Genomic DNA, 288,358 nt, shown 5'->3' on the forward strand with positions numbered 1-288,358 from the left:
GAGTAACTTGGCAAGACCCTGTCTCCAAAAAACAGCTTCCTGGTGCACCAGAGAAAAGTCATTGAATGGTGACTCAAAAACACAGGAGGACAGAAGCAGTTATTGCCATGTCACTGTGCCTTTGGGCAAACACATTAGATTCAAACTTACAACCTACTGTCCTGGCCTGTAGGAAACCACAAACACAGGCCTGTGAAGGTACTGGCCTCAGTGTGCTAGATTATCTTTATGTCAAAGGTATAAGAAGACTGGCCTTAGAGGCTGGTCAATAATACAAATTCTGATAAAGCTAGAAATTTTTAGATTGGCAAATAGAAAACATCTGCAAGAACTTAGTGATTTCTGATTCATTATGGAAGTTTTGAGAATTGCCTGGGAGGAGAGATGGATTCTACCAGGACCGTGAACTTGAAACAAACTGCATCAGAGGCAAAGGAAAAAGAACATGAAGTAAGACGTCCATGCCTAGGACTTCGCTAAGAGGAAGGTTCTACAAAGGACTTTTGCTTTGAGTTCCCCTAGCATTTGAACCTCTTGAATCTCTGAGAAAAGGAATAGGTTCATTCAGAAGAAATACATGTCTATATCCCACTTCTAAATTTTGCACATATTTAGCCCAAAGCTTATGAATTTGTAGCCCAAACTTTTTTTCCTCGAGCCAGTGACGATATTCCAAAAGCGAGTCTGTCTGACGCAATGAAGGCTTCAGAAAATGGTTGTCTTCAAATGAGAACACATTTGAGCTGTAAACTACTCCCTCAAGTTTTTATAAGAGAAAATGAAGACAAGCTGTAAAAAGACAAGTTAAATTCCAGCACATTCCTGGGGTCCAGACAAGCATCCATCAGGCAATGGTGATGATATTTCTGCTCACTTTGCACCTAGAAAAATGTTATTGATTTTCATGTGACAAAAGAGTCACTGAAGGTGACAAGACTTGTACTTTTGTTCTAGAGGAACGGTTACTAGAAATGCAGCATGACTGTCTCAGAACCTTGTTATGAAACCAATAAAGACTCCTGCACCTTGAATTGGTTGATTGGAACCTTGAAAATACAGCATCACTTGTCCCCTGTATCTGTTTGACCGTGTATCAGAGAGATGGAGCCCTAATTGGTTTTTGGCTGATCTTGGCTCAGAAGTCAGGGTTCCAGACATCCGCAGTTATAAGAATCTTTCACTGAGTTGGCGTTTTGGGCTCTTTTCTTCTGAACTGGAAGAGTGAAATCCACACACCACAGAGGGTGAGAAATAAGCCTTTTCTAATAAGGAACTTGGAAAGAAAGAAGGCAGGCTCCTTTGCGGCTGGAGTGGTCCCAGGAGATGGACACCATTGAGCATCACTGCCTTGGAGTTAATCAGGCTTTACTGCTTGGAGGAAAGAAGGGGGAGGAAGGCGCTGTCCAGTCTTGTTCCTGAGTATCAAGGCATCTTTCAGTTTCAGCCACGTCTTCAGTGCAGTTTCCAGGAAACTGTTACTCCTTCAGGGGGAAAGAACTCAGGAAAACCCAGACCCCCTTTCTGGAATTCCCCAGCCTCTGGCCACGGTGGACCCAGAGACATTTTAGTTTAAACACGTCTGGCATCTCTGGCCTCCAGGGAGGACAAGCCTGCTGACAGACCCACAGACACTCCCAACTTTTAGCCCAGAGCGAAACTGGGACGAAAGGTAAGTATGAAGTCCCACCCTTGACCGAGAAGCTATTCTCAATTGTTAGCTTCCCTGACTGGGAAAATCAATTTTCTTCAATGGAGTGACACTCCAGGGAAGACCCCATGCTCAGGAGTGGTTGGGCAAAACAAAATTTACTCCACGTTTTTTAAAAGAGAGAAAAAGCATGAAGTTGGATGGGTTGGGATGTGGAGAAGGACCAAGGAGGAGTTGGGGGGAGAGAATAGGATATGATCAAAATAAATTGTATAAAATTCTCAAAGAATAAATAAAAATATAGAAAAATACAGTTATCCCCATCCCCAATATAGTTCACAATACCTTCTGCTCAGAGCTTTCATCTCTCAGGTTTTACTTGTTCTAATTTAGAAACCATTTCCAGCCCAGGCCTCTCATCCCCACACTGAACTGGGCTAGGACCCCTGTTTATGTCATGGCAGCCCTATTTCTCCCTGAGTAAACCTCATTGCACCATGTCACGGTTTCTTATTTCATATCAGGGCAAGGTTTTATAATCCTGTCCACTCCTGTGCCCTGGAGACTAACCCAAGCCTTGTACAGAAAAGCCCTTCAGTAAATATCTACCACAAGAAAAAAAGTAAATTAAGATTTGTTGGATCTTGAGATATGATGGATATGGCCATAATCCCAGCACTAGGGAGGCAAAGAAAAACAAAGAAACTGGTGGTGACTCCCTCTAACCCCCCCAAAAAAAACCCTCATCAGTTTTTAATATGCCCATATGTTCTCAGTCTAGTTTATGAGTGGTACCCTTTACATATAAGAATCTTAGCATCCAGGCAGGAGAGATGGCTCAGAGGTTACGATCACTGACTGCTCTTCCAAGGGTCCTGAGTTCAATTCCCAGCAACGACATGGTGGCTCACAACCATCTACAATTCAATCTGGTGCCCTCTTCTGACATGTAGGCAGAACAGTGTATATGTAAATAAATAAATCTTTAAAAAAAGGAATGTTAGCATCCTGTTGTTAGTGGGTGGTGCTGGATGGGTGGTGGTGTCTACATGCACAAATGGATGCAACGGAGTCTACCCTCTCTGTTTCTCCTCAAAACAGAGCTAAATGCTGTGTGGTAAAATGGAGTCACCCAGGACAAGCTCTAGCCTGGAAGCCTCTGTCACACACAATATGCATCAACTCAGAGGAGGCTGCTACTCAATCCACACCATCATTTACTGTTTTCCTAAACATAATTTCTCATGAAATTAGTAGCTTCAAACAAAAAAATAAATCTGTGCCAAGAATGATGCTGTGTATCTACAACTGCAGAATTGAGAAGCCGAGGCAGGAGGACCATCACTTCGAGGCTAGCCTGGGCTTCTCAGTAAGACCCCGCCGTACTAACCACACTTAAGCTTACAATCCACTGTCTCACAATTGAGTTGGACTCAGCTGAGCAGTTCCCATCTAGACTAAGAGAGGATGTCATGACTGCTTCACATTGTCACATTACCCTGAACATGTCGCCTACCTGCCCTAGTCCCCGCTCCTAAATCTTCCTTAGTTATTTCTCTCACTCATATTCAAGAAGTCCATATTTACCTCCAGCCAAAACCCTATTTCTGCCGGGCGGTGGTGGCGCACGCCTTTAATCCCAGCACTCGGGAGGCAGAGGCAGGTGGATCTCTGTGAGTTCCAGACCAAGCCTGGTATACAGAGCGAGTTCCAGGACAGTCTCAAAAACTATACAGAGAAACCCTGTATTGAAAAAAACAAAAACCTCTATTTCTTCATTGATTTTTACATCAAATTTCTTTTTTATAAAGGTATCTGTATTGTTTTCTATTCTTTATCAGTTTTCTTTCTTTGTTTTTGTTTTTGTTTTTTTCTTAAAGACAGATAGGGTTTCTCTGTAGTTTTGGAGCCTGTTCTAGAACTCCTTCAGTAGGCCAGGCTGGTCTCCAACTCACAGAGATCTGCCTGCCTCTGCCTCCCAAGGGCTGGAATTAAAGGCATGTGCCACCACCACCCGGTCTATCATTTTTTTTCTAAGACATACTATCCAAACTTTCAGCCCCCCACCAACTCTCCCAAACATCCAAGTCATGACTACCAATTATGTTGCACTGCTATTCATAGTTCTCATCTTCCCTAACCTCTGGACACATGACATGGGTCACTGTTGGGGGAAGTCCTGTGCATTTGTCAATAAAGTACTGTTGAGCCAATAGGAAACCTAGATAGGAGGGACTAGCAGTCCAGGAGGACTCTGGGAAGGAGAAGCAAGAGAGTCAACATGTAACGCCATGGGGTAGGAAGCCCGGAACTATTCTCCGGTAAGAAACAGATTAACAATTATGGGTAATTACTTAAGTCAGAGCTAGCCAGTAAGAAACAAGCAAGGCCAACAGCTTCATAATTAATATAGCCTCCTGTGTGTTTATTTGGGACTGATGCGGCTCTAGAACCAGGCTGGCGGGAAGGCTTTCTCACAAGGAAAAGTTTCTCTTAACAGGTCACTATCATTTTTGTTTTTGATTTTGGAGACAGGGTTTCTCTGGGTAGCCCTGGTTATCCTGGAACTCACTCTGTAGACCAGGCTGGTCTCAAACTCACAGAGATTTGTCTACTTCTGCCTCCTGAGTGCTGGGATTAAAGGCGTGGGCCATTGCTGCCATCACCACCCTGCTTACTTGGCTTCCTGCCCCCACTCCATCCTACTAGATTCTCCCTCTAGGTCTTGAGGGGTACTCTCAAGGTCAAAGTTCCCCTGAATTGACCTGTTCTTTCTTTTCTCTCTTCTCCCTTCTCTGGCTCTCTTCCCTTTGTATTGACTTTCTTGGCAACCATCAAGGAATTATTTTAAGTGTCGTCAATATACTAATAATTCATGAGTTTATACCTAGCCTGGACCACTATCCCAAATCCAGAGCCTGTATACCAGGCTCTTTTGCAGCCTACCAGATATTTTATTTGGCTATTGTATCTGTATAATGATGATGTAGCAAATTGTTGGAAAAATCAAGACTTCAAATAAGACACTATGATGGTGATGATGATGATGATGATGATGGTAGCTCTGGAGCTCAAAAGTCGGAATGAGTATCATTGGGATGATTCCACTGAGGTATGGGCAGGACTGTATTCCTTTCCTGGAGTTCTAGGAGAAAAATCTGTGTTTTGTCTTTTTCTTTTTGTTTTTCCTCATCCAGTTTGTGGAGGCAGCCTGCATTTATCCCAATGTGTTCCCTTCTATCCTTAAAGCCAGCAGTGGTTGGCTGAGTCTTTCTTGCACCAACTTCTCTGTATCCTTTTCCTACACGTAAAAGCGTATGACTTACAGGCAAATAATCTGGGTTTTAAGTTAAGCAAACTAGCTACCTTGTTTCTACTTGGCCATGTGACCAAATGGCCATATAGGTTCCCAGGACTGGGTCTTGGGAGAGTCCCTTTGAGAAGCCACTAACTGTCAGATGCCACACTCATGTCAAACATACAGTATTAGAGCTGGATCCCCAGCCTGCTCGCTCCTCCCCAGGTCTTCGCTAACCTCAGTAACACTGATCTCACCCTTCTGTCTGCTTAGTCCATGAAGACTGGAGTCATCTGTACTCTCATCCTCCTAGCTAACTGAAGAAGTCCTGTCTCCAGGATGTAAGGAGGATCTGGTGAACCTCATCACTTCCAAGTGCTGCTGTCATGGTTCTGGCCTCCCTGACCTGTGGCTCGTGTGTGTACTTTTATTGGCATATTCTTTTATCAGGCTTTTGATCGAGTCATGAGGCTTTCATCCTTCAGCTTAGATTTACAAAAAACACCCCCTCAGGACCACCTACTTTACTCTCTCAATTCACTTTCTAACACTGTGTAATTTACATATTCTGATAGTTTATTTAGTTTTTTGGGTTTTTTTTTTTTTGTCTCCAGGAAAACAGAATATGGAATCCTAAAATATTCCGTTTTGGCATATGGATTTTTTTTTGAGAAATTGTAGACATGGGACTTTGAAAACTGAGCAGAATTTTTCATTTCATATAAGAGATTTGTGCCTAGGGAGGAAACTTCTGTTTATGAAGTTATCTCTGTAGCAGGAAGGAAAACACATGCCTGTCAGTCACAGGAGATCATTGTCAATGGGGAAACCATATCCACAAAACCACAGCTAGTTATTTATAGAGAAAGGTTTTAAGTTAAGGTTAGCATTTGCTCACAGTCTGAGGCTGGGAAGTCTGTATGAACACACTAGCATCTGGTCTTGTAGCATCATGACGTGGCAGAGGGTATCTGCTTCCTCCAGCTTGAAAACATCCCATCCTGGAGAGAAGAAAGAGGTTCATGACACTCAGAAAGTTTGCAAAACTCAGAAGACTATGGAAGTTCACAAGAGTTACAAGACCCATGAAGCTCTCCAAGATTATGCAAGCAGTGAACAACTGCTGGGAAGAGAACACTCTTGGGCAAAGCTACCTGAAAGATGCAGAGAACCCCAGCAACACGGCTTTTGTTGAGTCCTTACCCAGGCTGCTGGGGTAGAGGGTGTTTTTCAATTATGCAATTGCCTGGGTCCCCCATGCTCCTGTAAATAACTCCTCACCATATTCTTATAAATAACCTCAATAAACCCAATGGTTCACTAGGCTACACTAGTGGAATTGTGTGTGTGTGTGTGTGTGTGTGTGTGTGTGTGTGTGTGTTGTCAATGACACTACTAAGGTGAAAGGGCATTAGTTCATGGCTCCCTAGGAAAAGTCATACAACAATATCATAGAACAGAACAGCAAGCATGCTAGCTAAAGTCTCTCTTCCTCTTTTTATAATGCCACTGATGTCACCATCCGTGCAGGCTCTGTAAGTAGCACTTCACTCTTAACTCTTCCACCAACACAGCTACCATTCCTGTCCTGCTCATTGCACTGATAAAGAAAATGGGACCAAGTGTTGTTATGAAAATTCATGTGTTGACATCTTCACCCCTGGCAGCTCAAAATGTGACTGTATTTGAAGAGCAGAGACAAAGCACTGCAGAGACAAAGCACTAAATGTATATTTCCTGTTGGTCTCTCTATATTGTTGGTTCTTCTTGTAAGGTCAGTGAGGAGAGAGAAGGAAAGAGACAACACAATAGCAGAAGCTTTATTTGGTGCACAGACTAGTTTTTTGTCAACTTGACCCAAACCGGAGTTATCAGAGAAGAGGGAGCCTCAGTTGGAAAAAATGCCTCCATAAAACTGGGCTGTTGTAGGCAATCCTATAAGGCTTTAAAAATTAATGATCATGGAGGAGGACCCAGCCATTGTGGGTGGGGCCATCCCTGAGCTGGTGGTCCTGGGTTCTATAAGAAAGCAGGCTGAGCAGGTCAGTAATTAGCTCCCCTCCATGGCCTCTGCATCAGCTCCTGCCTCCAGGATCCTCCCTGTCCTTACTTCCTTCAGTGATGAACAGCAATGCTGAAGTGTAAGTCAAATAAACCCTTTCCTCCCTGACTTGCTTTTGGTCATGGTGTTTCGTCACAGCTATAGAAGCCCTAACTAAGCCCCACCCCCAAGTTGCTTTCCGGTCATAGCGTTTCACACAGCAGTAGCGACCCTAACTAACACATTTGGGAAAGACAGGTGGAGGGGTTACCTCTAGTGTGAGACCAGAGCTCAGCGTTCTCTTGCAGGCTATGGCAGGGATAGGGAAAAGAGAAGGGGAGGGGGCTGAGTCTTTTTCTACTTTAACCCACAGCTGGCTGTTGCTAGGGGTAGCTAGTGAAATGGGATGATTGATGGATTAAAGAAAGTCAGATGCTCTCATGGCCAGCCATTACCGGGGATTGAAAGGTGGGGGAGGGGGAGGGTAAGAATCTATTAAACCCAGTAAGAATCTACATCCGGCAACTGTCATTATCTAACCAAAGTGGAGGGGCTTTCCAAAATGGAGTGACCATGGCTAATACTTCTTTTGTCACCTTATCACCAGATATTACCTCCTTGAGGTAGTAATAATATGTTAGGAGCCCCATAATAAAAAAAATAATACAGGAGATCTAAAGCTAAAATATAATGCATTGAGGATATAGAGGTCTAGCAATGAAAACATGCAAATGCTTGCTGCTTTTTCATTAGGATTAGGACCGTACATCAGTCACCCCTGGGCTCTGGGTATACACTGAGGTTCAAGACAATAGAATCGCTTTTCTTCACTGTGCTTATGCTCCTTTTGTATGCACTGATTTTTTTTTCCTTTTCTTCTTTTCTTTCTATGTCACTGAGGATTGAACCCCGGGTCTCAGGCAAATGCTCTACCACTGAGTAATGTTCCTAGCCCCCGGATGCACAGATCTTATCCTGGACACAGCCCAGCAGAGTCTTGCCTAGTCAGAACTAACACAAAAGGGCAGAAGGGATTAGCTAAATCCTCATGGCTGCGGCATTTCCACATGGCTTTGTCACTAGTCCTGGGAGTCGAGTGGTGACTGCTGAGTCCAGAAATGCACTGTTCTTTACTAGTTCAAATACTGGCACAACAGCAGACCACGTTGATCCTATTTCAAAGTGTCAAGCTCCAGAGTCCAGGGCATTTGAAGCTATATAAACATTCTGCCTGGGCAGAGAAAAACGGAGAGTGGAAGCATCCGTGTTATGCTGTCACTCCTTCAAAGAGCATGGCAAAGCAAATCCCACAAATTCCACGACACGCAGTTCCATTTTCACCACGACGACAAAGGAAAATGGCAATTGTAATTTGGATGCTCGGTGTCAGTGGGAGCAAACCAGAGACTTACACGGTAGGAAATGTCAGTGTCTTCTCACAAGACATGTGACACACACCCCTTTGTGGCTGTGTGGTCATCTTGCTTCCTTTCTAAGGCATGGAAAGCATCCAGGAAGTCAGCTTTGTAGTGAACGGGGACAAGGGGACTGCTGGCTGCTGAGTAAAAATCCAGTTACTTCAGAAACAACTCTATCACATGTAACTCTGAAGCACATACTTTATCGCCCATTTCTGATGGTTACTTGTGCCTGGTTATGTACATAATTCACAAGAACATAGCTATCTAGCCAGAGGGCTGAATGAGGTTGCAAGAGTATTTGTTAAGATAGAGTCTCACTAAGAAGCCCAAGCTATCCTTGAACTTAAATACTGGGTATACAGGTTAAGTCCCACTTTGACTGGCTTGTTTATTTACCTACTGATTTTTAGACAGGGTCTCATGATGTAGTTCTTGCTAGCCTGGAACTTGTCATGTAGACCAGGCTGGCCTCAACCTCACAGAGATCCAACTGCCTCTGCCTCCCAAGTGCTGGGATTAAAGGTGTGTGCCACCACTTCCTAGCTGTTAAATTCATTTCTTAACTCCTGCTACTGCTGCTGTAGAGACAAGGTTTTATCGTGTTCCAGACTGGCCTCAAGGTCACAATCCCCCTGCCTCAGTGTCCTTTATCCTGGGATTACAAGTAAGTATCACCACACACAGCTCTTAAACATTTGGGGAAGATGACTTATATCAACTAACAAGTTCTGAGTCTATAAAAATTATACCCAGGCTACCAGCATTTGCCAAACTTCTCTAGCCTTCCACATTTCCTCGCTGAGATATTCCAGAGGAGTAAGTCGGTAGAGAGACTGGTGAATATTTTTCTTGTCTCTTATTCACTCTGGTTTATGCCAAGGGATGTTAACTGATATGAATCACATCAGCTGGCCACACTGTCCCATTTCTTGTTGGCTTTAGCCAATGGGTAGCCTGATGAAGAGGGAGGCTAAACAGTGTGTTTGACTCTTGGTCCTATTTCCATGAAATGTGTTTGTTCCTCTGGTGAAGGGAACTCTAGGTTTCAAGTCTCTCAGTCATGAGCGTTGCTTCCTTCCCCAGACCCTTCAGACACAGGTCAGGGTAGAGGCCCCTTGCAGTGCCTATTTCTCAGAGTATTGCAAGTTTTTAAACCAGTTTCCACAAAACTTAAGTACAGTTTTGCAGATAGCACCACTTCAGTTACCCAGTTAGAACATACAGTTTTCTTTTATGGTGCTTGATATACACAAGTTCAGGAGCAAAAGTAGAATAACAATGTCTCATAGCTAGGCATGGTGGCGCATGCCCTTAATCCCAGCACTCAGGAGGCAGAGGCAGGAAGATCTCTAAATTGGAGACCAGATGGTCTACAAAGCAGGTTCCAGGACAACCAGGGGTACAAAGAGAAATCCTATCCATTCCAAAACAAAACAAACACACACACAAAACAAACAAAAAAATCCAAAACAAAAAAAGATAACATTGCTGAGGCAATTTACTTGTCTTTGGTCTCAGATAGATTTAACTCCCCCGATGGGCTGCCCAGAGCTCTGTGTGTTGTTTATGTTCATGCTAGGACAGACCTTCATTATGTCCTCATCTATTCTCGTTTGGAATGGCAAAGTGTTTCCTTTTAGACTCCACTGTGTGGGGCCCAGGCTCAGGTCAGGGTGCTGTTTCTGAGCACACTTCAACGCTTGGTTGAGCAAACCCCTTTATCCTCTCAAAATCTGCTATCTTGTGATTGCTGCAATTGAAAAGAAACAGGAAGGGAGAGGAAGCAACGGACAGTTCAGTGGCAGGGCAGGAGGGCAGTCACCCTTAACCCTTAATGACAGAAACTTGGGCTCTGCAGAGAACAAGAGGCCTCTTGGTCTGTAGAGGCCAGTATTCTAATTAGAGATGCGATCAGACCCCGGGCGAGCCGCTCTCTACATGTTGTCATCATCCCGTAAACGATCTGAATGCAAGAGGTTATCAAAAGGAAGGCTTGCAGAGAAAAGTGCTTCTGGATGGTTGCTGGAGGCAGGAGAAGCAGAGACACACAGAGGAGGGAAGGGGCTTCGGAGAACATCCATCCATGGGAGCGGCCTGTGAGAGAGGCAGTTGGCTCCCACTCATCCCGGTGAAAGGTTGAAAGAGAGGCAACTGTGGATTCTTAACCCTGATTAGTAGCATGAGATGTCACTCACGAATAATGTGGACACTGGAAGGGAAAATGAGGAAACGGAAGAAAATATACCAAAGGCCGAAGAATTCTGCAGAAAATGTCGAGTGCTATGACGAGGCCTGGGGGTTATTTCCTTAAATATTTTTCTGTATCAAGTCTTTCTCTACCCTGCCAGCCCACAAATAATGACACAGTAGCTTCTTATTAATTATGAAAACTTGGCCTATAGCTTAGGCTTGTTCCTAACTAGCTTTTATAACTTAACCCATTCATCTTAATCTATGTTCTGTAACGTGGCATTACCTCCCTTCCATCTTATACTGCCTGTTTCCTCTCTGTGTCTTCTAGAGATTTCTCCTCCTCTTCCTTTCTCTCCCCGGAAATCCCACCTCCTGCCTAGCTATTGGCTATTCAGCTTTTTATTAAACCAATCAGAAACAATATATCTTCACATAGTGTACAAATATCCCACGATGTGTTTTCACATATTCAGTCAGCCCACTAGTTTGTGGGCCTGTTCCCATTATATGGGGAATTAGTAAGAGCGATAGTTAAAGGACACGCCCACATTTAGTATTAAAAGTAGCCCAACCTCCTGTCACCACTGAAGCTTTATTTGATATTGTGATTCTCTGCTTCCTCCCTCTTTATCTGTACACACACACACACACACACACACACACACACACACACACACACACCACTTCTGCCACACACTTATTTCTAGGACACACTACCTTTGAAACAACCCGAGGTAAAGAACTACTTTCTTCTTCTAATCTGCCATGAACACATGCTTTGTAAAATTCAACAAAAGTGCAACTCTAGAAAAATGGAAAGAAATGAAAGATTCAGGCCAAGTTCTCTATTCTTAGATTGAACACAAAATAGTGTTGGCATGCTGTGTTAAAGCATTTCTCAGCTCATGCTTCAATTTTCATTTCCATGTATACTGGTAATAAGCAGGTGTGTGACACAATCTCCTCCCCTCCCCTCCCCACTCCCCTCCTGGCCCCTCTTCTCTCCTCCCCTCCCCTCCTGGCCCCTCTTCTCCTCTCTTCCCCCCCTCCTGGCCCCTCTTCTCCTCTCTTCCCCCCCCTCCTGGCCCCTCTTCTCTCCTCCCCTCCCCTGTTGTCCTCTCCCCTCTCCTCCACTTCCCTTCCTTCCCCTTCTCTCCTCTCCTTTCCCCTCCTCTCCTCTCCTGAAAGTTGGACCCTAGGCCTCAGCAGGCGTGCTGGCAGCAACTGCTTCACTACTGAGTACCAGACTTCATTATCTGTTGGACTTTGAGTATCGTGGCATAGATGTATAAAGTGTCTTTCAAATGGTGTGTTCAGTGTGTGTGGACATATATGTGTTATTTTGTATTCTCTGTCCACTCACTCATAGCTTTAAAACAAACCTAATCACTTTGTATTAATAATCCTCCAGGAAACAAGATTTTGCTTGCAAAGGCATTTGATTTTTTTTTCCTTAAAAATATTTGTATGACAAGGGGGGACACATAGACCCCAGGCTGATGCCTGAGAGGCCAGCATGGAACTGATTCAGACACTCCCACAACCTGGGTGTCAGAGAAGAGGCCTCAGCAATCTGTGGGATCTTGGAGAGTAGATCAGTATCTACTCCTGGCATACAAATAGATTCTGGGAGCCCATTCCACATGGAGGGATGCTCTATCAGCCTGGACACATAGGGGAGGGCCTAGGCCCTGCCCGGGATGATATGACAAGACTCGGAAAATCCCTCATGGAAGCCCTTACCCTCCCTGGGGAGCGGAAGGGGGATGGAGTGGGGTGGGGGGTTGGAAGGATTGGGGGGCTGGGGGAGGAGGGGAGGGAGAGGGAACTGAGAGTAACATGTGTAAAAAGTTAAATAAAAAATATTTGTGTGTAGAGGTTTCCAGTGGACAAATGCATACAAATCAAATATTACATTTGAGATCCCCACCCCCAGGAAGACCTAAGGAGTCCCAGGATGGTGAAGCAATCACAAAATGGCATACAGTTTAAATCACACCAAACACATCTACATGTTGCCTTCATCCAGTAAACGGTCTGAGTAACAGAGGTTATGGAAAGGAAGACTTGGAGAAAGCAGTGCGTTTGGGATGATTGCTGGAGGCAGGAGAAGCAGAGACACGAAAGAGCAAAGACCCTTGACGGGTTTCCTACCAAGAACATCCTATTCTTGAATGAGATCTTGCAAGTCAGACACAACCCCATGCTTATAACTTGTTGTCATGTCCAATGCTGAGCTACCAGTAGGTGACAAAGCTTTCACAAACACTTGTGTTCGCTGATACACAAGGACACTGAGAATCAAACCTGGCCAAGAAACAGGCAAGGAAATCATTTTTTTTTAACATTGTGAGGATCTATAAATGTGTAAAAGTTCAGTTTTTTAATTAAAATCTCATAAAGGCAACCTCCTTAACGTTTTATTTACTAAAAACTTTTCCTTATTTGAAATTCCCCTTCTTGGTGTAAATTGGAGGGGAAGGGTAAAATCCTACCAGACACTCGCAGGAGAGGAGGTAGATGTGTGTGTGTGTCATTTAGGAGGGGCCTAGAAAATGACTGGGAGCCAAAGCTGGGGCTCTGTTGGCATTTACCTGCTCCTCATCTTCCTAGAACTCTAGGAAATTGCATTCTAGTTGGTGGAATGCCGCAGAGTTTTAACATTTCCATAGTACATGGAGAAATTGGATTTGACCTTCAAAATATTTGAGAGAAAGGCTTTCTTAATTTCACTACAGAACACACATACCTACAACCTTGCTGTTGGCATTTTTAAGGCAGCAGGGAAAATTTGTTAGATCATTTTATTGTGTCACATGATCCTTTTGGAGGGTGAAAATGGTTAGCAGGGATTTAAAATAGGATGTCCTTGTTTTTGGGAAATGCGTGGTGTTTGACACTTGTCAGGGGAGACCCGTGGTGTCTGCAACATGCTTTTAAGTGGCTCACCTTTCGAGTCAGGATTTCTCTGTGTAGCTTTGGAATCTGTCATGGATCTCACTTTGTAGACCAGGCTGGTCTCAAACTCACAGAGATCCATCTGCCTCTGCTTCTGCCTCCTGAGTGCTGAGATTAAAGGCATGTGCCACCACTGTCCAGCGACAAGGTACTTTTGCTTTTGTTGTTATTGATGGTGGTGGTTTCTGTTGTTTTCTCTGTGTAGCTCTGTCTGTCTTGGAACTCTTTCTATAGACCAGGCTGGCCTTTGCCTCCTGAGTGCTGGGATTAAAGGAGTGCATCCCCCCACCCCAGACAGTTTTTTTAAATGAAGTTTGTCTGTTCACTTGTGAAAGAGTATTATTTGCTTAATATCCACTCCAAGTACATAGTAAGATGCTGGCTTCTTTCCTCCCCCCCAATACAACCTTTTTTCCCCCTTTTTTCTTGGTACCTTTGGCAATACCAGTGGTAGGTGTACATACCCCCACTGCATCTGATGTCAGGCTACTAAAGGATCAGTGAGCATGGGTTTGGCATTGGAGGCCAACCTCTCTTCCGGAGGGTATTCCCACAAGTGCTTGGGATAGGAGGAGTTTCCGTTGTTACACAACTCTCTGCTGCTGCTCCAAAGGAGGGAGGTCCCGGCTTCACTTTGCCTGCTAATACATCTCAAAAAGCCCAGTAAAGGTGCAAGAAAGCTCTGAACAAAGTCGCTTCTTGGAACTGCAGGAGATGCCAAACCAGGCCAGGTACCACAGTCACACACCATGCCCACAGCTGTTTCCCACAGCATGTGCCTGCATGGCCACAGCCCAGGGTCTGCTGTTCTGCCGTGATTGGTGCATGGCTGGAGCATCATCTCATCAGGGCATAGCCCGACATGGAGGCAGGGCAGGTCTCCGTGTTGTCATTCCTTGTTCCACATTTCCTCCCTGGATAGCTGAACCTCACAGAATTTAAAATTCAAGGTCACAGACAAACCTAGTCCTGGCTAATTCTTTCCATCTATCTTGTGTGTGGGGGTGTAAACTAGCCAAGCTTTTTATATGAATCCAAAAATTTGCCCAGCCCAGACCCTTTTTGCAATATTTATGCTCTCTAGTGTTGAGGTTAAATTATGAATTGAATAAGACTTATACCCACAAAGTGCAATCAGTCCTTAACTGAAATAAAAATATAGACTAAAACAGGAAATGTGAAGTGAGGTGTTTACTGAATCCTCTTCAAACCCCTGCCTCCACCCCAAATATTATTCCCAGTTTAGTGCTTTATCTGATGGGGAATGTTCAATCGCTGTTCTCTTCTGTCTGTCCGTTTTCAAATAGGATTTAAGTTAACGGAGTAGTACACATTCCCATACTGCATACTGTGAAAGCGAGCAGGAATAGGCTGGTCCTTGTCTGGCCTGGCATGCCTGCACACCCGTTACAGAAACGGAAGTAACAACATTTGTAAATGTACCTGCCAAGATGGAGGTGTTATTATTTTAACCTGGAAAGCTTTATTATGTATGTTTGTTTCCACAATCAATAGAGTCTTCATTTTATATTTCCTCTGTTTTATGTAACAAGTAACTTCAGTCTACTTTTTTTTCTCACTCAAGATTGTTTTTAAGACCTGAACAAAATGTTGCCTGTGACTCTTCTCCATCGATTTAATGTTGATCTTCCATTTATGACTGCCTTGAGGACTACTGATGGATCCCCATATCAGGAAGCATGCTCTTGCCTTGAAAATAGCCAGAGATTTACAAAAGCATGTCTGCAAAAAGAGAAATGGTCGAACATGTAGTGATGTATGCATAGCAGAGCATATGTAACTGTTGTGATAAGTGAAGGAAGGGAATTCACTTGGGAAGATGCACATGATAAATGACTGAGCATATGAAATAATCTTGGTTTTGTTCAGAATATCTAAGAAGTTAGATACTGGTATCTACTAGCTATACACATGGGAGAGTCCAGACACATGACAGTAAGCTCAGCAGGAAGCCAATAAATAAAATGTTGATTGAGAGGGGCATCTGGACAGGGTGGGCATGGAAGAGATGAGAGTTTTCGTTTAATGCCTCTGTGGTATTTGATTTAGTAAGTGTTATGGTTATAAAATAGAAAAAATGCAAAACGTTAATGTGAGGAACGAAAATGACACCATTTTTGCTTCCTATTTGTCTTTCTAGATGTTGTGTTGGAACAGCACCTTCCGAACACCCTTCTCGCTCAGCCCTGGATATGTCATGGTTGGGCCCCAAGTTCCAAGCTAATTCCTCACCCTTGTGCCAGATGATAAACCAATTCACACAACCATGTGAATAATTGGTGTCACCTCAGCTGGTACTCTTCCCAGGGATGCTAGAGCCCTTTGAAGGGCTGTGGACTGGATGGTAGTTATGACTGCTTGTCCCATAGGGAGTGGCACTGTTAGGTGGCATGGCCTTGTTGGAATACAGGTGGTCTTGTTGGAGGGAGTGTGTTACCGTGGAGGTGGGCTTTGAGGTCTTATATGCTCAAACTAAGCTGAGTGGGGTGTTCTCCTTCTGCTGCCTGTGGATCAGTATGTAGAATTCTCAGCTCCTTCTCCAACACTATGCTTTTCACCATGACAATAATGGACTAAACCTCTGAAACTATAATGCAGCCCCAATTAAATGTTTTCCTTTATAAGAGTTGCTGTGGTTATGGTGTCTCTTCACAACAATAGAACACCTAGCTAGACACTCTGTGACATGTAAGAGAACTGTTACTGTACTCATCTGTGTAATAAGGAGCAATAAGAGTTCTAGGGAAATAATAAATGAAAATTCGGAATGCCCACCCTGAGAAAAGCTGTTCTCAAGGTAATAATCTTTAGCCATCAAGGGAAAATAGATAAAGACTGTACTGTGGGACAAGCCTCAAATCCAAGCCTCAGAGGCTGAGGCAGGAAGGTCTCAAGTTCAAGGCCAGCTGGAGATACAACTCAGTAGAAGAATGCTTGCCCATACATGAGGTGCAGGAGTCATCACCAGGATCATAAAAACAAAACAAGAACAAGAGCTGCACAGAGAGTCCACCTTGCAGTCAGAATGGTTATCATCTAGTAAGAAAGAGCACAAATGGTGATGAGGACGTGTGGAAAGTGGAACTCCAACTTACCAGTGGGCATTGTCAAGTAAACAATGGACCACAAATGCTGGAAAAGAGGAACCTTAACTTACTGCTGGGGAGGGGGGGGGCGGGCATATAAACCCAGTGTAGCCACAATGGAAATCAGTATGGAGATTCCTGAAAAAAAAAAACTAAACGTACAACTACCTTCTGGTCCAGTCCTAGCACCCCTGGGCATGTGCCTAGACTAGAGTTAGGTACACTTGCCCTTGCACACCCATGTTGACAGCTGTGTTACTGACAGCAGCCAAGATACGGAACCAACACTAAATTTATCAACAGATGAAAATGTAAAGATAATGTGATACCTATGTACAGTATTTATATATTATATATGTATGCATTTCAAGTAGAGCTTTATTCAGTGACAAGAAGAATGAATTACATCATTTGCAGAAAAAAATGGAGTAAAGGAAATGGAATAAAGTAAAATAAGCCAAACTCAGAAAGACATATAGCACATTTTCTCTCATGTGGGGAATTTAGATTTAAGGGTAAACATACATTTATACATGGAAGACATGAAAATAGAAGATAGCAATGAGTTGGGAAGGCCTGATATCAAGGATGGAAAAGTGGGTAACAATAGATTGTGTTTGGGACAATAAAGTCAAAATACTGCATTTTCTCCCACATGCAAAAATCTAGGTTTATATACCACACACACACACACACACACACACACACACACACACACACACACACACGACATAAAAATAAGCAGGAGAAGAAGGGAGCCCGTTGGGTGGGAGGCAGTATGAGAAAGTGGGGCAGGACTGGAAATAAACGCTGTTACAATGTCACACATGTGTGAAAATGTTACAAAGAAATCCATTATCTCATAGGCTGTCTAAGCAAATCAGTGATAAAGAAAGTTCACCCTAGGAGGATGAACACAAGAGGAGGTGTGAGGCTATGCTTTTCTGGACCTTGTGAACTTCCGGCTTCAGGAGTACTCGGAGTAGCTAACTTTTTTTTTCTTGGTTTTTTTCGAGACAGGGTTTCTCTGTGGCTTTGGAAGCTGTCCTGGAACTCACTTTGTAGACCAGGCTGGCCTCGAACTCACAGAGATCCGCCTGCCTCTGCCTCCCGAGTGCTGGGATTAAAGGCGTGCGCCACCAACGCCTGGCAGTAGCTAACTTTTACACCAATCATGTCTTAGCAGCATTCAGGAGTGCAGAGGAGAGCACCCTTCCCATTCCCATGCTTCCCTAAGAGGCCACATTGTCCCAACCACAAGATCACACAACTCAGGCTTATGTAACACCCTTAGATGCAGAAAAATAATAGAAGGGCAGGGGACAGGGATGGGTGGCTAGGCACAGGTGATGGGGTAGATGGCATAGACCAAAGTCATGACCATAAGCTGTGCAACATCCCAGCCACAAAGCAGGGTGGTGCTCCTCTGGTCACTGCAGGGTGGTTGGGCTTTGTGAACTGTTTTTGCAAGAACAAGGAGACTACAGTGTAGTCATCTTCTTGTACAAACTGAAGCATAGGGCATTTCCTTAAACAGGTGCTGTGTGACATTTTATTTGTGTTCTGTTAAATAAAGCTTGTTTGGAATCAGAGGGCCGAGCTAGCCACTAGTTAACCATAGAGGCCTGGAGGACTGTACAGAGAGACAGGAAGTGATAAGGCGGGGATATCAGCCCTTTTGGACAGAGGAACTGAGAGATGTAGGAAGCAACTGGCAGATGCTCCTGGTTCTCTGATCCTCCAGGTTTTTACCCTGATATCTGACTCCTGGTTCTATTGATTAGGATCAATTAAATTAATGCCCAGACTGACTGGGTCTCCTAGGATTGACTTCAGGGCACCTTCTGCTTGTGAGAAAACTGGTTGTGAGGATTAATCTTGTTTGTCAGTTGGACAGGATCTGGAATCATGGAGGAGACAAACTTCTGGGTATATAGTGAGGGATTATCCAAATTAAGTCTATGTAGAAAGATCCATCCTAAATGTTGATGGTACCATACCACGGAATCCCAGGCAACATAAAAGGGGGCTGAATGCCGGCAATCATCTCTCTCCTGAATGCTGACACAATGTGACCAGCAGCCAGCTCAGACCCCATAGTGTCCCAACACGATATAGACTGTTATATAAAGCCAACCCTTTCTTCATTAAGTTGCTGTTCTAGTTTGGCCTCTGTTGCTGTGATAAAATGCCAGTCAAACACAGCTTGGGGACTTAAGGGTTTATCTGGCTTACACTGCTATGTCACGGCCAGTCATGGAGGCATGTAGACAGGAGCTCAGTGAAACCTGATCATGAGCAAATACTGTTTACTGGCTCGCTTTTTGCTTCTGCTCAGCTGGCTTCCTTTTACAACCCAAGACCACCAACCCAGGATGGCACTGCTTCCTTCCCTCACTCCATCTCTGACTCTCTCTCATCTGTGAAGACACGAGGAGAACGTAGCCATCTATGAGCCTAGAAACATCTTCTCTGGAAACAGAGCCAGTTGACACCCCCATCTGGTACTTCCCAGACTTTAGAGCTCTGAGGAACAAATGCTTGTTACTTTAGCCACCTGGTATATGGCATTTGATTATGGCATCCAGGGCCAACAAATTCACAAGTCAAATATGCTACCATTTCTGCAGTTCAAACTAAGTGTGCTAAAGACAGTAAATACTAGTCTTATTTATAATAGATTACTAAATAAAATAGTTAATTAAATATAGATTTTTAAAAATACCCTAGTAAGTTTTACTCTAACTATATACTAGATTGATTGTTCTACTCAACCATTCTGCATGCAAATCAATTTAACAGATTTCCTTGTGGAGTAGGATTTGTTTGTTATGTTTGTTATCAATTGCAGATGGACAGTTATGCACCAGAAACTAGATTTGAAAGAGACTTTTAGGCCCCTGATAAACCACCCTTTTGAAATAACAAAGCCAGTAACAGAGAATCTACCTAACAGGTCAATTCTCTTACTTGATAGATGCTCTCCTTTTCATATGCTCACATGACAAGATTGGGTGACCAGAAATGATCTCTCTTTCTTAGAGAGAACTGCATCACACAATGTGATTTAGTCCTAGGAGTGTTTTGCCTCAGTGTGGGATTGTCAATATGGAGCCTTGCCATTGACATTATAAATAGTTGCACAGGACTGGAGAGATGGCTCAACCATTAAAGGCTAGGCTCACAACTCAAAATAAACCATTGCACAACTAATGTCTACCTAAGACAGAACCTAACAAATTTATTAAAATGTTAACTGCTGCTTCAACATTAGCAGGAATGCTGTTTTTACAGGCTTTTAGGATGGTGTTCCATAATGATCTTAAATTCAAATGAGTAGCTGTGATAAATTTTATATGGTGATGTTAAATCATGGCTACTTGCTTGGTCAAATACAACTCTCCCTGGTGTTGTCTTCACCAGGGATAAATGCGATTGACATTCTACAAGCTTTACTTAAGTAAAGGAGATTAGCTTGTCAATGTGTTATGGAATGATTATGTGTATACCCATCAAAACATCCTACTGGTTTTGTTTCTATGAGAAAAATGCAACCTAACACATTAACTTTCTGAATGTTTGCAGTGCTTTCATGATTTAGTCTTTATTGTATTTTGTAAATTGCTTCAGACCAATGATTGGTGGCATTTGTTCACTTCCTTATTGTGAGTGCATTTAATGAGTGGTTAGGATCTTGCATTATTTGCCCTTGGCAATGTTTTCCCATCTTCCATTAGGTCTTGACCCTCATTTCATAGAACATCTCCTGTGACTTGCCACTCAGTTTTTAAGTGATACATCCTGTTTTGACTTCTGATGTTCTACTTTTCATTACAACAGATGTCACTGTCCATGACCCAAGTTCTATAATTCCCCTCACTGTCTCCTATGGGTTCAGCACTAACACAATTTAAAATGAATTTAACTCCAAATTCCAAAACAACACACTCACACACACACACACACACACACACACACACACACACACACACACACACAGAGAGAGAGAGAGAGAGCAGGCACGATAGCAACAGACCACAATGCTGAGTCAGGGATAGCATCACGATTGCTTTTGCTGTTACGACTTTATCTTCATTATAACCAAAAGGCTTCTGCTTGCAGCACTTCGGAGATTCTGTAATTGCAGAAATGGATTGTGGACCTGTACCTGCCTCCTGATGAAATGTCACATGTTTTGAAATGTGCTTGTCCTTGTTTGAATAAGTATCAAGACAGAGTGTTCTCTGCAGAGAGAGCTCTTCCTGCCACCCACTTTTGTTGCACGTGGGACATTAATAAGGCGACAGTGATGTCACCCTCCTGGCTTGAATTCCCTGGCAAGGGCTCCAGAGAAGTGGTGGTGAGAGGCTCCAGACGCACTAGGCAGAGCTGGTGGATGAGCTTACCCAGGCCTCTCAGCTCTTAGGACTCTCAGCATTTTAAGTACACGATTCATACTCGGAATCGTGTGCTTACTAATGCCACACTCACTCCACAAGAGCTTTCTTCTGCTGAGCATCTCTGCCCTCTGGTTCTGGCCCCCTACTAGTCAATTACCTTAGTCCTCAGTGTGACGGAAGATCCAACAGAAATACATAAAGTAGGAAAGGTTTCTTTTGACTCATGTTTTCAGACTTTCTGTCCTTTTGTCCAGTGATTCTTGGCGTGTGGTGGAGTGGAATAAATCAGCAGCAGGGACACCCAGAGGAGGAGGAGGCTGCTCACCTTTTAGCAGGCAGGAGGCAGATAGCAGCTGAGAGGGGCTGGGGTTAGACACACACCGAAGGAAGAATATATCTTTAGTGACCTACTCCTCTAACCTGGAGCCAGAGCCTACTAAAATAGTTCCATTAGCTGGGAGGAAGCATTCAGCTTTTGAATCTGGGGAAGCATTAACCCTGTGAATATGCCTTCTCAGTCTATGAATCAATTTCATCTGTCAGGACTACAGGGACATGGACAGACTGATGTCCAAGAGACCCCAAATATACAAATTCTGTTCTGAAACAAAACATGTACAGAAAACCATTTGGGGCGAGGAAGCGTGTTCTCTTTTGATGGGTTCTGATACAACCAGCAGTGGACCTCATAGACTAGAGTGTATTTTGCCCAGACTAGGCTCAGCTCAGAGGTCTTCATCTCTAGCTCTGGCCCTGCAAAGGGAAGGCACCCAGAAGCCTGTAGCCTACCCAGACTCTTGGCTGTTAGGGGTGAAATGAGGAGCTGTGGGAGGAAGAGGAGGAAACAGGGACCGTGTCCTCGTCGGCAGCATCTCTTAGGCTTTGTCCTCTTCGTTATTCAGCCCTGTTATGCAATGCGCTTCACATTCATCCTCATCTAATCTGGCTTCTGGGGGATGAAAAGTACCCAAAGAGTCAGGGTTCAGCGGAACATCTCCCCCAAACACAATATTAATCATGTAGCTCCTTCCACAAAGAGAGGGCTCCCCAGAAACCTGCCTGGGTGAGTCATCCTGCTTTTGACAGAAAAGCAGACACTTTGGCGGGAGGGTACACCTCTGAGCTGCTCCTGCCTGACCCAACAGATGCTTTGTGAAGTGAGGCTGAGTTCATCTTCCAATCAGGAGGACCCCTTATTACAAAATATAGTCCAAAGTGAAAGGGAAGGGGACACTGCTTCCTGTAGAACTCCTGCCTCGCATGTGCAAAGCCCTGGATTTGTTCCCATAAGACCATTACCACAGGCATCAACAACAAAGATATTCGCTCAAGCCTCTTGTTTACTGACCACCTCAGAAGAGGTAAATCTCTTCAGCAAACTAAAGACAACGACAGTATGGGTACCAGCAGACCTCAATAGGCCCTCTGTGGCAGAAGATCACCTCAAGAACAAAGCAGTACCCACAGAGTACTTTCTCTCGTCCTGTTTTCTCATTTAGAATCTTGGCCTGATGCACGTGTCTGTCTGTGTTTCTTCCAGAAGTGTCTAGACCTAAGATCTAATTACGCTGCATGTTGGAACACCCGCATTGACGGCATTCCATCAAGTCCTGTCACCCTTGACAAGCTGCATCCTTTGACCTGGATTTGTCTCCTGTCTTTTCACTTGTGCCTGAGGGAAAGCTCATTTTGATATCTGGCAAGATCCAGGCTTGCTTTCAAGTCTCACTGGAAACTCACTGTTCACATAAAAATTCATTTGCTAATTAATTGGAGTTCTATCTCTGATGAGCTAATGGCACTCTCTTATTAATTATCATATGCTAAGTGGTCTGAAACACCACCCCCAGTGTGGTTAATATAGAAGCCACTTTGGGTACTAATGTAAGTAAAGGCTTAATACTTTCCATAAATTACAAGTTCAGACAAGGAACACTTCAATTGCATCTCTACCTAGAAGCCAAGAAATCAGTAGAACTTGCCCAAGCCTAATTTGATGCCATTAATCCTGTTTGGCTGATAGGGAAAGGAAGTACAAAGAGGTTAAAAATGCCTGAGATTACATAACCAGTAAAGCTAGGATTTGAACTTCAGAGACCTTGCTGATAGACACCACACTCATAAATACTATACACAACTGCACCTCCCCATCAGCCCACCTTACCAAGGCCCTGAGGCCTTCCGGGCCAAGCTGCACACCCCTCAGAGGGGTCACTCTTAGTCAGGGTTATTCCACTTTAACCAAGCAAGCCTCCCTGCTGCTTCTTAAAGGTTTTCAACACATCCCCACTTTAGGTAACCTGAACACCTTGTTTTTCATAACCACAGCCTCCACCTCTAAATAGCCCCAAGGTTTCCCCCAACACTTCTTCTAGAATCTAATCAAACATCACCTCAACAAAAACAGCCTCTTGAGGTCTCTATGCATGAATGGTCCTTGCCTCTTCACACTCAGTCAGTTCATCTGGGTGAGGTCTCTTCATGGCACACACACACACACACACACACACACACACACACACACACACACACAGAATAAATTAATGTAAAAAATTAACAACAACAAACAGATGAAATAAGCCGGTGTCCAGGCTACACGCTTCCTGTGGTTTACCTCATTTCATTGCCACACTGTCCTTTGAGAGAAAGTGTTCAGTGCTTACGTGTGTGCGCCTCAGGGGCTAGCTTGCCTAGATCGCATCCGGACTCCGCCATTCCCTCTGTTGTCTGCGAAGAGCTCATGCTGCCAGCTGTTCCTAGGTAACCGAGCAGCTGTGAGGGCTGAATGGGTTCACGTAAGTGCAGCACTTGACACAGAGTTTGGAATGTGGCAGACACTCAAAGGCTTAGCTGCTATCGTGTTTGGTTTCCAGAAAATTTCCAAGGTGTAATGTTGTTGAACACCTTGTCTGAGGTCTCAAACTGGGCTGGGATTTAAGGCCGGGCATTGTTTACCACCACTTTATTTCTGCTCATCTAGCTCTATTCAAAGAGCCTTTAGGAAAATAACCACAGAACAGAGACACCAGTGTCTGGACCGTGCTCTTCTTAGACATATCACACAAAAGGTTAAATATTTACTACAGAATTACTGGGAAGTATCAGTAGTGAGTTATTATATGCTTGTAAATAAAACCAGGCTTGATATTGGTGACCGTGAGATTCTGCTCTGTCTTGAAAGAAAGTATTTATTTTTTCCTGTGATAGGTTGATTAAATCTGAAAGGGAAAGTAAATTTTCTAAAAGTGAATTTAAGAGTGGGCCTTTTGTCTTGGTGCTGTGCAAAGACTTTTTTAGGACGAACAGAATACCAGCCAGGAAAACAAAAACAACAAATTGAACTTTACAAAATTAGGACACATCAAAATAATGAGGATGAAAGCCACAGTCACCCCCTAGCAGACTGCCTGCTTACCTCCTTTTTGTCATCCCCTCCGCACTTCTGCCCCCCACCCAGCCCTGCCCTGAACTTACAGCCCATCCCATTCCTCTGCACCAGCCACCAACACCTGGAGGCGGCTCTGCCTGGGTACCTGCTGGCCCTCGGGCCTGGGAATCAGGTAGAGTCTCTGCACTTCCCTTCCTGTGCTCCATTGTACACCCAGCTATGTCGCAGCCTCTCACCGGGGGGCTGCACTCGTGTATTCCCTTTCTGTTTCCATCCTGGGGACTCCACTGAACTTCGAGGCTGACCCAGGTTTTTTCCTCCCTGTGGGCCCTCTCAGAACCGTTTCTAGTCCACACCAATACCTGGAGGAACTCTCTATCTGGGAACTCAGTGGCCAGGCTGCCCAGGAATCAGGTAGGCCATCTTCACTCTCTTTCCTGTACTTCATTCAATCCCCCACCCCCCAACCCTGTAGCAAATTACATGTAGGGGCCTCTCTTCCCTGGACCAAGCCTTGTAGTGGAACCAGCTTTTCTCCTTTCTGAAGATCCTCTCAGTTTCCCCTTCTAGCCCATCCCCATTTCTTCACGTCACCCCCTATGGTGGTCTGAATGAGAATGGCCTCCATAGGTTTATAGGATTTGAAAGCTTGGTCACTAGGGAGTGGTACTGTTTGAAAGGATTAGGAGGTATGGCTTTGTTGCAGGAAGTTTGTCTCAGGGTAGCCTTTGAAGTTTCAAGAGCCCAAGACAGGCCCAATGTCTCTCTCTCTCTCTCTCTCTCTCTCTCTCTCTCTCTCTCTCTCTCTCTCTCTCTCTCTCTCTCTCTCTCTCTCCAATGCTGTCTGTTTTATTGGTTTGTTGGTCAAAGGAACCCGATGGGAACCCCCAAACAACTCAGGCTATTGTCAATGCTACTGGTTGCTCCCCACAAACTCTGGTAAGGCCCTATTGCTAAAGGCAATGCCCATATAACTCATTGAACTTGAAGGAATGGAGCTGGTGCCTACCTAGAGCCTTAATCCCTACTGGCTACTGGTGGTACTAGAAGGTACTCTGCATGCTACCAGAGCAGAAAGGTAAACACCAACCCAGGCACAAACCCTTTGACCTACATTGGTGGTCTGGCTATGCAATATGCTGGTGCAATAGGGGCACAAAGCTTCCGGAAGTAACCAGATTGTCTGTCTGATTGGATTTAAGGAGCTGGGACCCATGTGCGCCATTGCTTGTGTGGTCAAGAGACTTGATAGGCCATGGACCTAGTGGAAAACCAAATATTACTGTTCTACTACTGTGCTGTATCTATAAATGACTCCCAATAACATTCTTCTGTACTCACAGGTCATGATCTGCCATCATTGAAGAAGCTTCCTCCTGCAGTAGATGGAAACAAAAACAGAGATCCTCAAGGGGTTAATGAACAGAAAATGACAACTTGGAACACCTAGCCCTAAACAGATATCTTTATCCCAGCCCGTCCCCCAGGGCTCACACACTGTGGAAAAGGAAGCAAAAGGATTGTAAGAGCCAGTGGGGATGGAAGACATCCAGGAAACCAGCCTTAGTGACGCACAGACGAACTCACACAGTCTGTGGCAGCATGCACAGCCTGTGCAGGTCCAAGCCAGGCGGACTCAGTGCTAAGAGGGTAAGTAGACATGAGCTCCTATCCCGAACCAAGACTCCACCCCCAACTGACAGCCACTTACAAAAGAAAAATTAGTTTCTCCAATGGAGTCTCACTGGGTATACAAACTACACTTAAGGTCAGGCCCCATGCCCAGCAGTAGATGACAAACACAAAATGAACTCAATGACATTTTCGGAAGGTTTTTATGTGATAATGTTTTGCCTGGACTTTTTTTTTTAACCTAAAAAGTCTTTTGTTTATATATTATGTTTTCTAATGTGTTTTTATGGGAGTTCTATGTGTGAGTATATGTATCTCTGAATCGATATGTGTTTCTTGGGCTTTTTCTTTGTTTTTGTTTTTTTTCCTGTTTGTTTTGTCTGATTCCGTTTTTTGTTGTTGTTGTTGAGAGAGAGAGAGAGAGAAAGGGTGTGGATTTGGGTGATTGGGGGAGGTAGGAGGAGCTGGAAAGAATAGGGGAGAGGAAACAGTGATCAGAATATAGTGTACAAAAAATTCATTTCCAATAACAATGAAAATCATTGAAACACAAAAGTCAGCAAAAGACATTCACAAAAGAGGTCCCTAAAATGGCCAGTGAAATCTGCATACGTTTTTAAATCCACAAAGGGTGAATAGTTCTCAAGGTAAGAAAATCCAGAAAAGTCTATTAGCATTCAGGCAGGAAAAAGTGTGTATGGGACGGAAATCTTCTATCCCAGTGTCATCCTGCTGAAATATCTGACACGGCTGAGCTCCAGTCCACGGATGCAGAGCTAAAGTGAAAGCATGTGGCACCGCGGCAACTTGAGTCTACACAGAAGGAGCAGGAAGGCTTGGGAGGAGACGCCAGCAAACTGTGTCCCGAGGGCTGCTTCTCTTCAACTAGCCGCTTGGCGCTCTTGTCAATGGATGGGATGCAGATCAATAGGGGGGCATCTCAGCGAGTCTCCTAAAGTGACCCTTCTTTATGACGGGGAAGGCACGGCAGTACATAGCTGTACTGTGAGAACTCAACGAAAATTGATGGAACAGAGTCACCTCTGTCGTCATCGCTCCCTCTCCTTGTGGAGCTGTCCCACTCCCGCTGGGGGGGCTGTGGTCTATGCCGGCTTCCAGCCAGGCTTTTTCTTTCAGGCTACTGATCTGTCCCACGTTTTCTTCAGGGGGTCAAGGTGGAGTTCATACCACTACCGCTCATTTGGGGTTTCCTTTGTACATCGTCAATGAACTCACTCCTCGACGTCTTCAGTCTGCAGAGGCTTCTGGGCAGGTAAACTACGAGATCTCTGCCCATTTGTGTGAGACACAGAGGCATTCCTTTAAGCAGCTGCAGCACCAGCCTTCACGGAAAGAAAGGGCACTGCCGAACAGGTGGCCGACTTCCAGAGATGCCCTTAGTCTCTTCAGCAAGGGTACCCGGGGTCAGCCTCCTTTGCATAACAGCATCATTGGTGTCCTGAAAACTGTGAGCCCCCTGGTGTCACTCAGTGAAGAGATTTGAAAAAGCCAAAGAACATCTCTACTATGAGAGCATTTTCCAGAGAAAGTAATCCCAAGTGACTTTTCTATTTTAGACAGGGTCTTACTATGTAGGGCAGTGGTTCTCAACCTTCCTGATGCTGCAACCCTTTAATACAGTTCCTCATGTTGTAGTGACCCCCACCCATAAAATTATTTTCATTGCTACTTCATGACTGTAAGTTTGCTACTGTTGCAAATCGTAATGTAAATGTAAATGTGTTTTTTGATGGTCTTCCAATCTGATGCTAAAACCCTGAGGGAGTCTTAAGAGAGTTGCTGGAAGGCCAGACAGTTTGAATGTCAGTGAAGTCGGGAACAGCAGTAGCAGCAACAGAGTAGATGTTCTCACCAGCTAGGAGCTAAGGAGGGCAGGTAATAACAGCACAGCTTCTTCCTGTCTGGGCTTCCTTGGCACAGGTGCTATCAACTCTGGGGTGGTGTCTTCCCCACATCAGTTAACCCTTCCAGGAAACACCCTCACAGATAGTTGTCCCTTGATCCCAGTTGCAATCAAGTTGACAAACAAGATTAAACATCAGATGAGGTAGCTTCCTTCCCTAACATTTGACTATGGCGGCGTTTTCAACCTTCCTGATGCTGCAACCCGTTAATACAGTTTCTCATGTTTGCTGACCCCCAACCATAAAATTATTTTTTGCTGTGGGCTGGACATAGCCCAGTGCTAAAGAGCACTGACTGCTCTTCCAGAAGACCTGAGTTCAATTCCCATTACCCACATGGCAGCCCACAACTGTCAGTAATTCCGTTTCCAGGGAATGGAATTTTTAATTAAATTAAAAATTATTTTCATTGCTACTTCATAACTGTAATTTTGCTACTGTTAAATATCTGATATACAGATGGTCTTAGGTGACCCCTGTGAAAGGGTTGTTTAACCCCCAAAGGGTCATGACCCACAGGTTGAGAACCACTGGCCTAAAGAGTTTAAGAAGTGGCATGGTTGGAGCACATGTTATTTTACACTTACAGCATAAGAATATGAATCATAAATTTCATATGAGGATAAAATGAATTACTGCTCCCATTTTCCCAAGTGCACTGGCTTAGACTCATGTTCCTCTTCAGCATCAATAAAACATGAGGGCAGTGTGAGAGCATCTCTGGTGCTCCCAGGTTAGGAGCAAGGATGAAGGGAGTGTTACTGAGGAACTAAAACACCAGAGAAATCTCTTGTTCCTGCACAGATCATGTGTAAAGCACTGAGACATGGTGAGAGATAACACTACTCCCACCTCTCTCCTTGAAGTGGGAAATAGAATTATCCAGAAGCAGCGTTTTACAACCGGGAACATGAAAGCATGCCTTACAGACCGGAACAGGAGCAGAAGGGGTCTAGACACCTTCATGCACTGAGTTTTTCTACCTCAGTGGTTCTCTGCCTGTGGGTCAAGACCCTTTTAGCAAACCTCTACCCCCCAAAATCTTTACACTGCGATTCACCACAGTAGCAGACATACAGTTATAAAGTAACAACAAAAGTGATTTTATGGGTGGGGGACACCACCAGCTTAGGGAACTCTATTAAAGGACCACAGTGATAGGAAGATTGAGAACCTCCGCCCTCCCATCTTCTGAGTCTTTATCAAGTAATTATCTTTCACAGGCCCATAAATATTCATTCACTAGTTCATTCATCCATGCATTTCTTCAGTTATTGAGCTAGCCAGCTACTTTTTTGTTTTGTTTTGTGTTTGAGACAGTCTCATTATGTAGCCAGGATGGCCTCAAAATCATGATCCTCCTGCCTTAGAAACTTTCTTGCCAAGTGCCAGGATTGAAGGTCTGCACCAGCCCATACATTCTGTAACATGTTTTAAATCAAGTTGCCTGTGTACATGGCTCCTCCCAGTACACACCCATGGGCTGAGACAGCCCAAGAACAGCCCTGTGAAGACCCTTACCACAGATTCTTTGACTTTTTGTAATAACATCCTAATTGGTTTCTGCTTTTTGTTTTCTTCATTTCCTAGAACATCGCCCAAGTTGCCAAGGTGCAAATCTGATCAAGTTTTTCCTTTGGTATGTAGGAAAGCAAATAAAAATGTCCTTGACTTGGGAGATAATTTCCTTTATGACCTGGCCACAGCTTGTTCCTTTTAGCCTCCCCTTTATAACACCGTACATAGTTAGCACCATACTACCAGCAGCTTCCAAATCCTCAGTCCTCTAGGTGTCCCCCCTCACTGTGTCAGTCCGTTTTATATGCCTTTAAATAACTTACAAAGAAAAGGGTTATTGCTTCAGTCATACCCCATATCCTCCCTTTGCTAGACCCATTCATTTTTCCAAACATCTGTCATGTCATATGTATGTGTGATTTTATATATCTAGATACAACCTATGATTCCATAAATGAGGAAAATACCTGCTACCTCTCTCTCTCTCTCTCTCTCTCTCTCTCTCTCTCTCTCTCTCTCTCTCTCTCTCTTGAGACAGGGTTTCTCTGTGTAGCTTTGTAGACCAGGCTGTCCTTGAACTTACAGAGATCCTCCTGCCTCTGCCTCCTGAGTGCTGGGATTAAAAGGCGTGTAACAACATCACCCAGCTCGTCTCTTTGTCTTTAAGCTACTGTAAATAATAATGTATTGGTAAGAGTTCAAAATTGCTGGAGGTTTCAGCCTATGACAAGCTGGCTTTATTGTTTTGGGCAACATCATAGCTGGAGTGTGTGGGAAACAAAAACAAAACACTCCTCTCTCAGCCCAGGTGGTGGGAGGGAGGGTTTTGGGGAGCAGACAGACACAGACTGGGGTCCCACTCTCCCCTTCAAGGCTGCATTCTCAACAGTCTGAGAGTATCCCACTAGGCCCTGCCTCCCAAAGGCGTTACCACCTCCCAATAGTCACCTGGGGAGCAAGAGCCTTCACCATCCATACCATCAACTGGTGGGCCACACCCATTCCCTTAGCACTGCTTGACTTTGTCGGTGACACTGTGTGTCTAGCAAGGCTCACTCAGTTCCCCACCACCACACCCACGTCCACTCCACTCTCCCAGAGAGAAGAAAAGGAAGAGGAACCAGTGTAGCATGTAAGCAGAGAGGGTAATAGCTGAGGTCAGAGGAGGCGGGTACCCACACGGCCTCAGGACAGTCTATTCTGAAAGCACTAGGAAGCTGTCTTCCATGTTTGTTCCCCCAACTCATACAAATTATATAGTTGCCACCCAATCCTCATCTGAGCTGCCTGTCTCTATGACAATGTTCTGGATCCGAGACACAGAAAGTACGGCAGCTTCTGCGTTTGTGCTTTGGACATTCCTGAGTCACTTATAGGATGCTCAGCTACCCTGTGGAAGAGGCCACGGGAGGGGGCAGATGGAAAGAGAGAACCCACAGACCATATGGTAACAGGAAAAGATCAAGTCATTGGAAGCATCTATCTGTCCATGGCATGGGGCCAGGCATGTGAAGGGACTATCTTGGATGCTCCCACCCCATCCATAACTTCCTGAGAGCTCCACGAGAACTCTCCTCGAGGGACTGGAGAGGGACTCTGGGCTGAGTAGTGCATACTGCTCTCACAGAGTCCCTGATTTGGTTCCCGGTCCCCCATTTGTAGATGTAGATCACAACTGTAATTCCAGCTCCAGGAGGACCTGATACCCGGGCCTTCGAAGGCACCTTCACTTATGTGCACATAGCCAGAAATGGATACATAATTAAGAAATAGGAGAAGGACACACACACACACACACACACACACACACACACACACACAGAGAGAGAGAGAGAGAGAGAGAGAGAGAGAGAGAGAGAGAGAGAGAGAGAGAGAGAGAGAGAATCTACCTGAGCCCAGTGAACCCATGGAATCATGGGAAATGATGTTTGTGCCAAGCTACCACAAGAATGGCTAAGTAAGCCAAGCCCCCATAGGTCCTTGCCATCAGGTTTCTGTGAGTGTGTGTCACACAGAGGATGTGCAATAACTACTAATGAGATTCATTTTGGTGGAATGAGCAGGACTCAGTCCAGACAGGTGGGCAGAGGGTGACAATTCATTTCCAGCAAAGTGTTACGCCCACACTTGTTGACCTAGACAAACTTTTTTCCCTGTCATCCAATCAGTAAAAATGAACAACTTCAGTGTGACCTCTAGCCAGAGCTGGGACAGGCAGGAAGGGAAGGCAGCCATCCAGCTGGCAAGAAGCAGGGGAACAGGAAGCCATATCTGATTAGATGCTGCAGCAGAAACGGCTGGGCCTGATTACCAGCTAGCCCTTTGAACTTCTGGTCAAGGGCACAGATTTCATCCCAGCTCATTTGGCCACATTCCACAGCCACACACCGAACCTTTAGCCTCAGCCAGCTGTCCAAATTGGATGTCCTCTGTTAGCCTTGAAAATGCTAGAACAAAACGTAGCGTCCAACTCACAGCTCCCCGCCCCCTGAAAATGCTCTGCAGGACGGGCCTATCTGTATTAGCAGCAGCAGCAGCAGCATCTGAACGATGGGGTTCCGACATCCATCTCATCATCTCTTCTCTCTCTTTTCTACCATCCTAAATGTGGTTCTCTATTTCAATCCCTGTTTTTGTTAACAGGAACAGCTGCTTCTCCCTCATCCTTCAGGTTTAAAACTTTGACATTGTTTCACCTTTTTTAGTTATGATTCTTTTATCCATCTATATACCTAAGCTAAGTCTTGATCTTATTTGGTGAGCATGTGCACATATGTGTGTAAGTGCATGTGTACACGAGTTTGTGTGTGTGTGGTGAGTCTCCTGAATGTTAGGAGTACAGCTGTACACCACCAGATGTGCCTTGATCTTCCCTTTTACATTGCTATTAATTATTTTAGTATATAAAAATCTGTTTTCATCATGAGGACTTCACATGCATCATTGCATCTTGCTTGTACTCACTGTAGACTTCACTCCTGGAACACTTCTTGGCACATCCTCTAATTCCTATTTCCATAGCTCTAGCTTGGGCATGCGTAACTCTTACACAGAGTCCCAGCACTTCTTAATAGCTCTTGCGGCCTTCAGGTTTTTTGCTTCCCTCCAGTCCAAGCATCATCTCCCTGCAAGAGTAATTCTTTTAAAAATGCATCCTGATAATGTTATTTTTCCAGCTCACAATCTGCCCGGATTTCTCTAATACCTGCAAGAGACTTGCAATCTCAGCAATGTTCAAGCCATTCAAGCGTGAGGCGTGGCTGAATGTAAGAAAACTGGGTGTTCTGGGGCCCCTCTGGCAAGCACAGAGCATGAATCCGGCTAATGGCATTTAACACTGTCCTAACCACATCACAAAATCCCGCACTGCTAGAGCCAGTATTCAGCCTAAAGGCTTTAAGATTTCCATGATCAAGTTCCAACCCAGAACTTTCAATGTCACTATGTAGCATGCATGTGGTGTGATGGCACGGGTCCCACCACTCTTCCGCTCTAGTCAAAGCAATGCCATCACGACTCACAGTCCTCCATCCTGTGGGCTCAGTGCTCGGGATCCTCCAGAGAGCGGCTCCAGACTGCATTCTCATTCACACCGGCTTGCTCCCAGGTGCCGGTCTGTTGTCTGAGGGAGTCCAGCACTGTACTGGTTTGCCATGCAGACCAATGTACTCAGGCATTTTGATTAAACACCCAGGGCATGGCTTCCCTCTGGCATGACCCAGCCATCTCACAAGCTGCTGTGGTTCAGTCTCCATCAGGTGAGTAGCTCTGTCTCTAGGGTCACCAGCGAGGGACCGATTCTGATCCTGATAGGTTGCCAAGAGGAGGCCTAAAGAGAGCCCCATCTTAACTAAAGCACGTTCCATGGAAAATCTCTGTGATGTTTTGAATGAGAAAAATCTCCCATAGGTCAGGTATTTAACACTTGTTCCCCGGTTGGTGGCGCTGTTTGGAGAGGCTTAAGTAGTAAGGCCTTACTGGAGGAAATACATCACCGGGGGAGGGCTTTGAGATTACATAGTCTTGCTCTATTTCCAGGTCTTTCTCTCTGCTTCATGTTTTTACTTGTATGAACTCTCAGCCTTCTGCTCCAGCCACCATGCCTGACTGCTGCCACGCCTCCCTGACATGACGGGCTCTCATCCCTCTGGACCATAAGCCCAAATAAACTCTTCCATAGATCACCTTTGGTCATGGTGTCTTACACACGGATTTATAGTAACAGAACTAATACAGTTCCCCATCTCCACATCCCAGTGTGGAAAGTTCAGTGTCAAATTCTGGCTTCTGATTCATTCCCCCTCCAGATTGATGTTTTAGGTTAACTCACTTGCAGCCTAGCTAGTCCCAGTATCCTGGAATTTGTGGGTCCTTCGCCAAGATCTATTAATTGGCTCAGCAGCATGAGAAGTGTGTGGGGGATGTATCTGGGTTATATGGTATCATGGACATAACAGACACAGTGGATGGCAAGATTTCTCCTGGAGGGCTCATTCCACTCTGTAGACATTGCTTCAGTGACTTGAGATCAGCTTCACTTTTTCTCACTGAATCAGAGCCAAAGACATCAGCATTCTTCCTTGTTTGGCAAGACTTTTATTCCTTTTTTTTTCTAAATCAGCTGGCTCTGTTTCTTACGCTACAGGAGAAAGAAGGACAGATCTTAACAGTATCTCATGCACTAACTCAGAACCTCAAGGGAAAGGATGGGGAAAGAACCACTCATTTTATGAGGAGTCAATGGAGTCAGTTTGTCCTCATTTTTTGATCCCCCTTATATCATCCTGGTGCCTTCAACAGTGGACACCACACTTGTTTGATGTGGACATGATATCCTAATAGAAGCTTGACTATAGTAGCAACATTGAGTATGACAAAGGAGGGCTGCTTCATATGCCATGCTAAATGCTACCCTGATTTTTTAAATCCAGGTTAACATACTTCTTGCAAAGCTGTAGAATGATGGGGTTACCAGGGCAACCATAGCTAGAGAAGCAACAGGTATGAGAGTCACAGCATGGTATTCCACACTGATGTGTTAGAGCTGGAAGCCCATCCTCACAGATACCCACAGTCTTCAGCCACTGAGAATCATCTATCTGTTACTAATTTCTAGTAGTTTGGGCCAGCGAGAAGGAGTAAAAGTACTTGCTGTGTGAGTCTGCTGACCCGAGTTTGTTCCCTGGAACCTCATGACAGGGGCGAATCAGTTTCTGAAGGTTGTCCTCTGACCTCACATGCGCCCACTTCCCCCACAGAAATAATGATAATAAATAAATTAATTAAAAAGAATCCCTCTGATTTTATGTGCTTTGTTCTTATTTGGGAGTAAACTCAGCTGAGGACTAAATATGTATATCCCTTTCATAGCCGTGTGCTGAAATCAGTTTGTATGATGATATTTGGAGGAGGGATCTCTGGTACATAGCTAAGTCATGAGGCTAGAGTCCTTAGGAATGAAGGGAATCACACTCTTATAAGAAGTGGAATGATATCACTTGCCATCGTGGGTGAATACAGGGAGAGGGTAGCCCCCTGTCAACAGAAGAGCCACCAGACACTGAGTCAGCCAGCACCTGATCATGATGCACAGAACCATGGAAGAGAAATACCATTTCTGAGACATCTAGTCTATCATGATTTGTTATGCCAGGCACATGAAAACAACACCCAAAGAATTAGCTACACACTAAGGCAGGAATGAGATAAGCTCCACGCGTACGGCCGTTTCCAAAGGGACAGCAGTTACTGCCATCTACGCAAAAGGCCAGGGGAACAGCTCACTCATGGAAGTGCCTCCCAGCCAAAGAGAATGTTCTTGTCTGCTGCGGTCTTTACTAAAGATGGATACTAAGGAGAGTGTTGGCAACTGGGGTGGCTTTGTGCAAAACACAGAACACGGTGGAAAAGAACCCCAGAACTACCTATAACTCAACTCCGTCTGTTCATCATTGAGAATTGTCCTTAGCTGTGACTGTAGGGTTGCCCTCCCCTGGTGCCTGCCTGCCTTGGCTCAAGGCTGCTAACCTCCCCATCTTGACTCTTTGCAGCTATCCAAGTACAGGGAGCTTCTAAGTTTCAAGGGTTTCCAAGCACATAGGGCTGTCATTTATGAAAACTCGTGAGGGATTTAAAAAATAAATTTAGTTTCTAGTGACCATCTTTTTTCTGTTTAATTGAAATGATCACTTTCAGTGAAAACTATTCCATGTCTACTCCTACCATGACACCAGCATAAGTCCTTGATTCATTAGCCATAGGGTAAGTCCATTAATGTAAAATACTGTGGTGACGAGTCATGTCTGAAGTAACCTCCTCTCCCATCTGAGGAGCTGCAGGCTAAGGAGAAAGGCAATGGTTGTGAAAGAGAGCCAGAAATGTATGCTATTTAACACAAGGTCTGCAAATGATGTTCTAGAGAAATGGTTCTCAATCTGTGGGTCACAACCCTCAAACACCATAGAAAAACACAAATTTACTTTATGATTCATGACAGTAGCAAAATTACAGCAATGAAGTAGCAACCTAAATAATTGTATGGTTGGGGGTCACCACAATATGAGGAAGTGTATTAAAAGGCTGTAGCATTAGGAAGGCTGAGAACCCCTGCTTTACAGAGCATAGTGGACAACTGATGAAATTGTATCTCCTGATCATTGTATGGGTTTTAGCTTCTATGTCATTAAGATATCATGAAATGGGAAGGATCTGTGGGAGAGGAAAGAATATTATCAAATATTTTGTATTAAAAAATCACAAAAAAACAGATCTTATTAAGAAATAAACACAAACACCCAGTTTTTAGGAAAAAAAAGTCCTGAAAGTGGTAACCTATACCACCACAGGATGGGGTAGGAGCTGTTCTTTCAAGGCATTAGTAGCCAATCTCCATGCCATCATGGGGTTCCTTGCAAGGCATTAGTAGTCGATCTCTTGCTATCTCTAATTCAAAGTCACCTTTTATGACCTCAACATTGTTAGTTTCTCATCAGACACTTCTTTCCTGCTGTATATAAAGTTTTAACAAATCTCCTGCCATCTTTGTCTTCTCCCTACTAAATGCTGCTCTAGATGGCAGGCCAGGCACAGGCTCTGTGATGCTCTCTGAGTTACTTTGAATGTGGGGCTGTAAATAAATCATAAATGTTCCACATGGTTCATGAATTATTCATTTTGCTTGTGCTATCTATAGAACACGGTGCATCAAAATCAGATCCACTCTACTGTTATCGTGGGGGTGGTGTAGGTTAGATCACTCCAACAACTGGTTATACAGCCCTGGAAAAGAATTTTTAAAAAATCCAAGTCCACATAAAGAGTAGTGGTCTTTCACCTAACCAGTGACAGAGAGAACACTAGGAGCTAAAAGAAACAGAGTCATAACGTCATAGGGGTGTTCATAATGTCATAGGGGTGCTTATAGCATCACGGGGGTGTTCATAATGTCATGGCTGTTCATAACATCATTGGGGTGTTCATAACATCATGGGGCATTTGTGATATCATAGGGCGTGCTCATAATGTCATGGGGGATGTTCATGTGCATTCTGTCTTCAGCCTTGCAGACCGATATCTGGCTGTTTTCTAGGGCTTATTAGCTTTCATAAAGAAAGCCAAGGCTGGACCCAACTTACTAGAAACCTCACCTCTCCAAAGCTTCATTCAGAACTTGGTTGTTTGGAGAAGATTCATCATTCCCCTCACCCCAAGGAAATAGGTAAGTGATTCCATCCCCAGGTTAGCCAGACTACCAACCCACAGAGGACCCTAAAAATAGGAACCAAAAGAGTGACACATGTTTCTCAGGGACTCTCAGGCAGAGTTCAGTGTGGAGCAGGACAAGCTACTCTGTTTCTGTCTTCTTCACTTATGCCTCAGCTTCTTGCCAACTGCTCCAGGGGTTAGAAGAGCGTGAAACAAGGACCAGACCCGTGTTTCATGTGTGCTTTCTGTGCACATGGTTTATAACAAGGTAGTCTAGTCCATTCTTTAAAGCAGGGGTTCTCAACCTTCCTAAGGCTGTGACCCTTTAATACAGTTTCTCATGTGGTGGTGAGCCCTGACCATAGATTTTCATTGCTACTCATAACTGTAATTTTGTTACTGTTATGAGTGGTAATGTAAAGATCTGATACATAAGATATCTGATATGTGAACCCCAGTGGTGGTGACCCACAGGTTCAGAATGGCTGCTTTAGGGTCTCAGACATCTACACTGGAATAAAAATTGAGAGTCGCCACTGTGTTACATGCAAAGAAGGCTCAGGTGAGAATTCTCACCAGCACACCCCCACACCATGTCCCCTCCTGGCAATCCTGAGACATTTAGAACAAGTACTTCTGTTACCAGGGCTCCAGCAATACAGATTTTTATATCAAAGTTCATCTTCACTTGATGCCGTTGAAACAGTACCTATACTGACTGGTTTTATGTGTCAACTTGACACAAGTTATAGTCATTCGAGAGGAAGGAGCCTCAGCTGAGGAAATGCCTCCATGAGGTCCAGCTGTGAGGCATTTTCTCAATTAGTGATCAATGGGGGAGGGCCCGCCCATGGAGGGTGGGGCCATCCCTGGACTGGCCTTCCTGGGTTCTTTAAGAAAGCAGGCTGAGCAAGCCAGAGGGAAGAAGTCAGTGAAAGCACCCCTCCATGGCCTCTGCATCAGCTCCTGCCTCCAGATTTCTGCTCTGTTTGAGTTCCTGTCCTGACTTCCTTCAGTGATGAACAGCGATGCTCAAGTATAAGCCAAATGAACCTTTCCCTCTCCAACTTGCCTTTTGATCATGGTGTTTTGTTCCGGCAACAGACATCCTAACTAAGACAACATCCCTGCTCTGGAGGCATTCTCTGATAGTTCTTACTGCCTGAGAAGGGAATGCTGCCCCCGCAAACACACACACACCATGGAGTCACTCTGTTTCCTCATGGATTTGGTAAGAGAACAGTATAGAAAATTACTCCAGTCCTACCAAATACTATTTATGGAAGAAGATTGTAGAGCAAGGAAGGGAAGCTGAGAACATACTGAGGGTGTGTGAGAGAGGAGAGGGGAAGACAATTACACAGGTCAGCTCCCACATATAATCTACAGTTTTCTGAAACTCTCCCTAGAAATACTCTTTACAGTAAAGGTCACGCCTTAACCTCCTTGTGTAACTTGTGACCCAAGGTTTTATCTTCTCAGATTATAATCCTGAGTGTCCTCACTAGTCACTTCATAATCTCATTTATCAAATAAGGGGACCCGGGCGTTGGTGGCGCACACCTTTAATCCCAGCACTTGGGAGCCAGAGGCAGGCGGATCTCTGTGAGTTCGAGGCCAGCCTGGTCTACAAGAGCTAGTTCCAGGACCGCCTCCAAAGCCACAGAGAAACCCTGTCTCGAAAAACCAAAAAAAAAAAAAAAAAAAAAAAAAAACCAACGGTGAGACAAAACGTTCTTAGCAAGCCTTTGAGACGTAACTCGACAGCCACCACTGAGCTACTTAAGCATAGCTGTCCTTGAGAAACCTGCCCTTTCCTTAAGCATTTCTCTCGTCATTGACCCCTGAAGATAAATCTGTGCTCAAAAGTCCCTTTTAACAAACCCACCTCTGCTTCACAATGGCTTCTTCAGAAACTTTTCTGCAGCAAAATTAAGGATTTGCTTTACCTAAAGCACAAGGGAACTCCCAGGCTGCTGGCGGCACATCTGGGCTGTGTTTTGCTATACCACCAACACCTCGACAAAATATTCCCCAAGGATATGGGCCCGGTGGCTCTTTTCCTCCAGTCGGTTTTTCCTTCCTCTACTTTTACAATTTCACCACCTCCCAACAGTCTGTTCAAAATTTAAACCCATCAATGGATGGGACCATTCATCAGGTCAGAGCACTTTCCACCCAGTCCTGTCTAGAAACATCCTCACAGGAACACCCAGAGTGTGCTTTGAGAACCTTCTAGGTGTTTTCAGTCCAACAAAGATCAACCCAGTGTGTGTGTGTGTGTGTGTGTGTGTGTGTGTGTGTGTGTGTGATATGCGTGTGCGGTGTACGTGTTTTATGCTGTGTGTGTGTTGTATGTTGTCTGTGCATGTAGTGTGTGGTGTGCTGTATGTTGTGTGTGTGCATGATATGTGTGGTGTGTGTGAATAAAGACTATACACAGTGCTTGGAGTTCTCCACAAGGCTTAGGATTCTCAGCATGCATTACTTGTGAATAAGGAGAATTGATTCTGACCAGAGAGTGACTGATTTGGAGATAGACTTGGGAGACAAATGGCATAATTTTCCTGAAAATGAAAATTTAAGTTCTTTGGGTGACTTAGCAAAACTGTGGTCTCAATGAGTAGGAAGTGGGATTACTCAATGTGTGTATCACGTATATCACAGAATATAGTAAAGAGGTCTTCAAGAGGACAGGAGTGTGTACTCCAGGGATCCACAAACATTCCTCATGAGAAAAGATATGCTGCAGCCGAGAGAGATGTTGAGACGGCACTGGCCGAGTAACACTTTCTTCAAGTCACATCCCCTCTACCCCTTGCTCCAAATGTGCAGGAATCGGTGGAATCCTGGGGACAGTAATGGAGGGGTGGGGAGCAGTTCCCCCCCCCCAGAATGCAGGTTCTGAGTAGAGGAAACACTCTTAATTAAGAGACTGAAAGTTTGATCTTAAATCTGTCTGGATTTCCCAGTAACTATAAATAAAATTGTTTTAATATCTAGTGGTGGTGGTGAAGCAGAGGATCTGCCCGATGAAATCAAAAGTCCAGGGGAAAGAGAAGCAACAGAGGAAGGAGAGAAAAGAACCCTCAAGGGTGTCGCCGTTTTTTAGGTGGTTACACTGGCACTATTTACACACGCTGCAAAGGATGTGGAAAGAGTAGACCACGCTGTCCTGAGCTCACTTAAGACAGGAACTGGGCCTCAGAGAAAGGGCTTCCTCGTGCTGTACACTAGGGCTCTAGATTTCTCCATCCTACAAAATCCACCCTGCGCTCTCTCTGGCTTCTGTGGTGCCATCTTCCCAAGCTTCTTCTACTCCGTTTCTATGTATTTATTTTACATGTTTTAGATTTCACAGGTAACTGGTAGATGTTACCAGGAGAAGGTTTCTCCTCAATGCTTCTCAAAATAAACAAATCAGCCAAGAGACATAGGTGAGGCGGGAACTGATTTAACCAAGCAAGGTGATAGTACTCTCCACAGAAGCCAGGGGGCGGGCTGAACGGAAAAGAACGGGTGCTGTAGAAGCTCTCTGAGCTCTTTGGGATCTGTATGCTGGTTTTCTTTTTTAGTTTATGAATATTTATGAGGCATATGAATGTAAGGCATCATGATGGATCAAATTTTCCTTCTAGGATATTTCTTCCCATGAGCATTTTCAAATACCAAAAGGGGGGTCAAAATCACACTGGAAATGACATTATAATGCACCCAGGGTCTCTTGGGGCTACAGATCCTTTGTGAGTGCAAATTCAGGAAGCCTCTGGGCCCTGGGTTTCACTCATAGCAGTAGGGACCCTCAACGCAGTCAGTACTGTTTAACCACAGGGCCATTCTTGGCAACAGGAGACAGGTACCACAGCACAACTTCAGTTTCCTTGGTTACCTGTTACATAACTTCTTACCTAACATGCCTAGATGTATCCCTTATCATAATGCCTTCCACTCTGAACCAAGTTAGCAAAACCAGCAAAATGGTTTTCTTACTAATGACAAACAGTATCCAGTTGTATATACACAGAATAATTTCTCGGGCTACTTGCCTGCTAATTAAACACAGATGCTGTGAATAACACTTAGTGTGAATCAACTTAGAGGTGCGATTCCATTTCTTTCAGTCACATGGACAAATGGCTGCTTTGCTTCTAGCTTTGTGGGAACCATCCACGCTGTTTTTCAGAACAGATGTATTAATTTCCTAGTTTCTAAGTGTACAGATGCATGGAGGTTGCTTTCTTTTTAATTTAGACAGTCTGCCTTGCCATGACGGCCAGGCTTCCTTCCACTTGAAGCCCTCTCACCTCAGACTCTTAAGTGTTCCTCCTTGCCCTCACCAACACTTACTGAACCGTCTCAGTTAGGGCTTCCATTGCTCTAATGAAACAATGTGACAATAAGCAAATGGGGTGTGTGTGTGATTTGACTTACATTTCCACTGTTCATTGCTGAAGGGAGTCAGGACAGGAACTCAGACAGAGCAGGAACCTGGAGCTGATGCAGAGACCATGGAGGGGTGCTGTTTACTGACGTGCTCCTTGTGGTTTGCCCATCCTGCTTTCTTACAGAACCCAGGACCACCAGCCCAGGGATGGCACCACCCATAATTCACTGGGCCCTCCCCCATTGATCACTCATTAAGAAAATGCCCTACAGGCTTGCTTGTAGCCTGATCTTATGGAGGCATTTCCTTAATTGAGGCTCCCTCCTCTCTGATGACTTTAGCTTGTGTCAAATTGCCCTAAAAGCTAGCCAGCACATGTACCTTACTGGCATGCTTGCTGCCATTCTGCCAGTGACAGCTCCTGTAGTTCGGATTTGCATTTGCAGGGTCATGACCAATGCGGTCACTAAGGAAACTTCTAACCTTTCTTTGTGCCTTCTATCTTCTGAAAGTTTAAGTTTTAACCAGTCATCAGTTAAAACACAAAATTCATCTCCTATAACCCCCAGCATTACCAACTTGTATTGATAACATTTAAAGCAGCTTGTACGCATTTAATGTAAGACAACATACTATAGATATTAGGGTTATCATTTAAGGAAAACACTGAATGGATACTATTATTAAAACCACCACCCGGGGTTGGGTACTCCGAGAAGCTGATCTGCTAGTCTCTGCTAACGCTCTGGGCCCACAGGTAGTTTAGTGTTTCTATTATGTATCTTTTAAGGATTTGATTGCTTGCTCTGAAGTTTAATGCAGTGAGGAAAATGGAACTAGGACGGGAAGCAGTTAGAGGTCTATTAAGCACTAGACTGAATACTCAGTACCATGTGACGTTAGAAGAGGTTTATGGGGGCAGGTCCAATCAGGCAATACAGAAGTTTACAGGACATGGAGTTTTCTGCTGCGCTATAGCCACCCGAAGGAAGAGAGTGGGCCTTCAAGGGTTGAATGAGAAAGAGCGTCATCACAGGACAGGAAGAAAGGATGCAAATGGGAGAGCAAACACTCCCATAGTCCCAGTTCCTTTTCTTAAAAACAAAACAAAAAAACTATGTACATCTGTGCCTTTAATTATCTGTGCCTTTAATTATAGACTTAGAGGATGAGATCCAAAATGTCATGTGATTTACGATACTTTTTCTTCTCCAGGTTCATTTCTGGCTACCTCCACCCCCAAACTCCATTACCAGAGTTACCAGGGGAAGGAAACATCTCAAATGGTGCCCCATCCACCAAGTTTCTTGAGAACAAACCCTAAAATCATCTTGGTTCTACCTTTTCATTTTCCTGGCTTGTCTCAATGGTACCCAGACACCAAGTCAGTTTCCACATTCTCTTTATAAATGCAAATCAGATTGTTGTCATTCCTCTGTTTAAATTATAAATAGGTGATATATGCATACATACATATAGATGATAGATACATGATACATGCATACATATATGCATGGTAGATAGATGACGATAGACAGATGACAGGTAGATGATAGAGAGATGATAATGAGGAAGTTAGATCGATAGATTATAAATAGATAGATAGATGATACGTAGATGTCCTCTCTTTTCTCTCTGTGAGAAATCCCTATCCTTTCCTTTGAATGGATTTCAGTAGAAAGTACATCATGCTAATACTTTGGAGAGGTTCTCTCTCTTTCTCTTTCTCTCTCTCTCACACACAGAGTGAGACAGAGACAGAAACACACACACACACACACACACACACACAGAATGACTTGTCCCTTTTCTGTTTCACCAACAAGCAATGCGTAGATTTCTACACAGGGATTTAAAAAAAACATTCATTCATTCATTCACTCATTCATCTAGGTGTATGTGTGTTCACAGGAATATGGAGATCAGAAGGCAACTTTAGGGAGTAGGCTGTTTTCCTCCACCAAGTAGCTCCCAAGAATTGAACTCAAGTTGCCAAATTTGGTAACAGACTCATTGACCTGCTAAGCCATCTCACTGGCAGTATATGGAGCTCTACTAATGAATATATTAGGTCATCTGTCAATTACTTGTTACTCTCCCCCAACTAGGCTATGAACTCCATAATGACAGAGTCTGTGTCACACTTATCTCTAACCCCCACAATGGAGCACACAGGCAGAACTATATTAGGTGCTCTGTGTTTGTTAAATTAGTGAATGAGAGAACAGATGAATTAAAATGTGGAGGTTGGAATTCTCCACTATGCCAAGCTACTGCACCATGCTGTTGTGAGCTGCGGCTTCACGGCTGGAGCAGAGCATCATTGGAGGGGTCAGGATACAGAGGAGAGTTCAGAGACTGGTATGCCTGAGTAGTTAGTTAAAATGGCGCCCAGAAACCCAAAGCAGTGATGCTGAGGTCTTCGGGAACAGCTGTGGGAGTGAGATTCTGGGGACCCCTTGAGACAGCATCCAAGGAGAGGAACTGGGATGCGACTCTTGTTTTGGGCGCCATTCTCATCAATTCCCACCTTTAGATCCCTAGACCATGGCTGCTAGTGACTTGATCTCCTTTCTCAGAACTTCTGAAAATGAGGGAACTATAGAATAGACTCCATTGCTGGACGCAGGGGAAGAAAGCATGTACCGAAAACCAAGTTGGCATTTCCACAGAGGCAGCCCATGCTCAAGCCTCAAGCTGTTGTCTCTGAGCATCCATCTCACTCACACAGCTGGACTAGTGGTCTGCAGCTTCCATTTGTCCAGCCACTGTCGTGGACACTATTTTTTTAGGCTACTGTGATACGCTGGATGACCACTGTTTATGGAGGGACCTCCCTTACGTGCTTGCTGGTGGGGTCATTAGCAATCTGCTTCTACTTCCCAGCTAAGGAAAATGGGTTAGCTTCCTTTCTCTCATTCTGTTACATCATCTTCCTTTTACATTGTACTTAGAGGCAAATTGTAAATAACTTCTCAGGGATAGATTTGTGTTCAGAAGGGTCTCTTTCAAGTGTTTCGGATCCCAGTATCAGATCGGAACCCAGTCATTGATCTAGAGTTCAGAGAAGGATTAGAACTGTTTTTGTGTGTATGTGTAATGCTGGGAATCAACTCATAGTCTCACATGTACAAGGTGTATTAGTAAATGTTTTTTTGTTTTGTTTTGTTTTATTTTTTCCAGACAGGGTTTCTCTGTATTGTTTTGGAGGCTGTCCTGGAACTCACTCTGCAGACCAGGCTGGCCTCGGATCGCACAGAGATTCGCCGGCCTCTGCCTCCCAAGTGCTGGGATTAAAGGTGTGTGCCACCAATGTCCTGAAGTAGTAAATGTTTTTAAAACAACGGAACTGATAGAATATACACGCACACACGCACACAGGCACACATGCACACAGGCACACACACATACACACTCACTCACTCACCAGATTTATTTGATTGGTTTACTGGCTGTGGTCTGGATAATCCAACAATGCCTGTCCCTTGACACAAAGGCTAAGAACCCAGTTGCTGTTTACTAATGACTGGTGTCTAAGAATTCCAGTCTGGTTCTGGAGTCCTGAAGGATTCCTAGACGGCTGCTGGTCTTTGTTCTGCATGGAGTCCCTAAGAAGTAGGCTCTGACACCAGTGAAGGACGCCTCAGCAGCAAAGGATACAGGAACTCACCAGTGAGAATGAAGGCAGGCAGGTAAAAAGCAAAAGCTTTTTTCTTCCATGTCCTTTAATGTGACTGCCACCAGAAGGTGATGCCCAGTTTTAGGGTAGGCCTCCCCACCTGAAATGATCTAATCAAGAAACTCCCTCTTAAGACTCCCTCAAGTAGCCCAGCCACTTGAATTTCAGTTGATTCCAGATGTAGTCAAGTTGACAGTCAAGATCAGCCATAATGATAGCCAAGTGCTGTCCCCTTGAGCATTCTTGAGAAGGACACCCAGAGTTGGTACTGGCCCGGTATACAGGTAGAGGCTAAATTTTGCCATAATTTCACAGAGATTGACTCTTTTTTAAAGGTACTCCATCTCCCTGAGTACAACAACTCTAGGTGCCCTGAGACTACTTGAGGTACCTCTTGACCTCAAATAAGCCGACAAGTAAAGCTTAGGAGGCTCGGCAGAACCTAGTCATAGCGCATCTGTATTGATTTGTCAAGCTCGTGTCATACCAAGTGTCAGCTTTTTGAATGACGGCCTTGGAGCTGAGGTGTGTGAGGGGGAAAGGCTCTGGCAGCAGTGGACAGAGGGTTGGAACAGACAAGCCCTGGAGCCAACGGATTCGGAAGGCTGATGCGCTTACGGAGGTCACGCTGTATGTTAGCTGCTTTCTACCCTAAACCAAAACACCTGACAGAAGCTTATAAAGAGAAAAACTGGCTTGGAAATTCTCATCTACAACTGAATCTCTATGTCTAATGAAACAGCAAATCACATTCCTGGGAAGAAAAGGGCAGGAGAGAGGTCAAGGTCGGGAACACACTCAGGTACCTGATGATCTCTCTGGAGGACCTAACTGTTGGGCAGGTCCTAGATTCTACCACCTCTCTGAAAGACCCCTACCCAGGACCCCCTAGGAAAAGAAAAGCAAGGCCAGGCCGTTGCCTAATGAAAGAAACCCAGACCAGGTGTCTCACCCTCAAAACAGGATGTCTGTGATCACTATAGCAGTCATGGGACCCGGATAATAATTGCTGAAGCGTGCTGGGAACTTTCATATGACAATACTAGAAAACCTAGTCCTTGGCAACTACCCTTGCCCCCAGTTGTGCCTATGATCACCATAGTAGTCATGGGACCTGGATAATAATTGCTGAAGTATGCCTGGGTCTTTCATAAAGTAATACCAGGAAACTTAGTCCGTGGGAACTACCCCTGCCCCCAAGATGAGCCAATAAAATGCCTGTTACTTATGTAACCATTGAAACTCTATAAATATTATACTCCCTGAAAGCCCGGTATGCTCTGCACCCGAGTTGCAGTAGCATCCGCAGGCGCCTGTGTACTCAATAAATCACCTCTTGCATTTGCAGCCAGTGGTCTGGCCCCGGTTCTTGGGCAGACGGTTCGGTTCAGTGCCCGGCGCTTTGATGCCGAGGTTTTTCATCTCAAAAGTGCCTCTCATACACAGAAAAAAATGAAGATCTAAGCTATAGCACAAGACTAAGGAGTCAGAGCCAAGAAAGCTGATCTGGCCTCTCAGCCCAAGAAAAACAAGAGTTCTTCCAGGGTACGTGTGTTGAGGGTCACGTTCCTGGAGAGCAATGACGGTCAAAACTCAGTCCTGTTTCCAGGCTAAGAAGGCCAGAACAGAACCACTTGTGTGAGTTTTACTCTTTTGTCTCTTTTGGGGGTGCCCACCACCCAGCTCCCAAGTAAATCACACACAGAGGCTTAGTCTTACTTATGAGTGCCCAGCCTTAGCTCGGCTCGTTTCTAGCCAGCTTTTCTTATCTTAAGTTAGCCTATCTACCTTTTTCCTCTGAGCTTTTATCTTTCTTCTGTATAGCTTTCTTTCCTTCTCACTCCATGGTGGCCGGGAGGCAGGGAGGCCGGGCAGCTGGTCCCTGGGTCCTCCTTTCCTTGCTCTCTTTCTAGCTCCCCCTCTTGTTTGTCTCTCCCTCTGTTTCTCCTCTCTGCTGCCAGTCCCACCTTTCCTTGCTCCTGCGTCACTACTGGCCGTTCAGCTCTTTATCAGTGCCACCAGCTTCACAGAGTTAAACAGATGCAGCATAAACAGAAGTCACACACCTTAAAATAATAGTCCAGCACAACCACCAGCCACACCAGCCTAGTTTAGCTTATTGCTGTGTCTGAAAGATTTAGATTAGGAAACATGGCAAATTCCCAGCTCAGTCCAGTGTGCCTTGACAGGGTTAAAGAGATGTCTGAGCAACAATCTTGCTATCTCCAAGTAGGGACGCAGAAGTAAAGGACTCTGTTAAGGGAAATTTGAGCACACTCTGAACCCCAACATTGTGCTATTTAAATAAAATTGACCATAGGTCAAGATGTGGAGCAAGCAACCAGTTGACTGGAAGTAACCATAGAGATTCAGGGTAAGTTGGGAGGTGGTGGGGGGGGGAGAAGGGAGGGACATCCAGGTGGAGGAGTTTTGTTTCAGATAGTATAGAAAAAAGCCATCTTTCTGGGATAACCCTGGTCATGCTTCTGGCTAAGTGTGTCCACGTGATTACAGCAGGTATAGACAGGGATTTAGGGAGCAAGCATGACTTTGGAGGAGGTTGGAAGGAAAGTTGTCTGGGTATACTATGCCATTTTTGGTTTTGAATTATTTGAATATAACTGACCCAGAAACAAAATAAAACTTCCAAGCACAGATCTATCATACCCAGAGAGAAAGCGCTTGGAATAGCAATGGGGACCTTGATGTAAGAAATGCAAACTGTGTGACAGAAAAGCTCTGAGAGGCACAGTGGCTGGCACAGCGCAGAGGATGGGGCCAGCAAAGAGAATACTCTATTAGTTCTACCTGGCTTGACATTCGCACCATTTGTGGAAGTGCGGGAACATCCTTGCCTGGCAGGCTACAAAGAGAAGAGCGTGGGGCGGGGGAGGGGCGCTGCCAGCTGTGCAGTGTTCGTTTCCTTGGGGAATTTCCACAACCCTGTGATGGGCCTCCTCAGCAGAGTCACCAGCTTTTTGTCAGCATACTGGACGACTGTCTCAGGAGCTCACTGAACCAAGCTTGTGGGTGTGGCCAAGTTATTACCAAAACGATCCCAGAAACTGGACTATGGCAGACCTAGATGACCACCTTTTCCTTTGTGGGTAAAGCTATATGGCAAGTTAAGTCGTATGCTTTGTCAGAAAGCATGAGATCAGACCAGGAAGAAACAACGCATTGTACTTCTTTCCAGGCTGATCATGTCCCAATCCCCCCAAAACAGCCTGGGCCTCCTCTCTAACCACACCCATGTCCTAGGAGATCCTGGTTAGCCCCATAGCTTAGACAGCATGAGATGTTCACACTTCAAAATTCCATCACGTTAGCCCAGACTTCTTTCCTGAATTCGCAACACATGAATCTTTCTATAAAATGCATGGAGGATGCTCCTGAAATAGCACTAAGGACTCTGATGTAAAGAGATCCAATCTGCATGGAAGAATGGACTGCAGCCCTCTGGGAAATGAACCCTTTCTCCCCTAAGGAGCTTTTGCCCAGGTGTCATAGCAACAGAAAAGTAACTAAGGCTCCCACAGAAGGTTGAAAAAGTACAGTGAACACTAAATACTGCCAATTAGCATTAAGCAATTTTATTCCCGTATATTCACACGAACATGAACACACAGATGCATGAACCATCTCAAAGCAAGCTGTAGACATATTTCCCCCCAAACTGCAATGCATATATCTCAGGAGCCATATTTTCCTCTACATCACTAGGTGGTGCTTGAGAAATGCAAATCAAATTGCATAATTCCTTTGCTAAAAATTCTCCAAAGGTTTCCCTCCACACAGAATTGAGGAAGAGAGGGACTTAGGTAGAGCAGGCAAGTGTCAGGCTTGTTCAAGTGCGTGGAAAGGACAAGGTATTGAATAGTGATTAGAGTAGGGCACAGCAGGGAGCATATGCAGGGAGATGGGCACGTGCCTCCCATCTGTCTGCAGCAAAGCATGCTGTGCCCACCAATATGAAATCAGCAGCAGGCAGGACAGGAGAAAGGTCATGAGGGAACTTTGGGGGATGATGGATTTTTGTGTATCTTGATTATGATGATTATAAAACTGAATGTGCTTGTTGAAACTTATAGCACTATATATCCAAGGAGCTGTTGCTTTGTTACTAAATGTAAATTATGTCTCAATAAACCTTATGTTCAAAAATATTCTTTTCATGTTAGACAACTTGTCTTGGTTTCATTTCTGTTTTTATGATAAGATACCCTGACAAAAAGTTATATAATGGAAGAAAGGGTTTGTTTGGCTTACAACTCTGTAAGCCAAACACAAGAAGTAGGTCACATCATGTTCACTCTCTAGATCAGAGGGAAATATATGCCCTCCAACTACCTGATTTTCCACTGTCCCACATAACTAAGTACCTCCTGCCTAGGGGATGATACCACCCACAATAGACTGCTCTACCTACATTCATGAACAATCAAGACAATCCCCTACAGACAACCCCACAGAGCACTGTAATGAGACTCTTCCCAGATGCTTCTGTGTTGCGGTAAGTCTTCATCTAAAACTATCACAGCAGTGTTCTGTTACTGTAACAAAATGCCTGAGACAATCAACCTTAAAAGTAGAAAAGTTCACTTCGGCTCACAGTGTTGGAGGCTTCAGTGTGATGTCAGTGGGCATTCTTATTCATAGTGAGAACTCATGTACCTGGGGTGAAAGCATAGAGAAGGGAGGAGCTGGAGTTGGTCCCACCCTCTCCTTTGAGGAATGCCCTCAGCAACATAAGAACTCCCATCTAGACCCCACCTAGAAGCTCTACAACCTCCCAGTAGCATCAGTTGGAGACTAATTCTGATCCAAACATTAGCATTTTCCATACAGAAATTTTAGTGTCAGTGTATTGTAACTGAATTTTTCTATAACAGTATGGATTCCTAATGTATCAACAAGACTGCAGCAAAGAAATTTAGTGATTTATCTACAGTCAGGCCCTAAGTAAATGCGAGGGATGGATGCGTGCATGCATGCGTGTGTGCCAAAGTAAACTGAGCACAATGGTTTTGGCATCAAATTAAAAAGATCTTAAGACTGTAAAAATCAGAAAGATGCAGTATTTTAGAGATACTAAATCAAAGAATTTAATATAAAAGCTGCGTTTTTGTCCTATTTTATTTTGAAAAGCCGTCTCTCTGGGAAAAGAGTTCTAGGGTCAAAAATTGGATCAAAGAGACTGCTGCTTGTTTCAAACTAATTACTCACATGAACCAAGAGAGATTTCCCAACTCAGAAGTCGATGATACAGTGGTGGAGACACCATCCCCGGTGAAGAGCTGATGCCTTGAGCTTTTGTTATTTCAAGAATAATGTGGTTGGTGACAGCACTGGATTTAACTTTCAACAACCGAGCTCCTTAGAATTTTAAGATAAGATGGTCTTTATGAAAATATGGAATGAGGGAGGTGCCTCAGTGAGTAAAGACACCTGCAACCAAACTGGAAGGACCTGAGTTCAATCCTCAAGATCCTCATGGTGGCAGAAGAGAACCAAGGCTCCCAAGCTGCCCTTTGACCTCTACCAGTGTGCTGTGGCACATGTGTACATGCTGGTGCACACACACACACACACACAATAAATGAAGGAAACGAAGTAAAGACATAAAAAGAAGACGAAACTGATAATATTCCATTGTGCGAACATACACAGGCCATCCAGTCGTTGCAAAGCAATGGGGATGAAAAACCTACAGCAGCTGCACACACCACACCAAATGACGCTCACAAACAGAAAGACCAAGTGTAGAGGGGCACAAGTTCATTCATCAGATGTGTAAAACTACTTCATGTTACAAGTAAGTGTGTCTGCTGCAGAGGGGCTGGCGGCTGGCAACTTAAAAAGGGTGTGATGGGGATTTCTTGGTGTGGGCTGTGGTTCCAGAAACACAGCCTGCACTAGCTGTTGAGCTGCAGGACTCATTGTCACCAGACCACACCCTCTCATGTCTGAGTGGTTCCTCTCCTTTGTAAGCATCAGGATGTTTTAGCTGGCTGACAGGAAAGCTCAAGGGTGCATCCTCCCTTTCCTAATCTCTCATTGACTTGAGGGGTAGCCTTGCAATTTAGTGTGGAGGTGCTCGGGATCAGGAACGGCTTGGAAGACCTTGAAGTGGAGTTGAGAGAAGGAATGACTGTCTTCTAATATCATTAGTCTGCTCTCTAGATGTCTATTTCTGTGACTTTGTTTTAAATTTGAGCAGTTTTTCGGGGCTCTTGTTTACATGTATGTGTATGTTCCTTCCTGTGGGTATGCATACATGGGTATGTACGTGGAGACCAAGAGGTCAAAGGCATAAGGAATTTCTCAGGGACCTGTCGTGGAATATTAGCTGAAGATGTGTTACATTTGTTTATGCGATGGAACATTTATTAAATGCTGCAAAAATGTGTTGCTGTTGCAATCTTTTATGCTACATTTGTTTAACTCTGTGAAGCTGTGTTACTTTGCCTGCCTAAAACACCTGATTGGTCTAATAAAGAGCTGAATGGCCAGTAGCTAAGCAGGAGAAAGGATAGGTGAAGTTGCAAGGCAGGGAAAATAAAGAGGAGAAATCTGGGAAAAGGAACTAGAGGAACAAGAAGAGGAGAGGAGGACATCGGGGGCCAGCCACCCAGCTACACAGCAAGCCATGGAGTAAGAAGTAAAGAAAAATATATAGAATAGAGAAAGATAAGAGCCCAGAGGCAAAAGGTAGACAGGATAATTTAAGGAAAGTTGGCTAGAATTAAGCCAAGCTAAGGTCAGATATTTATAAGTAAGAAAAAGTCTCCATTTGGGAGCTGGGTTTAAAGAGCCAAAGAGTAAAACAACCACCACCACCAACCACAGGGCCTTTGTCTTGTTTTTTAAACAGAATCTCTCGGTGGGACCTGGTGCTTTTTCTTTACATTTGGCTGACTGGCCAGCAAGCCCCAGGAATCTGGCTGTCTCTGCCTCCCCATTCTGTGCAGCTTTTCATGGGCTCTGGGGATTGAACTTGTGTTCACATGCTTGTGTGATGAAAACTTCACCCACTGAACCTCCCTGCCCCCACCTCGTGTTCTTTCAAGTTGCTTTGGCTGTTAAAGCCACAAAGCTGGGGCTCACCTGGACTGTAAACATAGCAGGTTTCCGGGCCGAGATGTTCAAAATGGCTGACATGGTGTTGATCGACGTGTTTTTCCTCCCAAGATCCCTTCAAATGACAGAAATAATTTAATGATTCAGAAGCACTGGGGACTCCACAGAGACTAGGAAAGGCTTTGGGAAGCCAAAGGTGTTGAGGAACTGGAGAAGAGACAGTAGAGGAGGTTGTGTTGGCACAAAGAGCCCAGCAACCCTAGTGAAGCTTAAGCCTGGACTTTTTAATTGGGTCCCTTGTTTCCTTATTGTTGAGTTTTAATAGTTCTTTTGTATAGAAGTCTTTCATGAAACATTTACTACGCAGCTATTTTGTCTTAGTCTGTAACCTGCCTTTGATTCTTACAGTGTTTAAGTCAATATAAGTGTAATGTAGCAGTTGTTTTACATGGATCTTACCTATACAGGTTTTCACCCATCTTTTCTCTGAGAAGTTTTATAGTATTGCATATATTATGTCTAGGATTAAGTTCAGGTCACCTTTGTGATATCTATAAATGTTTTTCAAAGACTTCAAAAACTTTTAAATTAAGCCGGGCATTGGTGGCATATGCCTTTAATCCCAGCACTCCGGAGGCAGGGACAGGTAGATCTTTGTGAGTTCAAGGGCAGCCTGGTCTACAGATCGAGTTCAGGACAGCCAAGGCTATACAGAGAAACTGTCTCAAAAAACAAAACAACTCCCCCCCCCTTTAAATTCTGTGTATGATCACGTGTGTGCTGAGTATGTGCACATGAGTCCAGGGGGCTGTGAGGGTCAGAGGCCTCAGATCTACTGGAGTTACAGGCAGTTGATGAGCCACCCGGTGTCGACGCTAGGAGTTGAACTCAGGACCTCTGCAGGAGCAGCATAGGCTCTAACTTCTGAGCTACGTCTCCAGGCCCCTGTCTATATTTAAGGAAGAAGATGCAGGAGAAGGAGGAATAGAGTTTCTGCCTACCAGGCCTAGTGAGAACACTGGGGCATAAATCTAATTCCCCGGAGTTGTCAGTCCTGGAACCATGGTGAGTCGTGTCCTTGACATTCCCTAAATACCGGGGACTTCACGCTGCATGTCTGCCAACAGGTGATCATGCTGCCAGGTCTCAGACTAAATGGAATTGGAACAGCGTGCCTAAGAGCAGAGGTGGATTCCAGAGAAGACTGCTTACCTGGAGTGAGGTGTGCACCCCAACGATACACGTAACTGTAAAAATTGTGTGGCATGGTAATTAAGAATAAATGGTGAGGGGCAGGTACAAATGACTGCAATTACTACACTATTTCACAACTAATTTTTATTTGCCCTTGCCACAATGCCAATTCACCATCCTCTGTGATCAGAGGCAATGCTAATAATTTCCTGATGTCACATCCTGTTTAGTCACCACATCCATGAGCACACTCAGATGCAGACACACACAACACATACAATGCAACATACACACACTCACATGGACATCCATCTGGGTGACAGCAGTCACCAACACAGCACACTACTCCTAAAGGTGTAACAGTGACACGTATATCCTTGGGGTAACCAACAGCCACCTAATTGGACTCAAGCCTTGCTCAATTGGAGGGAATTTGTGTGTGACACTGTTAACTTAGCCAGCACCCATGGCTGGGGTGGTCATGCAGCCCTAGAGGAGAACATGCTGCTGTAGTTTTCCTAAACCAGTGTAATTTCTAACTGCGTTATGAATACTTGCCCCTATTCCTGCAGTGTGGCTCTCAACCTTCATCAAAGATGCTTGTTTTTGTGGCGGATCTCCATCCATTACAGAGAGCCACAACTCGTCAAAATGCAGAGAGCTGTTGACCGTGGGGTGCCCGGCCTGAATTAATACATTTGCAGTGCAACTCCTACAGTTAAGGCTCAGGGAGCATGATGGGATAGGGGGCAGAAAGACTGTAGGAACCAAAGGACGACAGGACATCCGCTAATGAGATACTTCCTTCTGAGAGAGAGGAGAGGCAGGGGAAGGGGAGGGAAGGTGAAGAATGAGGGAGAGGGACACAGAGATGTAGGGGTAGATAAGGGGATGGGCCAGGGAGGAGTTGTAAGGAGGAGTTGGGGGGGGGTAGAGAAGGGGATGGGCCAGGGAAGAGTTGTAAGGAGGAGTGGGGGGGATCTGATCAAGACTGTATCAAATTCACAAAGAATTAATAAAATATATACATATATACAAACGTGTGTGTGTGTGTGTGTGTGTGTGTGTGTGTGTGTGTGAGAGAGAGAGAGAGGGGGGGGGCAGAGAGACAGAGACCACCTGTGAGGTTTTCTGAGCTCCTTATTATCCTCAAATTTCGTTTCTAAAAACAGAAATGGGTAGGATCTATGAAATGTAGTCTATTATGCTTATATCACTTTATTAGTCACTTTCATAATTATTACCTCACAACAAAATCTGCCCCTATAACTTGCATTTTATTACAAGCCAGACAGTGTTGTGTACTTCAAGTGGATAATCTCTAGAGTTTGAGGTGTGTTTCAAGTGAGAACCCGGCTATTGAGGTTAAGGGCCTGCCCAAGTTCAGAGAGCATGTGGGAAGCCAGGATTCAAAATCCAGGGCCCTGGGATTCTAAAGTCCATGATTGCAACCTGTTGCTCTTCTGGCAAAATAGGACATTTCCTTTTCCTAAACCTTCATTTTCTTTCACCAATATCTATGTTTTTTAAGAGGTAAAGGGAATGAGCTCTAGACTGTTGGAAGTGATTTTGCTTTCCAAAACAGGAGAGGAGGAAAATGAAGGAAGCTTCCATGATTTGGAGGAGGTCAAACTTGACCAATATTGGTTTGAAAGGTTTTTTGTTTTGTTTTTGTTTTTCGAGACAGGGTTTCTCTGTATTGTTTTGGAGATTGTCCTGGAACTTAACTCTGTAGGTTAGGCTGGTCTCAAATTCACAGAGATCCGCCTGCCTCTGCCTTCCGAGTGCTGGGACTAAAGGATTGCGCCACCAAAGCCCGGCTGGTTTGAAAGGTTCTTAAGATCTCAGAAGAAAGGTAGCCGCTAGGGGAAGGTGTTGTCACCTTGCCTGGGTCCTCGGGAGTCCTCAGGCTGGTGCTTTCCTGTATGGCTACAGCCAGCCACTGCAGGTGAACCTGGGTCACCTGGCAGCTGGGGCATCATCATGCCCGCATAGAACCGGCTAGCTCCTTCCTGTATCGTCTGCACCTGCTGCCTCCCCTGCTTCTCTCCTCCAGGGACCTGCTGCTTCTGTGTCTGCACCGCCTCCTTGGCTTCAGGGAGTGGTCAGAGACAGGCCTTCAAGTACTTCACATTCTGTCTGGCATAAGACAGACGGAAGATTTGAACATTCCCTTACTGCCCTTCCGATCCTCCTCAATGCAGTTGCTTCTTTCCATGTCCTTGCATGTGGCGGTGACCCTCGTTATGCCTCCCACATCTCTTGGTACAATCCCAATTTCCCAGTGACAACAGTGACTTTCCTTATCTGAGAATCAGCATTGACCAAATATTCTTGAAACTGGCTGAGCTTCTGCAGCGCCCGCCTCCCGAAGGCTTATGACGCTCCATCTCCCCAACGGTCCTCCCGGTGCCCGAAGCCAGCCTGTTTCTTTTTAAAGCTGGGCTGATGGTTCTCTCTCTCTCTTCAGAAAGATGAATAAAAAGATGCTGAGATCCTATCAGGAGGCCCACAAACCATGCAGAAGCCAGCCTAGGAGACAGGGACGAGTGTGTGAGAGACTCAGCACTGGCTAATTTTCCACCCTGTTCTCTAAGGCCAGCACAGCATCTGTTTCCCTGAATTTCCCCCTGTAGTTATATAAGTGAACTAGTTAAAAATGTAGGAAAAAAACAATCAAACAAACAAAACAAGAGCCACCCCCTCAAAAAAAAAAAAAAAAAAAACAACCCAGCAGTCCTCACACTTGGCTGTGCAAATGTACAATGAAACTCCAATCCAGACCGTGTCCAGCAAAGGTAGTAAACATCAAAACAAGCGAATACCTGTCAAGCCTCAAACCATAACAAGATGAATCGTTTCTCACTTTAAGTTAATTATCTTAGGTATTTTGCCACAGTGGTGCAAAGCTCACTACACTGACCCCAACTGTCAAACTAAAGCTACTCTTCTATTTCACATATCCTTCCAACTAATTCATGAGTATTTTGACAACAGCCATGTAGATTTCTAGCTCTCTTTCTAAGAGTAGCTTTCAGGTCAGCCAGGCACCAAAAAACCAAAACCAAAACAAAACAACAACAACAAAAAAACCCCACAAGCCTTCTGGAATGCTCTTAAGATGGGTGTGAGGATAAGGGCCATCTCAGGATTTAGGGTCCCCATAGGAGGAGGAAATGAGGGTTACACATTGTACAGGCAGGCACAATGGAGTATCTGAATATAGTCTTCGAGTCTAAAGGTCATGGCAATACCCCAAAATGCAGCATTTTTGTTATCTGGCCTCTTGGACATGTTGTAATTTTATTTAGATGCTCCAACATGACTTTCTGCACCTAGAAGTTGGATGCACACTGGATTTTAGGGAAGGATTAAAGAAATAAAATGGCCAGTGGTGGACGTACTTGTTTAAAAGGGGACACACAAGTAAAACAAATTGAATGCTTCCCAAGCACGAGGAGAAGACGGTCCCGTGTGGTTGTACAAAAGATGGAAATGGAGCTAAGGCAGCGACGCAATGCGGGCTCTGAGGGCAAACCACACACTGAAGGGTGAAGGTCAAGCTGCTGGCTGTGTGGTCCCCACTGACGCGCCTGTGCTGTGCTGTGCTCACACCGCTAGCTTAGGCTGAGAAGCCTCTGGTTTAGTGAAGCTGGTGTCCTGCTCAGCAGGACAGCACTGAGTTTGTTCTCTCATTTCTTCAGTCACGTACATACTAAAATGCACTTTTCCTTTTTCATCCCAATGACTCAAGGTCTTCAGTCCTCTGCCGTTTTTGTTATTTTGAGGAAGTGTCTCCTACTGAAATTTAAGATTACCTGAACTCTATTCCATTACATGTAGCATCCCTCTTGATCAGATTTCATGGCCTCATTAGCCCCTCAATCTATTCATTCCCTGTGCTCCTTCTTTTCTCTTCATTTATTGTCAATTTACAATGGAAAAACGGCACCATTTTACTCGGACAATTCCCTACCAACTCAAGAAGTTCTACTGGAGACAACTCACCAACATTTGAAATAACCAGCACCATGGAAGATGGTTTAGAATGATATATGCCTCTTCTTAAGAACGTCTTGTGGAATTAAGGCTGGATGCCCAGTGGATCCTCCCTCTAGCATTTACAACTCATGATTATTTAGAGGTCCGTGGGCAGGCTACACACTGTGGAGACTCTCATTGGTGCAGAGACCAACACAATAATTCCAGATAAAGTGTTGCGGTCTATGAGAGGCAGTTAGGAGGCAGTACAGGCAGTTGAGAAAGCAAAGACGGTTTCTGGTGAGAGCTGTTTTCTTTCAGAAGGACAAGATGACTAGGAGGAAAAGGTCTGCTAAGGTCAAACACCCGGGCACCTTTCTCATGGGGGAAGGCAATGGAGGGGAGACCATGAGAAACAGGTTGATGGTTCTCATCAAATCCCTCATCCACACTCTGATCAGAAAAGCCCTCAGTGATGTCTGTAGTGAAAAAGGACGCAGTGAAGACTCTTGGGCTAGAAAATGCATACACCGAGGTTCCATAAGAGCACCCATCCCTTCAGGAACTGGAAAACTCTAAATGGCTGAACACTTGCTAAGAAGCCAGTTCAGGGACTAAAGGATTGGTTCAGTCACTAAAAAGGGTAAACTGCTCTTGTAGAGGACCTGAGTTCAAATTCAGTTTCCAGCACCCATGTCAGTCATTGTCATTAAGTGGCTGACAATCTACAACCCCATCTCCAAGGGAATCTGATGTCTTTGGTTCCCACAGGCACCTACACACACACACACACACACACACACACATACACACACACACACACACACACACACACACACACACACACACACTTAACTAAAAATAAAAAACTAGAGCTATCCAGCCTCTGGAGCTGCCACAAGACTTTCAATGGAGGAGAATATGTTTTTGGTGCCTCAAAAGCTTTCTAGAAGGTGGTAGTGTCATGACATCTGAAGATTGTGAAGCAGGAGGCAAAGCCCTGATGCCACAGCAGCTTCTGTTCAAAAAATTGCAAGACATTTTTACTTGAAGCGTATTCATTAAAATGTATTTCACAACCCAGTCTCCCAAACCCCCAAAGCAAAAGCATCTTAGAAAAGTTGGTGAAGTCTAAAGCTACATGGTTAGTAATTTTGCTATTTCAAAAATGTGTAGTTATTCATACAGCCATGGAGAGATCTCTTGCTGGAATAAAAGTGGCACTTCCATAACACAGGCTGCAGGAGGCAGAGATAACCGGCAGTTGGCTTCTCTCTCACACAAGTCTTGAGTGCAGAGTCCAGGGGGTTGGAGTGACTCTGCTTGGTCATGCAGGGATCCAAGTTCCTTCCCTTATTTCTGTACCTTTCATCCCCAGGGCATTGCTCTTGATTGTGGTCAAAGCCCAGCCACAGACGAGTGCTTATTCCCATTCACAGCTAAGACGGAATGAAAACCTGATTTTCTTTTATGCCAGCAAACAGAAGTTGCAAATATCCCTTTTTGGAGAGAACGAGCAATTCCTAATTGTGCTCAAATTGCATTCACCTGACCCATTCCTTTCTGTTTAAAACATGGATATGGTGACATCTTTCTCCTGTGTAGTATGAGCAAACACAGCTCTTTTGGCTGAAGCAGCTCAAGGATGTTCAATTATTTAATGCCTATTGGCTTGAAGATAAAAATGGCTCACCAAAGCTCGAGAAAAACAAGGTTGAAAAAGGTTCCTAGAGGATGTGTGCTTCTGGGAGGGAGCTTTACATGAGACTTCAAAAAGCACAGCCGAGGGGGCATATTTGTTCTTCTCCTTCTCGTGGGGTAGCAGACTGTATTTCCAAAGACAGCTGCCTGTACATATCCGCTCCACACACTATTCCTACAAAGTGACATCAACACTTGCCATTGGGCAGTGAGGCCTGACTTGACTGCTCTTGAACCCTGGCTTACCCTGTGAGAGCTCAACCAACCCCAGAGCCCTTGGGGGAACAAGGGCAGCACTAGAAAATCTGAAAACGATCTTGATTTTAAATTGCCTCCACATCTCCCTTTGTCCCCATTCTTTATTTCAGACTCTTAACATAACTTGGTTCTTATGAAAGGTCCCTTCAAATCCCTTTCAGGATTTAATTTAGTCACACACACACACACACACACACACACACACACACACGCACGCACGCACGCACGCACGCACGCACGCACGCACGCACACACACAAAAACAAAAACAAATGGGAACTCTAGTGATCAGGTTGGGGGAGAGTTCTGACAGAGACTACTGGAAATGGGGGGCATTTTAGAGTCAGGTAAAAACCTGGCACACAGGAATTTCCCAAGAATCTATAAGGAAGATCCCAGTTAAGACTCCTAGCAAAAGTGGATACATAGCCTGTGACCAGATTGGTACCTAGTCCAATTGTCACCACACAGGCTTCACCCAGCAACTGATGGAAACAGATGCAGACCCACAGTCAAACTTTAGGCAGAAGAGGAGGAAAAAGGCTTGTAGGAGCCAGAGGGACCAAGGACATCACGAGAAGACCCACTGAATCAACTAACCTGGGCTCACAGGGGCTCACAGACTGAGGCAACAACCAAGGAGTCTGCATGGGATTGACCTGGACACTCTGCATATATGTTACTTGTGTAGCTTGGTCCTCTTGTGACTCCTAACAGTGGAAACGGGCTGTTTCCAACTCTTTTACAGACCTTTGAGCTCAGCAATTGGTTTGATGGCAGGCAAGCTCCGGGGATCTGCCTGTCTCTGCACTCCCTAGCTGTGAGATTATAGAGGCATGACGCCGAGCTTGGCTTTTAGGTAGGCACTGGGGATTCAGACGCAGGTTCCTCATGCCTGTGCAGCGTACCCTATTCCCAGAGCTGTCTTCCCGGCCCACCGGTTTATAAACACATCACTAGTCAGAAAGTTTGCAAATATAAAGGTGTCTTTGTTCTACTTTCCCTAAATTCAACCACAGGCCAATGTTTATAATCCATTAACCTCTGAAGAAAGTGCATGACAGCATAGCAGAGTCGGCATCTAACCTAGTATTTGTACAGTAAGGATTACTGAATGAATGAACCAGAAACACATATCAGGGGAATGGGTGCGATACCACTGTGTTACTTAACAAGCACATTTAAACACATGGTGTAAACAAAACACTGTTCCGGGTGTTACAGAGAATTACTAAAAGCAGAAAACACTGTTCTTATCCATGACTGCAGCAGCAAAGTACCGCTGTTTGCACTCAGAACCTCTTAAAGTTGCATGCAAACACTTGTCAATTTTCACTGGAAATAACTGTCAAATTAGTTGTTATTGCACACTGGTCATGCATCCAAATAAGAAATACTAGCAACTGCATTAAATCCTTCCGAGCGTTTAGGAGCCAGGAAAAAACAAAGAGCACAACTTTCCCATCTTTCCTGGCATTAACTTCTAATTATAAAAGGTGAATTCACAATGTGGTCATTTTTGAACAGGTATTCAACGGTGCAGATTTTGAAAATTTACTGTTTTCGTGTGCATGCAACATGCCACAGTGTACATTGAAGCCCGGAGGACAGCTCCGTGGAATTGGTTCTCCCCTTCAGACTCAGGGTGCCAGGCTCGGTGGCAAGTGCTTTACCGGCCGAACCATCGCCCCAGCCCCCAACCGTTTTCAACAGAATAAACCAAATGACACGCAATTAATTCATATGCTTTTACAGAGAAGATGTGGCTTTTATTTACTGCTTTACAGATTTCACCCACAGAAAAATTGTTTTAAATGTAACATTAATTTGCGTTCATAAACAATGTGAGATGGCATCTGAAGACCTCTTTCAAACGGGAGATTACATGACTCTATGAAATACAGAACGCTCAAGGGAATGAAGTGGGGGAAAATACAGAAAAGGGAATACAGAGACATGCTCCCTTAGACAGAGACCGGAAACAGATATATAACATAGGAAGGAACATATTTAACCAGGTTTGGTTCCACAGGGATGCTAATTAATGGTCAGGTGGCCTCAATGGACTTAGGGTGAAGACTGGATTGACTTCCGTCAGCCAGAAGCCTGTTTGAATTTGTTTTTTTGTTTGTTTGTTTGTTTGTTTTCACGAGTCAGGGTTTCTCTGTATTGTTTTGAAGGCTGTCGGTCCAGCCCGGCCTCGAACTCACAGAGATCTACCTGCCTCTGCCTCCTGAGTACTGGGATTAAAGGCGGCTTGTTTGAATTTTTAGCTTGAGTTGAATACATCTGTTTCCTAACGTTTAGTGCTTCCATCTGTGAATGTGTGTGTAGGACACAGAACAATCCTCCAGACTCCATCCTGTTCTTCTACCCAGTGGGCCCTGGGCCTTGACCACAGGTCTTCTGTTTGCCTTCTCCCTGACCCCAGAGTCAAAGTTTGAGCAACAAAAACGCTTAGTGTTCAAGTTCATCTTCTGAATCTTGGTCACCAATTTTCTGAGGCTGTCTCTTAATATTGATTACTAAATCCACAGTTAGTATTTTTGCTAAACACTGAATAACTGAAGCTATTAACTGGTACTTACCAGCTACTGGCTCCAAGCCTGACTGACCACTTACCATAGGTTGACAGGTCTGCAGTGCATGGAGAGATCGCATGTATATTTGTGGAAAGCTGTCCTTCCCATTCTTAGGCTTGTAAAGGGTCTTAGGGATGCCTAAAAGTGCATTAGCTATTAGCATACTGACCGTGGCTTCAGCTGATTGCTGACATTGTTTGGCATAGTTGACAAGATAGTAATGTAACAAGATCTCAAAGTTACCACCCACTGGCAGGACACAGCCTGCTGGCAGAGTTGATGAGCAATAATAACTCAGGGAGGTACATGCCTCTAGTGACTTGTACATCACTGGCAATGTGCATCCTTTTCCAGGATGACTTGTGACCTGTACGTTGTCATACGACATTTCTGTTCTAGTGTCTTCTGCTGTAGGATTTCCAGTGGGGTTACTCCCAACGAGCAGTTCACAGTCACTGATTACCCAGTTTTTTTCTGGAGACAAGCACTTCAGTATTACATTGGTTTGAGATGTATCTAGTGGTGTCTCCTTGTGTGCTGACCATGTCACACGTGTTTTTAATTCTGTATCTGAAGCCACCACATTTGAATACGCTTTTGAATGTGTTTGAGTGTTTTCCAATTTGTTCTCACTCTTTACTATTACGTCCTGATACTTACCAATTTCTGGTGGGCGACTGCATTCTCTGCTGTTGTTACAAGCAAGAGGACTTGAGTCACGCTGGGCGTTGGTTTGTATGATGTAATTTAGGTCCAAGTCAGTAAATAACTGTTGCAGCATCTTAAACGCTCCACGGAAAGCACTCTCATGTTGCTGAACGAGACCCAGAACCGGTGCACAAAGGACCACACAGTGAGGTATAAACGCACATGTGCTAACCAAGCCAAGATGAACATACCTTTTGGATCTCAGGATGAGGGGTTTACAAAACTTCACCAAAGTCGTATCAGAAATTTCGCCCTGTGAAGGGACCTGTGGTAAAACACAAGGAAGAAGGCCAGTGATCCTCTGGACAAGAGAAACCTCTTCAGATGATAAACACTCCACCACCGAAATGCTATGGAGTCTCGCACAGTAACTAACTAGGTCTGGCTGCTTCACGCTGGACAGGAGCAGTTTAATGTTCTGACTCTGCAAATGTTTCATGACTGCTTTTGTCCTTTCCACGATCCAACACTGAGATGCCTGAAACTGCGCTTCTGAGTCTAGAACAAACTCCGATTTGGACGATGAAAACGGAGGCTGGAGAACCTCTGTCACCATCACCATCTTTATGTCCCCATCTGCTGGACAATAAACAGAGAAGTCTCGGTGAAGCACAAGGCCATCCACAATTCTAGAATCCGAAACAGGAAGGCCTGTCACGCCAACATTCAACTCGAGAAAACAGTTGTCCACCAACTCCAATCCTTCAACCACACTTTCATGATCCATGCACTTGAAAACGTAGTCACACATCAACTGTGAGATAAACCTGCAATTGTTTCTTCCCACTCGTCCACAAAAGTATGCTTCCAGGAGTGACTCTACAGAGCGCCTGCACACTGTCCATCCTTTAGCAGACGAAGAAAAGACAGACAGATAGTGCCTGCTTAAAAACTGATCCACAATACAATCTAGTATTTGTGTCTGAAACGTCAGCAGGGCCTGGGAAATACATTTCCACTGGCAACAGTTTTTCCAGTGCCTTTGGTGGGTCTGAGTATTTTCAGAAGTGAATGAATCTTTTTCTCTGATTGCATGAAGTCCTCTGAGTAAATGGCAAAGAAAAATAATAAACGTTTTAGCACCATCTCCTGTTTTTTTAAGGTGACTGGAAACACATGATACTATCATCCTGTATAGGGAGAGGGGGAAAAAAAAAGTAACTCAGATTTTCTATGTTGGTGCCAAGTTAAACCCGTGTTTTCATAGCTACAGACATACAGAGTACCATCTTTTTCACGCACAGCCTTATATTTACTTCTTTTTATCTTTCTAAGCTACTTTGTTCAATTCTAAGATGCCAGGGATGGGAAAAGAGAAATGTTCTAGGCAGTTGATGAGGTTTGGGGCCCTTGACTAGTCGTTTGGGCAGCAACCTTATCGGCTATCTACACTGATCTCGCAAGCTCTTTTTTTTTTCTTCCAGGTCCACGGTCTCGGGACTGGATGAGAGGGAGGTGGAGGGAGACTGCGGGCCTGGCGCACGGCAGGTGGCGCATGGTACCTGGCTAAGGGATGCTCTACGTGCAGCGCCTCCAGGAGGCGGCCTCCATCCCGGCTCAGCAGCACCTCGCCGGTGGGCTTCGTACACAACACTTGCCCGCCCTCGGGCCCCACGCAGCGGCTGGCGATGGCTTCCAGCACCTCAGTCACCCGCAGCGCCGCGGTCACAGACCCCAGAGATGCCATGCATCCAGGATCTTGTGAACCCCTTCGGCTCAGCAGAGGGCGAAGGTCAGGACCGCAGGAGGGCGGGGGCCGGAAGAGGCGGAGAGGAAGCCGGAAATACAGCCGCACCGCTTGCGTGGATTGGCGGACGAGCCACCGAGCTCTGCGGTAAGGGTGAAGCCAGCCCGGCGGGCGGGGGCGGAGGCCGAGGTGGAGGCGGGGTCTCCGGGCGCCGTCCTGAGTCACGCCCTATGGTCGGCGTCCCTGACCACGCCCCCTAGGTCTGCAACCTGAGGGGCTGGGATGGAGGGACTTGGGGACTGTCCCTGTCCTGGCTTTTATGCATACAGGGCCCATCCATACTCACTGCTCTCCTTGCCTTCACGCACACGGCTTTAGGATGCAGGATGGATGCGGAGAGTTTGGCCAGCGCCATTTTTATGCTCTCTTCCGCTGGGGTATGCTCTCTTCCCTGCGTTCGGGTATGGAAGACATCCCAATAGCTTAACCACTTAAGCAGAAATAATAGTTTGTCCTTTATTCACACAGATGACTAATAGTCCGAATCAACACATGCTAACCTTGTGTATTGTATACAGCCCCAGAGCAGCAATGTTTCATATTAAAACACAGGCTTCAGGGAGAGCATGAACTCTGCATTCATAGCTGAGGTCCTTCTATTCAATCATAGGTGACGTTCACAGTCCCTGCTTTCCTTATTAAAAAATAAAGTTCTGAGGTGGGTGCACTAGAAAGTACTTTGTACAATTTCTAACACGGAGCAAATACAGTCAAGTATTTATCATTCACTCACAAGATTCTTATGGTGGACTGTCAATATAGGGAAAAAGGGAGAACCGAAGAAACACTCTTCCCTGGGAAACCCTCCCCTGATGGAGCAGGGCTGTTACACTGGGGGAAGCCTTTCCCTGGAGCAGGGCTGTAAGCTGCTGTGCCTACTGTGACCTGTGGTAGTAGTTGGCGCCCGACTGTCAGAATACTGTTCCATCCAAGCTGTAACTCTCAGTAGTCTTTGGCTCCCAAGTGCAAGGATCCCTTTCCATCTGAGCCCCAATGCCCACACTTACATTCACAAGAATGCACAACAAACGGGTCAATATTAGCAGGAAAGTGACCTAGATACACACTGATGTTTAACACTGACTGGCTTTTCCCTACTCCATATTCCCACGCAGGACAGAAAATTGTAGGTTCTCCTGTTATTTCTAGGAGTAGCAAGTGGATTCTGAGAGGTTAGCTAGAATAGGGAGAAAGGAGGAGGAAGTCAAAGGGCAAAATTGTCCTGAATCTTATCTGAGGGTTACTGGGCATGAGGACTCCCCCCTAACAGGTATGCTGGAGGGGAGTGCTCAATATTCAATGGTAAAGCTTTTTTTTCCTTCCTGGTTGCATTTATCACTTGACAGTATCTTAATATAGACTCAAGTAGTGGGTTATTTCAAACATTTAAATGCTGCACTGGAACACGATGTGTAGACATGGTTCAAAATGTTTTTTACCCTTTCAGAAAGACTGCTCTTTGTCACATTTAGAAACCCTGGGCCTCCCTTTTCATGTATGAAGTATGCATAATTTCAACTTATTTAAGAAAGAAGAAATATAAAGTACCAAGTAAAACATACATTAGGGATTCTGTTAAATCCCTGTCAAGACTGTATGGATATCTTTGCGCACACACCCTCAAAACAAAGCAAAATAAATGAGATGATTAATTTAGTTACTGGATTATATCAGGAGTCATTGGATCACAGCTTGCTTTTTAAAAAGTTTATTTAGAATACCTACTTATAGAAGTTAACATAATTTTACAGATCATTAGAAAAATTCTTTTCTCTCTGCAAACATAACAGGTTAGGAATAATAGATTAGAAATGTATACATTACAAAACCGCCTGTGACTATCTATGCATTTACTATGCACCTTAAGAGAATTCAACAGTGTGCTATACTTACACTGCAGGTAGCAACACACTTATATCCTATCATACAAAACTGACCAGTGGTAGTGCTTGACTTTATAAACAGCCATTAACTGATGTATTTGAAATTAAATGTATATTTAACATGCCAAAAAGTGAAAATATACCCAACTGAAGGTTTGTGGCTCATCATTCAAATGTTTCATGGCATTTTTACAAATAAAGAATTTCAGTATTATGGTACTAAAATAATTTTCATGATGAACGAAGAGGCTAATTTTTCTAAATATTCCATAAAGTAAAGACACATTCATTTTCATCAAGGTTTTCCTGTGGCTCTTCCTAAATATGTTAATCTTATTAATAAGACACTGGTCCTGTACAATTTTAACAGTCCATGTTCAATTAAAAACTGTAACAAAATAGTATAATAATTGTAACAAAAAGTGGATATCCTAAACCCACAAAATATGTAACAAAAAGCAACCAAATTATGCAGTGGTGGCAGGTTACACATTTTAAAGAATCTCTTTATACATGTAGCCAAATAAGAAAGAGGTTAAAATGTAAACTTATTGAATTATGGGAGGTTCCCTCCTATAGGTCAAATTGGAAAATTTGATATAAACTTGAATATTTTCTCTATTTTTAACATAATTCACAATCTGCAGACTCAGGTATGGCTCATCTTATGCCATCGTCCTTGTACATAAGACAAAAAAGCAAAACAAAACTATTTACTGCTGACTAGAAATGCCAAACACTGAAAAAAGATGAAATTTTATACAATTGTCCTTAAAATTTTGATGAAGATAGTCTTCAAAAAGTTAAAACTGCCTTCCACAAAATTCTGTGAATATGGCACGAGTTGACACCCAAAACAGTGTGAATTCCATCAAAAAGGCACTGTTTACAATACTCAGAATAATCTGACAAGTTTACTTCAATGATGTCTGAGTAAGAATATATTTGAAGTAGGTAACTAGACAAACCCTTATAAAAGTACAGCATTACTGTTTACATATTCTTCAGCTATATAAAAGGAAATAAAGTGACAGAGAAATGACCCTTTTATGACAAATAAGCCTACAAACACTTTGAACACCACATTATAGTTCTGTAACATAAAACAATAAAAATATCTCCTTAAAGGCACAAAACCATGAGACAGGAAATGAAGATTGTATCTTACAGGGCCAGCTTTTCAATGGAATGCAGTTTCCAACTGAGCTGTGACAAAGATTACCACTGTACCTTTCTAAGTCATACAAAAAAAAAAAAAGAATACAAGTTAAATATCTATTGCTGTAGCGCACTAACATCTCATATGTCTATTACTATCTTTCCCTAGCCAGCAACATCTCACTAAATTGGGGGGGGCAACTAAAGACATTTAACAACTGAAAAATGAAAATGTCAGTAGTTATTACTCATCTAAATTTTCTCGTGAGAAGGTGAGGTTTTAGATAAAGAAAGCTGGCCATGGAGTCACAAACCCGATATACCATGTGGAGTTTTCAGACAGTTTGGAACAGTGAGTCACACACACTGTGAATCCATCTATGAAGAGAGAATCCTCGGATTAGAATGTTCAAAGTCAAGTCACACAGTCTGGCCAAACTCAAGGTCAATTATACATTGTTTAAAGGACTCATATACGAATCCACCAATTCCTGAGTTTTGTGTTCAGTTCACAGAAAGAAACTCATACGACTAAGTGTATGAGAAACATTCAATTGAACATAAGCCTTTAGTATATAAGAAACAGTCACCCTGTTAATTTGTTTCTGACTCCTTGGGTAAGGACCCATTAACATCAACTCTGAAATGAAATAAAATAAAAAAACAAACAAAAAAAACCAAAAAAAAAACCCAAAAAACAACTACCTTTCCAGTCTCAGATATCAGTACAAATAAAGTACTGTTCAGATCACATGAAACAATACAAAGGAGGAAGACAGAGCCCTAAGGCAGGTCACCAACAATTTAACAACTTCTAGTGATCAACCAACTAAGTTATATATAATATAAATTAATACTAATTTAAAATCATATAAAGATCAAGTTGTACAATATTTACAAAATATCACATCCATGAATAGGCAGTTGAGCATAATATTGGTAGTAGAATAAGAATACAAAAAATATATTGACAAATATGAAATATAACCCAAAACTCCATAATAATGAAATATTGGATATAGGTACACCTTTTGTTTATGCTGTCAAAAGTTTAAACTATTTTCATATGAAATACAGCATGGTTTTGCTGACACCGTGTGGGAATGGCTTTTCATGGGAACCTATGGTACTGAAGAGAGTTATATGCAGACACAGCACTGGAGCAGCCATTGGCTCTGTAACCCTCACACAGTGTAGACTGCAGCTTCTCCTCAGGTGACTGACTTGTACCTCAGTCTCTCCTTCGGCTGAAGGCAGGTGGAGCCAGACCCACAGCTCCTTCACCATATAAACCTTTTTGAAACCTGTAGTTTGGAGGAATCTAAATTTTATCACGCGTTCCAAAGCTTAATTATATTTTAAAGAAGTGTTTTTTTGACAACAATACAAAGTCAAAATGTTAAACTGAAGAAATAGGCAAAAACCCTTAGAATTGAAACTTGGCTGAGCCTGAACAGAAGGACTTGTACAGAACTGTGGCTTGCCACAGGGCGGAAGAAGGAGATGACACCCTTCAGAACTGGATATTCTCGAATGCCCAACTTATTGCACATTTAAGCAAGTTGATTTTAATGTTCTTAAAAATAAAGGCCACTGCAGTGTCTTGTCTTACTGCATTTTTTTTTTGCTTTTGAAGTAAAATATTACAAGTTTTCTTTTCTATTTACTCATTGAGCACTCTATTGTCAAAATGAATGCTAAAATGTTTTTTATAAAGAAAACATAAAATTATCAGGATTTCACATACCCTATAAACACTAATGTCTGGACAATGCCCTAGACCAGCTAACTTACTCAACCAGAAAAGGATGGCATCAACCAATTGTCAGCAAGTACTTAAGGTGGGATTGTAACATAAATGATCCATGTAGCTACATACTAGTCTTTAATATTGATATATATATATATATAAGTACGGATATACCTATATCTGTAACATTAAGTTCTAGGGGTGAGGAAATTTTGTGTAAACTCTTAAAAATTTTCTACTTGTTTCCCACAATATTTTCATTCTGACCACTCACTTTTCTCTTGGTATTTCTAAGACAACTGAGCTAGAAACCTTAGAGGTGGTTTTAACATTATAATGTGTCGAATCAGTCATCAGATGTCTATAATCTATCATTTCTTCACTGTAATTTCTTAGTAAAAGTTATATGCCAGTCTTCTAAAGAAAACAGTTGACTATACATATATTATAAGGTTGATGGCATTTTTGTTATGAACAGTGGTATCAGAGTATTTCATAACATATGGCAGAACACAGAAACTACTGTCAGGTAAGTGTTCTTGTGTACACATGTGGATTTATTATGCTCACATGTAGGCACAGTCTCACAAAGTGTTCTGGCACTTAACACATAGCTAATTTTAATAATCAAACAGAACGGCTCTTGTTTCGGGCTAAGGAAAAAAATGCGGAAAGTAGGCAGACACTTGTACGTTTATCTCCTGCTCTGTTGATTTAGAAATGCTGTGATGCTTTACTAGAGAGAAAACCAATCTGAACACTGGTCCCAGGTCAAATTCCATCTGTCTAGTTCAGTGACTCAACTGTTGAGAACGTCTACTTGAACATAAAGTTTATTATGACTTGAAGTAAAATCAGAAGGAAAATGACGAAGTAGTCTTTCTGTTGCAGAAAATAATCTGTAGCAGGTGCACTTGAAAGTAAATGATTTCGAAGAGCCATAATATTTCTACAAGACAAGCAACAATAAATTTGATAATTATTTTTCATAAATGTAACTACAAAATGTCATTATTAGTTATTATATTGTTAGAAAGTGTCTAATTACTTCAAGTAACTACTTCAATTACTACTCCAAGACTGGAGACTGCTAGTATTCAAGCTAATGTGCTTTTGAGTACACTGTATCAAGCACATTACTTTATGACATATTAGGTATAATCATCACAATTTAATGATACAGAATATATTATCATCTCTGTTACAACAGTGGCTTTAAGAAAAGTATTTGCTCTTTAGTTGGCAAAGTTTCTTTTATCTTTAATTGAGAGACAAGTGTGAAGTAAAAATTCCAAATTCTTCAGGAAAAAAAAATGCAGCAGATTTCCTAACACTCTCAAATTGAAGAATATTGAACAGCTTTTCTGATGCTACAAAAATGAGAACTTAGTCATGAAATTCCAACCTTTTTAATGGAATTGTGCTATGCAACCAAGTAGGTTTATACATACAATTATATTATATAATATGGCTTGATGACACCTGATACCCACGGTTCACATGTCATTCTGTCTGCTCTAAAGGAGCCAACAGCCCTGTGGGGCCAACAGCACACGCAGGACGCTCCAAAGGAGGCCAGAGGGAATGTTCGGTAAGTTCATGCAAAGGCCAGGGTAAATCATCAGAAGTATTACAGGAAGGTGACATTGAAAAGTAATCTAATGGATAAGAAGAGGTTTTCTTTTCTGTCTCTCCTTTTGGAGAGTGCCTCCCTCCCACTGCCCTGGCACAGGAATGTCTTTCCTCTAGGGCCCTCTGCTAAGTGTTAATAACTGTTAGGTGCTAGATCATGAAGTGGGGTGTGGGGTGTGGGTGTGTGTGTGTGTGTGTGTGTGTGTGTGTGTGTGTGTGTGTGTGTGTGTGTAAGCACGCACAAGTATGTGCACAGGTGTGAAGAGTGCTGGTCTCAGGGCAGGGACATTACCCACTGCTAGCAGGTACTTCAGCTGCTTTAAGAAGAGACACATCACAATTGCGCACTAGCAATGCACAAAGGGGGCTGCAGAAACAAGCAAGTCTGTCAGCTTCCTCAGAAACTACCCTGCTTCCACACCCAACCCAGTGTGTTCCTAGCATGCTACTAGCAGTAAAACATTCCACCCCTATAGAAAGGAGTCTCACAACTCCATCTCCCCTGTAGTTCCACAGGAGGAATTCTGTAAGCTTCAGACTTCAGAGGTCAGGACTCTGTTTTTAAACATTAGCAGTGTTTAAATGTAAAAATGTAAAGTTTGCGTGAGTTCCCTTAGCAGGGTCTTTACTCCTCTGGACTCAAACAGCTAGTCACTGTCAGAATATATACTACCTTTTAATTTCTTCCTGTGTTTGCTTTATAGACTCAATGGAACTTTGAATATCACCCAGGTCTATCCCCTTCTTTCTTCGTGTACTCGCTTTTACAGATTGAGCTAAAAGACAGTGAAAATGAAGTTTCAGTCACAATCTATAGTTTAATTTAATGACTTGTATAATAAAATTTTTTCTAGGCATTGGTTTGAATGGCCTACAAATTAACAAAATAAATACTCTACATTTTTAAAGTCTCAAAGAGATCAAATAAAAACTGGTACACAGTATAGAGCAGTCTACAAATTATTTAACTTGTGGAATCAATTTTTAATTCATTAAAATAGGCAAAAATAATTTAAACTCTGTGTTAATTTTGGGAAACTAATACTCTCTTCTCCCCCAGCCACTGGCACCAATCTGAATTACTCGCCTCTGTGAGCCCCTTTCAACTTCTAGAGCTATTGTTAACTTGAGATCTCTTCTTAAGGTCTCTCTTTTTAAACTAAGGTTAGTAAGACTGCCCCAATTCCACACAGTTGTAAGGAATCAAGTGGTCAACAATTTAAAGAGTTAATGTCTCTACATCAGGTACCACTCCACATACCCACCCTACAGGCTCCGTGACCCTGCACAGGCTAACAGGTTTCAAGGTTCAGAGTTCCTGTTTAGTCTCCTTTGTTGTAAGACGACAGCAACCCTGTAGCCTTTTCCTTCTGCTATCACCTGTATCACTGGGCTGAATGCCCCAGGCCTAGGGTAGCAAGCACTGGAGAGTCTACTAGCTCCTCAGGCATCTTCAAGAACATTCCCCCAACTCCGAGTGAGCGCCTTTTCTTTTAAGCCTCTCATCAATTATCATCTGTCACTATTTATTACTCTAGTGTTGCCTCTATAAGTAAATTAGCCCCCCACGCCCAGTTTAGTGTAGGTTCATAGACACTGTGTTTAAGGCAACTTTCTAAAAATTACTTTTTCAGTTTCCTACAGTGTCTAAGATGTTACCTTAATCCCTTCTTAATTATATCTTAATATAGTTCAAGACAGTTCACACAGTATCTGACTTGGTTAAGACATGATTTAATCCATGAGTTTTTGCATACTTATATTTATATTCTTACTTGTCTATGCCTTCCAAACACTACTAGTTTACTTTAGGAATGAGAAACTCTTTTGAAACGTGAACTGACTCAAAACGTAAAATATGCTTTTTGAATTCAATCAACACATTTTCACCAAAAGTTAAAGGAACTGCTACTGTAGCACTTATCCACATGACTTCCCTGTCTTCATTCCATGCTTTTATCTTAGAGTCAGCTCATCTATAATCCAAAACAGTATTCATACCTGATTCCTGTCTCCACACAAACTCTCACATTCTTGAGTTACGTTGAAAACCACTTACATGTACCAACAGCAATACCTTCACTTCCAGATGAGTCCTGGTTGTCGGGTTCTGGGGAAGAATAGCCTTTTGCCACTTTCTTCTGTTGCCTCGTTGGTTTATGCTTCATTTTTGGAACACTAACCTGAAGAAAATCATATTATGATGTGAGTCTGCACTATACTCTGTAACTAAACCACCCGCACAACTGTCAAAACCACTGACAGGGTGATGCTTAGGAATCAAAGCACAAACGATCAAATGAAATCTAACAAGTAAGATACCCAGCACCTAGCAACCCACCATTTCAGCTGGGCGCAAAGACTAGAAGGAAGAACTGGGCGAGGTAATTTCTCTCCCATTCCTGACCCATACACACCCAATATCTCCTCCACACGCTGTCAGCTTGCATACTCTTCCAGGGACACCTTAAAGCATGTACAGACACAAATACACCCCCATTGCCGCATCTCCTTCACATAGCATCTCCAGGGTTTTAAACAGCAGGGTGGAAAAAATTCCTTATCTTGTTCTCAATGTTAGAACATTTCCACTGGATGACGTTAGGTTCACTTAGATAGTTTATGGCAAACAGAAAATAAACTACTATTTTGTAGTACACCTAAACTTACAAAAACATCTGTGTGCAGACACAAGATTCAGATGTGTATGAAATCAACTAGGATTAAATTTTCTGTGAAATAATAAACTGTAGAATAATAGTAGGCTTCTGGTCACCAGTACCAAACTTAAAAACCTAAATGCAAGAGAAGAAATGTATCACAAAGGTAAGGCAATGTGCACGTTTAGAAACAGAGGAAGTCAATGGTCGCACATCTTTAACTTCATCAATCCGACAAAACTATCCCTAGCTATTGCTGGAATAACTGTGTAAACCCTCACATATGCACCTAAAATACACGTGCACATGTACACTAAGAAGGCAGGTTGTGGATTCAGCCTATCCTACTTTAGATCCTGGAGTCCTCAAGATGTCAACTGGGGTCAGTCGTGAGGGATGTATGAAGACTAACTGATCTGCAGTCTACCTAGAAGGAAGTACATGTCTCATGTGTCTGCACCATGTCCGTGCAACATGACTTAAAAACATTTTGCACCTCAGTCTCAGCAGAGGCAGGGGCAGAGGCAGGTGAGTTTCTGTGTTTGAGGACATCTTGGTCTACACAGTGAGATCCAGACTAGCCAGGGCTATACAGTGAGACAATGTCTGAAAAAAATAAATCCAAACAAAAATTTGCATCTTAAAATCGGATAGCATGTATATATGATAGTTTTGCCATTTTAAAAGTACTACATACAACCCACTGGCAGTAATTATTTCACAATGTTGTATACTCATCTTCAAGATTCTGTAACTCCTCACCCTTTTCTTCCTCAGGTGGCTGCGAACCTGTAATCTACTTTCTGACTCTGGGAATCTGCCTACGTGGAAACGGTAGAATGTTTGTCCTTTCGAGTTTGTCCATGTCTGTAGCACAGAGCAGAATGTAATTATTTTTATGGATAAATAATATTCCATTACATGGGTAGACTGTTTTGTTTATGCATATATCTGCTAAGGATCCTCCAGTGGTCCTCTTTTCTGGCCACTGTAAATGAATACTGTTGTATTTCCAGCTCTCATTTTCAACTCTTCTGGAGCAGAAGAGCTGGATCATATGGTAATTTTGTATTATATACTCTTTTAGGACCTGCTAAACCGTATTTCCCAATGGCTGCAAAGTTTTGCCTTCCCAACGTACTGGGCTCTGGTTTCCCCATATCTTCACTGATACTTTATTTTCTATTTTAATTTTTATTACATATTAAGTTGGAAGTGATGAACTAACTATGGTTTTGAGTTGCATTCATACACTAATAATAAAATCTTTATGTGGCTTTGACCGTTTATCTTCTCTGGGAAAATGTTTAATCTAGTCATTTTCTGAAAGTCCAGGAAATCTTTCATTAAGTCAGGTATTCTGTATATTTTGGATATTTAAACTGCTAGATAAATGATTAGCAGGTATTTTCTTTCATTCTGTAACTTGTCTTTTTGCCTTCCTCATCACATCATCTGATGTTTAAAAGTGTTCAAGTAAGATCTATTCATTCATTCATTTATTTGTGTATGGGTGCTTTGCCTGAAACTACACATGCACCACACATGTACCTGGCGCTGGTAAAGGCAACGGGGGCAGGGGGGGCATGAGATCCCCCGGAATGGGAGTTATAGACGATTGAGAGTTGCTGTGTAGGTGCTGGGAACAGAACTCAGGTCCTTTACAAGAGCAGCATTCTCAACTTCTGAGCCAGCTCTCCATCACCCAGAGTCTAGCTTTCTTTCTGGTTGTTGTTGCTATGAGTGCTTTTAGTGTCTTATTAAGAATCTATTTCTATGACAGACTATGGACACCCCCATGGAGGGCCTCACCCTCCCTGGGGAAATGAGGGGATAATGGGGGGTTGGGGAGAGGGCATGGGAGGAGGGGAGGGAAAGGGAGAGGGACCTGGAACTGACTTGTGAAGCAACCTTGTTTCTAATCTAAATTTAAACTGAAAAAAAAAAAAGAATCTATTTCTAAACACAAGGTCTAATGACCTATACTGTTTTCTAAGAATTTTATAGTCTTACTTTTCACTTTATGTATAGATACATTCTAAGCCATTTTCTATACAATAGAAAGTCAGGTGAACTTGTCTCAGGACCATTTGTTCAAGAGACTAGCATTTTTCCAAGGAGTGGGAGAAATCATTGTCAAAAATAACATTTAAAACCTGTTTGGAAAGCCTATCATATTTTTATTTTATATGTACATTTGCCGGAGGGCCTCCACACATATATGCAGTACCTGAGGAGGCCAGATGAGGGTGCAGAGCCCCCACAACTAGAAATGTAGATGGCTGGAGCTGCCATGTGGGTACTGGGAATGGAACCCAGGTCCTCTGGGAGAGCACCAAATGCTCTTAACTATGAGCCACATGTCCAATCCTTCATATGTAACCTTCATGGGTTTACATCTAGACTAATTTCTTACACTGGCCTGTATGCCAAGCCTAACCTTATATCAAAACGACTGCTTTGATTACTGTGGCTTTGTGATAAACTTTGAAAAACTGGAAAATATGTCTTCCAACTTTGCTCTAAAACAAACAAACAAACAAAAAGGGAATGTTTTATGTATGAAGGGACCCTCACAATTCCATATGAATTTGAGGATCAGCTTTTCCATTCTACAGACTGTTGGGGAACAATGCATTGTAACGATATGAATTCTTCTAGCTTAAGAAACAGCCGGGCGGTGGTGGCGCACACCTTTAATCCCAGCACTCAGGAGGCAGAGGCAGGTGGATCTATGTGACTTCGAGATCGGGCTGGTCCAACAGCCTCCAAAACAATACAGAGAAACCCTGTCTCGTAAAACCAAAAAAAAAAAAAAAAAAAAAAAAAGAAACAGGCACTCTTCTGGGTGCTATTATAAATTGAACTGCTTTTTAAATTTCCTTTTGTGATTCCTCACTATACAGAAACACAAATGTTATTTGTGTGTCCATTTTATAGCCTGCAATATTACCAGAGTCATTCATGAATATCCTGGATTTTTAGAAATCTCTAAGAATTATCTGTTAAGAACATTACAAGTTCCTTCCCGCTGCTCCTAAGGCTCTGTTTCCTGCTTCATCAGTCTGACCTTGCTCTATTCAGAGACTGCTGAACTTTCATCTATAGACTCCTACCGCCATTGACCTGGGCACATGGAAGGAAGCCTTTTTAGAAGCACATTCCATCCTTTTCTGACCCTCACCTCCTTTTGGACTGTAATTCATACAACCTACCAGAGGGTGCTCCTGTGGGTCTCCAAGGTTCTGTTTACTTTTTCATCCGTTTGCTCATAGTGGATAATCTGAATAATTTTATCCATTATGTAACTGATTCTGTCTTGTATTTACTTAAATCTGTTGCTAAGATTCTTCTACCAAAAATTTCCCATTACTGTACTTTTCAGCTCTCATAGTTCTGTTTAGGTCCTTTATATAATTTTTGTTACTGGCACTCTCAGAAATGAGGGCCTCCACACGTGCCTCCTAGGTACAGAAATCCCGAGCGGTGGGATGTGCATGCTCGTGTGGCCTGCTTTGTTCCTTCTGGCCTCAGAGACATACACTGGAACACACAGACCTCACAAGTCCGTAGTTGTGTCCAGCAAAGGGCGAGGCAAGGACTCCTATATGCTACAATATCTTCGCACTGCTTCCAAGCCCTTCTTGGCCCTTCATTCCCATTAGTTTCAAAGTTGGAGAGCCATGGTAAATTTGCTGCCTTTTTTTTTTTTTTTTGGGTGTTTGGATGTCAGTGCATGGAGCTGCCTGTTAATGTCATTTTACGTACCTAAAATTTAAACTTTTAAATGTAATTACCTTGAATTCTAAAGATTTAGCAAATTTATAAGCCTATTGAACTTAGCTACTTTTTTGTTACGTACCATTGGAGTGCGATGTTTCACTTTGGTCTGGATAACACCATCTTTTTCAAATTGTATCATATCATTAAGTGGGTCCCATGGTCGAGTACTAAATAGAAAAAAGAAATTTAAATAGCTACAGAATATAATTCCTTCTTGTTAGATTTTATTAAGTAATTACAAAGACTGTTCTAATCTTAAGATTTGTCTATATCTAATCTTCTGATTCATAGCTTATTCCACTACCATAGGAATAAATACATAAGTAAAATAAATGATAGAACAACAAGTTTCAAATGTCATATTATGATGTCAGGCATAATGGTATAATCTCAGGACTGGGCAGAGGCAGGCCGAACTGAGTTCGAGGCCAGCCTGATTTATATTGTGAGTTCCAGGACAGCCAGAGCTACATACTGAGACTGTGCCTCAAATAGATAAACAAACAAACAAATAAATAAAATTTCACACTGAAGAGGTGACTTAGAGGTTATAATCACCTACTGGTCTTACAGAGAGCCAGAGTTTGGTTCCCAACACTTACATAGTGGCTCATAACATCCACTAGTACAATTCCAGGGGGCCTGACATTGTCCAAGGGGCTCCTACATGCACATGGTACTCATAAACCCAAAAAGCTGGCACACATATATGTAAATTTTTAAAAAGTTTGTAAAGTAATATTTCACCCAAATTCATTTGTTGATAATAAATATAACAGAAATATGAAGGCAATAAATTATGCTAATAGATTTGAAATAAACATTTAAGCTACTTACTCTGAAAACTTATAGTGCCATTCTCCTGTGAGTGGATCAAGTTCAAATAACTTACAAGCCCACTCTTCATTTTTTGTTTTCCGATCTCTCGCAGCCTGCCTTTGAGCTTCTTCCAAAACATACTTTTCTTGAGTGGCCTCTGTTTGGTCTTTGGCATTTATAGCTCTTGTTACTCGCTGCCAGAGTCTAATATACATGTAAAAATAATATTTAAAAAAATCAACCAGAAATCAGATTTATACAGATTTTTATTTTTGTTGAGAACAAACACTGCTCATGTGGATTTCGGGCTTGACAATGCTTATGTTATGCTCATAGGCTCAGAAATGAATCAAGAAACAGAACTCAATGCCTCAAAGTGGCAACAACCACTAAGTGAAGGCTACTTTCTTTTTGGCAAGAGAAATCAATTACCTGGGCTCTTAAGCACACAGTGAAAACTGCTGACTGAGGTTGACAGGACTGCAGTGAAGAAGTCCTCTCAGTAATCTACGTTAAAACAGCTCTTTAGCTGGTCCTGGACGCATACTATTCAGGAGTCATATGCCTCAGGGTAGTCCACCAGAGACCCTGGCTGCAAAAGTTATCAACAAACTCTTAAACTCAGTCTCTAGGAACAGACCCAAGGAACAGACTCTAAATGCTTCCTATGTTTAAGTACACCAATACTGCTGAGAACCAGTGATGTAGCGAAATATAGCATGAGAAACATGATTCCCCCATAAGAATTTAGTTTTTTTCATCAGCTACATGAGAATACAAAATCTATATCTCATCCATATGAGAAGGCAACATGTCAGAACTGAAACAGGCCTCAAAGTTCATTATACACAGGTTAATTTTCTATGCCATCCACTTAGCCAATGGAAAAGGTTCCTTTTCTAAGTCTTATTATCTTGTCCTTAATATATGTTGAGCTGGACCCAGTCGAGGATGCCCATGGTCCCAGTCCTGGGAAGTAGAGGCAAGAGGGTCAGTAATAACAGTTCAAGTTCTATCTCAGCTACATAGCAAATTCAAGACCACTTCTCTTGACATAAAACCCCATATTAAAAAATAAAAAAAAACGTTGAAACATATACACACATCAAAATATGCTGCATGTCTGCATGTCCTGTTGGACAGGAAGCATCATATGGTTACACCTGAAACAGGACTTAAAAAACTGGTGCATACATATTTTCCAATGCTGTCACCCTGTATTTTATGTAGAAAATAAAGTACATGCAGACTCAATTCATAGAAGCAGGACTACAGAGTAAGGACTCACAGGTATCAAGTGTACAGTACAGTAATGTTTATACAGAACTCTTCATAAAATACAAACTGCAACGTTACCCAAAAGTGTTCAGAATTCTAGAAAGAATTCCAAGACTTACTAACAGAAATAGTGACATTAATGATGGCACTGCCCAACTAATTTAAGTCCTTTGGGAACCAGGGCATTAAGTGGCATTTTTCTGGGATCAGAGGATAGAACAAAAGTAGTTGTTTCACTCTCTACATCATCTTTCCACAGGCATATACCAGATCATGAAGCAGTTGCCAGGCAGAAACTAAGAGCCATTAGTGGGTTCTATAATTTATGCAAAGAGAAATTTAGAACACTCAAGTAGGAGAGGAAAACCAGGACATTTCAGTTCTGCCCTGCGGAGAAACAAGACGACTTGTGAAGTACTTAGGTGAAACTCACCAACACAGAATGCTCTCAGTCCCACCAATGACAGTAAACTCTCTTGCTGAATAAACTTAACAGCAGACAGAATAGTCTGACTACACTACTATATAATTTGAAATAATCCATATGTGCATTAAGTCAGCTAAAAATGGTAGACTTACTTCTCTGATTCAAAATCATCCTGCTCTTCAAATTTCACAGTGTGCCTTGTTAATCTCCACTGCTTAATGTCAGGGGTTGGATTCCAGAAAATCTCCGAGTTATCGGTCTTCTTGTCATTAATGAAGACTTCACTATCCTGTATGTAAAGGAATTAAACACAAATATACTCATTTTTATTTAGAGGAGGACTACAAAGTATAGCAACACACTAATAAATTCTTCCTGCTGTTGAAGTATATGAAAAAAATCTTAAAGAAAATGTAACCATACATTCCTCAGATCCCCATTTTTTCAATTTGTATAAAAATAGGAGTTTAAATATATAATACCAATCAATTAGAAAAATTGGCTGACTACATAGAAAGTTGACAATATTATATAAGTTTCATTACAGGCAAAGCCTCAAGCTTCATATTTGAACTGTCGCAGAAGAGCATGTGATACTGAGGACAATGTAGGAAATCAAATTATTAAAAAACTTCTGAGACTCTTAGCACTAAAAATTGAACACAATCTTAGACTTTTTTTTTTAAAGAACACCAATTTTGCCAGCTGTGGTGGTATATGCCTTTAATCCCAGCACCAAGGAGGCAGAGACAGGAGGATCTCTCTGAGTTTGAGGCCAGGCAGGACTGCAGCATGAGACCCAAAATAAAATAAATGACAAAAATGGCTTTATCATTGTTCCAAATAACATTCAGATAGGAAGTCAATTAAAACATTTTTCAGGGTCACGCATGCCTTTAGTCCCCGTACTAGGGAGGCAGAGTCAGGCAGAACTCTGTGAATTCAAGGCAAGCCTGGTCTACAGGGCTAGTTCTAGGACAGCCAGAGCTGTTACACAGAGAAACCCTGTCTCAAAAAACAAATAACATATTGCAGGGACCAGGGAGATGCCTGTGTGGGTAAAGGCAATTGCCACCAAGTCTGATGACCTATTCTTGAGACACACATGGTAAAAGGAGAGGACACACACGCTCTTACACATCCACACATGCGTACTTACATTCTCGTACACTCTCACACATACAATTTAAAAAAACATTTTGCAGAACCTATGTAGTCATTGGCTGAACCTCTAAATCCAGCTTCATTTTTCATCCTGTTTTTTTTTTGCTTATTATAATGCAGACTTGCATATCCTTAGTGTTCATAGTAAAAATGCATCTAAGAAATATACCATAATTCAATTTCAGTCACGTAGGCTCCTTGTAAGAAATTAAATAACTATGAATCTAGGTTGTCAGAGAAGTAAATCAAAGTCACTGTTTTTATGTACTTCCTCCAGAAGAAACATGACTCTAACTGGAACCACTAAAGTGCCGCACAGGCAAAGTCCCCAGAAGAAACATGACTCTAACTGGAACCACTAAAGTGCTGCACAGGCAAAGTCCCCAGAAGAAACATGACTCTAACTGGAACCACTAAAGTGCCGCACAGGCAAAGTCCCCAGAAGAAACATGACTCTAACTGGAACCACTAAAGTGCCGCACAGGCAAAGTCCCCGGCTCAGGGCTCAGCTTGCTGCTCACTCTCCACGTGCCCCGTGCTAACTGTCCACATGTCCCCCGTGTTAGTTTCCTTCCTTTCAAATGGACACATCTTATACATGTGTCAGCAAGATGGCTCAGCTAGGGAAGGTGCTTGCTATCAGCTCCAATGCCTGGGCTTGGCTCCTGGAACCCTTATGGTAGAACGAGCACACTGGATCCCATAAGTGGTCTTCTGTCTTCTACTTCTGTGTTACATGCACACACAGAGACTAAATAAAGACAATAAGAAATGGGTATCTGCGTACCAACTCCATGAAGTCCAACTAAGTATTAAATGACAAATACGAGTTACACTCCTAATAATGTACCCAGCAAACGCCATACGATAGCTACTTCCTCTAATTTAAAGTCTTAGAAACATAAAACAGTGTCACTGGCAACAGAGCAATGCCAAAATACCTGCTTTTAAGATGAGGCTTATTTAGTGACACCTTCACAATATGACTGTCTATTTTTCTCCATCAGATACAATTATTTTTGTAGTGCTAATATATAAAAATACTTACCCAATGGCCTTCCAAAGTAGCTAGGACTTCTTTTCCCAATTTAAGTTTCCCTGATATTTGATTAACATAATCACTACTCCCTAAAAATGGCTTTTAAAAAAGAAAATATTGAACATTTTAGTTTATATTTACATACATTGTAGATAACCACACATTAAGAAATTACAGTTACTACATTCTTGAAAGTAAAAACAATGAAATCTGACTCAAATTTAAGTTAGAAACTTTCAATAAAAATAAATCTCCCCAGCACTCGGGAGGCAGAGGCAGGAGGATCCCTGTGAGTTCAAGACCAGCCTGGTCTACAAGAGCTAGTTCTAGGACAGACTCCAAAGCCACAGAGAAACCCTGTCTCGAAACCAGCCCCCCCCAAAATAAATAAATAAATCTGAATTGTGACTATGAAAATTACAGTTTAAAAACAGACAATGAAATCTAAATAATCCAAGAAGATCACACAGGTATAACGACCTCTAGGCCTGAGCTTGTCAATGTGGCAACACAGTAAGAACTCAGAAAACTGAGGGAATTGGAAAATTTGAAAACAATGAGAAGGAGTAGACTTTGGGTCACTATTTTTAGTAGTGTCTTTCCTTAGAGACACCATCATGATGCTTAATGACTTAATGACACGAGGAACTATTTAGGACCACTTTCATCATGATTGTCAGACTAGTATGTCCACATTTGTAAAAACTGGCAAAGCAAAGGGCACTGCATCAAATAAGATCCTTTTCATTAGAAAGAGACTCTGGTCATTGGCATATCAACATGGAAGCAATTAACAACACCCTATCATTATAGTCCCTATTTTTATCCGAACACGATGTACTAAATTATAACTGACATTGTGACAAGATTTCTAAACTTTGTTGAAGCAGACAGAATTTTCCAAAGACGGCTTCAGCAGTACCCACACATTTCCTCTCTGGTCCCACACTTTGCTTTTCTTCAATGAGACCCTGCCAGCCTCCTACCCAGAGAAATGCGTCAATGTCCCTCCTCCCCTGAGCCTGGGTGGGTGTGAACGTCAATAGAAGATAGAGGCATTGTAAATTTGTCTTTTAAGACTAGGATGGAAGGCGACCAAGCTCTCAGCGTGCTGCTGAGACCTTGTGCTGCTAGGGAAGACCTCCAGTAGCTTAAAGCGGCCATGCTATCAAGAAGTGAAATCACATGGTAAGATCACATGAACAGGGGCTCAGAGTAACAGTCGTGGCCTTTCCAGCATCAGAATCAGAAGTAGGCAAGTCTTTAGTGGATCCTGGTCTCAGCTCAATCACTCACATTTTGCAAGATTTCCTGATGCCCAACATTTTGTAAGAGACAGACCACCTCCAATATTCCCCATTCAAATTTTTGACATGTAAATCTGATGAGGAGTAGCACATAGTTAATCTTAAGCATGGGTGTTCAAATAATTTTTTATGCAGAAATTCTCTTACTGTATGGAACCAGAGTCATAATTCATATCTACCTTCTGGGGTTTTATAAAGCAAGGTTTTACTTCACAGATATATGTCAATCCAATCACTTTTTAAAGTCTTATTTCTTCTACAGTGCCAAGTTTTATCACTAAATTAAAAATCATAGGAATGGTGGCTTTCATGTTAACCTTTATCTTCTAAACTTTTTCAGGCTGTACCAATATACTTGCAGAGAATGTCCTTGGATGTATTTCTCTTTGACCTGACATAAATCATGTTTTTATGTTTAGTTCTTGTTCCATAACAAATCTATATTGTTTTCTTCAGTATTTACAACACAGCTTTCCCTTAATCGGGTAATACCATCATTTGCCAACCTTTAGCTTAAATTCAAGTATTGCACTGTATCCAGTCTTTTGACAGGTGATATTGACGGTGCCACCAAGCTCCAGTGTCATTGTGCCATAAAGAATTCCTAAGGAAAAAGAAAACCGACAGAAGCTCAGACAGAGAGATACTGACATAAAATAAGAAGCGTTCTATAATTTGGTATACTTTCTAGGAGAAACCTGTGATCTAAGGGCATACTGCCTCACCCAACAAAAAACTTGGAAAGTAGACATAAAGTTTGTTTTAGAACATAAAGCATATTCATGTCATGTTTAGCTGTCAACTTTACAGACTGTTTATTTAAAGTACAGAGGTGGGTCATTGAGACTCAGCATCCGGTCATGCCTTAGGATCTGAGGTGGACTGTGGGGACCACAACGTAGAAAGAAAGATTGACACCCAGAGGTTACCCTCTGACCTCCACATGTTTATAGTTTACGTGAGTGTAATCAACATTTTTAAATGCTTTATTTATTTGTATATTTATTTATTTCATGTATATGAGTGCTCCATCCACATATACACCTTTATGCCAGTAGAGGGCATCAGATGCCACTATAGATGGTTGTGAGTCCACTATGTGGTTGCTGGGAATTCAACTCAGGACCTCTGGAAGAGCTGTGCTCTTAACCACTGAGCCATCTCCTGACTTGTAATAAACATTTTTAACTACATAGGGAAACCTCAGTCACTGCCCCTGTGCTGTGCGGTAATCCATGCTTGTGAGGAAACTGATGCTGAGGCACAACTAGCCCACTGTGTTGCTTCAATGACCGTACTGAAAACAAAACAACACAACACAGTGCCCCTTCAGAAGGGTGTGTTGGTCACGTGCTTTGCACTTTTTTGGAAGCTGGTGCAGTGCAATGGGGAAGTGCTGCAGCACAGTGCTCTGAAGTGTAAGGTTACCAGGAGCCCTACAGAGGATCACACGCTAATGCTTTCTTCAGGTGAGTGAAGTGTCAGCTGATAGCTCAGTGGCGGTAAGTGAGCAACATGTGCTCATTAGCCCATGGAAACACTGTGACAAGAGCCTAGAATGTCACCTCATTATCTTCCCTAGAAACCAGGGTTCTCATATGTGCTAATTTAGGTTCTGTGTTGAAAACACATTCTAAATTAAAGGAAGTTGAACGGTGTTTTATTGAAGTATGTGACTGAGCTGAACTTTAATAGTAAACATACAATGTTAACTTCTGAGAGAAAACAAACTATGAAATGTTTCTCATACTTATTTGGTCATGAAACTCCTACTTTATAAAGTAATTCATGAAACTTAGCAATATAGAAAACACAGAAAATCTTCCTTTAAAAATTCCCTATGGCTACCACTGCGGCTTCCATCCCTGCTGCAGGAGCCAACACACCCAACCATCCTAGTCTCCTGCTCCACCCACGGGACTAGGACTAGATAAACTGGGGCCCACTTCCAGGCCACCTGACTGTGCTTGGGGTCTGCCACTGTGGCTTCCATCCCTGCTGCAGGAGCCAACATGCCCCATCATCCTAGTCTCCTGCTCCACTCACAGGACTAAGACTATCAGGGCCTGTCTTCAGGCCACACTCCTGTGCCTGGGGTATACCACTGGGGCTCCCACCCATCCCAGTGGGATCCAAAGCACCCCAGCATCCTAGTTCATTTCTCCACCCACGGGACCAGGAAGAGGAGAGCTACCGGAACAGTGGACTTGCCTATACCCACTGGAAGGGAACCCTGGTCCCACACCCACAAGGAGAGGAAGAAGCACCTTCTGCACCCACTGGAAGAACGGATGGGAGGGATATAATATAAAAACACACTCAGCAACAGAAAAACCAATATGACACCGCCAGGGTCTAGAGACCCTACACCAGTAAGACCTGAACAACCCAACACAAAAGAAGCAGAAGAGGATGACGTTAAAAACAATTTCATGAAAATGATAGAGGCCCTCAAAGAGGATATGAGAAAACCCCCTAAAGAGATGGAAGAAAAGACAAACCATAATCAACAGAATACAAGAGATGGAAGAGAGAATCTCAGGCACTAAAAATACACTATGAGAAATAGATTCATTCACCAAAGAAAATTTTAAGTCCAACAAATCCCTAACACAAAATATCCAGGAAATATGTGACACTGTGAAAAGACCAAACTTAAGAATAATAGGTATAGAAGGTGAAGAAACTCACCTCAAAGGGGCAGAAAACATATTCAACAAAATCATAAAATAAAACTTACCCAACCTAAAGAAAGACATGCTTAATGAAGGTACAAGAAGCTTACAGAACACCAAATAGAGTGGACCACAAAAAAAAAATCCTCTAGACACATAATAATCAAGACCCCAAACATACAGAGTAAAGAAAGAATATTAAGAGCAGCTAGGGAAAAAGGCCAAGTAGCATATAAACGCAAACCTAACAGAATTACACCTGACATCTCCATGGAAACTCTGAAAGCCAGAAGGTCCTGAATAGATATTCTACCAACACTAAGAGACCACGGAAGTCAGCCCAGACTACTATACCCAGCAAAGCTTTCAATCACTATAGATGGAGAAAACAAGATATTTCATGACAAAACCAGATTTAAACAATACATACCCACTAACCCAGCCCTATAGAAAATTCTGGAAGGAAAACGCCAACCTAAGGAAGTAAACTAAAACCAGAAAAACATAGGCAATAGATAATCCCACTTTACCAACAGGCAAAAGAAAAAAGGGGTGGAAATCCACATACAATTCCACCAACAAGAACCATTCCAAAACAAACAAGAACGAGCAATCAATGGTCATTAATATCCCTTAATATTAATAGTCTTAACGCCCATAAAAAGAGACAGGCTAACAGAATGGATTCGAAGACAGAATCCATTCTTCTGCTGCATACAAGAAATACACCTCAGCTTCAAAGATAGCCACTACTTCAGAATTAAGGGTTGGGAAAAGATTTTCCAATCAAATGGACCCAAGAAACAAGCAGGGGTAGCAATCCTAATATCTAACAAATTAGACTTTAAACTAAAATAAATCAAAAGAGGTGAAGGAAGTCACTTCATCCTCATCATAAGAGAACTCCACCAAGATGAAGTCTCAATTCTGAACATCTATGCCCCAAATACAAAGGTATCCACGTTTGTAAAAGAAACATAACTAAAACTCAAATCACATATAAAACCTCACACACTTATAGTGAGAGACTCAACACCCCACTCTCTTCACTAGACAGGACTACCAGGACTACCAGACAGAAACTTAACAAGGAAACAAAGGAACTAATAGACGTTATGACACAATTGGGTTTAACAGACATCTATAGAACATTCCATCCAAACACAAAAGAATATACCTTCTTCTCAGCCACAGGGGACCTTCTCAAAAATCGACCACATACTTGGCAACATAGCAAACCTGAACAGATACAAAAAAATTGGAATAACCTCTATATCTTATCAGACCACCATGTGTTAAAGTTAGAATTCAACAACACAAATTGCAGAAACCCTACAAACTCATGGAAACTGAATTAATGCGCAATTGCACCATTCCTGGGTCAAAGAAGAAATAAAAAAGAAATTAAAGTCTTCCTAGAATTCAATGAGAAAGAAGGCACAACATACTCAAACTTATGAGACACTTTGAAAGCAGTGCTAAGAGGAAAGTTCACTAAGTACCCACATAAAGAAACTGGAGAATAGTCACATTAGAGAATTGACTCACACACAACTGAAAGCTCTTGAACAAAAGGAAGCAAACTCACCCCAGTGGAACAGATGCCAGGAAATAACTAAATTGAGGGCTGAAATTAATAAAGTAGAAACTAGGAAAACAATACAAAGAATCAATGTAACGAAGAGTTGGTTCTTTCAGAAAATCAACAAGACAGACAAACCTTTATCGAAACTTACCAAACAGCAGAGTGTGAACATGTAAATTAACAAAATCAGAAATGAGAAGGGGGACATAATAGCAGACACTGAGGAAATCCAGAGAATCATCAGGTCATATTTTGAAAATCTGTACTCAACAAAATTTGAAAATTTAAACGAAATGGACAATTTTCTGGCTAGATATCACTTACCAAAATTAAATCAAGAACAGATAAGCAATTTAAATAGACCTATAACACCTAAGGAAATAGAAGTAGTCATCAAAAGTCTCCCAACCCAAAAAAGCCCAGGGCCAGATGGCCTTAGTGCAGAATTTCACCAGAAATTCAAAGAACAGCTTATACCAATTCTCCTCAAGGTATTCCATACAATAGAAGCAGAAGGGTGTTTTCCAAACTCTTTTTACAAGGCTACAATAACACTGATACCAAGCCACACAAAGACACAACTAAGAAAGAGAACTTCAGACCAATATCCCTCATGAACATTGATGCAAAAATACTCAATAAAACACTGGCAAATAGGATCCAAGAACATCAGAAAACTCCTCCACTATGATCAAGTAGGTTTCATTCCTGGTATGCAGGGATGGTTCAACAGAACCGCAAACCAGACCAATGACTCAATGCAGTAACACAAATAAAGATGTATGGACTAAAGTGTAAACTGTGTGACTTACTGGGCCACACTACAGCTTCCATGCCTAGATTTTTTTAATTTGTTTTTTTGTGTATTTTGCCTTGTTTTCTGTTCTTTGGTTTTTTTGTTTTTTGTTTGTTTGTCTTGGTTTTACTTTTAAATTATGTTTTGAGGGGGAGGCCACAAGGGTAGAGGGCGGAGGTGAGGGGGCCGGAAGATGAATGGGATCAAGACGCATGACATGAGACCCACAAAGAATCAATGGATTCTTATCCATTTACAATTGTAGATATTTTAAGAACTATATACAAAGCTCTGAACATTAGCTAGTTTTTTGCCAAATATAAGGTAAGTGTTGAGGCACACACTAGGAAGCCTGAGACAAGACTAAAACTCAATAAAAAGAAATTGTCAGATGAGAGTGAAGAAAAACATTTAAAGGACTTGATACATTGAAGAATTGGAGAGATGTCTCAGCAGTTAAGAGCACTTCTAGAGGACCCAGGTTCAACTCCCAGCACCCATATGGCAGTTCACATTTGTAACTCCAGTTCCAGGGTTTCTGACACCCTCACAGAGACATACATGCAGTCAAAATGAACATAAAATAAAATAAACTATTAAAAAAAGAGGAAAAAAGGTTAATACTTTATAAAGGTTATTAGTTCAAGAGTGCATAAAATAACTTTTCAGGATTCCGAAGAAGTAGTTTCATTTAATTTCAAAACTTTCATCGGAGGTAAGTGCAAGTAAATTCCATTATTATACATAAAATTCTTACAATCAAAAAACAGATATGACTATTATGTGTGAATTAATCCACCACAGAAATAGTCAGCAAACAACAAAACTCTCAAGTAACTATGGGCCAAAGTTTCCAAACAATGTCTGACTATTTCAAACACAACAAACTCCATTCACATACATTTACAAGCCAAGAAACACCTGATGTAAGTATAGACAATATTTACCTTTACAATGAGCATATGGCATTGTCATAACGTAATCTTCACCTCTATTCAAGAAAGTTAATCGTGCCTCTCCCTCTAGTATCGCAGATAATGAGTTTCCTTAAAAAAGAAAAAAAAAGTATTAAATTTCACAAAACTAAACAATTCAAAACAAAGTATATTTGGGACATCTACTAATTTTTCCAGGAGAAAAATTTAAAACTCAATACATGAGTTTACCTCATGTATTACTTGATTCATATTCCCATTCTTATAAAATAAGCATTTTCAAAAGGCTTAGATCAGTACTTGTTTAGGAAAGTAAAATGAAAAAATACCTAACAAATATAATAGCCAACAAAATACTGCTTCATTGTACAGTTTAGTTTGCCTTGTCTGAATATTGATCTCTAAGTCACATATAGATGAGTCTCAGGTTTTAAATATTTATAATTTATTCAATGATCCTACTAATGATTTAAAAATTGGTACACTCCAGGTGATAAAATGCCATAGTGATTTCTTCTCGCTTGTCTCTGTCTTTTTTTTCCCTTAACCTCTGTATCTTTGATGTTAGAGTATAATTAACATATAATAAATGGCCATTTCTTTCCTGAACCTCTGTATCTTTGACGTTAGAGTATAATTAACATACAATGAATGGCCTATATCTTTCCTTAACCTCTGCATCACTGATGGAGCATAACATACACTGAATGGCCTATTTTAAGCACTAAGTGTGACAGTATGTGGCACCGCATAGAGGGTTCACTTACACTAGCACATACCTACATCGACATCTAGACACAGGCTGGGGCTTCAGCATCAGCCCGCACTATATAGAAAGACCACCTCAAATGACTGAGGGGTGGGAATGTAGCTCAGTAATGCAGCCCTTGTCTACCATGCACAAGGTGTGGTTTGATGTTTGATTCCCTGTCCACATGTCTATCTCTTTGCCTGCTTACCTACTGACCAACATACGAGCTACACCTATCTAAACTACCATCCTGAAAGGTCCCCATTATCGTCGGGCGTTGGTGGCGCTCACCTTTAATCCCAGCACTTGGGAGGCAGAGGCAGGCGGATCTCTGTGAGTTTGAGGCCAGCCTGGTCTACAAGAGCTAGTTCCAGGACAGCCTCCAAAGCCACAGAGAAACTCTGTCTTGAAAAAAGCCAAAAAAAAAAAAAAAGTCCCCATTATCTCTGGGGAACACTGATGTTTCCTATCGTTGTATTTTCCCAATTCTAGCACACATTATAAAATATATAACATATTTGGCTTATTTTACCCAGCACATATTTTTCAGATTTATCTATGCTATTGTAACAAGTATTCATTTTGTAAATTGATAATCACTCCAATAGCTATAAGAGGTCTGTCTATACAAGTCGACATTTGGTTCTGTTGATCTGTCATGAGCCAAAGAATAATGTTGTGAATATTTATATAAAAGTCTGCAAATATTTATGCACAACCATAACTTGTCCCTATCTCTATATCAACTTTTCTAGACTCCAACTGAGTGCCTAATAGGCTACTTTGTGAGTTAAACACCATCCCAGATGTCTTACTCAAAGGAAATAATGAGGATTTTTTTTTAAGTTTAAAGTACCCCTGTGAACTCTGGATTTTTCCAAACTATAAAGAACCAGCCCTGGTGTTCATAAGTCATGTTAACACATAAGAAAAAAGAGCACAGTGCAGAGCAACCCCTGAACATAAGCCATGCACCTGTGCTCAGTAAAAGATGTCTACAGAGTGGAGCAGACAGCTTCAAAGTCACGTGGGTATGGGGAGTGTAGCTAGACAGGGAAGGAGTAATGTTAATATGAAATATCAAAAGAAAATTAAGTAGGGGAACATCTTTTAAAATGAAAAGCATGTGCCACACTCCTGGTGGAAGTTGTTATAATTTAGATTTCCTGTGTAGACTAGTTTCTGACTCTCTATCCTCTCATGTAATTAAAATTTAGACTTCTGTTTACTTTTACCTTTTCTATTTCTCCCTTATGATTGTTTTCTCTCAGTTTAAGATTCCTTAGTTGAATTCTCAAAGCTTTTTAAATATCTTTAAAATTAAAAAGCCAAATAATAGCACTTACAGATATTTTCTACTATTATGCAGTTTTGGTTATGCTTTGTTTGAACTGTCAAAGGCATTGTGTTAAGGTTTCCCACTAAAACCAAATTTCTCCATATTCCTTTCTTGTACTCACAAACATTTTCAACAGTGTGCTATTTGGTCCAAGGCTAAATACCATCACTGAGTGATCCAGTGTCAAAGTTTGTTACATGCATGTGATGAAGTTAGGTAAAACATGCCTTACTTCTAAGTGTGCAAGAATTAAACAGGAGTCAGGATTAAAGATGCTTAAAAGACAAGAATTCCTTGCCAAAATGACATAATAAAATTAATTTATTTACAAATAAAAACAACAGAAAACACTAAGTTTTGGAAAAGCACAGTTTAGGGACAAGGAACAACTCACCATAAAACTTGGACTTAGCCAGGATGCTACCACTAAGGCAAAATCCATCTTTTCGGTTACTAACATAAAAGGCAGATATTGGTGGGTGATGGGACACCTATTGAACACAGGAAAGATCATGCCATTTAACAAAACAGGCATACTGTTATGCTAGCATCAAAAGTTCACATCTAAGAAGGAGTAACAAGGAATAGTTGGTAAGCAACGAATGAATCTTAATGACTACAGTCCGGATTTCTGTCTCCAAGGAAATCCACCTCCTGGCATGCACACTCCAAGGCTGGGTGTGAATCAACAAGTTTGTGTGGGAATGATAATATAGCATTTCTAATGAGATTATTAAATAGCTTCCATCCGGGAGGCTATTAGGACACCGTCTCCCTCCTCTCTCCCTCCTCCACATGAGGCATGAGCCCACACACAGAGGTGCTCAAAGTTCTGAGTAAGCAAGGTATTGTGATGGAGTAAAACTATATGGAGGGACCACATGCTGAGAAACTAAACTCTCTTCACAACAATCGCTCACTCCAGTCAAAAGTAAGGGTAAGTGAAGACTGGCTGACATCTTGACAGCAACCACACAAGATAGTCAAACCGGATGGGTTGGGACAGCAACACTCATCAGTGTGATATGGAGTAGTGTTCCGCATTAGAATGTCCAATGTTTACCAAACCTTCCCTAACAAGAAGCTAAACAACAGTGATTTACCAAGTTAGTGTTTCTTATACCTGTTCCGCAATATAGAAGGTTTTGCTGTTTGTTCTGGGATGAATCCATAAACAACGGAAAGTCTCACCGAGTATAGGATTATATGGTTTCTTCAGTCCCTAGTTAAACAAACAATAACAACAAAAACCCTACAAGTTAAAAATTACAAATACAGGTTTAAAATTAAATTGTCTTATTTGGAAGACCATCTTATAATGCTTCACAGTAAACAAAATTTACATGAAATAAAAATAAAACTTGCCGGGCGTTGGTGGCGCACGCCTTTAATTCCAGCACTCGGGAGGCAGAGACAGGCGGATCTCTGTGAGTTTGAGGCCAGCCTGGTCTACAGAGCGAGTTTCCGGACAGCCTCCAAAACAAAACAGACAAACCCTGTCTCAAAAAAAGAAAGAAAGAAAGAAAGAAAGAAAGAAAGAAAGAAAGAAAGAAAGAAAGAAAGAAAGAAAAAAAGAAAATTAAAACAATAAGAAAGCAACTGTGAGAGATGCAGGACATTTCTCTAAGATGCTGCATCAAGAAAGCAATGGTTGCTTCAAACAAACAAACAAACACAAACCCGACAACTGAGTGGTTCAACATCTCCACTCATTCATTTGCTGGAGGCTGAGTTGTCCTGTATTTTGGTTACTGCAAATAGTGAAGTAATGAACATGGGGGTGCAGGTATCTTTTAGATACCATCTCTTTTTGGTATTTAATCAGCATTGGAAACGCCAGATAATACAGTATTTGTATGTCAACATCTCTATCTTTTAGATCTTTTGAGATAGGCTCAAAGTTTAAGTGAGTTGTCTGGGTTCACACATACAGTTCATAATGTTCTTAGAAATAAAAACTCAATTTTCTAATTTATGTTTTGAGGCTCTTTCCATGAAATTCTACTGTGTGATAGTTCTCACTTACTGCTTGACCAGCACAATGGAAATTCACAGACTCTAACTGGAGAAGGTTGAGATCTCCTTTCTTAAAGCACACTTCTCTGTGGACACAGTGATTGTCATTAAGTTAGTGGTGGTAGCTGTCCTCCATTGGCTGTTCATCTTTCCAGATTAAAGCATTTTATTCTATTCTCATAATCTCTTCCTGTCACTGCTCCTTCAAACATACTTGTTACTCTTGCTTTCTGACTGAACTGCTTGGGATAGAGAAGATGAACCAGAACAAAGAAGGACTGTTTTGGCTCTAGCTACCACACACATGCGTTGTATCCTACGTGTTACTTATGTAGCACCCCTCAGTCTATCGTAATGACTAAGAAAATAAAGGCTCAGGAACATGAACCGCTCCTGTGTGCGTGCGTAGTGAGATGCCACAGCAGGTGAAGGCATTTGCCTCCAAGTCTCACGACTTGCTTGATCCCCAAGACTTACATGATGTAAGGACAGAACTGACCTCCACATGTCCACCATAGCACCCAGATATCTACACAAATATTTACACACAAATAAAAAGGTGGAATAAAGAAGCAAAGTACAAACACTACCTTTGGCTTTTTATAGAATCCTGACAAGTACCATTTCACAACTTTCTTCAAACGGAAATATGGATTTTCTTCAAGAGCAGCCCTAAAAACCAAAATGATAAATATAATCATTTCACGTGATCACAAATTCTCTTCCTAACTTACTATGACTTATAGTTGGAAACCTAATTCATATTTAAGTACACAGTAAAACACTCATGTAAATTTACCTCTAGAAACTTTTCCTTGCTGCTGGAGAGCTATCTCAGAGGTTAACACTGCTTATTCTTCTGGCAGGGGGCCAGAGGTCCATTCCCAGCACCCTTGTCCAATGGCTCACAACTGACTGCAACTCCAACTCCAATTCCCTCCTCTGGCATCTATGGGTTGTCTGCATTCATGTGAGTATACCCCCAACCCCCCCAATAGATACACACACATTTAAAAAAACTAATAAAAACAAATCTGTAAAGAACCACTTTCCTCTTTTAATCTGGTTGCCTTATCCCAGCTTTGTGATCTTTTCATGTTTTCATGTACTACCTGGGTCACTGCTGAAAACGTTTTTGTTTTTTTTTGGAAGTTCCAAACCCAAGTGTCAGAAATGGGATTCTGTAGCGCCCAGGATTAACAAGGAGGCCTGTGAGTAACTATGATCAAAAAGTAACCACTCCCTGCTTTTTGAGTTGCCTGGAGATGCGATCTCTCAGCTTCTTGCTCAAGTTACCTGCTGCCATGCCTCCCCAAGATTAGGGATTTCCACAGGAACCAGAAGCCAAAGAACAAACGATCCTCTTTCTCCCATAAAAACAAACACAGATTTTCAAGATCCACACGTTGTGTGGTGCCTTGAAGCCCAGTCAACAGTTTTGACTACAGGTCAGTCCCATTGTCTGAGAAGGAGCATCAGTCAGTCAGTCAGTCAGTCAGTCAGTCAGTGTTCACCTGGTTACATCTGACCTGGACAGCTGGTGTTAGAAATGAACGTACACAGGAGAGAGAACAGAGGGCTGATGGCGGCCTTTCCGATCAAGGACTTGTGGGTTTTGTGTCCCTGCTACAAAGCTGATGTTCCATGTGACAAGTGTGAAAGGAGAGTCATTAAGTCCAGCCAGCAGTGTGTCCCCAGTCAGTCCCTCACCCTCCTTGTGTGTTACCATGCCCATCTACAGGGTTTTGCCAAACAGTCCTCTGCTCTTCCTGTCTGTGTTGTGTTACCAGCCGACTTTCCCCCGGAACAAACTACCAGGGTAACACCTAGTCTGTACAGAAGAAACCTAGAGGAGCCAGGACTCGGCTTCCCTTTGTCCCTGGCCATTTGACTATTATTGCAACTGCTAAAGAAGTGATTGTGAACATTCGAAGTGACTTAAAAACGTTATTTTATATATGAGTACTCTATCTCCCATGTATGCTTTTATGCCAGAAGAGGGCAACAGATCCCACTATAGATGGTTGTGAGCCACCATGTGGGTGCTGGAAACTGAACTCAGGACCGCTGGAAGAGCAGCCAGTGCTCTTAAACTCTGAGCTATCTCTCCAGCACCCTTGAAGTGACTTTTACTGGCAAGTTGTTTTCACTGTTGTTTGTAATGTAGCTATTTACTACATTCTGTTTTCACAAGTGCATCTGACAGTGGACTCTGAATTTGAAGACAAGGTGCAAAGTGGCAGAGGCTAGACTTAGGATTACTGACAACCAGAAAGGCTCCATATGAACACTTGGTCCCTAACTTGGTGGGCACTGCTTAGGAGAGTTTAGGAGGTGTGGCTTTGCTGGAGGAAGTATGTCACTGGGGGTGGGCTTTAAAGAGTACATAGCCTTCTCATACTTTCTGCTCTCTCTGCTTTGCCTGCTCCTTGTTGGCATACCCACCCCTTTCCCGTGTCACGATGGTCTATTTAAACTCTCCCCTCAGTAAGCTGCCTTGGTATTTTGTCATAACAGAAAATTAACCAATACAGGCTTATTTTTAAAAGACTCTTAGAGAGCTCAGTGGTTAAATGCATGGACTGTTCTTGCAAAGGACCTCGGTTTGGTCCCCTGCAGCCAAGTCAAAAGGTTCACAACCACCTGTAACTACAGCTCTAAAGGACCTGATGCCATCTTCGGACCTCTACAGGTACCTGCATGGGCACACATAATACATAATTTAAAAAATAATAAAATCTTAAAAAATAAACAATTCCTTCAAAGTTTTCTTCAAGCAAAAATAAGCAAATACAAACAGTCCCACTTTAAACAACAATGTAGTAAATTATATTTCCTGTGTGCCTTGGTGGCTTTTTCATCATTTTATGAATTTCTTCCTTTTATATGCAGATGTGTCAAACATTTTTTAGCCAGTGAACTATGGCTGGCACTTGAGCTACACTGGATGTTAAGTCCAACAGTCTTGAGTATATCAGTTGGTGTGTGTGGAGTCACCTCTGTAAGAGTGGTTCACATAAGCAGAAACAAAGTACGGAGAGGCCAGCTAGCAATGGCACTGCGATAGCTGCTATAGCTCTAAGGCTGGATCAAAATGTTCAAAAAACGCTCATTGCCTCACAATTCTTTGGAGTCATGTGTGCTGCCAAAAAACTGTGCCCTCTCTTATTATTCACTTGTTATTATTTTCTTTAAGGTACAACCTTCCCACTGATGAAAACAGCATCTCTTAGAAATTCACCATATGAACTTTTCATTCTGAGAATTACTTTCCAAGAGAGATGAAGATAAGAACTACAGAGGAAGCAGAACAAGGGTAAAAGCTCCATGTCAATGGGATATATAAACAATACTATTCTGCTATAGCCTTTATCTGCATTTTCTTATTTTGCATGAGGTTCAAATTCAAGAACTGTTTCCATTTCATTTTTTCTACTTCCCATTTTCTGTAAGTTATTAGATATCTTCACTCTATTTCTAAGAGATAGCTTGTTAGCTAGGCACTCTTTTTATTGGGGGAGGGGGTGAATAAGTCTTGCTACAAGCCCTGGCTGGCCTCAGGCTCACAGCAAGTCTCTTAATGCCAGCATCACCAATGTGCACCACCATGCTGGCATTACGAGCTCTTTTACTACTACATCATTTGTAAAGCTTTCCTATATATAACATACCAATCATCTCTTGATATGGATTTACTTATGTTTTCAATGTTTACTAATGTGATTAATAACTACAACTGAAAACAGATATGGACAGCATATATGGGTGCAGATTTTTAAGACCAAATCACTGGGCCAAAACTTAGTAGCACAGAAAACCGCCCCAAGACTCCACAGATGTGGCAACAGGTAAAATATGGAAGGGTGAGCACAAACTTGCTATTCCCCAGAGGATGACCTCAGCTGTTACCTACCTTGTTTGTTAGGCAGAGTCTCTCACTGGCCTTGCTGAGCCGCAGGAATCCACCTTTCCCCACCTCCTGCTCCTGAGATTACAAGTGCATGCCACCATGTCTGACTTTTGCTACATTCTCAAGGCATGCTAAACCCAGGCAGGGATCTTCTATTTCTAGAAGACTCTACTTACTCAGACAGGAAGTCTGCATGATAGTAGTAGTCTGAGAGTTTATCCAGGAAAGAACGCGGCTCCAAAATAAATGTAGGAAGAACCACCCTGGACAGGTCCATGCCAGGACGGACTTGTTTGAGCAGAGTCCAGATAAGGCTTTTGTTTTCTTCAGACACAGTTTCCGTTTGAGAAGCTTCACCTGCCTTTAACAATTATAACACAATGCACTGAAATATTTATCTTAGACACACAGACAAAACAGTAAATGATAAAAACATGACTCTCCATGATGACTTCAAGTATCATGAAAACATGTAACAACCATCTCGGTAATAAAGTCTAGGCTATAAAAGTAAAAAAAGAGCTGCAAGAAGTATCAAAATAATAGCATATTCAAAAGAACCAGGTTCTATTTTTTTTTTGTTCAGTTAAAGTTATTTTTTATTGAGACAAGGTAGCCCAGGCTGTGTTGAAACTTGCAAACTTCCTGCTTCATTTTCCCAAGTGCTGAGATTACAGGCATGTGCCACCATACCCAGATTTGTAGTTTGTTGTTTTTATACATTTACTTTTATATGCACTGGTAATAACAAGCAAGTTTTAAATTTATACTATTTACAATTTACTTTATACCTGGCAATGCCATCAAGTAATATTCTATTTCAAAAATAGACTTGAAAATGTAGACTTGAAGTTTAGCAGACCGCACTGGCATTTGGGTATGTTTTTGGTCACGTATAAATATAAATAAATTTCACAATACACCTCTGAAGAACATGTGGCATATAAATATTCTTTGGGGAAAACAATAAGCCAGGCAATAATATCTGTAATTGTGTGCGGGAAGTTTCTAGAGTTAATAAGCTGGAGTCTCTCTGGCCCTAGAAAGTGCTCACCTCCCCGAGTTCTTCATGGCTCTGCTCCATGTAGGTGGTCTCCTTTAAAGGCTCAATGGGCTCTGGTTCAATGTAAGAATCATCTTGTCTTTCTGATGTATCTGTATCACTTTCTTCACTTTTCCCCATCACCTCATTGTCAGACTCATCGTGCTCTTGATCATTTTCTTTGTCAGATTTATCAGAATACATATCTTGGTCCTTAAAGTGCTGTCTTTCAATTTCACTATCATTCAACCTTAGTGGAATAATTATATGGAAGAACAAAGGAGGCTAAGGATATCCATAAATCAGAACAAAATGTACCATTTTCTGTAAATTTGCTATGTGCTGTGCACAGTTCTAAGTGCTTTACTTAGTTTAGCTTACGTCATCTTTGGAATTACCCTGCCAGGTAATACTTTTGTTCTTTCACAGATCAGTGAGCAAAAGCACAAAGAAATTAAACAGAGGCCTGCAATGAAAGATGACAAACTGAGTGCTTGCCTCTCTACTCTTGGGGCTTAAATGCTCTCACAAAAGAATATAGACTACTTCTTGCTAGGTCCACCCACCTACTGTTTTACAAACACTATTACTGGAAGCAGGATCACCATCACATCTGGTTTGAAGGAAAACACTAAGTCAAGACCATCAGGTTCCCAGCTTAGTTTATTATGACTTTCCACTGCAACCAGCTCCAAAGTCACCCAAAAATGACCCCTTAGAATAAGATGGAAAATATGCTTTGAGACATATCCAACATATATCTGATAGGCTTCACTGAGAGGGAAAAGATCACAGGGAAGAATGGGAGTGACAATTCCAGCTTAAAGAAATAAGCTCATAGCCCCAAGGTGAAGCTTTAAACGATGAAAAGAGGGAATGGTGGGATTTTTTTTATACAAAGCAATAAAAAGATGCCTGAAAAACATCTGTACATTACATCCCAGTTGTGCCAGAGAAATATTATGTTAGTATTAGCTATAATGAATGCTTCGGGAGACAAAACCACAATTCAGCTATAGTTTCCAATAAAAAAATGTGTCCACAGGACCTGGAGAGACAGCTCAGTAGATAAGTGAACTGACTTCTCTTCCAGAGGACCCAGGTTCAAATCCAGCACCCGCATCATCTATAACTGTCCCATGGGACTGACACCTTCTTCTGGCTCATGAAGGCATTGGAGGAATGCGGTGCACAAACATATATGCAGGCAACATACCCATACACATAAAAAACCAAACCAAAACATAAACATGCTTCCCAAATGGCAGGCAAAATCCAATGCTATTTCAAAACATGCGAAGATCAATGGAAGAAAAGGTGTTTCTCATCATTTGGAGGACAGAAACCTTCACATGGGATACAGAATTCAAACTGATCATGAAATGGGATTATGACAGAAGGAGACAGCAAGAAGTAGAAACCATTCTTAATGGAAGGAACACTATGTACAAAGACAAAATAGATACTCAGCTCCCTTGTACCTGGAAAAAAGAATAATGCACACTGGCTAAAATAAAGAAGATAAATCTCTATGCCTGATTTTTAGCAAATAAACTAATTATAAAGGCCTTAAGCCACATAATAATGACAGGCAAATTTCAACACTATACACATTATGAAGGTAGTAGAAACGACAACTGACTTCATGAACAAGATGATCCCAAAAGCATCACCAAATTAGCAGCAATAGCCACTTACTGGAAGTTGTCACCGCTGTGGAGATTGTTAGCACGCAGTAAGCCATACAGAGTCACATGTGTGTTATCTGAGGAAATACTCAGGTCATGTTCCTTTCCTTCCCTGATCATTGTACGTTTAAGAAGACTAGAACATTTCAAAGCCAACTCCAAGGCATCCATCCAGCACCTACCTAGAAGAACACGCAAGAAAATTAATGAAACCAGTATTCATATAACTTAACCCTCTTACCTTTAAATTACTGTTTCTTTGAGAAACAAGCACTAGAAAAGTTAATTTAAACATAAAAGTTTGCCAGGATTTTAGTGCAATCTTTTTATGCATGCTTTTTAAACAATAAGCATTTTAAAAATTACAGCAAATAGGAGACAGCATGTATTATGTAAGCATATCCAATCTAAAATAAACTATCTCCCAAAACTTCAAACACTAACATGCAATTTTAAAGTATCAAGTGAGGTACACAAATTACACTGAGGAGAACATGTTTCTGCTATAAACTACCTGAAATAATGTTTCATTGATGACATTAGGTCTGTCCCCAGGTTTAGCATCTACTCTATGTACATGCATGGAAAGATTTTGTTAGTGTGTACTAGTCAATCTCGGGCTTTGCTGGCACATTTTCACATGTATAGAGAGCACATTCACCCCACCTCTCCTTTCTCTTGACTTCCTAACGTTTGCTTCTACTCTCATACTCTATTTGTTTTCTTTAGCTCTCACATACAGAAGAAAACATGCAACACTTGTCTTTTGTAACCTTGGTTATTTTTGCTTAACATAAAAAATTTAAGCTAAAGGACATAGTCAACAAGACAAAAAGGCAGCCCACAGAATGGGAAAAGATATTCACTAACCCCACATCTGACAGAGGGCTGATCTCCAAAATTTACAAAGAGCTCAAGAAGCAAGTTTCCAAAACACCAAAGGATCCAATTTAAAAGTGGGTTCTATTGAGAATTCTCTATTTAGTTCTGTAGCCCACTTTTAAATTGGATCCTTATGCATATACCCAAAAGATGCACATTCATACAACAAGGACATCTGTTCCACTATGTTCATAGCAGCATTATTTGTAATAGCCAGAACTTGAAAGCAACCTAGATGCCCCTCAACCGAAGAGTGGATAGAAAAAATGTGGTACATTTACACAATGGAGTACTATTCAGCAGAAAAAAAACAATGGAATCCTGAGATTTGCAGGCAAATGGATGGCACTAGAAGAAACCATCCTCAGTGAGGTAACCTAGTCATAAAAAGACAAACATGGTATGTACTCTCTCATATATGGATTTTCGACATGGAGCAAGGGAGTGTCAGCCTACAATCCCATGGCCAGAGAGTCTGGGAAACAGAACCTTCAACCAATGACTGATGGAAGCAGAGGCAGACTCCCACAGCTAAACACTGAGCTGAACTCAAGGAACCCAGTGATAGAGAGGGAGGACTCATGAGCAAAGGGGTTAAGACTGAGCTGGTTTAACCCCCAGAAACAGCTGACCTGAACAAGGGTTAGCTCATGAATCCCAGACTGATGGCTGGGAATCCAGCATGGGACTGATCAAGACCCCCTGAATGTGGGTGTCAGTGAGGAGGCCTAGGTAATCTAGAGCCTTGGATAGTAGATCAGTATTTATCCCGGGTATACAAATGGACTTTGGGTGCTCATCCCACAATGAGAGATGCACTCTCACCCTGGACTCTTGGGGAAGGGTCTAGGCCCTGCCCTGTATGAAATGACAGACTATGGACACCCCTATGGAGGGCCTCACCCTCCCTGGGGAAATGATGGGGTGCTGAGGGGGGGTTAGTGGGAAGGTGTGGGAGGAGGGGAAGGAAAGGTAGAGGGACCTGGGGTTGACATGTGAAGCAACCTTGTTTCTAATTAAAATTAAAATTTAAAAATAAAAATAAAAGAAAATACCTATACAACGCTATCAGTAACTGCCATGATTGTTAATATTAATAGCCTTCTTTCATAATTACAATTCTATCAGTGGAATTATGAAATAGATTAATATCTAAGTACGTCAAAATCCATACTTGTTTCAAGATCTGGCAGAAAATTTAACCATATAAAATATTTCATATTGAAATCTATGTCTGTATTTTAATATAAACAGTAATCCTCTAGTATTATAAGGTTGTAAAGATTCCCTACACCAAGTTAATCTAAACCATAAAGTTTGACAGTAAAGAACCAATCTACCATCACTTACAAAGCTTTTAAGTTATGTTACATATATACATACGTGTGTGTGTGTGTGTGTGTGTGTGTGTGTGTGTATTGTTCTCTCTGTATGATTTGCCAAATAAATTACATATTTGGCTATGGTGGGAGGTGTTTATAAAGTTATTTGTATTTTGTTTTCTTATGTAAAATAAATTCAAACCAGTGTTATGTGTTCCACAAACATTAATGTAACTCTCTTAAAAATGATAACGTTTAATGAATTACTAAAAAACAAACAAACAAACTAACTAACAAAACCAAAACTATTAGTCCCAAAAGCACTGTTGTGTCAGGGGAGAGAGAGAAAATCTGAGGTGCTAACACTGTCCAGTCACACTTGTCCCTCCTATCAGAGTTCTCTGCTTGCCTACAGAAATGTATTTAGCTTTCCCCATGGTTTATGGTTACAGTGTTTTGTTTCAAGTATCCTACAAAAATATGATATCCTCCAAGGTTAGCACAAAGTAATATTTAAAGTAATTCCTGAAAGATGAGAGCCAATCCATCAGAAAGTACTTACCATCTGACTCTGAAGTTGCTCGGATAATCAAGTAACTGCTAGGTAAGGGTTGGGTTATGGATCCAACTGCTTCACCCTTTGGACCCTTAGTAAGAAAAAAGAAAACAGAAGGTACAGGGTAAGTATTGTGAGAGACCAACAATAACTTAGCATGATTATTCGTATCAGATGTGGGTTATCAGGCACAATTACAATCTAAAAGTAAACAAGCTTTAATTATGCCTGTCTTAAGAATGCCAATTTTAGCCAGGCAGTGGTGGCATACACCTGTAATCCTAGCACTTGGGAGGCAGAGGCAGGTGGATCTAAGTTGGAGGCTAGCCTGGTCTACAAAATAAGTTACAGGACAGCCAGAGATACACAGAAAAAACTTGTCTTGAAACCCCCCCAAAAGAATGCTAATTTTAGTATTCAAGTATTCTTTCCTGACAAATATGCCTCCTTAATAAAAAGTTGAACAAATGATAGCATTTATCATTTAAATATTATCTGTACGTACTGCTCGTATAGTAAAGAAAACCCAATTTTTTTGTCTTATTAAAAATTTATTTTTATATTGGTTCTATAAATGACATAAAAGTCTATATTTCTTTTTTTCTCAATATATGATTTTATTTAAATTAGAAACGTGAATGTTTCACATGTCAGTCACAGCTCCCTCTCCCACCCCTCTTCCCTTGTCCCTCCACCAGCCCCCCCAGCGCCCCACCCAATCCCCACATCATTCCCCAGGGAGGGTGAGGCCCTCCTTGGGGGGATCTCCAAAGTCTGTCATTTCATCCAGGGCAGGACCTAGGCCCTTCCCCATGTGTCCAGGCTGAGAGAGCATCCCTCTATTTGGAATGGGCTCCCAAAGCTCATTCATAAACCATGGTAAACACTGATCTACTGCCCAAGGCCCCAGTGATTTCTGTGGCCTCCTCACTGACACTACATTCATGGAGTCTGGATCAGTCCCCTGTTGGTCTCTCAGCCATCAGTCTGGGACTCAAGAGCTCCCCCTTATCCGGTCAGCTGTGTTTATGAGAAGAAAACCCAATTTTTAACATACTGACACAATTAAAAAAATTTCTATTTTACAGGTTTTACTACATGAGAGACACTGTATTTCTAGAAGTTTGAAAAAAGTCACTGGAAATATAATTCACTAGATATAAGGAAATGAATTTTGACTGGGTCTATGGGAAAATAAATATCTACTTTATAATCAATTATATGTTTCAAAGACTGATCGCAAAAACCTTTACTTTTTCTGAATCAAGAAAGAAAAGAGAATTAATTCATTAACTGTGATTATTTAAAAAAAATTTAAACAAAACACTAGGACCTAGAATCGGATCACCCCAATTTTCACCTTATCACCTACTAGGAAAAATGCTATAGTAAACACTTTAGGATTCAATCTTATCTATGTCCTTCCAAGTCTGAGGGTGAAATAACAGACTCCATGCAAAATCTACAGGTTAATTTCCTCTCTCTATGGTTGCTCATATAGTAAGAAAATCTAAAATTTACCATACAATTTTAATGCTAACAAGAATTTTCATCATATAGGTATCACTAGATGAGAAATACTGTAAGTGTAAGTTAGTTAGTTGGACATTTAATTGTAACCTCACTAGTAAAAACATAAATTCCAAAACAGAAATAATTCTGTAATCCTAAATTTATTCCTCAATGAATCTAGACTACTGTCACATAAATCCCAAATACTTTCCTAGGAACATCAGTGTTTCTCTGTTATTCCGTTAGTCCTTTATTCAAGGTCTGGTATTCACTTAGTCCTTTAATCATCCTAGAGACTAAAGTAATGATCTCACTGTGAAAATTTAAGATTAGGTGACTTGGTTAATGTAAACTACATTGTCCATGGTTTGTAGAATTCTGTGACCATTAATCAAAAAAAGCACTTCTGTTTTCCTGCTTATACTGATACTTTTAATTATAGAGACATTAGTTCCCTATCTTTAAAGAAAGCTTCATCTCAACAAGTTTTCACATACCTTCACTGCCCAGATAGACTGCTCCAAAGGATGGAAAAGCTTGAAACAAAAGCCATCCTTTTTTGATGGGCGCTCAATGATCTCACAAGCATTCAGAAGGACTGTTCCAACCCACTGGCCATTCTTTTGTGTTTTATAGATCAGAAGCACCCCAGGTTTCAACACACACCACAACTTGGTCCAGCTCTTTAGGGTACCGCGAATCTACAGAAAAACATATTTATTTGAAAGATTGGTATCTGTTTCTCTTTCTAGACTACAGAATAATAAACTGGATAGTGGCTACCGAGATGTTTTAATCTAAAGTTCTAGTGCACACACATTTACACTGAATAGGTCTTTAGTTAAAAGGCTACTTCATGGTATGCAGTGCAGACAAATGTGGAGTCAACACAGCTCCAGATTCTAGGCAGCTCAGACTTTCATAGAATAGAAGGCCAAAGTTTCAAAATTATACATTCAGTAGAATCCTAACCTCCTTGATCACTTCAGGGGTCATTAAAATACACTTCCATAGTACTGAAATTATTCTTTTTGTAGCAGTTGTTACAAATGTAATTTATGGGAATAAATGACTATTCTGCCTTTTCTAGCTTCCCTTTTCTGAACACTTTGGACACAACCAAGGCATTCCCTAAATGTTTGGTAAATAGGAGGAGGAAGAAAGAACCTTGACCAGACCACAGAGACTACTGAGTTCCTAAAACCGCCCTCCTTAGGTGACTGTTCCCAGTCATTACCTAAGGTGTGCTATATAAACATCTAGGAGGAAGCCTGTAAGTGTAAGTACATTATCAATTATTTTTATGAAATGTCCTGAATGCTCTAATGCCCTTAAGGTCTAATGCTGCTGCTAACTTTGTCAAGTTTTTCTATCACTTTCTATGTCTGTACTGTATTAAGAATTGTTACTAGGCAATTCACTGGTCTCACTATGCTGAACAGGATTCCATATAGTGTTTAAAGTAGGAGTTTTCTTCACCTTCACTAGCTGAAAGTACATGAACTGTGAATGTCACATGGACTGTGAAATGAATACAGGACTCCTTAAGCAGAAAAATGGGCAGAAACACAGTAATCCCAAGATACAAAAGTTAGGGAGATTCTGGAGTCAGGAGAGAGCAGGAGAGAGGGAGAGAGGGGGGGATATAATATATATATTATATATATATATATAATATATATATATATATATATATGTATATATATATATAGAGAGAGAGAGAGAGAGAGAGAGTGTGTGTGCGCACGGTTATCTATATAAATGAGATGGTAAGCCAAAAGAATCAAAGAAAAGACAGTTACCCTGAGAGAACATTCTTGACCTTGGAGATGTGAAAACAGAAAAGAGTCAACTGTTGGAAACGACAGTAAGTTTAAAGGGCCAGCCACAGAGTCAGGTGTGACAGTGTACACCTAGTGTACATCTATATAATCCAGCATGAGAGACGCTGAGGCCAGAGGACTGCCACATGTTCAGGGCCAGTCAGGGGTACACAGCAATACCTTGTTTCAAAATAAGAGCATGGGTGGGGAAGGTGAGGCATGACCTTTCCGTCCTAAGGGAGTCTGGGGACGTGGAGAGGATAAGTTTGGCTCTGGAGAAGAAAACAAGTGGGATCCAGAGCTAATATGCTTTTAAGAAGAGATAAGGTAAGTTGGAATTTATTTGCAGCTCAAACTTGAAGAAAACCCTTGCAGTATTTGAAGTGTATGCAAGCATGATTAGGACTCTCACTGTAGTGAAAGAAATGTTCCATTGGGTGGCAGTTTTGCCAACTCAAAGAAAAAGAAAGCATTTAGGACTGCGGTAAATGTCAGACACAGGGCTTCCTGGAAGTCAAGTCTTAGAAATTCACTTTCAAAGTTAGGAGTATGGATTCCTCCAGCTATCCCTCAGCATGGAAAGAAGACAGAGGGCCAGGAATGAAAAAGGAACTAGAACAGCAATGTGTCCTTGACCGTGCTTCTCAGGTGCAACTTCTATATTAACTTATCCTCATTTTGTCCTAGTAATACTAATTCCAATCTGCAATAAAATCAAATGATAAGTGGAGTGATAACAATATTTTTATAGTGGGTTATGTCAGTGTAGTATCACACTAATTAAAATGTCTTTTTAACAATTACTGTCCATATGTGATGCTACTGGAGTCCCTTCTCCTTGTGAAGACTGGCACACCGAGCACAGGAACCCTTTCCCTCCCACTGAGAATCTCTCCTTCGTTTTGTCTCACACTTTCCCCTCCCAGTGAGGAGGCACTCAGTGAGCCAAACCCACGCCCTGACCTTCAGCCAGTCGGCCATGACGATGACAGAGGGGTCTGTGATGGTGCTGAGCAACTCCTTTGTGGCCCTCTTCTTCTCTTCACGGTAATTTTTCTTTTGTACCTAATGTAACAAACAGAAACAGCTCTCAGTAGAAGAAACAGCTTCTTGGAACTCCAGCATTTTAAGATGAAAAACTGGACAGGAGCTTTGACCACACAACACAGGTAAGAATCCGGCTTCTGTGCTCCCTGCCATTTTAAATCACCTTTGTCCTCTCAGGTACACACAACCTGTAGGTTTTTAATATATCAAAATCTCCCATTTGATTTGTTTGTTTTTGTTTTTTGAGACAAGGTTTCCTGTACGCAGTCCTGGCTGTACTGGAACTCAGAGATCTGTCTGCCTCTGCCTTCCAAGTGCTGGGATTAAAGGCGTGGGCCACCACTGCCGATTTTGGATTTTTTTGTTTGAGAGTTTCTATGTCTACCATATTTTTTTAACTGTGCTACAGGATTCCCAGCATAAATACAATATTGAGAGTGTTACCACCAAGTGTATTGGTGAACTGTTGCTATTCTAAACTCCTATCTATATTACGTAGTTTAATCACTTTTCAAATAGAATTGTTATCAGCCTTATTACATTTGAGAATACTGAAAATAATGTACCCAGAGTCACACAGCTACCAAGCTGTGAAGCCGGATCCATACAAAGGCAGACTAGCTTCCAAGGCTGTGATCGAAACCACTGGGCCATTTGTCCTAATGCACTCTCTGACTGGTAGAAATCTTAGCTTTTGTTTATTACAAGCAATGCTCCAACTGCTCCCAAATGGAAGTTGTGCCATTTGATTTTACTAAAGTCTAAGATAGAAATAATTAAGAAAACAATTAAGGGATCAATTTGTTCAAAATATTAATCATTTTACCTTCATAGGCAAATTACTTCTATGAAATACCCAAGAAAACAGAAGTGAACTATTAACTTCACTGTTGTTGTTATCTGAATGGGGAAAGTAATAATCTATTAGTGTCTACATTTTTCTTAAATAACAAGATAAAAATCTATCAAAGTTAAATTTGAGATTCCATACACATAACAAAGTTTAACTGTTATATATTTCCAATGCTTTAGACTCCTGGCGCTCTCTCTCTCTCTCTCCCTCCCTCCCTCCCTCCCTCTCTCTCTCTCTCTCCCCCTCCTTCCCTCTCTCTCCCTCTCCCCCCCTCTCTCCCTCCCTCCCTCTCCCTCCCTCTCTCCCTCTCCCCCTCTCTCTCCCTCCCTCCCTCCCTCCCTCCCTCCCTCCCTCCCTCCCTCCCTCTCTCTCTCTCTCTCTCTCTCTCTCTCTCTCCCCCCTTCCTTTTTTCTTTGAGATTTTATTTGCTTTTGTGTACGGGTGCTTTTCCACCCCACACAGATACATGCCTTGTGTATCCAGAAGGCTGTCAGACCTTCTGGAACTGGATCTATAGGGGGTTGCCAGCTGCCGTGTGCTTGGTGCTGAACTTGGGCACTCTGGAAGAACATCCAGGGCTATTAACCACGGAGCCATCTCTCCGGCCTCCCGTGGTCTTTTAAGATATCCATGTCTAAGTGAATAGATGTACTATGAGACTGCCAATGCAGATGCTCACAAAACCAGTCATAGCACACAGATGGACTAATAGGGACCACAGCTCGTAGCAAGCATGTGTCCAAGTTCCACGGCCACGCAAGAAAGGCAGCCACAACACCACACATTTCTCAAGAGAAGTTAGGAATTTGGACTTTCACTGTCTCAAAATTTACATTGTGATACAGGTCAAACAAAATACACATTCCTATGGGCCTGGTAATTAGCAAACTAATTTCAATGGAGCCAGAAATGTCCACTGAGTGTTCCACACACAGTGAATGCTCACTCTATTTTGTTAAAGCTGTGAAGAGCCACTGACCCGGAGCCTGTATTGTGGCTAGCTATGGCCTGAAACAGCCTGCTCTTAAACAGGCATCAAAAATCATCTGCTGATCTCACGATACCATAAGAAAACGAACATTCTTCACGTGTACCTGCCTCTCCATTCCTCTGGAGTTTTTCCATATTAGCTCACTTTCAAAAGCACATACAAAGCACAATGCGACAGGATCAGGGAGTTCACCATGCGTCTCAGAGTAACATCAGAAGCTTATGCCTGGAAAGTTACACCAGCATGACCATCTAACATGAACTGAACAAGGACACCACCAGTGGGCATGTAAAGGGGGCAGGCAAAGTCCACAGGACCTCAGCCCCACACTAACAACTACAGGCAACTGGAGAACGCTGGGACTGGCCGCCCAGAGCCCATGGTCAGCCTTGGAAACATACCTACAAGTGAACTATAGGGACTGAGTAGATTATATTTAGGGATATACATATATGCATGCAATAACAATTGATAAAATTGAGAAGGGCAGGGAAGATCATAGGGAAGGTTTTGGAGGGAGGAAAGGGAGACATGTTCTCATCACAATCTTAAGTACCGACAGAAACTGACCTTGAGAGACTCTTTCTTGGTGAGTTTACTTGAAGTAGAACTGTCCTTTTCTGAGCCATTGTAAAGTTTAGATTCAGACTGAGATGAAAATGAAATAAAGAGAAGATAATTTATATTTATTTTACATACCACATAAAACTTAGTATTTCTTACACACTTCTCATTTGCTATTATAGTTTAAGCAAATGCAGATTTTTAAAATTATGTACACAGTATTCTGTCTGCATGTATCCCTGCAAGTCAAAAGAGGGCACCAGAGCTCATTACAGATGGTTGTGAGTCATCATGTGGTTGATGGGAATTGAACTCAGGACCTCCGGAAGAGCAGCTAGTGATCCTAGCCATTGAGCTATCTCTCCAGCCCCCACAATACAGATTTTCAATACAAGGTTTCCCCCTACTTGGTATCTCTCTCTCTCTCTCTCTCTCTCTCTCTCTCTCTCTCTCTCTCTCTCTCTCTCTCTCTCTCTCACTCACTCACACTCTCTCTCTCTCTCGCACGCGCATACTTTCTCAAAAATTCATATGCAATGCGAATCTAATATTTCTAAATTTTATACTGAATTTCTCAGAATATTTTTTGGAAAATATACAATTATTTTAGTTCAGTTATTTTTAGTATAAAAATTGTTAAAATGACCTTTGGAAAATGCTGAACAAAAAATGAAATCGTGTTAAGTTTAATCAAATGCACTACCCACTACATCAAAACTCCTCCAATCTTCAAAAACTAAGACTAAGCCACTTTAATCTTCCAGTGTTTCCACATTAGTATTCCCAGGATTTATCTCCTCCTACCTTTCAGCACACTTAAATTATGATTAATGACAAAAAATTGTAGGTTTTGAGTTTAAAGTTAATAGTTATTTAACCTTCATAAAACCTTAAAAATTAAGCAGCACATGCTTTTATATACATCATCAAAAAAAAAAAAAAGGCTCACAGAGGTTGATTAGTCATGGTCATTAACACAGCAGCAACCAAAACCTAGACCTCCTGATCCAGTGCCCAGAATCTTTCACTAGGGTGCAACAGCATATATTTGAAAGCCATTTCTATAAATCTTCAAACAACAGTATCAATCTACTTCTTCAATGTCCTATAATTTTTCATTTTTACCACTGTTAGACAAAGGGAAATGCACTAGCATTCCTAGTGTCAAGGAGTACATGGGACCTTATCCAAATGGTGGCTTTCAAATGTTACACGGCCAGACCAGCATAGTATCACTAGCTATAAGCAAGGATAAAAGCGTTTGAGTACAAACTCCTTCCCACGGTGACAGCACCATATTACTCACTGATGATAACCAGAGCATCAGCTAAAGGAAAGGAATCAGTTAAACAAACAAAAATGTCAGTAAAGCTTATTTATCTTGTGTGGTGGTTGGTAAGAAATACGTTACATAAATTGGGAATAAATGAGGTTAGGATGATAGTAGTGATTGACAGGAAATAAACTGCAATTACTTTTCAATGCAGAAGATAGGGATCAACCTGTCTAAACCTTTACGTTGCTGACCTAACTTGGCTTGAAGTGCTATGCTGTTTGCTTTCATGACGATGACATATACTGTGATACCAAAACAATTTAACATAATTCCTTCAGCTATAAAGTCATCTGTTTGCTCTGTGAATTTAGGCACCCAAGGATGACAGAGCTGCTATCAGAGAAATATGACACCTAAAACTACCACAGAGTGCACGTTAGATAACACTATCTAATGAAGACTCACATTGTTAGCTTGAATGTGATGAAGTTAATGGCTGCTTAGCATTTACAAAGTATTATGTTAAACACTGTGAATGTACCATTTCACTCTATGCTTAAAGCACCCTGAGATAGCAGAAGTACCCCCTATACTAATAAGGAGACTATACCAATGGATTAGATGTCGTTCCCCAAGTCATACAGACACCAAATAGGTAAGCAGGACTTTGGGCTTTGCTCTAATTCTGTACCTCGTTTTTGGGTAATCTCACCATATTGGTTTATTGATTCTGAAAGCTCTTCATACAGTACAGCAACCAGAATCAAACGTAAAACTCATCTTTTTAAACAAGGAAAATGTGTCCCAACAACTCCAAGTGGCAAGATCTGGTTTGGTTATTATAAGATTGCATTGTCATATGAATAGGCAGGGTAGAAGCATGTCACATGAGACTGGTAAATCAGGACACAGATACCTTCATCAGGCTCTGATAATACTTTGCAGTCTAGCTGTGGAAACAATGAGTCAGTAACCAAGTTTTACTACCCAAATATCACTCACTACCTCAGCTCTCTGAACCAGCACACCAGTGGTATTGGGGTTGAATCTATGGCCTCTTGCATGCTAACAACTACTCTACTGTAGTAGCTACAGCTACAATCCCTTTTCCTTTTTTTACATTTTGAAAAAGGGTTTTACTAAACTGCTCAAGTTGGCCTCAAACTTATAATCCTCCTTACAGCAGTCTCCTAAGCAGATGGAATTCCAGGTATGTCCTACCAGGCCTGATTCTGAATTAACATACCTTTAAGAGACCAAAACACATGAACCATCTTTCTTTGTTGAAGATATTCACTATAGTAGGCTTCTCTTTCTTCAGAAACATGACTAGTTACCTTTTTAATAATGACCACAGGGCTTTAATATGTAGAATTTCTTCAGTCTATTAAATGGCTTTAGAATGCTAGCATTGCCTTCTCCCTACCCCACCCCCTTAACCAGTATGGCCTTATAGACAATCAGACTTTAAGAAGTTATTTCTCTTTAGGTCTTAAAATCCTCATTAGTAAAATGTCCTCATTTACTGCTGACTCACAAGGTTACTTTGGGAGTTAAATAAGGTAACAGACATAAAGTGTTTAACATAATACTTGGTAAATGCTCTGACTCAGGTTTCTAACTATATCCTAGATTGCAGATGTATTCAAAATCTACCTTTCAGAGTAAGATGCGTGAAACAACTTGTGGTTTCCTTTATAAACTATAAAACACTACACTTATAAGGAACAATAGTAAGTTACTGTGATTGCAAAGATAGTTTGAGTTTGGAAAGCAACTTTAAACATTCAAGTAAGCATATCTTTTTAAAACAAGCAGTAATAACTTATAAACGTATACACAGGTCCATAGATGTTGAAGGATCAAGATAAAGGGATGTATGTTCCAGAAACCCCTTATCCTAGTAGTAACATTTCATTTATCTTACTATACCAATTACTCATGCTGGCCATTCCTGGCATGGACATAAGACGATTAAAAACATTTTTTAAAATACTATTTGGGGGAATGAGGAACGTCTTGGCCCTTGAGCACTGGCTGCTCTTCAAGAGAACCAGAGTTCGATTCCCAGAACCCACATGGTATGGTAGCTCACAACTATCTACTCCTGTTCCAGGGGATCCAGTGCATTTCCATGGTTTCTCTGGGCACCACACACGTGGTGCACAGATATACCTATGCACATTAAAAAATGATTTTTAAAATTTAAATTTGTTCCCCCAATGACTTAAGAATAAAAATAAGTAGGTTATACATTGAAATATTTAGGAACAAACTAGTTACTACAAATCTCCTGAAAAATAGCAGAGTGAGGATAATGTTACTAACACCAAAAGGTCCCATGTTAAGAGTTATTCTCTGTAAGTTTTGTTTGTTTCTTCAGGATAGCGTCACATGTATCCCAGACTGCCCTTTAATTCACAACATTTGAGTCGTCTGACATGGCAGCCACTGGCCACAGGTAGTTATTGAGCACTTGAGGTGTGCCTAGAATAGTGGAGACTTTAACCTGCTATTTAATTTTCAAGATCAATGCACTAAATACTCTTTCATACAGAGCATAGGTGTAACAAGACACATGTCTGTTTCAGTCATTAGTGTACATCAGAGGCTGCAAAGCTTGGTTCCCTAGTCCCTTCCCTATCTCTACAAGCTATACATAGCTGGCAAACAGACAGCGGTGGCATATAGGTCTTTGTGTTTATGTTTTAAAGCCTCTGAGCAGGAATGTTCTCACACCATATATTGACCGAGTCTGGTACTAAGTGCTTAAAGACAAACTTTAAAAAACAACAACAACAACAACAACAAAAACTCTACTGTAGTTCTAGCTATGGTACTTAGGATACATTTTTTTTTCCGATTTAAAAAAATGACAGGTTATAAGCCGGGTAGTAGTGGCACATGCCTTTAATTTCAACATTTGGGAAGCAGAAACAGGAAGATGTCTGTGAGTTTGAGGCTACCCTGGTCTGTAGAGCAAGTTCCAGGGCAGCCAAGGCTACACTGAGAAAACCCTGTCTCGAAAGCCAGAACCAAAATCAAAACAACAACAACCCCAAGGCCGCAGAGTGCAGCACACAGCACTTCTGAAACACGGCATCTTAGCACACTGCTTATCTTAAGAAGAAGGAAACCGAGACAAGTGCAGAAGGAAGAAGGCCATTCTCTGACTGTGTCTCATCCTTCTTCCGGGGAACAGGCCACAGAAGAAACCTAACTTTCCCTGGAAGCAAATGCTCTCTCTCCTGTACCCAGAGACACAGAGACACCACGAAGAATCTCCACAAACTAGCCTGAGGGCTGCCCTTCACCACCCTCTCCGTGCTGCTCAGCTTGTCAACTTTGCTTGGAACAAGCTAGAGTCATCTGGAAGAATCACCGCCATCAGATTAGTTTGTGGGCATTTCCTGATCAATGGCTGAGGTAGGAGGGCCCAGCCCACTGTGGGCAGGGCTACACCTGGGTTGATGGTCCAGGGATATATAAAAAAACAGACTAAGCAAGCCAGTAGGCAGCAGTTTTTCAGTCTCTTCAGCTCTCGCCTCCAGGTTCCTGACTGAGCTCCTGCCCTGACTTCCCTCAGTGATGGATTGTGACATGGATGTGTAAGCCAAATAAACCCTGTCCTCCTAAGAGTTGGTTTGGTCAGTATTTTATCACAGCAATTACAAGCACACTAGGACATTCACTTTATCTATCTATCTGTCTGTCTGTCTGTCTGTCTGTCTATCTATCTACCTACCTACCTACCTACCTACCTACCTACCTACCTACCTAACCTACCTACTTAACCTACCTACCTACCTACCTACCTACCTAACCTACCTAACCTACCTACCTACCTACCTACCTACCTATCTATCTATCTATTTTAATGGAGCTGGGAACCAAACCTAGAGCAGTGTATTCTCAGTGGGGAGTGTACAACTTGCTTTCATCTTCAGCCCTTTCAATATCCTTTTTGCTCTTCATCAAACCAAAACAAAAAAAATACAAGTTTCCCTATTTGTTTCTTTGAGGGAAGGATTGTCTTCATTTCTAAAGGCTCCAACATTACATGGTGCTTACAAAAAATAAATGTGCACTTTTATTACTATGTTAGTATGCCTTTTAATATAAGGGCCTCAGTTATGAACCTTTAATGAGTAAGAAAGGAAATACATTTCTCGCCAAATGACCAAACGTTTACTCATGTGTGTTACACAAACACAATGCACTGGAGCTAAAAACTGGCTCATTTGGTGAAATACTTCACAGGAAAGCATGAGCTCTGAGTTAGATCCCCAGAAGCCACAGAAAACAGTGGCACGGGCAGGGACAGGCATGGTCCTGTGTGCCTGTAATTCTAACCCTGAAAAGCAGGGTGAGGGGGCAGATTCTCTGGGGCACACTGTAGCTATATCACCTACTTGGTGAATTCCAGGTCAGTGAGAGAGCCTGTGTACTAAAGGAAAGATGGGAAGTGCCTAAGGATAAACAGCCCGTTGTCCTCTGGCCTCCTCATGCACACATGTAGCTGCACAACATGCCCAACAAATCAAATGTGTTTTTGTCTTAAACGTGCATCTTTACGTTACAAATATTTTCAAAGTAACTATGACTAGTATGTACAAAACAAGCACCAAACATACTACGTAATCCTCTCAACTATTGCTAAGAACAAGAGTAAAAGATACAGGGCGGATGAGCAAAGTCTCCTGCTGCAGGTAGCACAGGTCACTGGGCTAAGAAATAGGTTCTTCCAACCACTGAAGGTGATTCCAAAGCCTTTATAAAAAGCTCTTGATGCTGCTACTAAATCTTAGGGGAAAAGGCAAAAGTCAAACCCCTTGACAAATTTTGAAAACTCACTCAACTTTTATCAATCTATAGAGGGCCACCACATCATCACAGCGGTACTTTTAAAAATACTGATTTAGATACAATACACATGCCCTATTTTAATTATACATAGTACTACAAAGATCTTTGCTCATTGTCTGGTAAATGTCTATTTTTTGACTGTCATGTAAATAAATTTAAAATACCTAAAATGTTTTGTTAAAATCATGAAGCCTGAGGCATCTCTGAATGGAACTCTCAGATTCCAGATTGAGAAGTCTGCTACAGCCCACATACCAAAACCAGTATTACTCTGAAGAGAGCAACAGTTTCAATTAGTACTTTCCAAGTACTCAATAGCACCTCAGTCAGTTGAGTATAGACCTTTATACTTTCCACATATACTACATGACTTAAACATACCAACATAAAAATTCTTATGAACACTCACAGGATTTCACTTCAGTATCTTTATTTTAAATGTTGGAAAAATGTCCTGTCATATATTGGGAACAAAATATGCCTACCTTGCTCTTTGACATTGAAAGCGAAACATCATCTTTGTTTTGAGAAATATCTTCTTTTCCTCTTTCAAAACCTTTGGGAGAAAATGTGAATATTCAATTACTACAACCTTTGAATATACAGCCATTAATGTTAAGGAACACACATGAGCCATTCAATTTAGACACACTTGATATTCATCTCTGTTTATAGAGCTCAGATTACTATGGCTTATCATCATCTCACTGAATTTCTTAAAAGAAAGGTGGAGCCACATTAGATTTTGTGAGTTTTTGTTTTAAAGAGTGTGGGAGCCTGGAGAGATGGCAGGAGGATTAAGAGCACTTGTTATTCTTCCAAAGGTCCTGAGTTCAGTTCCTGGCACTTACATCAGATAACTCACAACTGCCTTTAAGTCCAGTTCCAAGGGATCTGCCACTCCCTTCTGGCCCCTGTACCCACAAACACACAGTATTCATCAACTCAATCAATCACATGTATACATTAAAGAATTAATAGGACAAAGTACGGAAGAGGCTAGGTGGAGCGGGGAAGAAGAGTGTGGATCTGGGAAGAGAATGGGAAGCACTGAGGGTGAGTATGATCATATAACAGAGCTATGTTTTAAGCGTTGTGAAATTCTCAAAGAATAAAAATAGGTTTGCTTAAAAAAAAAAAGAATTAATGTAGAGGGGGCACTCAAGAGTTCCCGAGCACACCAGTGGCAAGCTGAATACTATTTTTGTGCTACTGGACCCCTTTGCATGAATCATCCCCTCAAAGCTTTTATGCTAACAAGCTCATTTCTTACTTCCCACACCTCCTCTTTTTTTTCTTGAGACAGCAGGCTCCATGTAGCCAAGGCTGGACTTGACTTGCTATAGAGCCAAGAAAGACTTCTGATTCCCCTGGAGTTTACACAGGCTAGTAACACCTCACCCAAAGTATACAATAATAAAAATAAACAAATCTAAAAATAATAAAAATGTAAATGGGCAAACACAGTGGGACAAACATGCATGTATCCCATATTCAAATATAGTCTTATCCTAAGAGCAATTCAATTATTACTGCAAGAGCCCCATACTAAAATCTACGAGGCAGGTGCAGACGGCACACACCTTAGTGAAGTTTCTTGTACTCCTAAGGCAGGTAATGTTAACTATCCCCATACTGGCTCTGCTAAAGGTGCATCAACAACAGACACGATGTCTGAAGCGTTTCTACATTACTGTGGCTATATCAGTGACAATATAATTTATTCTGCTTGGGATTTACAAATAAAATCTACTTTAGTTAGATATTCTTATAAAATCTATACAATGAGAAAATACTTCTCTGGAAAAATTACTCAGTTCTAATGTAAGGAAGGGAAATTTTTCATAAATGTAACATGGATTTTTCAGATGAAAACTTATATTTGGAACTTAAATATACAGGTATACTAAAAGTTACAAAATTAAACTTGAAATTTTTTAAATGTATTCAAAGCAACAAATATAGCAACAAAGAATTCTCAGTACTAATGACTAACTTAACTTCAAAGAGCTTCTAAATATACATAGGAAAGAACACATTTTCTAAAAGTACATTTTGTAAGTAGAAAAAATGCTAATTTTGCTCTCACATGAATAGACTTCAATTTCTCCAGTATTGTTTTAGTCTCAGCTCAATCTACAGCAACCTATTTACTATGTTACAGAAAATGTCCAGCTAAGTGTGTCTACATCCACATATTATTTAAAAACAGAACAGCAATGAGACTGGTTAGATGTGAACTTCTAAAAAAGTATAAAATAATCTATTTTTTAAAAAATAAATCTGCCATACAAGTACATTTATCAAAACCTTTAATACATGAAAGTGTATTTACTAGGACCTTTGGGGCTGTGTCAAAAAATATTTACTAGTGGCCAGGTATGGTGGTCCACATCTTTAATTTCAGCACTTGGAAAACAGAAGTTGGTAGAAGTCTATGAATTTGAGGCCAGCCTGGTCTACACAGCAAGTCCCAGGAAAGCCAGGACGACCTAATGAGAGCCTGTCTGAACACATTGCTGTCCCGTGCCCGCAGTGCCCGCCTCACTGTTTCCTATCATTTACTTGTCAGAAGAAGTTCTTGTCTAGAGAGGAGTCAAGTACGCAAACATCAAAGCGTAACACTGTGGTAACTGCTTCTAAAGGCAGTAGAACAGTCAAGAGGGCAAGTGGTCGAGTCCCCAAGCACTGACACCACCATTCACTAGCCATGCACCTTGGACAAGCAAGCTGCTTAACCCAGTGGTTCTGTTTCACTACAGGGGAGAACACCAGCAGAATCTAAGTAAAGAGAGTGCCATAGACACACTCTAAAAACAAAACAATCGATGCCTTCCCAAAATGTTCTCATCATCAAAGCTAATACAAAAGAATTTCTAATTGTAGTCCAACCAAAAACAAATTAATCACATGTAATGTGGCATTTAAAACACCTATCATATCCTTTTGTTCTAATGTTTTGGTTTGGAACAGTCAGAGATCACAAGAATTCTACTGAATAGAAGAACTCTTTCATCATTCAATTTTCAATCCATGTCAAGCTTTGTTTAGCTTCTATGATTTCAGTTTCTCATCTAAATAAATTTGCCATTAGAAGATTTCTTATTAGTACATGGAGTTTACTTCTAGAAGAACAGAGTACTAGCTCTAAGTAAATTAACTTTCTAAAGAATATGACAAAGGTGCACTCCTGAAGCAAACTTGGCTTGTTAATCATTAATGTTTAGATACAACATAATAGCAAATTTCATGTTGCTTCAGTCTTTTAAAAATTAGATATACTTCTACAATACAGATTTAACAGCAATCTACTAAGTAAATAAAGAATTATCTCAGGAGACTTCATCAAATGTTTATTTCTTTTAACCTTTAACTTAAATACATGTCAAAAGGCCCTTTCTCTAGAGTACCTGCTTCTACTGCTTAACTGATAAAGCTGACATTCTGAAGCATCTTTATCACAGAATATGGAAGAACCCTACATGGTTTCCTACACTGGAAGAGCTGAGAGACACAGCAAACCATTTACTCATCTATTACAACACAGCTATCAAAAATTATCTTAGCTCTGACAAGATAAACTCACAATTATGCCTTTAATCTCCTAAATAAGTATATGCCAAACTTTCAAACAGTGAAGTTTTCTACTGTTTTAATACTAAGGTCACTGATTATTGCTTAATATTAAGCAGATTTGTGGTATGAAGGTCAGCAAATGGCATGTGCTATTTGTGCTATTATCCTAGCAACGATTTAAAAAATACAGTCAAGAGGAGGAATATAAAAAAACTAAGTGTGACCGGGCGATGGTGGCGCACGCCTTTAATCCCAGCACTTGGGAGGCAGAGGCAGGCGGATCTCTATGAGTTCGAGGCCAGGCTGGACCGATAAGCCTCCAAAACAATACAGAGAAACCCTGTCTCATAAAAACCAAAAAAAAAAAAAAAAAAAAAAAAAACTAAGTGTGAGTGTATAAGCAAAGGCAGCACTTAACAGTATCTAAAAGTCCCAGTACAGTGTATTTTAAAGCCACTTCTGCATAAAAGCACCAAAATTTATACTAGTTAAGGACATAAGCAAGAAGCATGATCACTATGTTAAGAAGACAATATGGATTAAAAACTGTTCAAAGCTTATGCTACTTAGGCATAGCTTAGAACCATGGATATTTTTGGAAACGCTGTTTGAAAAGAATATGCAAATATTGAATTTGTAATTATTTAATTTCTGGGTATCTCAAAATAATGTATAAGCTTTTCATCATGATTATTCAAAAAGAGCCAAAAATACAGGTTAAGGATAAAATAAACTTCATTTCAAATTCAACAAATGTAGATGTCAGAAAAATACATATAAATTCTATTCAATATTTCTTTACTATGAATATTTAAAAAACTTAATGTAGGAAAAAAGCTATAGTTTAATCCATAATATAAAATTAAAAAAATATTAAGATGTATAACCAATATTTACCTTAATAAATCATTTTCAAATAAAAGCTCAAGTTGTCTATATCTTATTGATTAATCATTTCATGCCTAAATGATACTGTAAAGTATTTACTTTTATGTAATATTACCATGTATGTAACATAATTTTCTTAGCAAAAATTATCTCCACATGAATAAGCCTAGCAACAAATTTATACTTGGATGGAAAACTTTACTATAGTCAAGAATTAAAAGACTAAGACTAGCACATGTGATAAACATCAATTATAATTACTACTTTATGGAAATGGCTAAATATTAGTGGTAAATATCTGGGTTTCATATACTAAAACCTCTGTCAATACCACTTCTTTATAGAGCTGTATTTGTATTATATGTCAATTTCAGAAATGCTTTAATTTGCATTAATTCAACCAGAATGCACACAATGAGAATCAAAGTTCTTATTTCACTGACTCGTTAGCTCTCACATCTTAGCTAGAGATTATTAAGAGAGAACATGGGAAAGCCCGGCCATAGACAAACAGTGACTGAAAGCAATGCTTTCAAAACAGAATCGTTTACATGAAGCACACCATTAACATTTTAAAATCCCTGGCCGGTTTTCCTTAAGAACATGCAAGAAATTAAGGCAAGAATGCAAGAGTAGACAAACAAACCTTGCAAGGAAGGAGAAAGTTCATTGTATCCTCCAAATGAAGCATTCCGGACAAGCTTTCGGCCATCAATTCGTGGAGGAAATAAAACAGAGGAAACCCCAGCACATGAAGAAAATCTACGCTGCTGCGAGCCCTCTTCTTTCATGGTTTACAAGTCTGCTGGATTTATATGCTCACCCAGAAGGCTAATTTAGCCCAATATGGCACAGACAGGCTTTTCTCTCACATCCAAATGTGGCAAACCCCTCAGAACAAACAAAGGACACACACATGCAACAGCAAAGGAGGACTAGAGACTGTCAAATCAGCAATAAACAGATAGGGAGACTGACAGGGAAGGCACTGAACCAAGCTACTGGTTTCTTTTTTACAAATGAATTGATTAAAGGGCTATTCCGCTAATGTTTTATTCTTGTATCAAGAGAATGATGCCCTCCACTGAACTGCTGCCTTAGGAAAACAAAGCAAGATCAATATTTAGCCATGCTGGATGAAGTAATAGGGTCTCTCTCAGAACAACGAGCCTTTTACCACATCTGTGTCTCTGTAGTATCTGGCCACACTTCCCTCCTCTTCTGACTTTTCTTTCTAGCTTTTGGTTACTTCAAACACAGATCTCAATATTATACTTTTTGTCTTCCCTGAAGCTTCTAGATTTATGTCTAATCTGCTGCTTGCCTTGGCCATGATTAAGAATTCATAAGGAAAGATATTCTTTCAAGTACAATTCTGATGGATCACAACTGCTAAAGCAGAAAATTAACCTGCAAGTTTTACCTCTAGGAGGAATACACAAGTCATTAAGACAATGTTAATACGAACCAGTCAATACAACAGATTAAAATGACACCATAATAATGCCGTGAGCTCTAACGAATGTCCTTGAAGCATTAGCTGCTACAGTTCCTCTCCCTTGTGTTCGAACTGTTCAAAATACATCATCTACTAATGACTTCTGCCCGCTTAAAAACAAATAATTTGCTATAATAAACTATGCCATCTCCTTATGCCTAACTATTAAAATCCCCAAGAACTCTTCTCACTTTATTAAATTACCTTCGCCTGACCTTACCCTACTTCATTCACGTTAAGCTTGATGTTTATTCTTACATGGACTTTGCCTAAAGATTCAGTTTCTTTTTTACTATGCACACACTTTAAGACTGGTTCTTGGTTCATATAAAACATCATCCCACATAATCTGAGAGTGTTTCTCCTTATTATAAAAGGTATTTAAAAACCCAATTTCTGATGTTCATGGTGGTAGATGCCTTCAATCCCAGCACTTAGAAGCAGGTGGTCTACATGGTGAGTTCCAGGCTACCCAGGGCTACACATAGCAAGACCCTGTCTCAAAAACAAAGAAACAAAACACAACTGCATTTCCTTTGTACTATGTTTTCTTCCTTAGCAAAAGTATTTCAAAATTATTGCAAAAGGCAGTTTATGGCTAATCCTATAAAAGCTGCAATTTTGATGTCTGGGGTCTCTGTTTTGCATTGTTTTACTCTTCCCCATATCATAAAATGTAAGTTAGTATTAATTGTAGGCAATAAGAAAATTATAATTAATTCATGTAGTTGGTGTTTGCCTTTCAAGGAATAAAAAAGATATTATCACAAAAGGCATTATCCTCTAACAGGTAGGGTTTAAACTTAATGCGGTCTTCATTTCATTAAATATAAAATGCTAAGAATGGCATCTATATTATAGGACTATTATGTAAGGTCTACAAAGGTTCGAGGTTAAAAATGGCAAGGTGAAAATATTAGAATAATATGTTGTCTCCTAAAGTTCAGGGAATGGTAGAGGAGAGAAGCTTTCCCAAAGAATATGAACAATTATGGGAATGCACCTGCAACACAAATCTAACTCTGATCCTGAGAGTCGCAAACAGCCATGGTCTTGCAGGGGCACAAAAGCTAGTATTTATATTAAATGGTCTTTCTGTACACAATTCACAGAAGCACATTACACTGGGTCATGTATCAAATGGGCTACTAATTATTTTATATATTCGTTAATAATACTAGAGACAAGACAGACATACATGCAGTGTCTTCAATATCTCAAGGAGAATGATGCCTCATTTAGAAATCCAACCTTGCCAAACTCTCCATTATGTATTAGAATACACCAAAGGTACTTCTAGACACAATAGCCTCAAAATCAAACTTTCCAGTTCTCTTTGTTCCAAATGCATGCTTTTTAAAGAATTCTCCAGTGTATCCCTTGTCAGTTCAGGCTCTACATTAGAATCCAATTCACTGTAGAGATGTATCCAGTGTTTGGGATGGGTTCACTGTCTCCCAAACCTCTTTTAACGTCTCCCACCACACATTGTCTCTTTTTGTGAGGATAAGTGAGAAACTACTTGTGTAAATAACTTCATCTAGGGCTTACTTCTGTCCCAGGATACCAGGTAGAAAAAACTGTACCAGCAATATACTGTGCATAAAGTGACAATAAATCAACACAGTGTGACATCGAGCTGCTTTCACCGCAAAGTCCCCTGCCAGTACATCATCATTCTCAGAGAGAACTGCCCAAGTTCTTCTCTGACCTTAAGCTTATCCTTATCCTAGTGTATACCAAAATCCTGTCTCTTTCCCTACACCCACATTTGAGAATACTTCTAGTGTCTTATTTTTCATTTGTTCTTGATAGGAACATTGTGAGTTAAACAGTACAAAATACTTCTGCCATGTTTTTGCTACTGTCCCAATGCTGAGCCCTGTGTTTTCCAGGACTCTCTAATGACTCTGCCCAATCTTTTTCTACAGAGGCTCTTATCTTTTATGACCATGGCAATTTTGTTTCGGCTTGCTCTGTTGCTAAGACATGTAGTGAGATGGAATATCATGGTAGCAAAAGCATTTGGGGAACCTGCTCACTTCACAGAAGCCAGGAAGCCAAGGGAGATAACAGGAAAGGCCTACGGACAAGACAGACCTTCTGTAATCTATTCAGAACTAGGGATTTACCTAGGGTTTAATCCATTGATGGAGTTAGAGCCCCCGGGATCCAATTACCCCTCAATAGCACCAATACCTGGAGACCAAGCCTAAAACACAGAAGCCTCTGCATTCATTTGTGTCCAAACCATAGCAAGACTCTTATTAAATTCTCAAGGAAATCAAAACTAAGCTATGACCCAGAGAGGTTCTGGGCTTATCCTTGTCTGGTGCTACGGCCTCTTCATTGCACAGGTAAACTTACTAAAGAGGCAGAAGACACCTGGACTGAGGCTGTCTCGTAACTTGAGTCCCTACAGAATGAACAGCAGAACGACTTGCTTACAACTGAATGCAAACTTAACTTGGTCTAATTTTGCAACAGAGTCAGATCGCAACCAAGATCATAAAGCTTCAGCCAGTCACAGGAAACCAATTGATCAACAAGTCATGCTCAAATAAGGCCAAAAGCTATTTTGTATTCCCCTTTTGAGTTCTATCAATGTTCACTGCCCAAGTGTTGCACAATACATAAATTAACCTTGCTCAAATAAATATTAAATTTATCTAAAACTTTTCTTTGAACACTACTTAGTGCTTCCACTTAGTGCACTCACAGAGATCCGCCTGCCTCAGCCTCTGGAGTACTGGGATTAAAGGTGTGTGCCACCACTTCCTGACCCAAATTTCTTAGATATGCACACACAATAGTACCATTACTATAAATAGAAGGCAAGAAAAACCCACAGGTGAGGACTGTGGCTATCTGTCGAGCAGGTGTAACAGCAAATAGGGATTAGGGGTTACAGCTGAGGACTCCTAAATACTAGCAGTTATTCCTTTCCAGCCTGCAGTCTTATGAAATAAGTACTGATTTTACTATTCTGTAAATGTCAAGTATATTTTACACATTTACATGGAACAGTCATAGTACATGAAGATATTTCCTTCTAACAAAAGCTGTTAAATTACTGCCTAATGCACAGAAACCACAAATAGAAGCCACTATGGGGGCCAGAATTTAAATTACATGTATTTATTTGTGTGTGTGTGCATGCATGCACAAGTAGGGGAGACACAACTGCCCCATGATACACTTTCCTTCCATACCACTTGGATCCCAGGGATCAGACAGAACTCAAGATTGGCAGGTTTGATCAAAAATAAAAATACTTTTACTCACTGAAGTCATTTCATTGGCATATTATGACAATTTTATTGTATATTAAGAAATACACAGAAATATAGCTCTATAGCCCTTAAAGAAGAGAAAATGACAGCAGCCAACTGAACTGAAGCCTGTTATTATTTGATAAAGAGAAGATACTATTCTCCCAGATCTCCCTAACAAAAGAGATTAAATAGCAATAGCAAGAACTAGCTTGTATAGGCAGTGTCTCATCATTCTTCAAGTATCTTAAGGGAAAAATACATTTACAACGTTTTTTCAAGAAAAATCTGCCTTATTATTCTCCTATACCTCTTTCTATTTTGACAAAGAAGCAACTTAAAAGGACTGGGAATGATAAACCAGACCACCTCCTCCCCGAGTACAGCTTAAAACAAAGCTGGAGTAGTCATTTTTAATTTTCAGTAAATACTTTCAAATTATTTTAGTTTCCCTTGCAAAAGCAATGTTAAACATAGAGGAATTTTAAAATATTCTTATTATTTATCCCTAGTACATGAATGGACTTTGGGAGCGCACTCCACATAGAGGGATACTCTCTCATCCTAGACACATGAGGGGAGGGTCTAGGCCCTGCTCCAAATGATGTATGTGACAGACTTTGATGATCCCCCATGGAAGGGCTCACCCTCCCTGAGGAGCAGAAAAGGGATGGGATAGGAAGTCAGTGGAGGACAGGGGAGGAGGGGAGGGAAAGGGAACTGGGATTGACATGCAAAAAGAAGCTTGTTTCTAATTTAAATTAAAAAGGGGGGAAAGTATTATAAAGACCAAAAAAATTCTTATTTTCTTAATTTGTAAAATATGATGTTGACTGTCATTATGCTATGAAGCAACTTCCTAAACACAAGGAATTACAAACAAGCAAATAACCTCATCTTCAGAAGCATTGGCAACTTCAGAACCGAATCCACTAAAAACTCAAAACCCTGGAAGGTGGCACAGCCTGTAATGTACACTACTTCTAACAAAACTACTGACAGCTGGGAGCCGGGAAAAGCACTGGGATGGAGGGGATTAAAGATGGGAAAGGAGAAAATCAGAGTCCTCTTTAGACAATACGATTTTCTTGAGATACACTACTCAAGAACATATCTGTGTGTTTATGGTCCAAAATAGGTTCTGATGTTCAAATGTCTTACCAAGAAAGGAGGAACTGCTTCGATTCATGGAAGAAGGTGACTTCTATGTGCCTTTATTTGTGACCCACTTTAATGAAGGTTCTCTTTTGTTTGTCATCTAAGAATATACCAGCAACACCTAATATGGTCCCCTGGGAAGCATGATACAACCCTTTATAGTAGGAAAGCTGCTTCAAAGCAAACCGTCTTCACACTGATATTTTCTATTGGCTATCCATGAAGACTCCTGACATTTTTAATGTTTCTAGAATGAAGAGGGAACTGACTTTAGCTTTAAAAGAATTTATTATAGGATAACAGAAATACAACACTCACACGGTCTAAGTTATCTTTAATGAAACCAGGATAATCACTGAACAAAGGCTTTTGCTATAAAATAATCCAAAACTTTAACATTTAAGAACTAGTTCAAGCCAGGAATAATGGTGCATGTCTGTAAACCCGGAACTCTCAGAGAGGTGAGGTAGGAGGATTATAAATTCAAGATAGGCTGAGATGTATGGGGAATCTGTGTTTCATAAGTAAATAAATATGAAATGGGCTGAAGTTTTCAGCAAAGACAGGCTATTCTCACACAAAGCAATGTATCTACAAGCTAGATTAAAAATAAAAATGTAGAAAATAGCTTTCTACAATAAAGAAGGTTAGCTACCAATCACAATACTTCGTGAAGCTTGATAACAATCTTAAGTATGATCCAAAGGGAATAGGTCTCTCTCATGAGATGAGCTATGATTCAGTCCCATCCTCCTTTGGTACTCCTGTTCTATAAAAACAGACAAAGGGAGAAAACAAGCTTAATAGGTCAACATGTCTGCCCTTCCCAACAACCAACAGGGCAGAATGAAACAACCCTACCTTTCTAAGACTGTAATAGTACTTACGCTACCAGGAAGTAAACTGATAAAAGGTGGGGTGGGGGGAGTGGTGAGCAGAGATGGCTCTATGGTCAAAAGCACTGGCTGCTCTTCCAGAGGACTCAAGTTCAATCCCTAGCATCTATCTGGTGGCTCTCAACTGTCTGTAACTCCATTTCCAGGAGATATGATGCCCTCTTCGGGCCTCCACAGCACCAGGCATGCACATGGTGCATGGACACGAGCAGACAAAATACCCATTGCATAAATTTTATGAAGTTTAGTGGTGAGATAAGCTGGTAAGAAAGAAATGTGGAAATTGTTCAAGTTTTGGAAGAAACTAAGTCATAGCTATAACAGAACAGATAGCAAAGATTATCCTGACAAATGTGAATTATGTTGACAAATGATTCAAGAGTCAGTCTCTCAAGCTATTCCAAAGAAAAACAGGAAAATTCCAAGAAATGGGAAGAAACTGTACTTCAAAAAAATGATGTTTTTAAACATATTTTTTAGTTGATATGAGTCAATACACATGAAAAAGACATGCATGACTAAACAGAAAAATGAAACTAAATGAATTTATTGAATAGTAATTATTTACTAAGCATGTAACTGAAGGCATTTAACTCCCTTTACAAACCTTGTTGAATCTGAAGCTACCCTCTACTATAATAATCATACAAAGGAGAAAGTTATAAAATCTCAAAAGTACTGATATGGCATTTTAAAAATGAAGACAGCAGTATCATTTAGTAAGGGCTTATACGGGAGTAAACATTTAAGCTGCATCTTGAAGCCAGAAAGGGTAGTGTGTATCAGAAATCTCAGCACTTGGGAGGTTCCTATGAAGGTGTTTAAGGCCTTCCATGGTTTGGAGCCATCCTGGCCTTCATGAGATGCTGTGTCACTGAACAAATTAATAGATCAAAGAAAAACTATGTTTAGAAAAGATCAGCAACTATAAGAGAGAGGGGTATTTTACAACGGAAGACCAGGAAAAAGCACAGTTTAACTAAAAAACATCTAATGGGGCTTATGAAGGAAAATACAAGATGAAATTGGGAGACTAAAATCTGACATGATTAAGAGCCTTGACTAGCAGATAAAGACATTATAACTGTGCCCTTTGTAAGCTCTCAGTTACTGCTTTCCATTTGCTGGGTCAATTGATGCCGCATGAGACACACCTGGAGATCTTTATAAACATAGTTACCATGCTTCACCCCAGAGATGCTGAGTGGAGCAGACCTGGCTAAGCAAAGTCCCAGGTGATCCTCAGACACAGCCCAATCCACGCCACAGCTCTAAGCAACAGTATCAGTAAGCAACAGTAACAGTAAGCAACAGTATCAGTAAGCAACAGTAACAGAAAGCAACAGTAACAGTAACAGTAAGCAACAGTAACAGTAAGCAACAGTAACAGTAACAGTAAGCAACAGTAACAGTAAGCAACAGTAACAGTAACCGTAAGCAACAGTAACCGTAAGCAACAGTAACCGTAAGCAACAGTAACAGAAAGCAACAGTAACAGTAAGCAACAGTAACAGTAAGCAACAGTAACAGAAAGCAACAGTAACAGTAAGCAACAGTAACAGTAACAGTAAGCAACAGTAACAGTAAGCAACAGTAACAGTAACAGTAAGCAACAGTAACAGTAACAGTAAGCAACAGTAACAGTAAGCAACAGTAACAGTAAGCAACAGTAACAGTAAGCAACAGTAACAGTAAGCAACAGTAAGCCGACGTCTCTTCACTAATGGGAGTGACACAAATGCATGTCACCAGCCAATTTTCAATTACAGGGTTGAAGAATTGAAAAGTGGTATTTAGGGTTATAATTTTCTATTTTTATTCATGTTATTTTCTTCGAGATCTATTTTATAGGCTCCATGAATTCTTTGGTCATATGCACACATCTGTTTCACCATAACCTCACTTAGCAAACCTTGTTTGTTTTCTAAAGAAAGATGGACCTCACATACTAGAAGGCAAGAGCTTAACAGAATAGTAGTAGTAGGTCATACAGTTATAAAACAATAAAGACCTGACCTAAGCTAGTAAAAATAAGAATGAAAGTACTAAGGGAGACGAAGCCAGGCCTGGTGCATACCTCCCAGCACTCGGGAAGCAAAGGCAGAAGGATCAAGAGTACACAGTGAGTGTGAAGCCAGCCTGGATTAAATGAGACCCTGTCTCAGAAAATGCATGAAGAGGGTGAGGAGGGAAGACAATGAATATATCCCAACACTCTAAAACTTATACAAGGATTTATTTAATTTGGAAAAAAGTTTGGGGAAGAATAAAATCTGGCCTCATTAAAATGAAAACATCTGCTTTGTCAAGGAGACCATTACCACACTGATAAGGCATGCCAACATGGGAAAAAAATATAGTCCAGAGACATCAAAAGATGGCACAATTATATGTAATAGCTTTTAAAACTCAATAATAATGTGCAAAGTCAATTTTTTAAGCAGGCCAAATAAGAAGTGATATTTCAAAAAAGGTACACCGTAGGCATAAGAATGCTTGGTGTGAGTCACTAAGAAATGCAAAGCCAAACAAACAAACAAAACCCCACATGATTCCACACACAGCTGATGGAATAGCCAAGATGAGAAAGACTAAGCACACAGGGCCGTTCTGCTCACAGGCTGCTGGTGGAAGTGTGGAGGTAATGAGCTATTCTCAGAACAGTCTGTAACCCCAGCTCTCAAAAGGCAGAAGGTCAGTGCCTGGGCTAAACGGTGAGGCCTGGTCCCAACCTTCCTACCACTCAAAAAAAAGTTTGGCAACCTTAAACTTTATAAAAATGTTATGGATTGAGAGCTATAATTTTGCATTAGCTATTCAAACAACATGAATATATATTAATGCTTAATTTCTCCATTATATTAATAAAAAGGAGCTTTAAAGTCGAAGCCAAATTATCACCACTGGAAGCAGACTACAATTGTTAGCCAGCAATTAGACTTTTAGATACTACCCAAAAGAAATGAAACAACTATCTCTCTACACAGCATTGTGCGCATATAATAGGCTTGTTGCCAAACGACAGACACAATCATTAAAGTATGGGAAATTTAAGCCTCAAAACATATACTAACAGCCGGGCAGTGGTGGCACATGCCTTTAATCCCAGGATTCGGAGGCAGAAGCAGGCAGATCTCTGTGAGTTTAAGACCAGCCTGCTCTACAAGAGCTAGTTCCAGGACAGCCTCCAAAGCCACAGAGAAATCCTGTCTCGAAAAACAAAACAAAACAAAACAAAAAAAACCACACTAACTTGAACAAAACTGATGGGGCATGTCCTTCTAATTGCTGTGAATATATGTTTTTCTTACTGGTTGATGAATAAAGCTGTTTCGGCCAATGGATAGGCAGGATGTAGCCAGGCAGTAAGTATAGGCGGGGCTACCAAACTAGAAGAATTCTGGGAGAGGAACACAGGGAGTGAGGGATACGCAGCTTACTAGAAATAGGTTAATAATAAAGAGAGAGCTAGCCAATAAGGAGCCCGAGCCATTTGCCAAACAGTTTATAATTAATATAAGCCTCTGGAACTAAACAACTGCAGGACAGAAACTTCTGTCTACAAAAACTTAGCAAGCGCCAATAAAATCTAGACTAAAATTTTCTCCAGATCAAAGCTGTTTTATACACTGTGTAAAGTTGGTCAAGGAAAATCATTTTTCCCAACTGATCAAGTTCCTCATTTGTAAACAGTGGAAATGATTTATACACCATGCTCCTATAAGAATTCTGTGAGCTAACACATATAAAAGCACTAGACGACATTTGTCTTAAGCATTAATCATCATACTCTGTACTAATTCTTCCTACTCAGAAGTGGAATTAGTGGTTGTATTCGATATATTGTGGGGTATCAGGGTTTTCTAGATGTGTTTATCTGCTAGAGATCATCTCATTACAGACCTAATAGATCTTATGGTTTTGTTTTATGGGGGTTGTTTGTTTCAGACAGGCTCTCATACAGCCCAAGGCTTTCAACTCTGCATCCTCCTCCCTCAGACTCCCAAGTGCTATGATTACAGGCCTGCACCATCACGATCCAGTTTATAGTTGTTTTAAGTTAAAAAAAAAATTAGTGGTATGCATGGGCTTATCCACACTGAGAGAAATTCTCTTATTTGTTTACTATTACTGTGTGTGAGTACATGATGTATGGGGGGAGAGAATGCATGCAGAGATAAGAGGATAAATTTATGGAAATTAGTTCTCTTCTACCACTTTCTGAATCTTGAGACTCAATGTCAGGCTGCCAAATTGGCTCAGCAACTACATTAGCCACTGAGCCTGCCAGGCCCATACTAAAAAGAAATTCCAAGTGAGTCAAGATGTTGGAGTATAGCATTGGCTGATATGTCTACCTTCATCCCAAGTAGAATCATTTTAGTCAAAATAGTTATGACAGCTGCTACTGTAATAATCATATCAACCATTAGGAGTTATTATCTACTAGATTCTGCCCTAAGTTTTTTATGGATATGATCTTATTTTAAAACTCTGGGAAATATAATATGTTAAAAACTATTATCTCATTTTTTTCCCAGCCAGAACCTGGAAACAACCTAGAAGAGTGGATAGAGAAAATGTGGTACATTTACACAATGAAGTACTACTAATCAGCGGAAGAAAAAAAAAAAAAACAATGGAATCCTGAAGTTTTCAGGCAAATGGATGATACTAGAAGACAGCATCCTAAGTGAGGTAATCCAGTCACAAAAAGACAAACATGGTATGTACTCACTCATATATGGATTTTAGACATGAAACAGGGGAGTGTCAGCCTATAATCCCACCGCCAGAGAGTCTGGTAAACAGGTAGGACCCAAAGAGAGACATGCATGGTACCCCAGAGAAGGGGAACAGGACAGGATCTCCTGAGGGGAATGGGAGCATGGGAGGAAGGGAGAGGGAGTTGGGAAAAAGAGAGGGGGAGAAGAGGACAGGAAAGGAGGACATGGGGGAGCAGGAAGGTTGAGTCGGAGGAAGAATAGAGGAGAGCAGGAAGAGAGATACCATAATAGAGGGAGTCATTATAGGTTTGAGGAGAGATCTGGCACTAGTGAGATTTCCAGAGATCTACAAGGATGACACCAACTGGCAATCTAACCAATAGTGGAGAGGCTACCTTAAATGCCCTTCCCCTATAATGTGACTGTCGACTACCTTTTTTGCCATCCTAGAGCCTTCATCCCGTGACTGACTGAAGCAGAGGCAGACACCCACAGATAAACACTGAACTGAACTCCTGGAAACCAGTTGTAGAGAGGGAGGAGCGAAGAGCAAAGGGCTCAAGACTGTGCTGGTTAAACCCACAGAAACAACTGACCTGAACATGGGGGAGCTTATGGACCCCAGACCGATGGCTGAGAGGCCAGCATGGGGGACTGGATCAGTCCCCCTGAATGTGGGTGTCAATGAGGAGGCTTTGGCATTCTTTGAGGTCTCAGGCAATAGATCAGTATTTATCCTTGTCATCCAGATGGACTTTGGAAGTCCATACCACATAGAGGGATGCTCTCTCAGTCTGGACACATGGGGGAGGGCCGAGGCCCTGCCTGGAACGATATGACAGACTTGGAAGATTCCCCCCCAGGGAGGGCCTCACCCTCCCTGGAGAGTGGAGTTGGGATTGGGTGGGGGATTGGAGGGATTAAAGGGTAGGGGGAGGAGGGGGAGAGGGAGCTGGGACTGACATGTGAAGCAAGCTTGTTTCTAATTTAAATTTTAAAAAGTTAAATTACAAAGATTTGATTTGAATGATGTATATATGTGGCGGAGAGGTGTGTGTGCACATGGGTGCAGTGCAGAAGCCCCTTGGAGGAGCCTTGAAGATGTTGAGTGAGTCCCAGACTACTGGACATTTAGTTATTTACGCAGTTGGAGTCTGGTTTTGCTTTGTTCAGATTGTGATTGTGCACCGGTTCTTCTTCTTGAAGAAAGTATCTAACTTAATTTTTATTTTTTACAAGAGCCCATGGCTGCTGAAAGACTCTGAATTTAGAAAAGATTCCAGATTTTTTTTTCCCTTTGTTTTTTACAAGACAGGGTTTCTCTGTATTGTTTTGGAGGTTGTCGGTCCAGCCCAGCCTCGAACTCACAGAGATCCGCCTGCCTCTGCCTCCCACGTGCTGGGATTAAAGGCGTGCACCACCACTGCCCGGCAAGATTCCAGATTTCTAAAGTGATTAAATATTTTAAAGAGACTGAATGTTTAATATGTTTGAATTTCTAGGAACTGTGGAATTTTTAAATTATTGTATCCTATATTGTGATATTAACATTCTGTCTTGGTGATAATTGAAAAGTGATGTTTGTGTGTCAAGTTGACAAGGGATCAGTTGTAACTGGCTAGTTTTATGTCAACTTGATACAAGCTGGATTCATCAGGAGGGAGAGCCCCTGTTGAGAAAATATCTTCATGAGAGCCAGCCTAAGTCATTTTAATTAGTGATTGATGGGGGAGGGCCCAGCCCATGGTGGGTAGCATCATCCCACCATGGTCCTGGGTTCTACAAGATAGTAGGCTGAGCAAGCCATGAGAGCAAACCCATAAGCTGCATCCCTCCATGGCCTCTGCATCAGCTCCTGCCTTCAGGTTCCTGCCCTCACTACTACTTTAGATGATGAACTGTTATATGAAACTGTGAGCAAAATAAATCCTTTCTTCCCCAAGCTGCTTTTGGTCATAGTGTTTCATAACAGCAATAGTAACCTGAACTAAGACAACCATCTTTTGGCAAAAAGATTTACAAGTGGTTAAGAGCACTTGCTCCGATTTCAGAGGACCTAGGTTTAGTTTCCAGCACTCACACCAGGCAGTTCATAGTTGCCTGGGCTCCAGCTCCGGGGGTTCAGACAACACCCTCTTCTGGCCTCTACAGGCACCACACTCACGTGCACACACGCGCATACAGTCACACATACAAACACATAAAGTCAGTCTGAAATATTATAAAAAGACATGTGTCTCTACTGTTAGGTAAAAGGTTGATAGAGAACAGGATGTTTTCGAAGCACCAAACACAGCATTTCTGTTCTACTCAGTCAAAGAGGAAAAGCTGCAACTTTCAATATAGTGCCACTGGATCCTACCACTCAATCTCATGGCCACTAGGACAACCAGAAATTAAGTGAATTCTCGTGCATGATGGACCATATACTGCCCCCCACTATTCTTCAAAAAATGGTCAAAATTAATGTAACCAAATCTTGACATTTCTCCAAATTTATATGAAATACAAAAGGTAAAAGAACAAATGAAATAATAGTAAACAGAATCACAGTGTCAATAATATTTAGGACATTGGGACAGTTTACTGAGAAGTCAGAGACACAAAGGACGTTCTTGAGTATTGAAGATGCAATAGCATTAACAACCCATTTGTTTTGATTTCAACAAGCCTACTAAATAAAGACCTGGGACTGGGATGTAACTCAGTAACAGAGGTCTTACCTAGCATGCTAAAGTTCAATCCCCCAATACCACATAAACTGGGCATGGTGGTATCCACATGTAATGATGGCACTCTTGTGGTGAAAGCAGACAGATCATGAATTCAAGGTCATCATGGCAGATTGCATAGTGTAAAGTCTGTCTAAATTACACAGGAGGACTCTGGCTCCAAAACAAGAAGGGCTCAGGGGAAGGGACTGAACATGCCTGATATCAAAAGGTAATTCATAAAGTTACATTAAAACCTGACACAGCTAATATAATTATGATAGACAGAGATCTAAATGTAATTTTTCAAAGTACAAGGTAACTAAATAATAGTTCCCTTTCCCCTTATCCATGGGTATTACATTCCAAGACCTCAGAGGACTTCTCCAACAGTTAATAGTACTAACCCTTATACAGACTATACTATGTACAGACATACCTACTAATGTAAGTAAACATTAGTACCACAAAAGATTAACCACCACCAGAACAATAATTACAACAGTATACTGTAGTAGAACTTATAGCAGTGTTCTCCCTCCCATGCAATGGAATGGGTATTTCATCCAGCAGAATACCCTGAACAAAGGGATGATTCCCATTCTTGGGAGGACAGAGCGGGATCTTGGGCAAGATTTCACCAAATTACTCAAAACTGAGTGCAACTTAAACCGGAGGAGTTGCTCATTTGTGGAATTTCCCATTTAACGACTTCAAACCCTAATTCAGAGCAGATAACTGAAACCACCCGAAATAAAACACAACAATAAATTCAAGTTCTGAAGTCTTAAAAGAAAAAGCTCACCCACTGCAGTTGTGGAGTACCTAGGGGAACCTGAGACTATGCAGTAACACTCTGAGTGCCAGAGCCTCCAAAAACTAGGAAGTGCAGTCCAAGGGTGTGTGGGGTCCTCACACCCTTTTAAAGGGTCTGCAAGGCTTTAGCCAGTTTTGTAATACAGTATTAGTCACCAAGTTCTCTGCTGCCATGTACTCATGGAAAAAGAATGTGTTTTGTTGACAAGTCATCAAAAAAGCAGTGAAAAAAATATTAATCTTGAACCTTTTATATACATAGATTTAAATATTCTGTGTGATAAAATGAGAAATGTATAAACCACTACCGTACAGTATATTTTTAGTACAAAATTCAAAGCAGACCAGTTTAAATTTCATGGTATGCTGAAAGTTCACAAATGATTTTCCAATTGCATTTTGCCTCCAACTTTTAAGAGTACTATTTGTCAAGTTTTGCTGGATTACACAGAAGAACACCTGATTTGTTATGTGTATACAGGTGTATGTCCAGATTTTATTCATATACTTTAAGTCATCTATCTCAACACATTGACTGCATAGAAGCAGAAATAAAACCACAGGAGTCTGTTTACTAACCTACACATTAAGAAGATGCGCAGGCCGCGCGGTGGTGGCACACGCCTTTAATCCCAGCACTCGGGAGGCAGAGGCAGGCGGATCTCTGTGAGTTTGAGGCCGGGCTGGACCGACAGCCTCAAAAACAATACAGAGAAACCTTGTCTCGTAAAAACAAAAAAAAAAAAAAAAAAAAAAAAAGAAGATGCGCAAAAATACCAAATAGTTAGGGAGGGGGCACCATTTTCAATAAAAATATGATTCACGATCAAGCAATTTCAAATACTCAAATGAAGGAAATAGACATTCAAACAATATTTGCAATCAGTATTTACTGAAATACAGTAGCCATAACATAATCAACCTAAATGCTCATGAATAGATAAATAACATGCGGTATATGTGTGTGACTTTTAGGCACAGAATAATGCATCCTACCACTAGTAGCAACACAATGAGAATTGGAAGACACTATATTAGACAAAGTAAGCAGGCACAGAACTCAAGCACCCAGAGGTACAGGGGCTAAAAGAATCAATAATCAGAAGGTAAAAGAACTAGTCTTACAGAAGTGAGCCTAAAAGAGTTGTTATAAACTAGAAACGGAAGGGAATTGAGGGAGGGGGCAGAAAATGAATAGCTAACTCTAACCAGCTTCAAATGTGTAAAATTACTCCCCTGTTTCTGCAGACAGGTTATCAACGTGTACCCCAGCCTGGCCTTGAACTCACACTTCTCTTACCTCTGCACCCTGTTAGGATCTTAAGTGTGTATTCCTGTGCCAGCAACAGGGGTGACTAAATGTTCTGTGACACAGCACAGTAACTGTGGATGACCATAACTAATCATGTTTCTCAAAATAGCTAGTAGTGAAGATTTCAAAATTTCCAAAATATGAAAGTACAGGAGGTGATGTTAAACAAAATTTCATTAATATTAAGTTATATTTATTATTTTAATTCAATTAATAAGAATTACAGTAAACACAACAGAAACTCTGTGAAATTTTTGATTTTTTATGGCTGTACGGAGGCCACTAAGACCAAACAGTGAAAGAACATCTAATTTACAAGAATGAAACAACTAACAAAATGCGTTGATGAGTCTAAGGAAAGTCGAGTCTAAGTCCCTTGCGAATACAACGGCAACAACAAGTCTGCAGAAATCCAGGTAGAAGTGCACTGTGACAGACAAATGTCAGCTCTCTGAGAACAAACTAGAACTCCACCCTGAGGCTTCTTACCCTGGCTGTGAGGACTTGCAGGACTGAGAGATGGCTGCGGCGGTTCTTTAGTTGGTGTTGGGTAAGCCTCTCTCCCTTGGCGCTGATTCATCTTTCCTGGGGTCAAAAGCTGAGGTTCGTCACTGTTTGCTACAACAGCTCAAGGAAAGAAAAGAAGAGCAGTTATCATTAAAGTCATGGGCTTTATGACATAATTAATAACCTGAAATAAAACAAATTCCTTTATGACTATATTAATCTTACTACTTCAATAAGCTTGCATAATCATTTTGTTTTTATGTTCAGTTGCCATAAAGTCAAGACGAATAGACAGAGAAGTCTCATTTAAATATCTACACTACAGACATTGCACATATCCAAATGATAGGGGCCCCTATATACTGTGCATCTTTCACTGGGGAACATTAACTCTTCATTGTCTGCCATTACAACAGGGAAAAGACATACACAGACATACCTGCAAGCAAAACGCTGACACAAAAAAAAGTCTTTTTTTTTAATACCATATTAAAAAGAAAAAAAAAAACCTCGATATCCCAACTACCAGTTTGTAGAAAACGTTGTGCTGCTTCTCACCCATATGGTCAAACTACCAAAATACAGGAATAACCCAAAAGGATGAAAAGAGAAGCTGAAAATGAAAGTAATGAGGGAATGGGGCAAACCAAATCTAAAGGCCCTATTTCCTCCTCATTTTTCCTTGTTTTTGTGCTTACAGATGGTTTAGTTTCATCTTAAAAAAAAAAAATCAATGACTAGCTTTTCACTTGCTAATTAACTAGAACCTCTCATTGATATTTTTATCACTGTATCTTTTAAAACTCAAATGGCTTTTACATATTTCCTATTGTGGTGATATATTATTTATGATTTAATAAAGTCACTGGAGATCAAAATACAAAGCTAGCCACAACCATAGAGCCAAGCAGTGGCGATACATACCGTCAATCCCAGCAGCCATACTAGTTAGCCATAGAGGCTAGGAGGTGGTGGCTCTGTCTCCCAGGACTTGGAGACAGAGCCAGATGGATCTCTGTTCAAGGCCACACTGAACTAACTACATGAAACTGATCCAGTCTAAAAGTTAAACAGCTCACACAAAGGTGATCTCAGCCCTTGGGATCACACGCCTTTAATCCCAGCACTAGGGAGGTGGAGACAGGAGGGATATGGCTGGGCACACAGAGGAATATAAGGCGGGAGGAGACAGGAACTCAGGGGATTGCAGTCTGAGGCACGGTGGAGAGCAGTGCAGTCTGCCTTGCGCTCTGGGATCCGTGGAGAAAGGGTCTCCCATTCTGGTCTGAGGTAGAGGTGAGAGCTGGTGGCGGCTGCTTCGCTTCTCTCATCTTCAGCTTGAGGCCTAGTATCTGCCTCTGGGTCTTTATTGTTTGTGTTACACCCTATTGTGCTAAAGTTTTCAAAATTATATTTTAGCTCCTTGTATTTCAAAACCAAAACACAAGCACTCTCATTTATTATCCAAGTAAAGATACCAAAAATATTTACCACAAGTTAAAACAAACAAAAAGCTATGGACAGGCAGCTTCTAAACTTAAACCTCTATAATATCTCACATATCCAACTGCCAGCCTATCAAAAGACAAACTGAAAACAATACCCACTGCTCCAGTCAGCAGCTATCACAGATGTACGTAGATATATATATATACATATATGAGATATATACGGAGAGAGAGAGAGAGAGAATGCACAAGAGTAAGCATGTTTTCTTTTCTCCTTAGAATAGATCCATTGCCACAAGAGCCCAAGGGTCTGACACCTTTCTATCCTTTCAAATTCCATTCGGCTCCTGCAATAAGGGCCACCTTAGTATTCCTTAAAATTGCCACTTTGCAGTTTTCTGAGCCTGTTTTGTTTTGTTTTTAAGTTTTTTAATGTGTGTTGTACCTATGTGAGTATATGACACACATGTGTGGATGCCTAAGGAGGCCAGAAGAGGGTGACAGATCCCTCTGCAGTAGTGGTTCTCAACCTTCCTAATGTTGTCATCTTTTAATACACTTCCTCCATGGTTGGGTGAACTCCAACCATAAAATTACTTGGTTGCTACTTTATAACTAATTTTTCTACTGTTATGAAACATAATGTAAATAGCTGATATGCAGAATAACTTATATGTGACCCCATGAGAGAGTCACAACCCACAGGTTAAGAACTGCTGCTCTTGAGTAGTTATAGGTGATTACGAGCTAACAGTGTGGGTACCAGAACTCAGGACCTCTGGAAGAAAAGCTCTTAACTCCTGAACTATTTCTCTAGCCTCTTGGGGCCTGTTTCTTGTTCCTTCTATTAGGAATACTCTGGGCCAGGTTTTTCCTTACTCTTTTTCCTCTTGCGTGCAGTCTGTATTCAAATGCTATCTGTTGGGGAAAGTCTTGGTTTCTTCATGGTGCTATTTAATACTTTCTTGCTTCTTGGTTTCAATGCAGCACAATCCAATATCTATGTGTTACGGTCTACCCATCTCAAGCTATTGTCGGTCATCATGGTTTCCATGGCAGCTCGTATCACTATCTGAAATAGTTAACTATTGCCTCCACTCTTCCACTAGAAGTTAAATTTTATGAGTGGAATGTTTTTGTCTGCCTCATTCTCCATAAATGCTTAATCCTGATTTTCTTCCTGACATAAAGATACTGCTTCCTGTTACACTAAAGGTATGTGATAAAATTTTACTTAAAAGTCAAACTAGCTTTCTTATTTTTAAAAGCTTCATTATCATAAAGTATATATGTTGGCTTCTCTACCTATTAAATCTGATTAATTTGATTGATTAAAAAATAAATAAGATTTATAATAGTAGGAATGCACAAAAAAACTAAGTCATTTAAATAACAGTCCAGAAAAACAGTAACAGACCCCTTCATAAGTATAGTCTAGCCACATAATGAAGGCAAGGCACTAGGACAACTGATTGGGTGTACCAAACAAGCAGATACCACCCTTCATTGTAACACACTTAAAGAATAGTCTCATGAAATTAAAAGAAACAAATGAAATACGAAACTTGGAAACTTTTAAAATAGAGTATTTCTATAGATTTGGGGTAGGCAATGTATAAAGGCAATGCCCTTATACAAAAATGTAACAACACTAATACAAAAAGGAACTGATAAATACTATAACTATCACATCAAAATTGTGAATTCATTCATCAGATAATCCCATAATGAACATGAAGAAACACTGAACAGGAAAATATATTCACAACCATATAGTTAACAAGGTTGTATCTAAAGTGTTTGAGCTATAGCTCCTATACATCAACAAAAAGACCAACAGCATCACAGAAAAAATAGAATGAATAACTGAAAAATATTTCACAGAAAATGCAACTGTCCAAAAAGCACATGAAAATATTCTTCCTGATTAATAATCAGGGAGGTAGATGCCAGTTTCACAGCAGGATATTTTATAGGCATCAGAGTTGAAAAATTAGTAATATTAAATAAGGAAGATGGGATTGTCAAGATCTTGGGCACTACTGGAATATAAATTGATACTAGCACTTTGGGGAACAACTTGGGGACTAGTACATACTTGATGAATGCAACACGATCTTGTTCGTACGCCTAGAAAAACTCCTACATGATCTTAGAGAAAACGAAGGCCCTCAAACAGCTTAAATACTCACAAACTAAAAATAAAACGGGGTGTGTAGGAAGTACTTTGGAGAAGCAGCTCAGTAGGTAAGAGCACTAACTGCTCTTCAGACAGTCTGGGTTAGATTCCCCATACACACATGACAACTCACAACCATGTGTAATTCCAGTTCTAGGGGCACTAACACCCTCTCCTGCCCTCTGCTGGCACCAGGTGCACAGACACCCATGCAGGCAAAGCACACATAACTCGTAAAATAAAGCGACAATACTAATTCTAATGACTAACCCAGTACTTGGAGGGCAGAGGCAGGGAGAGCTCTGTTCTTTGAGAGCAGCTTACTCCCTATAGCAGATTCTAGGCAAGCCAGCACTACACAGTAAGACTCTGTCCCATAAAAAATAAAATAATAAAATAGGCTAATAAATGGTGGCACAAGCATAAGCTAGAATAGTATATGGCATCTATTTCTTGATCAAACAGCAGAGATGAATCAAAGAAATACATCAACTACAAAAAACAAATTCTCAACATATTACATATACATATACAGCCCTTTAAAAAACAGGGTTGGCAGGGCACCTGCCTAGCGTAAGAGAGGTGCCTTGGACTCGGTCTCTCATATCAGAAAAGAAACAAGAACCCAAACTGGCCAGAACTCACATATTCCTGTCTGTCTGCCTCCCTGATCTGGAATTACAGACAGGTGTCGCCATGCTCAGCTCTCAGGTAACATCTTTTTTCACAGTGCTTTACAGCAGGACAGAAAGCCCATCTTCATATTTGTTTTGCCTCAACCCATTCACCAACAGTAATCATTTGCAGATGAAGGAAGTTCTTCTTAATACAAATCATCAGTGTCCTACAGGAAGTGCACAACAGTGGAATATCTGAACAGAAGCTTAAGAAGCACAATGACTTTGTTTTTGTGTGTATCTACTGACACAACTGATAAATATTTGCTAAATGACTGAAAAGCTGTTTGGCAAATGAATCACCATGGCAGCCTAGTTTTTGACAAGCTATTCACCTGCCAATGGTGACATTATAGTGCCCTCTGCTGGTTCTACTTATAGTGCAAGTAGACTACTTTGCAGCTCCTATTAACAGAAATCACACTGTAATAATTAATACTATGGTTACTGTACCAGGTGTGAACCTATCACCATCCTTAGTTCCTGAATTTAACTCAAACATTTCAGGACACCAAGATAAGACACCTAAGTAACCTAACTCCCCTTAACGTTTATGAAAGTCTGTCTTTTATAGAATTATGGTACTGACAGGACATAGTAATATCTGTAGAGGGTACCTGAGATTTAAAAATATTCTTGGTAAAACAAAAACTGGGTAAAAAAGGATTTATGCTCTACTTTAAAATTTTTTCCACTATCTGATAATATTGCAATATACAGCATGTTTTAAGTAATAACTGTTGCTATTTTTAAAACTTAATGTTACTTTAAATTATCATTTTATTTAATAATTAATATGAATTCTAACCAGTATTTGAGAAAAAGTCAACTAACATAAACCAAAGATTATATATATTCCACTTTTTATTAAAATCTATTAATTGTGGAAAATGACATAATTTATGTAATCATATTCATGCCACCAATCACCCACTCTTTAGAATAACAACAATAACAAACATCTCATTATGAAAAACTTTTGCCATTATCTTGCTCAGTCCCTTTCTTTGAACCCCAAATGGCTTGCAACAGTGAGGTGACTATTAGACATCAACACTAAAACTTCTAAATCAGTTTCCTATGTTATTATTAAAAAAATCAAAACCTCTGTCTAATTTATGATCGATGGAACTTTAATGGTTTTTATGAGACAATACTTGGCTCTCCCTTTGCAGTGTCAGTAACAGTAGTCTATAGTAGGTGAGCAGCCACCTGAAGCTCCCTGGAGAGCCAGCTTTTAGCTTCAGACTCCTCAGTTATAAAATCAGTGTTTTATTAACTGGTCTTTCTAGAAGTTATTTTCAGCTCAGTGTTGCTATGATTTTTTTAATGTAACAACTTCTCCTGTCACTGTTTAGATGAACTGAAACAATCCTGAGGTGCCATGCGACTACAAAGTGCAATCCTATTTAGAAAACAAAAACAAAACCAGCAATATTTGGCACAGTAAAGTGGATACAATTTTATTTTAAGGGAGGATAATCTTCTAGAGCTCTAAAACATATTTTCAAAAAAAACAAACAAAAAATCACTATCAAATTATATTAAAACACTACAAACCTAAACACTATTTCTCAGTTTGACAAGTCAGTGAATTCCTCATATGATCTCTTTATGTCTGTGATGACTGAACAAGGATCTTGTGAGAAAGAGATCCTAAATAATGACTCATCCTTTAGAGTGGGGCGGGGGTCCCAACCTTCCTAATGCTGCAACCCTTTAATACAGCTCCTCATGCTTTGTGACCCCAACCATAACATTATTTCTGTTGCTACTTCATAGCTGTAATCTTGCTACTACTATGAATTGTAATGTAAATATCTGTGTTTTCTGATGGTCTTAAGTGACCCCCGCAAAAAGGTTGTTCAACCACAAAGGGGTCGAGGCTCACAGGTTGAGGACCACTGCTCTGGATGACTGTGATGTCAGTACAGACTCTGTCCACGGCTTTCACATGGACAAGTGCAACATACAGACAGTGGGCATTGAGCATTTCTACAATCAAAACTGAAGTACTGTCATTTATAAGTAACACCAAAATATTACCAGGTCCCCAAAACATGACATTCCAACTTTAGCTACTTACTTGATGGCCCAAGGACATCTTTGCTATCACCAAGAAGCTTTTAATGCAGAGGAATTGAGCAGCAAACACACAAAATCCAAGCCAGGAAGAAGCAGACACCGGACGGAAGCAGCAGTGAGACAAAAGGACGAGAGGAACAGCGTTAGTCTGTGAGTAGGAAGCGCATGCACATTAGTGTCAATCGTCATAATTTATAAGACATTTCCTTCTCTACACCAGAAGAGTCTTGCCTTAGGCGATACCAAATATTTGTTTTAACTTGGGGAAATGAAGGTAGAAAGAGAAAATGGAATCACCAAACTGCATTGCTTTGCAATGTCTCAAGCCAAAAGTTCCTTTTGATTCCAATTCAAGGTAAGGATTAGGAGCAATAAAACTTGTTCAGAAACCTAAGAGCACTCTGCACTCTTGCCTTTAATTTTAAAGCTTTAAAAATGCCTACCCCTCATACTCTGCTCAACAGCAGTATGCATGCTATCAGAGCACTCTCTACAGAGATTTAGTCTTACACAAAAAGGAGAATCTTTAATTCTTGCATATTATAAGGCAAGCATTGTGCAAACTGTTTCTACAAAGATAGCAACAAAATAGATCAGTTTTTAACCAAATGGCAAAAAATAAAGAGAGAAAGTTATTGTCAGATAAATCACCCAAGAATAAGTTTTAAGTTAGACATAATTTTCTCAGGACTTGTTAAAGACAAGCATAATCTAGAGCTCCTTGTCCTTTAGGAAGTTAGAAGATATTCCCCACCCCACCCAGCCTCACGGAGTATCCTAGGCTGACCTCAATCCCACAGTCCTCTTCCTCCAGCCTCCTATGTCCCTGGTCCCCACACCAGGCAAAGGATTCAGCTCTTTCAAGAAGAGGTTAAAATCAACCCTCTATCTCAAAACTCTCTTATCCTCCAGCATTACTGGGGACTCCCTTAGTAGGTACACAACTCTCAGCTATCTAATGTACACACCAAACTAACAATTGCCACTGCTTACACTGTTTCTGGGCACAGTGAAGGAATTGTCATTGGCTGTGACAAAACAAGGTGACCTGACCTGTGTGATTGAGGCTCTGTCATCTCCTTGGAGAAATTCTCCTACCTGCCACTTTCCTAAGTGATAGCTATTGAGCAATTCTGGGTATCCTGTTCTAGTGTCTATTTTCTTCAGATGCCAATCCATGCTTATTCTTCTATGAATGGATTTCAGTTTCACAGAGTACAGCTTTGCAAACAATGGACTCATTGTGCTCAGGTCCTTATTACAAAAATTGAGGGAGGAGATTAAGAGGGGTAAAAGATTAAAGTATTTGTGAGTCAGGGCTGGAGAGATGGCTCAGCTGTAGAGAGCACTTGCTGCTCTTCCAGAGGACCCGAATTCACAATCGCCTGTAGCTCCAGCCCCAGAGAACTCACTTCTGGACCCTGCAGGAGCCTGCACTCTCACATGCACACTTCTGCAAAGAAGGTCACACATAAACACAGAACTTAAATCTTAAAAACTAGAGCAGCAAAAGCAGCTGTGCAGACAGTCTAAACTGTCCCCCAGTGGTCCTTATTCCCTGGTGAACAGTGCCTTGTCTCCTGGAGTGTGCAGAGCTGCATTATTTCCTTTTGTCGGTTTTTGCTTTGGGGCAGGAGGTGTAGGATTGGTTTGCACACAGTGCCCAGGCTGTTCGGAAACCCTTCATCTTCCTGCCGCAGCTCCTCGACTGTCAAGAAGCATGCACCACCAGGTCTACGGAAAAAGGATGGTGACCTCTTCTAGAGAAGGTCTTGTGTACAGGATTCTCTCACAGGTCAATCTAAAAGAGCTCTCCATAAGGTACCAGGCGAACGCTGAGGTGAAGCATTAAGTGAACTTGAAGAGGGTATCTCCTCACTAGCCAATCAAGTTTTCAATGGAGATAACAGCAGAACTCCCTCCCTAATCTTAACTGCAACCAGCTACTCTTGGATTCCTGGGTCACAAAATTTGAAATAAATGCTCATTGTTTAATATGACTTAATTCTGGGATCATTTATGAGACAATAAACACATAAATAATACTAGGAAACTGTAAGAAGACAGGAAGCTGACAGAGACATTATAGCCAACTCTAAAATGTTTCAAAGTATCTGTGTTTAAAAACTTCCTGGGATGATAAATTTAGAGAAAACTTAGATTTACTTGTCTTAAAACAATCCACCTCAAAAAGTAACGCTAAAACAAACAAAGAAAATACAGCCATTCTGTGTACTCTAGGACAGAACGGGGATTGCTCACCAGGGAATAAGGATCAGTGGGTGCCATTTTGGATTATCACAAATACTTGTGCCTTTTTAATTTCTTAGATTTTTAATTATTATTTTTCCCTGGATTTACCAATAGCTTCACTAAGAAAAACTATAGTTTTAACCATACACAAATACCCAAGAGCATGCATGTGTGTGCACATAGATATACACCAGAAAATTTTAGTTTTATTAAACCTACATATTTGAAGGTTTTAAAATTCATCTTCTAGCCGGGCACTGGTGACGCACACCTTTAATCCCAGCACTTGAGAGGCAGAAGCAGGTAGATCTCTGTGAATTTGAAGCCAGCCTGGTCTACAGAGCGAGTTCCAGGGCAGGACAGGATTCAAAGCAATACAGAGAAACCCTGCCTTGAAAAACCAAAAGAAAAAAATCCATCTTCTATTTGGAGTAAAAAGTTAATAATAAGCTCGTCTTCATTGTACAGCTTTGTTTTACAGTCTCCAATTCTGTGCAGTTTCTGTTCCTCACCTGTTCACTCTCAAAAATTTATTTCTAGAGTAGACAGTAACTGTAAGTATTGTTCCAAAAATTGCATTATAATATCAACATTATACCTTTCAATATGTCTGTGCCAATTGTATCTTATCCCACTGGATTAATTCTAACTTGTTCAGTGTGACAGTGAATAATACCCTGAATTGAAAATAACTACTGTCAATAATCCAGTAAATATTTACCGAGTAACAATTATAGTCATATATCATTTTAAGCACCAAAGGATACTAGCAGTAAATGAAATAGACAAAAGAATACTGTCCTGGGCTGGGGTTTGTACCTCAGAGGTACAGTGTATGCCTAGCTCTGCCCCTGCATCTGATCCACACACCACAGAATCAGAACTCTGTCAGAGTAGCATTAAGTTTTAATGGAGAAGACCATGATAACCATTACATGGTTTCAAATAAAAGGAGAAGATAAGCAGAGAATGGGGCATACTGAACATCAGGGGAAAGGACAGGTAGCCTAAGAACACCCTACTACAGGGTCCACCAAACAAGGTAAAGAAAACCACCAGAAAGGATTCTACAGGGAACAAAAAGCAAAGACAGAAGACTGGGTTGTCAGCCAGTGCCAAGGATCAGGAAACAGTGTGCATGCAGAAGCTAGACAACAAAATCAGTGAGGTATGAGGATGCTGGATTATGGGAGTCTTTGCATGACCTTATTCAGGCTTCGGCTGTATTCTGAACAGGGTTAGAGAAGCCAAAAAAAAAAAAAGATCTTGAGAAAGGGACTAACGTGGTCTGATTGTATTTTAGCAGGATTACTCCAACTTGCTATTCTGAAAATACTTTAAGAACAAGAGTATAAGTGGACTTTACTGAAAGAATCTGAGAATAACACGGTAGCAGCAGCACAGATGATGAAAGGTTATTCAGTTCTGAATATAATTTGAAATTACAGCAGCAGGATTTCCAAGCAGAACAAGTGGAAGGTAAAAGAGAGGAATCAAGATGATTTCAAGCAGTCTAAATTGAGCACCTGATGATGGAATTGCCAAGGACCTTAGAAAGGCTACATGTGAGACGTCTGTTAAGATATCCAAGTGGATGCCAAGAAGGTAGCTGGATATACCAAGTCTGTACAGAGAAAAGGTTCAGATTGGTAGAAGATGCACAAATGATGAAATGTGTGAGTTAGATTTATGACCTGAATGCCTTGGTCACTGATGATTGACAAATGTCATAGTATAAAGGAGCAGTACCAGAAAGCCAGCTTATAATGGACAACACATCTAAGACTCAAGTGAAAACACTCCAAAAGCAAAGCTGAAACACCATGGCATCAGGAAACATTTCCCAGGAAGATATGGACAGGAGGCACTAAATGGGACATCAGTAAAGCATCCTTCCCAAGTCACCTGTGAACGATGCTAATGGGAAGGAGGCACAAGCAAGCAAGCATCTTCTCACAAGTAACTTCTTCACTGGGTAGACATTAGTGTGCTGCCCTTACACTGTTGGGATACAGTACCACGTTGTGTAACACAGAAAGACTGCGAAATAACTACTTTGGGATAACTCTACACAACTATCTTGAATGTTTTTTATAAGGTAGGCATTCCCTGAATGTTTTTTATAAGGTAGGCATTCCTTGATTTTTGCTGAAATACTAAAATACTATTCACATCTTGAAGAATCCAGAAACTTCTCAGAGTGAAAAACCATTAAGACAGGATGAAGCAGTTTCTTTTTATTAATAAACACCTAAACTCATTTCAGTAACTTGTTACAGAAATAAATCTTCTAATTTGACTGAAAATAATTTTTAAAAAAAATAGTATGACTGGAAATTTTTATTTAGGAATTTGTATGCTACAAAGCACTTTCATTAGGAACACTTATTACAAGAATTATCTAAATCTTAATTAGTCTATGAGTCTCATAAAAACTGTGATATGAAGACTGTGATCTATTGTATTGTAAATCCAAATGTGTGCCACCTAATCTACAAGCATTCCACCTTTAAGAAACATAAAGGACAAAAGACAAGTTTATTCACCATGCCCTTCAACCTAAGAACTCCCCAGTCTCAGCCAAACCAAGACAGCAGTCACCCTATGGTACAGAAACGATCCCAGACTATAGTTTTTATCTTATAGCTTCAAACAGTACTTTCTTCCTTAGTGTGTACACACTAACTTGCCTTAAGCCATCTGGTGAGCATAAGGGAAACCAGAGAGCTTATCCAGCAAGGACACTGCTGGTGGCACCTTTTCCCCCAATACAGCAGCTCATCAATCAGTCACTCTCTGAAGCAATCCTGCTCAGACTGCCCCAGAGCCCACATTTGGAAGGGTTACACAAAGCATCTCAGGGTTCTATCCAGTGTTATCTTTGGCTCTGAGAATAAGAAACTTCAGCGAAGGGTATATGATGCAGCTGGGAGCTACTTGTTCTTAGAACAGGAGTCATCATCACTCTATACTTAGCTTGAATTTCTCATATTCCTCTAATGTGCAAAAGTGTGCACATTTTATACTTGAGTTTTACATGAAAAATTTTAAAGCAACTTTTTTTCTGGGAACTTGAGCTTATCAGTGCTTTGGTCCCTAAGTATTTATCCCATTTTTACAACAGTTAATATAAGACAAACACATACTAACTAAAGAAAGATGCACTAAAGCATTAACAGTGGTTATATTTAAGAGGCAGAGTTTACTTACTATGCTTTTTGTGCATTATTTAACTATAATAAACCATTATGCATTACTTTTATAGTAAAAAATAAGAAGTGGGAACAAAATTTTAAACTGATCTTTCTATCTTCACTTGCTGTGTTGTACAATGGCAATGTACAAAGCGCAGTGGGAAATACCCACTTCCAACTTGAAATCACAGAAAAACACAGAAAAGTTTAGCATCTTAAACACAGGATTATATATTACTCACTGTCTCTGGAACTTCAGCAACTTCTGAATATGGCATGATCTAAAAAGAAAACACATCTTCTCAGGAGCAATTTAATCTCAAATAGCTGAGGTAGAAACTAAAGAGCACCCAGAGTTTACAAAGGACTTCAGTGAGGAAACGGTAGTCTACAAAGTAACATTTAAAGGAGGTAGGAGGTAGGGAGGTGCAGGGGACTTTCACACTAGGAACTAAACCTTTCATTTTTCTTCTTTCAAATCCTGTGACTTGAGGAAATTGCAATCTGTCAAGCTATGCAGTTCTCTGGAATGTTCTAGAAGGAATTCATTTTTATCCCTCTGGGAATTTATTACATTCTGCCAACCTTCTCACTATGAAGGGCTTTATTGGTATTTCCTGCTTGCACTAGTGTGGCCCTGTCTTACTGCACGGTGTCCTCTTCTCAGTGAGTGAGCGATCCTGAATAACAGCCCCCAGCCCAGCTGCTCAGGTAACCTCCAGGCCTCTTCTGCTGATGGAGTTTACCTCTCAAACACTTCTACCCATGCATTGGACACTGGTGGGAATTAACTTCTAGTTCTAAAATTCTGGTAAGAAAGGAAGGCTTTTAGGCTTATTTTAGAAAGCAAATTTCTTCTGGAAAATAACGCTTATTAGCTGTCTCAGAAACCAGTTCCTATACCCATTTATCCATCTCCTTTCCAACTACTCAGACCGCCCGACCCATCCCCAGGTCTAATCAAGTTGTTAGGTTGTCTCTTCTACAATGTTCTGTCTCTTCTTTAATTTTCCACTAATACATCCTGCCATCTCAACTTCTCCTCCTCCTTTCAAAAGCTGTACCCACAGTGACCTTCACTTACCATACTAGATACTGAAATTCAAGAGGTGATGAAGTGAGCTTCCTATTGCCAAGACTACTATGTATTGTATCCACTTAACACTAATATGAGTAATAGCTGGACTACTCCATTTTAATCATTCTTCAAGTCTGCCCATGAACTCCTGGGATGTTTCTTTTTCTGCTCTGTGAATGTATTACTTATTAAACGTTATCACTCTCTGGAGCTACAGTAAAGCTTTGTAATAGTTTAAGTATACTGCCTGGTGTCCTTGCAGAACATGACAACACAAAGAACCGATGTGGACAGTATTCAACCTAAGATAATTTCCTAAATGATCATGCTCACAGTGTTATTTCTCCACTCAAAAACATCTGATACACTGTTCATTATAAAATAAGCTTCAAACTCTGGTATTTAAAATCTACAATTCAGCTAAATTATTCATCCCACAGAATTGTTTTGATCTACCATAAGAAAGTCTTGAAACGCCACTTGCCTAAGTTTTGACTGACAGAACTGATTGTACATAGTGATTTGTAAATCTGTGCCACCTGCCCCCCCACCCCAGTTTTCTTTCTGTTTAGCCGACCAACAATTTGAAAATCCTCTGATCTTGGTGGTTCAGTTTACATAACCAAAATTCAGTCTGGAGCTATCCTTCCCAGTCTCTGGCTTTCTCAGAGTATTTTCCTCATTGCTTAGTATATAAACGTTATATTCCAGTATTGTCACTGCATCTTTCTGTTAACATCACACAGGACTGTGACAGAGCCCAGCGTACCACCTATTCCTTAAAACACCGGTCCTGCACATAACAGTAAAAGCCCAACCACCAGGTTATTCAACAGACACAAAAGTTCACCATCACTACTCTGCTTAGAAAACAGCCCTTACAACCAGGCTTGGTTGTGCAAGCCTGTAACCCAGCTAGTTTAGGAAGCTGAGGCAGGAGGATTATGAATTCAGTGCCTGCCTGGGTTACAGAATGAGCACAAGGACAGTCTGGGGAACTTAAGTACACTCGGATTTTATCTCAAAACCACATGTACAGATTTTGCTAGCATGTATAAGGCCCCATGTTCAATCTCCACGTGAGAAAGGAAGGATAAGGAAGATTGGGAAGTCCTAAGATTCTGCTCATGAGCTGCTTCATCAGAGGACAGTCTATATTCCACTCCCTAGTCTACAGTCTATTACTCTCTGTCCTTCCCATCACGCTGTAATTTTTATCACACTAACAAAGAACATAGTTCTACCTTTGACCATTCAGATTCCACTGGATCTGTTTTGTTCATTGCTGTATTCCTAAAAGCAACAAGGAAACCTAGCACATTATAGACATTCAACAATGAATGGATATGTACATGAGTGAAAAGAAAAGGTTCACTTATTATAAACTCAATAAGCAGTGGGGTTTTTTTAATGTTGTTTTTGTTGGGGGAGAATGGGGATGTCTTCCACAGGTGCAGGAGGAGGCTAGAGGGCAACTGTGGAGTCAGCTCTCTCCTTCCACCTTGCATGGGTTCTAAGGGGCAAACGCAGGTCATCAGGCTCAAGCATTAAGAGCTTTCTCCGGGGAACCACCTTAAGACATTCCTTATGTACAGTTTTCTGCATTCCAAATGGATTAGTTCAACTTCTCTAAAACAAAAGTAAGTCTTGCCCATCTTTCTTATCTCCAGAAATGTTAATATATTGCATACCTAACCCTCAGGGTTACTGTTGCTCTGATGAAATCAAAGCAACTTGAGGAGGAAAGGGCTTATTGGGTCTATGCTTCCTTATCATTGTTTGTCATTGGAGGGAGCCAAGATGGCAACTCAAGCAGTGCAGGAATCTAGAGGCAGGAGCTGATAGAGACACCATGGAGGAGTATTGCTTACTGGCTTGCTCCTCATGGCTTGCTTAGCCAGTCACTGATCAAGAAAATGGCCCACAGGCTTGCCAGCTACCAGATCTTATGGGAGGAGTTTTCTCAATTGAGGAGCCTCCTCTGAGACGTCTATAGTTTGTGTCAGGCTGATATAAAACTAGTCAGCACATCTACAATGACACATAAAGAATTAACATAGGATGTAAGTATGAACTCTGAGTTTATCTTTTTACTGTCTTAAGGCATGTATACCAGGCTAGCCACAAACTTGATTAGTAGAGTGTGACCTTGAACTTCTATGTTCCTGCTTCTACCTCCAGAGTTTATAAAGTCTGAATTATAAACCAAACTTTATAACAACCTTGAGTAGTTATCTTCAATTTAGTTTTTCTCATTTGCTCAAAAGATCAAGTTGATTCCTAAAATTCAACACAGATACTGCCTCAATCCTTCCTTAGCTGTCATCCACAACACAAGCAATTCTTCCCCTACTAGTCTTTTGCTACCAAATAGATTTGCCAATCTATATCCATTTTCAGTAATGGAGCATAACTGATATGGTGTTGGTAGTTCCCTGCCATAACTAAACCTACCTCCTTCATCAAAGTCCTTACACAGAGAGCAGCTCAAAACTGATCAATATGATTTTTCACTTGCAACTTGTGTCATTCAAATGGTGGGGTAACTAAAAGGAAATTGTGATTATAAGACAAGAAAAATGTGTTTGCTGTCCATGAAATAATTAAACTTACAAACCTAGCCTTTGACCTCATGAAACATTTCCCTCTAAATCTGATTTAATCAACCAGTTAAGTGGAAAGGTTATGGAAACAATACAACCCAAACCGTATTATCATACCACAATCACACCAAGTGAGATATGAGAACTGGTTATATTAGAAATGCAAGTAAGTAATTATTTCAGAGTTCATCTTACAATGTAAGCTTAATCTTACAATGGGCTTAAATCATTTTATTTTTCACTCTGAAAGAAGAACTTAATTTACTTGGAATTTTATCTGGTAAATTATTTGCATTGTTTACACGGATACATGAATTTTATGTTTGAGTGAGTCAAGACCAAAATGAATGAAGACATAACAAATATCTTCTCAGCCTCTAGAAGTCTATTCTGTTTCTAAAAAGCACTGTATAAGCTAGTATACTTACTTATACATAAACTAGTATACCTTGTTGAGTATTATCAAGTCACAGACAAAGACTGCTAATGCTATGGCAACGTTGGTCTCTGTGACTCACAAACCTACCACAGACAGGACAATAACTCCTTTTCCTTCAGGTCTCGGAAACCATGTAGTGCCCAAGTATCCAAATGAACCTCACAGAAAGTCACAACTAACTACCTGAGAGCAACACTCTGGAAATGATCGTGTACGTAATTCTCAAAGTACACATTGTAATAATGAATACAAAATACTTTAAAAGGATGCTGGAAAGATTTAAGTGTAATACAGAGTTTCTGACATATTATGTCTTCGCATGTAATGACAAGAAAAACAGAATTTGAGTATTTGTACCTAAATCTCAAGATTACCCTCTTCCCTGACTAAGAGACCTTATTCAAATGGCCCTTTAAGAGCCTAATTTTCTTCATTCCTTCAGAGAACACCTACACTTCGTGGTATTGGGTAGATTACCATGAATGTGTGTGAGACAAGCAGCTCAGGGCAGACCACACAGCTAAGAATGCAAAGAATCATTTTCTTTTCTTCCCACACAAGTATAGTAATATAACAATAGCCTAAAAATCTACCGAGGAAGCAAAATTCACAAGGATGCAGAAAACTACTAAATGTGTAACAGTTGCTAGAGAAAGCATGATGAGGTGACTTAATGAATTCTTCACTACAGAAGTCAGTAAAGCAAAATATAAGCTCACAGAAATAGTGGCCAAGTTATTTAATTCTTACACTATAAAATTATGAAACTCCTTTTTAATAGAGCTCAGTAAGCACCAAATACACATCAGATACTCTACTGAACCTCAGTTGTATTGCCATAACTCCACTGTATTCTAATCTCTCTAAAGAGACATTACTAACTAAAACGCAACTGAAAAAGTTATGATGTAGGAAAGAATTAACTAACAGTATCTCAAGTAACAGAAACAAATGATGGAAGACAAGCATGAAAGAACAACCATTAAATTAAGAGTCAGATGTGATGATGCTCTCCTCCAATGCCATCACTTGGGTAGTGAGGCAGGACCAGGAGTTCAAAGCCATCTTATACACAGCAAGTTTAAGACCAGCCTGAGATATATGAGACCCTGTCTCAAAATAAACAGAAAACAAAGAGAAACATCTATCTCCCAAACTCATCACACCATGCATTCTTCCCATATCCTTTGATCCTACACCTTGAAAATGTGCTTTAATTCTCTGAATAGGCCCTGTTATACTTACAGTGCTCCTCTGCCTACAACAGCACTCTTACCTTCACTAAGGCAGTAAAGGATCCATGTTACTTTCAACACTCAGATCAAGCATTGTCTTTAAAAAATCTCTCTCCTCCTTTAAAATAACTGACTCTTCTGGTCCCCTCTGCATCATACACTATCATCTAACCATACATTGTTTCACCTATTATGAACTGTTACGTGCGTTAATGCCCTAAAACTCACAGATAGAAAATACTATCAGATGTGCAAGCCTGGAGTTTGCTTCCTACTTGCCATCAAACTCTGGAAAAGCTACATACTTTCCCTTAATATTAGTTTCTGCATCTGTAAAAAAAAAAAAGGGGGGGGGTGCTGCCACAGACCCTTCAGGTCCTATTGATATGTATCTCTAACTCTTTTCACGTGTTTTTCATATGGATGTTGCTACCCTTTAGGTTTTAACTGCTGTTTAGATAACTTGTTCTCCAATCTGACCAACAGCCTCTATATTTCTATAGTCAATCTTGGTTGCAAGTGCAATCACCTGAAGGAACTGATGCCTGCATCTCACCCTTTGGGATTTTAATTTACATGAATAAAGATGTAGTCACGCACTGGAATTTCATAAAGCATACTAGACAACACCAAGGTTCAAAACCGAGCATGGTAACACACACCTGAAATTACAGCAGAGGCAGGAAGTTGGCCACATGTTCAACACCTGGACTACACTGCTAGTTTTAGACTATCCACAGTGGTATCCTATTTCAAAGACAAGAGAGAAAAAACTCCAATGTTCGGTTAATTATCACTTCAATATTCTAGTTCTCTCAAGAGGATTCTCCTAAATCACATCTTTTGGATTAGTTTCTGGTTCATTTGGACAGTGTCTCTGTGTAGCTCTGCTGTCCTGGAACTCTCTAGGGAGAACAGGCTGACCTCCACCACCTGCCTCTGCCTCCCAAGTACTGGAATAAAAGGTGCATATTATAATGCCCAGCATCTGGTTTAGTTGTTATTCATATGTTAGCATATTTTCTGAAAAGTTCTCAATTGCAACAGGCGACATTGCCCATGAGCTCTCAATGGTATAGGCAAGAATGCAGCAAGACACTGCTCATGGAATGGGCTTAATGAAGTAGGTTAAGTTATCCAACACCTTTTGTAAATGCTTAACAAAAATCAGCTTTTCTGCATACATGCATCTTGTGCATCTGACACCCCAGCACACTTACAAATAAAATCATTCTCCCAAGTTTGTTTTGCTCCACAGTACTCTTTTCAACATATTAAATTTGATATCATTTTGAAGCCATTATAAGCAAATGAAAACCTATTGGATCCAGATGAAAATATTTTGACTGTTTCACTCGTTTTAGGTAAAATGCTAGAGATCTGGACTTCCAACTCAATTTTATCTTCATGTATGTCTAACTTGTAAGATTTCTATTTGTTTCTTTTTAAAAAAATATTAAGCTAGGATGCAAAATGATCGCATTGAGACATTTCCCACATGTGTATCATTGCATCATGCTCATCAATTCACCAACCCCACTGCTTCTCCCCGGCCCCTCCTGTGGGTCCCCTTCTGCACTGCAGTTTTCATTTCAAACCCATACTCCGAGTCCACATTGGAGGGGGATGTGCTGCTCACCCTGCCTTCTCTCCCCCCCTACTTACTCTCTTATCTCTGACACCTCCGTCTCCCTCCCCTCCTTCCTCCACATAACCCCTTCTGCTTTTGCATTATACAATCTCTCTGGAGTTTTATGGGACACTTTCACTTCACTAATAAAGTTATTTGGAGATAAGTGTACACAATTTCAGCTGACTTAGAGACCTTGAACTACTCAGTTTTAGTTACTCCCTGCTCACAGGAACCTTTCTATAAGCCTCCAAGTTGCTGGAAAATAGCTCTTGATGGTGATTATGAAAAACCTTCAGTCAAGTGACTTAAAAACCTGTGTAACTGCATTACTTATAAATACTGAAGAAGTAAGCCTTGAAAACCAGTACTCCTCAAATCTAGTTCAGAAAAAAACAACAACAAAAAACAAAAACAAAAAAACCTTTCTATTTCTGTTTCTGGCTAAGACTATACTGAGTAAATGACACCTAAATATGTATCATTTCTAATTTTGATTTCTAAACTATGAGAATGACATAAGGAACAAAGAAGAATAAACCCTTCACCCATTCTTAAAACCTTTTTTTGAATTCCAGGCCACTCTTTGGAATCTTTGGTCCACTTTCACTAATGCTGAAATGTGCTTCCATTCAACCTGGTAACCTGAATCCAATCTCCAGGACCCACACAGTGAAAAGAGAGAATCAATGCCTACAAGTTGCTCTCTGATCTCCCTAAGCACACCAAGCATATGTGCACACACAATTAAATATTTATCAGTGATAATCTATCAATGGGGGCTTGGGATGCAGCACTGTTAGTAGTGTGCTTGCCTAGCATGCCCAAAGTCCTGTATTTGGTTCCAAGACATCATGATACACGCCATTTCTATGGGGACAGGAGTCAGAGCGGAAGTTCAAGAGCATCCTTAGCTATAAAGCAAGTTCAATGCTAGTCCCTGTATCCCCAAAATCAGACAAACAGTAATATCCCCAGCCCTACAGTAAAAAGCAGGTATACCATGATGGCAAGAGCCTGTAATCTCAGTGCTTGCAGACAGAGCCAAGCCCTGAAGAGTGATCACATGGCTACTCAACCTAGCAAATAAATCAGTGAGCTCCAATGATCTCTAGGTGAGAGATCCCATTTCAAATAATGTGACTAACAATAAAGAGTAAAAAACATCAGTCTCTGCCCCCCACCACAAACACAGGTGTGTGCACAGCCATAAGTGTATGTTGACAAGTACACGTGCATATCCCACACACATAAACATACAAATTTTATCTGCATATATGCATACATACATATGTGCACACATATATGCCTGTGTGTATGTGTACGTATAAAATCAGTATGAGTTCATTATGTCAAATGTACCATACTAAATTTAAGATGATAACAGGGGACAGTGGATACAAAAAATATGGAAACTATCGTTGTAATTTTTCTGCAATTCTAAAAGATACCTCACTTTAAAAGTCAAAACATTGGGACTGGAAAAGTGGCTCTTCAGGTAAGAGAGCGTGTTCTTACAGAGGACCCAGGTTTCGATGTTAGCACCCATATGCTCACAACCACTCATAATTCCAGTTCCAGGGGATCTAATACTCTCTTCTGATCTCTTTGGCACCAGTGCACAAACATACATTAGAGCAAAACATCCACTCACATAAAACAAATAAGTCTCTTTTTAAGAAAGGTCAAAATATCCTGTGGGGGAAAAATTAAACTAAAAAATTGAAAAAATACAAATCAAAAGACACAATGTTTAGCTAGGAAACCTGCTCATATACTGATAAACTGTTTTTACCACTTTCCTGTAATCAACTCTTCTCTTTCTCTTGCTGCCTTCCCCAAATTCACTCAACAGTCTCACTGTGTACCTGGCATCTTATTTTATGTCTTATGTAGGTAGACCTACTTTGAACATCAACATGAAATTATGTAATTCAGAGACATCATATTTTACTTTTTTAAGATGTATCTTCTTCTGTGTGTTGGGGAACATACATCTTCTTTGTGTGGGAATACACATCATAGCAAGTAGGTAGGTAGTCGGGAATAACCTGCCAGAGTCAGTCTTTCCTTCCATCAAGTGGGCTCTGGAGATCAAATTTGGTGGCAAATGCCCTTACCCAGTGAGTCATCTTACCAGCCATATACGTAGCAAATTTTATTAACCTCAAGTAATATCAGCCTCTACAAAAGTATGCAACTAAAGATGGAACCTTTAGTACCTATTCAATGGAAACAGTAAATAGTATTTTTCCCACTTGGGAACTCATTGGTAAATCACTGCTATTAACATAAATTTTACAAGTTTTAAAAAGATATATACAAAATATAAAGCCTTTCAAAGTATTCTACACTTTAAAAGATATTTTCCTTTAGTAGTATCAGTGTGCTGGCTAGTCTTATGTCAATTTGGCACACAAACTAGAATTATCTAAAAGGAGGGAACCTTGAGAAAAGGCCTCCAAGTGACCCAGATGTAAGGCATTTCCTTAATTAGTGATTGATGGGGGAAGGCTGAGACCACTGTGGGCAGTGCCTCCCTGGGGCTAAATTGTCCTGGGTCCTATAAGAGAGCAGGCTTAGCCAGAGGTGGTGGTACATGCCTTTAATCCAGCACTCAGAGCAGAGGCAGGCCGATCTCTGAGCTCAAGGCCAACCTAGTCTACAAAGTGAGTTCCAGGGCTGTTACTCAGATAAACTGGAGGGAGGGAGGTAAGGAGGGAGAAAGGCTGAGAGGCTGAGCAAGTCCCCTCCATGGACTCTGCAGCAGCTCCTGCCTACAGGATCCTGCCCTGTTTAAATTCCTGTCCTGACTTCCTTCCAAGATGAACAGTGATACAGAAGTGTAAGCCAAATTTCCTCCCCAACTTGCTTTTTGGTCAAGGTCGCAACAATAGAATCCCTAACTAAGACACTCAGCAAAAGTTTTTAAATAGCAAAAAGACTAATAGTCTAGAAGATAAACACACTGCAAAATGTAATTGGTTAGTCTACTTGCTTAAAACTCACTATAGTCATTTTCTCAAGCCCTCATTTTCCTAATCCAGCTGAGCTAACAGACATAATGATGAATGTCAGGGACTCCCACCACAAGAAGACAGACAATTAACACTGTAGACTCCTGGTTGGTAATACACAAAAACATCCATAAAGTGTTTGTGGTAAGAATATTAAAATCTGAATCTAAGCAATCCTCTACCAATTCTAATTTCAAGAAACATGAACTGGGAAACACATTTTTAAAAACATGAACATTTTCTTTACTTTTTTAATAGTTCAGTGGGTGAAATGCTTGCTATGTAGGCATAAGGACCAGAGTTCGGTTCCCCAGCACCTTCATGAAAGCTAAATACAGCAGCACACATCAGAGCTCCAGTGCTCGGGTGGGTAGTAGAGACGGGGATCCAGTGGGAGAGCTGTCTCAGAAAGTAAGGTGGAGAGCAATGGATAACGATATCTGACGTCAGCTCAAGCCTCCATGTTTCAGATTCCTCATTCTCCAAATCATTTCATATCCTGCTTCCAAACTCATTCCAACCACTCAAATTATTCAAGGACTACCATCATCTGCATACCCAGTCCAACACCTTGGTTTGGCCCCGATCTGTAAAGTCTTTGTCTGCTGTGGCAATCGTTTTCCACATAAACACTATTTGTATTTCCAGCCTAGGATATTCAACTTTTACCTTCAACTTTAAACGACTAATTCCCTAGTGACCCTCGCCTCCTATTTCATCCTGAAATGTTCTCCTGGCTCATTTTCAATCCAATGAGCCCTCCTTACTTCTGCTATGCACAATTAATACTCTCTTAAGCTTTTCCAGGCTGGAGAGATGACTCAATGATTAATAGAATTAGCTATTCTGCCAGAGGACCTGGGCTAGATTCCCAACACCCACCTGGCGGCTCTCAACCATCTGTAACTCCAATTCCAGAGTTCTGGTGCCCTCTTCTGGCCTCCACAGCACCAGGTACACATGTGGTTTGTAGCCATACATACAGGCAAAACACCCATACACATAAAGTAAAAATTAAAAAGAATAAAGCTTTCACAAGTATCCAATGTACATAAATAGACTTTACAGACTTCTCTTACTGATCTTTTTGGAGAGTCTTTTTAAGTAAAAGCCATACCAAAAACCAATAGTAGATTTTATTTAATGGATGTTTAATAATGTACACAGCATTGTAATAGGCAAGAGTCGTGGCTTCAATTAACACTGAAAATCACTCTGAAAGACAGACAGAACAATTATCTCTACACGTATCATAGGGAAACTGACCTCGGAATTTGTATTCATTACGCACACCACGCTAAGTGGCTGAGCTCTTGTCTTTTCCTTGTTTTGTTTAGGAGACAGGGTCTCACTAGTTAAAGCTGTTTTCAGATTCATGATTCTTCTACGTTAGCTTTCTAAGTGATGAGATTTGCAGGACTGCCCAGGACAGCCACCTCCGCTCTGATTTCTAACTACAAGTCTTCGGAACCAAGTTCTTTCCCACCTCGTCTGTGCACCAACAGTAACTCGCTCAGGGCATGACCTCCAAAGGTGCTATTTTACAATAGTAAAACTCAAAAGTGAACCATAACACTAGTTTTAAATTCACATTTCTGTAATTTAGATTGAAATTATCAGTATTGGTCTCTCTACAATAAACTACATATCGCATTTCTGTAGTTTAGACTGAAATTATCAGTATTGGTCTCTCTACAATAGACTTCATATCGCAGAAGAAACAATGAACAGGAGCAAAACAGTCCCCCCTCCCTGCTTCTTCAACATCTTTACTCCACCTTTTCAGAAACAGAATTTAGAGTTTGAGGGAAAAAAAAACAAAAACACTGAAGTTCGTCAATCTCATTATAGGTAAAGGGCATTTAAGGCAGTCTCTCTACTATTGCTTAGATTCCTAGTTAGAGTCATCCTTGTAGATCCCTGGAGATTTCCCTAGTGTCTCCTTCTAGTAAGGTATCTCTTCTCTTTCCTTGTTCTCCTTCTCTTCTTCCCCCAACTCGACCTTCCTGATCCCTTGTGTTCTCCTCCCTGCTCCCCTTCTCCCCTCCTCTTTCTCCTACCTCCCCCCCCCTTAAGTAGCTTTCTTATACATCTCAGGACTACCAGCTCAGAGAATGATGCTGCCCACAGTGGGCCTGGGCCCATCTATATCTCAAGCCCTATTATTGACAATTTCTAATCATCACCAGGGCACCAAATATATCTCAGTCATAAGAACAGTGAAATAGCTTTTCTAAAGATGACATTATGGTCAAGTAAATATAATATGCTAAATACAAGTTTTAGTTTTAACTTTTTCTGAAATCATAGTAAAAATAAAATAACCTACCATCAGTCACCCATTTCTAGCCAGCTTCCCTGCCCTGTGTAAGTCACAATATTCCCAAGCTCAATTTATTCTCTATTAAGAAGTGGACACTTCTAAATTTTTTTTAGCATTTAAACAATCAAAAGGTTTGGATCAAGTTAATCCAAGTCACAAAAACTGCATGGTGCCATTAATTATTACACTACCCCTACAATGGAGCCTGAACAAAGGACATCCACTCAATTAAACTTTACAATCACCTTGATAAAACAGTAACTCATCTCCATAGTAAAATCAAAGATGGAAAGCTGGCCACTGCCTTGGTCCAATGAGGAATATTCTTTAAAAAACAAAACAAAAAACCTCCAGGGATGGTGATTTGGGTAACAGTAGAATGCCAGTTCCATAATCACCACCTCCAAACTACACTCACACATATAGGAACGAGTAAGTGATTAAACTACCCTGTGACTACATCTCATCGAGGACACCTTTGCTTTGGGCAAGAACAACACTGCTAACAAAGATTCTATAAATCAAAATTTAATAGAATCACTCAAATATAAGAGTCAAAATGGTTATTCTGGAGCAAAGCCTTTATTTTATAATGACATCATCCACTTGATCTATACCAGGGGTGAATGTCTTAGTTACTGTATAGCATACACAGTAACTCTCCCTGATACCCACATTTACTTTAATTTCAGAATCTAGTTCAGGAAGCACTGTTGATTAACTTTCAAATTTCCATACAGTACAGAGTGAGTTGCTTTCATTCTGTATTAGCTTAATGTTTCACGACTCTCCTTGCTCAGAGTTCCCCATGACCTGAGATTTAGAGGTATTTAATTTCCTCAACAGTTAATATTCTCTTGATTTTACTGAGATCCAAAAGGGATTTGAGAAAGCAAACACAAATTATTACATGAGTATGTCTGAGACAATATGGCTAGAAAGAAACAGAGAGAAAAGGATATGAAACAGAAATACCAGAGACCTGATAAGTGCTGTTCCAACAAGCTTTGAACAACCTGCAGCTGACAATGTGGGGTTAAATATTGTTTTTTAAAAACTTTAAGTACTTTGCTTTGGCAAGGAATGTGACTCTTACCTTTAATCCCAACACTTGGGAAGCAGAAGAGGCTGATCACTATGAACTCAAGACCAGCCTGGTCTATACAGTGAGTTCCTGGCCTGCCAGGACTACATAAGTAAGAACCTACCTCAAAAAATAACCCAAAATCAACCAACCAAATAAACTTTTGCTTCCAATGAATTTTTAGTAATAAAGTTATGGCTTATATCAAGCACTCTACAGCTGTAGATAACATGTCCTTATGATACTGATTTAAAACTACTTACCGAAGTTATGTCAGGTTCTCCATCTGCTAAACCTGCCTCCATAATGGAAGATAGATTTATGCTTCTCCTTCCATTAATGTTTAGCCATTCTATAAGTCTGGAAACCCTAGAGAAAGAAAAATACATGTATTAGGTCTAACTAAAAATTAAGGCAAGTAGAAAATAACCATGAATTACAGTAGAAGGGAAGAATATTTTATGCTAAGGTTACCAGAAAATTAAACAAAAAATAGATTTTGACAAAGGGTTTGTTTTGTTTTGTTTTGTTTTGAAGGACTAATCTGGAGAGATGGCTCACTGGTTAAAAGTACTTGTTCTTTTGGGGCACCTGAGTTCAATTCCCAACATTCACTTGGCAGCCAACAGCCACATATGACTCCAGTTACAGGGGACCCAACAACCTCTTCTGGCTTCCATGGGCACTGCACACATGTGGTGATAGACATAAGCAAAACACCCATAAACATAAAATAACAGATAATAATCATACATGTTTTTAAAGAATATAGGTTCAAAGACAATTATCCCAAGTGAAAAATAACCTAGATGCAAGCTTAAAAAAAGGAACTGTCCAACATCTGAGAAGCAAAGGCAAGAAGACCGATGAGGCTATACCAATTCTATCTCAAGAAAACAAAACCAAGGATAGCTCCTGGATTTTTACATGCTGAATTTTAACATAGCCTTGTTTATGCCAATGTAATAAAGAAAGACTATTTTACTTCACTAATCCTATGTAGATCAGAGCTTTAACTGCTAGACAACTACAGGCATCACCAGTGACAACATTAGAAAGCAGAGCTGTCTTCCGCTTTCACATCTCTAGTTTCCCCAATAAACTTACCAGCATCCAATTCCTCATATTCATTGTCCTTTGGCTTTACTTATCTTCAGTAATCTGTTCTTCTCAAAAGCTATCTAACCTGATAATTTTTAAACAGTACTCAGTGCAAAAGAGAAAACTCGGGCAGGGAAGAGAGCAGGAATGGGATGGGGAGAATAGCAGATAGGACGGAAGGTCTCAGAGATGATTTGGAGTCAAGACACCAGGAACATGAGGGAATGAGCCACACCGCTGTCCAGGCAGAAAAGCAACCAGGTGCAAAGCCTCTGGAGGGGACACCTGGCACAAGAGCAAGGGATTCCTGTGGCAGGTGGGGAAGGAGCTGAACTCGAGCAAAGAGAAGAGAAGGGCAACTAATCACCCAATCACATGACTTTACCCTGAATGAGAAGGAAGACTGCCGTTGAAAGCCAAGACACACACACTTATCCCCTCACTATCATTCATCAGCTGTTTTGCTACAGCAACTAGAAAAATAACGAATTCAGAGGCTTAAAGTGTTTGCTCGCTCATCTAACCACATCTTAGAGGTGAGAAGCTAGACACTTATACAATCCCAAGTCAGAAAGACAAGTTTTCTGTCGTTCAACAGCCTTCAGAGTTGCACTGCATCTACAACCAAAACAAGAACTTTAAAAGAGGTCTTATCAGAACACTACAGTCTCACGTCTCAAAACTGCCAAGTGAAGCTAAGGCTGTACGTTAATTTCAACGTAATTATTAGTTGAATCCAACGTTTAAAAAAAGACTGTGTTCTCTCTTTTGTTATCAGTACTCTGATAATACTGCTTGGAAAACCGGTGTCTCAATCCCTATACTTAGCCTAACAAAATTCTTACAGAAACTAAGTTTTAAATTTTTCTTTTTGGCTTAAATTATCATTTTGGTCACAGAGAAAAGGCGAAGAGAAGCAAGCACCAAGCAAGCAACCATCTTAACTGGACACCCCAGAGGTTTTCTGTTTCATTTTGATAAGTACATATATAAGAAAAACAGCTCTTTCGTTTTGATAACTAAATACACTGTATTTTTAAGTAATATATTTTTATCTCTAAAGAGATAAATTCCGCTCTGTCAATTTGACTTAAAGAAACAATTTAAGGTTACAAATGCTAACAACATGGTTTAGCAAATCTGCACTAGTCTTCTAAATCTATGGTACATCATCATCACACACCATCAGCGATGATCTGGAGCACCCAGGACTGTACCAGACTGATATAGTGAAATTATTTATTCTCATTACTAAGGGCTGCAATTCATTTAATTATGTGTTATGTGTTTGCACCTTTGTATGGGTACACGTGCTTGAGTCTGTGTGGGTATATGCGAGTGTAGGTGCCGATGGAATCCAGAGGGGCCAAATGCCTCTGGAGCTGGAGTTACAGGCAGTGGTACGCCTCTGACATTGATGCTTGCAACTGAACTCATATCTTCTTGCAAGAACATACACCTCTTAACTGCTGAGCCATCTTTCCAATCCCCAAAGGCTACAATTGAAATAGTATCAATTGAATGGGATCATAATATAGGAAACAAGAGCAGGTGATGCTCCTGAATATAAATTACAATAAATGCTTAAAATTTATTTTTATTTCATGTGTGTGTTTGCCTGAATGTGTATCTGTATACCCAGTATGTAGCTCGTACCTGTGGAAGCCAGGAGAGAACACTGGAATCCCTCAAGCAGGCAGGTAAGGTTAGCTACCATGTGGGTGCTTGGAACTGAACTAGAGTCCTAGGCAAGATCAACAAATGCTCTAAACCGAACAGCCACCTCTCCAGCCCCAGCACTGAATGATATCCAAGATTTCTTTTAAAACAGTTAAATTAACGAGACACAGACTTTCATTATTTGTCTCAAAGCCTAGTGGAATTCGGAGCTCACGGTGCTAAATAAGCCCTTTAACATTCTATTCCCCAGCTGTAATAAAGTGTTGTGGATTGTTCTTACCTCTCGGTGTGCACTTCACACTCTAATGAAGCTTCCCTGTATCTCATCTCCTTCCTGTCACTCTAAACATCCATGGCTTCAACTTCCACCCCAGGCTAATTACTCCCTGTCCTGTCTCTAGTCTCAAGGCTCATCCTAAATTCACCATGCAACTTTTCCAAAATAGAGCCTTCATTTTCTTCATCTGTCCTCTCCATAGCTACTCTCAATCCTTCCAGGTCTTCTACTACCACTCTTTAAAAGGACAAATGGTCTTTGATGGTTTCAATTTTGTATTAGCTATTATTTTCCCGAAATATAAATCAATCCTACCATGTTCTTCCTTTCTCGGAATGATTAAGGTCTTCCTCACACCTGCCATCCCATTAGATCTCCTCATGCTCTCCTCTAGCCCTTGTTCTCCAGGACCTGCTGTTACGACCACTTCCAAGGCTCAGCTCCTATGCCTCAATGGATGCTAAGAACCTGGCCACTCTTCGTTTTCCTAATGCCTGCCTGGACACAAACTCTGCTCAGGAACCCCCTCTTCTGGGAAAAGGATGAATTTCCTCAGCCCGAGACACATACTCTTCAGCAGGTTGGGGAACTTAGCTTTATCACAAATCGCAATAACTAGATGTGGTAGCCTATGCCTGCAATATCTCAGCACTCGGGAGGTGGAGGCAGGAGTGGTGCTGAGAGTTCAAAACCCATCTGGGCTATATACATAGTAAGATGCAGCATGGGCTACAAAGTGAAACTCGCTTCAACATTTTTCCTTTATACTTCTATTTCGTCTTTTATATTTTTAGCGTATAAATCATTTAATGTTTTAGTAGCAACCCTGTAATTTCCATAAATGAAAAAGCTAGTTAGCTCTTACTTTATTTTGGGCACCTGGACATCTTATGTAGTAATACCTACCACAAAGCAGGCATCAAAAGAAAACTCACTAAATAATACAGGGGAAAATTAATTAAATCATTTATTCAATTAGGGGTAGCAACAGGTCCCGGAAAGACGGCTTAATAGTTAAGTGTGCTTGCTGCTCTAGGTTCAATTCCCAGCACCCATACTATGGCTTAACTTCAGTTCCAGGGGACCCAATGATCTCTTCTGGCCTCCAAGGACAACAGTTATGCATGTGGCGCATATATATGTATGCAGACAAACATTCAAACACATAAAATAAAAACAAATCTGCTTTTTAAGAGCATTCACCAAAGTCAGGGGAAGTCATTGGCATATAAAGCAGGCCAATCTTTATGAGCACTTAACAAATGTCATTGTATGGTGATGGCAAATCTCTAAAGACTGGAGCATTTGGGCTGGATCACATCTGTTAGAACCGACAGCAGTGGTTCTATCTCACACAAACTACCTTAGAGAGGAAGAGTGAGAGTACATTCTATCCTGGCAGAGGAAGCACGGCAGCAGGAACATGAGGTACAGTGCATCCACAGTCGGGAAGCAGAGAAGGATGAACGCGTCTGCTCGGCTCTTCTCCACGAAATGATACTGCCCACTATGGGTGGGGCTTCCCACCTCAGTTAATTCAACCTATAATCCCCCTCTCCAGCATGTCTACCCGGTCTCTCGTGTGACACTATCTATCTATATATATATATATATATATATATATATATATATATATATATATAGTTAGTTAGCAGTCAACGTGAATCATTACAGAGGTGGATTTTGGTTTTTATCTGCCCAATCCAGTCCCTTTGGTAACAAGAGCCGTGTTCTCTTCCTTTGAGGAGAGCAGCCCTTTTCTGATGTATAAAGTGTTGGAATGTCATCTTTTCCCAGTCATAAAGAAAAAAAGAGCAATACATTCAAGCTAGATCTCAATCCTAACCACACTCTGAGAAAAGTATCTGCTTCATGAACAGGAGTGGACACAAATAACCGATGACTAACGCTCCCAAGGCACTTGACCACAGCCTACCCCATATGAGCAACTGTAAAAGAGGCAGTACACAGGAAACTCCAGTCTCAAAAAATAAAGAGGGGAAGGGCTCACAAAAGGCCTTGTCTTAAAAAAAGAAGAAATTCGAGTATTCAGAACTCAAACTTCTAAGCTCTTGTCTACTTATCATCTACACATTTTTTTTCTAATTCCAAGTATGTCAAATACCAAGCTTAGAAATGTCTTTAACAGGAGAAATGTAATTTCAGTAGGAAGAAAATGTACTCCAAATTCCTTCTCTAACTTAGCAAGTATTAATATTCCTGAACAAATTAAAGTGGACATCCAAGATCCATCAGCATTTCCAGTATGTGAAAAATTAAGAACAGGAACATAAACAGACTATAAAGTCCAGCTTAATTAGAAGGACTAAAACTACAAATGAAAAAAAACCAGAAAATCATACCTATAATCCTAGTGCTTAAGAAGTTGAGGCAGAGGAATGCCACTGAGTTTGAGGTTAGCCTTGGCTGTGTAATTTACTGGTCAGTCTGAGCTACAGAGTAAGATCCTGACTCAGAAGAAAAAAAAAAACAAAAACAAAAACAAAAAACAAACAAACAAAAAAACAATAATTACAATGGCTGGAGAGATGGCCCAGTGGTTAAGAGCACTGGCTGCTCTTCTAGAGGACAGCTCCCACATGGTGGCTCACAACCATCTGTAACTCTAGTTCCAGTAATTTGATGCCCTCTGCTGGCTTCTATGGACATCATAGTGGTGCACAGACAAGCTTACAGGCAATACACCCATACATATAAAATAACAATAATGATAATAATTAATAGTAATGTGTTGGTTTTCCTGTTACTTTTGTGACTTAAGAAAAGAGGAAAGGGCAAAGCATTTGGGAGATCTTTGAAAACCATATTGGGTGTTCATGTAGGTGTAGTCACAGTGCCTCTGGCCTGCAAGTCCAGCATTTCAGTGAGAGAGGTAGAAAACTGTGAGTTCCAGGCCAGCCTGGGTTACTCTGTCTCAACGTAGGCTAACCCCTTCACTAAACATCCACTAATATAAATCTGTTACTTTCTTTCATACTTACTTAATTTGTATCTAAAATTTTTCTCCAATTCAACATGCCCCCACTAAATACCTGCTACCATATCACTAACTGTCACTGCCATTCCTTTAATGTTCATGCAAAAGACTGTTTCAGGTAAGAACTAGGATGTTTCTGTGCCAATGTACAAGAGATGAAAAGTAACACATGATCTAAAGTAAAAAGTTACAAATGAATTTCTTGACAAATACCAGGTCTTCGAATAGGAGGGATGGGAGGTAAGGTCTGATCTATAATAAAGAGGTTTCTACCAGTGAGCTATACCCCAAATCCCAGAATTGATATTTAAATACTACATTTCTGATATATAACTCTAGTTACTACAGCCCCAAACTACTCACCTTCTTAAAAATTTGTAAACTAGTCAGGTATGATGGCATATGACTTAACCTAGCACATGGGAGGCAGAGACAGGTGGATCTCTTCAAGTTCAAGGCCAGCCTGGTATACATAGCAGGTTCCTGAACAGTCAGGGACACACAGTATGACTATCAAAAAACCCAGAAACAAAACAAAAAGCAAACTCCCACCCCGCAAGCCATACCTTGCTCACACAATGAAGAACAGAGAAAGACCACCAAATGCTGGCTAATCCCTACTGACAAGGTCAAAGTACTCTGCCTCTTCCTTAATACAACCAGTACTTAACATCCTAGAAAACAGCAAGCAGAACTCTCTCTTGGAGGAACTGGCAAAAACAACTTCTCAGGAGACCAAAAGTATAAACCATGAGGGGAAGAGTCCCTGAATTTCATGTGCCAGACATCATAAAAATTAAACTCTCACTCAAGAGTTTCAGGGATGGAGTTGGAGCTGGTAGAGAGCTTGCCAAGCATGCAGAAGGCCCTTGGGTTTAATCTGCATCACCATATAAATCCAGGCATGACAGTACACACCTGTAATTCTAACACTTAGCAGAGGCAGGAAATCACCTTCAGTTATGTAAGGGTTTGGTGCCAGCCTACTCTACATGAAACATGTCTCAAAAACAAAAACAAACAGCTATAAAGCAATTCCTAATGAGAGGGACTAAAGTGATGAAGTAACTTCAGTTCCAAAGAATTCACCACCCTCTTCTGGCCTCCCCTCAGGAGCACTACAAGCATGTGGTGCACAGACACATGCTGACAAACACCCATACACATAGAATAAAAATAAGTAAAACCTCAATAAATCATTGAAGTCAATGGAAGTATTGCGTTTACAAGAAAAACAAGATGAGAAGCACTAATTTGAAATATTCTAGAGCCAGACTCAGGGCAAAGCCATCGTGGTTTACATTATAAGACATTGTCTCCAAAACACAAAAACAAAAAAATTCTATTGACTTACAAAGAAATTAAGATATACATGGCTAATTCAAGCAGGATTCTCAGTTAAATTAGTCATCAAAGAAAGGCACGAAAAAGCACACTACTGAAGGATGACAAGGATAGCTAAAATATTTTTAAATGACAGAGTAAGAATTGATGAGGATGATCAAGAACCAAATAGAACACTCCTACATTGTAGGTCCAAGAGAGATGTAACATGGATTTCATTCTATAATAGCCAGACACACAAAACAAGCCAAATGCCTATTAACAAGTAAGCACTAAATAAATTGTAGCATGGTCACATACAGTGAAACAGTGTCCAGTCATAAAAAGGAACAATCTAAAACTTGTACTGAGCAAATGGAGCCAAACTAGAGCATACACTCTACTTCTAACTGTGAACAGAAAAAAAAATATATAGTATTGAACCAGAACCCAGATCAGCTGTTATCTGAGTGAGAAAGAGGCATGAGGAAATTTTGATGTGGTGTTTGTTTCATGGGTGTATAGAACTACAAAAAAACAAACTGTCATTTAAAATGGGTACATTTTAAAATTTCATGCACACCATATCTGAATAAAGTAGTCTGGGTTTTAAGTCGTATTTTAACATATGAAAATGATGAGAGGGAGGGAGGGAGGGAGGGAGGGAGGGAGGGAGGGAGGGAGGGAGGGAGGGAGGGAGAGGGAGAGGGAGAGAGAGAGAGAGAGAGAGAGAGAGAGAGAGAGAGAGAGAGAGAGAGAGAGAGAGAGAGAGAGAGAGAGAGAAAGAGAGAGAGAGGACTACACTATTCCAGCAATGCTGCTGGGCATCCTGCACACACTTTTAACTCCATCACTCAAAGGCAGAGACAGGAGGATCATCATGACCTTGAGGCCAGCTTGCCTCAAGTTAATAGTGTTAATAGTGACTTAAGGCCAGCCTGGACAATCACACACATACACACGCATGCACAGCTAAACCTAAGAGCATGCCCAAAGGAAAGCATGCAGTAAAGGAGAAAGCGTGTGTACTCTGTTGCCCTCTGAGAAATGGCAGGGAGGCACAGAGCAGCTATGAACACTGGATGGGGCACGGGTGCCAGCAGGTCATGGCAACCCAGGCATGCACGGACTTCAGTCCTGGCCTTACTAAGGTGAAGACAGTACATGGAGGAGATGATGAAAGGCGCTCTAGAGGAAGGATAAGGAAACGGCCTGAAGGAAGGGCGTGTAGCGCAGGTGGAGGGACTGGCGCCTGCAGAAGCATGGAGGCGGGAAGGAGCAGTCGTGAGGAGATGGCAAAATTAGTGTGCCTATGGCATCAAGTCCATATATGGAGGGAAAATCAGGGTCTTTTCATCTGATGCAAATATCCAGTTAAAGTTCACAGAAGATCCAGAACTGTAACTTCTTCTAGTGGATGCTAGGTTATGTATGAGACAAAGACGTTAAACTGGGAGAGAGCTCGTCCTGTTTAAAAACACAATGTGAATATCCATATTCACCAGTTTCACTCTCTTGGATGTTAGCCATGGCCCTGCTCTAAAGCAAAAATAATGATTAGCTGTAATAATAGATACACAGCATATGGCCCTGCTGTGCATCTGTCACCATGTGATTCACAAGTTTTGAAAGCCTTTACATTTTTCAGAATCTCAATTCAGTTCATTTGGAAATCAAGATGAAAAAACTTTCCCCAGAAAACTATTCAGGCATAGTAATGCCTGTAATCCCGCACTGAGGCAGAAGGATCAGGAGTTTAAAGGCCACAAACACCTTTTCTTACACAGAAAACTCAAGGACAGTCTAGGTTACAGGATACCCTGTTTACAAATAAATAAAAATAAAAAATAAATAAAGCAATGATCTTATGACATTACAATTGTATTTCAGAGACCCAATGGATTCTGTGATTTTGGAGGGTTTTGTTTTGTTTGTTTTGGGGGGTTTTGTTTGTTTTGTGGGTGGGGTGGGGGATGTATTTAGATATTACTATGCACCTCAGACTGGCTTTAAACTCATCGTGTGGCCCAAGCAATCCTGAATTTCTCAGAGATCCACCTGCCTCGACTACCCAATAGCTGGAGTTTTAGGTTTCAGTAAAATAAAGGAAAAAGTTCTGTAATTTTGAAGTATTTTTGTATTAATATATTTTAATGATTACCTCTCAGCTATGGACATGTGTAAATGTAGAACTGACAAAAGAATACAGAGTTGGTCTTCTTATAATACTCAAACTAACAGATTTCCATTAGGATTCTGTACACATAACTGATTCTTTTCTACATTTTATATAGAACGGGTCCTTTTTAAAGTCTTATTTCCCAGAAAGGACAGCTACAACACCTAGTTAAAAATGTGAGCCATTTCATTCTCAGCAGCAGAGGAACCTGTGATGAGAAAATGAGACACATAATGAGAAATTTAACTTTAGATCAATAATGCTGACCTTTAGACAAAGTAGCAGCAGTGGAGCTACCGCAGGAAGCAAAGCTGCAAGGTAAGTCTGTGTGCTAGCTGTCTTCTGTCACCTTGAGACAAGCTAAAGTCATCTGAGAGGAGGAAACCGCAAAGAAACGCCGCCGGAAGATGGGGATGAATGCGCATCAGTAGGGCATTTTCTTAATTAGTGATCGATGGCGTTCTATCTCCACCACCAAACAAACAAACAGAGAAGAAAGAATGGAACATAGCATGTTAGTGGGCAAGGAGCATATGGACAAGAGAGGTGAAAGCTGAGCAGGCTGGGCCAGTGAAATGGCTCTGGCAATAAAGGCATCTGCTGTCAACCCTGGCCGAGGATCTACATAGCAGAAGAAAAACACAGCTGCAAGGTATCCTCTGACTTCAGCACATGTACTTATGTGCACATCCATACACATGAGAAAAGAAATGTACAAGAAAAATGAAAACAAAAACTTAAGCGCATACAAAAACTGAAAGGAACTAAAAACCATTTACAACAAAAAGGCAAGAAACCAAAACCTACCTTTTGTTTGTTGCAGTTTTTGAGACAGTCTTATGTAATCCATGGTGACTTCAAACCCCCCAAACAGTCAAGCACAACCCTAAATCCTGATCCTCCTGTTGCCATAATGCCCCCAAGTGTTAAGGTTATAGGTATGTGCCCCAACCCTTGGCCCCAAAGTTTTGTTTAATAACCATAATCAATAATTAATAATAATAACCTATAATGGTAATTCAAAAACAGCACCTTCACCCAGCAATTCTTAAAGCTAAGACTGCGTTCCCAGGCAAGTTTGCAAGACAATGTTAAGGCAGAAGCCAAAGAGAGGAGCACATTCCTGGCTTTCTATCAGTGGCTCTTATGCATGGACCTCCACCTTGCTTTTCCAAGGCACTCACTGTGAGATGCTGACAAAATTATGAAGGAAAAAAAAAACCTTGAACAGATTCAAGGTGGAATTTGTCTAACCTCCAAAGAATAATCAATGATACAATTATATTCCAAACACCTCACCAAATGTGATTTGAATTTTCAATCAAAAATATATTCAAGCCTGGTATAGTGGTATATGGCTATAACTCCAGTATCTGGGAGGTAGAAGCACAAGGATTAGGGGTTCAAGGCCAGCCTTGACAATATAGAGAATCAAACCTGATCTATCCGAAATAACGCTCCCTGCTCCCCCGTGAGACACACACACACACACACACACACACACACACACACACACACACACACACACACACCACCTTAAGCTCCAAGGAAGCTATTTTTCCCCACTTTGGGTCATTGTTACTTTAAAAGTAGCAGATCCACACACTGGGTACATTAGAACATAAGAAATCATCTTCTTGAATCCTGTAAATCTTGTTTGTGAGTGACATCCACTCTGCCCCCTACCCCTTTCCACCATCATTTTTAACTTCCCAAGAATTGACCCCTTTAAATGTTCACAGCTGGCTTGAGATAATCACTTTCTATATAAAATGCAAAGTCTGCTCTTTAAAACCCTAGCATTCATTCCTCAATAACATTTTAGAGCAGTTAGGAAGCTTCAAGTCAACCCTAACACCATTTATTTTACAGATGAAGTAACCAAGCACAGAGTGACTATGTCATCTGCCTAAACCATAGGGCAGAAGGCCAGTCCTTAGTTTCTTTAGTTCTGAGCTCATGTTTTAAGACAAAAATCAGTATGAGGACTTACTAAGAAAACTGAAAAACTAGCATATAACACAGCTTAGACTCTGCTTCTAAAATACTTCACATACAAATATGAGCATGCATTTGTTGTGTTCACAGAAAGAGAATAAGAAGAGAAGACAGAAAAGAATAAGACCAACTGGGACTATTCAGATTATTTCAGACAATACAGAGACTGGTGGCCAAAGAACCACAGAGTCTTCATAGCTACTGGATTTTACATGGCAGAGCACATGATGGTATACAATCATTTTTTTTTCTTGCTGGTCCTGCTGCTGTACACCACTAATCCCAGCACTCAGGAGGCAGCACTGACAGTGACGTGGCCTTAACTGGTCTTCACATTAAATGTGGCCTTCCCAGTTGAGTGTGGTCACATTAGGAAGGCTGATGCAGGAAAACTGTTTTACTTCAAGGTTATCCTGAGATACAGAGGCAGTCTCAAGAACAAAATAAAAATTTTTATTTTTTATTTATTTATTCATTTTTATTTTATTTATTTATTTGGTTTTTCGAGACAGGGTTTCTGTATTATTTTGGAAGCTGTCCTGAAACTTGCTCTGTAGACCAAGCTGGCCTCGAACTCAGAGATCTGCCTGACTCTGCCTCCCGAGTGCTGGGATTAAAGGCGTGCACCACCAACGCCTGGCCAAAATAATTTTTAAAAGTGGCTTTCCGTTTTGACTATCACAATTTCAACAATCCTTATCCACATATGTGAGAGTCCAGCACTCAGGCCAGCCTGGTATACAAACCAAGTTCCAGATTAGTCAGGGCTACATGGAGAAACCATCTCGAAAAACCAAAAATAAACAAATGATAGCATAATCTTTATTAGAATTATTCTAACAGGTTAAAGAAGGGTTTGGACTATAGAATATATGTAAGCATATTTTGTAACCTAAAAATTTTTAAATATACACCAATTATTCAAGTGTTCTGTTTGGGGTTCTTGTTTTGTTTTGAGACAAGTTCCATGAAGCTGGTGAAGATCTTGAATTCTTGATCTTCCTGCTTCCCTCTCTCTGCTGCTGGGGATTACAGGCTGCTTCACCATGACCTATTTGACTGGCTTCACTAATGTCTTTTTAAAAGAGCATTTTTGGTAGGCCACATATCCTTACCCGATGACCTCTGTAAGTGTAAATATTATTTATTTATGTTACTCCATACCATGAAGGCTGGTAAAGACAATGATGAACAAGCTCACTTCTAGGAGTAAATTACAGATTTTAGAATTAGTAGGCACAACAGGAAAACAGTTCAACAGTTCTTAACCTGTGGATCATGACCCCTTTCACAGGAGTTACCTAAGACCATCAGAATACACAGATGTTTACATTATGATTCATAACAGTAGCAAGGTTACAGTGATGAAGTAGCAATGAAATAATGTTATGGTTGGGGGACCTCAACATGAGGGAGAGTATAAAGGGTTGCAGCATTAGGAAGCCTGAGAATCACTGTCTTAGTCTGTTTTCTGATCACATAACAAAATGTTAAACCCAAGGCCTTGCCCATGCTAGGCAAGTGCTTTCCCATTTCACCACACTCGGAGGCGATTTTCCCTCACCTTCGTGTTTTATTTCTTCCTTTAAATTTTATTTATTTATTCTAATAAAAGAGATCAAAAATGTGGAAAGTCCAAGGATGATGGGAGATGCTCTTCAGTAAATCTGTCTCTTATTGGTTGTTGAATAAAGCACTGTTGGCCAATAGGGAAGCAAGATAGGTGGGACTAGGAGTCAAGGAGGATTCTGGGAAAGAGGCAGAGTCAAACACAATGTAGCCTGCCAGAGGAGTAAGAGGTCCAAACCCTTTTCTCTGGTAAGAGAAATACTTAGATTAACAATTATGGGTTAAATACGGAAGTCAGAGCTAGCCAGTAAGAAACCAAGCAAACGGCCAACAGCTTCATAATCAATATAGTGTCCTGTGCATTATTTGGGGGACTGCAACGTGACAGAGTCCAGAAAACTGGCAAGGAAGAAACTACACTCTACACAAGGACAAATTCCAAGAGTTGGCTCTCTCCTTTTACCCTCTGACAGCATGGATTGCACAGGACTTTTAAGGAGCCATCTAGGTTGGTTCCCCTCATACATGTCTATCAAGAAATCTGGAGGAGCCTGCTATAAATGATAACCTTAAAAAGGGCACTTGGAAGGCACTGGAGCATTCTGGCAATTGAGAAAATTAGAGTTCCAAAGAGAGAAAGATTCAAAAAGGAATACTGGTGCAAGGATTTTACCTGTTTTTATTTGTCTGACCAATGTGACGTAGCCCTAACTAAAGATGGGACAGCCAAGCTGATCAGATGGGGTGGAACAGTACTTAACTGGCCATAAAGATACCCATATGGCTAACCAGGCCCTCAGTGTAGATTGTGGCGATAAGCAGGACCTCTTTTGGTTAATAGAGGAGTCCCACCCAGGCTTCAGATGTGATGTAGATTCTTCCTAAAGGCAGGGAGCAGGTGGCAGTGGCCCCTCCTCTACTTGGTGACCACTAGAGGACCCTGTCCAGGTCTACTGCTGGATGGGTGTCATGGCTGTGGGAATGCTGGTGTGGCTGAACCCCTAGCTCCTGGAGTGGTGAGGGGCTTTGGGCATTGGACTAGGATAATCTAGTCATATCCCTCAGACTCCCTGAACGTAGCTTCAATCTCCTCTTGACAAGTCCAGAGCAGTCCACATCAGTGTCTATGAACTTGTTCCCAAATGTTGAGCAAGCATCCAAGCCTTGCACTGCAGTTCGAATGCAGCCTACTGCAACCATGAATAGCCAATGCATAGTAAAGGAGTAATCAGTAGCGAAGAGGGCCAAAAATGGTCTGGATGTGCTTTTAGACCAAGCCCTGTCAGTCACTGAACAGAGTCAGTTTAGAAACAGGACCGGGAAACCAGATGCAGTGGCAGCAGCTAGGTCCTATTTGAGCTTCCTTCCCTGAAACCTGCACCTGGCACCCCCACAACCGACAGGGAGACACTGCTCGGCCTGTGAGGATGTGTGGTCTTGAGCAGCTTGGAGGATAGCAACAGGAACACTGCACCAGTGATCTGGGACTGATGTCACGGCAGGGATGCAGAGAGGGAGCAATCCAGGAATCCAGGTAGTTCATGGCTAGGGGAAGTCTTCCTCCTCACAGCACTGCTCCTCATTCATGCACCTCCATTATCAGTTGCCAGCATCTTCCACACGTGTGTGTCTTGCTGTTCACACTGGGAGAATGTCATGCAGGGCATGTAGTGCTCCTCCAGGCACAGCAAGCTACAGGATATGCTGGGTCCCTGAACAGATGCTCATTCATAAACAGCCAAGGGTGTGTCCAGCAGGAACTGCCCAGAAGGGTACCCTAGCAAAACAGCAGCTCCATACTGAGGCAGTTTACAAGTAGAACAAGAATACGGACTTGTGAGCCGGGCGTTGGTGGCGCACGCCTTTAATCCCAGCACTTGGGAGGCAGAGGCAGGCGGATCTCTGTGAGTTTGAGGCCAGCCTGGTCTACAAGAGCCAGTTCCAAGACAGGCTCAAAGCCACAGAGAGACCCTATCTCGAAAAACCAAAAAAAAAAAAAAAAAAAGAATATAGACTTGTGAACCCAAGCAATCTTAATACAGAAATCACAGCTCTTAAATTGGATGTGGCAATACAGATTTGTAATGCCATCACTTAGGAGTCAGAGGCAAAAGCATCAAGAGTTCAAGGTAGCCAGGGACAGGGGTACACACCTTAAAACACTACACTTTGGAGGCAGAGGCAGGCAGGTTAATCTCTGTGACTTCTAGGGCAACCTGATCTACATACCAAGTTCTAGACCACCCAGGGTTACACAGTGACACCCGAGACACACACACACACACACACACACAAAGTCATCCTTGGCTACATGCAAAGTTTGAGACCAGCCTGATGTATTGGGCAATATGATACCCTGCCTTGAAACCCAGGAGCTAGGAGTCTGGAGGCGGGCAGAACTCTAACTCTTAGATGCTCTCATGCCTCAGATGAGCCAACCCCTTTCCCAGGGTTACCACACTACTACCCCATCTTCTTTACACATTTTCTTGCAGGCACTGTGAATCCTTTCAGTTCTTATCAAAGACCGAGTCCCTTGTTTTCTCAGAGTCATTAAACAAGATGCCCTGACAGAAACATTGCTCTTTCCTTCGGTTCATGTCATTCTTTGGATCCCCTCATCCCCTAGGTCAGCAAATCCTTAGAGCATCCTTTATTCCTTGCTATTAGGAATTTCCACAATGGAGATTGCAAAGTGAGCTGTAGTTTCAGCTGCAGGATTAGTAGTTTACCTGCATTCCTCCCCACTACACACACAGAGCAAATATCCACCTAGCCCCTACTAAACAGCCGGCCCCTGGCACAGTGATTTGCATACAAACTGATTTGTGGTCTTGTAACAGTGACTTATCTTAGAACCACAAAAGGAAACTTACTGAAAAGGTAACAGAAAGCTAGGTATGGTGGGTGTGTGCTTATGTTTCCAGCAATCAAGAAGCCAAGAAAGAAGGGCTGCAGCAGTTCAGTGCCTACTGTGCCAGAGTACTCCATCCCGAGTTACAGAAATAAGTCCCTGTCTCAAACACTAACAAAATTGATATAAAACAAAAATAGACTCTAGAGAATTTTTTCTTATCTTTTAATTCTTAGAACTGAGTATACATCATTAAACTCAATCACCTGGAAGCTTTCAATGGAAAATAAACACCTTTACAAAATAAAAAGATACTACAAATTCCTCTGCAACTATACCTATTTACTATTATTACCTGAATTTAGTACACTGATATCCAAATGCTACGCAGTTAAGGATAATACAACCTATAAACCTAAGGGGGGTTGTTGTTTAGTTTTTGTTAGTTTTTGAAATAGGGTTTGGGCCAACTGAAGATAACCTCCAACCTGCTATGCTGCCACAGATGACTCTGAACTTCTTCTCGTCTGCTTCCCCCTACCTCCAGGGTGCAGGCAGGCATAAACGCCAGCCTGGTTCACACACTGCTGAGGACTGGACAGGGTTGCCTGAATACTGAGCAAGCATTCCATCAACTTAGCTACATCCCTGACTTCTGTTATCTACAGTTGCTAACAGAAAATGAAATTGAGATGTAAGACTGCTTTAAGAAGTACACTCTGATGGGGTAGCTGCTTGGATCTGTACTAAGCCACACACAATCAAAAATTATATAACACTAGTTATATTTAACCAATAATTACCATGCAAACTTCTGCAAACTGTTCTACAAAATTTGACAATCTCTAAAATGGAAAGAATTCATTCACCAACTTATTTTTCTAAAGCACAGTGCTAGATCAGCACAGCGTTAACCTAAATAGGAAGCAGAACTAAAAGAAAAATTATCTCAGAGTATATTTTAACTAACATGGCAGGATTTACATCCAGTAAGGCATGGAAACACAGGCCTATATATAATCCTATAATCTCAGGACCTGGGAAGTGGAGACAGGAGAACCGGAAGTTCAAGGTTATACAGCTTGGAGTACATAGGACCCTGCTCACAAAATAAGACAAGAACAAAAGTCCTCTCCCTCCAGAGTAGCTACATGTAGTTGTTTTGTTTTCTGAGACAGACAGGGTTTATATAACCAGGCTGGCCTCAAACTCCCAATATTCCTCCCTCTGCCTCCTGAATGCTCTATTAGAGGCAGGAACCACGATGCCAGCCAGATTATTGAGACTATTCAAGCTGCCAGCCCACAGTGACTTTGAAATGACTCTTTCTCATCACCTTATAAGAGACACAAGAATATGTTTTCTTTGTCTAGTCACTGCTTACGTTTAACTAAAACTGACAATTCTCATTTTGTTTCCTAAGTGAGCAAGGTTTAATTCAGTATGAGCTATTTTTTCCAAACATCAAACTTATTCTCAAAAGATCTAATTTGCCACACAAAATGTATGTTAAACTAATGAGGTCAAAAGCACTAAGAGAAATCAAAAGAGCAGGGCATGGTGGCATATGGCTGCAATCCCACTCTTGGGAGGTAGTAGTCAGGCTTGGCTACTGGTAAGTTCGAGGCCAGCGTGGGCTATGTTAGGGGTAGGGGCCCTAAATATGTTTTTGAACAATGTTATTACTGAAGTAAATACAAGATTGGAGTCACTAATCACATCCTATATATAAGTTCTGATTTGTCTATCTAAAAGCTGGTCACATTTGTACTTTGGGCACAAGTTATAGACAGGTGTGATATCTGACTTCTCATTTTCTGAGTGCCATGCTATAACCAAAACAAGCTCATTACAAACTACAGACTATGAAATTAACAAATTTTAAGAATAAAATTTGATGATCTAATATATAAACATGGCTTAGGAAAGCCGTGTGGCATACTACAAGGAGCATGGCCACAAGAACAAAACGGGTCAAGGTCAACTTCTTACTAGGCCTCTTAGCAGCTCATGCCCAAATGTTTCACTTAAACAAGGAGTCTACAGAAATTGAAGTAATTCCATTTGTAGAATGGCAATGCCATTTATTCCAGAATTGTTAAAAGGAGTGCGCAGTTTAGCACATTTCCTGATAGGGATTCTAACCTCTAATATCTTCCTCAAAAAAATCCTCAACGCCATCTGTTCTCCCAATGCTCTTCCTTACTGGGACCAGAGCAACTAAGTGGTTTGTCAAGGTCACACATCTACTTAGAAAGATAATACGCTTCTGGCAGGGTTCCTATTTTCCTAGTGTGTCTGTTTTCTAAATCAGTATGGAAATGCTAGGTTCCTCTGGCCTATGCTGGAAGTCTCTCTCAAAGAGTAATTCAAGTCTTCTTAAGAATTGTGCTCACAATTGTTGCTATAAACCACATATTAATAACTTAGTCCCATGTAGCAAATGTTTAAATATTTTAAAGATACATATTTTAAATTATAGTTAAAATTCACCTGTCTCTACATAATTTTTTTCTGTTTTCTTGAAAGGTTTTTTTTCTAAGAAAAATATTAACCTTGTTTTGACTTGAAGAACTAGAAAAGATAAATGTGTTTCTCATTCATTACGTATGGCAAACAGTTATAATGAACTTAATGAGTTATCCAGGTTCCCACAAGTAAAAACTCATACCCATACTTAAGTTAAAAATCTTTTAATAACCAAATCTTAAAATGCAAGATCTAATCTTAATTCAAGATAATCTTATATAATTTTATCACTAATATTCCACTCCAAAAACAACCAAAGTACTCATTATCTTTAATTTACGATGTAAGTAAACAAGTTACTTAATTACACTTCTATATTCCAACTCAAAAAAGATCTATGAAAACCAGCACAACTCTTACTATCCAAATTATGAATAGCTTCCAAAATTCAGCAATGGTGGAGAAGACTGTTTTACTCAAAGTCTATTCCTAAAAGAAATTCTGATCAATCTCAAGGATGGAAAGTTTTTAGTAAATTATTTTATTACCATTGTGTGTGTGATGCTGGGAAGGGAGGATGGGGGACACGTGTCACAGTATATTTGTCAGAGGACAACTTTCAGGAGTCATTTATCTCCTTTCGCCGTCTGTGTTCTGGGATCAAACTCAAGGGGTCAGACTTGCACAGCAGGCGCTTTTCTACACTGGTCATTTCATCTGTCCTAAGTGAATTATTCTGGCAGGAATGCATCTCTGTATTTAATTAAAATCACAAAATGATTAATTTCAGTTGCGAAGTCTGAAGAAACTATTATCATAAGTTATGAAGTCCCCCAAAATAAGTAGTAAGCAATAACTTGCTAGTTAACATACTCAACACATCACTCAACTCTCTAGGTTCTAAGCACTATCCCTCAGAAACGCTTTCTGTGGGCTGTGTTTGGGTTTTGGAGGCCCTGGGGATAAAACCCAGCACTTCACACCTGAGGAAACCACACTACTCACTGTGCCTATGGTTTTTATTTTTTTACTTTCTTTGGTTCCTACATCTTTTCTCCAAAGAGAAAATGAAAGTTAGGCAGGAATGCCAACACCAAGTAAAATTGTCTGGCATTTAAAAGGCATATGGCCCTACTACATAGCTACCTCCCTTTCAACCTAAAACAAAGCCAGCCAAAGGACACACTCCATTGCCCTGCTCTCAAATGTGCCATCCATAGTTTCTACTCACAGGAAAACTAACACGGAATAGTTCAAACAGGTGGGAGGGAAGGGTGCAAACTCTAGGTCAACCAACAATCACCAAGCATCGAGGGGAAACTAAGCATGAAAAAGAATGGTTACATGAGCAAAAACTGACCATGGGATAATGCTAGTACAACATAAATAGAAAAGGAAATGTATTGACTAACCTCAGGAAAATGCTAGGAGTGGGGGCAGAAAGAAGCCCCTAAAGACAGAACAATAATCACAAGTATGAAAGTAAAAATAAGACAAGCAGGATCATTCTAAGAAAGCCCAACAAGCAAGCAGGAAAACAATGGCAGAACATTACCAAATACCAGTAGGCAGGCATTTCATAAAGTTGGGAAAGGCCTACGATTCAGACTACAATGGCAACTGTGTAAAACAAGTTCATAATCCATCCTTCTGAGGATGGAGTGGGTTCAAAACATAAGTCTATAGCCAGACTCTCTAATATCCAGGCAAGAGGCAGGGAAGGGAGTTGGATACAGGATGTGTCACCACCCAAACAACCCTTCTTGGATGAAACTCATTTCCCCAGGTAAAAGATCCTGGCACCTGGGAGTCTGTTGGCTAGAGATTCACAGTGTCTCAGTAGGGTACCTGTTGGGATCTGTGAGTAACAGCTAGATTCTAACATTATATGCTTACAAAAAGTGCCCCATCATCCTCAGCCGTAAAGTGAATTCAAACAAAGTGTGGGCCTTAAATAATTTTTACATAGTTACAGTATCAACATTACTTGCTTTTATCATTTATAAACAACCTCAGGATGAGATGAAGAGCTAGAGTACATAGTGAAAAATGTGTTTATATAGGAAATACAAGGTAGCCATAATCTTAGGAAGAGAAAGGAAGGGAAAAATGGAAACGTTTTACTATATCTTCACCTGGGCTGACAGTTAACTGGTAGAGCTCTTGCCTAAAGTATACAAGGCCCTACATTTGATTCCCAGCATCATGGGGTTAGAGGAGGCTTTATACACGAAGTTGATAGAATTCAGCATGGGTCAAGAGTGAACAGAAGTTAGACATGGTGGTACATAGTTATATCCCAGCATTTGAGAAACAGAAGGACCATACCAGCCAGTGAGTTCCAGATCAGCCATAGCCACAGTGAAAGCTTGTCTCAAAAGGAAGAACTAAATGAATGAACAAAACCCCAGCAGAAAATAAGATCTTTACAAAACATGGCTTTCCTTCATTCCATATACATAAGCCCCTCCACGAATCTTCATCCATTCCCTAACAAAAGGAAAAGTTCTTTAACTAAAGAGGATGATTCTTTATAGCTCAGAGTGTCTTTTTCCTTCAGGTTCACTCTGTCTTTAAGGCACTGATTCTCTATTGGAAGTGACCTACTTCCCCCAGGGACATTTAACAATGACTTGAAACATTTTCAAGTTGTTACAATTAAAAGAAGCACTCCTGGAACCTAGAGGGTGCAGGGATGGGGCTACCCATTCTCCAATGCAAAGGAACTCACAATCAAAAACTTACCCAGTTAAAATACTGTGTGACAAGTTGAGAAATTCTGCCTTAAGAAACTCTTCTAGTTTTTGCTTTTTCTCTCTTCCTAGTTCTCATGGTAATGTCTGCATACAAGACAAAGCTTTGATGGAAGGGATTCATCTAAATACAGACTCAAGGACTACCCTCTGGATCTTTACAGGTCTTTCAGGTCTGGCCACTGGCCCTCATAGAGTCCATGGCATATGCTATCTGCATGATGTAACAGCATCATCTCAGAGCTACCCTTCTTACATTCTTAGGATCTCAAACATGTCATCTATTCATGGCTTACAGCATTAGCTATATAACCCCAAATTTTCAGTAGCTTCCCACAGTCAAAATTACAGTCTATTGTGGTGTGTTCCTGTTTAGTGCACAGCTTTCTTCCATCTGGAACCAGTTTGTTTACTTAGTAGGTGCGTGGGTCACAGATGTGTATGCAAGTACAGGTGTGTGTGCAGAAGCACATGGACAACTTGTGTGTGGAGGCCAAAGGACAACCTTGGATGTTTTTGCACTGTTCACCTAGTTTTTCTGAGACAGTCTGAGCCCTGAGGCTTACTGACTAGGCAAGGCTAGCTGGCCACTGAGCCCCAGGCATCCATCTGTGATTGAACTCAGGACCTCATGCTTATGCAAGCACAAGCTAGCTATCTAAGCAGGTGGACCTTGGGAGCACTTTAGCTGCTAACTTAGGGACACTACCCTGCCAGCCTATGTCTACTACCCCCATAAGACCGCTAACCTCTGGACCTGGGCTTTTCAACTGGCAGAAAAAGTAAAGAAAGAATGCCCACTTCCCTGTCATTTCAATCCTGCAGTGACAACACATCATCCCCACCACATTCACTAAAGGATAGGGAGGAAGCTGCCCTTCCTACCCTCTCTCCAGCATGATCTGCTCCCTCCTAACAGCAGCCTCAGGACAAGCTTGCTGGTTCTTACTGCTAATTTGTTTCCTTTACTTTCTAGCAAAAAATTCCTGTATCTTTTCTACTAAGGGAGAACCAGGAGAAACTCACTCCCAGGGTGCTGTCCCTAGACTCTCTACATGGTTTCCCTTTCAGCCTATCAAATGTGCACCTTCTTCCCCTGTGGCCACCATGGTCAGTGTAGAGACAGTAGGTAATTCTGAACTCAGTCGGGCACCAAGCCGATGCTGTCCTGCTTCTCTTCTAAAGTAATGGTGATGAGAATCCACATGATAATATTAAGGCCACACTAGGATACGCAATGCTATTTTTCTTTACATCTGCACTGCTCATCTTAAGCGGCAACATAGCCACAAGACACAAAGTTACACGCCTAGCACACCTAGTTTCTTGAAGTTCTTACCCTATTCTCACTTGGACAATGTACCCAAGCCCTCCTGTCACCAGCTTCCCACATCACCATTCCTGCTCCAAAATACTGGTGACAAGACACCAAGCTCCTCTCTCCCCAGAGGTGCCACACACACTCCCACTAGACATCCTGTAACTTATACAGGCCTGAGTTTCTTTGCAAGACACTATGAAATTTTATAAACTACTGCTCATATACAAACAATTGGCAGCCAAAACTCAAGTTCCCTTAGTGACAGTCATGAGAAATAAATGCAACAAGCACTACAAGATGCAGGACACATTCCACTGTCAGGTTAAACTTCAAGACTTCTGGTGGACTCCACTCCCTACAACTCACCCTCTCAGTGTCTTTTATTTAAAAAGAAAAAAAAAAGGCTAACCAGGTTTGGGAGGGGTGATGGTCCTTATGAGGATTAAACATGATACGTGTCAAGAACGTTTAGGAGTTCATAGCTAGGAGTCAATACATATTAGCTATTATTATCACGAGCAAACTATTCCTCAAAGACACCCTCAGGAGCTATGATTCCCTTTCAGCCTATCAATTTTTAACAACCCTAAATAAGAAAGCTTCTCCTTTATTTGAAAAGAGTCAAGTCTGAAAATCATAACCCTTTATTCAGTCTCTTGTTAAAATAGATTTGTGGTAACCAGCTTTTTTACCATTTAGAAACAGTCTATTCCAAACACTATATATATGTAATCCCAAACAGTAATGTAATATATATTATAGATAAAAACATATTCTATACAGAGAGAGAGAGAGAGAGAGAGAGAGAGAGAGAGAGAGAGAGAGAGAGAGAAGGAGAGGGAGGGGCAAGAGTGCATGAGTACATTGGTCAATTGAGACTAGGGTAAAGACTTTTAGAAACTAAGTGTGCTAAGTGTATAATTTTATATATGTATGCGTATGTGTACGTTCGAGAGCGCATTTCAGATTGTTCCACAGATCATGAAAAATACAAAGAATTCACAAAGTATAGTGAAGGTTTTTTAAGTTTATTTACTTGTATTTTATGTATGAGTGCTCTGTATGTATGCCTACATGCCAGAAGAGGGCATCGGATCCTATTGTAGATGGTTATGATCCACCATGAGGCTGCTGGGCATTGACTTAGGACCTCTGGAAGAGCAGCCAGTGCTCAACGGTTAGTCATCTCTCTAGTCCCAGTATAATGAATTTCTGAGAATCATAAAGAACAAATAGGCATCAGAGCAAAAAGCTTAGCTAAGAAATGCTGCAAAGTTCAGCTCGGGAAATAGTTTGGTCATTGAAGGGCTTACAAACAAGGACATGAGTTCAGACTCCAGACCACAGGAAAAAAGCTGGACAGTGGCCAACATTTACAGTCCCAGTGCTGGGGAAGCAGAATTCGGTACATCCCTGAAGCTCGTAGACCAGTGAGCCAGTCTAGCCTCAGCAAGCACAACACTGGCATGCAAGCATGAGGACATAAAAATGTGCTGCTGCATACAAGCACACACAGAGAAGCCTATTAACTCAAAAACTACTCAATTCTAAAACAAAATAGAACATAAACATCTTCATGGTTTAAACTCAATATTACTAAAAATAAAGAACTTTTTAGGTAAATGTTATAGTAACTTGAAAACTCTTGGTTTTTGTTTTTCAAAATAAGTGGACAAAAGAGTGTGGTGAAAAAGACAATTTCTTTTAAGGCAAAGTCTAGGGGCTGGAGAGATAGCTCAGCATTTAATAGCACTTGCTGCTCTTCCAGAGGATCCAAGTTTGGTTTACAGCACCCATATCAAGTGACACACCACAGCCTATAAACTCCGGGTCCAGGGGATGGGTGCCCTCTTCTGGTCTCCATAGGCACCTGCACTCATGTGCACATACCCACACTTACACACACATACACATAATTAAACAATATATATTTTTAAAATTTTTACAGAGTCAGATTCTCTGCCACTCATATCCTTTAGTTAAAACTTTACAATTTTGAGGAATCTAGCATTCCTTGTGATCTATAACATGAGACAGTAATACAATTAAGATTCACTTCTGCAGGGCATTGGTGGTGCACGCCTTTAATCCCAGAACTCAGGAGCCAGAGGCAGGTGGATCTCTGTGAGTTCAAGGCCAGCCTGATCTACATAGTGAGTTCCAGGACAGCCTACAAAACAATACAGAGAAACCCTGTCTCGAAAAAGCAAACAAACAAGTAAATAAATGAATAAATAAAAGATTCACTTCTATCAGAAAATATTTTCACTCAAAGAAAACTACCAGTGGGGCATGGTGGGAAACACCTGTAATAGCAGCATCAGATTGGAGGAGAGGAATTCAATGTCAAGTTTGACTACAAAGAAGTTGAGAGGGGAAGGACAAAGAAAGCAAACTACTGATCTAAAAAGATAGATATTACCATTAGTCACTAGTCAAGTACGAGAACTTGGGATAAACAGCCTAATGATTTCACTAATAGTCCAGTGATAGAGCACTTACCTAGTGTGTGCAAGGCCCTATGTTCAAATTAATGATACATGAACCAAAACAATATTTAAAGATGTAGAGACAAAGAAAATATTTTACATAATTTTATAACTGTTGAAATTTCTCCATGCTAAATAATAAGGTAGGCAATTGAAAACACATGTAATTTCATTCTCCCAACCATCATGCAAAGCAATGGTTCTCAACCAGTGCATTATGACCCCTTTGGTGTCCAATACCCTTTCAAATGGTAGCATATCAGATATTTACATCACAATTCATAACAGTAGCAAATTTACAGGTATGGAGTAGCAAAGAAAATAATTTATGGTCAGGGGTCACCACAACATGAGGAACTCTATAAAAGGGCCATATCATTAGGAAAGTTGAGAACCACTGATGCAAAATAAAGTAAGAATAGTATCCCACTTTGCAAATGAGAAAGCCGAGGCCCAGGATTTTGCTCAGGGACACACTACTTGTTTAAGATGTAATCAAACTTCCCTCTAAAATTTTCTGATATCCAATTCTGCTTCCTTGCTCTAACTGTAATACTGCCATCCCTAAAAACTTAGGAATTCTGTATTTTCACTTTTTAAAAAATGTGCTTTTTTTTTTAATCTTGACAGAAGTAACCACTGGAATGGGAGAAGAAAAGTTCTTCCTAACATAATAGGAAAAATAAAAGAAAAACATTGTGATTATTGTGACATCATTTAATGGCTTGTGGGTTGTTTTTGTTTGTTTTGTTTTGTTTTCTGACTAGTCTACATTCATTTCCAACACTCTTTTTGAGGGGGTACTTTTTTTTTCTTTTTCTTTTTTTTTGGTTTTTACGAGACAGGGTTTCTCTATATAATTTTGGAGGCTGTTGGTCCAGCCTGGCCGCGAACTCACAGAGATCCGCCTGCCTCTGCCTCCAGAGTGCTGGGGAGGGGATACTTTTTGAGACAGGGTTTCTCTGTGTAGCCCTGGCTGTATTGGAACTCACTCTGTAGATAAGGCTGGCCTAGAACTCAGAGATCCACCTGCCTCTGCCTTCAGATTAAAACACGTGTGACCACTGCCCATTCTCTCTTAACTAAGTTGGTAAGGCCAGTCTCTCTTGTTTTGCATTTATTTATTAATTTACAAGAATGGGTAGTTCTTGTGTCACAGAGGACAACTTAAGGAAGGTGGTAGTCTCCTCCACCAGAGATCAAACTCAGGTTATCAGGCTTCATAGCAAATGCTTTTACCAGCCATCATGGCAGCATGTTCAGGCCAATCATGAACTAACTCTGAAAATCAAGTTGGCTTTGACCTTGTGATCCTCTTGTCTCAGACTCCCAAGTAGCTGGGATTACAGGCCTACACCACCAGGTCCCACTTTGGCTCATTCTATCTCACGTTCTTTAGATACCAGGATACCTTCAGATACACAAGCTACACGAAAGCATGGCATAAAAATCCCCTTCTCCAGATTAGTGACTTGCTTCCTTTATTATCTCACTACTTGTATCTATTTCAAATGACACTATCACACACCTCCCCTTGTTCTTCAGCCAAGTACCTGGAACTACGTTTTTGTTCGTACAATGACTGATAATGTGGATTGCTGCTATTTTGGAGAGTTTACATCACATAGAATGATGACAAAGGTGAATTTATTTAGGGTAAGGCCTGGGAGTATGGAGTTCCAGATTAAGGACTTCTTACCCTGTGTGACTCACAACATGTTTTAGGGAGAAAAAGCCCTATTAGTATGTCTTCTAGATTCAAATTTTATTTCTTTTGTGAGGGGATGCAGTACAGACTGAGGTAGAAGGATGAATCTTACATCTCTGATATGGTTCTTATATATTGACATGAGATCTTGTATACATTAGTCCATATGTTTACCCATGGTCCTGTCCACAAGGGAACAAATCTAACCGCACTTGCTCCAATTGAGTACTTCTGGGGAGTTCCGTGTCTCAGCCATCTACACTACAAGTTTCTCAGAGGGGTGTGGGGTTTTCGTTTCGTAGGTTTGGGTTTTGGGTTTTTTGGGGGTGATTTTTTGTTTTTGTTTGTTTTCTTTTTGTTTTTTGAGACATGATCTCAAGGCTAGCTCAAGGTAACCCTCCTCCCTCTATCGCCTGAGTGCAGGATCACCAGCCAACAACCACACCCAGCACCTCAGTAGCCCTACGCTGTATTTATGTCCCATTTGTAGATCATATTTATAAGAATAAGGTATGATATTATCCTCTACTTTTGGTTGCCTGGTATTCATGTTTTCAACTCTGGATATAATACAAATATAACACTTCAAGTATTGCTATAAGGGCAAAAGTTTTCAAAAATAGTACAAATTCTTTGCCTAAGTTATTTATTGCTGATGGATTGCTTAAGCCAAGTTGAAACATACTAAGATCACAGTGTTTAGATAATATCTTGTAATTTTTTGTTTTTGTTGTTGTTGTTGTTGTTTGGGTTTCTTTGTGTTTGTTTGTTTGAGACAGGGTTTCTCTGTGTAGCTTTGGAGCCTGTCCTGGAACTAGCTCTTGTAAACCAGGCTGGCCTCGAACTCACAGAGATCCACCTGCCTCTGCTTCCTGAGTGCTGGGATTAAAGGCGTGCACCACCAACGCCCGGCTAATATCTTGCAATTTATCTTTTGTGTAATGGAACATTTTATATATTCACAATTGTATCAATTTTTTAAAAAGCAAGCCAAAAGAGAACTTCGTCTTAACGGATTGCATAGCTATCTCCAAAGTATATTTTTAACTCTCATTTCAAAAAGGAATTCCAAATTTTTAAATTTTTTCTAAATATATCTATATTTTATTTTTAAAAAGGATCTTGAAGAGTTTAGATATTTTACTAAATATCTAAGTCCTATGAATGTGTTAAGAAACACTCACTTGCTTCAAAAACGTAACAAAAGCCAGGCAACAGTAGAATATACATGACAGTTAGGATGCTGAGACAGGAGGAGTTTGCCAAGTTCCAAGGCAAACCAGCACCAGCTAGGCAACACAGTAAAACTCTGTCTCAGAAAAAAAACCAAACAAACAGAAAACAAAATTGAAATGAAAAAATCAAAAAACAAAAAACAATTCACACATATGAGACGTTCAGTAATGACCACAACTCAATGAAATAAGTAAACCAGGCCCAGTTTTAATTAAACGAGCATTTCTAGGCACCTGTGTTGATCTTTGTGGCTCACACTGTTCACATGGAATTTGACCGCAACAACTTAATCTCCATAATTAAAGACTTTAGGTAGGTCTTACATTTCATCGATTCCCTTTGCTAGCGCTTTGAACAAGCACACTGGTCATTCTACATCCTTGCTACCGAGAGAAAAAGTAACATACTTGAAATTGGCTGCACTTTTAATGGAGTGCATTTCAAATTGCATGGCCTTTTCCTTCCTTCCTCAGCCTGCTTTACAAAACTAGCATCTTAAGAATCTCACTGCAAAACAGGTTCTAGCAAGCACAGCAACTGATCCCAGTCTCTCCGCATGATCAAATTTAGATGAAACCCTTAGGGAGGAGAAAACATAACAAGCACATTACCTGTTCCTCGCTCACTCTCTGGAATCCTTCAAGAGGCAGAAACTGTTTTAAATGGTTATATTAAAAGATCATAAGTTGCACTAATTTGGGGCTGTTTACAGTGAAATTACTTAAAAAAAAAACAACCTGCTATATCCAAGATATTCTAACACTACTAAATGTTACTTAAGTCTTCCAGCAGCAAAAAGGCAAAAACTTCATTAAGTTATTTAGAGCAGATATGCTCATATCACCAGTCAGAGAAGTTTTCCCATCTGTCTAGAGAGTAACCTAAGTTACTTCTTATTTCAGAAGGCATTTAGTTAAAATGAAATTAGGGTATGTTTCACAACGCAGATGTCGCTCATAAAGAAGTGTTAAATGACTTTAGTGAATGGAAAATCTGCATCTCCTGTTACTTCGCATCAGCCGGTCTTGAGTGGGTTGCTCAATGAACCAAAAGCTCCCTATCAAAACTCCCTGGCACTTGATTGCACTTTCCACAGCATAGCAGCAAACAAAACGAGGGGAAAAAAAGTGCAATGAAGACCCCGCCTTTTCTCCTATGTGGCAAGAAGGCCACCGGAGGTGAGGTTGAGGGAACACCGTGACACTCTCTGCAAAGGCGGGTGCGGTCTGCAGAGCGCGGCACAGCCTCTTCGGGGGCTGTCACAGGAAAACCCCAAGCCTTGCCTTAAACCGCCCCGAGCGACAAAGCGCCAGGTCTTCCCCCGCGCCAGGGGCTTCCGGCGAGCCCTGCCATCGCCCTGTCAAACTTCGGGAGGGGCAGACACTCGGGACCCAGAACGCCGAGCCGCCCCCGCCCCCATCCCAGGTCCCCGCTGGGCTTTGTGCCACTGCAGACGCACCTACCGTGGGCCCCAAAAAACACGCCACCCCCGCCAGCCTTGCCAATCTCCCCTCCGAAGCGGACAAAGGAGCGGGAGAGGAACTCGCGGCGCGGGGTGCCCGGGAGTGCCCACAGCCCGAGCTCGGAACGCGGGACCGAGGGAGTCCAGTCGCCCCAAAGGCACGACTCCGCTGCCCCCCAACTCCGGGGACGAGCGCCACTCACCGATGCGGAGCCCCTGAGGCGGCGGCTCGCCGGGAGCAGGCTTCCGCGGGATCACGGTGACCCCCGGAGTCCGGGGTCCTAGTGTCCGGTGGGACCCCCCAACTTCTCTCGGTCGCGGTCGTCCGAGGCAACTGCGAGGCAGCCCCGGCGGAGGGCGCAGTCTAGCTGCGGCGGGGACTCGGCCCCGAGCGGCGCGGGAACTCGGGCCCCACGGCCCCGCAGGCTAGATCGGGCCCCCTTTCCCTTCCCTACCGCTTGCCGCTCCCGGAGGCGGCCAAGTCGAACGCCGCTGCCGCTGCCGCTACCGCCGCCGCTACCACCGCCGCCCAGCTGGGAGCGCGTCGCACCCGAATGCTGTCATCCGCCTTGACGCCGCCTCTCCGGGCGCCGCGAGCCGCCACGAGCCTTCACATTCCAGGCCCCGCCCCCGCCCGCCTCGGCCCCGCCCTAACCTAGGCTCGCGGTCACGCCTCCTCCCGTCACGTGACGCCGCAAGGGGGCGGTCCCGGGTATCTTCTGCAGCTCCGGCTCCCCGCCCCTAGGCAACTGCCCAGCCCTTGCTGGGATGGCGAGCCGTCGCGGTCACCTCGCCTCCGCGCGCCCCGGGTTCCCCTCGGGAGGCCCTGAGGTCGAGGGCCCGGTGTCTGCTGGTCCCCTGAGGCCTTAGGGAAGGTCGGAACGCAGCCTACCTCACCTGAGCTGAGCAGGACCCGCCTTCCGACCTCCTTCCTGCTCTGTCCAGATTCTGCCCTGCCGGCCTAGAGAAGGCTTCAAGTGGAAATTATTGTGGCTTGAAAAGCATTTGAGAACTGCTGCTTCCTGTTTGCAATAGAACAGTCACTGTGGTGTCTCATTTGCTGTGTTCCTCTGAAAGGGTTTGAAACGTGGATTTCAGTCAAGCTGGGATGAAAATAGCCTAGTAGGCTATTTTTTATTTTTTGTTCCTAGTCATGTGCAGGATCCTCGTGCCAGCTGTTACAGTCATTGAGTTTTACAGTGAGGTTGGTGACAGTTTAAACAAATACGTGGCAATTTGGCAGTCCCTCTCAACTCGAGAATAACGCCTAATAATTTATTTTTAAGTGTCTCCAAGTCTTACATTTCATCTTCGGCTTTTTTTAACCATGACCCCAGAAACGACTCCATACTGTTGATGAGAGAACCAGCTCATCACAGGAGGAAAGCAAGTTCCGTTACAGAAGAGCAGAGAGGTGAGCTCAGGCCAGCTAACAAGACAGTTCTCTGTGATAAAATTTAATTCCTGACTTGCTTTCCCTTCTACCTCAGAGCTGTTTTTGTTGTTTTGTTTTGTTTTAAATTTACACAACTCCCATTCCCATTAACATTTCTTGACAAGAAATCAGATAATGTTCAGATCATCTGGATACTTCAAAGTGAGGCCACAGAGTTTGACCTGCTTTTGATCTATTTCATGGCAGCTCTAAAAAAATTTCCAGACTCGACTGGCTATTCATTATTATGTTGCCCAAGGAACAAGCAACTTACTGCCCAATTCGGTGATGCCAGGTCACTGATCTCTGAGACACGTCTTGAATCAAGTATGTTTCAACATTTGAGAAACAACAGTGAGACTCTATCATGAAGTGGCCGTTCCAGTGGGGGAAAGACTCTGCCGTGTCCTGGTCACAAACCCAGACTGGGCTCCACATACATGTAAGTTTATTGATGTGTGAGGGAGGCAATGTTGCAGTCTGTCAGCACATTGAAATGTGTCACCTGTGACCTGGAGCAATGCTTCTTTTTGTCAGACTCACTGAAAAGCCGGTTTCATTTTTTAATGGATTAGGTTTTAATGGGATATAATTTAAAAGATAAGAACGCATAACATCTAAACGAAGCAAAAATTAGTTTGTGGGAGGCTAGAGATAGGAGCTCAGCAGTTGAAGAGTACCTGTTGTTCTTGCAGAACCTGGTTGCTCATTCCAATACCCACAGTTCCAGGGAATCCCACCTCCTCTGACCACCTCAGGCCCCGGGCATGTACATGCAAGCAAAACACTTACACACAGAAAATAAATCATTTTTTAAATGACTTTCTAAGTAGCTGGGCGTGGTAGCCCATGTCTATAGTCTGCACTTGGAAGAGAGATGCAGATTATCTGTGAGTTAAAGACCAGACTGTTCTACATAGCAAGTTCCAGGACTACATAGACATGTCAAGAGACCCTGTATTTAAACAACAACAAAAAAAATCAGAGTAAAAGTGTGCCCCCTGCTGTTATTTAAATTGCATTTCTTACTGTGAGCTGCAGTGAAATATATTTAAACAATGTTCCTAAAATAGTAGCTAACAAGAACAATATAGGATATCACCTGTTTCCTTTGTGCTCTGATTTTTACTCTGGCAATTGAGACTGAAGATTACACCCGAGAGGCAAATTGCTTTGCATAATTCTTTCCTGCCTCAGCCCCAGTTTCTCCAATTGGTCTGTGAAAATCTGGCCATTTGTTGCAGTGGAAAACAGGGTCTGAGAAACAAGGAGACCTACATTATAGTCATAGCTAATTAGATATGTGTCAAGATAAATTACCTCTGCATTTCCAGTTCTGAAAAAGTGAGGAGTTGGACTACATACTCATTAGGAACTGGTAACTTTATTTTCTTTAGTAGATGATACTCACAAGCCATCTATACAAAGGGTTATACTGATTCTTGACAGACTAGCTGAAATTTTTTAGCATTGCTTTTAAAAAAGAGTTTAGTTACATAGTGAAGAGGCTGATGGCCTGAGTTTGGTAACTGGGACCTGTAAGGGGAGAACCAACACCTACAAGTTGTCTTACACACACACACACACACACACACACACACACACACACACACTATATAAATAAATCTTTTAAAGCAGGCGATGTGACTTGTTGGTTAATACCCCTTGCTGCTCTTCCAGAGGATCAGAGTCCAGTTCCCAGCACTTGTAATCTGTAGCTCGCAGCTGCGGCTCCAGAAGATAGGATGTCCACTGCTAGACTCCGTGGGTACCACCGTTACTCACAAGCACATACACACTCATGTACACATAACTGAAAATGAAATCTGTTTAAGTTTAATGCAGGTAATTGGAAGTAAAGAGTTACTGGAGAACAAATGTAAGTACATCTTTCACATACTTCTATATATCAATGCTAATATTTGTCATGAATAACTAGTGGTTTTGATACATGTCACAGCTGGCCAGAACAAAATGTCAATGCACTGCCAAACCTGGAGGCACAGGCTTGTTTGTAATCTTAGCTAATCAGAAGGCTGAGGCAGGAGAACTGAAAATTCAAACCCAGCCTAGTCTAGAGTATCAGTTTTTGTCAGCTTGACACAAATCTAGACATACCTGGGAAAGAGAGAGTCTCAATTAAGGAATTGCTTCTATCAAATTGCCCAATGGACACATCTTTGGGGAATTTTCTAGACTGCTAATTGACATGGGAGGGCCTAGCCTACTGTGGGAAGTGCCTTTCCTAAGCAGATGGGCCTGGGTTGTACAAGAAAAGTGGCTGAAGATGAGCCAATGTCATCCAGGTGGAATCTGTGACCAATGGCATGCAGGTGAAATCTTCAGGGACGTATTTCCTCAGGCTTCACACACAAAAGCTGTGCTCCATAAGGGGCAAGGATGCAACCCAAACTGGAAGCTAAATTTGGCAGTGCATGTCTTCCAGATGGTGCTGGCTTCACCAGCCTGGAAGTTTCAGGAATGAAGGGGTCATGTCATGTAGAGCCTCTGAGGTTGGCACTGTGAGAGGCTAAGAGAGACCACTGGTGGAGCCAAAGCGTCAGTTATCACAGAGACCCTAGGTTTGAAGGAGTCATGGAGAAAAGCTGAAGTCTGGCACCTTGTGGTATGCAAACATACACACATACACAAAAATAAATGTTCTTTTTTTAAAAAATAGCATTTTAGCCATGCAACAATGCTTTCTATTCCACATTTGTTTTTATTAAAACATTTTTAGATTTATTTTATGTGTACGAATATTTTGCCTGCATATGTGAACGTGCACTATGTGCATGCCTGTCGCCCACGGGGTCAGAAGAGGGCATCGGATCCCCTGGAACTGGAGTTACAGATGCTGTGAGACACCATGTAGGTGCTGAGAATCAAACGTAGGTCCTCTGCAAGAGCAACAACTGCTCTTAAGTATCAAGCCATTTCTCCAGACCCTACATTTGTGTTTTTGAAGTTGTTTCTTTAATCTCATACAGAGGCAAAAAGAAATGTGCTATTATTTAGCATATTGAAACTTGAAAACTTAATCATTTCTAGATTTCAGCCCGCACTTTGATTTCTGGCCATCTACTCCTTTCCAATGACATTTCCTCTTTTTGTTCCAGAGCTTTCAGGTATGTCCTTAAGTCATTAGGAAGAGAACACTCCTATTTTTTAAAAATGCAGTGCTATAAATTGTCTCTTAGATCCACTTTCCTTGTTTCCCATAGGTTTAAGTAAGTTGTATATTCAGTTTCACTCAATTCTAGAAAGTTTTTAATTTCTTTCCTAATTTCTGTTTTGACCTATTTTTCATTCAATAGAGTTGTTCAATTTTGATGAGTTTGCAAGTTCTCTGTTATTTGTATTGTTGCTATCCAGTTTTAGACCATGGCACAGGGTGTTATTTCAGTTTTCCTGTACCTGTTGAGACTTCCTTTGTGTCCAAGTATGTGGTCAGTTTTGGAGAAAGTTTCATGAGGTATGGAGAAGAAAGTCTATTCCATTGTGTTTAGGTGAAATGTTCTGCAAGTATCTCTGAGGTCCATTTGGTTTATGGTGCCAGCACCAGCATTTCTCTGTTTAGTTTTTGTCTGGATGACCTCTCTATTGGTGAGAGTGGAGTATTAAAGTACATTATTGAAGTCTCCCACTGTCAGTGTTGAGGATCATTGTGTAGTAGTTTCTTTCATGAACTTGGTTGCCCTTGGGTTTGTTGCATAGATGTTAAAATTGCAATGTCTTGCCAGGCAGTGGTGGTGCATGCCTTTAATCCCAGCACTTGGGAGGCAGAGGAAGGCAGATCTTTGTAAGTTCCAGGCCAGCCTCGTCTACAAAGCAAGTTCCAGAATAGCCAGGGCTGTTACACAGAAAAACCCTGTCTCAAAAAAAAAAAAACTTAAAAAAAAAAAAGGCAGTGTCTTTTCAGTGAATACTTAGTGTCCTTCTATATGACTTCTGCTTAGGGTTTTTTTTTTGTAAGTCTATTTTGTCAGACATTAAAAGGTAGTTTAGAACTAGGCATGGTAATGTCCACCTGTAATCACAGCACTTGAAAGGCTGTTGCAGGAGGATTGGACACTCATGGCCAGCCTGTGTTACACAGTGAGTTCTAGGATAGCCTGGACTATGTAATGCCCTAGGAAAGAAAACCAAACCCAATATTTAATTTAATGACCTTTCAATTTATGTCGTTTAAAAGATTTAAAAGATAGTAGCATATTGGTGTGTTTATCTAAACAGTTCTTTAGTAACATTTTTAAGAGGGGCTATGTGGTTTGCTCTACAAGTTTACAAGCTGTAAAAAACACAGGTCAAAATGTTCAAATAATAATCACTATTCATGGGTCCCTTGGAAGCAAAGACAGTTTTTGACTATAAACATGGTTTATAATCTTGTTTGTGAGATTTTTCTCAGAAAAGCGCTTATAGTCCTTTGCAAGCAGTTTAGAAATTCTTGGCAAGATACTCAAACAGATGGCTGGGTAAGCAGTTCTCATCCCTTCTGATGACCTCTCAGTGTCCCCTTTATTTTGATCTGACCTAAAAATGAGCCTTGCTTTCCACGTGTCCTCGTAGGAGATAAACACAAGAGCCAGAGTACCAAGGATGATTCCTTAGTTGTAAAGAGAAGTTAAAAATCAGCTTGTCTTTGCTAATGCTGTCCTCTGGAGTCTACAAATAAGTAAGGAAATAAGTGAATAACCAGAAACCTTGGCATCTAGTGGATAGGGGGAAAACGAGGGCATATCTGAGAATTTAGAGCCACAGTCCAGTCCTGTAACAAGCGCTTGGGTAATCCCAAGGAACCTCAAACTGATAATTAGTGATTTGACTGATTGCTTCCTCAGACAACTGCAAAAACAACAAAAAAAACCCAGCAGATCTCTCTGGAGGAACCTATCCTCATCTGAAGCCTTAAAAAAAGATACTATCAATAAAACTCTGAGAAAAAAATCAACCTGCTCACATTTTAAATATACTAAGTACAAAAAAAAGTAGTATACTGTGCTGGCTAGCTTAATGTCAACTTGACACAAGCTGAAATCACTGGAGAGGAGGCAGACTGAATTGAAAAAAAAATGCCTCAGTAAGATCAGGCTATAGGATATTTCCTTAATTAGTGATTAAGGGGGTAGGGCCCAGCCCATGGTTGGCGGTGCCATCCCTTGGTCCTGGGTTCTATAAGTAAACAGGCAGAACAAGTCAGAGAAAGCAAGACAGTAAGCAGTACCTTTCCATGGCCTTTGCATCAGCTCCTGCCTGCAGGTTCCTGCCCTGTTTGAGTTCCTGTCTTGACTTGCTTTGATCTGGAAGTGCGAGCCAAATAAACCCTTTCCTCCCCAACTTGCTTTTTGTCATGGTGTTTTGTCAGAGCAATAGAGACCCTAACTAACAGAGATGTCATTAGTGAGAAGCTATTCTAATATAAGACAATAATATTTACAAGGAACTAAGATACTGAATTTATGGAAGACAAAACTGTAGTTTGTAAAGTATGAATGAAAGACAAATGAGGACTGGAGTGGTGACACGCACCTTTAATCCCAGTACTGGGGAAGCAGAGGCAGGCAGATTTCTGTGAGGTTGAGACCAGCCTGTTCTGGATCGTAAGTTCCGGGCCAGCCAGGGCTAAGTAGTAAGACCCTATCTCAAAAAAAGACGGCATTGTGTGAAGAAACCAATAAGCTATAATAATGAATGAGGATATTTAGGAAAGACAAATTTTTCCCTGTATGTGTGTAAACGTGTGTGTACGCTGTACATGTGTGTCTTAGAGATGCTATTGCTGTAAAGAGGCACCATTACCATGGCAACTCTTAAAAGGAAAGCATTTAATTGGGTGTCTCACAGTTTCAAAGGTTCAGTCCATTGTCATCATGGCAGGGATGACAGCAGCATGCAGGCAGATGAGGTGCTGGAGAAGCAGCTGAGAGTCCTACCACTTACAGGAAACAGGAAGTCAACTGAGACACTGGGCAATATCCTGAGCATATGAAACCTCGCAGCCTGCCCCCATAGTGACACACTTCCTCCAGCAAGACCATACCCACTCCAACAAAGCCACACCCCCTAATAGTGCCACTCCCTGTGAGATTATGGGAGCCAGTTACATTCAAGCCACCACAGTGCCCCTATGTGTACATGTGCATATAGAGGTCAGAGGACAACCTCAGGTGATGGGAGAAGTCCTGTGTATATGTCAATAAAGCACTGTTGCCCAATAGGGAACCAAGATAGGTGGGACTAGGAATCCAGGAGGACTCTGGGTAGGAGAAACACAGGAAGTCGAGATGTAACCGCCATGGGGTAGGAAGCCCGGAAACTTCTCTGGTAAGAGAAATGCTTAGATTAACAATTATGAGGTAAATACTTAAGTCAGAGCTAGCCAGTAAGAAAAAGCAAGGCCAACAGCTTCATAATTAATATAACCTCCTGTGTGTTTATTTGGGACTGATGTGGCTCTGGAACCAGGCTGGCGGGAAGGTTTCTCTTTACACTCAGGCACTATTCCTCAGGCACCACCAACCTTGTATCCTCAGATAGGGTCTCTCCGTGGCCTGAGACTGAACAATTTGTCTAAACTGACTGGCCAGGAAGCCCCAGGCGTCTGTTTGCCTCTGCTTCCCCAGCATTGGGATTACAATTGAGCATATCTTTTATGTGAGTTCTGGGGATTGTACTGAAGTCCTCATGATACAGTGTGACATGAATTTCCCAGTCTGAGCTATCTCCAAAGACTGCTAAGTAGAATTTAAGGGACTAAAATATAAGTAATATCTTAAGAATTAACAAAAAGGTGTAATAATCTACTTGACACAACAAAAATACAAGATGGAGGATGGAAGATAGAAAAAAGAAGTATCCCAATGCAACAGGAAAGGTGAAATTTGAAAACAAAAGATTTGCAGTGGTGGCTACGTGACTATGACACCAGCACTCAAAAGGTGAAGGCAGGAGAATCAGGAGTTCAAGGCCATTCTCAGCTACACAGTGAATTAAAGGCCAGCTTGAGCTACCTGAGAACTTATATCAAAACCAGAAAGATGTGGGGACAGAGTGTCTCAGCAGTTCGGAGTGTGTACTGCTCCTGCAGAAGACCTGGATTCAGTTCCCACCACTCATACTGGTGACTCACAGTCCCCTGTAGCTTCAGCTCCAGAGATCTGACAATCCCCTCTGGCTCCTGAGGGCACCCACACTCTTGTGGGCCTACCTGCCTACCTACAGACACACAGACACACAGACACACACACACAGACACACACACACACACCATACACACATACACACCATACATACACACACATACACCATACACACACACAAACCATACATATCACACATGCACACATACACACCATACATACACACCATACACACACACACAAACCATACATATCACACATGCACACATATACACCATACATACACACCATACACACACACAAACCATACATATCACACATGCACACATATACACCATACATACACACCATACACACACACAAACCATACATATCACACATGCACACATATACACCATACATACACACCATACACACACACATATCACACATGCACACCTATCACACATGCACACATACACGCCATACACACACACCATATACACACCATACACACACACACCAAACAAACACACCACACACACACACACACATACCATATACATACACACCATACATACCATACATACACACCATGCATACAACCCATACACATCATACACACACACACCATACACACTACATATACACATCATACACACAAACACACACACACATCATACACACAGAGATGGGGAAATGGAGACAGACTTTTAAAAATTAAAAACAAAAAGTCTTCTTTGTAACTATGTGTATGAACTACATATGAAAGAGACTCTAAGTGACAATTGAAGACATTGTGGAATTTAAAATAAATCTAATTATGGCTTTGGAAGAAAAGCAGAAAGACAATAAGCAGAAGCAATTTTTGACAAGATAATGGTTGAGAACTTTTCAGAACTGATGATAGACTCCAACCCACAGACTTAGGAAGTTCTCCAGATCCTAAGCAATTTGAAGACAATAAATACGCACTTAGATTCACCACAGTGAAGCTGCAGAATATCAAAACCAAAGGGGAAGTCTTCAGAGTGGCAAAGAAAAGAATATGTTTTACCAGCAGCAACAGAAACCAGAAGATAGTGGATTATGTTCAGTTGGCTAAAAGAAAATGACCAGCTGGGTGTAGTGACATCCCAGTATTCAGTGACAGAGGCACAGAGGCAGGAGGATTTGCAAGGTGGAGGCCAGCCTGGGCTACATAGTGAGTTTGGGGCCTGCTGGGGCTTATAATGAAAGTTTCTCCCAAAACGAAGCACAAACCTGTCAGCCTTAATTCTAAGACACTTTGAAAAGCTCTTTCAAGAAGGAGGCCAGCTGGATGTGATGGCAGAGGCCTATAATCCCAGTGACTTGGGAGATCGAAGTAGGAGGATTATAAATTCAGGGTCTGCCTGGGCTACACAGTGAGTTCAAGGTCAGCCTGGGCTACTCGGTAAGAATCTATTCCAAACAAAACAAAAATCCATACAAAGCTGTGGATGTAACTCAATAGTAGAGCACTTGACTCAAGGTAACAAAGGCCTGGTTTCTGCCCCTAACACTCAAAACAAAACACCCAATATTACAAAAATTAAAAAGTATTTTAGAAAAAGGAAAGGCAGAATTTACAGGAAAATTGCAAATATGGACATTAAAGGAAAACTTAAAGAAATTAATTTATTTAGTTTTAAAAAATCCAAAATGGAAGGCCTGGGAATTGAAATAGATCGTTGGAAGTGTCAAATATTTTTTGGGGGGAGGATCTTTTTGAGACAGGGTTTCCCTTGTGTAGCTCTGTGGATCAGGCTGGCCTCAAAGTCACAGGTCACCTCCCTCTGCCTCCTGAGTGCTGGAAATAAAGGCGTGCACCAGCACTGCTCAGCTAAGAAGTGGCAAATGTTCTTAAAAGTCAAGGCTAGAGAGATGGCTCAATGGTAAGAGCATCAACTGCTCTCCCAGAGGACCCAGTTCCCATTCCCAGCACCCATGTGATGGTTTACAGCTGTCTGTCAATCCAATTCCAGGAGATTTAACACCTCTTCTCGTCTCCAAGGACACCGATGTGCATGGTACCATAATTACCTGCAGGCAAAGCATTCATAAATATTAATAACAATAAGTCTTGCAAAGCTTTTTTAATGCTTTTTACATTTATTTTATTGTTTTTTGAGACAGGGTTTCTCTGAATGGTTTTGGAGCCTGTTCTGGAACTTGCTCTGTAGATCAGCTGGCCTTGAACTCACAGAGGTCCACCTGCCTGTGCCTCCCCAGTGCTGGGATTAAAGGCGTGCGCTACTACTAACACCACCCAGACAAAACTTTTTTTGTTTTTTTGGTTTTTACGAGACAGGGTTTCTCTGTATTGTTTGGAGGCTGTCGGTCCAGCCTGGCCTCGAACTCACAGAGATCCGCCTGCCTCTGCCTCCCAAGTGCTGGGATTAAAGGCGTGCGCCACCACCGCCCAGCGACAAAACTTTTTTTTAAAGTATTTTGAGAGAGAGTCTCCTTGTGTAGCCCTAGCTGGCCTGGAACTCTATTTAGACCAGGTTGGCTTTGAACACTCGGTGATCCACTTACCTCTATGTATGCCTCCACACTCTGTTTTCTTTTTAATGGTTTATCATTTATTTTTTAGACAGAGTCTCAGGCTGACCTTAGACTCACAATGCAGTTTAGAAAGACCTTGACCGTCTGATCATCCAGTCTCCTGAGTGCTGCTACAGACACTTCTTTGATGCTTAGAACCCAAAACTTTATACTTGATAAGCAAGCAATATATCAATAAATCTAAATCCCACCCCAATATTTGCAAAACCCTAAAAAGCATTCGGTATACAAAACCATAATATTTTAAAAATTGGTTTAGCAATAATTTCAAAAGAACAAGCTAACACTAAGGAAATGTCTGATATCAGAAATAGATTTAACCAGATTCACAGTCCCCATCTATTGTTAAATAAATCTCATCCAAGTAATTTACATTTGTACTATTTCTTTCTATCTGGCATATGCACAGTCACTTCCTTTCTCTTCTCTCTCATCCATGCAGGCAAAATTATATTAATATTCTCTGGGTGTTCTTTTTTGAAATAACTGTGCTACTCGAACATTTTAAGTGTTTTTCTTCATAATGACATTCTTATTTCAAATTTACACAGTGTACCAGTAAAGAGCATTTATTATACAGTCGATAATTAGTATATATTTAGGAGCTGATGATATAACGCCATAGAAATCAGAATTATATGAGTTTCACATACGCATTAATGATTCCTACCACAGAAGTCTAAAATGGAAAATTCATCATAACAAATTACATAATTATGCATTCACAGCTTGAGAACAATTAAGTCTTATTGAAAAGCCCCGCCCACTCTTTCCACCCACACTGCCTATTCAGGATTAGGTATTCTAAGTTTTAACAGCGTGCCTAAAAGTGCTAGAATTTTAGGTTCAAAATATAAGGATTGATTCCTGTGTTTTAATTCAACTCAGAAAACATCATAAACTCAAACTCTAAGAAGCCAAGTATGGTTGCTCATGTCTCTAGTCCCAGCTCTCTGGAAGCAGGTGCAGGAGGGTCACTGAAAGTTCAAGGTCAACCCAGTCCACATAACAAGTTCCAGGCCAGCCAAGGCTATAGCGTCAGACTCCATCTCAAATGAATAAAGCAAACAAAAATAATAAGAATTAATTTTTTTCAGATTATTGCATAGACAACATAGACGTTCCTTCCCTGTTGCAAATGTGTTTTTCTTACAGTTCTAGGATGGCATATAAAAAAGCAGCTTATCACAAATGTGACTACACATTGGAATATCTCAAAGAGATAAACACAGGAATATCACAATTCTTATATTTCAGAAGCTGTACTTGACTCTAGTGCAAAGAATTTTTGCCTCTTTTGAGGGTCTCACTCTGAGGCACTGACTGGTCTGCAACTCACTTTGTAGTCTAGACTGACCTCAGACTCACACACATCCATCCACTGCCTCTGCCTCTCAGGTGCTAAGATCAAAGGTATGTACCACCACCCCGGGGACCTTGTATTATTTTTTTTTAGTTTTTATTTTATGTGTACAAGTGTCTTGCCTGTGTGTATGTCTGTGCACCACATGTGTAGTGCCTGTGGAAGCCAGAAGAAAGGGTAGGAGCCTCTGGAACTGGAGTTACAGATGGCTGTGTTCCATCATGTGGGTGCTGGGACTCATACGCAGGTCCTCTGGAAGAGCAGTCCAGTGTTATTAACTGCTGAGCTATCTCTCCAGCTAGCTCCACCTTGCGTTTTTTTCTAAATCAAAGCTCTACTTCATTTGTCTATATAACACTAGAATTCTTCAAACTTTGCCTACTTCTTAATGCATTATTGATAAAAGCCATATCTGTAAGTTCTCTGCAGAATGCCCAAGTGACTTTTTTTTAAAAAGATTTATTTATTATGTATACAGTGTTCTGGCATGTAGATGGTGTGAACCACCATGTGAGTGCTGGGAATTGAACTCAGGACCTCTGAAAGAGCAACCAGTGCTCTTAACCTCTGAGCCATCTCTCCAGCCCCAACTGACTTTTATTTCTCTCTTTTTGTTTGGCTTGGTTTAGTTTGGGCTTTTGAGGCAAGGGTCTCAATAGTCCAGAAAGGCTTTATATGCAATATGCAGTCAAGCATGACCTTCAGCTTTTGATCCTCATGCCTACATTTTTCTGAGAGCTAAAAACTATTGACATGCATCACCAAATATAGTTGGTTTATTCAGGGTTGATGATCATCCCAAGGCTTTGTACATACTAAGCAAACACCCTACTAACCCAGCTACCTCTCTAGCCCCTCTACTCCTCAATATAAATAAAATGTACATATTACTTATATTCTAGTTTGTGGCTAAATATATTAGGCTGTTTCAGTTAGTTTTTCCCAGTCTGTATTTATACAAACCTGTTAGCTACTGAGAAGTCTCATTTCATAAGTCAATTCTTCCAATTTAATAAGTTGTCATTTTTACTGAGTCCTAGCCTCACCCTAGTTGCACACAATTATTAAACATTTGTATGTTCTTCTACCTTTGTTCTGAAATAAATGCAAAGCTACCAAGAAGCCTTGACTCTGTAAACTACAAGAGTTTAGAGTTTCAAAGCTCATGCTGTTCTCTGAGATTGGGTAGATCACACAGGCTTGTCACTACAAGAGGCGAAGAGACATCTGCTCCCTGGTAATTTTGCAAGCTTGCATGATCTACCAAATCTTCTAGGCATCCTTATCCTCCCAAACCCAGGTGAAATCTGGGGAAAACTTGGAGGAGTGGGTTCTTTTCTTCCATGCGGGTCCCAGGGATTGGATCAGCCTGTTGGGCTTAGAGGCAAGCACCATCTCACTGGCCTGAGAAAGACAACGTTATGTTCCAATAAAATCCCTCAGCTGTGTGCCTTCAGGGTTCATCCTGCTCTGCACTTGTCCACAGTCTCCCCTCTGTTTTCAGCTGCTCCCCATAGAAGTCCTACTTTTGCCTGTTAGTCTCACGTGCACAGCTTTAATTAGATTCCCATCCCCAGGCCTACAAAGTACTTTCTGGAAATAGACTATGGTTAATAACCACCCTACTTAACTTCATCCTTCTTTTGTTCTCTTCTGCTGATTGTTTTGTTTCAATGTGGATGGATATGTGCTCTGCTTGAGTTCATGTGCACCGTGCACATGTAGGTGTCTTCAGAGTTCAGAGTGTAGACTATCTCCTGGAACTGGAGTTACAGGCAGATGTAGGTCACCTGTGTTGGGAACTGAACCTCTTTCAAGACCAGTAAACACTCTTAACAGATGAGCCCACCTGTCTCTCCAGTCCCTGCTCTTTGTTTTGTTTTTGAGACTTGTCTCATGTAGCTCAGGATGGTTTCAAACTCGCTGCGTGGCTGAAGATGACCTTGAATTCCTGATATTCTTGCCTCCACTACCAAGTGCTAGATTACAGGTATGGGCCACCTATATCTCGAGATCACAACTCCATGGACACTTAGTGATATCGCAATGTTACTAATTTCACTTTGCAATTAGCCAAATCTTTGGCTAGACATTATTTACATCTAAACAACTATATTTACTTTCTTAAATTGCTAAAGTATACCTTTGAATATATCTAAACTGAAGGCAGAGAAAATGCTAGAGCAAAATGACCTTTATTAATTACAAATATGACATGTGCACATACACCTCTATCACCAGCACTTGGAAGATAAAAACAGAAAGATCACTGTAAGTTTAAGTACATCCTTGTCTACATAGCAAATTCCAGGCCAGCCTATACTACATAATGAGACTCTATTTGGGAAAAGACAAGAAACAAAAACAAAAATCACTGTAGGGTTGAAGACATAACTCAGTTGGTAGAGTACTTACATAACACACAAGGGTGTCATCCCCAGCACCTAAACCAGAATGGAGGTACATACCTGTAACCCCAGCACTTGAGTGGTAGAGGGAGGAAAAAATAGTATTACTGTGATTAAAACAGATTCATTAGACCTGTCGACTAAATGCAATGCATGGACTTTTGTTAGATTCCAATTCAAGCAAACTGCTTTTCAGTCATGAATGGTAGCTCAAACCTAGAATGCTAGCTCTTAGAAGACTGAGACAGGAGGATCACCTGGAGTTTGAGGCCAGCCTGAGCTAGACAATGAGTTTTAAGCCAGCTTGGACTACATATTAAAATGCTGTTTCAGAAAAAAAATAGAAAGGAAAAATAAAACAAAAAAAACCATTATAAAAAGACATCGAGGGCCAAATGGGATGGTGATTCCAGCACTGGAGAAGTGAAAGCAGGATGATCAAGGGTTCAAGGCCATCCTCTGCTACTCAGCAAGTTTGATAGCAGTCTGGGCTACATAAGACACTATCTCAAAGTAACAACAAAAGCAGGGGGAATAGTAAGACACTGAAATAACCAGGAAGGTTTTAATACTCTTTAGGGTTGAATGCTATCAAGAAACTACATGTAGTAATGATACATGGTTGCATGTTTGTTGAGATGGGATCTCATGTAGCCTAGGGTGGCCTCAAGCTTACTAAGTGGCAGAAGATGACCTTGATCTCCTGTTCCTCCTTTCATCCATCTCCCAAGTGCTGGCTTTCCAAACATGTGCCACTATATCTTCTCTAAACAGTGCTAGAGACAAAACCCAGGACCTCATGCATGTCAGCCAACTAAGATACATCTCCAACCTAGATATGTGGTGTGTGCTCTTGTTGTTGTTGTCTCTTGGGTCTCTTACTTGGGAGAGGCAGTATATTCATCTTTATTCTGTACATCAAGGTCAGTCACATGCGGATACACTATAATTAGTGCATATTATTTTACCCTTAATCAAATATAAAATTATAAAAAGCATTGCCTCTTTATCATATCTATTTAAAAATAAAGAGTGCAAACATTGCAAAAGAACTATGGTGGTTGAACACACTAACATGTTCTAAATTATGTGAGGCAATCTACAAATACAGATTACTCTAGAGACATGAAGAAACAGATGTGCAGACTGGTCATGTGATTTGGCCACAGATAGAATTTGAATGGACTCCAAATGCACAGCTGTCAATTTCATAAAAAGTAGCAAAACCATCAAGTGGAAACTTCAGCTCCTCCTTGAATAGTTACTGTTGTTTGGAGAAGAAGAAATATTCGGTTAATGTTTTATTTTTCCACTGCTAATATTTGACAAGGGCTGCACTTTGATTGTACTTTGATTTTATGCATGGATGTCCCTGTTGGGTTAAATGATAAAATGCTAACTCAGAAGATATTGGGAGTTAATAGAATTAGGTCCAAAGAAAATCTCTCTAAAAACCTTTCACTATCATGAAGTTCATTAATATAACTTTTTATATAGTGTTTCACTGTGTAGCCCACGCTGACTTCATACTCTCCAGATTCTTTCCTTAGCCTCCCAGATGAGGCTGTGACTATAGGTATGCACCACGACACTTAGGTGATACATAATTTATTGATTGGTATGTTATATTGTAAAGAAATTCAACTCCCAGGCAAAAGTTAAACAGATCTTAGTTCTAATCCTGCCCTCTGCCACTGGCTAGTTGTCACCTCACCCATCCTTTTTCAAATGTAAAATCAAATGGTCACCTACCCCACCCTCCATGGGCAGTGGTGGTGGTGCACTCCTTTAATCCCAGCACTCAGGAAGCAGAGGCTAGTGGATCTCTGTGAGTTCAAGGCCAGCCCAGTGTACAAATGGAGATCCAGAACACCCAGAGGTACACAGAGGAAAACCTGTCTCAACAAACAAAAATAAACAAAACGTAGGTGGACTAAATTTATTTATTTTGTGTGTGTTGGTGTTTTTGCCTGCATATATGAGGGTGTCAAGTCTTGGAGTTACAGACAGTTGTGAGCTGCTTCCATGTGGATGCTGGGAATTGAACCCAGATCCTCTGGATGAGCAGCTGGTACTCTTAACCACTGAGTCATATCTCCAACCCCAGGAGTCAGGGGTTTCTCAAACACCTACTTTATCTACTTCATAGATATTGCTTAACACACCTTGATGGTAAGACAGACAAGCTAAAACCAAGCTGGAAGTTTCCTCCTTGCTGAGTAACTTTCATAGCACCCATAGATGCTGTATAAGCTTCCGGGGAGATTGTCACCAACATCCTACCCAGCTATGGACTCTGTGTGTTACACCACTGACCAGTCAAAGAACATGTGCCCAGTGGTGTGATTGTTTGGGGAGTAACCAGTCCCTTTAAATGTGAAATCTGCTCTACAGAAAGGGATTTAAGACTGCTACTGTAACCCTGGTCAAAAGCTCCCATGTCTGGGAGATCATAGCCCTTCCTAACAGGAAAAGTATTGCTATTGTTTGCTAAGTGGATATAATGTGCCATTCAGATTGTCATGGGGGGAAAGTGAGCACACACACACACACACACACACACACACACATACACACGCCAGAGATTAGTGCTGCTATCAGCTTTGGTCAGAAAAACTTCTTTTGTAATGGGCAGCAGATATCAAAGAGAATGTAAGTAGTCAGGGATGAAAACAAGTGCTCATCCATAAATAGAACATCTGTATTACCTTCTCCTAGGTTTAGGAAACTGAAGGAACAAGGTGTAGGAAGAATTGAGGAGGCAGAGGTGAAGTGCTGGCGAATGCTGCCCACCCTTGCACTCTTAGCTGATGCAGTCACCAGCGTAAGACTGGCACAAGGGAGGGCCATAGGAAGGGGAGGGCCTCGGGGGCTCCTGCCCTTCCCTCGAGGATTTATGGACAGTTAACCAGTTCTTCGGTGCTATTGGCACTGTTGAGTTGCTGTGCTCATGTAAGTAATTCTAATTAAACTCATTCGTTCACCATAATTTTATGGGGCCTTGAGTAGTAGATCAGTGTTCACCATGGTGTATGAATGATCGTTGGGAGCTCATTCCAAACAGAGGGATGCTCTCTCAGCCTGGACACATGGGGAAGGGCCTAGGTCCTGCCCTGGATGAAATGACAGACTTTAGAGATCCCCTCAAGGAGGGTCTCACCCTCCCTGGGGAATGATGTTGGGATTGGGTGAGGGGCTGGGGGCACTGGTGGAGGGAAAAGTGAGGAGGGGTGGGAGAGGGAGCTGGGATTGACATGTGAAGCATTCATGTTTCTAATTTAAATAAAAACATTACAAAAAGCCAGGCAGTGGTGACGCATGCCTTTAATCCCAGCACTCGGGAGGCAGAGGCAGGCGGATCTCTGTGAGTTCGAGGCCGGGCTGGACCGATAGCCTCTAAAACAATACATAGAAACCCTGTCTCGTAAAAAACCAAAAAAAAAAAAATGTTGGGGAAGTCCTGTGCATTTGTCAATAAAGCACTGTCTGGCCTATAGGGAATGCAGATAGGAGGGACTCTAGGAGTCCAGGAGGACTCTGGGAAGGAGAAACACAGAAAGTCAAGATGTAACCGCCATGGGGTAGGAAGCCCGGAACGTCCCCGGTAAGAGAAATACATAGATTAACAATTATGGGGTAATTACTTAAGTCAGAGCTAGCCAGGAAGAAACAAGCAAGGCCAACAGCTTCATAATTAATATAGCCTCCTGTGTGTTTATTTGGGACTGATGCAGCTCTAGAACCAGGCTGGCAGGAAGGTTTCTCACAAAGGAAAAAGCTTCTCTAACAGAATGGTTGTCAGAAGCGGCATTGAATTTCCACGTAGAATGACAAAAGCTTTAAAGGAATTTTAGAAACAGAATAACGGAGAGAAGCACAGATTTTTGGTAGCAGCATTTTCTCAGGCAAGCTCTGTTTTGCTAGCTACAAGCAGAGACTCGCGGCTTGATTAAGGTAGTCATCCTGACTCGGCATTAAAAAAAAAAACAGCAAGGTTGTTTTAAGAAGCTTTGCTAACGATTTAAAAGTTGTATGTACAGCTGGAAATGGCAGTGACCACAACTCCAAGCCGGCAGCTGGAGTCACACTTATGCCCGCCATCTTGAAAAACCGGCGGTTTAAACTGCCGAGGTTTTAACAGATAAGACACGTGGCCAGAAAAACATAAAGATTTACAGTAAAGTCACACTTGGATGAACAAAACCTCTAAAGGTTTACAGTGTGTTTAAAAATATACCTAAGATTGAGAGATAAAGAAGGGGCCGGTTGTGGTGGCGCATGCCGGTAGAAATTGCTCCAGAGGCAGAGGCAGGCAGATTTCCAAAGAGAAACTCTGTCTCAGAGAAAAATAAATAAAAGTGAAAGAAATAGAGTAATAATAATAATAATAGATAAATAAATAATCCACGTAAAGATGGAAAATACACAGAGAGTCTGGATACTGTATGCTATTTTGTTTTTCAGTTTTTTCATAGCTAAGGAAGGAACAACTGATAAAGTACACTTGCTTATAAATGCGGCTGAATTAATTCAACTTCTATCTTTTGAAAATGCCTTGACTTCAAAATTTAAATATGAGGATATGTTACTTGGAAAAGGAGATTTTGCTTATGTTTCTACAGAAAATGAAAAGCTGAGGATTCCTTCCAGGCTTCTATGGTTTGATGAACCAAGACCCCCGGAAGCAGTGGGCCAGATGTTTCAACAATTGAGACAGCTAAGATGATGGAGCTTTACAGACCACGAAAATAAGGACTTATACAGGTTTCTGAGTTTTGTTATGATCCCTATGGTATGAACAGCGCCCCCTTCCAGCATGAAGCAGTTTGGAATGAGCGACGTCCTAATTCCCATCTTGTTTATAAATCTTTGTTTTCATTTAAATGGGTTGTTTATAATTGGCTAATGATCACAGCCAATATTTTTTAATGGTAAAAAGGGGAATTATGGTATGGGTATGGTTTTTCATTTATTGATACAAATTCAAGGTCAATTTTGTGATGTGTATATTTCTCCTCTTGATTAAGTATTGTGCTTATACTGATCTTTTAAAATGTAATGCATAATTAAATATAGACTATAGATAGTTACTTATAACAGTCAGAACTTATAGTTAGGTTAGTTAGGTTTTCTAGATATTCAGAAAAATATTTGAGATAGATATACAGTCTTCAAACCTCTCAAAGACCTTCAGAAAATGGCATTTAAAATGGTTTATGGTTTTTCTTGACAATGAGAAATGTCTGCTCTTGGCAGCACCAATTATGTCTGAGAGGAAGATGGGCATCGAAGAAACTTGTTATGGAGTTTGCTTTCAACATGGCAAGATTAGCCATTTGGACAAGAAACTGCTCTTGCCTGTACTGCTTACTATTGTTGTATAATCTGGACATACAGGACCCACAGGAAAGTGACTGCTAAACTCAGTCTTACAGGGTTCCTGCTTCATGGAAGAGTCTACCAGACTTTCTGCAGGACACAGAAAAATGACTGACAGACTGCCAATGCAGATGGACAGTTTGAAATTTCCTGCTTTGCTGAGAAGTGTTCCAGACACATTGTGGCCTATGGGCTGAAGATGGATGCTCCAATGTTACAGAGGAACTTCGGTTGACTGTCCAGGCAGTAAGATATCTCTGTCAATCCTAGTGATTATATATTATTCTTCTGTGGTCTTTGATGGATTTGAAGACAGATAGTTATAATTATAGTTTTCCTTAGTTATGATAAAAGATAAGCTACACATAGAACTTTAGACTCACAAGGATGGGATGGATGATATTTTCTTTAAATCTTGCTGAATGTTGATAGACAAAATATTGTAACTGTATTCTTACTTGATAGCTGTTCTGTTATATATGATTTGACTATGTTAAAGTTAAGATCTTTCTTTTTGTTTAAACAGAAAAGAAGAGATGTTGGGGAAGTCCTGTGCATTTGTCAATAAAGCACTGTCTGGCCTATAGGGAATGCAGATAGGAGGGACTCTAGGAGTCCAGGAGGACTCTGGGAAGGAGAAATACAGGAAGTCAAGATGTAACCGCCATGGGGTAGGAAGCCCGGAACGTCCCCGGTAAGAGAAATACTTAGATTAACAATTATGGGGTAATTACTTAAGTCAGAACTAGCCAGTAAGAAACAAGCAAGGCCAACAGCTTCATAATGAATATAGCCTCCTGTGTGTTTATTTGGGACTGATGCAGCTCTAGAACCAGGCTGGCGGGAAGGTTTCTCACAAAGGAAAAAGCTTCTCTAACAAAAAAAATTACAAAAAAAAAAAAAAAGACGAGAAAGCAGAAAGGGGGCCCGCTGGGAAGAGGAAGGGGATCAGCAAGTGGGAGGGCTGATAACTATAATCAAAAATGTATACATGCATGAAATGTCATAATGAAACCAATTATTATGTATAATTATATGTTGATTTAAAACAAAACAAAACAAAAAAGCTACTGTGTAGTATAAGATAAAGACGCTTAAACTGTGTATGGTGCCCACACCTGTAATCTCAGGACTTAAGAGGTAGAGAAAGGAGAAATAATGCCAAAATCCTTAACAAAATCCAACAAACTGTATCCGACAGTACATGAAAAGGATCCTACATTATAGCAAAGTTGGATTTATGTGAGATTTCAACATGTGAAAATCAGTGACTTCAGTGACCCATATTAGTGGAACGCAGGGCCAAAACCTCAGTCATCGAAATAAGTGCATAAAACAAGCCTGACAGACTTCAAGGAGATAAAAATCTCTCAATCCAGTAGAAATAGAAGGAAATGACCACAGTATATTACAGGTTATGTGTGGAAATCCCACAATTAGGCCAGCAAGCAAGCTCAAGATCAGCCTGGATTATGCAGCAAAACCCTGACTCAAAAAAGGAAGTGTGTGGCTAGATGGCTCTGTAGATAAAGGCGCTGTTCGTGCCAACCCGAAAACTGATATCCAGCCCAGGAAGCCTGCAAAAGCGGAAGGAGGGAGCCAACTCCAACTCCACAGAGTTGTTCTCTGATCACCACACAGGACACCATGGTATGCAAAGTTATAAAAAATAAGTGAATGAATGAAATTGAAGGCGAGGACAAGGAAGAACAAGAAGAGAATGAGTGAATGAACGAACAAACGAAACAAGACACTAGCAAATGGACATACATTCCACTTTGATGGATTAGAAGAGTTAATAGTGTTAAAACAGCTACCCCACATAGGCTGATCTATGATTCAATGCCATTCATATCATGGAAAAAAGAGACCTGTCAAAGAGAAAGAGAGGAAGGGAGGAAGAAAGGAGGAGGAGGTAAATTCAGACACAATGTAGAAAATGAGGATCTGGACAACAGAGTTTTTATTCCTCCTTCCCTCCCTCCCTTTCTTTTTTGACCGATAATGGGAATTGAACCTAGCATTAAGAATAGTAGTAAGAATATCTACCACTGAATGTATCCCCAACTCAATACTGGAGTTTTTGTTTGGCCTAATAAATACTCTTATTATAATGCCTAACACACCATACAGAAATGTAGTGTTTGAAATCTTTTGTCTTCCGTGACAATATATCGTCATATCTGAATTTTTAAATTTCTGTATGCCATTTTTTTGGAATAGTGTTTTATACGTAGTATATACTCATTATTTGTTAGTTGTCTCTTTCAAATTTGCTTATCCATAATAAAGGGTTTTCTGTGTTCTTCATCACACATAATAAAAATAAAAGCACAAATTATTAGGGCCCAGTCTTGACTTCCAATGTCAATCCCAAAGATTCCAGGAGAAAGATCACGGACACAAATCATCATGGCCAAATTAATTAAAGCAAACAACTAATTAAAGCAAACTTTCTTATTCATGTACATGAGCTGCCTCTGCCTAAACCTACATTCAGGAGGTCAGCATTGGACATGGAGAAGACAGGGGTTTTATAGTTCGGGTGTAGGGGATTTCCCAGTGGGGGATTTGGCTGGCATATAAGCAGGGTTACAAAAGCAGACCATAATGAAGTAGTCATAACAACAGGTGATCATAACAACCTCCTGAAACAAAGCTAGGGTTGCAAGGTGACGATAACAGTTTTTTTAAACAAAGCCACAGTTGCCATTTCCTGGAACAGACAGTACAGAACCATTTGTAGTTAAGGTTACAGGTGGGGCATAGCCCAATCTTTGAGAAACAGAGATTTAAATCATAAACACAAATGAAACTAGTTTGCCTTTACTATAAGATGGCTTTCAAGCCCAAGATGGAGGCAGGCTGGTTCATTACTAAAGTAACCTGAGATCTAACTCATTCTTCCCATTGTTAACACCAACTGTGAAACAAGTTGTCACCTCACGCTTGTGATTCTACCTTCTTTCCTCCCTTCCACCCTCCCTCCCTTCCTCCCTCCCTCCCTCCCTCCCTCTCTCCCTCCCCCTTCCTTCCTTCCTTCCTTCCTTCCTTCCTTCCTTCCTTCCTTCCTTCCTTTCTTCCTTCTTTCTTTCTTTCGCCTGAAATTTGCTCTTGCTGCGTAGACTAAGCTGTCCTGGAGCGCACATTAGTCCTCCTGCTTCTGCTGCCTGCATACCAGGACCAAAGGCATGCACTGTCACAACACCAACTCCCATTTGTTCTTAGGAGATTTTTTTTTTTTCGAGACAGGGTTTCTCTGTATTGTTTTCGAGGCTGTCGGTCCAGCCTGGCCTCGAACTCACAGAGATCCACCTGCCTCTGCCTCCCAAGTGCTGGGATTAAAGGCGTGCGCCACCACCGCCCGGCGAGAATTATTTTTAAAAAATGGTTATAGTTGTACATTGGATTCGTGTTGTTCAAGATGCTTTGTCAGTAAGAACAGTACATTTTTCTGTTTTGGCTTGGCTTCTGTTTTGTGATTTTGTTGTTGTTGTTGTGGTGGTGGCGGCGGCGGTGGCAGTGGTGGTGGTGGTCCTGTGGATTGAACGCTAGGGCCCCACGAGTGCTAGGCAAGCACTTTGCCACTGAGCTACAGCCCCAGCCATTGTTTTTCCTTTCATCTTCCTCTTCTTCCTCCTCTTCCTTCCTCTTTTCCACTTTTTCCACTTTCTCTGTACCTTCCTATTTGAACTCAGACTACAGTTAAGATTCATGACAACAGCTCTTGCTGCTGTTTCTTTCTCTGTGTGTGTGTGTGTGTGTGTGTATGTGTGTGTGTGTGTGATACATGTGTGAGCACACACATGCCTCAGTGCTTGTGTGGAAATCACAATGTTGTGGATTGGGTTCTCTCTTTCCATCTTTCCTTGGATTTAGGAATTGAACTTGGATTATCAACAAGTGCTTTACCTGATGGGCCATCTTGTGGGTCCCATCCGAAAGGTTTGAAACAGGATTATCCCAGGCACCTAAGACCCATGAAAATATTTTCCCCATACTGAGAATTAAACCCAAGGTCTTCCTCATGGTAAGTAAGCACTTTATCACTTACCTAACATCTCTAGACCTTCCTCATTTCTTGGTATTTTATTTCAAAACAGGATCTTACTGACTTGCCCAGTCTGGCCTTGAATGTAGCAATCCTCTTGCCTCGGCCTCCCAAGTAGATGGTATTGCAAGCATGCATCTTCATGCCGGACCTCTATTATTTTTAAATTCCATTCATTAACTGACGGACGGATGTTTTATGATTATTGTGTGTGTGCTTAATATGTCTAAGGGCATTTGTGACACAGTACACAGTGCATATGTGGACATCAGAGGATAACTTGTTGACTTGGTTCTTTCTTGGGTTTTGGGAACGGAACTCTGGTTGTCAGGCTAGTTCAGCAAGTACATTTATCCACTGAGCATCTCACCAACCCCTACTAAAGCTTTTTTTTTGAAACAGGATGGGTTTCACTATGTAGTCCTAGCTGGCCTGGAACTCTATATGTAAGCCCAAGCTAGCCTGGAAGTCACTGAGATGCACCTACATTTGCCTCCCCCGAACTGGGGTGTAAGGGACAAACCACCATGTGCAGCTAGCTAATGCTGCCGTCTTTTCATGAATCATTTGTCAAGGAAAGAAAAGACAGGAAGCCCGTGGGAACTCATATTGGCCTTTCACTATCTCATCCTAAAAGTGACACGTGTGAGTTCTTTCCTTGGTTTGTTTTCTGTGGGGGAGTTTTTGAAACAGTGTCTCACGTAGTCTATGACCTGGAAAACCCATGAAGCTGGAAAGGATGGTGGTGAACTCTTGATCCTTCTGCCGCCTACCTCCTAAGTGCTGGGATAACCGGTGTGGACACCATGCCTGGCGATACATGTCAGCCCTACAACATTTCACCACTAAGGTCGAGGCCCGTAGCTTCATCATCTTGCAGGAGCATGGAAAAATGCCACCCCACTGCCTGTACATAGCAGAAGAGCAGCAAGTACTGCTTAATGAAGCAAAATGTACCACAAGCAGCTCTTACTGTTCTCTTTGTACAGATGAGGAAGTGGAGAGCTACATCCAAGCCAAATAACTCATCCAAATCACATGCAGGTTTAGCTGGGGAGCCAGCAGGTGAAGCTGAACAATCCACCCAGTGCTTTCCCTTCATCCTTTTCTTCCTGTATCCGTCAGCACCACACCCATCGGAAGCGGGCAGAACCCAGACACCTCCAGGGAGATCGAAATCAATCATATAAATGCAGTTCATACAGTGTGTATGTGTGTATGAGAGAGAGAGAGAGAGAGAGAGAGAGAGAGAGAGAGAGAGAGAGAGAGAGAGAGAGAGAGAGAGAGAGAGAGAGAGAGAGAGAGAGAGAGAGAGAGAGAGAGAGAGAGAGAGAGAGAGAGAGGATGAATGTTAAAGTACAGAGAGGGAGACAAAGAGAGTGCAAGCATGAATGCCACAGTGCAGAGAAGGAGAGAGACAGAGACAGCAGAGAGACAGAGACAGGGAGAGCGCAAGCATGGATGTCACAGAGCACATGTGGGAGTCATGCAGGTCCCCGGATCAAATTCAAGTTACAAGCCTTGGCAGCAAGCACATTTATCTAGGGCACCATCGTGCCCGCCTCACATACAGTCAGCACGCATTTGCTGGACATTCTTTGTTCTAGTATTGCCGTTAAACCTGGATTAAACTTGGACATTCTAATCATAGAACATCGTTTCCGATTTTTTGACTGTGATATAAACAAATAAGACAACTGTGGTGATTAATTTCGTATACCAAGTTGGCGGGGTCATGTTGCCCAGATACATCTGGTTAAACATTACTCAGGATGTTTCTATGATGGTGTTTTTGGAAAAGATTAACATTTAAATGAGTGGACTTTGGGTAAAGCAGATTGCTCTTCATAATGTGACTGGACCTCATCCAATTGGCTGAAGGTGTTATTACATCAAACACCGACCTTCCCAGAGCAGAAAGGAATTCTGCTAGGATCTTTTGCCTCAAACTGAAACTGTAATAAGTCACCACAGCCACATGAACCAATTTTATAGAATAAATATTCATCCCTAAATGACTACATTTATACATCTTATTGGTTTGGTTTCTATAGAAAAGCTTAAAAATTAGCCAAAGGATGAGGTGGAGTTGTGGAACACTGTCTTCCAGGCAACGGCGTGATTGTAGTAGCACTCTTGGATGCACAGCGACCGAGAATAACCTCGTGAGACCTGCATGAGAGAGGGGCTTATCAGGTCCCACCCCACACACACACTGGGGAATCTATAGGTAGTTAATGGTTGTCAAGAGAGAAAGATTTTTTTCTGTGGTATACACGCCAGGAAAGTGTCCAGACTACTGTACACATGGCCTCCCATGTGTCCTGTGAGTGGACTACTGTACACACGGCCTCCCATGTGTCCTGTGAGTGGACTACTGTACACATGGCCTCCCATGTGTCCTGTGAGTGGACTACTGTACACACGGCCTCCCATGTGTCCTGTGAGTGGACTACTGTACACACGGCCTCCCATGTGTCCTGTGAGTGGACTACTGTACACACAGCCTCCCATGTGTCCTGTGAGTGGACTACTGTACACACGGCCTCCCATGTGTCCTGTGAGTGGACTACTGTACACACAGCCTCCCATGTGTCCTGTGAGTGGACTACTGTACACACAGCCTCCCCCGTGCTCCTGTGAGTGGACTACTGTACACATGGCCTCACCCGTGCTCCTGTGAGCAGCACAAAGTAACTCGTTGGGACCGGGAGCAGGGGCATAAAAGTTCAGAGGGGACAAGCTGACTAAGAGAAGGCGGTAAGTGGGAGGGGTGGGAGGGGGAAGAGAGGGTATTGGGGTGAATATGATTGAAGTGCATTAGGACATGTATGGAAATATCATGAAGCTCATTGTTGTGTGTAATTACTATATGCTGATGAAGACATAAAATTAACCTCCTCGCAGAAGGCTAGAAAATTATTCAGATACTTCCTTTTTCTCATGATTCATGTTTACAAGCAGTTGTGAATACCCCCCTCCCGCCCCCCACTGTGGGTGCTGGGAATTGAACTTGTTCTTTTCCAAAAACACCAAGTGCTTGTTGTTAGCCATAGAGGCATCGATCCAGCTCTGACACAGTAGGGTTATTTCCAGGTAGAGAGAAGTTGGGCATATCTTAACTTGAAAGTACATTTAATATACCTAACCTTCTGGTCATAGTCACTTAGCAGTGTATAGAGAGTTTTGTCACACACCCCTACAGCCACCGTGCAACACAGGCCAGCACTGTACTTCGTTGTCACTAGCTCAGGAAAAATCAAAATTCAAAACCTGAGGCGGGGGTTTGTTCTGGTTCTGTGGTGCTGAAGATTAAGGCCAGAGTCCCCCACGTGCTAGTCAAGTATGCTTCCTACAGAATGAATGTCCCTTTCCCACCAGTGAGAGGTATAAAATCATTACGTTGAATCATTTTAAGTAAGGCACTGCTTGCAGCAACCTTAGAATACCTAGTAAAATGCAGGACAATCCTAAAACACCCCACAAAAACAAGGAGATCCTTATTATTCTTTTTACAATGCAGAAAGTTAAAAAACCTAATCAATTATAAAGACACAAAATACTGAAAGCCTAACGCCAGAATTCTAGTACAAATAGACCTTGGAATGTGGTTTTATAATGTTTCCTTAGAAGAATGAAATACTGACATTCCAACCCCCAAACTCTATTCTAAATAGACCTTAAAGTGTGGATTTATAATCTGTTTTCTTAGAAGAGTGCTTCAATTATTTTCACAAAGTCAACGTGTGAATGAGATGTGTGACTAGATTAGTTTCCCAAGTGCCAAGGGCTCAACTGGGTCTTCGAGTGCAGGAGGCTCCACTCCCTGATGGCAGAAGGCTTGGCTCGGTGACATGGGAGAGTCACAAAGGTCACTGCAGGAGAGAAATAACTTGACACCTTTTTCTGTAAAGGACTAGCTTGCCTTTAGCATGTTGAGACCCAAAGGCATAAAGTAGATTATAGGAGAGCTCACCTCTTGGTGTGGCAAGGAGGAAGAGAAGCCAGCAGTTACATTTCAGTTGTGGCTGTGTGGTCACATGATATGTAGATTGTGTGATTGTTGGCCAAACAACAAAAAGTTGAATTAAACCACATCCTCCTTGTCACAGAAAGTGTCCCCTTTAGTGACTTTTTAAAATGATCTCAATAGAACAAAAACATGATTTGGTTCTAAACCATTTTTAGAGTTTATGCTCAAATAAGGGGCTAGATAAAAGCAAATTGGCTTAAAAGAAAAAAAAAAAGAAGAGCTAGACAAGTATCTCACTACTCGTGTAACTGGAAATGTGCTGAAGAAGTTCCCCAGAGTGTGGTGACTAGGTGCTCATGTAACTGGAAATGGGCTGAAGAAGTTCCCCAGAGTGACCACACAGGTACCACAGCAGGACGAGTCCATGGTGGAAGTGCACTTGAGTCCATTTTCTTCCCATCTCTAAGTGGCCTGGGGCCTGGATAACTACCAGGTAGGAGAAACTGCCCACCAGCCTACACAAACCACAGTCGCCCTGCCCAGGTGCCCAGGCCAGCCTGCATGAGCATGCGCGGCCACACGTCCTCCCTGAGCCACGCCTGCCTCTGTGCCCAGAGACTGCTGACAAAGAGACACCTGACCAGAGACAGCACTAAGAAAAGCACAATGCAGCAGAGTCAGCCTCCTGAACCAATGGGGCCTTAGGAGGGGGTATAAGGGCAGGCCTCACTTCCTTAGTAAATGAGTCTACAGCATGCTCTGCTACTCACTGACTCCTGGTGCCGTGTCGTTGGTACGGCCGTGTCGTTGGTGCTGCATCTTCTCACCCCCTCCCGCGAGGGGTGTCTGAGCAGGGTCACCTGAAACACTCCGACAGTTCGAGGAGGCAGCTGTCCAGGCCAGGTGCATATGACTCTATGCATACGGACAGCATTGTCTAAGATGCATCTCGTACTAGATGATATTCTCCTTTCAGAACTTTTGTATTTGTGTATAGAAATGGGTTTAATAACTCACCATGATTCTGATCTGTCTTATAGCCATAATCTCTTAAAATTCTCAGATGTGTTTTTATAATAAAAAATAAAAGCAAGATATACACACATGAATACTGAAAATCCAAACAGTGTAGCCCAGACAGGCCTTGGTGTGTGGTAGTATAATCTGTCTGCTTAAGAGTGCTCAATTATTTTCACAAATTTGAAGTGTGAAGACTAGTTGTTAATTACCGTTTTAAAAAGCATTCAGCTGTCTCACACAGCACAATGCCAACAGACAATCCCAATTTTAACTTTTTTCCTTCCACAGGGTGTTTTTTCCAAGTATTTAGTTGCCCCCTGCTGGCCATATAACTACAGAATCCCTTTTTTTAAATTCCCAATTGATTGATTATATGTAAAAAATACCTCGCGGGAGCCGGGCAGTGGTGGCACACACCTTTAATCCCAGACTCAGGAGGCAGAGGCAGGTGGATTTCTTTTTTCTTTTTTTTCCGAGACAGAGTTTCTCTGTATTGTTTTGGAGGCTGTCCTGGAACTCGCTCTGTAGACCAGGCAGGCCTCGAACTCACAGAGATCTGCCTGCCTCTGCCTCCCGAGTGCTGGGATTAAAGGCATATGCCACCAACGCCGGACTGGCGAGTGGATTTCTGTGAGTTCTGGACCAGCCTGGTCTACAGAGTGAGTTCCAGGGTAGCTAGGGCTGTTACACAGAAAAACCCTCTCTCGGGCTGGAGAGACGGCTCAGAGATTAAGAGCACTGATTGTTCTTCCAGAGGTCCTGGGTTCAATTCCCAGCAACCACATGGTGGCTCACAACCATCTGTAATGAGTGAGATCTGGCGCCCGCTTCTGACCTGCAGGCATGCATGCAGACAGAACACTGTATACAAAATAAATAAAAATCTTTAAAAAAAAACCCTCTCTCGAAAATAAATAAATAAATATTAAAAATACATCAATGGGGTGGTTAAGAGCATTGACTGCTTCTCCAGAAGACCTGGGTTCTAACCCTAGAATCCACGTGGTAGCTCACAACCATCTCTAACTCCAGATCTAGAATATCCAATGCTCTTTCCTGGCCGTCATGGGCACCAGGCAAGCACATGGTGCACAGAAAAGCATACAGGTCAATATGAAAATACATGAAAAAAAAGCCAACCAAACAAAAGCTCTGTTGGTCCTCACTTTGACAGCATATTTGCTAAAAATGGGACAATAGAGATTAGCATGACCCCTGTATGAAGAATGCATGCAAACTTGTGAAGTGTTCCATATTTTTATAATAAAAAATCACTTTGTTGTGATGACTTCACAAATAGAAACATCACACTGCTCAACCAAGGCAGCAACTCAAACACATGCGGAGGCTAACCTCTATGTATCTCAGTGAACTTATGGAAGGCTACAGTAGCCATTCTGAAGGGGGGCTTCACTTAGGGTGTTACACTTTCCTGACCAGCTCAGTTACATTTTACATACTTATCCATGAGAGAGGGAGGGAGGGAGGGAGGGAGGATAAAACAAGAGCTTTATATCCTTGCATGACATTTTCCTTTCCTTTCTAAATGTTATACTATATCTAAACTTACTGGCGTCTACACACACACACACACACACACACACACACACACACACACACACACACACACACACCAGATTTTCATTATACATTCATCTGTTGAAAGCCATTTAGTTTGGTTCCATTTCCTTACTGTAGTAAATACAGCGGCAGGCAAGATGGATACACAAGTGTGTCTATGGCAAGATATGGAGTTCTCTGAGTGGTAGCTAGGAGCAGAACAGCTGGGCCATATGGCAGTTCTGTTTCTGTTTTAAGGAACCTCCAAATTGATTTCTATAGTGGCTATATATTCTGCGCTCTCACCAGCAGTGAATAAGATTCTTCTTTCTCTAAGTTTAAAAGTGTGTGTGTGTGTGTGTGTGTGTGTGTTGTTGTTGTTGTTGTTGTTGAGAGACAGGGTCCCACATATTATCAGGTTGACCTTCCAAACTGGCTGTGCAGCAAAGAGAGGAAGGCATTGATTGAACTTCTGATCGTCCTTCCTCTACTTTCCAGATTCCAGGACTACAGGCCTACACTTTCCAACCCAAAAGTACTTCTATTTTTGTTTGTTTTGTTCTGAGACAGAGTGTTACTCTGTAGCCCAAGCCATCCAGAAACTTATTAAGTAACCTAAACTAGTGTCAAATCCACAGCAGTCCTCCTGCCTCAGCCTCCTGAACAGTATTACAAGTGAGATCTGACACACATGGCTTTATTCAATAATCTTAAAAAACATATGTGGCGTGGTTGGTGTGGTGGTGCATGTCTTTAATACTAGCACCCAAGCAGCAAAGACAGGTTCATCTCTTTGATTTTGAGGCCAGGCTGGTCTACACAAGTTTCAAGCTAGCCAAGGCTACCTAGTGAGACATTTTAAAACATCAACAAAAACCCAACCCATACTGTTACACTGTGTTTGTTTGCATACCCCCCCCCCAGATAGGATTCCTCTGTATAGGCTTGACTGTTCTGGCACTAGTTCTATAGACCAGGCTGGCCGCTAATTCATAGAGATCCACCTGCCTCTGCCTCCTGAGTGCTGGGATTAAAGGCATGCACCACCACTGCCCAGCCTGTTTGCTTGCATTATTTTGCTGTGTCTGCTTGCGTCTCTCTAGCTAATCGTGGACACGATTCTTTATCTTTTTACTTTTTAGATTTACAAGTGTTTGCCTGCATGTGCGCATGCACAATGCGCATGCCTGAACCTTTGTGTTTCTGTTGACACCTACACTTCCTTATCTAGAAATGAGGTAGAACCTGCATCTATTTAAAGTTTATAATTTGACAGCCTTGACATGCATTGCGAAGTCATCCTGACAATCACCATATGGTGACAAATGTGTCACTCCCCTCAGTTTCTACCAGCCACTCTCTAATTCCTTTATGCTGTCTTTGAGACCTCTCCCACCCACAAGTACCCCCTTGTCTGCCGTCTGTCTCTGCTGACAAGCTCTACTTTTCTAGTAAAAAAAAATGTTGAAATTCAGTAGTTTGAAAGTAAGACAAGATATAGGCACTGGCCTATAATCACAGCTACTAGGGAAGCTGAGGCAGAAGGATCACCAGTTTAAGTCCAGCCTCGGCTTCAGAGGGAATGAAATAGAAAAACTCATTTATGTGCCTTTCAACATGCATACACATCTGTACACATAATGTATATTATATATAGTATGTCTAACTATATCAGCAATCAGGTGTCCCCAGCTTGACCCTCAAGGCAGTGGTTGAAAGCAGTGGCTAAGCACTCAGACTTCTGAGTCAACAGCCTTAAGCCTGAATCTTAGCTGTCATTTACCAGCTGTGTGACTTCGGGCAAGTTACTCAACATCCTAACTGAGGCTGATTGTTGTTGCCCCGTGCTTTGGGAAACTAATAATAGCATCTAATCTCACGAGGATGTTGTGAAATGGCATGCAGGCGCTTGGTTAAGACCGGACCTGTCACTCAACCAGTGGTCTTCTGTCGCTTTGAAGAGAGCCATGTCAATTCTAAGGAAAGAAAATGAGATCGCTGATCATGAGGCCAGTGTTAAGCTCAAGGGAACATTTCTAAGACCTTAGTGTCACTCATCTGTTTGACGTGGTGTACCACTCAGGTCCTTTTCCTCAGCACCCCACTGGGTTTCCTTTCTTACAAACCCTTCCCAAGTGTCATGCTATCTGTTTCCTCATAATCCCAACCTCTAAATTTAGGACCTTCCTTCACCTTTGTGATCTGGCAAAAAAACTTGGCCAGAGACAGCCACAGTGACTCAGACCCTTGAGGGGGCAGGTATCCTGGAAACAAAGACATCTTAGGTAAGGTTTCTATAGATGTTAGGGAACACAGAAACCAAAAGCAACGCCGGGAGGAAGAAGGGTTTATTTCACTCACAGTTCCATTAACAGTTCATTGTCTAAAGAGCCAGGGCAGGAACTCAAACAGGCCAGGAAGCTGGAGGCAGGAGCTGATGCAGAGGTCATGGAGGGTGCTGCTTACTGGCTTGCTCCCCATGGCTTACTCAGATTTGCTTTCTTATAGAATCCAGGGCCATCATCCCAGGGATGACACCACCCGAAATGGGCTGGGCCCTTCTATATCAGTCACTAATTAAGAAAATACCCTACAGCTAGATCTTATAGAGGCATTTTCTCAATTGAGGCTCCCTCCTCTCTGATGACTTTAGCTTGTGTCAAGTTGACATAAAACTGTTCAGTGCAACACAAAACTGAGGTAACGGCTGCTTTTTATGATAATGTTCTTTGCTTTTTGTTGTTGATATATATTTTTTGAGACAGGGACTGGAGAAATGGCTAAGTGCCTCCAGCACTGGCTGCTCATCCAGAGGACTTGAGATCGATTCCCAGCACCAGTACACAATACATCACATGCAAGTGGGTCACAGCCATCTGTGGCTCCAGGGGATCTGATACCTCCATGGGTACCAGACATGTATATGGAGCACAGACACACATGCAGGCAAAACACCAATACACATAAAATAAAAATTAAAGAAGAAGAAAGGAATGGTGGCATGTCTTTAATCCCACCATTGGGAGGCAGTGGCAGGTAGGTCTCTGTGAGTTCAAAGCCAGCCTGGTCTACAAAGCAGATCCAGGACAGCCAAACATCAAAACTAAAACCAAAAAGTCTTCCTCACCTGAGTGTTAGTTGATGTGGTAATACACTTTTCACACATTATGACTCTGGGGGGGGGGGGGAGGGAAAGGTCTGCACTTTTAAAAATAATTAATTCTGCCTTGGGTCAGCACCATGGTGCAGTGGGGACAGGTGCTTGGTACACAGACGGATGAACTTGGTTTGGCCCCTGGGAACCGAATGTTGGAAGGAGGGAACCAATTCCATAAAGCTGTTGTACTCTGACCTCCAAATGTGATTTTGTGGCACACACCCCCCCCTTCAATCATATCTCTCTGTCTCTCTCTCTCTCATAATTAATTAATTAAGCTGAACATTTAAAAGACATCCTCGATTAGTTATTGTCTCCATGAGTTTTTCTGTTTGGCGATGTCATGACCCATCATACTCCATTCTTAGTTCTGAGGGTCGAGCTCAGGTGGTCAGACTTGGCAAGCCCCATTGCCACACTGACTCATCTTACCGGCTCCTCCCGTCAATCTTGATATTGTAATAATCCATGAGAGAAGGGTACAGACAAGCACGGGGGTCAAGCCCCATAAAAGTCCTTTATTAGCTGGTGACCAAGCCTCTTGCCTCCAGGTCTCTTGGTGTTGACTCTCAGGGTTACAGCGTTTTTAAGGCAAAAATCATGAAGACCGTAAGTGACTCCAACGTTAGGTGACAGGCTGAGTGACATTGAAGTGCTCATTCTTGGCATGGCATAGTAATTATTTCAGATATAACATGATGATTGTTTATGGCTCTTACCTTCTTCGTTTATTTTAGTTTACATTAATTATTCTGGTTACATTAATTACATCTGGACCATGGTCAAAGTCATAGAGATCTCAGATGTGTTGCCAAGGCAGATGTGGCTGCGGTGGGGGTAGAGGGCCGAGAACTAAGTAAACACAAAATGGGGTCTGAACAAGATGGTGTTATCTTCGCCACCTCAGTTACATCCTGTCCATCACGGAAGACTTCATTTTCATTATTCTTAGATTTGTATGTGCATTCTAATTTATCAAAACCAATTTCTGCAAATGTATTACGTCTTCCTAGAGAAAGAATTTACCTTTAGTCTTAAGTGATGACATTATTTTGAAGTGACCAGACCCCAGTTTTAGCAGCCATGACAGGCTAACATGTGCTTGCGTGACCTTGCCGCTCCTGTCCTGGTCACTAGGAGGTCAGATGCCCTTGTGGCAAGGAACCAATCAGAAGTTAGCTGGTGGGGCTGTGCTTTATGACTGTGGGTGTGCTTTATGGACAATCGCACAATACTGTGCAGAGCATAGCAACCGCCCTAGGAGGGCCTATGGGCCATAGCAACCAGTTGACCAATCAACACAGGGTAGGTCACCCAAACCTGGAAGCGCACCAATCCTGAGACTGTTTCATTCCCCTAGACTCTCCCCTTATACTGCCCTTTAAGATCCTGCCTTGCGGTTTCCCCAGGTCTTTCTCCAGCCATTCACTGCGGTGAATGGATGAAGGACCCGAGCTAATGGGGTTAGCTCGTTAAACAACTACAATAAAAGACTCTTTGCTTTTGCATCCAAATGAGCCTCTTGGTGATTTTGGGGCTCAGAATTTGGGCACAGCAATTTGAACAAATAAAATGAGCTCAAGTTTTTAAAAGCAGAATATAAAATAGTAATCAATTTATAGAAGTTTAAAAAAAATAAGGATATTATGAGGCTGGTATTAGCTCAAGTTTGAGACCAGACTGGGCTATCTATAAAATGATACCCATTTCAGAAAGCCCTGGGGAATGGTACCAAGGTTGTATAAGGCCATCTCATAGAAGTGTTAGCCAGAACCATGTTGTTTTGTAAAATTCCATTTTGGTAGCGTTGTAACAATTCCAGTAACTACAATGGTTTAATTTCTGGAAATAAATTAACTTGTTTCTCCAGACACTGAATTGCCCTATGGATCCCACGTAATGACTAGCCAGGAAAGACGTTTGTGGATCACCTGACATTCCTTAACTGACTAAACATCAGCTCCTCCTAGAAACCGCCAAACACCAGCCAAAATTGGAAAAATTTAACCTTCTTTCCTGCCTCCACTTCCGCCCTATAAGTACCCCAGCTAAGTAAACAGATCATGTTTCTGACAGAAAACCCTCTACAGTGCTGCCCCCTATAAATGCCTGATTGCCACTGGTTTCCTTGTCTGTCTTCCTTTCCAGGAAGGAGGCATTTCAAGGAGGTTATTTCCAGGAGGCATTGAATAGTATTTGACAGGCTGTGGGAGCCACTGGAGGTATCAGAGTAGATACAGAGATAACTTGAGATGTGCTAAAATGTTTTTACTTGGACTTAGCTGGCAACTGCACCACAGGTAAAATTTGCTAGGGGAAAAAAGAAAGCCAAAGCAAGAAAAGCTACTTGGAGTCCTGAACTAGGGTGGTAGCCACAGACATGGAGATGGGTGGGGGCAAGTTTTTAGAACAATGTTAAAGACCACTAGGTGATAAGACGGAAGTTGTAGGTCAGAAACAATTACTGTGTCAAACACGAGTTTCTGGGAGGTGGTTATTACCACTAACTGAAATCAGGAAGCCAGTAAAGGAAGTTTGTGAATTCAGTTCTCTGCCTGCTGAACATGTAAGTGGTTATATTGAAGGAGGAACTGTATAAATTTTTTGTAACATTTGGGAGAACTACATCCTCACAGTAGCTGACTACATGCATAAAGCCCTCCTCTAGCTGGGTTGTATCTCTGTACCATATAAACCAGGCATGCAGGCTCAGGCTTGTTTATCCCAGCACTGGGAAGGGAGAGACAGGAAGCTCAGGAGTTCAAAGTCATCTGCCAATCTGGGCAACAAGAGACACCGTCTTTAAAAAACAAAACAAAACTGTTTTTGTTTTTGTTTTTTTGCAATATAAGTGTCAAGGAGATTAAAAAGCACCACTCAACTTTGTATTTTCTCTGTAGTTTCTCTACAAATTTAGCAGTGATCTATAGCTACCACAAAGGTAGGTATTACAAAATGACGAATATTTGTTGCATGATTGTGTCATTTGCTACATTTCACATATCTTATGTTAATTAATCTTCTTACCATCTCAGATATTATCTTGATTTTCATGAAAGAAATTGATGGAGAGAAGCTCATTAAGAGACTAGAAAAAGCAGTTTTTAATTCTGCACTGGGAATTTTCCCAAGCGTGGCGTCCTGAACTACTAGCCCAAGAATGTTGTAGATGACCCCCACACAACTGAAAAAGTGGGTAACTGAAGACGGCTCAACAAACTCCTCCTCCTCTTGTAGTCTAAAGGGTGACCTCACTTGCCACCCGAATGAAGTGAAGATGTGACCACTCATAGCATAGGTAAGGGGAAGGTTTGTGTTGTAGATATGGGTGAGAGAATGGCCAGAGGCATCTGAAAGAGCACGGAGCAGAGAAGGAAGCAGACAGGACATGGTGAGCAGACTGGACTTTGCCAGGGCCGTCTGTGAGAGGGGAGAGACTAGCAGGGGATGGAGAGCAGAAGGAGACTAGCCTGGAGGGTGAGTATTTGCCGGGTGGGAAGGGCCAGCATGGGGGCGTTGAAATGTTTAACAAGTTCTTAAGTAATGAGTGAGGAAACCTTGAGGCTAGCATGGACCTTGATAGGCACCATAGGTATAAGTTAATTGGAGAGCACTTACCTTTAGCCATGGAAGGGAAAAGACTCCTTTTGGTAGACAGGCCTCTCAAGTTTCTGGAGAATGTTGGCTTTGGTCTAACCACCAGAAATCCACCCAGAGACCAGGTGGAGCCCATTTCTGGACATTAGAACTGCCTTTGGAATCAGGGAACTGGTGTTTCCTTTGGACCTGACACCACCTTCCAATCCCTTCTTCATGACCATAGTGGCAAGATACCATTAAAAAGTACTATTGCCGCCGGGCGTTGGTGGCGCACACCTTTAATCCCAGCACTCAGGAGGCAGAGGCAGACGGATCTCTGTGAGTTCGAGGCCAGCCTGGTCTACAAAGTGAGTTCCAGGACAGCCTCCAAAGCTACAGAGAAACCCTGTCTCGAAAAAAAAAAAAAAGTACTATTGCCAAGGGAAGAAGGGGTTTTAAACACACCACAAAGAGGGGAACAGCCCCAGCTAACTAGAGCCCAGCTTCTTCCTGCTAGGCGAGGAGGCACTCTCCACTGGAGAGAAGAACTTTCTCAGCTAGGGTGGCTTTCTTCCGGGCATGTAAAGCGCATGCAAAGCGCAGGTCACATGGCTGGTGTGAGGTTCAGGAGGCGAGCTTGAGTTACTGCACACAGAATTTCCAGCTGGGCGATCTTTAGCATGCAAAGAGGAGCCATGCAAATCAGCCATGTCAGGCTCAATCAAAGTTGGGTCCTGACCAAAGGGCCGGGCACTAGCTGTCAGGATAAAGTTGGAAGGGCGTTCTTGTGTGTGGGGACCTTGGCGGATTCCACGGCAGGTGAGGGTGACTGAGGTGGGGGACAAACACACCAGGCAGACAGAGCTTAAGTGAGAAGTTTTATTAGAAAGGGAAAGGGGGAAGGAAAGAGAAAAGAGACACAGAGGACAGAAGGGAGACAGGAAAAGTCCTGTCTGCCCCCAGGATAACAGCGGGAAAGAGAGGGGAGGGGAAGAGAAGATTGCTGAAGAGAGAGAAGAGCCCGAAAGAGCAGAAATAGAGCTTGGGGGGGGAGCGTCTATCTTTTAAAGGGGTCCTTTGCACCAGCATGCAGACTAGTACTCATGGAACCCTGGGCTGACCCGGATACTGCCTGAGTGCGTTATGCCAGGTGACAGGGACAGGCCACCATAATGCCTGAATCCTTACATTGGCTGAGTTGCTGAGCTTTATACTGTCAGGGGTCATCAGTCCTCTAAAAGCAGCTAGGGATGCCTGAGCCACGTTAGTAAAAATTCCTAGCAGGGTTTGGCTCCATTTTTCTGATTTCTTGTTAACAAGCTTTCCTCCACAAAATAGGGTGAGTGCTGGCAGTTTTAGGTCAGTGGACACAAGTTGGAGTCATCTAAGAGGAGGGAGCCACCATTGAGAAACTACCTCCATGAGATGGGACTTTGGGCAAGCCTGCAGGGCAGTTTCTTAATTAGTGGTTGATGTAGGAGAACCCAGCCTATGGGGGCGATTCCGCCCCTGGGCCGGTGGTCTTGGATGCTGTAACATAGCAGGCTGAGCAAGCCTGAGGAGCAGGCCAGGAAGCGGCACTCCTCCATGGCCTCTGAATCAGCTCCTGCCTCCAGGATCCTGCCTTGGCTTCCCTCAGTGGCCTACGGCTCAGGATAGGTAAGCCAAACACAACACTTCACCTCTCCAAGTTATTTTTGGTCATGGTGTTTCATCACAGCAATAGCAACCCTGACTAAGACAGGGCGCGCAGAAGTTTTCCAACTTCCTCAGGGTCAACCAGGAAGTGGTAGGAATGAGATTTGAACCAGGTTCTTTCTGTAGGGTTTTAAAGGCCTGTTTTTCCATCGTTGTCAATATTTATTTACCTTCCTAGCCTATCTTTTCCACTGAATGAAAAAGAAAGAATGTCTCTTGATGGAATACTCTATCTTAATTATGTGACTGTGCCAAGGGACTCCCATGTTACTCACTCATAGAAACTATCTGAGGAAAGGCTGGTTCTCAGGGGCCTCCCCATGACTGGTAATTCCTCTATTTCTCTAAGACTAAGAGAGTTATTAACTAACAAAATAAATGCCAGTGAAAAGTCAGCCTTTAGAAGGAACAGACATAGCCATGCAGCTTGCCTTTAATCCCAGCACCTGGGAGGCAGAAGCAGGTGCTCTTTACAGGTGGGTTTGAGCCCAGCCTAGTATACAGAGTGAGTTCTAGGTTAGCCCAGTCTCAAAAGAAGAAAAGAAAAAGGGCCAGTGGTGGTGGTGATGGCACATGCCATTAATCCCAACACTCGGGAGGCAGAGGCAGGCAGATCTCTGTGAGTTCAAGGCCAGCCTGGTCTACAGAGTGAGTTCCAGGACAGCCATCGGCTGTTTCACAGAGAAACCCTGACTAGAAAAACAAACAAAGGGGAGTAGGGGTGGTGGTGTGGTGTGTGGAGGATAAGCTTGATAACATACTGGAATGAGGGATGTAACTCAGTTGCTATAGTACTTGTCTACTATGCGGGAAGCCCTGGGTTTGATCCTCAGCAATATATGAAATGGCCATTGTGGACCACTCCTGCCATGCCAGCATTGGGAAGCAGAGGCAGGAAGGTCAAGACTTCAAGATCATCTCTCAGGGCCAACTCGACCTAGAGACCATGTTTCAAAATAATGATTAAAAAATAACATAGCAGTCAATAATGATAAATAAAGTAACAGAAAGCTAGTCAGAGTACCTTGAAGCCACCATAAATTTAGACAGATGACTGGGGACATGCCCCAGTGGTAGAGCACTTACAGAATCTGTGTAAGGCCCTAGGTTTGATTCCCAGCACTAAAAAAGAAATTAGATGAACAACAGCAAATACCTTCACTGCAAGTCTGACCAATGGGGAGGGGGGATGGGATATTAACGGTATAGAGACTTCAAGACAGGGCAAGTGTATTGAGCCAAGACACGGGCGCCACCTGCCGAAGAGTCCCGTCCTCATCTCCGTTTGCACTTAGAAAATGCTTTCCCACCTCTCCCTCTCCCTTCACTCTGTTTGTAAAGTAGGACTGGGGGATAAACTGCCTTCTGCATGGTAGAAGCAGCTGGCCCCACTGCCGAGAATGGTGGCATAGCTCTGTGCCTCGGTCCCTATAAGCCGGGTGTCCCTGGCTCGAAGTCTTCCTTTCAGAACTGATACTTCAGCCGGGCGGTGGTGGCACACACCTTTAATCCCAGCACTCGGGAGGCAGAGGCAGGCGGATCTCTGTGAGTTCGAGGCCGGGCTGGACCGATAGCCTCCAAAACAATACAGAGAAACCCTGTCTCGTAAAAAACCAAAAAAAAAAAAAATCAGAACTGATACTTCTCCTTCGACCCCTGAGTTGTGACAATGAGTGGATTATTAGGAAGCCTCTTCCTGGACTTATGACACTTTCTGGGTGACATGAATAAAGATTCCCTTGTGCAATAGCTAAGGATGATACTGTTAAGCCCTTTATGTTTACAATTGCATTCCTGACATATAGCAGGACAGAGATATATGAGCTGTGGAATTTCACAGTTACCATAGGAAGGGGCAGAGAAAGTCTCAGACATGAGGCGAACTTTAAGGACTGGCAGGATTTGTGTAAGTCTGAAAAGCTCCGATGGCTTGCCAGATGTGAAGAAAAGCAAAACAGGGCGTGGGGATAAGCTCAGCTGGAGAGCCCTTGCCTAGTGTGCACAGAGTGTAATCCCCACTACCAGGCAAGGCTGAACGTGGTAGTGCATGCCTGTAACCTCAGCACTCAGGAAGCAGAGGCAGAGAATCACAAGATCAAGGTCTTGATCAGCTGCACAGTGATTTGAGACAAACCTAGGCGACATGGGACCTTAAAATATATATAAAAATAGAATTCATAGTGTGATCGTGTTTCACAATAAAGACTAATGTAGCAACATCATAAAGGGAAACAGCAGATTAGGTTAACCTGATCTTCGGAGGTAGATGATTGGGGACATTGACCAATAAGGTTATTATTCATGTTGGCTATGATGTATGTAAATCAACATGTGGGATTTCTTTTGCATATGTCTGTGTATGCGGTTTGCATGTTCACATGTGTTTGTGTGTGCTTGTGGAGGTTTGATGTAGGGTCTCTCACTGAACCAAGAACTCAGTGTTAGGGCTAGCCTGTCCAGCAAGCTTTCTCTGGCACACTCCATATCTATTTCTTTTTTTTAAGATTTATTTATTTATTATGTATACAGTGTTTTGCCTGCATGTATGCCTGCTGACCAAGAAGGCACCAGGTCTCATTACAGATGGTTGTGAGCCACCATGTGGTTGCTGGGAATTGAACTCAGGACCTTTGTAAGAGCAGTCAGTGCTCTTAACCTCTGAGCCATCTCTCCAGCCCCTCCATATCTATTTCTTATTCTCTGGTAATGCAGGCAAACTGCCATGGCCACATGGCTATTTATTACATGGGATCTAGGGATCTAAGCTCTGGTCCTTAATATTTGGAAGGCATATGAGTGCAACCTGGACTCTATGAGATCCCATCTCAAAAAAGAAGCAAACAAACAGACCCCAAATAACAACAAAAAACCCAAGATGGCATTTAGGTAAACTGGTATGCCTGGAACTGTCTTAGGTATAATGCATACACATCGTATTTTATATCCACATTCTATTTGTTCAACCAATACTTATGATGACACTAGGTATGAGGCTACAGTATTCTGTACTGAACTAGCCTTTGTATACCAGGCTGGTCTCGAACTCACAGAGATCTGCCTGCCTCTGCCTCCCTAGTGCTGAGATTAAAGGTGTGTGCCTCCATTGCCTGTCTTCTAACTTCATGGAACTTTTGATCCCTGGGTATGGGGGGGGGTGTTAACATTTAATTCATTTTTCTCTTAGTAACTCTTTTAGATGACTCTCATGTAGGCCAGATTAGTTTTGTGTAGGGATGAGCCCACAAAGCTCCCATCTCAGTCTTGAACTGCCTCTGTAAGTGAGGATGACCTAGAACTTCTGAACCTTTGCCTCCTCCTCCAGAATGCTGGGATTACAGATGTGCCACCAAGTCTAGTTCATACAGTGCTAGGGATCCCAGCAGGGCTTCATGTATGTTAGGCAAGCACTCTACCAGCTGAACAACCATTTCCCAGCAACCCTTTCTGTCCTAGAACTCACTGTGCAGACCAGGCTGGACTCAACTCTGTGGCTCCTAAATTTTGTGGTTACAGGTGTGAGCTACCATGCCATGTCCAATATTACACATGTCCAATATTGTGTCTTTTGCCTCCAAATCCCATTTCTAACTCTGCCACTCTCCCTTCATTCCATGTGCACAATTATGGAAAACTTTTTATTGCCAGTGAAGGCAATAAAGGGACCATTAGAGTCTTCACCGAAACAGCTTTCTCTGTCACACACCTCTGTAGACATGGAACAGACCCTTTCATTCCTGATTTAGAAAGAGACAGACTGCACTTTCTTTGGCCACAGAGTTTATGAACCCACAAGGTCTGAAAAGCCTGTTTTAGAAGATGGCACAGGGAAGCATGGACTACAAAGACCTCACTCAGTAGCTGGAGGCTTGGCGTGTTTCCTTTTATGTTGTTGAAAGATCTGGGTTTTTGAAAATGATGTCTCTCAGGTCTGTAGCTTTGGTCCCTTTGAGGGGATGAAACCAAACCCAAGGATTAGCTGATTGCATGGTCCTCAAAAGCAGCATAGAGGCTCTTTCTGAGCATCCAGACAGATACAGTAAAATTCCTGCAGACCAGCTGGGTCTGCGGGTGCACACCTCACCATTAAATCGATACAGAACTTCAGAGTTGTGGACCTAATTTGGGTAATGTAATGTTCTTTCATTATACTCTGAGCTGACACTCTCCAGAAATATGAATGCTAAAACTGTTAACACTCTCCAACAACCCTACAAATATGAGAAATAATATTACTTTTTATTGTGTGTGTGTAGAGGGGTATTGTAGGGAAAAGGGACCAGTCAAAGAAACACACTTTGGCCCTGCAACCAGAACCAAAGAAATGTACCCTGACCCTGAAACCAGTGCCAAAAGAACATACTTTGTTCCTGGGATCAGAGTAAGTGAAAGAAATGCACCCTGGCCCTAAAATTGGAGCCAAAAGGCTAAAAAGGACCAGAGAAAGAAACACACTTTGGCTCTGAAACCAGAGCCAAATCTGACCCTAATCCTGTGCAGAAAACTAACCAATCCCTGAGCAGAACTCTAGCCAATCTGAGTTCAGCACTAAAATCTGACCAATTCCCCACCCTGGAAGCCCTATACCTATATAAACCCTGTGTCTGTTCAGCTTGTGTCTGTTCGTGCTACTGGCTGTCAGCCATTCTCCTGGATCCTTCCCTCCCAATAAACACCTTGGATAAGCTTTAGGAGCAGAGGTGACCCTGGGCAGAGCAGAGCAGAGTGAGCAGGGCTGTAACACTTGCCCGGGAAACCTTCCCTTGGCAGAGCTGAGTTCCGCTCTCAGGCTCTCAGATCTCTGCTCAGAGCTGAACGGTAGCAACTTCCCCCGAGAAACCTTCTGCCAAGCAAAACTACTATACTAGGCGAACTTCTCCAGCTGGAAGACCCTGTCCTGCCAGAGCTGAGTGGATACACAGGGGAAGCTTTTCCCTGCGGCTGGGCTGTAAGCTGCTAAGCTTACTGCAACCTGTGGTGGTCCTTGGCTCCCGAGCTCCAGGATACCTGTTCGATCCTGTTCCAACCTGATACGCCTGAAATGCCAAAAGATATACATGTCACAGTTATTATACATGTCACAGTTCATGTGTGAAGGTCGAGGGTACGTGTGTGTAAATCTCTCCTTCCACCATGTGGGTACCAGGGAACAAACTCCGGATGCTGAGTGTGAGAAAATGCCTTCACTTACCGTTCCACCTCACTAGCCTGAAATCTCGCTTTCATGTCATGGTTTTAGTCATGAATAGTGTTAGTTTTTTTTTCTCATCCTCTAACTAAAACTATATTAAATATATACCCAAGTATTATTTCTTACATGGTTCCTTTGTTCTCCAAAATTGGAAATATGTCCCTAAATAAAATGAATTGAACTTTCTATGTTGATATTCCTTTTCTTTTCCAGACAGAAAAAAGCCTGGGCACTTGGGAAAAGAGCCCTTGTGTCACAGAGGAGGTGCATCTCTGTGAGCTTGAAGCCAGTGCAGTCTACATAATAAGTTCTAGACCTGCCATGGCTATGAGTGAGACCCTGTCCAAAAGCAACAAGCAACAGAGGAGGGCCAGGGCAGGGACAGATGAGGAAGAGGGGGGACGGGAGGAAGGGGGAAGGGAAGACAAGAGAGGAGAGGCTTTGGGGAGACTTGTGTATCCCTGACTGGCCTTAAACTTCTGGTCATCCTGCCTCTATCTCCCCAGTGTTATGATCACAGGTGTGCATTTCCCTGTCATCGGGTTTATGAGTGCAGGGCACAGAGCCCAGGGCTTCAAGCATGCCAGGCAAGCGCATTCTACCGTCTGACCTGCATCCCCAGCCCTGTGCTTATGTATTTGATGTGTGTGTGTGTGTGTGTGTGTGTGTGTGAGAGAGAGAGAGAGGGGGGGAGAGAGAGAGAGAGGAGGGAGAGAGAGGAGGGAGGGAGGGAGGGAGGGAGGAGGGAGCATGCACATGGGACTTGGTGGGAGGGCATGTTTGGGGTGGGTTTTTTTGTTTTGTTTTGTTTTGTTTTGTTTTGTTTGTCTTCCACCTTTGTTTTTTGAGGCAAGGTCTCTCTTGTTTCTGTTCTGTGCTGTGTATTTCCTGCTAGCTGGCCTGGGAGCTCCCACGTGGTTCTTGTGACTCTGCCTCCCACCTCATCATGGAAGTGCCTGGATTACAGGTGCTTTGCATGGCACCTAGCTTTGACGTGAGTTCCAAGGATCAGGTTTTCAGGCTTTTTACCCATGCAGCCACCTCTCCGACACTGGAAAAAAATTAAAAGCGTGATGCTTTGGTGTGATTTAGATATAAAGATACTGAAAACATCCGTGTGGCTTGATTTGTCTCTGACGACAGACTTGCGGGTTTTCCACGACTGTCCACCAGGTGGCACAGTTTTCGTGGCAACCTCACAAGGAAGCAAAATACCCTTTATTTGTGCCAAGCTGCACTTGAAGATGCGTAAACACACACACACACACACACACACACACACACACACACACACACACACACGGGGAGGGCAGGGGAGCACGGGGAGGGGGGGTGATGGTGCTGGGGAGGAACATCTGGTTCCTTTCTAGCACACATTTTTTGGTGGGGTCTCAAGGAGTCTCTCCTGCTGTTCTCTTCGCTCTTTCATGGAGGCCTGCCCGGCTTTTATTTCTTTTGGGGACAGAATTTCTCTGTGTAACAGCTCAGGCTGTCCTGGAACTTGCTTTGTTGACCCGGCTGGCCTCTGCCTCCTGAGTGCTGGGATTAAGGACTTGAATCGACTCTGCCCAGCTGAGACAGCGGCATTTAAAAACGGCTAATCCAAACTTCTGGTCTGTCTCTTCTCCTGAGCTCTGCTATCTCTGACCTCTTAGCTGCTCATCCAGAAACTGGAAAACCATTCTTGAGAATTCTCTTCTCACCTCCCACGTTCTAACCCACTGTCAAATTCTAACTGACTCTTAACTATAATGCCCCAAGATGACTGCAATCATGTCTTGACTGGACTCTGTCTTCTCCACCCTGGAGTTAGCATTATTATAAATAATATATTTTCTCTCTGTTTAAATGTGATCTCCTTTTCATCTAGAGCAGCCGATCTCAGGGTCACCGCCCTTTGGGGGTAGAATAACCCTTTCACAGGGTTGCCTAAGACCATCAGAAATCACAGACGTTTACATTATGATTCATAACAGTAGCAAAATTACAGTTATGAAGTAGCAATGAAAATAAGTTTATGGTTGGGGGTCTCCACAGCATGAGGAACTGTATTAAAGGTCGCAGCATTAGGAAGGTTGAACACCACTGAGCTAGAAGACACATCATCTTTGAAGGGGTTTCTGCAGCTGGCCAACCTCATTTTCTGACCCCTCTCACTGTGCTCCGGCTAGTCACCGGCATATAGATTCTTCAGACATACTGAGGGGCTGGCCTAGCAACTGAGACAAATTCAAACCCTTTCTATTGATCTCAATATCCAAAATTAAACCACCTGCAAAACACTAAATTTAAGAAATTTCTGACATCTTGGAGAAAACCTTTTTTATTGAATTTAATTAACATTTTACTTACAGTACCAGACTTTAGAATGAGGTGTTTGATGGGAAGAAAAAAGGCAAAGCAATACACTATTGCACTGTCTCATCTGTCCAACTGAAGAGAGGAAGAAATTCTCAACAGCAAACAAGTTGTGGGTTTAGCGTCACCTGGTTCACAATTGGCGTACCGTTTACCACCACCCTCACCAGAAACAAAATCCACTGCTGTGGGGCTGGAGAGATGGCTCAGCAGTGAAGAGTACTGTCTGCTCTTCCAGAGGATCCAGGTTCAATTCCCGGCACCCGCATGGCAGCTCACAACTGTGACTAATTCCTTTTCTAAGATTTCTGACACCTTCACACAGACATATTTGCAGGCAAAATACCAACACGCCTAAAATAAAAATAAAGTTTTTAAAACCTACTGCCTTTCTTGGGGACATCCAAAGCATATCTTTGGCATGGAGAGACAACAGTTCAGTAGGTAAGAGCACTTGCTACTATTCTGGAGTCCCAGTACTCCTGTAGCAGCTCACGCTTCCCAGAGATTGGATGCCCTCTTCTGGCCTCCTTGTGCATTGCATGCATGTGGTTCTTGAAATACAATCGGCATTCACACACAAATACGTAAAATCAATATTTAAACAAATATGTCAAAAGTTATTAAAAAAATCCCTTGAGAGAGCCAGATGTGGAGGACCATGCTGGAACCCTTAGATGTCATTATGTTAAAGCCAGCGGGGGAGAGTTGTCACAAATTTGAGGCTAGTCTGAGCTGGTGTTCTCACCATCTCCATGAATGTTTTTGTTTGCTCGTTGAGAATTTTATACAATATGTTTTGATTATATTCTTTTCTCTACCTCACCTCTTCCCAGACCCTCCTCTCTCTCTCCCTCCCCTCCCTCCCTCCCTCCCTCCCTCTTCCTCTCTCTCTCTCTCTCTCTCTCTCTCTCTCTCTCTCTCTCTCTCTCTTTCTCTCTGATTTTTGAGACAGGGTTTCTCTATGCAGCTCTGGCTGTACTGGAACCTGATCTGTAGTAAGAGATCTGCCTCCAAAGCTGAGATTAAAGGCACGCACCCCCCCCGTCTCCATCTATAATTCTAATTCCAGAGTATACTCTTCTGACTGCTTCCAGTAACAGGCATACGCGTGATGCACATGCATACCTGTAAACAAAGCCTCAAACATATCAAATAATTTAAATTATATTTTAACTGTGTGTATGTGTGAAGCAATAGGGATTCCTAAGCACTCGTGGGACAACCATCCCTTGGTGTCATAATAAATAATTTCCTTGGAGTTTTTAGTCTCCAGCTTGGTCTTTGTTATTATAACATTGCTTGAGGGTTGGCACTGTAGGAGGTGGGGGCAGAGAGAGAAAATTCTCTACTTTCTCTGACCCATAAAAACCTTCTCTGGACCTTGGGCCAAAATAGAGAAGCCCTGTTGGAGCCTTTTCTGCTGGAATTCACCAAACGGTTCCAGATACAAGGCCGGCCTGGTGTACATAGGAAGTTCCAGGCCAACGGGAACTACACAGCTAGATCCTGTCTCTTGAACAGAACAATCAAAAGAAAACTTGGGGTAGGAGACCGGGGCTGGAGCTCAGTTGGTAAACTGCTTGCCTAGCATGCAAAGGTCCCTTTGCTCCCCAGCAGAATATAACCTGCCATAGTGATACGCGCCCATAACCCAGCACTTGGGAGGTAGAAGCAGGAGGATCAGGGGTTCAAGGTCACCTTCAAATACACAGTGAGTTTGAGGCCAGCCTGAGCTAGAAAACCCTGTCTTTAAAAATAAAAGACAAAAGCTGGGCACCCAGCACTCCGGTGGCAGAGGCAGGCGATTTCTGAGTTAGAGACCAGCCTGGTCTACACAGCGAGTTCCAGGATGGCCAGGACTGTTACACGGAAAAACCCTGTGTCAAAACAAACAAACAAGTAAATATATAACGCTATGGTGCGGGGACTCCAGACATGACTCAATGATAGAGCTGACTGCGGACAGGGATGCCGATGAGCTGGCCCTGAGAACCTGAGTGTGGTAGATTCCCGCCCCGCCCCTCATGTGGTGGCAAGGGCAAGGGAGGGATGCCCTCCCCCTCCCCCAGCCTGACGCTGCTGGTGACTGGTGGGAGAGCTGGCCCTGACTGAGGTCATAAGAGCTGGAGAACTGCCTTCGCCGCCCTTCCTTCCCTGCAGCTCAATGGGTGGAGTAGAGCCTACCCTGTTGGTGGGGGCGCAGGCGAGCCAGCCCTAAAAGTTGTGAGCATGGGAGGGCTGGCCCCACTACGTGTTTGTGGTGAGGCAGCACGGTGAGAGAGAAACGGCCCCTCCCCCTTACCAACTGCAGCACTCGGGAAATAGACCCTGCACCTGGCCTTAGCAGCGCGGTAGAGTTGACCCTGTTGATAGGGGTGCGGCTGAACCGGCTGGTGAGCTTGGAGGATCTGGCTCCACGCCTCATCTGCCATAGGCTAGTGTGGGCAAGGGAGGGAAGCCACCACCATCACCCTCGATGCCCGAGACAGTTGGGAGAGCTGGCCTTAAGGTCATAAGAGCAGGAGAGTTGTCCCTGTCCCTCAGCAGCTGCAGCACTCGAGAGAGTAGCCCTGTACCTCACCTGGCCCTGATAGGGTGGGTGTGGGTGAGCCAACCCTGAGGGCGGTAGAGCAGGAGAACAGGCCCCATACCTTGCTCGTTGCTGCACAGGGTGAACTAGCCAGGGAAGTGCTGGACAGTTCACCCTGGTGGTGGTGGGTGCGTGGGAGGTGGGGTGGGATGGGGTTTCTGGTTGGCTGCAACTACCCAGGTCCAGAGCCAGGGTTCTGAGTCTGCACACCCCAACACTCACCCATCTGTGATCTGTGGAGCACAGGAAGTGGCCGGTCCTGCAGACCCAAAGCTGCAGGATCCCCAGGACACAGCACAACAATAGGACATCCAAGAGGAGCCCCAGCGAGGGCCCGGCATTGATAGTGTAGCAGAAACCAGACCAATGACTCTGCAATGAACACTAGCAAGTAAAGACACGTGGACACAGATGACACATGGTGTGACTCACTGGGCCACACCACAGCGTCCACGGTGAGATTTTGTTTTCTTTTTTTCTTCTCTTCAGTTTTATTGGATATTGGCAGGGACGTTGCCAGGGCAGAGGGTAGATATGAAGGACAGGGAGATGAATGATGTAAAGACACAAGGAATAAATAAAAAGGAAGTTTTTAAAAATTGGACTATGAATTGGAATGTTCTATCATAGATCAATATTATGGTCATCTCCTCTCCCTCTGTTATAAATAACACATTTCAAGTGTCAAGTGCTTTATGGGATGAGACAGGCATTGAAAAACGAGAGTTAAATAAGGCATAGGGCAAGAATCTTGCTAAAATAAACGTAATTACAGGGAAAGTCAGGTAGCTCCCCATGATGGCCAACAGGTGGCACTAGAGCAGCTTCGATGCTAAACCAAACAAAAGGAGGAACTAGAAGCCAGTCAGTCAAATCCCAAAAGCCTTTTGTTGGAAACCAAGCGACCCAACTGCGTATTTATATTTGATTATATCTTATTTTGTCTTCCTAAATCGTCCATTGGTTGAAGTGAGGGACACTTTGGGCACAACTAGAGGCTGAGTGGAATTTCCCTGTGCTTTGGATTATAAAAATAATGTGTCTGGATTTCCAGATTGCTACCAACATGCAAATGAAGCAGGTACTGAGCAGGGGGGTCAACCAATGCCAGTCATTTTCACGCTACACGATGATACCTGTGGATGCAGACATGAATGGATGCTTACAAACCTGGTGTTTGTAATCCCGAGGTTACTGTGTATCAAAAAGTCCATAAGATAGACCAATACAAAAACAATCCTTTACATTGGCAACATGACTTTTATTTATTTATTTTTTAAATAGTCTCTCGTGTAACCCAGAATGGCCTCAGACTCACTTGTTTTGTTCCTGAGGCTGCTGTCTCCATCCTGCTGCCTCGGTCTCCCAAGTGCTGGGATTATAGGCGAGCACCATTATACCCTTCTGGCAGTGTGGTTAATTTTTAAATAAGTATGTAACCTCAAAAATTCATACAAATGCACATAAAATAAATTTAAATTAAAAGAAATTGGGGGTTGAGAGATGGCTCAGCGGCTAAGAGCACTAGCTGCTCTGCCAGAGAACCTGGGTTCAATTCCCAGCACCCGCAAGGCGGCTCACACCTGTCTGTAACTCCAGTTCCAGGAGATCTGACACCTTCACACCAATGCATGTAAAATAAAGTTAAATAAAAATAAATCAAGAGAGTTCTTTGAAATGGCTAACCTATTACTTTATATTCCTTTGCTAAGAAATATCAGTCTCGATGATTTCAACCCTGTTCCCATAGATTAAAAAAGAAAGACTTTCAAATTTGGGAGCAGTTTTATCATAACCTTTACGTCACGACCCCTTTAGAGGTCGAATGACCCTTTCACAGGAGTTGCCTAAGACCATCAGAAAACACAGCTATTTGCCTTACGATTCATAACAGTGAAGAATTATAGTAGCAACAAGCATAATTTTATGGTTGGGATCCCCACAACATGAACTGTGTTAAAGGGTGGCAGCGTTAGGAGGTTAGACCCAGTGAGCTGGAAGGCCGTTTGTTCCAGATGTTAGGATGTGAGAGGATGGAGGCAGGACATCTTTGCTGTTGTAAACGTATAAACTCCATCTTTTGTAAGCCGGGGAGGAAGCCTGGGCATTTGTTCAGAGATCCGGCTAACTTATTCTTCCTAATTGGGGGGACAGTGACAACGTAAGTTTTTGGACTCTCCATTTTGTATGTGCATGCACATGTGCTCATCTGTGTGAGACGGGTCTCGCTGTCCTGAAACTTGCTATGGAGACCAGGCCTTGCCTAGAACTCAGTGACCTGCCTGTTTCCCGAGTGCTGAGATCAAAGGCATGCGCCATCACCGCCATCCAGCAGACTCTGAGATCTTAAACCTAGCATCAAGGTTTGCATGACAGTTTCCCCTGAGAATTCGCCTCTGTTCCTAACCCCAGCCCAGGCCTTAGCTACTTACTTTTGAATGTCTTATCCTGAGTTAAACCACAGCACTGACCCTCAAACATTGGATGGGAGCCTGCTTCAAACCACATGGGTTTTCCTGGAGTGACTGTTCTCTGAGTGCAAACAGTGGGCAGAGGGACACTAACTGTCACATGGCCTGTCACATGTGGTCCCAGCAACTTTATGCATGCCTTCCATCCTTGCTGGTCTGTTATCGTCCTGCTGAGTTTCCCCTGCGCTGAGCATGCATGCATTGTGTTTCCTTAACACTATGCAGTTCAATCTTTTGGTAGTTCAGAAAATCTCATCCGTGGTCTGTAGGAAGGGCGGACAGAGATAGAATTACAGGAAAGCAAACAGTACGAGGAAAAGGAGAGATAAGATGCTCTTACTCGCCGGGCATTGGTGGCGCACGCCTATAATCCCAGCACTCGGGAGGCAGAGGCAGGCGGATCTCTGTGAGTTCGAGGCCAGCCTGGTCTACAGAGCGAGTTCCAGGATAGCCTCCAAAAACAATACAGAGAAACCCTGTCTCGAAAACCAAAAAACAAAGCAACAACAACAAAAAAAAGATGCTCTTGCTCCATGGAGACAAACACTACATGAAGGAGAGGGGAAACTAGGTGACTCCGAAGTTTTAAAGTGAGGGAGGGAATAGGATTTCATGGAGAGGCAATATGGAAATAAAATGGGGTTTTTCCATGACTTGCATCTCCTCTACTTATAGGACATCTAATTTATTCAAGCTTAAGCTCTCCACTTCCTAACTATACAATATGCTTATAAAAATGTCCATATTTAATGCTTGTGCACACACACACACACTCTAATGGATGGTCTGGGGATGTAGCTCAGTTGACAGAGTACTTGCAAGCATGAGGCCCTGGATTGTATCTCTGGCACTGTGTAATCAGGCACGGTGGCAGTTACCTGTGATCCCAGCACTTAGGAGTTGGAGGCAGGAGGATCAGGAATTTAAGGTCATCCTTGGCTACTTAGGGATCTTAGAGGACAGCCTGGTATGGAGACCTGATCACAAAACAAAATGAAACAGATAAAACCTCTAACAACAGGAGACATGCTGCAGAGCATTGTGAGGAATAAGGGGGACAATAAGTGTAATAGTGTTTTTCTTTTCTCTTTCCTTTCTCGAGACAGGGTTTCTCTGTGGCTTTGGAGGCTGTCCTGGAACTCCATCTGGAGACCATGCCCACCTCGAACTCACAGAGATCTGCCTGCCTCTGCTGGGATTAAAGGTGTGCACCACCACTGCCCTGCTCTATAGTGTTTTCTTAATGGGTAATAACCATCTTGTTGTGACTGATTCTTATGTTAAAGATTGAGGAGTAACACTGTGTGAGTGGGTTCTGGCTCAAAGATATATTTTGTCCACCTTTGTTTCCTATGACTACCCCAGTCTGGGTCAATCACTACAAGAAGCTGCAGGACTCTGGGTGGCAGTACTTAGGACTCTGGGTGGCAGTACTTAGGACTCTGGGTGGCAGTACTCGGGACTCAGGGTGGCAGTACTCTTGATTATAGTTAGGATTTTTATGGTGAAAACATACACAGCACAATCAGTCGAGGAGGTGGCATGTGGGACAAGGTACAGGGACATCCAGGTGCAGATTAGCAAAGGTGCCCTCCCATGAGTCACACAGGATGTGCTCAATTGCCCCACTAACGAATTGTGAAATGCTGGCAACCAGGAAGCTCACTGAGCTTTATTGGGGACTGAGCGCAGGCAGCCTCCACCACACACCTACAAATACTCAATTCTAGACGCCCAGAAGGAAGGCCAGTCACTCTCAGCAGACTGAGCATGGTGGGAACCCTTCCGAAACCTGCCGTCCCAGGGGCCACCCAGGGCCGCTCTGTGAGCTTGCACTTTGTGAGCTTCCGTTTCTCAGCAGACGCCGTTCCATCCATCTGTCACCGTAGTGCTTCTTTGCTGTGACCTACACAGGGCCCCCCCCCACACACACACTTCAATGTTTTGTTCCAAGTCATTGAAGTTAACTCAGGGTTGTTGTCCTTCAGCTCTATTTGATATCATTTAAAAGTTAAGAAAAGTCAGTCAGGATCTCTAACCTGTGGAAAGTCAGAGACTGTGGGATGTGGACCCATATTTCCGTATGGCAGCAATTGCTAACTGCATACCAATCGTGAGCGGATCAGTGTCGACTCAGGATCCCCAAGACCAGGCCTTGGCACAAAGGAGGGCAGGGGCTAAGAGACAAAGAGATGGAGGACAAGGGAGAGGGGGAAGGGAACAACAGAAAGGGGTATTTGTGCCAGGGGGGAACAAAGGCCTGCCTCTGGATAGAGAGGAGGCAGATGCAGCCCGTAAGAAAATAGTTGTCTATAAAGGTAAAGAGGAAACCCCGTGTTAGGATGAGGTGCTTAATTTTAGTTGGGCATGTTCATTAGGTGAGCCAAAGGGGGCTTCTGATTACTGGACTTCAATACTTTGAGAGCTGAACCTTGGTAGTCTGCCTCAGGAGAAGGAAGTGGTCAAATAAGGGAACAGACCTTGGTGGCAGCTTTAGGGATGTCATCTATTGGTTTTTTAGCAAGGCACAGGAATGGGGGAAGAAGGGCAAGTCTTGCTAGAGTCGTGTTCACCATGCTCAAGCTGGCCAGAGCCCCTTCAGATGAGGCTTCATGTGACCTTTAACCCCCCTTGCCCATGTTACCCCCCCAGTAACCTTTCCACTTTGAGGACCAATTGCCTTTAACAGTACACTTGCTCATCTGACTTGCTTGCATCAAGAAGAGCCTGTAACAAGAGAAGGAAGCAGTCTGGGATCGCACCGTGGAGTCATGCTAATTAATGATTACGCAAACAGATCGTGGCTAATGAAGTCCTGCTGCTCAGCTTCCCAGACAAGCCAGCAATGCAGAACTCCCCTCTGCTCTTCTATTCCAACAGGCATTTGTAAGCATTCTTGGATCGACGTGACAGTACTTTTATTGTAACTGCCTTGCAACTCTGCTTTATTTAAGCCAACTTGAGCAGACTTCCCATGTAAACATTACAGATCGGAATAGTGACAACAGAAATTAATCATTGCATATAGTGTCGGTAATTTGTAAATGGAAGCCACTGTTAACAAACCACTCAGACTTGTAAAAGTAGATTAACGTGTCAAAAGAAAGAGATTTTTTTTTTCAAGACAGGCTTTCTCTGTGTAGCTTTGGAGCCTGTCTTGGAACTAGCTTTTGTAGACCACGCTGGTCTCGAACTCACAGAGATCTTCCTGCCTCTGCCTCCTGAGTGCTGGGATTAAAGATGTGCGCCACTACTGCCCAGCAAAAGAGAAATCTTATTCAGAGGAAACGCCTATGAGAGTATATTCGATATGATGGATACCCATTATATCAATGACCCTCCAAGTACTTCCACATACCAATGTACCCTCTTACTTAACCCAGCTGTTAAAGAACAAAATAGACAACAAAACAAAATTTCATCTTTATGTCCATAGCTGCTGGATCAGCCCCAGGCATTGGGTTGGATTCAAAGGATGTTTCCTGCCAGGCATGGTGGCACATCTGTGATCCTAGCACTTGGGAGATGGAAGCAGGAGGAACTGGAGTTCAAGGTCATTTTCAGTTAGATAGCAAGTTTGAGGTCAGCTTGGGATGAACGAGAACCTGGCTCAGCTGCCCCACATAACACAGAAATTAATAGTTTCATGGCTTTATGAATCTCACCTGCAAGAATATCTGGAAACCCAAAGACAGGGGTCATGAAAATCAGGCTAAGCACAGGAGCACGAGGGTGACAGACTGCATGCTACCTCACCATGTGGTAACCGAGAGCCTCCTTCCGCACTCCAGCTAGGAACCAACGCAAGTTAGGGAAGAGGAACTGTAAAGATGATAGCGTCTGTTGACAAAGTTTCGTTCTACTAAAACACAAGAATCTAATATATTCTTTGCTTGCCTCCCTGATGACTTCATTTCTTGAAAGATCAGGAGGTAAAGGAGGCAATGTGTATCCTCCAATATTTGGCTTCTACCAACAAGGAAAAGGATTGGCTACTGAAGAAACCAAAGCAGTAAACGTCCCAAGAAGACAATGGGCTCTAGTGAGGTAAGTGATGATGACACACAGTCATACACAACAAAGGACATATGGTTTCTTTCTTTTTCTTTTTCTTTTTGGCAGTAGATTAAGAGCACAGAATCAGCTGGGGTTATAGATAATAAAAACATTTCGAGGATAATATTTTAAAGCTATGTTTAGAACAAGCAAATGATATGCTGACAGATGGCAGAGAACGTTTAACCACTTTAATACATTGCTGGTTTTTTTTAAATAAAGAAAATAGTTTTCACGGTGGAAGGCTGAAAACACAACTAAGTAGAGGCAGATCTAGATGATGTGTGACCATGAGCATCCATTTCTTTAGTTCTAATAGTTTACAAGCAGGAAGTAAATTACAGGTCAGCCTGTGCTACATACCAAGACCCTGTCTTGTGAGCTGAGCATGTATGTAGTCCCTGCACTTGGAAGGTGTAGATAGGAAGATCAGGAGCTCAAGAACATCCTTGGCTGCATTGTGATTTCAAAATCAGTCCACACTACATGAGAGTCTGTCTCATAAAATCAAAAATAAAATAGATAAAGACATACACAAAGATAGTCCGCACTACATGAGAGCCTGTCTCGTAAAAATAAAAATAAAATAAGTCAGATAAAGACGCACACAAAATAATTTTAACAATCTCTATGATGAACATAGTGTTGTGGGACAAAAATTTTCTTGGGGAGACGCAACACACACATCCACTCACCCCAGATAGTGATCCCATGACAGACTAGAGTATGGATATCAGCAAGGCCCAACTGGTGAACCAATGAGTTTTACGAGGATTACTTACAGGTGCACAAATGACTTAAAGGCAGCTGCATCACCAAGGCCCACCTCAGCACAGCTAACAAAAGCTGGAACCTGGAGGGCACTGAAGAGCCTTCAGACAACTCAACAGGTTGGACAGTGCCCTTTCTATGTGATGCAGTTGGTCTAAATCTCTTCCAGGAAGCTGGGCTGGTTTTTGCTTCTTTCGAACAGTTGGTCTCAGAGCCTTCTTGGCAGTTTCTTCCCTCCAAGAGGGACTCTGAGCTTTTGTTGTTTACTCTGGCAGTGAAGGACCTAGTGAAGGGCCTAGTGAATCTGGTCTGTTTCAGGGACTTCCTGTAGCTGTTTGAGTTGTTTGCAGAGTAGAATGCTTCTATATCAGAGGCTGTTACACAGCACATAGGCACGAAAACACTCTCTATAAAATACTTACCAACCTAATTCAAGAGCACATAGGAAGATCATCCACCGTGATCAATGTGACTCCAACTCCAATAAGGGTCAATCCATCACATTAATAGACTCAAGGGCAGAAACTCATGGTTCTTCATTAAACGCAGGAAAGGCCTTTGACAAAACCCACCATCCCTTGAAGACTAAAGTCCTTCAGAATTTAGGAATACAGCGGCTTATATCAACATAATAAAAACAGTAAACAACACTCCCATAGTCACACCATCTTAAATGGAGACACACTGGAAGTACTTCCACTAAAATCAGTAAGAAGACAAAAGATGCTCACTCTTTCCACGCTAGTTCAGTACAGTGCTTTAAGTTTTAGCTGGAGCAATATGACGATAGGAGATATAAATAGTGAAGGAAGTCGTCAAAACATCTTTATTTGCAGATGATGTGATTCTATACATAAAAGACTGCACAGACTCCACCAGAAACTTCCCGTAGTTGTTAAACACATTCATCAAAGTAGCAGGATAGAACATTAACCTATAAAAATCAGTAGCCTTGTGGGGTGGTGGTGGCACACACCTTTAATCACAGCACTGAGAGGAAGAGGCAGGCAAATCTCATAATTCAAGGCCAGCTTAGTCTATAGAGTGAGATCTTGGATAGCCAAGGCTACCCTGTATAGGAAAAAACAAACAAACAAAAAAGAATATTTCAGGCATATTTACTGTCCATTCCAGCCCGTATAAAGACATGTTGGAATGCTTGGAGGATACACCCCATTCCTTCTTCTCTCCCCCCAACATCTCTCTCTTTTTTTCTTCCTTATTCAGGGTTTCTCTGTGTAGTCCTGGCTGTTCTGGAATCACTCTGTAGACCATACTGGCCTTGAACTCAGAGATCTGCTTGCCTCTGCCTCCCAATGTTGGGAATAAAGGTGTGTGCCACCATCATGTGGCTGAAACTTTCATATAATAATTAAATAAAAACAGCTTAATAAGATCTTAAGACACCAATATTCCAGGTTGCTGTTAGATCTCCACATTATTGTGGCTTCTACCATTGTGAACAGCCTTCATTATTGGAGGAAAATCATCTCTTTACAGGAATCCAGAGCTGTGTCCATCATAGCATCATCCACTGAGACCTAAAACATGACATCTGGGCAAGAGTCAGAACCTCAAAAGGAAGACAATTTTAGTCCAGAGGCCATTGGAGGGTTGTGAGATCCAGACCAGCTAGGGCTACATAGTGAGTGAGATCCTGACTCAAATAATAATAAATAAAATAATAACAACAACAACAACAACAATATAAATAAAGCCATGAGGTTGTCTAACTATGTAGTGTCATTGCTCTCTCTAATGCTATGGAAAAAAATCAACAAAAATAATTTTCTAGGGGCTGAGAAACTGTTCAGTGATTAAGAGCATTCCTGCTCTCCTAGGGCCCCAGGTTCAGAGCACCTGTATGAACTCTCACAACAATCTGTAACTCCAGTTCCAGAGGAATGCCCACATGTGGTACGCGGAGATGGACGCAGGTAAATGCCCGTACACATAGAAATATTTTTAAAGTAATAATAGTTTCCCAATCAAAACAGTGGAGATACTGTTGATACCATATACAAAGCAATACTGAGCCCCTGGAGAGGGAGCTGCACCTCTGAGTTTGGTAAATACCAGCCATTCAGATACTTAAATATTTCCTGCTTGTTCCTATCATCAGTACCTTTGTCTTGCAAATATTACAAGTAGAAGATAAAGTCTACATTTTTACAATTCAGCCCCTTGACGTTGCTGGAGTCATTCACAGTGTAAGAGCACTGAAAGCCACCTGGAGAAGCAATTTTAGACCCCTCTCTCCCCACAGAAAGCTCAGGAGGTGGGGCTGTTCAGTCCTCATGGAAATAAGCTCTCTCTAGGTGATTTCAGTTTTGTCTTGCTTGTTTGCTTTCCTGGGAACCATATTCTGGGCCTAGGGATATAGCTCAGTGGTAGAAGATTTGCCTCGTTTGGATGAGGTCATAGGCTTAATTCCAATTAACACACTCACACTCACACACACACACACACACACACACACACACACACACACACACACACAAAGCATTTGAGACCCTCATATTGCTCCAGACTAGTGAAGTTAAGTAAAAATAGCTAGAACCGTAAGTAGCTGTTTCTTAATACTCAAATAATTAGTATAAAGGACATTTAAAGTGTTCTTACCAGGACCATAGTATAGTCTCACAACTCAGTCATGTCCTGAGGCCAACAACATTGTCTTTCTAGGAGTTTGTTAGGAATTGAGAATGGAGGGTCTGCACCCTGATGTAATGGAATCAAAGCGAGCTTCCTAACAAGGGTTCCAGGTGACCCCCATGGAGGGCAGTACTTGAGAGAGACCCAATTTAGAAAACAGCTTTGAGGATGCATGATTGAGAATTCATTTGCAAAATGCTAGTTTGACTTTTTTCCTTTGGGCAACATCGTTTGGGGGGTAAGGTACACCATCTCTTGTCCTTCCTCACCCGTCCCGCGCTCTGGCTTTTGTAGCAAACGCACTGGAACTCCATCGTTTTCCAGAGGCCTCTTTTCATCTTTGATCTTCAAATTGTTCTCCTTTGAAGCTACCCTCATCTTGTCTCAGGTCTAGGGCCTCGCCTGTCAACAGTTTTCTTTGACTCAGTAATTTTCCAATGTTACGTTCACTGACCTCATGAACCATATCTAAATCCACTTTCCAGGCAATTTCCAGTACCATGTGCATATTTATAGCCAATGGGGGGGGGTGCTGCTTCCTGACAAGCATGACAGGATGGGTGGGGTTGGAACTTAAGGTGAAGTTGCGGGGTGTTTGGGTAGGGACTGAGTCTGTAAACTGTATGTCTGGATTGTACCCACTCTGGTTTCTTGTAATACCATAACTTAGCAGGTGGGTGAATAAAAATCCAGATAGCTACAACCTAAATATTAGGATTGATTATCTTTGGGTTATAAAGAGTCTTGGCAATTTCGTTTCCTGTGTGTGTGTGTCTGTATGCATGTGCGTGTGTGTGTGTGTGTGTGTGTGTGTGTGTGTCTGTCTGTCTGTCTGTCTGACTATGTCTGTGTGTGTCTGTCTCTGTGTATGTTTAGGTGGGTGGGTGAACATGCCTGGGGTGTGCATGCACAGAGAGGCCAGAGGTTGACATAGTTATCTTCTTCAGTGACTCCCCACCTTGTCCATTCAGCGAGGCTGGCTTGTCAGTGTGCCCCAGGGATTCTCTCAAGCCTGTCCTCTCTTCCTGCTCCTGGTGTAGAATTACAGAATTACAGCTCACGTGACTTCTCTGTGAGTGTTGGGTTCAAACTCAGTTCCTCATACTTGTACCTCCTCTACCAATTGAGACACCTCTCTAGTCCCTTTATTTCCAAGTGTGAGTGTGTGTGTGTGTGTGTGTGTGAGAGAGAGAGAGAGAGAGAGAGAGAGAGAGAGAGAGAGAGAGAGAGAGAGAGAGAGAGAGAGAGAGAATCTGTGTTTTCTAAACTTTCTGGGATAGATGTCTGTTATTTACAGAAATGCGAAAACTGCTATTAATAATTGAAGCTTTGAGGTACAATTTACAGTCGATAAAATGGAGAGAAATCTTAGCTGTGAAGTTCAACTGTTTATGCCTGCATTGCCACATTTGAAGCAAGATAGGAAGTGTTTCCATCACTCAAAAGGCTCCTTTTTACCTTTTTAGGGTAGAAATTGTCCAAAGGCAAAATTCTTTTCTCTAAGGCAGTGTTTCTCAACCTATGGGTTGCAACCCCTTGGCCAGGTTTTGTGTGTGTGTGTGTGTGTGTGTGTGTGTGTGTGTGTGTGTGTGTGTGTGTGTGTCTAGGAGTTTATGACCTTTTCTCAGATGTTGCATATCAGATACTTACAATTCATAACAATAGCAAAATTACAGTTATGAAGAAACAATAAAATAATGTGGTTGGGGGTCAATGCAGCATGAGGAGCTGTATTAAAGGGTTACAGCGTTAGGAAGGTTGTGAATCCTGGCCCTAGAGTGTTCAGCATGCAACTCTGGAATGGCTCATTACATACAGACCTCCACAAACCAAGTCTCATTGGCCTCAAGCACTGAAATTCAAAGAGAGGTGCTTGGGGCTGCACTCCTGGCCTCCTTCTCAAAACTCTCCTCCTGTATTTCCCCCTCCCCCACTTTGGATATAGGATTTCTCTGTTTAATATCTCTGGCTTACCTGGAACTTACTGTGTAGACCAGGCTGGCCTTGAATTCACAGAGATCCGCTTGCCTCTACTTCCCCAGTGTTGGGACTAAAAGTGTGTTCCACTATGATGCCTGGCTCTCCTCCTGTATTTCTAACTCATACTCTGAATAGGAAGTGAGGAAAATGTTCTCCTCGTGTCATTTCCTCTCCCTCCCAATCTTTTCCTTACTAATCTGTAACAGCACAGAGGATGCCCACAGAGGAGTCTAGTAAGATGAATGCTGCCCATGCCAAGGCAGACAGAAGGTTCCAAACAGAGGGGGGAGACGGCACCTCTCTATCACAAGCCTCCCCACCCATCCGCACCCACATTCACCTGTCGGATGTCATTCTTTAAGACACGCTTTAGATTTATTCATCTTATTTGAGTGTTTTGTTTACACATATGTACACCATATGTGTGCCTGGTGCCGGTAGAGGTCAGAAGAGGTTATCTGAGTCCCCGAAACTGGAGGTACAGGTGGTTGTGAGCCACGATGTGGGTGCTGGGAATCAAAGTAAGGTCCTTTGACAGAACAAGTATTCTCAACCCTAGATGGCGAGGGAGCCAGCTCCCTAAAGAGTCTTCCTTTATTCTGATTTACAGTCATGTTGGAAAGTTTGGGTTTTTTTCTTGTGTGTTTGTTTATTTAGTGCTAACCCCAAAGTTCCAAAGTTAATTAGGGGGTCAAGGTGTAGCTCAACGGTAGAGCACTTACCTACAGGATGCAGGACTGTAGGTTCAAGTCCCAGAACTGCAAACAATTAAAATAAAACAAACTAGCCAGGCTTTGGTGGCACATGCCTTTAATCCCAGCACTCAGGAGGCAGAAGCAGACAGATCTCTGTGAGTTCGAGGCCAGCCTGGTCTACAGAGCGAGTTCCAGGACAGCCTCCAAAACAATATAGAGGAACCCTGTCTCGCAAAACAAAATAAATATATAAAATACTTAAAGAACTTCCATAAACATTACCTCACCTTGTTAGCCTTTCCTTCAAAACCTGGAGCTCTGCGACGAACGATAAATACTCATTTATTCCTTCATTCATCTCTTTGTCTTTTATTCAGTCATACATAGCCTGCATTTACAATTCTAGATCCCATGTGCTAGCCAAAATACCAGGCACTAAGTAATAACAATGAAAAGGGGTAGTTCTTTGTAAAGCCCGACGTCGAGCCAGAAAATCGGATGCGTGACTAGGCCATGCCGGTTCAAGAGGCACTGACTGCTTTGTTTGTCCAACCCTGGTTAGCTCTCATAATGAAAAGCTGCAAACAATTCCACTCTCTTGCGAGGAGAAGGCGTTAGATTCCTGAACAGGTGCTCAGTAGAAACTTTTGTGGTCATTAAAATATATTTGGAGGAGATATATTTGGAGATGTAGTTATGATATAAGCTGAATGGTTTAAAGAGAGAAAAGAGTGGGAAAAGCAGGATACCAATAAGAAGAAACCACTGAAAGTTACAGGGCTTGTGTCCATGAGACCTTAAGAGCCAAAGTTACATTTTAAGCTTTAATTAGTGTGCCTAAAAGATCCATGCAGCAAAATGCCTCTAACCTGCAAGCTCCTTGCTCAAGGGTAGATACTCCTGAAATGCTGGAGGCTGTTGTCTATGGGAGATAACAAGCCACATGCTTTCACTCCCCTCAATAAGTTTGTTTGACCCCTCTAAAGAGCACCGGATGTGCTTGATCACACGTGGGTGGGAGGTTCACAGGCTGGAGGTACATCAGGATGTACATCTGCCCCTGACTGGACTTGATGGGAATTACAATGAATTATGGGTTTTCCTTCTTAAATCTCTGCAAACTGTGTGATTCTGGGTCATTTCCCAGGAACCTGGGTATGGACCTAGTCAAAACCTATCTACCTGGCAGGTATTTAATTAAAGCTTGCTTCAAATTTGCCTTTAAACTGTGGGAGTGGTTTTATTTTCAATTGGTAAGATTAACAAAACAACACCATCTTCAATCAATGGGACCAACTACCCTGTCCCCTGAAGGGATTATCCCAAGACAGGGTCACAGGTTCTCAGGAGGTCCCCAGTGGACTGGGCCAAGCTCATTGACATGCTCCTCAATAACTTTCATTCATTCTGTTCTCTATTTCCCACATCCTCACTCCACTTCCTGTAATCACGTCTAAAAAAAAAAAAAAGAAAGAAATCTGTGGATTCTTAGTTCTCACCTCTCAGTGCCCGCCCTAGTCAGAGTTTCCATTACTGCTACCACCACCACCACCACCAAAGAGCAAGCTGGGGAGGAAAGGGTCTATTTGGCTTTCACTTCCGTACACTGTTCTTTATTGAAGGAAGTCAGGGCAGAAACTCAAACAGGGCAGAATCCTGGAGGCAGGAGCTGATGCAGAGCCATGGAGGGGAGCTGCTTACTGGCTTGCTCCTCATGGCTTGCTCAGCCTGCTTTCTTATAGAACCCAGGACCGGCGGCCCAGGGATGGCACCACTCACAATGGGATGGCCCCTCCCCCATTGATGACTAGTTAAGAAAATGCTCTACAGATCTGCTTGCAGACAGATCTTCTGGAGGCATTTCCTCAACTGAGTCTCCTTCCTCTGATGATGCTGGCTATGTCAAGTTGACACACAAAACCAGCCATCACAGTGATCAAGTTGGCACTTGGACCCTCATCTATCTGACTGTCATGTTCATCTCATGATTAACGCTAAACAACCTCTTATTCCGAAGATGAGCCTATAAACCCACCTCCCCTCCTTCCTCTTTGCGTCACATGCCCAGTCTTTTCCACGTAACAAGCCTCACATGTGGCTATATTACTATTTTAAATCAATTAGTGTTCAGTACATTGTTGTGAACATAAGTATGCCCCTATCTCATCTACATGTGTATTGGTTCCCCTTCTTTCTTGGGGCAACTTTGCCTCATGCAGACTCTCTGACATAGCTATGTAACTCCCATATGCTATGTAACTCCCAGTTTGCTTGCTGCCATTGCCTCTGTCCCCTGGTCCAGCCTGGATTGTCACTGTCCAACCTGCTTCTCAGGCCCTTAACTTCACCGCCATCCTAGGATGTCCCTTGTTTTTCCTCTAGTGCTGGGTCCCCATTCTATTCCTAGTTTACTTTCTCACTTCCTGCCACTTCCGAGTGCCACTTCCATGGCGTCCAATAAACTCTTTGGAGACTGAGAGAAATAATATATGCGAGGTAAACTATTTTAAGTCCTTGCTCAATTGAAAAATCTTTGTGTTTTGTGTGGCATTAGAATCCTACTTAGAAATTATCTTTCAGAATTTTAAAGTTCCAATCATTTGTCTTCTAGATTCCTGTAGTTGCTGCTAGGAATACTGATTCCCATATTCTTTCTTCACATCTTTCCGTCTCACAAGTACCTAATTCTTTTTGTTTGTTTTTCAAGACAAGGTCTCACTAGCTGGCTGTTCTGGAGTTCAGTATGTAGTCCAAGCTGGCCTCAAATTCACAGAGATCTGTCTGCCTCAGTATCCCAAGCACTGGGTTTAAAGATATGTGCCACAACACCCTCCTACCCTGCCTTAAAAAAAAGTGTTTATTTGTTGTGCATGGTAATTTGAATGTAATTGACCCCCATAAGCTCATTGGGAGTAGCACTATTAAGAGGTGTGGTTTTGTTGGAGTAGGTATAGGCCTACTGGAGTAGACCTTGTTGGAGGAAGTATGTCATTGTGGGGGCGGGCTCTGAGGTCTGCAATTCTCAAGATACTCCCAGTATATCAGTTCACTTTTGGTTGCCTGCATGATGTAGAACTCTCAGCTCCTTCTCCAGCACCATGTCTGCCTGCATGCCACCATGTCCCACCATGACGATAATGGACTGAACCATTGAACAAACTATAAGCCAGCCCCAATTCAATGTTTTCCTTTATAAGAGTTGCCTCGTGGACATGGTGTCTCTTTACAGCAATAGAAACTCTAACTAAGACAGTGAACATACATTCGTGTGTCAAAGCACACCTGTAGAGGTCAAAGGGCATCTTTCTAGAGTGTGTTCTTTCATTCCACCATGGGGGTTCCAGGGATTGAACCCAGGCCATTGGTGAGTGGGGCTAATATTTTACCTGATGAGCCATCTCAATGGCCCTGAGCATCTTATTCTTTATTTCTCTCGGGCCTTTGCCTTTTCTGTATTCCTGAAATTATCTTGAAGTTGACTCTGAAATATTTCCTCAAAAATCCAGTGACCTTTAGTTCTTCTTAAACATATAGTACTAAAATGCTGATAAAAGTCTAGTTTACATGTCTGGAGCCAGAATGTTTATAGACTTCACTGTATCCTCATCATGACAATGAACATACATTTATATATATATATATATATATATATATATATATATATATATATATAAATCTTCCTGCAGAAGCAGCTAGCGTCCTTACAGAGGCTAAATCCTGTCTTTGGCCTGGAAATTGTACAAAAAAGGAGATGGCCTTATTACCGTGTATGGAGGAGCCTGGAGGAGGATGGCAGGGTAGGGCAATGGATTAGAAGAAAGTAGGTGTGACACAGAGGTGTGAAGATGCCACGGATGAAACCCATGGATTTACCTGATAATCTCGTAGATGAATTGAAAGGAAATGTGGCTTGAGGGCATGCTTTTCTGTGTGGATGGAGCGGTCTGCTGTGTAGCTGATAAGTAGTCAGCTGCATTTGCCAGAGGCCCAGTGTGATGTGAGAGGGGCTGCTGATCACTGAAAACAGAAGATTGAACAAGAACTCAGATTCTGACGACCTGGGTTTGCATTGCAGCTCCACCCACCTGGGGCAGGCCACTGGTGGATGGCCTTGTCCGTCCTATGCTGACTTTGTTCCTCTGTGGGACAATGGGGATCACACACAGGACTCACCTTGTAAGGATTTTACAGTGAAAGTCCTAAGTTTAAACCCAGTGCCTTGCAAGTGCTCCTCTCACGATCCACGTGTGGTCATTACGTTAGTCAAATCTAACTTGGTGTGTCTGCGAACCTATTTCTTTTTTATGAAGGCTGGCATATGATTATTAAAAACAGCCCTTTACATATCATGAGGTAGAGGTGAGTGACTCAGGTGATTTCACAAAAGGAACTCTAGAAATAAATATTTTCTTTTTGTCTTTGAACATAGCAAGTGGCAATCTTGGCTTGTGACTCACCACCCTGGAGGCTACTAATGGGCCAGGGGAGCAGGCTCACAGTAACCAAAGTGGAGGTTTTGAAAGCTTCCCTAAGAGTGGGTGGCCCGGTTTCTTCCTCGGAGTGCATTATTGGTGATCAACATCAAACGGGAAAAAAAAATCCTGAGATGAAAAATAGTAGCATTAGTGACTTTAAGAAATGGCAATGAGAACAAATTGATTTTGAATCAAATGGGCAGATACGGATGTTGTAAAAACCTGGTTCTATTATTTTGGAAATTTCACACTTTCATGAGTATTTCTTGCCATATCCCTCAGAGGACAGTCACAGAAAAGTGCAAAGGGGAGGGGGTATGGGATACAAATGGCAGATGCCACTGCCTTTAGGCATGATGGCTAGAGCACAGAAGGGCCCCGTGAAGCTGATACGTTTGCTACTTATCTCCCTTGAAGAAAGGAGGAGGGGGTGGAAGAGAAGGTGAGTGGGAAGGAGGGTGGATGGAGAAGGAGGGGGAGCCCTGCCGAATCTTCCAGACTTGGCAGACTTGCTGGTGACTCACCTAGCAGCCAGAACAGGATTGGGAATGAAGACAGAAGACTCAAGAAGTGAGCGAGAGGCCCCCTTCTTGCATAGACATCAGCACATGATGTAAGTATAGATCAGGATAGCAAGCAGAGGGCTTTGGTGCAGACCACTTAACACAGAAGACAGAACAAAACTCCATGCCACGTTGAATTATATATCCCCCCAAACCACTGTTTCACCATGATAGTTATATTTTTATATCTGAACAGTAACTGTCCTGTAGAGGGGAGAAAAGAAAAAAAAAGCCCAATTGCTAGTAGCATGTCTGAAAGCAGGCCATGGTCACCAGCATGGACTCCAGAGTGCTGCATTGTGGTTCAGGTGCAGTGTGCAGATATAACCTTGACAGTCCTGTCACTCTCATGGGACCTCTGTTTACCTCTATAGCCTTGGCATGATAACAATAAAACTCACTTTGTTAAACTTTTTTTTTTTTGGTTTTTTGAGACAGGGTTTCTCTGTATTGTTTTGGAGCCTGTCCTGGACCTCGATCAGTAGACCAGGCTGGTCTCGAACTCACAGTGATCCACCTGCCTCTGCCTCCCGAGTGCTGGGATTAAAGGCGTGTGCCACCAACGCCTGGCTAAACTTTTGCTAGGAAAAAATTAGGTAACAGAGTTCAAATACTTAGAATAGTATCCTTGATAGCCCAATATAGATCATAACCACATGTCTTTTGAAGTTCAGAAGTCCAAATAATGATTCCACAAGTAAGTGTTTATTAACACCATTTTACAGATGGGATCTGTTAGACTTTGGCCTAGAAGATCTTGATTTGATTATTGTTTTGCTTTGTTTTGTTTTTGTACAGACAGGGTCTCACTATGTAGCCCTGGCTAGCCTTGAGCTCCCAAAAATCTACCAGTCTAACTGACCCTGCCTCCCCAGTGCTGAGTTTAATGGCCTACACCACCATTCCTGGTTTGATCAGGAGTTTTGGGGGTTTTTTTGTTTTTGTTTTTGCTTTTAAAAGAACTGTACTGATGCTGAGAAGATAACACCTACCAGCCAATCTCACCATTAGCACTGAGTGAGTCCGTGAATGAAGGTGCCCCATCTCTAGACAGTGTGGTTCACATCATAGTTTATATGAATGAAACCCCAATTTCTTTCTTGTTACTATGTAAATAGCTTGTAAATAATGATATTTAGCTTCTTTTGAATGCTTTCAGTGATGAAAATTTCATTACCTCATGAAGTGGACTATTACTTTGGAGGTTTTTTTTTTTTAATTATTGGAAATTTCAACTTTGGAGCTGTAGTGTAGTGTAGCTGTAGTATAGACCAGTGATGGAGTGCTTGCTTCACATGCACAGTGCACAGGGGCTGGGGATAGGCACTGAGAGAAGATGTGTCTGTGTTTTGCCTCACCTGCCTAAGGCACCTGATTGGTTTAATAAAGAGCTCAATAACCAATAGGTAAGCAGGAGAGAAAAGGCGGAACTTCCTGGCAGAGAGAGGAACTCAGGGTTAGAATCTGTCCTGGCTAGAGAGAGCAGCGAGACATGGAGAGAGTTGGACATAAAGAATGGAGGAGAGGTAAAAAGCCATGGGGCAGAATGTAGACTAATAGAAGCAGGTTAATTTAAGTTATAAGAGCTAGTTGGGAACAAGCCTAGGCTAAAGGCAACATCTTCATAATTAACAAGTCTTCATGTCATTATTTGGGGGCTGGCTGTCCCAAAAGAAAGATCTGCAACGTTAGGGCTCAACCTTGAGCTGAAATCATCTGACGTCTTATGTAGACTCACAGAAACTGGGCCTATTCTATAGAATGGCTCAGATGAGCCTTAAAACAGGTCTTTAGAAATGTTTTAGTAGCTGCATTTTAACAGGACTGCTTTCTTTTTTTTTTCTCTCTCTCTCCTTTTTTTTACTTTTTTGAGACAGGGTTTCTTTGTATTGTTTTGGAGGCTGTCCTGGACTCACTCTGTAGAACAGGCTCGCCTCGAACTCACAGAGATCCGCCTGCCTCTGCCTCCCACATGCTGGGATTAAAGGCGTGTGCCACCAACACCCGGCCTCAGGACTGCTTTCATTATAATCCCATGCTATTGTTCACATATTATTCTAAAAAATGTCCATCAGCTTCACTGCTCATCTGAGGGGCCCATGGCATTAGACTTTTGGGAATCATAGTCCATTTCCTTGTCCCAGGCCATCAGACACTTGAAGGCAATTTTAGCTTTGTCGTTGGCAAACTGAAAGTTCTTAGTATTCTATTTCAGGATAGAACTTGTCATTAAGAAACAGTGGCTTGGGAAGGGCTGGAACAGGAAATGGGATCCTCCTGCTCCTGGGCCAAATGCTCACACAGCAGCAGTACTGCCCAGTAGCAGAGTCTCTGTGGGGGGAGGGGAGGCCAGCAAAAAAACGGATGGTATTTAAAGAGCACAGTCCAGGTTCGTGGGTGTGTATGGGAAGTGTGGGTGACACCACTCCAAGAATTTCAGCCACCACACAAGGGAGTAGAAATCAGATGTGGCATTATGATCCACGAGTTATGTTTGTTACTGTTTTTCAGCCTCACAGTAAACCACTTAGGTGGGTTTATTTTTGCTACTCTGTCCAAGCAAACCGAAGTCCAGAAAAGATTTGTTAACTAACCTAGTTCACCCAGACTTACACCTGACAAAGGGTGGAAGGCATTGAGAAGATCCACTTAGCGGGGAAGCTGGATCCCAGGTGAGGTGAAAGGATGCTATGTTTTTGATGGAAGGAGTCGGTGGAAAGATGCCAAGTGCCAGGCAAAGCTTTAGTACTAAAGCAGGGGTTCTCAACCTTTCTAATGCTGCGACCCTTTAATACAGCTCCTCATGTTGTGGTCAACTCCCAACCATAGAATTATTTTCATTGCTACTTTATAACTGTAGTTTTGCTATTGTTGTGAATGGTAAATATCTGGTATGTATGATATCTGTTATTGTGACCCCTGTGAAAGGGTCATTCGACTCCAAAGGTTGAGAAATACTGGCTGAAGTAACTCTGGGAGTTAGGGAAGATGCCACCAAGCGCTTAGGCCCAGGTAAAAGCAGGAGCCATACATTCAGAATTCATATTCTAAGTGGTGCCCGAGTCCCTCCCCCAAGGGTAGCAGACCCTAGGCCTCTCCCCCTCTACGTCCTTTCTTCTGGCTCGCTTCCAAGAGCCTCCAAATGTCACATCCAATTCCCACACCGATGCTCTCCTCCGAATAGAATTCCTGTCAACAGATCTCTGTCTCTAGAGACCTCAGCTGAGCCCTCTCTGTTCCTAACCCTTTCAGTAACTTCCCCTCTAAACCGAGTGTCATTTAACAAAAGCACTCAGAGCCAAAACATTCATCTTCAACTGCGATTGTCAGCTCATCTACTGAATCCCAATGGGCTGGCTTCAGCATGTATGTTGATGACTATATCAAAATGAAACTTAACTCACTCAGAGAGAAAATATGAATACACAATAAAAATACTCAACCTTTTTAAAAGAGGTGAATGTTTTAGCTGTGTATTTTTCTTTCAAGTGATAAGAAGGTACTTTCATAAATCCTTGTTTTATACATATGCTTGTTATTCACACAAAGGTTAACTGGACACACATTAATGAACTTTGAGGTGGTATGTGAAAGGTCATACTATATACAAGAAGTATTTCCCAAATAGATGTCATTCATGGAAGAAACTCTGGGAGGTAAATCAGTAAACAAGAAATGTTCTCTAGCCAGGAGGTGGTGGCACACGCCTTTAACCCCAGCACTAGGGAGGCAGAGGCAGGAGGATCTCTGTGAGTTCCAGGCCAACCTGGTCTATAGAGTGAGTGCCAGGACAGCCAGGGCTGTTACACACAGGAACCCTGTCTTGTATAACAAAACAAAAGGAACAACCACAAGACAAAAAAGAAGAAATAAAGAAAAGGAAGGAAGGCAGGAAGGAAGGAAGGAAGGAAGGAAGGAAAGAAAGAAAGAAGGAAGGAAATACATGTGCTCTGCCTCCAAGAGCTGCTCACTGAATGCTGGGGATGGACAGAATGCCAAAGTGCTTACAGAGGCGTAAACACAGGGCTATGACAGTTAGTTTGGTGTTAACAGGAATGGTCCTTTTCTTCCCAGCCTCGTTCTTCATTCTGTGGTTACTTTTAAAATTATTCACAGCATCTAGGATATGTATTTCCTGTGAGATATCCAATAAACTTAAGTGAATGGGTTGAACTCAAGCATTCTCAAGATGGTGGGCCTTTTAAATAGTTAGGCAGTATTTGGTGTTGTATCTGGGTGAACATTGGGTAAGTATTTTTGTAAGTTGTGAGTTATTTGTTTATCCAAATTAAAAGATTCTCAAGGCAATCTCCTGGATAATTCTATTATTATGGTATTAGGGTTTACATTGAATCAGTTTCTCTGAACTTGGTGTCTTTGCTGGTAAATGGCATCCCTGGACAGACCATCTCTGAGGTCTCACACAGCTCCAGCATTCCTGTCTTCCCTTGATGCTACACCAGGAGAAGCCTCACCTTGCTTGTATCACCTTGCATGGTATCAAATGGCTTAGCATTCAGAAAGTGTGTGTGTGTGTGTGTGTGTGTGTGTGTGTGTGCACGAGTGCTTCATTGGCCAAACCAGTCTCTAAAAGATACCCACATGAAATAAAAACCTTCTATAACTTTATTAGTTGATTATGCCAATAAGCATCTATTTGGCATAATTCCCCAGGCTTTTATTGAATTAAAGTAGTTTTCTCATCTGTATTAGCATATAAACTTTCAACCCCATAAATGAAAATTCTTTTCACGTGTATTTGGAGATGCAAAGCAGACATGAATTTCATCTTCAGATGGTTTAAGTATACATTGTTAAGATGTAAATTATGAATTGTTTTGAAATGGAAGTTTCTTTCTTGAAGAAAGTTCATTTCACTGGATTAAACCATTGGGTACTTTGGAAATAAATGGACTATCTACTGCACAATTAAAGAGAGTTATTTTCATTCACAGAATTTCACAAGGTAGAAATAATACAGAGAAAAGCATTAATGCTGGCTGTTCATGACATGTCTCTAAGGGAAGGTACAGTAGTGGACTTCAAAACTTTTTTTTTAGTTTTTCAAAACACAGTTTTTCTGTGTAACAGCTCTGGCTGTCCTGTAACTTACTCTGTAGTCAAAGCTGGCCTAGAACTCACATAGCTCCACCTGCGTCTGCCTCTCAATGCTGGGATCAATGATATGCGCCACCACCACTCCCACTTCAAAACATTTTCTTTAAATTATTCAAATTCCTTAATTATTGATAGTGAATGTGTCTGTTAAGCGCCGTATTTTTTTGGGTTAAGCCTGTAAAGTGTTTAAATCTGAGAGCAAGATGTATGCAGAAGCAAAGTGCAAAGTGCCCCTCCCCCCAACCCCCCTCCTCCTGTTCCTCGCTCCTGCCCCTGGCCCCGCCCCAATGTGTATGTGACTGGAAAGGGCCTTCTTAGTCTTTACTCCCCACACTGCTTCCTTTAGGACTTACTCCATGAACCCCAGCTGGAGATTCCCAGTCCTTAGAACACACCCAGGATTGCCAGTTCCTTACCCATGCCTGTAACTCAGGGTGTTTGAAGATGTGGAGTACATAAACGTAATCATGATGAGAAAGGAATGTAACTTGCTGAAGAGTGACTGCCTTATGCATAAAACTGTACCAAGTTCTAGCATCCCAGCAGGACAATGCTTCAAAACTTCCACTTCTCTACTTGTCATTTTTCTGCCAGACACCCTCAAGAAAAAAAGAAAAACAAACAAAAAGATTAAACTGTTGTTCAAATAATATTAACAATTCGTCATTAGATGGAATAGGAGCTCTAAATGACAGTGTGGCTGTTACTTAGACTGGTTTAAAGGGACTCACAAGTATAGTTTTGTGTATCAAACTTTCTCAAAATTTACAGTCCTAGCAATAACTACGTATGCTGTCAACTGACGTAGATAAAAATAACAGCAGAACTACCCCCCCCAGGCCAGTGCTCTCTGTTGAGGGCTCTGTAATTACGTACACTAAATGAGCTCTAGCTTGAGCTAATAATACCATACTGAGTACTCGAAAGCCATAATTATACAACAACACAATGTGCACTTGGCAAGATTTCCAGTGTTTAGGGAATCTATTGTCATATGGCATCTGGCAGAGTTAAAAGTCAAATTGTGGGGTTAGAATAATTGGTCTAGACTGAGGCAGTTCAGGGCACTGTGGCTCAATTAGAGTTAGTTGTATGTCTTAGACAGTCAAACCCCATGATGATGAATGTGTCCAGCAATCGCTGAGAATCCTAAATTACATATCATCTTATTTTAAAACACAAAGCTTCTCCAGGCTTGAACACCTGTTACGTATCTCTGTACCTCAATGCACATAGATATTTTTAAATAAAAATCCAAAAGGAGGAAGAGGGGATAACTTCACTGTTAGTTGCTCTACATACATACATACATACATACATACATACATACATACAGTCTCCAATTGAATTGGTAATTCCACTGACAGCTCTGCTGTTTTTAAAAATAACTTTATAGTAAATGGCTACTCTATTGGTTGAAAACAATTCCATTCCATTCTGTCCCATCCTTTTCCTGGTAAAATAACAGAGAATTACCTTCACAATGTTTCGTGTTGTTATAAGTTAGTCCTTTTTGATAAACCATCATATTTTATACTGTGTGCTACCTCTTCTGTGGGCAGTAAAGATATTACATTTGTGCTAACTGATCTTTCCCTCTTCCCCACGGACACAGGATATTCTGTTCCCTTCAAAAGGCTGTTAACTGCTGTTTTCATTGTGTAGTTTACCTCTGAATCCATTTAGCTTATGAAAAGCCTCATGTATTATATTTACTTAAATTTCACCAAGCACCATTACACTATTCTTGTAGAAATTATTTATGACTTAAGTGACTTTTAGACTTCCTAGGAATGCATTTTAATTCTAACTGGTTTTGTCCTCCCTCCCTCTCTCCCTCCACCCATCCCTCCCTCTTTCCCTCTCTCCCTCCCTCCCTCCTCCTTTTTCCCTTCTTCCATTTTTTCTTTCTGAGTGTGTGTGTGTGTGTGTGTGTGTGTGTGTGCTTGAGCACACCAACCTTGGAGTCACGCCTCAGGAGATGTCTGCCTTGTTTTTGGAGACAGTTTCTCCCTGAGTCCAGGGCTTACCCATCAGGCCAGGGTAGACAGCAGCCATGCAGCGGCCACTTTACACAGGGAGCCATCTTCCCAGTACCTGCCCCTCCTTCCAAACTCATTGTTTTCAAGAACTTGCCTCTAAATGCATCTGGATTTCTCATGACAGTTGTCAGTCACATCCAACTTCCACAGTCACATGTTTACATAGGAAGCTTTTCCAAGTTGTTTTTCCTGACAGAGCATAATCTGATTTTGCATAGTTTGTTTGGTTCAGGAAATGACAGGCGTACTGTGATGAAATTAATCTCTCAGCAGTGAGCTTAGATTATCCAGAAGCAATAGTCAGTCTAAGTTAATCAGTTTTGAGATGTCGCCATTCCAGAAAGCAATCAAGAAATTCACCCCCTCCTCCCATTTAATATGTGAGTTAAAAAAAAAATTCCCCATTTTGAGTACTGGTGAGGATGTTCAGAGGTTAAATACAGCTGTGGAAAAACAAAAACAAAACCACCACCAACAAAACCAGTCATGCTAAGAACACTGGTTACCACCCTGCTTGCCGAGGTGAAGGGTCACAACTGCTTTCTCTCTTTGGTAGCATTGCACGTTTCAGAAAAACATTTGAATTATATATCTCCAAGGAATCCACATATGAAAATGAAAACTAAACGTAACTATAGGGATGCATTTGGTGGAATCCAACAAGTTGGTAATGGAAATGCAAAGCCGACACTACCTGTGCCATAAAAATCGACCCCCGCTCCACCGAGGTTCAGTTCGCTGCGGCTCTTGTTATATGCTGACCACTTTTGTTGGTGTCCCCTCTTGCATTTCAAAGAGAGTAAAGTTTCTTTCTCTTCTTTACTTTGTTCCTCCCTCCCTCCTTCCTTCCCTGTCTTCCCTCTTTTACTTCATCTTTGAAAAAGAGATTATCTATAAGAAAGGTAAGAGAAGTCAGCAAGAATGCTATAAGATCCTCTCTCAAAAATCCACAATGTTCTCCCACATCAGCAATGACTATAACAGATTCTGTGATGCTACTCAGAACAGCAAACAACCTCACGAATAAACCAGCAGTGGGGTAGTGGTTAGGAGCATTGGAGAAGAAGCTCATGGAGTCAAAAGAAGAGGGCATTAAAGGATAATGGGTGTGGACATCCTCCGAGACAAGAGGCTGTAACCCAGAATTTACGGAAGCTTCCACAAGGAAATGTGGCCCGATGGTGCTAGCTTTAGACATCAGGTGCTTAGTGGGGAGAGAGAATATAATGTAGAAAGACTCTTTCAGAGACCTCTTGGGCTTTTACTAGCCTTGCTAAGCAGGCTGCAGGACTTATCCAATTGTGTCCTGCAGTCAACCGCTTTGGAAGACAGAAATAGCAAAGGGCAAATAACAATTCCAGAACATTATAGTAAAAATAATGTCTCATTTCAGGGCAAAGATCAGCTGAGCTTTCGAGTAAGAAGTAATTCCGTGAGATGTGTGTGAGTTAGCACTATTGTCTCCCTGGACAATCATTTCTTGCTCACCCCTGTGTTGGAACTAACATCCTGTGACTAATAGATAAAAAAACATGTTAGATTTTATAAACTTAACAAACCTCTAGTTTCTACCAGCTAAAAAGAGAAGACTGTCATCAGATAGTGTCTGAGGCCCAGGGAAGAGACTCCTCATCTTGCTGTAACCACTGCTCGGACATATCCATATGTCATATTTGTAAATTGCCTTGATTTATGACTTTCCTTGTCCTGCTCCTGTAAATCTTCATCAAACTGCTTCCACGTTGGGAACATAGAATCTAGGGTAATGGAACTTCATGTTTCCTGGGGCATGGTCACTCAAATGTGGCTCCAGAATAAACTGTCTCTTTTTCTCATTAAGGTTAAGAGCTGTGGGATTCTGTTTTGTTTTTGTTTTCTTCCATCAATAGCAGGAGTGTCTGAAATCCACCTATGCTCAGAGTGGGACTCTCTCCAACATAGATTATAAGAGCAGGAAGAGGAGCAGAGCCATCTGTACTTCCTGTTTCCTGTCACTGCCTCTGAGCTCCAGCTGCCCCATTCCCCTCCCAGCTATAGACCGTAGAGGGTAAGTTTCATCTGAAACGGAAGCCCACCTCTGTTATTTTGGTACAGGCCGATGACCCAGAAGAGAAACTTCCCAGTACAATAGAGATTTGCAAGATATTTCCCTTCTCATATGCAGATTGCCTTCCTTGCCCCTTCCTTATTGTAACTCCAGGAAAGTGTGTGCGCATGTGCATGTGCGTATGAGTGCGCGCTCACATGAGCACAGCTCCTGTCAGACAAAAAGAGGAAATAGCTGTTTCTGTGTTAGGTAAGAAGAGGAGGTAAAGGTCACACCATCAAATGGGATTGCCAGGTGCAGAAAGAGAAAACAGTTTATAATAGCTTATTTCACTAACAAAGCTAGGGGAGGCATGAACGCAGTAGATTTCAAAGGCCTCGTGTCCCATTTATTATGTTTATATTAATAGGCACTTTGGTGGCTGGTGCTGGCAGAGGCAGTTGTCCTACGATCTGATCTCCTGTTGTGATTCTAGACAAAGTTACTGGTGTCCGGCTCTTGCCTGGAACTGGCCTTTGATACCCCTGTATTGCTTGTTTGAGTGATGAGGAGGCTAGAATAAACCCACATGAATTTAATGATGTGGATTCAGGACTTGCATCAGTGGCATAATTCATGCTGGCAAATAAAAGTTATTCATCTGCCTGGATGACGTCAGACGTGACTTACTGGGGGAACGTCAACCCTAAGTGCCAGTAGCGGTGCAGAAAAGCTACAGACGGAGTACATGAGCGACTACCCTCAGCTGTGAGCTTTCAGAGGCCAGCAGGCGGGAGACCGCTTGTTCTTTGGCCTCCCGTTCTTTCCAAGGAGCTAATCCATGGTTCATTTAGCAGACCAGGGTAGCGGGAACCTTCCCTGGAAGGAGGGGGAGAATGACTTCAGCTACTGTCTTATCCCTGGTGAGGAAGAAAGGCGCTGATGAGGAGCTGAATATGTAATGAGTGCCCCCTCACTGAAACAAAGGACGGTAACAGCAGTTTCACCTGTTCAGAAAGCCGTGCTTTCTTCCTCCTCGGAGGATTAGAAAGGACTGTAGCTTTACTAGATAAGGGAGTCTGAATCCTGGAACTAGAGAGAAGAGGTAATGATCTCTGAATTTCATCGGCAATCTATATTCCCTAAATAGCACAGAGCTGCTTCTTATAAAGAAAAATGTTTACTGGGTGGAAATTTTATTACCTGGACACTGCATCCGATGGCACCAAGGGCATCCTTTGTAGACGAAGGTCCTCCTGTCCCAGCTTGGTCTGTATCCTTTTACCAATAGATGCAATCCAACAGGGTTTTTTAAATGGGATATCTTAGACTGTTGTTTTTTTTTGTTTGTTTGTTTTTTTAGTGACAGTAGGACCATTTCATTCAGGGTATCAGTTTGATGTAGCAACAGTGAAGGCCCATGAAGGGAAAACTAGTTCCTTCTGGTCAAGAGGATGAAAGGAATTTCCCCAGCAGATATAACATTCCAAGCACCCCCAAAGATGAATAAGTTAATCTCGAAATTCATCTAGTTATGCCAATCAATTTCCTGGCCCAGTGACCAACCCTTAAGAAGAAAGGCCCATTCTGAGGTAGGTGGGCTCACTTTAAGGCAGAGCTTCTCCACCTTCCAATGCTGCGACTCTTTTAACACAGTTCCTCATGCTGTGGTGACCGCAGCCATCAAATTATTTTTGTTGCCGCTTCACAATTGTAATGTTGCCAGCGTTATGAATCATAATGTAAATATCCCTGTTTTCTGTTGGTTTGGGGGTCGCGACCCACAGGTTGAGAACCATTTCTTTAAGGCCCGCTAAAGAAATAGGTGTGATAATTACTCATTTACTAAGATGCTTTCCTCCCCAGAATCCCTGCCCCTAGCGCGGGCTCTAACAGTGTGGCCATGCAGCTTTGTAATTCTGCCCGAAGCTCTGACTGACTCAGAAAGCTTGCCTCTTTCTTCTGTGTCTTCTCTAGGCAGGCTTTCTTTCCCGAACGCTGTAGGCTTCCCTCTTCTAAAGAGCTCTCCGTGTTACGTGGCTGCCTCTGCGTCAGCTTAATTCGGCGGTACACCCCCTCCCTACTTCCCTTCTCCATTCTTCTCCTTCCTGGGACTGCCAAGATTGCCTCTTACTTATCCTGTTGTTGTTTTTCTTTTTTAACTCTAAGAAAACTGACCTCTTTGAATAAACTTTGGCTTTGAAGGACTTTCCAACTTTTTCCCGCCTTTTAACTCTGATCTGTTGAGAAAACAAACCCATCCTTGCGCTCCCAGATGGCATCAAGTTCTTCAGAATACATTGTCTTTACCCTTCTCCTACACTGATTTAAAATGAGCTTATCTTCAGAAAGAACAGGTCTTACTCAGATACTTGGAAGTGGGACAAGGGAAGAAACCCCAATCAGGGCTCAGTCTTTAGACACAGTTGTTTCTGTTTTGGAGACAGGGCTTTTCCAGGTGGCCCAGACAGGAGTTGCCTTTGAGGCAATCCTCCTGCCTCAGCCTCTGAAGAGAGCGGTTATATCCTGGGGCCTGGAGTAAGACTCTTCAATTTTCCTCAAGACTTGGGTACTGCTTCTTTTTTTTTTTTTTTTTTTTTTTTTTTTTTTTGGTTTTTCGAGACAGGGTTTCTCTGTGGCTTTGGAGGCTGTCCTGGAACTAGCTCTTGTAGACCAGGCTGGTCTCAAACTCACAGAGATCCTCCTGCCTCTGCCTCCCGAGTGCTGGGACTAACGGCGTGTGCCACCAACGCCCGGCGGGTACTGCTTCTTGTAAAGTGTGTTTACCATCGTCTCAAAAGCCAACTCCCTCAGCATCCCAGGTACTGATGAAAACAAATCATTTGTAGAATGAGTTAAGGAGGCACAAATTAGAGTTACTTCATCTCTGATGCCTTCTGCCCACCTATTTCCTGGCCTATCTGCAAACAAACTCATCATCTGTTCTTTTTCTTAGCATTGGTGTTGTGGGATATTACTTTAACTATGTAAGGGTGTGTTACATTTATTTATGTTGTAGAATATTACTTTAACTGTGTAAAGGTGTGTTACATTTGTTTACGTTGCAGAATATTACTTTAACTGTGTGCAGCATTTGTTTATGCTGCATTTGTTTAATTATGTAAAGATGTGTTGCTGTTTTACATTGCCTGCCTAAGGCTCCTGATTGGTCTTATAAAAAGCTCAACATCCAGTAGCTAGGCAGCAGAGGGAGAGGTGGACAGAACAAGTAAGAAGAGGAATCCAGACTTGAAAGAGGAGAGAATGGCCGGGCGTTGGTGGCACACGCCTTTAGTCCCAGCACTCGGGAGGCAGAGGCAGGCGGATCTCTGCGAGTTCGAGGCCAGCCTGGTCTACAAAGTGAGTTCCAGGACAGCCTCCAAAGCTACAGAGAAACCCTGTCTCGAAAAACCAAAAAAAAAAAAAAAAAAAAAAAAAAAAAAAGAAAAGAAAAGAAAAGAAAGAGGAGAGAATGAGGGAGAAAGAGACACTTGGGGTCAGACAGAAAGCCTCCAGGCAGCCAGACATGGATGAGGAAGCAGAAAAGTAGGACATACAGAATGAAAGAAAGGTAAAAGCCCCGTGGCAAAATGTAGATGAAGAGAAGCAGGTTAACTTAAGTTATAAGAGCTAACTGGAAACAAGCATAAGATGAGGCCAGGCTTTCACAAGTAGTAGGAACTCTCTGTGACATGATCTGGGGGCTTGTGGTCTGAGAAAACCTGCTGCAGGTTGGTTTAGTTAATAGAGAGCTAGAATGATTTACTCTCTGGTTTTACTTTTGTTAAATTGTGGGAGTATATTTCTCAGTGATGTATATCTTGTCTTGCTGAGGAGATCAGGGAGATTAGTTAAGATAAGATTAATATTTCATAGGCATGTTTTAGAAAAATTACAACAGGATTTATAGAACACTGGAATTCTTGTTCACTTAATAAAAGATTTCTGGTATTCCTGTAGCTGCCTATGACTTGTATCTTGTGGCTCTCTGTCTCTGTCTCTCTCTGTGTGCATGTGTGTGTGTGTGTGTGTGCATGTGTGCGTGTGTGTGTGTGTGTGTGTGTGTGTGTGTGTGTGTGTGTGTGTGTGTGTGTGTGTGTGTGTGTACTGGAGGTCCACCCCAGGTGTCAGTTCTCAGGTGCCATGGTATTCATTTTTTTTTTCCTTTTTTTTTGGTTCTTGAGACAAACTCTCACTGACCTGGGGCTTGCTGAGTAGGTAGCCTATCTGGCTAGTGAGCTCCAGGGAGCCACCATCTTCATCTCACCAGCCCAGGCAGCCATGCTGACATTTCTCTTGGTTCAGAGGATTAAACTGAGGGACCTCACGTTTGCAAGGCCAGCATTCTTTTTTTTTTACTAAGGTATCTTTATCCCCTATTCGAGGGGTCTTGGTTGGTTGGTAGTGTTTGAAATCCATATTTTCGGGCCTCTCCCTGCCTCTTTTGTCCATCAGTGGGAACTGGCTCTGAAGTGGATATTTTCCTTTCCAGAGTCCTTCTCTGTTAGTGGGTTTTACGGTTCTCTCCAGAGATCTCGGTCCAGAGAATGTATTCTGTTTCTTTTCTGTTTTTCATCTCTTTTTCTGCCCCTTACCTTCTCTTTCTCCCCATTCTCCTTTCTCTGAGAGCTGTAGACGGCTGTGCCTTCCCCTGCTTCCCATCCCTGCCTCCTCAGGCCTCCTCTTAGGCGCCCTCCTGACCTTTGGAACTTTCTTCCTGCTGTGTGGGATGCCTGAACCATGTCAGGTAGATGAGACCACGTGCTGTTTTTTAACCTCTTGATTTTGACAAGAAATGGTAGAAGCCTAAATCATATCCACCAAAAGAAAACCCAGCATGACAAGAGAGAAAAGTCTTCCGTTTCTGTAGCTTTAACATTTTCACGAATTTAAAGATTTTAAAGAAGTCTCATTGGTAGACTTGATATGTGTCAAGCAGTTTCTAGAAGATCATCCCGTCACTGAGATGTTTCCCTAGCCCTGTGTGAAACAATTCGGAGCTCAGCTTTGCATAGTTATTTTGGTTCCAATTTCTCATTTCTGGTGGCTCGAGCCCCTATGTTGTTCTCTGCAGGCCCAGGAGGAGATGGAAAACTTCAATGTGCCACACCTAGCTAAGATCTATAGTTATGGCAGGAACTTGACAATATTGATCTCTTTGAGCTAAATGTGCCCAAGGACACTTAATTGTGACTTTCAGACATATGATGCCACTCTTCTTCTGGCACAGGAAGAGGCTGAATGCAAACAGGAAAGAAAATTTCCTCCTTGTTCCCTGTAGAGAATCCAAGTAGAGAAAGGCGGTTGCAGAAGATGGTCTCCTTTCGGGTGTTGGGAATGGAGCTAGTGAAATAAAATACATGTACAGGGCTGGCAAGGTGGCTCAGTGGGTAAAGGCGTTTGCCACACAAGCTTAGCAGCCTGACTTTGATCCCCAGAACCCGTAAAAAAGATGGGAGAAGAGAATTGGATCAACAAAGTTGTCCTTTTACCTCTCAAAGACACATGTACCCAACCCCTACACACACACCCTACACACACACACACACACACAACACACACACACACACACACACACACACGTTAATATTCTTTTTGATGTGTTAGTCACAGGGGTGAGGTCTGGTCCCAGAGCTGTTGGTGACTGTGAAGACCCTAGTTCCGCAGTCTGGCTCCAGAATGAGCTTTTGCCAAGGCTGGGACAGAGAAGGGCTCTGCCAGGGTGGCTCTACAGTACCCAGAAACTGATACTGCCCTGCTTCAAATAAAACAATGAAGCAAGGAGCTGCTCTGATACTTTGGCCCTTTCAGATCAATATAAAGATTAAGAATATGGTCTTTGGAAACAGACAGTAAAAAGTAAATTCCTGTGCCTTTATTCTGATGCACAGCCAAAACCTTCAGATTAAATCCTGGCTCTATTACTGTGAGAAAATTAGTTTCTGTTGTTTAAACCCCACACTGCGTAGAATCCCCTTAAGGTTGCCACGGAAACAACTGTACCCACGCATGCAATGGGTGACCCTGAGCTAGAAAGAGGACATCCGTGGGACAGTTGGTAAACTTTGAATAGGGCCGTAGTAGTAATACATCAACAGTAATGTCCTGGTTTTGGTCATTGTACTGTGACCATGTAAAATGTTAATATTCAGAGAATTTTGAGAACCTCAGAACATCTAAATTCTTATCATTTCCTACTTGATTTGTTTTTGTTGTTGTTGTTGTTTTGTTATTTTGTCTTTTTTTGGACAGGGTTTCTCTCTATTGCTTTGAAGCCTGACTTGGAACTCACTCCAGGCTAGCCTTGAACTCACAGAAATCCACCTGCCTCAGCCTCCTGAGTGCTGGGATTAAAGGCATGCAACGCCAACACCCAGTTCATTATTTTGTCTTTAAAAAGAGACCTTAAATTGTCGGAGCCAGCCAGGCAGTGGTGGTGTATGCCTTTAATCCCAGCAATTGGGAAGCAGAGGCAGGTGGATATCTGTGAGTTTGAGACCAGCCTGGTCTACAACAGCTAGTTCCAGGACAGCCTGCAAAGCCACAAAGAAACCCTGTCTTGAAAAACCAAAAGAAAAAATTGTCAGGGCCTGTCTGTATTAGCCCCACATGGCCAGGTCATATGTCATAGACAGGTGTCCAGGTGGTTGGTGTAGCAATCGGGACCAGTGAACAGCCTCAGTCCCTTCCTGAGTAGGGGAGTGTGAATGAGGGAAGGCTAGCTATTGGTGGTAAAGGAAAGATAGAGACATAGGATCATATCAGGAGGTCAAGATCAGTTAATACTGAATTCGCCCAGTTTATCCATGCATCATCTTAAGTAACCAACCAAAGGTGGGGACAATGGCAGAAGGCATCTGTTATCATGTGTAAAGGGCAGATAGCAATTACTTCCCTTAATCCTAAAGACACTCCACAGCTGCTTGGACTGCTCAGCCATCAGGGGCCCCATAGCTGAGTATGAACTCCCCTGGGACTAGGTCTATTGTGATTTAGATAGGAGCCATTCACCACTGAGGCCAGGACATCCTGCAGCCATCAAGTTAATACCTTAAAGACAACAGGAGTCAAGACTCTCTGAACTCAAGGCAGGATGGAGTAGATTTTCAATGTACAGGCCCCGACATAAAATCTAGACAATATTTTTTTCACAGAACAATATTTGTTTGGAATTGCCATGTTACTTTTTCCAGTTTCTTTATTTGCAATTCTTTCCTTGAGCTTGAAGTTTTCTTCTGGGTCTAAGAATACCCATTACAACTTCCTTCTGTGAGACACCACAGTTTTGATGGAGGGACATATTGAAATGAACAGACTCGAGGCCTCCTCCCTGCTGGCTGACTTTCTGGTGGCAGAAGGTGCTATGCAGGCTGCTATGGAGGAGAAATGTCAATGACTGTCTTACCGTGCTGGGAATTTTGTGTCTACAGTACTGACCTGCTGGGCAAGGTGTACCTACCCACTGGAGCCAATTGTGATAGGGTAACCAACTGCTTTATAATTGGATTTGAGACCCGCTCCAAGGAAGGGAACTCATACTGTACTGTGCTGTATTGGTATTGTAAACCTGGCCAAAGCTGTGGCTGGGGAACCTGGTACTGTTGTTTTGCTAAAAGGGCATAGTGTCAAACAACTTTCTAGATATTTACGATTGTGTGGATGCACAGAGATTACTGTTGCTCTTAGCTTGTTCAGAGAGATTCTGTTCACAGTGAGTTAATAATGGAGACTTAGTGTTACACATTTCAAACCTGGGACCAACACTGAGGTGTCTATTTAACATATCAAAGCAGACCTGGCCACCAGGTTTCCCAGCATCCCTCAGTCCCTACCTGTTACAGAGTATGGCAGACATATCCCACCCTCTACCCTGAACTCTCTAGCCCAAGTGCTGGCTGCCCTTCCCCCAGAGGCTCTTGATTACCTTCCTTTTGGACTTTTGGTCTCCCAGAGTTCCTCTCTCTCCCCCCTTCTTCCTCCCCAAAGGCCCAGGTCAGTCTGGTCACATCCACTCTGGACTATCCCAGATGTCCCTTCTTTTGCCTATACTCTCCCTTTTACCTACAATAAACTTTTTCCTCCATCATACCTTGGAGCAGCCATGTCCTTTCCTTTCTTTTTTATTCACTCATAACTAGTCAAATTGCTGTGAATAAGTGACTATTAAATGTTCAGCCCTGTACAGGACATCTACATCACATATCCTGAAGCTCAGAAAGCACCATGTAGGAGGGAAGGGAAAGACTGTAAGAGCCAGAGGATGGGGAGAAGGGAATGGAAAGGCTGTTGTGAGCGTGATATGACTATTGTACTCATGAACTTACAGTTGCTATGGTTACCTGCGCAAGACTTGCAAAAGATGCTACCTGTCAACATTCTGTCTTGGGTGGGGAGAGGCTCCTGAGGACCCACCCCTCCCAGAGGAGTGCTAGGTAGTTAATGGTTGCTGGAGGAGGGGAGTCATTTTCTTCAGTATGGTGACCATCAATATGCTGCTGTGTTCCTACAAATAGCTCTCCACCCATGCTCTCCTAAGTAATTAATTCAGTGGGTCACAAAAAACAAAGAAGGGTCTAGGATAGCATAGAGCCTTCATCCAGTGGCTGATGGAAGCAGAGGCAGACACCCACAGCTAAATACTGAACTGAACTCCTGGAATCCAATTGCAGAGAGGGAGGCATGATGGGCAAAGGGGTCAAGACTGGGCTGGTGAAATCCACAGAAACAGCTGACCTGAACAAGGAGGAGATCATGGACCCTAGACTGATGGCTGAGAGGTCAGTATGGGACTGATTCAGACCCCCTAAATTTGGGTGTCAGTGAGGAGGCCTTGGCAATCTGTGGGGCCTTGGGTAGTAGAACAGTATTTATTCCTGGAATAGAAATGTACTTTGGGAGCCCATTCCACATTGAGGGATGCTCTCTCAGCCTGGACACATGGGGGAGGGCTTAGATCCTGCCTGGGATGAAATGACAGATTCTGGAGATCCCCTATGGAGGGCCTCACCCTCCCTGGGGAACAGAGTGGGGATTGGGTGGGGGAGCTGGAGGAGTTGGTGGGGGGCAGAATTGGAGGGGAGGGAGAGTGAGTTGAGATTGACATGTGAAGCAAGCTTGTTTTTAATTTAAATAAAAAAGATTTAAAAACCAAACAAAGAAGGGGCTAGAGAGATGATGATTTGGTAGTTAAGAATACTTGTTGGGCTGGGCGTGGTGGCTCGTGTCTTTAATCCCAGTACTAGGAGGCAGAGGCAGGCTGATCTCCATTAGTTTGAAGCCAGCCTGATGTACAAAGTGAGCTCTAGGACGACCAGACATAGACACAGAGAAACCCATTCTTGAAATACCAATATATACATTTTTTTTTATTCTACTGAATCTTGGCTTTGCTTCTCCTGTTGAGAAGTCTGTTTCTTGCTCACGCGTCATTTCTTTGAAGTTATCTTTTGCTATCCTGGTGCTTTAAAAATCTTTGGTCCTTGCTGTTCTGCAGTTTAATTACACATGAACTCTTAATTGATCTGTTCTGACTGCACTGCGCCTTCTGCAACTATGTGCTGTAGTTTGCACATTGGCCTCCTCTTTTGCTTTCTGGCCACCACAGATTCCTGTAATCACACTGCTTTATCACAGCCCCAAAGCGGTGGGACCAACTTATCATGAACTAGAGCCTCCAAAACTATGGGTTAAGGTAAATCTTTTTTTTTCCCCAATAAGGTGTTCACCTCAAGTATTCCTTATACTGATGGAAAATGTGTTAACAATGACCAACCCTATCTTCCATGATCTGAAAAATAATTTAGCCATTATGTTTTCAAAAATTATTTCATATTCTCTTTGTTTTTATTTGCTTGAAGGAGACTGTCCCCCATGGGCTCACTTGGTGCGTAGTTGGTGGCATTGTTTGGGGAGGTTTAGGAGGAACAGTTTTGCTGGAGGAAGGATGTCAGTGGGGTTCGGCTTTGAGAGCGGAAGGCTTAGCCCTACTTCCGGTTTTCTCTCTCCTTGTGCTTGCACTTGAAGATATGAACCTTTGCTTCTGATCCTGCTTCTATGCCTGCCACATGCTGCCGTGCCTGCCATGTGATGCCGTGCCTGCCATGTGATGCCGTGCCTGCCATGTGATGCCGTGCCTGCCATGTGATGCCGTGCCTGCCATGTGTTGCTGTGCCTGCCATGTGTTGCCATGCCAACCACGTGCTGCTGTGCCTGCCACGTGCTGCTGTGCCTGCCACGTGATGCTGTGCCTGCCACGTGTTGCCATGCCAACCACGTGCTGCAGTGCTGCTCTGCCATAATGGACTCGGATCCTTCTGGAAGTTTAAGCCAAAAGAAAACTTTCCTTCATGGTGTTTTGTGACCGCAATAGAGACGAGGCCCATAGTTTCCATTCAAACTTCATTCTGTGTTCAAGAGTTTCGCATCTACTTTCTTCTTTTTTCTTTTCAGCGTCTCTTGAGTTGCTTGGCTCAGATCTGTCTCCGGTCCATTGGATTTGTTTTTCCCCCGAATAATCTTCTCCTCCCACTACTTATTTTCTTTCTTCTTCCTCTGAGAGACGATCTCTCTGTGTAACGTTCCTTAGCTTGGAACTCACTGTATAGGCCAGGCTAGCCTCAAACTCATAGCGTTCTACCTGGCTCTACCTCCCTAACTAACGCTGGACCCTGCATAATCTTCAAATTTAGCCATGCATTGAGTTTGTTGCAGCAATGTGTTTCAGTTTTTCTTCACGTTTTATTCATAGTTTCTTCACACTCTCTGTCTGGTAGTCAGTAGCAGTAGCCCTCAGGTTTAATGTGTGGCTAGCTTGTGTTGGTTGACTCTTATTCACAGTCTTGCGTTTGACACTACTCAAGCTCCCTTTGGTGTGGCCTGAGAGCCTGAACTCACTGCCTCTCTTTTGCTGGCCATGCAGAGTGGTTCCACCTCAGCGCTGATACTGGCGTTGTTTCCCGGATACATGGCTTTCCTCTCTGGGATGAGTTAGCTGATCATATTGCACATGACACCTGCCCACAGTTCAAGTTCTAAACACCCAACAAGTCCTATTTTTTAATATTCTGGATATAATTATTTCATAGAGGAACATTCCCTCAGAAAATTGAATTCCTGGGGCTGGGAAATTTCTCAGTTGGCAAATTATTAACTGGAAAAGGTGGGGTTCCCAGTACTCATGTAAAAAGCAGAATGGGTATGCCGTCCCATTATATAATCCCAGCAGGTGAGAACAATAGACAGAGAACCCCTGGAACAAGCTGACCAGCCTGTCTAGCTAAAACCCGCATGCTCCAGGTTCAGCTGGAGTCCTTGCTTCAATACGGAGGGTGATCAAAGAAGATACCCAGGTATACACGTGTGCATCCATGCACACAAGTACATAAAAACACACATGTACAACACACAACATATACATACAGATGCAAGGGGAAAAAAGAAAATTGAGTTCCTTCATCTTATACAAGTCATTGATCGCTACTCACCTTTATATTATATAATCAGTTGGTTATTGTTTTATGGTCACTTCCCTTTAGCAGAACATTAACTTCCTAAGAACAATGGGTTTGCTCCTGTATCTTCAGTGGATGAAAAAATAGTAATTAATACATACTACAGCCTAAAACATTATAAATATTTCTTAATGAATGAACTTCGTGCACACACTCATTGGTATATGATATTACATGAGATTCTCCAGCTACAAGCTTGAATCTGACAGCTTCTTCCTTTGAAGTACTTGGTAGGCTGGGCCGTGCCAACAGGACAGAAAGGTAACAGAGAACTAGCTCCGGAATGTAATGCCCACTCCAATGCATTGGATGAAATGAGTGAACAAATGCATATCTAATATTGTTTCATGTGGTGTTAGGTGCTTTCAAGAACAGCATAGGGTGTTGGAAACAGACAGTGGAAGTGACTGCCTTGAGAAGGTCTGTGAGCAAACTCCTGTAAGAAGGAAGCCAGCAAGAACTTTTATGTGGAGAAGACAGCAGAGAGCCTGCTTTGTGCCTCCTCTGGTGATAAAGTGGATCTGTGTGTCTGGCAGCAGGTAAGAGACAGAAGTGTGCAGCCGGGCGGTGGTGGCGCACGCCTTTAATCCCAGCACTCGGGAGGCAGCGGCAGGCGGATCTCTGTGAGTTCGAGGCCAGCCTGATCTACAAGATCGAGTTCCAGGACAGCCTCCAAAGCCACAGAGAAACCCTGTCTCAAAAAAACAAACAAACAAACAAATAAAAAAAACAAAAAACAAACAAAGAGAAGTGTGGTGAGTCTGGAGGAGCCGCTGGGTCCAGATAGTCGTTACCACAGGCCTCGGTGAGGAGATCAGGTGTTACCTAAAGTGCTACGGGGTTAGATGCAAGGACAGGGGCGGGAGCACGTAGTTAACTGAAATTTCAAACATTCACCCAGATGACTGAACTTTTCAAACCTATTCAGCAACAGTTGACCCCCCCCCAAAAAAAATACAGTATAAACTGCTAGTTTGGGCAGATTTCAAAAAGGCCTCCTCTCAGGAGGGGGAAACTACCTGCTCTGACTTGGCTCCCTGATCTGTAAATTCTTCCATGGTTTGTTCATCTTCACATCCCCCAGGGAACCTCGTGCCTGGCACACAGAGGAGATGAAATGCACATTCTGAAAATGCTTGAGTTAACAAATGGCTTCTGAGAGCCAAGTGTGGTGGCGTGGAAACAGGTGGATCCCTGTGAGTTTAAGGCCAGCCTGGTCTACCTAGTGAGTGGCAGGACAGCTTGGGTCACACACAGAGATCTTGTCTCAAAAAGCCAAACCCAAACCAAGCCAAAACGGATGGCCGCCGAGGTCCTATGAATAGATGGGGTCAGCACTGAAGCTCGGTCTCTGAAGGGACAATGGTCAGCTATGAGCTGCGACACGGTGGAGGTCAGAGAAAGTGGGGTGTTTTACAGTCACAAATCACAGTTACATCGGAGTTGCAGCAATTATGAAATATTATTTATTTGTTTAGCCAGTACCTTCTGCCACAGCAAAGTCTGGGTAGTTCTGTGTTTGCAATCCAACACAAATCTGCCACCACTGTTAGAAATTAGTCGGAGAAATGTCACTGCTTTTTTTTTTGTCGGCAACATTATCATCACAAACAACACAAACAGGGTAAGGTGTCAGTGGGTTTCAGGCTTTGGAGACAGTTGCACTGAGAATTACCAATAGAATATCCTCTTCATATAAGGCAAACTCATTGTCTCATCAACACACACACACACACACACACACACACACACACACACACACAAAAGAGCTCCCACACATATGCACACACATACACACACACATGCCCACACGCATGCCCACACACACACTAACAGTTACAAAGCCATAAAAATGAGAGTGTGGAATTACAGTTAAGAATAGGCTTTCAGGAGCTGGAAGAATGGCTCAATGGGCACACCCAGATGTGTGTTTCCATGGTGATTCCACAATCCCACATCCTCCAAAATTATCCATCTGAGTCCTGGGTGTATGTGATGAGATCTCAGGTGTCTTATTTCAACCTCAAGAGTCATAGATGTCCCTATTGTCTCCTATTTCTACACTCACCATTGTTTCTTTTTATTATGCTTTTTCTATCAAATTATCATGTGCCTTTTTCTGTCCTCATTGAACTCAGAGTAATACAATGTGAAATACCAGTATCCACCAGTATCCACAGATATAACAGAGAACACAAGTTTGCCAGTTGTTAGTGGCTGTTTTCAATTTAAAGAGAATTTACAATTAGTCATTCAAGGAAACTTGAATGTCCTGTGGTTCGTATCCACTGTGGTGTTTTGAATGAGAATGTCCCCTATAGATTATAGAGTTGAACAGTTGGTCCCTGCTTGGCGGCACTGTTAGAGGGCAGAATTGGGGAGGTTTAAGAAGTGTGTCTCGTTGGAGGAAGCATGAGAGTTACAGACTCACACTGTCTTAGTCAGTGTTCTATTGTCATGAAGAGACACATGACCATGGCAACTCTTATAAAAGAAGGCATTTAATTGGGGCTGGCTTGCAGTTTCAGAGGTTCAGTCCATTGTCCTCATGGAGGGGAGCATGGGGTCATGCAGACACAGTAGCTGAGAGTTCTATATGTGGCTCAAAAGGCAGCTGGAAGAAACACTGAGCTTGACTTGGACATCTGAAACCCCAAAATCCACCCCCAGTGACACACCTACTCCAACAAGGCCACACCTCCTAATTCTTCCTAAGGAGTACCACTTCCTGTAACCAAGCATTCAAATATATGTGCCTATGGGCCATTTCCGATTGATCTCTATGCTTCATGTTTGTGGTTGAAGAGGTGAGCTCTCAGTTTCCTGTTCCAGCTGCCATGTCTGCCTGCTGCCATGCTTCCTGTCATGATGGTGATGGATTTTTTTTTCCCTCTGGAACCCAAAGCTGAAATTAACCCTCCCTTCTGTAAGTTGCCTTGGCCAGGGTGTCTTATCACAGCAATAGAAAAGTAACCAAGACATTCACACATGAAAGAAACCCATCAGAGTGTTTTACAAGTGTAACACCAATCCAAAAAGTTTACACTGCTTTGTTAATAAAGATTATACAAGTAAAAGAAAGTTTTCTAAAGCACAATAAAACATGCTTATTCATGCAGGAGGAAAGGTCAAAGTATCTTTTCATCCTCCCCAGTTAGAAAATATTCTGGCAGGCGGTGGTGGCACACATCTTTAATCCCAGCGCTCGGGAGGCAGAGGCAGCAGAATCTCTGTGAGTTCGAGGCCAGCCTGGTCCACAGAGCTAGTTTGTTCCAGAACAGCCAGGGCTGTTATATGAGAAAACCTGTCTCAAAAACACAGGGTGAAAAGGGAGAAAATAGACTGAAATTATGTGAAAAAGTAATTTAGAGGAGCAATTTTTAAAAAGTAAGAAACTATGGGAGTAGAATGTGGAATGTGATTTGAATGAGAATGGCCTGAAAGACTCTTATGTTTGAGCACTGGGTCCCCAGTTGGGGGAACTGTTTGGGAAGGGTTGGGCGGTGCAGCCTTGTCCAAGAAGGTGTGTTCCTGGAGGAGGGCTCTGAAGTCTTCAAAAGACTCCTGCTTTTCCCAGTGTGCTCTCTGCCTCTGCTTACAGTCTGAGATATGCGCTCTTAGTTCTCCCTGCTTCTGTGCCTTTTTTCTGCCATCAAGGGTTCTGATCTTTTGGAACTGTAAACCCAATTAAATGCTTCAAAAAGATGTAAGAGGGGGGCTAGAGAGATGGTCTAGTTGCTAAGAGCACTGAATATTTTCCCAGTGAACCTAGGTTCAGGTTCAATTCCCTTCACCTACATGGGGGCTTGCAACCATCTCCAACTCCAGAGAATCTGATACCCTTTCCTGACCTCCATGGGCACTGTATGCATGTGGTACACAGATTGTACATGCAGGCAAAATACCCACATACGTAAAAGACGTAATTAAAAAGAACAAAACTTAAAGGCAAGAAAGAATGATAGGTGTGCCAAGCAATTAGAATATTATGATTAAAGTCTGGATTTCATGTTTTTGTTAGTTGTAATCTTTTCAAACTTTGTAATGTGCTGAGATTTCTCGTCTCATGAATAGATACTTACTTGTATATCCAACATTTTATTCAAGTTTATGTATCTTATTTCTTTAAAAGATCTGCCAATAGCCAGGTGTCGGTGGTGCGCTCATTTAATCCCAGCATTGGGGAGGCAGAGGCAGGTGTATCTCTGTGAGTTCTAGGCCAGCTTGGTCTACAGAGCAAGTTACAGGACAGCTTCTGAGTCAACAGAGAAACCCTGTCTCAAAAACCCAAAAATCTGCCAAATGTATAATGTTGTCTGTTATCTTGAACCTAGGTCTGGTTCCAATCACTCTCTCAGGCTATGCTGAGGAAGCTGGTCTGGACCAGATTTTAACAGGGAATGCCAGCCCTGTCCTATCAGGGACTGTACTGAGAAGGCAGTTTGTGCCTCCGGACAGAGCTGGAGGAAAATGTTAACTGTCTCAATGAAATTCAGTTCTCAAGCAGTAAGATCATAATGACTTCTGTGTAGGAATATCCTCCTGGAAAAGGAAAGATGATTCCTCACAATTCAGTGTCAGCATGGTGGTAAACACTGGGATAGAAGGCTGTGCTGGGCTGTATGTGCCACTTAAGATTGTATCAGGGCAGCCTACAGCCTTCCACCAGCTGCCAAATACCAGAGGAACACTTTAAAAGACCAACCATACACATAGCACCTGGAAGAGTTACCAGAGGATGCCATCACAAGAAGGACATGGCAGCACATACTTGTAATCCATGATTTGGGAGGCTGAGCTAAGAATATAAATTCTTACTAGGAGACACATAGTAAGGACATATCTCAAGATCTAAGAACCTATCTCAAGGCAGGGCGTGGTGGAGTGCACCTTTAATCCCAACATCTCTGTGAGTTTCAGGTCAGCTTTCTCTACACAGTGAGTTCCAGGCCAGCCAGGGATACAGAGTAAAATACTGTCTAAACAAGCAAACAAACAAATAAATATTCCTATCTCTAAAACAAAACAAAAAGACTCATCATCAGAGACCCAAGGCTTTTACTTCTGCCATGAAGTAGAATTCATTCTTAAGTGGCTGTGATTACATATTCCCCTTCAAACTTTCATTAGAGGACGAAGAAAATCAGAGCGGCTATAGAGAGGAGAGGCTTCTATGTGAAGGAGACAGAGGAGACAGTGGAGGGAATGATTTCACTTCTAAGTTCTCCTGAAGCTTGGGTAGAGAAGCTGGTTAAAGGACAGGGTGACATTTCTAATGAGAGCAATATACATGGACACACTCATAATGGCTAGAAATAGCCTTCCGTGTGCACAAAGAAGAGGAAGCCCATGAGGAAATGCTTACTGCCAACCCTCTGAGAAACATGAGATGGAAAATTACCAGTTTGCCATGGATTCTCTCTGACTCAAAAATGTGGCTTTCCTGGGTTCTTTCATATTAACATGCACATGGCGATATTTCAGGAGGTCTCATTATTCCTCACCGCCATTTATATTTCTATATTTGGCTGCATTTTGTTTTGGAAGAATGAATGCAGTGTTTTGTGTTTCATAGCATTTTTTGTTTTTTCGAGACAGGGTTTCTCTCTAATAGCCCTGGCCATCCTGGTCTTGACCTCACAGAGATCCACCTGCCTCTGCCTCCCAAGTTCTAGGATTAAAGGTGCTTGGTACATTTTTGTTAAGAAAAGAAATATGGAAACACTTGTCTTCCTTTCCCTCTCTTTGGTTTTTTGAGACAGAGCTTCTCAGTGTAGCTTTGGCTGTCCCAGAATTCACTCTCTAGATCAGGCTGGCCTCAAACTCACAGAGATCTGCCTACTTCTGCTTCCCCAAGTGCTGGGATTAAAAGTGTGTGCCACCATGACCTGGCTGCATTTGTCTCTTTAATGATTTTTAAAGAGTAGTGTGTGTGTGTGTGTGTGTGTGTGTGTGTGTGGTGTGCTCACACAGTGTTTGGTGAGGATACATGTGTGACAGCACACTGCTGAGTTCAGATTATAACTTTGGGCTGTCATTTTTCTCTTTCCCTTTTCCATGGGTTCCAGAGAGCAGACTCAGGTTTCTGAGATCTGCTGGGTCATCCCATCAGCTCCTCTTTTATAGCTGACAAATGTTTTTACATTGATCATAGATCTCTGTGGGAAGCTATCTATTGATGAAACATTAAATAAATATCTCTCGGAAAGACTCCAAGCTATAGATTTGTGTCTTCTATTATTTTGTTATTGTTTTGGTTTGACTTTTCCAGACAGGATTTCTCTTTGTAGCTTTGTAGACGAGGCTGGCCTCAAACTCACAGAGATCTGCCGGTCTCTGCCTCCCAAGTGCTGGAATTAAAAGACATATACCACCACTGCCTGGCACAGTTACGCTTTTTGAGAGGAGGTTGTACATAACTGATAAAATAGGTGATCGATACATTTATAATAACATTTTGTCCAATTGAATTGTTTTGTGAGGGGAAAGCATTGCACTACCATCCAGCTAAGCTGAAGAAAAATGGAAGCTCTGAAAGCTAAAATATTTAACCAGTTGTAGCAAAGAGGAAACTGGAAAATAAGTTGGTTCCCACCCAGAGATCTTTTCACCAAGAGTGGCACTTTGTTTCATTATTTCAGTGAAAACTAACCAGTTGCTGGACAAATTTAGAATGTTTGAGCAAGAATCTCATTACTGGCCAGTGTTCTGTAGTTTTATGTAGTCAGGATGTAGACGAAATACTGTTACTACTACTCACTGTAAGTGAGGCTAGGCACATCTATTTTTCTTTCAGCTTTTACAGTAGCCTGTAAAGCACAAGTGTAAGTTATGTTTCTTGTCCCAGGCAAAATGTCCAACAGAACAATTCATGGAATTACCTGTTTGAGTTCATGAGTTCAGTCCACGGTTGTGTGGCCCCATACACTCAGACAGAGCAGTCGGCTGCCTGGGGTGTGGCAGAAAGGAAAGCTGTTCTTCACATATTGATGAGCAGGAACCAGGAAAGGAGGATAAGGAGGGACCACAAGATACAGCCTCCAGGACTCTGCATCACTAGCCTCCCACTTCTCTTCATTACCTCCAATAATTCCATTGCCTTATGAATCTATCTTTCGATTCAAGCATCGATTAGCTCAGAGCCCTTATTGTAACCATGCTTTACCAATCCCACAGGCAGTGCTTAATCCAATCAGGTTAACAATCAAAATGAACTATCACTGTACATTAGTTCTCCTTTTACCAGCAAGAAGAGAAAGACAGAACTGGCAGCTGAGCTTTGGCTTGGGTCTCTGTCTTTTCAAGAAGCACAGTTGTGCACTGATGGTCCAGGGCTGTGTGGTAGCCACCAGAGAAGACTGCCCAGACACAGCTTTAACCAATAGAAAGTCTTCATCTTCTGTAGCTGGCCGGAGACTACACTGGGTATTCGGGATCCCAGTGTAGCTCCAAGCCTTTCTCAGGGTGAGCTTTTAAGCCCAAAAACTAGATTCAGGGATGGCATACTTCAGTTAGCAAGAACAGTCAGCCAGAAGTGGAGCTGCAGAACCCAAAAAGCAAGTAGGACATTTAAAGACTTCCCCAGAACTATGGGCTTGGTTGGATTAGATCTCTGTTTTTGTTTTGGCAGGTGGTGCTGTCTCTGTGCTGAGTTTTATGGTTTGAAAGGTACTTCCATCATGGAGTCAGTCGTGCTAAGATTGGAGGGAGGAGAAGGTAGAGAAGTGACGTAAATACAATGCTCACATGTAAAATTCTAAAACAAAAATTTGCTGGAGATCTCAGCAACAAGTTTGTGGAGGCCAGAGATATGGCTCAGCAGTCAAGAACACGACCTGGTCTTGCAGAGCACCTTGGTTCAGTCCCAGCACTTACCTTGGATGCCTCACAACTGCCTGTAACTCCAGCTTCAGGAAAATTTAATGCCTCTGGCCTCCATGGATACCTACACTACATGCACACACAACTCACACTAAATGCATACACACACACACACACACACGTGCACGCGCGCACACATACACACACACTACTTAAAATAAAATATGTGTTTTTTTGAAAACAAAGTTTGTGTCATCAGGTGGCTGAGTAAAAGAAGAAAATGTGACATGGGGTAGTCCGTGTCATTTTGGAGGATCAAGTTACACACTCAGAGGTTACAACTCAAGCTTCTGTTCTTGCAGTCAGCCAGTATCTACAGCCACTCCATTGCTCAGGATGGGAAACAGTTCTCATAGGCTCATGAGCCTGAACCTTTGGCTCCCAGCTGATGGAGCTGTTTGGGATCTTGGGAACGTAATGGAACCTTTAGGAGGCAGAGTCTTGCTGGAGGAGTTACATCACCAGAGGCAGGGCTGGGATGGAGCTGGGGTGGGACTGGGGTGGGGTTGGGGTGAGGTTAGAAGGTGCGGCTGTGGGTGGGTCTGAGGGGGAGCTAAGGGAGGGGTTGGAGTAGGTCTGGGGGTTGAGGATTTATAGCCTGGCCTCTCTACCTGTTCGTGGACTTCCTGGAGACTTTGGATGCCTTTGGAAGCTGTGTAAAGGGCGGGCCCTCTGCTCTTTCTGCCATTCTTTCCCTTTCTGGATGAACCATATCCTCCCTGGAACTATACGCCCAAATAAACCC

The 288,358-nt window shown here is 42.0% G+C and overlaps 2 protein-coding genes, 1 long non-coding RNA gene and 1 other non-coding gene across 20 annotated transcripts; 1 reads left to right on the forward strand and 3 right to left on the reverse strand.

Annotated features, from left to right (window-relative positions):
- Positions 1–5,799: 5,799 nt before the first annotated feature.
- Positions 5,800–24,369, reverse strand: LOC121143288. The gene is made up of 2 exons (XR_005880494.1): positions 23,730–24,369; positions 5,800–5,947 (listed from the first exon to the last, which is right to left on the reverse strand). It is a non-coding gene; the product is annotated as an uncharacterized LOC121143288 (long non-coding RNA).
- A 36,887-nt stretch (positions 24,370–61,256) lies between these two features.
- Bbs10 (Bardet-Biedl syndrome 10) lies at positions 61,257–66,154 on the reverse strand. 2 transcript variants are annotated; one of them, XM_040754916.1, is made up of 2 exons: positions 64,302–66,154; positions 61,257–63,842 (listed from the first exon to the last, which is right to left on the reverse strand). In XM_040754916.1, exons 1-2 carry the CDS (start codon positions 64,484–64,486, stop codon positions 61,967–61,969), a joined length of 2,061 nt encoding a protein of 686 aa, XP_040610850.1. In that variant the 5' UTR covers positions 64,487–66,154; the 3' UTR covers positions 61,257–61,966. The 2 variants fall into 2 exon arrangements, with proteins under 2 accessions (XP_040610850.1, XP_005068012.2); XM_005067955.4 differs by having other exon boundaries at positions 61,257–63,929.
- An 84-nt stretch (positions 66,155–66,238) lies between these two features.
- Osbpl8 (oxysterol binding protein like 8) lies at positions 66,239–192,461 on the reverse strand. 16 transcript variants are annotated; one of them, XM_040754898.1, is made up of 26 exons: positions 192,354–192,461; positions 162,745–162,850; positions 149,315–149,353; positions 143,627–143,663; positions 137,219–137,356; positions 116,361–116,431; positions 109,740–109,817; positions 107,242–107,343; positions 104,953–105,156; positions 102,950–103,034; positions 100,194–100,365; positions 98,508–98,745; positions 97,630–97,814; positions 94,134–94,215; positions 92,651–92,749; positions 91,922–92,018; positions 89,450–89,548; positions 83,953–84,050; positions 82,149–82,238; positions 80,089–80,225; positions 78,250–78,435; positions 77,492–77,579; positions 74,392–74,496; positions 73,029–73,152; positions 71,643–71,745; positions 66,239–70,286 (listed from the first exon to the last, which is right to left on the reverse strand). In XM_040754898.1, the coding sequence occupies exons 2-26, from the start codon at positions 162,784–162,786 to the stop codon at positions 70,154–70,156; spliced, it is 2,832 nt and encodes a 943-aa protein (XP_040610832.1). In that variant the 5' UTR covers positions 162,787–162,850; positions 192,354–192,461; the 3' UTR covers positions 66,239–70,153. The 16 variants fall into 16 exon arrangements, with proteins under 16 accessions (XP_040610832.1, XP_040610833.1, XP_040610834.1 ...); XM_040754899.1 differs by having other exon boundaries at positions 137,219–137,347; positions 192,102–192,407; XM_040754900.1 differs by having other exon boundaries at positions 73,047–73,152; positions 192,102–192,407.
- A 29,934-nt stretch (positions 192,462–222,395) lies between these two features.
- On the forward strand, positions 222,396–222,497 carry LOC121143372. Its single transcript, XR_005880576.1, has one exon. It is a non-coding gene; the product is annotated as a U6 spliceosomal RNA (small nuclear RNA).
- The last annotated feature ends 65,861 nt before the right edge of the window (positions 222,498–288,358 follow it).

The sequence above is a fragment of the Mesocricetus auratus genome, unplaced genomic scaffold (genome assembly GCF_017639785.1).
Source record: "Mesocricetus auratus isolate SY011 unplaced genomic scaffold, BCM_Maur_2.0 Super-Scaffold_100011, whole genome shotgun sequence".
NCBI classification, from domain to species: Eukaryota; Metazoa; Chordata; class Mammalia; order Rodentia; family Cricetidae; genus Mesocricetus; species Mesocricetus auratus.

Bases quoted from the DNA above. Each gene is read 5' to 3' on its own strand.
- Osbpl8 (XM_040754898.1), bottom strand. From the start codon at position 162,786: ATGGAGGCAGGTTTAGCAGATGGAGAACCTGACATAACTTCG. The intron at 100,366-102,949 runs GTAAGTACTTTC...GTGTTCTTCTAG, and splicing joins AGCAACTTCAGAGTCAGATG to GTAGGTGCTGGATGGATGCC. The intron at 80,226-82,148 runs GTAAGTATTTTT...CTTTACATACAG, and splicing joins CTACTTTGGAAGGCCATTGG to GATAGTGAAGTCTTCATTAA.
- Bbs10 (XM_005067955.4), bottom strand. From the start codon at position 64,486: ATGGCATCTCTGGGGTCTGTGACCGCGGCGCTGCGGGTGACTGAGGTG. The intron at 63,930-64,301 runs GTACCATGCGCC...CTCCCTATACAG, and splicing joins GTAGAGCATCCCTTAGCCAG to GATGATAGTATCATGTGTTT.